This window comes from Sturnira hondurensis, unplaced genomic scaffold (genome assembly GCF_014824575.4).
Source record: "Sturnira hondurensis isolate 20B ecotype Veracruz unplaced genomic scaffold, ASM1482457v3 Scaffold0008860, whole genome shotgun sequence".
Taxonomy (NCBI): Eukaryota; Metazoa; Chordata; class Mammalia; order Chiroptera; family Phyllostomidae; genus Sturnira; species Sturnira hondurensis.
This window is the reverse complement of record NW_028081491.1, coordinates 694172-982529: the sequence shown is the minus strand read 5'-3', so window position 1 is coordinate 982529 and position 288358 is coordinate 694172. Positions and strand designations below refer to the sequence as shown.

At 43.7% G+C, this 288358-nt stretch overlaps 3 protein-coding genes and 2 pseudogenes across 8 annotated transcripts; 1 reads left to right on the top strand and 4 right to left on the bottom strand.

Moving 5' to 3' along the window:
• Positions 1-102217: 102217 nt before the first annotated feature.
• Positions 102218-140837, bottom strand: HSD17B3 (hydroxysteroid 17-beta dehydrogenase 3). Its single transcript, XM_037056164.1, has 11 exons — positions 140684-140837; positions 137522-137568; positions 120309-120384; positions 118493-118600; positions 117113-117180; positions 115830-115865; positions 111790-111824; positions 110620-110701; positions 109915-109980; positions 106896-107045; positions 102218-102555 (listed from the first exon to the last, which is right to left on the bottom strand). The coding sequence occupies exons 1-11, from the start codon at positions 140835-140837 to the stop codon at positions 102346-102348; spliced, it is 1032 nt and encodes a 343-aa protein (XP_036912059.1). The 3' UTR covers positions 102218-102345.
• Positions 140838-163964: 23127 nt separating this feature from the next.
• SLC35D2 (solute carrier family 35 member D2) lies at positions 163965-240875 on the bottom strand. 6 transcript variants are annotated; one of them, XM_037056194.1, is made up of 12 exons: positions 240678-240875; positions 218806-218839; positions 216101-216187; positions 208001-208068; positions 201633-201704; positions 200655-200723; positions 196333-196435; positions 195009-195101; positions 188464-188531; positions 166318-166396; positions 165248-165330; positions 163965-164625 (listed from the first exon to the last, which is right to left on the bottom strand). In XM_037056194.1, exons 1-12 carry the CDS (start codon positions 240821-240823, stop codon positions 164523-164525), a joined length of 1005 nt encoding a protein of 334 aa, XP_036912089.1. In that variant the 5' UTR covers positions 240824-240875; the 3' UTR covers positions 163965-164522. The 6 variants fall into 6 exon arrangements, with proteins under 6 accessions (XP_036912089.1, XP_036912094.1, XP_036912091.1 ...); XM_037056199.1 differs by lacking the exon at positions 240678-240875 and adding an exon at positions 240423-240470; XM_037056196.1 differs by lacking the exon at positions 188464-188531.
• Positions 205824-206255, top strand: LOC118993707 (ATP synthase subunit g, mitochondrial-like; annotated as a pseudogene).
• Positions 240876-247111: 6236 nt separating the features above from the next.
• ZNF367 (zinc finger protein 367) lies at positions 247112-272310 on the bottom strand. Its single transcript, XM_037056193.1, has 5 exons — positions 271300-272310; positions 256186-256336; positions 253834-253953; positions 252428-252566; positions 247112-249665 (listed from the first exon to the last, which is right to left on the bottom strand). Exons 1-5 carry the CDS (start codon positions 271699-271701, stop codon positions 249443-249445), a joined length of 1035 nt encoding a protein of 344 aa, XP_036912088.1. The 5' UTR covers positions 271702-272310; the 3' UTR covers positions 247112-249442.
• On the bottom strand, positions 266420-270832 carry LOC118993684 (protein S100-A10-like; annotated as a pseudogene).
• Positions 272311-288358: the final 16048 nt, after the last annotated feature.

Here is a 288358-nt window from a genome sequence, read left to right as displayed (position 1 = left end):
CTGTGGATTCTCGGGTCCCACCCAGACCTCCTGGATTAGGGTGTCTGGGAGTGAGCCAACGAATCTGTCTGGATTTTAATGTACACTACATGCTGAGGAGCGCAGCACTAGAAAATAAGGACAATAATGTCAATGTCTCTGGTGGTTTCGCAAGTGTGAACGAGTCCCCACCTTGCTGGCAGACATCTTACTTCCAGGGGCTCACTGAGGAGCGGCTGCTTTCCCATCTTCCCTTCTGCCTCAGTGTTTAGCCTGGTGCCTCTCACACCTACTTCTCTGGTTGCATGTGGAACAAACGGAACCCCTCAGAGACCTCCTGGGAACATAAGGATGTTTCACATAGCCCTCATCCCTTATAACTAATAAAAGCATGCCAAGGCTGTGTATTTTTAGTTAGGATGTCTGGATTTGCCCGTTCCCAGCCTCCTTCTAACCACGTGGCCCACATTGTACAACTATTATACTCCTTTATTACAAACCCTTCCATTTTCTGTTAAGTAATGTGTTTGGAAGCCTGAGTGATTCAGAGACAGTAAGCATTTGATTGCTTACATTATTTTGGTTCAAACATGGCCCGTGGCCCAGGACTAATTTATTTATTTTTACATGGTACATTTCTATTTCACTTGGGAATTTTCCACCCCCCATTCTCTCTTCCAGCTACTCTGCCTTCACTCACCCACCCCCCTTGCCACCCTTCTTCTCGGTTCTGAAAGATGCCCCATCAGCAGCCTCCAAGCCAGAGACTCTGTTTTCTGCCAGTGTGGTTCCCTTGCATGTCCCTGCCCACCCACAGCCTCAGACCAACAGGCAGAGACCACCTACCACCAACCCAAGAAAGCATGTCTTTTCCCCAAGCCAGTCAACTTTCTCCATGTGGGTGCACATCTAACCATATGGGTGTGGGTCTGGACTCCTGCAAGGGAGCACCCTTCCTCCAGGAGCCACCAAACCTAGCCATGAAGATTGTAGCAGGGTTTTGCTCAACATCACCTGGGGAGGAAAGCCAGCAACCTAGATCTGACAGAATCAATATCCTATTTCAGGTCTCTTGAGCTAAGCTGTCCCCTGCCTACCCCTGCCCCCATTTGCAAAAACAGCCTGTTCTGCATATGGGATGGAAACTGCGTCCTGGCAAAACACAAAAAGTAAATATTTAAAGGGAAAAAAGCACACACAAGGAAACAAAATGCCTTGCGTTTATGTTTCCATGGTCTGCCGCCAAGAACCTCCCAGCCTCTCCCGGCTTGTGTTCAGTGTGCCATATGGTTTGAGACCAGTGGATTTAGGCTCCTCCACAGTTGTGAAAAACATCAGTCCATTTGGTCTGTCCTTTCTCTCCCTGCATTTGTTGTTCATTTGCGAGTTTCTCACATCCCTCGGCCGACTGCTGTCAGTGTGTTTACAGGTTTTAGGTTTCTGATGGAATCTGAAACACCACACCACACAGAGCCTGCTGCAGACCATCTCCGGGAGGAGAGAGGCCACCCTAGGGTGCTCAGAGGGACGTTCTCGGCCGTATCCTGGGACATGTGTGACTCAAAAGAAGCTCACATTGTGATGTCTCAATGATGATTATTTTTTCCTTGAAAGCTGGGCCCCCACAAAAGTGATTTTGTGTGTCATCCCCCACTTGGCACCCTCCTGTGACACTGCTGAGTGAGCAGCATGGAGGGTCCGTGCTTGCAGGGGGTGGGGAGGACAGGGGACCGCCTTGGAGGGAAAGGTAGAGACGGGAACAGTAGGTGAGAAGTGGACCACCTGAAACAAAGCCCTGCCCACTTCTCACCTCAGGACAGAACTGGACTCCTAACTTTCCATGTTGAGGTTATTGTCATAAAGTATCATAAGAAATGAAATTACATATCCCATACAAGGCCTGATACTCCCTTATCTCAGTTCTGGGAGTGGAAAGCACAGCACCAATGTCATGATTGGGGGTAACAAGCAGATATAAAGGAACATGTTTTCTATTAATTGAAGAAGTTCAGATAAGCAGTTGGAGAATGATTTGCATGTTCAAGACTGTGCCCATGACTTTTCCCACCACCTGTGCCTGGTGACATTTCCGGAGATAGAGCAATATACAGAAAAGTCGTTCTTTTTTTTTCTTTTTAAAGAGAAAGTTAGAGAAACATCAATGTCAGACAGAAACATCAATCGGTTGTCTCCCATACATGTCCCAAACAGGGATCAAACTCATCCCCTAGGTATGTGCCCTGATGGGGAATCGAACCTGCAACCTTTTGGTGGATTCGACACTCAAACCAACTGAGCCACCTGACCAGGGTGAGAAAAAACTCATTTCTTACTCAGTTCTATCCAGTGGACACTGGGCTTCTGTTGATTCAGGCCCTTAATGTTTATGTTTGTCATATTTGCCAAACTTTTTCCTTAAGACGTTTTGGTTTCCTGTCTTGTTTTAAAAGGCTCCCCTCCTAGAGGTTAAAAAACATTAACCTGGATTTTTTAGTAGAATTGCATTAAATTGGATATGAATTTAGAAAATTTTGTGTTTCTGATGTTGTCTTCCTCTGTGATAGAGGCCAGCAAGCTATGGCCCACGGGCCATCCCCACCCCACCGTCAGTTTTCCCAGACAACATTGCAGTGGGCCCCTGTCCCTTTCACCCATTTACAGGTTGTCTACAACTGCTTTTGCACTGCATCTCTGGAGTTCCAGCAGAAGCCCTATGGCCCTCGTGATCTCAAAGAGTTACTTTCAGGCTCTCTCCAGAAAAAAGGCTACCAACCCTTGTGTTGCAGGATCTTTGAATGCCTCTCTATCTCTTCAAATCCTACTTGATTTCTAAAAGTACTGTTTTATAATTTTCCTCTTCTTTAAAAGGGGGCTAATGATAATGCCCATCTTATTGTTGTGAAGATTAATTAATTCAATTAACATGATGTGCTTAGCACAGTGCCTGGCTCATAAAAACCTCTTATTAAAAACAGCAGCCATTGTTTTGGGCTGGAACAAAGAAGTGCAATAGACAGTAAGACACCTTTTCACCATTTTTGATTACTACAGAATGTGATTACAAAGAAAACATTCTTTATTTTTAAGTCATAGCTGGCTTATTCAAATTACTTTTTCTGATTGTAAAATGAATATGAGTTCATTCTATATGAACTCATAGAGATTTTGGAACAGAAGTTAGAGTGGGAAAACGTTTAAAGTTAAAACCGCCTGCGACCCCGGCTCCACAGAGGAACTGGCACTGTGGCTTTGATGGGCACCTAGCAGGGTTTTGTCTCTGTTGGCACATACCCGAGTGTCAGATGTTAGTTCCATGACATTTAGGTACTATAAACATCATGTTTCTTTTTCCAAATCAAAGCTCAGTCTGGCTTAGCCTGGTGAAAAGGCTAAAGCTGGTCGTTTGGGGGCTCCACCCTGTGCCCCACATAGGAAGAATAACCTTGGGAAGAATATTGTTTCTTTTTACAGCTGATAATAATTTATAAAAATGTCAATAATATAAGGAAAATATTAGATTTACTCTAATTCTAATATTTAGAGAATTTTTGGCATGGGAGCATTACTAATATTAAACAAAACAAACTTTAAGAACTATACAGGTTGCAGTAAAAGTAGATTTACAGTTATGAGTAGGTAAGTTTATTCTTGTATTATTTGTTAATTATTGCATTATTTTCCATATGAACAACCATTAACCTACTTCTGCCCTTCCCTGTATTTAACTTTGGTTACTAAATTTCACATATGCCATTAGTCTTTTAAGGCAAGATTCTATTTAGGAAATCTTATCTATGAAGATGATTTTTTAAGGATTTTATTTATTTTTAAGTATATTTTATTTATTATGCTATTACAGTTGTCCCAATTTTTTCTCCCCTTTCTCCTCCCTGCCATGTACCCCCCCACCCCCCGCTTCCACAGCATTTTTCCGCCCTAGTTCAAGTCCATGGGTCATACATATAAGTTCTTTGGCTTCTCCATTTCCTATACTATTCTTAACCTTCCCCTGTCTATTTGGTACCTACCAATTATGCTTCTTATTCCATGTACCTTTTCCTCCATTCTCCCGTCTCCACCTCCCCCTGATAACCCTCCATATGATCTCCATTTTTCTTATTCTGTTCCTGTTCTAGTTGTTTGCTTAGTTTGACTCTGTTTTTCTATTCAGAATTCAGTTGTTTTTCTATTTTAGATTCAGTTGTTGATAGTTGTGAGTTTGTTGTCATTTTACTGTTTACTGATGATGAACTCCTTTAACTTTACATTATCTGAGAAGCACTTTATCTACCCTTCCATTCCAAATGATAGCTTTCCTGGATTGAGTAATCTCAGATGCAGGTAATCTTTCATGACTTGGAATATTTCTTTCCAGCTCCTTCTTGCCTGTAAGATTTCCTTTGAAAAATCAGCTGATAGTCTTATGAGAACTCCTTTATTGGTTGCTGTCTCATTTTTCTCTTACTGCTTTTAAGATTCTTTCCTTACCTTTAATCCTGGATAATTTAATTATGATATGTCTTGCTGTGTTCCTTGGGTCGAACTTGTTTGGAACTCTTTGTGCTTCCTGGACTTGCATGTCTATTTCCTTCACCAGATTGAGGAAGTTTTCCTTCGTTATATTTTCTTTTTTTTTAAGTGCATTTTTTTTATTTTTTTTATTTTTAGATTCATATTTTTTCTTTTTCTTTTTTTAATAGTTTTTTTATTTAATTCTTGTTCAAGTACAGCTTTCTGTCTTATATTCCCAACACTGCCCGCCCCCCGCCCCGTGCTCCCCGCCTTCCTCCCATTTCCGCCCCCCACCCTTAGTTATTGTCCATGTGTCCTTTATACTTGTTCATGTGAGTCCATCCCCTTTTCCCCTATGATTCTCTCCCCTCTCCCCTCTGGACCCTGTCAGCCTGTTCCGTATTTGAGTGTCATTGGTCGTATTTTGCTTGCTTGTTTGTTTTGTTTAGATTCCTGTTAACGGTGAGATCATATGATATTTGTCTTTCACCGCCTGGCTTATTTCGCTCAGCATAATGCTTTCCAGTTCCATCCATGATGTTGCAAAGGGTAGTAGTTCCTTCTTCCTTTCTGCAGCATAGAATTCCATTGTGTAAATGTACCATAGTTTTTTGATCCAGTCATTTACCGATGGGCATCTAGGCTGCTTCCAACTCTTGGCTATCGTAAATTGTGCTGCTATGAACATCGGGGTGCATAGGTTCTTTTGGATTGGTGTTTCAGGGTTCTTAGGATATACTCCCAAGAGTGGAATTGCTGGGTCAAAAGGTACGTTCATTTTTAGTTTTCTTAGAAAATTCCATACTGTTTTCCATAGTGGTTGTACCAGTCTGCAATCCCACCAACAGTGAACTAGAGTCCCCTTTTCCCCACAACCTCTCCAGCACTTGTTGTTTGTTTCTTTGTTTATGATAGCCAATCTGACTGGTGTTAAGTGGTATCTCATTGCGGTTTTAATTTGCATCTCTCTGATAGCTAGTGATATCGAGCATCTTTTCATGTGTCTCTGGATTCTCTGTATGTCCTCCTTGGAGAAATGTCTGTTCAAGTCCTCTGCCCATTTTTTGATTGGGTTGCTTGTCTTCTTTGAGTGGAGCCGAATGAGTTCTTTGTATATTTTGGAGATTAAACCCTTATCTGAGGTATCATTGGCAAATATGTTTTCCCAAGCTGTTGCTTCTCTTTGTATCTTGATACTGTTTTCCTTAGCCATGCAGAAGCTTTTAATTTTGATGAGATCCCATTTGTTTATTCTTTCCTTTATGTTCCTTGCTCTAGGGGACGTATCAGTAAAAATATTGCTGCGTGGAATATCTGAGATTTTCTTGCCAAGGCTCTCCTCTAGGGTTTTAATGGTTTCACGGCTTATATTTAAGTCTTTTATCCACCTTGAATTTATTTTGGTGTATGGTGTAAGTTGGTGCTCAAGTTTCATTTTTTTGCATGTAGCTGTCCAGTTCTCCCAACACCATTTGTTGAAAAGGCTGTCTTTACTCCATTTTATGTTATTGCCCCCTTTGTCGAATATTAATTGACTGTAGAGAGTTGGGTTTATTTCTGGGCTCTCTGTTCTATTCCATTGGTCTATGTGCCTGTTTTTGTGCCAGTACCAGGCTGTTTTGATTACAGTGGCCTTGTAATACAGTTTGATATCAGGTATTGTGATCCCTCCTACTTTGTTCTTCTTTCTCAAAATTGCAGCAGCTATTCGGGGTCTTTTCTGGTTCCATATAAATTTTTGAAGTGTTTGTTCTATGTCTGTGAAATACGCCATTGGTACTTTAATAGGTATTGCATTGAATCTGTAAATTGCTTTGGGTAGTATGGACATTTTGATGATGTTAATTCTTCCAATCCATGAACACGGTATATGTTTCCATTTATTTGTGTCTTCCTTGATTTCTTTCTTCAGTGTTGTGTAGTTTTCTGCATACAGGTCTTTTACCTCCTTGGTTAGGTTTATTCCCAGATATTTTATTTTTCTTTTTGCTATATCGAATGGGATTTTTTTCCTGATTTCTGCTTCTGCTGCTTCATTGTTGGTATACAAAAATGCCTTTGATTTCTGGATATTAACTTTGTATCCCGCTGTTATGCCAAATTCATTTATTAGTTCCAGCAGTTTTTTGGTAGAGGCTATAGGGTTTTCCATGTACACTATCATGTCATCTGCAAACAATGCCAGTTTTGTTTCCTCCTTTCCGATTTGGATGCCTTTTATTTCCTTTTCTTGTCTGATCGCTGCAGCTAGAACTTCTAATACTATATTGAATAGAAGTGGTGAAAGTGGGCAACCTTGTCTTGTACCTGATCTTAGTGGAAAAGCTTTTAGTTTTTGCCCATTGAGTATGATGTTGGCTGTAGGTCTTTCATATATGGCCTTTATTATATTGAGGAATGTTCCCTCTATTCCCACCTTGCTGAGTACCTTTATCATAAATGGGTGTTGTACCTTATCAAAAGCTTTTTCCGCATCTATTGATATGACCATGTGGTTTTTGTCTTTGCTTTTGTTTATTTCGTGTATTACATTTATTGATTTGCGTATATTGAACCATCCTTGCATCCCCGGGATGAATCCCACTTGGTCGTGGTGTATGATCTTTTTGATGTATTGTTGGATGCGATTTGCCAATATTTTGTTGAGGATTTTAGCATCTATGTTCATCAGTGATATTGGTCTGTAATTTTCTTTCTTTGTTGTGTCTCTATCTGGCTTTGGGATTAGGGTGATGCTGGCTTCATAGAAAGAGTTGGGGAGTTTTCCCTCCTTTTGGATTTTTTGGAATAGTCTGTGAAGAATAGGGGTTAGCTCTTCCTTAAAAGCTTTGTAGAATTCTCCTGTGAAACCATCTGGCCCAGGGCTTTTGTGTGATGGGAGTTTTTTGATTACTTCTTCAATTTCATTTGCTGTTATTGGCCTGTTCAGGTTTTCTGCTTCTTTTTCATTGAGTTTTGGAAGATTATATTTTTCTAGAAATTTGTCCATTTCACCCAGGTTTTCAAATTTCTTGGCATACAGTTCCGCATAGTAATTTCTTACAATCCTTTCTATTTCTGTGGTATCAGTTGTAATCTCTCCTCTTTCATTTCTGATTGTGTTTATTTGTGTCCTCTCTCTTCTTTTCTTAATGAGCCTACTTAAAGGTTTGTCTATTTTGTTTATCTTTTCAAAAAACCAACTCCTGGATTCATTGATCTTTAGAATTGTGCTTTTAGTCTCTATGTCATTTAATTCTGCTTTGATCTTGGTTATTTCCTTCCTTCTACTTGCTCTGGGCTGTCTTTGTTGTTGTTCCTCGAGTTCTTGCAGGCGTTGGGTTAGGTTGTTTGTTTGAAATGTTTCTATCCTCTTTAGGTGAGCCTGTATCGCTATGAACTTCCCTCTCAGGACTGCCTTCACTGTGTCCCATAAATTTTGGGTTGTGGTGAGTTCATTTTCATTTGTTTCAAGGAGTTTTTTGATTTCCTCCCTAATTTCAATCTTGACCCATTCATTGTTCAATAGCCTACCATTCAGTCTCCATGATTTTGGGTGTTTTGGGTTTTTTCCTGTGGGGTTGGTTTCCAATTTCAGTCCCTTGTGATCAGAGAAGATGCTTGGTATGATTTCTATTTTCCTGAAGTTGTTGAGACTGGTTTTGTGTCCTATCATGTGATCTATCTTTGAAAATGTTCCATGTGCGTTTGAAAAGAAAGTGTATTTAGTTTCTTTGGGATGGATGGCTCTATATATATCAATTAGGTCCATTTCTTCTAGAGTGTCGTTTAATGCTGCTATATCTTTGTTGATATTTTGTTTGGAAGATCTGTCCATTTTTGACAGTGGGGTGTTAAAATCCCCTACTATAATTGTGTTGCTGTCAATATCTTTCTTGAGGTCCTCTAGAATTTTCTTTATATATTTGGGTGCTCCTATGTTGGGTGCATATATATTTATGATGTTAATGTCTTCTTGGTGGATTCTTCCCTTGAGTATTATGAAGTGACCTTCTGGGTCTCTCTTTATGGCCCTTTTTTTGAAGTCTATTTTGTCTGATATGAGAATTGCTACCCTGGCTTTTTTTTTCTTGTCCATCTGCTTGGAAAATTTGTTTCCATCCTTTCACTTTTAGTCTGTGGTGGTCTTTTGACCTGAGGTGGGTCTCTTGTAGGCAGCATATGTGTGGGTCATGCTTTCTTATCCATTCAGCTATTCTATGTCTTTTAATTAGTACATTTAATCCATTTATGTTTAAGGCTATTATTGAAAGGTATTTATTCATTGCCTGTGTAAAGGTATTTATTCATTGTCTATTTGTGTACCTGTGTTCCTCTCTATCTCTCTCTTTTCCTTCCTTTCCTTAAAGCAGCCCTTTTAGTAATTCTTGTAGAGCTGGTTTGGTGGAGGCGTATTCTTTTAGACTTCTTTTGTCTTGGAAGCTCTTTATTTGGCCTTCTATCTTGATTAAGAGCCTTGCTGGGTACAGTAGCCTTGGTTGTAGGCCTCTGTTTCTCATTACTTGGAATATTTCTTGCCATCCTCTTCTTGCTTGGAATGTTTCCATTGAGAAGTCAGTAGCCAACCTTATTGGGACCCCCTTGTATGTTACTTCCTTTTTCTCCCTTGCTTCCTTTAGGATTTTCTCTTTGTCTTGGAGGTTTGCCATTTTAATGATGATGTGTCTTGCAGTAGGCCTCTTTGGGTTCCACCTGTTTGGGACTCTCTGCGATTCCTGAATCCATGTGACTTTATCCCTCCTCAACTTAGGAAAATTTTCCATAATTACTCTTTCAAGTAGTTTTTCTATCCCTTGTTCTTCTTCCTCTCCTTCTGGTATTCCTATTATTTGGATATTATTACGTTTCATATTGTCTTGCATTTCTCTTAAATTCTCCTTATTTTTTCTGATTCTCTTTTCCATTACTTGGTCTGTCTGGGAGATTCTTTCTATCCTGTCTTCTATCTCACTTATGCGATCTTCCGCCATATCGATTCTATTCTTCATACCTTCCACTGTGTTCTTCAGTTCAGAAATTGTATTCTTCATTTCCTCTTGGCCTTTACTGATGGTTTCTATTTCGTTTTTCATGTTGGTATAGTTTGCAGAGAGTTCATTGTAGCTCCCCTGTAGTTTCTGGTAGCTTTGTTGTAAGCTCTTTGAATTTCCTGATAACCAGTGCTTTGAATTCCATATCTGATAGTTGACTTGCCTCTATTTCATCTAACATTCTTTCTGAGACTTCCTCCTTTTCTTTCATTTGGGGATTGTTTCTTTGTCTTCCTACTGTTTGTGTTGCTCTTCTCGTTGGCCTCAGCTACTTAAAGTGATCTGTTCTGGTTCCCTGGGTTTATGGTGTGAACTTCTGTGGTAAGATGCCTGTGAAATTCAGTGGTGCAGTCTCCTGCAGGTATCTTGGCATTCTGCACTTCCACCTACTCCTCTTGTTGGTTTCCAGCTGGTCAAACCTTTTCTTCTGGTCTCACTAGCTGCAGCAGCCTGAGGGGCTATTAGTGTGGCCTTTCTCTTGTCTTGGTGACCTTAGCTGGTCTTGCCAGTGCCCTCCCATGATCCAGAATGGCGCCACTCCCCGTGCCCCGCTGAGAGCAGGTTTTTACCCAGGCTTCCCAGCACTAGCCTGGCGTGAGGGCGCATGCTCCCAGTCAGGCTTTCCTGGTCTCGCAGGCTTGGGCTTGGACCTTTCCCAGTGCTATGGCTGCACACACAGGGCAACGCACAATTCTTCCAAGCTGGCAGCCACAGCCTGACTCTCGGTGCTTCTCAGTCTGTGCCGAGCTGGGTAGGGATGGAGCTGGCGACTGGCGCTCTTTCAGGGGTCCTTCCAGTAGCCCGTAGCTCCCCTAGACTGTGGGAGCGCAGGCTCAAGTCCCGAGCTCTCAGTTCCCCAAGCCAGCAATAACAGCCTGACTCCGGTGCTTCTCAGTCTGCCAGTAGCCTGCAGCTCCCCATGACTGTAGGAGTGCCAGCTGGAGTCCCCTGCTATCAGGAATGCGCACCACCGGGAATGCACGGTGACTCCTAGATCTCCAAGCCGGTAACCACAGCCGGACTCCTGGTGCTTCTCAGTCTGCACCCGGCTGGGTAGGGATGGATCTGGTGACTGGCGCTCTTCCAGGGACCCTGCCAGTACCCCAAAGCTCCCCGAGACTGTGGGAGCGCCAGCTCAGGCTACTGGAAATGCCGGGACAGCTCAGTTCCCAAAGCCGGCAACCACAGGCTGACTCCACAGGGTTATCAGAGCTCTCTGGTTTGCTTCCCAATGCCCACTCCCCTCTCTGCCACTACAGCAAACCAATCTCTCCTGGTGTTTTCCAATCTGTTCCCTGCTGGTTAGAGAGGGTGCCAGTGACTAGTTCTTTCCCCGGGTTGTTTTTGCCCACCCTTGGCTCTCAGAGACCAGGGTGACCCGGCCAGGGCCCTGGCACGGCCCAGCGGAGGGCCTGCAGCCTCTGTGCTGTTTCCTCATACCTTGTTGATCTGTGGTCGTCTCCTCTCTTCAACCTCTGGTCATTCAGTGTCTGCTATACTTTCTGGTGTCCTGCCTTCCTATATGCTGGGTCCCTATTGGGTATTCGCTGCGCTCCTCTACAGAGCAGCCCGGTTTTTCTCCAGCACATGAAGGGAAGTGAAATCCTTTGTCCTACTCCGCCTCCATCTTCTCTGTCACCTCTATATTTTCAAATAAGTTTTCAACTTCTTGCTCTTGCTTTTTTCCTTCTGGCACACTTGTGATTCAGATGTTGGGATTTTTTTAATTTTTTAAATATATTTTATTAATTATGCTATTACAGTTGTCCCATTTCCCCCCTTCATTCCTCTCCACCCTACACACCCCCTCCCCCCCCATTCCCCCTCTTTAGTTCATGTCGGTGTGTCATAAGTTCTTTAGCTACTACATTTCCCACACCACTCTTACCTTCCCCATTTATTTTCTCCCCACTGTCTACGCTACTTATTCTCTGTACCTTCTCCCCCTCTTTCCTCCTCCCACTCCCTTGTTGCTAACCCTCCATGTGATCTCCATTTCTGTAGCTCTGCTCCTGATCTAGCTGTCCTCTTAGTTTGCTTTTTTTTAGCTATGGTTGTTAGTAACTGTGAGTTTGCTGTCCTTTCACTGTTCATATTTTTTATCTTCTTTTTCTTAGATAAGTCCCTTTAACATTTTATATAATAAGGGCTTGGTGATGATGAACTCCTTGAACTTGACCTTATCTGGGAAGCACTTTCTCTGCCCTTCCATTCTAAATGAAAGCTTTGCTGGATAGAACAATCTTGGATGTAGGTTCTTGTCTTTCATGACTTGGAATGCTTCTTTCCAGCTCCTTCTTGCCTGTAAGGTCTCTTTTGAGAAATTCGCTAACAGTCTGATGGGAACTCCTTTGTAGGTGACTGTCCCCTTATCTCTTGCTGCTTCTAGGATTCTCTCCTTCATTTTAATCTTGGCTAATGTAATTATGATGTGCCTTGGTGTGTTCCTCATTGGGTCCACCTTCTTTGGGACTCTCTGAGCTTCCTGGACTTCCTGGAAGTCTATTTCCCTTGCCAGATTGGAGAAGTTCTCCTTTATTCTTTGTTCCAATAAGTTTTCCACTTGTTGCTCTTGCTCTTCCCCTTCTAGTACCCCTATAATTCAGATGTTGGAACATTTAAAGATGTCCTGGAGGTTCCTAAGCCTCTCCTCATTTTTTTGAATTCTTGTTTCTTCATTCTTTTCTGTTTGGTCATTTTTTTCTTCCTTCTGGTGCAATCCCTTGATTTGAGTTCCAGTTTCTTTTCCGTCACTATGGGTTTCCTGTGCATTTCCCTTCGTTTCAATTAGTTTAGCCTTCATTTGTTCCTCTAATTTGTGACTAAAATCGACCAGCTCTGTGAGCATCCTGATCACTAGTGTTTTGAACTGTGCATCTGATAGGTTGTCTGTCTCTTGGTTGCTTAAAAGTGGAGGCTCTGGGGCTTTGATTTGTTCTTCTATTTGAGCCATAATGTTTTGGTCTGTTCGTGCCTGTTATGCATGAGGGGCAGAGCCTTAGGTGTTCACCAGGGTAGGGCAACCCAGTGGCTGGGTTGTGATGCTGTATGGGGTGGGGGGGTGGGGGGAGGCATCAAACAGGAAACAATGGCGCTTGCTCCGCTCTCTCTCAGAATTCAGTCCCTTCTGCCACTTCCCACAAGCAAATTGGGCCCTTCTGGTTCTGGTTCCCGGGTGGGTGGGCTTGTGTACATTCTAGGACTCTGTGAGTCTCCCCAATAAACTCTCCTGTGAGGCTGGGAGTCTCTACTGGCACCTCAATCCCCACAAGTTTTTTCAGTTGGTGCTTTTAGGCTTCATTTCCTGGTGCTAGTGCTCTGGGTTGTGCGGTCTTTCTCACTGCCCATTTTTGCCTGGTTTTTCTGTGCACAAATGTGTGTCTGCAGTCAGCCAACTGCCTTGTGTGCCTCACTGGGTTTGCTCATTTCTTCCCTGTGCCTGGGGTCTGCTAGCCCCATACCACCTGTGCGCCGGGTCTCCCGAGCACCACTATATCCTGCCACATCTCCTCTTCCCTGGCCACCAGCTCTGACCCTCTTACCAATCTGGATGAAGGGTTCATTGTCGCAATTTCATGCAGTTCAATTTTCTGTCTGTTCGGGTTGTGTTTTGCTTGTAAATCTTTGTTGTCCTTAAATTTGGTTGTGTGAGGAGGCACAGTATTTCCACCTACGCCTCCATCTTGACTGGAACAGATGTTGGAATGTTTGAAGTTGTTCCAGAAGTCCCTAAGCCTCTCCTAATTTTTCTGAATTCTTGTTTCTTCGTTCTGTTCTGGTTAAATGTTTAGTTCTTCCTTCTGTTCCAATTCATTGGTTTGAGTCCATTTTCTTCCCTTCACTTTTGGTTCCCTGTATATTTTTCTTTATTTCACTTTGCATAGTGTTCACTGCTTCCTCTATTTTTCAGTGAACGCTCTATTTTCCCCTACATTATTAGGTATTTGCCAGGGCGGGACAACCCACTTTGCTGCCTTATGGGGGAGGGATCAGAGAGGGAACAATACAACTTGCTCTGCTCTTGCCTTGCTCTCAGTCACTTCCCTTGCTACCCACAAGCAAATAGCCCCTTCTGGTGCTGATTCCCAGTCAGTGGGCCTGTGTACACTCTAGGACCCAGCGGTCCCCTCCAATGGTCTCTCCTTTATGCCTGGGAATTTCTCCTGCTACTGCAACCCCCACAGATTTTTACCACCAGAGGCTTTGAGGCTTTATTTCCCCAGGCTTGAATCCTGGGTTGTGTGATCTGTTTCACTTCCCAGTTGTTCCTCCTGGTTTATCTGCATGAGAATGTGGGACCACATAGTCTGCCAGCTGCCATCTTGCCCATCCAGTCCACCACCTTGCTGTGTGTCTTCTCTACCCATCTCTGCCTCTCCTACTGATCTGGGTTAATTTTTTCTCTGTAACTCCTTGGTTGTTGGATTTCCATACAGTTCAATTTTCTGGCAGTTCTGGTTGTTTTTTGTTTTTAAGTTTGTTGTTTTTCTTCTTTTGATTATGTGAGGAAGCACAGCATATCTACCTATGCCTCCATCTTGGCTGGAAGTCTATTTGTTTATTTTTAGAGAGAGGAAAAAGGAGGGAGAAAAACACTGATGTGAAAAATAAACATTGACTGGTTGCCTCTTATACATGCCCTGGACTACAGGGACTGAACCCACAACCCAGGCACATGCCACAACCAGGAATCAAACCAGCGACCTTTTGTTTATGATGCAACACCCAACCAATTGAGCTAAACTGGTCAGGACTATAAAGGTTAATTTAAGGTAAAATTTCATTTTCATCACCACAAAACTTCTTAGGAAAAAAATTAATTTAAAATTATGTACAACAACCTACATAGCCTAATTAAAAAGTTGGCTTGGATTACTAAGAATAAAAATAATTGAAGAAAAGAAGAAATGCTACAGGTAGAGGAGGGGCCCAAAGCATATATTTTCACAAATGATATTTCAAAATAAGGTACATTATATGAATTTTTCTTAAACACAATTCATTATTGTTTGATGTCTTTGGAAACTAAACTTTTAGCAAAAAAGCTTGTCAAAATGTTGCCCTACTGAAAACTGTTTTCAAAAGATGAAGACAAAGAACTTCTATGATTTACTCAAGTAATTCAGTACAAGCTTCTTCCAGAAAACATATTATTAAAAGGTTTTTTTTACCCTGAATTCTATTCTGCTCTTCGCACCAAGTGTGATGGTGCTAGTCAGTGTGCTACTTTTGAACTTCTTCCATCGGTCTGACGGCTCAGTGGATTAATGATGAAAGTCAAGTGAGCTTCATCTTTACTTTGGTGCCAGGAGGCCCTGATTCTTCCCAGTAGAGTGAATTTTATTGAGGAAATATTTATAAAATGAAAAGTTCATCAAGAAGAGTGTTGGGCAATTGTCTCTGACAAGGAACCAAACTTAGCAAAAGCCATACGTGATTCAGGAGTCACCAGCAGTGTGTGGTTGTTCGCACTCTTCAGTGGTGTGTTGACAAAGCTCTATGGCACCAAATTGCTGCCTGTAATCACCAGTGATTGGGCCCCTTTCATCATTCTTTTTCATCCTAAGATAAACTACATGACATAGACATGATTTTGGAACTGCCTCATTGTGTAATTTTACAAAATGTTTCCACAAACTGGAACAGCAGCTATTACATGTTTAAAGGCTGCTTGAACAGTAAAAACGCCAAAAAGTTCAATTTTAAAATTGAACCATGTAGGAAATACGGCCATTTCAGCATGGCACTAACAACCAAATGTTGCTTGCAGAAGAAGTAACTCATTGATGGAACCTGCAGAAGTGAACCACCTGACGGGCTTGGAGAAGGCAAATATCTCATTTTTAAACTACTTTAAGGTCAGTTCCTGCCACCAGACCTGTGCTGGGCTTGGCACGTAAGCAAAAGAAGCTGAGGGGCCTGTGAAAATTCCCAGATGATAGTGTTTTCATAAAAGCCAATTACATTGCTTTGCTTGTAAATGGAATATTTAAGGACAAACTTTTGCTTGAGTGCATACAAAAACATTAGAAATAAAGATGATTAAGTGAAGGCAACGACCTGAGGTCTGCTTCTGAGATGTTCAGAAGGCCTCTCCAAGCAGTGCATACAGCTTCAGTTTGGGGGTTTCTTCACCTTCACAGACCAAATCTTCTCCTCCAGGAGACAAAGAGGGGAGAAGACTAGACTTTAGCTGGTTACTTACATTTAGAGCAAAGTTTCCCAGTGTCTCTACTATTGAGTATTTTGAATTAATGATTTTTTATTGTGAGGGGCTGGCTGTCCTTTGCACTATAGCACTTTTAGCAGCATCCCTGGCCTCTACCCAGTCAATGTCAATAACACCTCTGCCCCAGTTATAATAACTGAAAATGTCTCCAGACATTGCCTAGTGTCCCCTATGGAAAATCATTCTGAGAACCATTGGTTTAAAACAGCAATTTTCAATCAGTGTGCCACAAGAATTTTTAAAACATGCAATATCTATTTAATCAGGGGACTGACCTCTTTTCTTTTGTCAGATCAGCAAAGAATACAATATATTTCTTGGTGTGCTATAAAATTTTAGTAATTACTTTATGTGTGCCATGAGATGAAAAAGGTTGAAAATCACTGGATTAGAAAAAAGGAAATCTGAACCAATGGTTACAGATATTTCTTACATGACAACCTGCCATAAAGATTGTTGCTATCATCCACTGCACACACTAGCATCCTTTGTGGACCCAACACCAACAAAGCTGCCAAAACACACCACATTCCCACACTGCTTCCACTTGGAAATGGGCTTCTGTTTGGCTCGCGCACACGAGCACAGTGTCACAGGAGCACACTGCTGAGATTTTTGATACCACACAATATTATCAAAACTTTAAAAATTAAACAGAAAAGTTTTTCAGTGAACATTGAAATATTGACTAGATATTCAAGTAAATTTCAGCTGTATCCATGTAACCTAGAAGTTCTAAAATGGCCTTCTGTGCCTTTGATGGAATGCCAGTTTACAAACGTGTGCATTCAACCTTGGGTCAGACTGGATTCAGCACACATGTCTGAGCAGAAGCAAGGTCAAGGCCACCGTGAGGCCATGGTAGTGCTCAGTGTTGTCTGCTAAACAAATGATGCAATTTAATAATCCTACATGGCTGAGCACTGAAGTTTTCTGCAATATTTTGGTTTTATAAATTACCTTGCAAATAACTTTCTTAATTAAAAAAGAAATAAGGTCCTATTAATTATTCTCTTCAAAAAATTGCTAGAAGTGGAATTATGGCATCAAAAGTTTTCAACATTGTTGTTTTTTTTTTTTATATCTATTATTGTGTCCTCCAGAAAAACTTATTTATACCAACAGCAATGTGTGTACTGCCATGCTCTGGGAATTATCATTTTTTCAAAGATATTTGGTAATATGTTAAGGGAACATTGTCTCTCTTTTTTATTATTATTATTTCACATTTCTTTGGTTTAGGACAAACAACAAAAATTGCATAGTGTCCAAAGGACCATCTATCACTGTTTCTTTAGCTGAGCCCCTGATGACATTGTTGGACTGCAGTTAGGGTGCATGAGGAATGAAACACACAGAACTTTACACTCTAGAGCCCTACTCGGCATGGTGAGATGTTCACACTATGAGGGGGTGAGGGAACTGAGATTTGTCAGAGAACAGCAGACGCTGAGCCCCCAAGTACAAGTTCACTAAGTGGAAGAGTGAATAAACTAGATATTTTCAAGCTGCCTTGTTTGAACGAGATATTTTAGGCTTCCAGTCAAGATGGCATCTTAGGCAGACATGGCTCACCTCTTTGCACAACCACATCAAAATTATAGCTCAAATATAGAACAAATATCATTCAGGAACATCGGAAATTGAGTCAAATAAAAGTCTGAATATTATGGAATTTTTTAAAAAACACATCCATCCAGACTGGAAGGAGGGGCATGGATGTGGAACAGGCTGACTTCACACCCATGTGGATCAATATTCAGGAGGGACATCTCAGAAGCAAAGAGTCCCAGGTGCACACCAGGGACCCAGCCCAGGATTCCAGTGTGAGGAAGATAAATCCCCACAACTCTGATTGCAAAAACCTGGAATTGAATTGGTGGACAAGGCTGCTGGGGAACCCACACATAGACTCACCTACTCAGACATAGCCAGGGGGGCACCTGAAGGACACCAGTTGTATACAGGGAGAGACTGTAGTGTCTGGCATCAGGTGAGCAGAGGCCCTTGTCCCTTTGCTGAGCATTTTCCCCCCAAAGCCAGTAGACTGGTGCCATATCTGAGACTCTGTCAACCTGGCTAACACTCTGTGACCCACCTTGGAGATCCATGGGGCTCTACTCCACCCAATTTATGGGCCCACCCACGCTGTTTTTCCATAAGAATGGCTGGTCTTGGTTCCTAAATCCTATTAAACAAACAACGGCTGGCCTTAGTGAGCCTTAGTAGCAGCCAGATTAGAGTAACAGCTTGGCTTCACCTGGGAATTTCCAAACCCAGCACAGGTAGCAGCCATCTCAGATGGCTTAATAGCTCATGCAAGGTGGCCCCAGGCAAAACACAGGTGGCAGCTGACCTTGGCCTGGACCACCCAGAAACCCCAGGGCCAGCACACCCAGTGGACAGCAGTAGATCATGTTGGAGCACCACCACTCTGCACCTGCACAGCTGATCCTCCATGGAGGACAGAGGTTGGTGGTCAGTGGTAACAGCCAGTCCTTGTAGCTGACTGGCCTGGGTAAGTGTCACCCACTGACCTGCTGACAACAACCAAGGCTCAACTACAAGAGGAGGGTATACTCAGCCCACACAACTGTGCACCTTGAGTACCCAGCTTGGGTGATAGGGGAGGCTGTGCCACTGGACCCTACAGTGTGGGAGCAACTTTTCTCTAAGTACCCCCAGGTGCCATGGTCGAGGTGTGTAAATATGACTGAGACAGGACATGATCTGCTTAGGGAGGAGAGGTGGCCATTTTCCCTGCTGGGAAAAGGCCATGGGATGGTGGCCAGTTTCTCAGGGGAAAAAGGCCAGCAGCAACCAGTTTCTCTGGGGAGAAAAATGCCTCGAGCCCCCACCTCCAGGGTTTTTTATTGGGTTGTAATACACAGGAATACAGGGCGGCAAGGATCAAACAGTAGATAACATTTCAAAGAAATCCAAGGGCTTAGTATGAATCAGCATCTGTCAGGAACAGAGTTTTAGGGTTTCCTGCTCAAACCCTTAACATATGAATGAAAGCACTCTTAGCAGAGCAGATTTCACAGGTTTATCAGCAAGTCTTTGTGATACCAGATTTTTCCCCAGGACACACTCTAGCAAGGCAAGGAGCTGCACCTCTCCCCAACAGGTATTCAGGCTTAAGGGGATTAGAGCCAGGAAGCATTTCTCCCAGAGAACATGGGGACTCGGGCTATGTCAAAGTGGGGGGGTGAGAGTTCATTGCTCTTTCTTTGTTGCAGCCCCCCTCCAGTCCTTCCATGAAGGCCTCCCAAGTGATCGAGTCTGGCGTAGGTTGCCCCCCACTGTGAGGGGTCTTACCCGTCATTGACTTCTGACCAAGCTTTGGGGGCAGGGAGAGGAAACTGAGGCAGCATTTGCTACCAGAGGCAAGCTTTGTCTCCTGAGGCTAGCATTCCAGAGGTTGTCCCTCACCCTTAGCCACAAGGGGTCGAGATACAATTCCTAGAACCAGGCAGAGTGGTCTACAACACTATGGGACACCTACTACACTAGGTCATACTACCAAGACACAGAGTTAAAGCAGTTCTAATACATAGAAACAAACACAGGGAGGCTGCCAATGTGTGCCAACAAGGAAAGATGGCCCAATAAAAAGAACAGATCAAAACCCCAGAAAAAGAGCTAAATGAAACAAAATGGAGATAAGCAATCTATCAGATGCAGAGTTCAAAACACTGTTTATAAGGGGCTCAAGAAACTTAGTGAGAACCTCAACAGCACAAAGAAGATCCAGCCAGAAACAAAGGATACACAAATTGAAATAAAGAACAATTTACAGGGAAACGACAATAGAATGGATGAAGCTGAGAATCAAATCAATGATTTGGAACATAAAGAGCAAAAAAAACAACAACCATACAACAATAAGAAAAAATAATCCAGCAAAATGAGGATAGTAAAAACAGTCTCTGAGATGACTTCAAGAGGTCCAACATTCACCTCATAGAGGTGCCAGAGGAGAAAGGTATGAGCAAGAAGTTGGAAATCCATCTGAAAAAAATAGTGAGAAACAACTTCTCTAATTTGATGAAGAAAATAGATATGCAAGTTTAGGAAGTGTAGAGAGTCCCAATTATGATGGAGGCCCACTCCAAGACACATCATTATTAAAATGTCAAAGGCTAAAGATAAAGAGAGACTCTTAAAAGCAAGAGAAACGAAGTTAGTTACAGGAAGGTTTCCAGATGGGAAGGGGAAAGGGAAGAATGGGTGTAAAGGTGAGGGGAATTAAAAGGTACAAATAGGTAGTTACAGAATAGGTGTGGGGATATAAAGTACAGTATAGGAAATGGAGTAGCAAAAGAACTTATACATAAGACCCATGGACCTGAAAAATGGTGGAAGGACTGCCTGAGGGAGTAGGGGGTGCTGGGTAGAAGGGGGCAAAGGGGGGAAATCAGGACAACTGTAATAGCATAATCAATAAGACATAAATTTATTTTAAAAATATTTGAACAATCTGGAACTACCCACATTTTAAACTTGGTCTCTCCCTGCACTCTTCCCTTGCCAGGCATGGATAGTTGCATTTGATACACTTGAACTCACATATGATGTGACTGATAGTTACTGAGCTGCTGCCCTGGTTCATGGGTGTCAGGTTATCCCATTCATTCTTTGAAACAGCCCTGTCATGTAGGCAACATCTCTAGGCTGTGAATCAGGGACTTGAGGTTCAAACAATGAGCCTGAGTTCTGAGGCGAAATGAGTGCAGAACTGGAACTCACCTTCAGTTCTGCTGATTCCAAAACTCTTTTATTTCCCATACCACCTGGAGTACCAATGTCAGCTTCAAGTACTCATGTTTCCTCGTGACTCCTCCCTCCCCTTGAGAATGAAAAGTCCATGGTTCTTTCCAACTTAAATTCAAAGAAAGCTACTGAAATTATTTAATTGTTGTGATGACTATTTTAGAACATCTGGTTCTCTTCTGTGCTCCCCTCCAAATATGGGGCAAGGAAGAACAGGTAAGTGGTAAGGGAATAAAAGGGGAATTTAATTTCCTGGTACAAGGAATCACAGCATATTATGAAAGTAAACACTCAGTAGCTTCTTCTTCTAAACCCCCTCTGGTGGTCAACTTTCACAGCCTCACAATGTGGGCAGAGCCTGGCCCAGGCTATATTGTCACATTCCCATTTGAAAATGTTTGAAGGAGAATAAACATTTGCCTCCTCCCCAACAGTATTCTTTCGACTGGGGACAGACTCGGCTTCCTGGATTGGTGTTGCTCTGATGCCATCCTACTGTGGTTATTTCTCTCCAGGCCTCATGGGCCCTTGAAACCAGATTTACTGTTATTGAATGACCATGATATTCAAACTGGAAAACAGGCTGTTTCACCAGCTCTCCACCTGAATTCCCAGTCTTTCAGAGGTAGGAAAGCAAGCAGTTCTTGTCCCATCTCCATTAAGAACCCAAAAGAGATATAGAGGGACTTCCAGCCAAGATGGAAGCATAGGTGGAAACAGTGCACCTCCTCGCACAACCAAGTTTAAAGACAACAAAGTTTTAGTAACAAAAATGCTACCAAAACACAGAAAATTGAACTGTATGCAAGTCTGACAACAACGAACCACTCAGTCAGACCAGTAAGAGGGGTGGAGTCATCGGCTGGCAGACTGGAGTTGTGCAGGAAAAGGCGGCAGGACCAACCCAGGAGCGTAGGTGGGCGGTTGGCGGATCCCAGGTGTGGAGTGGCAACAGGAGGACCCTGCGAGGGTGCAAGGCTGCTGGCTGACCACAGTCACACATTTGCATGCAGATAAACCAGGCTAAGGAGCGAGCAGTGAGACAGACCACGCAGGCTAGGGCCCCAGTGATGGAAATTAAAGCCTAAAAGCACCAATTGAAAAAACTTTTGGGATTGAGGGGTGGGGAGAAGCTCCCAGGCTCACAGAGAGTTTGTTGGAGGGACCCACAGGGTCCTGAAGGGTACATAGGCCCACACACCCGGGAGCCAGCACCAGGGGGCCCGGTTTGCTTGCAGGAAGCAACAGAGGGAACCGAGGTCCAAGAGAGAGTGGAACAAATGCCATTGCCCTTCTCTGACCCCGCTCCCACATACAGTGTCACAACACAGCAACTGGGTTGCTCCACCCTGGTGAACACCTAAGGCTCCGCCCCTCATACATATCAGGCGGGAACAGACCAAAACATTATGGCTCAAGAACAACAGCTCAAAGCCCCAGAGCCAATACTTCTAAGCAAACAAGAGATTGCCAACCTATCAGATGCACAGTTCAAAATACTGGTGATCAGATTACTCACAGAACTGGTCGATCTTAGTCACAAATTAGAGAAACAAATGAAGGCTAAACTAATTGAAATGAAGGGAAATGCACAGGGAACCATCAGTGACAGAAAGGAAACTGGGACTCAAATCAAGGGAGTGGACTAGAAGGAAGAAAAAAATGACCAAACAGAAAAGAATGAAGAAACAAGAATTCAAAAAAATGAGGAGAGGCTTAGGAACCTCCAGGACATCTTTAAATGTTCCAACATCTGAATTATAGGGGGTACAAGAAGGGGAAGAGGAAGAGCAACAAATGGAAAACTTATTTGAACAAATAATAAAGGAGAACTTCCCCAGTCTGGCAAAGGAAATAGACTTCCAGGAAGTCCAGGAAGCTCAGAGAGTCCCAAAGAAGGTGGACCCAATGAGGAACACACCAAGGCACATCATAATTACATTAGCCAAGATTAAAATGAAGGAGAGAATCTTAGAAGCAGCAAGATATCAGGGGACAGTCACCTACAGAGAGATTCCCATCAGATTGTCAACTGATTTCTCAAAAGAGACCTTACAGGCAAAAAGGGCCTGGAAAGTAGTATTCTAAGTCATGAAATGCAAGGACTTACATCCAAGATTGCTCTATCCAGCAAAGCTTTCATTTAAAATGGAAGGGCAGATAAAGTGCTTCTCAGATAAGGTCAAGTTCAAGGAGTTCATCATCACCAAGCCCTTATTATATGAAATGTTAAAGGGACTTATCTAAGAAAAAGAAGATAAAAAATATGAACAGTGAAAGGACAGCAAACTCACAGTTATTAACAACCACACCTAAAACAAAAGCAAACTAAGAGGACAGCTAGATCAGGAGTGGAACCATAGAAATGGAGATCACATGGAGGTTAGCAACAGGGGAGTGGGAGGAGGAGAAGGGGGGGAGAAGGTACAGAGAATAAGTAGCATAGATGGTAGGTAGAAAATAGTCAGGGGGGAGGACAAGAATAGTGTGGAAAATATAGAATCTAAAGAACTTGTGACACATGAATATAAATGGGGATAGAGAGGGAGGGAGTGTGCAGGGTAGAGGGGAATGAAGGGGAAAATGGGACAACTGTAGTGGCATAATCAACAAAATATTTTTTAAAAAGAGAGAACCCAAAAGAGACAGATATTTGAGCTGCTTAGTCATTTCTTAAGTTAAAAGGGAAGGACATTAAGCATCTAATGACTAGCATACTGATTTCAGAAAAGTCACTTTTAGTCCTGTGACCTGGAGAATTTCCTTAACATTCCAGGACATTTATTCTTGTGAATATCACACAGAATTATACATCCTCGTCCATAGAAATTGTGAAGCCTCCTGAAAATATAAGTTATAGACTAGTATTACACATACTAGTATTTTCACCATCTAACGTGCTATATGTTTGATCTATTTTGTTTCTTTTCTATCCTCACATTTTTCCAACTCTCCCCATCCCCCAGTGTAAGACTAAGAATGTAAGTCCCATGAAGACAGGGATTTGGGTAGTTTATTAATTTTTGTTTTTCCAGAGCTCAGAAAAAGGCCAGGCACAAAGTCAGCACTTGGTAAATATTTGTTGAATTAATAAATGAATTGATGATCATCCCTGTAGGGAATGACCAAGGTAGCCCATCAAATTTTATTTGCTGGAGAACTTTTAGAGAAGGGCCAGCAAGATCCATCCCTATCCCCATCCAAATGAGGTTAGCGATAATACTACCAAGAGGCCGAGTGAAACGGGAAATCTCTGATGGTCACTTTGAGTCCTGATTCTACGGTTTTATGGCTCTCTATCCAGTATTGTGCCCTGGGCCAGGCCACTTACCATTTTTGCCTCACTGTTCAAAGGCTGACCATCATCTTGCTTTAAAATGTGTAAAACTCTGGATCTGAAAATATTAAAAACTCTTTATAGACTTAGCCCCTTCTCACCTGTCTTGGAGGTGGGGAAAATTGCACTTAATGATAATAGACTGAGCTACTGGCTGCTCCAATACTTATGAGGCACTGAGTCTGCCCCGGACTTTCCTAAACAGCCTTCGACTTGACCAGCCAGCCAAGGCCTTTCCAGGATCCTGGTGACAAGCAGCCAGTGGAATTCAGGGCTACAGTTTTAGTCAGCATTCAGATTGTACACTCCTTCATTGTACATTCAGAAAGCTCCTCCTTCCTCCCTCCAGGAAAACATATGCTGAGAGCTGCTTTTTTTGGAGCAAACCCTCAGGAGAAAACAAACTTTTCATCTTAAAAAAAAAAGTTCCAGTAAACCCGCCTTACTGATTTCTAAGGAAATCACCTCTGAGTGTAATTTTTCTTTTCCCATCAGAGTAATCACTTCTATTACTGGAGAAAGTGCAATTGACAACGGCTTTGAGATACAGCGAGTGTGGGCTTGAGGGCCCAGGTGTGGGCGTGTGTACACATAATGTGTGTACAAACCAATGTACACAGTACGCTCATTAGTCATTGAAAGCAATGCTCAAGAATAGTCCATTTGCTTTTCCAAAAACGGCTAAATCATGACCTTGTTGACAGCCCAGCTAGGCAGTGTCTGGTGGAATTTTTGGCTCTGGGAACGCCAGGTGTTGATGGTTCCAGCCTTCGTCAGCACCTCTGAATACTAAAAGGGCTCTGTGTGTGTCTAGAGGGGCAGACAGTGAGCACACAGGAGCAGAAAGGGAGGACAGGATGGGTTCTATGGGTCTTTGCTTCTTGGAACAAAGGCAGGAGTCAGATGCCATGACTGGGGACCGCCAAGCAGCAGCCGTGAAGGCAGGAATGCATTTGTAACCAGTGCAAATATTAACTGTTTTGAAACAGAATCACGGAACTTTTGTCCTGTGTGTCATGCCCCATAGGAAAGCCCTGTTTCTCTTTGTTTGCTGTGTTTAACACAAGATTTTATTTCTCTCAAAAATGGATGGAAGTTTCCATAACACTGTTGTTTTGTTTTTGTTCTTTCCCCAGATGCCTGCGACGTTAGCCCCACTAATAGAAGAGCTACTTCCTTTAACTTTTCTACAAGCTAAGACTTCTCTGGTGGGCCCAGGTGTGTCTGGCCCTGGCAGACAGTGCTGGTGTCATCCCTCAGGAATTGCCTGCTGGGGAGCTCAGCCCCGGTCTTCTCCTGAAGCCCTGGCAGTGCAAAAATACAGCATTTTTAGGGGGAGAAGCATGGCTTATTGAGCAGGAAGACCTTCCAAGGCCAGGTGTGGGGAAAGCCTACCAGGCACTGCAAACCACAAGAACTGAAAACAACGGCCAAACTGAGAGTTTGGTAACATGTTTCAAGCCCAAGGCAGAAGCACTCAGTCATTGATAGCTCCATCTTCTCTCATAAGATATTAAACATTTTGGCCTTTATCGTAGTTCCCCCAAAATGAAAACTTGGCTGCTTTTCCAAATAAAAAATAAAGTCAGAAGACGAAGAGGACAAAATGCCTGCACATCTGCATATGCGTGTGCATGTCAGTTCTCAGTATGGCTTTTGAAAAGCCCAGGAATGTCTCCAGGTGTCCACTTTTGTCTGCCTCTGGTAACAGATGTTGTTAGCTCCGATATCTCCTCATTCAGGTTTCTGTAGAGAGTTGGTCTAGTAGGGAACTTCAGTACCCACAGCGGGTCAAAATCACAGCCATGCACCTGCAGGGTACCTCTGTGAGAATGAGGAAGAAAGCGCCCCCTGTGGACAGACATGGCCCCTCACCAGAACACTAGGCTTGGGGAACAGAGCCACCTGCTCCCAGCCCCTGCCCTTCGGATGAGCCTTAGTGTTGTGCTGAAATTGAACAGGTGGGTATGGCAGCGCTCACAGATTTGAAGTAGAGGCTAAGGAAGGGAGAAAATGTGGCTTTTCCATCAGCTCGGGGTGCTACCAGCAAGGGATGGTCCCACTGGTGCATTTCAACAACTTCTGCAAACTAAAAAAGTCTTTAGTTCCCACCACAGCTGTGACCTGCTTCAGAGTTTCCTGGCTCAGGAATCAGAGTCCACCTGGCTTTCTCTTTGCCTTCTATCCAGTGCTTGTAACCCATCTAACACTTCGCTGAGCTCTAGTATACAAAGGGTGCTCAGTAAATGTGTAGATTTGGCCGAACAGCCTCACTAACTCAGCCCTGTTAGAGGGTGTGAACACTGTCCTTTCCTGCCTCTGGATTCATAAACCCCTTTGGTTCATGTGAGCACATTCAGGATGGCTCTCCTGAGAAGCACCCGGGACACATGACAATCCACAAATAACAAAGTCTTCACTCCACAGGCTTAGCACAACCCAGACCATCCACACTCCCAAACAGTGGGAAAAAATTAAATTAAAACACCAGGCCAGGAGCAATTTGAGTTCATTTCACCCTGGCAAGACTTCAGATCAAGTTAGAAGAGAAATAAATGTCTCTAAGGCAAGTCCTGGTGGCCTCCCACTGGTCCTGGAGGGGATTCAGCCACAACCCCACAGGAGCCCTGCCTGCTCCACCACTCACAGCGTCTGCCTCAAGAGCCTCCAACACAATAGCCGTAGGTATTGTTTGTGGTTTCCTCTTAAAAAATTAAGCTCAGCTATGACAGGTCTAAACTGCAAAGACATTTATTGGCTGCAGTGAATCAGTTCCTCTCCTGCTTAGAGTAACTTTTCTAATTATTAAGTTGCTGATAGAAATCTCTTCAATAAATGTGGCTTTTCAAACAAGACCAAGTCTGGGGAGACAAGCACAGACATCGATACCTGTGTCACGTTAACCCCTGAGCCAACTACGCATCATAGCTTTCAAGTTTAAGCCATTGTGTTGTGACTGGTTAATTTTTTTAAATATATTTTATTAATTATCCTATTACAGTTGTCCCATTTCCCCCCTTCACTCCCCTGTACCCTGTGCACCCCTCCTCCCACATTCCCACCCTTTAGTTCATGTCCATGTGTCATACTTAAAAGTTCTTTGGCTTCTACATTTCCCATACTATACCCTCCTGTCTATCTTCTACCTACTGTCTATGCTACTTATTCTCTGTACCTTCTCCCCCCTTCTCCTCCTCCCACTCCCCTGTTGCTAACCCTCCATGTGATCTCCATTTCTATGGTTCCACTCCTGATCTAGCTGTCCTCTTAGTTTGCTTTTGTTTTAGGTGTGGTTGTTAATAACTGTGAGTTTGCTGTCCTTTCACTGTTCATATTTTTCATCTTCTTTTTCTTATATAAGTTCCTTTAGCATGTCATATAATAAGGGCTTGGTGATGATGAACTCCTTGAACTTGACCTTATCTGAGAAGCACTTTATCTGCCCTTCCATTTTAAATGAAAGCTTTGCTGGATAGAGCAATCTTGGATGTAGGTCTTTGGATTTCATGACTTGGAATACTCCTTTCCGGCCCCTTCTTGACTGTAAGATCTCTTTTGAAAAATCAGCTGACAGTATGATGGGAACTCCTTTGTAGGTAACTGCCTCCTTAACTCTTGCTGCTTTTAGGATGCTCTCCTTCATTTTACCCTGGGTAATGTAATTATGATGTGCCTTGGTGTGTTCCTCATTGGGTCCACCTTCTTTGAGACTCTCTGAGCTTCCTGAACTTCCTGGAAGTCACAGTTCCTTTGCCAGATTGGAGAAGTTCTCCTTTATTATTTGTTCAAATAAGTTTTCCATTTGTTGCTCTTCCTCTTCCCCTTCTGGTACCCCTATAATTCGGATGTTGGAACATTTAAAGATGTCCTGGAGGTTCCTAAGCCTCTCCTCTCATTTTTTTGAATTCTTGTTTCTTCATTCTTTTCTGGTTGGATGTTTCTTTCTTCCTTCTGATTTGGGATTTCATTGATTTGAGTCCCAGTTTCCTTCCCATCCCTATTGGTTCCCTGTACATTTTCTTTTATTTCACTTAACGTAGCCTTCATTTTTTTAATCAAATTTGTGACCAAATTCAGCAAATTCTGTGAGCATCCTGATCACCAGTATTTTGAACTGTGCATCTGATAGGTTGGCTGTCTCTTTGTTGCTTAGTTGTATTTGCTGTGAAGCTTTGAGCTGTTCTTCTGATTGGGCCACTTTTTTTGTTGTCTTGTCGCGCCTGTTACATAGTGAGGGGCAGTTACACTATGTAACAGGAGTTACACTAGTTACACTATGTAACAGGCGCGGGCAAACACCTGGAGTGTTCACCAGGGCAGGGCAACCAGTGGCTGGGTGTGATGCTGTATTTGGGGCAGGAGTTTGAGAGGGAACAGTGGCACTTGCTTTGCTCTCTGGTGGCTTTCAGTCTCTTCTGCCGGTTCCCAGAAGCAAACTGAGCCCTTCTGGTGTTGATTTCCCTGTGGGTGGATTTGTGTATGTCCCAGGACCCTGCGCAGGTCTCTCCAATGAACACTCCTGTGAGTCTGGGAGTCTCTCTCGGCACCTCAACCCCCACAGGTGTTTTCAATCGGTGTTTTGAGGCTTTATTTCCCCATGCTGGGACCCTGGGTTGCATGGTCTGTCTCACTCCCCAGTTTCTCCTGGTTTATCTGAGCATGAATGTGGGACCACCCAGTCTGCCAGCTGCCTTGTGCACCACACCCCTCCACAATCCACTGCCTCACTGGGTCCACCCGCTTCCGCCCTTGTGTACCCAGGGTCCACCAGCTGCTGCCTTGCACACCCAGGGTCCACCAGCCACTGCTTTTTTTGCCACCATCCCTCTCCACTCAGTTGTCTGACTCCACCCATCCTACTGGTCGGGATGAATGTTTCTTGTTTACCTCCTTGGTTGTTGGACTTCCATACAGTTCAATTTTCTGTCAGTACTGGTTGCTTTTTTTCTCTCTAAATTGTCTCTATTTTGGTTTACAGTGTGTCTGTGCCTCCATCTTGGCCGGAAGTCTGGTTTATTAAAATCTGACTCAAAGCTGTACAAAATTGGGGGTGACCCTACCAACATCACAATAGCTAGAGAAGCAACAATTCTTTTCTTCCCTCCAGAACTAAATGTTACTTTATAGCACATTTAAGGCTTTAAGTACTAAATGTATTGATTTACTTTCTTACATAAAAATAGTTATTCCAATAATCATCTCTTGATACATTACCTAATTTCCCCCTAACCTCTCCCATCCTCCCTCTGTTGTTAAATTAACATTGTCACGTGAGGTGGTTCTTGCCAATAAGTCATTGGCATGGCTCTGAATAAAAGGTTCCTATATATCTTTTTGCAGAGAACTCTTTCAGAAAAGCACAGTTAGGCTGGTGACTGCATGGTAAAGGCCACTACCAAGGGGATGGGCAAACATCACCAGGCATTAGAGAAGGAGGGGAGTCACAAATGATTGACATCCATGGAGTTTAGGCACACCGCACAGAAAGGGGGACTTGGAATGTCTAGGATGAAGGGAAAACAGGAGGAAGCAGGAAGAAGACGCAGCAGGCAGACTTCTCTGGTGGGAATGTCTGTCCTCAAGGACCTCTGACCTCTAGTGAGAAGAACAAAATGAAACAGAGAAGAAAGAAAGAGAGAGAGAAAGAAAGGAAGGAAGGAAGGAAGGAAGGAAGGAAGGAAGGAAGGACGGACGGCTGGCAAACAAGAAACAGAAGATGAGATATTTCACTTTCTCTGTCTCATGTTACCATTATATAACACACAGCCTAAAAGATGATGTTTCCCTTTTTTCATCTTGTTGGTAATGGAGTTTTAGAATATACCTTTGTGTGTGTGTGAGTGGTTCTTCAGCTAGTCTAAACTGTTAGATCTAAGGCCCACCTACAAAGAGTTGGGCAGATCCTTTTCCAAGACAAGAATTAAAAGAAATTCATGGATACATCTAAGAAAGAAGACAGAAAAGGTATTATGGAGTGGGTATGGGGGAATAGCTCTACTGCAAATGAATGGAGGCCAGAAATGCTGAGCAGAATTTTATAGATTTCTTGGGAACTTGTAATGTTCTCATTGTTTATTATTTTTTATCCTGTCTGTTCCCTATAGTTACAAGCCATTAAACCCTTGAAACAAAGAAAAACATGGCAGAAGGTTTAAAGAGTTTACTTTGTGACGCAAGAGAGAGATATCTTCTCTCGTGGCTCTTCTGTACAACTAGGAGAGAGAATTCTGAAAGGAACACAGATGAAGAGAGGCTAGGGAAAAAGGCAACTCCCTAAGTCCTCTGGAAGGAAAAGAAACAGAGGCAGCACGGGATTAGCTTGGGAAAAACTGTCTCAAGGGAATTCACCTCCATGAAATTCGTTTTCCTCCTTACATCAAGTCAAAAAACTCCTGATAGATTTTGTTGAGTGCTAAGCACACTGGATTGTGCAGAGCTGGACTCCACTAGTTCTTCCACTGTACTTCCGTCTCCAGACAGCTAACAGTTCACTGAAATAACATCAACTACACCCACATACCCCAGGCCCAGAATTAATTCCTACTAGGAATTTTCAATGAAAGCTACAAATTTCTGCTAGCCTTAACCAATATTGTCTGTCTTCCACCACTACCTATCAACATGCTTAAGAATCTTCTACAAGGTTCATACTTATGAGAAGATTACAATAATAAGTGTAATAATCACAGAGGTAACAATACTAGCCAACGTTTACTGAGCATTTAATATGTATGAGGCAATGATTTTTGTGCTCTGTATATATTAACTCATGCCTCACCACACCTCCCTGGGGAAGGGACTATCTGATTATCATTTCACACGTAAGGAAATTGAGGTATAAAGTCACTCAGCTAGCTTTCAGGGGAGCAGAATGTGCTAGCAGGCAGTGAATCCAGACCTCCTAACCACGTGAGCACAGAACACCTAAACACTAAGCATCGTCCATGGAATCAAGACTTCAGGCTGGGTTTGCTACTTCCCCTGACTACCTGCAACCCTACGGCTTTCAGAGGGTTTGGCCCTGTGGGCTCCTTTCTTCAAGTAAAACATTGCATAGAAGCCCCAAATTTATGCATCAAATAGAAAAACATGGATTGAATTAGGAAGAGGGGAAAGGATGCCCGATCCTCCCCACTTTCAGTCAGCCCCTCCCTATGCCCCAGAAGGTTCCTGAGAGCCTTGGGGCTTCTGTGGAACACAGTTGGAAAACCCCTGGACCAGTCCCTAATTGGTCTCCTTCCACCGGTAAAATTGCCAGCTCCAGAGTCTCTTTCCAATTTGCTTCCAAAACTCCAAAGTTTCTTGTTGTTTCTGGGATAAGTTCTGAAATTTCGTCCTGGGAATTTCAGGTTTTCCAAGTCCTGTCCCTAGCCCAGATACCTTTCCTATTGTACCCCAACTCCATCCAGCTGACCCAACCCCCTTGCCATCTTCAAACAGGCATCATCCTTTGAACCATCTGAAGTGACCTTGACTTTCTCCTCTGCTTCTACAAATAACCACAGAAATGAAGTCAAGCATGCCTCTTCCACAAATTCTTCTCTGACTGTTCACCTCAGGACCATGTTTAGGGTTCACTCAGGCCCTGCCACTTCCTGTAGTAATTAGCAGACCGGTCTCACTGCCAGAACAGAGACCAAAACAAGAGCAACTTCAATAAGATACCAGTTGATTTCTCTTGCCAGAATTGTCTAAGCATGTGCACCCTGGGCTGCTGCAGCAACCCCACAGTGCAGGACCCAAGTTCCTTCCACATTGTTGCTCTGCCATGCTCTCTGTGGTGGACAGTGGCTCAGTGCCTATGCTGTGTTCCACCAGGAAGGAGAGGGGGAGAGAAGGACACATCCTTTCCATTTAAAGTCTTCTCCCTGTACTTCAGTCATATCCCACCAGCAAGATGAGAATGGGTGTTTGGAGGACAACTAGCACACTCCTCCACATTTAACTATTTCCAAAAAAAAGGGCAAGAGGGACATTTCCTCTCATCTCTCTCGGAATAAAGAGGCCCTGGAATAAACGGACCCTGTCTCACATATTGTGTCTCCCACAATGCCTGTCCAACCTCGGCATCCTTGTATACACATTGAATGTACTCAGTAAATATTAAAGAATGAATATACAGGTATTAAAGAATAGGAAAACAGACACATAGACATTTCTGGAAACTGCAGATAATGTTGAGTTTCTTTATATCAGTGCTAAATTTAAAGTTTAAACTACTGGGCCCTAAATCTAAAGGGGTTTATGTACTTACTTTTAGAATAGTTACTCTGAAAGATTACCTGAATAAGTAAGACTTTTTCAGACTGCCTTTCTCCTGATCTCCCAACACACACACACTCACACACACCACTCCTCCAACTTATTCAAATACAGGACCTGAGAAACTGCTTCATTTATACTCATACTTCATTCCTCAGATAAATAATGCAAAATTAATGAAAGGTTTGAAAAGCTAAAGCTTAAAACATAAAAGCATTTTTATACAGTTACCTTTCTGGGTTCCAACATATGGCAATAACCTCTTAGATAATTCACTGAGCACTTCGCCAAATGACAAAAATTTAGACAATGTTTTGACCCAGGTAATGTTACTGTCTGAGTAACATTAGAGTCTGAGTCTTTCAAAGAGAATTTATTTTCAAGTGGTCACAGCCATCCATTTTTATGTGAGGGGAATTTGTTCTTGGATCCCCTGAAGATACCAAAATCTGTGGATACTCACTTTGTATAAAGTGGCATAGTGTTTACATATAACCTATGCACAACTCTCATATACTATAAATCATCTCTAGATTACTTATGATACCTAATAAAATGTAAATGCTGTTTACACAGTTGTTGTACTACACTGTTTAGGGAATAATAACAAGAAAAAGTCTGTACATTTTCGGTACAGACCCAACCATCCTCGGCCTATCTACTTAGTACCCACCAGCAACAATGTAACACATACAGAGGTCGGTTAAATTCCAAAATGTGGAATTCCAAGCACTGGGGACCAACTATATTAAAGAAACTACCCTTCTTATATCCTTTTTTTGAAAGGCAGTGGTTGGACTTATGTGTCGATCTATTCATCTCTACGCACATTAGATATTACAAATACCACCAAAGTTTAAAGAAGCTTTAAGGCAATTATAGTTAAAGAGCAGTAACTATGTTTACCCTATTTGCCAGTTGCAAAATGTCACATGAGTTCAGACATCTCTGGCCTTGAATGAAACAATAATAATAGCAGTAAAATAAAAATAAAAGCAGCTTCCCTATTGCACTACTCTGACCCAGATACTGTGCAAACTACATCCCATGCATTCTTTCAATCCTTTAACAATTCTAAAGATTTTTTTAAAGGCTCAAAAAGTGAAGTGATGATTAAAAGTCCTTCAGAACTAGATTCAAATTGAGCCCATGTTTTTCTAAAAGCTTGCTTTTCGAATACAAAGATACCAAATTAATGGTCATCACTATTCTCCAAGTGTGCTCGGTGGCGCGTCCACGGCAGTTCCTAACAAGACGGCTGCATACATACCCCTTCAACCCCTGGCATCTGTGCGCACATCTCATGGCATGACTACAGGGGTTACAAAGAGCACGCCCACCCCAAGGATGACCTCACACAGACTCCTGACTGGGAATCTCCGGAGACTCTGAGTGTCAGCGAGGGTGCCTGCTCTTCCCCCAAGACCCTGGACAGCATGGGAAGGGGCAGTATGAAGATGCTGACTCAGATCAAACATAAAAAGAAGTGCCTCCCTCAGAGGACGGCCTGCAATTCTCCCACTTGCTCATCTAGACCATCCCTCCCTCAGTGAGGCGTTCTCTGACCTGCCATCCCCTGGGCCCTGAACTTGGTTCTTGCCACTGGCACTGACAAAGCTATTTTGTGTTGTGACTTTGATGCTCCTGCCAAAAGAAGGGCTGATCCTCAAGGCCTAGGATACCTCAGACTTTAGGCCCAGCTCTGCTTGGCAGGAGTCTGGCAGCACTTGAGCTCACATATCTTCGCAGGACCCTCGAGGAAGTAGTGGGAATTTTCGCTTCCTCTCACTACAGAAAATCATCCCATCTGCTTCAAAAGGCCTGGCTAGAAGAGACTGGCTCAGAATCATACACGCAAGAAAATAGTCTAGGATTCAGCCCTCCAGTGATGCTAAATTTGCAGAGTAGGACACAGGCCAGTACATCCCAAGTAGACTCGGGTCTGCAATACACTCCTCCGCGAAATGGAAACTTACACAGACCTCCTCAGTGCTGGCCCTCCCACAGGAACCTTGTCTTGAAGTCTTTCTCAAGAAGTTTTCTCTCTCTGCTCTAGCCCATGGCTCAAGAACAGTGGTACCATTGACATTTCAGGCCAGCTAATTCTTTGATGTGTAGACTGTCCTGTGCTTTGTAGAATATCTAGCAATATCCCTGGATTCAACCCACTGGATGCTGGTAGCCCCCACCTCCCAGTTGTGACAACCAATAGTTGTCTGCAGACATTGCTGAATGTCCCCTGGGAAGTAAAATCACCTATCTGAGGACCACTGGTCTAGCTGGTGAAGCTTGTCCAGTTCTGGTGGCCTCCAGCTGCTTTCCCCCAGGACAGCAGGTACACCCCACCTGACCAGGGTCTCTCAACACAATCTTCAGACACTAAAACTCTTGTGTGTTTAACAATACCTATTAACGCAGATATCCCCGAGTTTTCCGGATAGTCAAGCCTGCCCTTCCCCACTAACACTCAAATCGCTTCAGTCTGAGCGCTCTTCCAAAGGAATGGCAAGAATCACCTCTCATGGGCATTTCTGCAGATGGCAGCTCTCCACTCTCCCCCAACCCTCTCATCACCCCTATGCTGCTCCACGTCGTCACTCAGTCCCACCATAGGGGCAGGGTCTTCCCTAAGCCATGGTGGAAGAACATGGTCATGTTTAACCACCTTAGCTAGCAATCTTGAGGAATTACAGATTTTTTAAGAAGGGAGGGGAAGAGGCATTAGATATTTTCACCCCTAAGCTCCAGAGACCATTCCTTTGCACGGGAGACTCTCCCCCTGGTATGTCCCCTCCACCGAAAGCTTAGCACACTGTAAATTGAGTGTCATTCTTCCCTGCCCCTGCCATCCCCACCCCGAGACGGTCAACAATCTCTGCAGAGATGCACCCTGTCCTGGCAAAGACAGTGTTTGCCCTTCATTAACCAGAACATGGAACATTCTAACCTGATGTGTGAACCAATCGCATTTGAAAGTCTCCGTTGGGAGGACTCCTACAGAGACGGTGAGCAGGAGTTTCATGAGCAGCTTCCTGAGCTTGTTGAGGTCTTTACCAAGTCTCTTCAGCCACGTGAAGCAATTGTCACAAAGCCACCCCACCCTGCCTGGCCATTCAGTACCCTGTTCCTTCTCAGCATCACGCCAGCTACCATAATCAAAGTCAACACAGCCTTAAAACACAACATCTGGTTTTAATTACTTCCATTCTGTGGAGCTTAGAAGCCAAGAAATTTCCAGGTTTGATCTCTGTCCCACTGGACCGTCCTAGTAGTGGGGACACCCATTACAAGAGCAGCTCCTACTCGTTACCACTCCAGGAGCACCCCGGTCCACCACTTTCAAAGAACCAAGTTGGAGCCAGAAAATCACAAGTGGTGCTTTTCAAACTTCTCTCAACATCTCATCATCATAATTCTTTTTTTTTGCACAAGGCTACCTGAGGCTTCAGGTAGAGCCACGATGGCTGGGCCTAGAGACACTGGACACACCTTGAAGTACAACCAGTATAATGATGACCTCAGAGCCCGCTGTCCAGAAATCTGGTCTTGAAAGCTAAAGAAAGTGAGGTGCCGGCATCACACTGGTCACCATAGCTCCTCTGGTTTACCAGGCATGATTTGTTAGAAGGAGGTGACTGCCAGAAGGAACTGATAAGGTTTCCCTGGACCAGGGCATCTCCTCTCCCACTGCTGACCTTTCGGGCTGGGTAACTCTGTGTTGGGGGAGAGGCTGTCTTGTGCCCTGTGGGATGTTAACAGGGTCCTTGGCTTCCACCCAATGTCAGAGGTACCCTCCCCCTACCCCGTTGTATAAGTTGTAACAACCAAAAATGTTTCCAGACATTGCACATGTCCCCTAGGGGCAAAAACGAGCCACCCCCACCTCACTGACCCCAGATCCACTGGAGTCTAGGAACCCCCAGGATGGAAGCCACCAGAGGGTGAGACCGTGGAAGCCATTGTTCTCATCCTCCAGCAGCTCCACAGCCAGCTGGACAGAGGTAACCCTGCTGAACCTCGCAGTAAAATGTGTCAATGATAACAGGTCGAGGTAACAAAAGCTGTCTAGAGATGGTGTGTAATTAATAGGGTTTTCAGTAACACTTTCCTAACACTTGTTACATTGCATTATATTGAAATGTTTTAATTATCTGTCTTCTTATGTAAAAGGGAGGCACCATGAGTGTAGACACTGAACCTTTTTTGTTGACAACAGACAAACGCCTTGCAGTGTCTGACACACTGCCTGATGGCGACTGACCAAGGGACAGCCATGCACCGGGTCAGACTGTCAGGGGAAGAAGGCGTTGAAGGGGACTCTGTCCAGGTGGCTTCAGGTACTCACTGCTAAGAGGTGGGCTGGACCAACCTGAATGCTTGACTGTTTTTCGTCAAAGACTTCTGAAGTATCTTTAATTTTAAAATAGAAGAAATAAATATACAGGGTGGGGCAAAGGTAGGTTTACAGTTGTTCATATGGAAAATAATACAATGACTCACAGACCCACAACCGTAAATCTACTTTCGCCCCATCCTGTATGTACCCCGAGCTTTGAGCCAGAATGCGTGTGACAGAGAATGTGTGTGTGCGCGAGTGTGAGCCCAGCAATATGAAGCAGATATGTGGGGAAATTTCAGAGGCAGTCTCAGAAGAGACATTTTCTCTATCCCACAGCCCTCCTGTCCTTCCATCCTGCCCTTGTCTGCGTTTAATGCCCTCAACAAGGCAAGTGCATGGCAAAGCCCAGGGGCCAACCCAAGGCTCTTGGCTGAGAAGAGACGAAAACCGAATTCAAACCCGTCGGCTTGTCCCCACCCCCGCCCCCACAAGCATCTTTTGTCATTTGTAGAGTGTGTACTCTAGCACCTGCTCGGTACCGGACAGCACGGGGACCGGGGCCCCAGCCCAGCAGGGCACAGAACAGAGAAAACCCCTACTCCGGGGACGCCAACAGCCAGGCCCTTGACCTCACAGCTTCCGGTGAACCCAGCCACCTGCGGGGGCTGCGGAGGCGACGGCTGCGCCCCCTTCCCCGATTTTCCGATCCAGCAGGTCAGAGCAGCGCCTGAGCAGGGCATTTCTGACAAGCTTCCCCGCGAAGCCGCACTGCTGGCCCCGGGCCTCCAGCTAACGCGCAAGAGACCCGAAAGGGCCTTTCGTAAGGGCTAGGGGCGGTAGGTGGGCCGGGAGGGGAACCCAAGGGGTCGTCCGGGAAAACGAGCGAGCAGGCCCCGCTCCTCGCTGTGCCGCGGGGCCAAGACGCAGCTCCTCTTCTCCCCCGTTCACCGGATCGCCGCGGGGCACGGCGGCCACGGCCTCCGCGGGGACGCGCCGCGGGCGCAGTCGCCGTGGGTGGCGGCGGGGCCTCTCTCCGGGTCTGGGCCGGGCCGGCGGAGGGGGCGCGGGCGGGCCCGGCACAGCCGCCCGCGTCTGCAGACCGGTTTATTTACTTAAACAACAAACATCCCGCCCTCCGTGGGGCCAGGCCCCGGGCAGTTCCTGAATGGGACGGGGCGCTGTCTTCGCAGAAGCCCACCCACGTCGCCCGCAGGGTTTAACGGCCCTGCCTCGGTTCGAGGAAATGACAGGCCGCGCTCTGGGCGGTGCAGGCTGCCCAGGAATGTGGGTGACGCCAGGGCCGCCTGCTGCGCGGCCCGAGGCGGGCTCCCTGGCCAGGGCCCTCCGTTCTCGGCCCGGCTCTAAGTCTCCCCTCGTTTTGCCCGCGGTTTTTATTCTTCTCCGTGGTGGTAAAGAAAAGCAGACAAAACTTTCAGAAAGAAAAGATGTTAAGCTCTCTCCCTCAGAAGGGAAAACAGTGTAGAATAAACAGAATGTCACTGAAAAGACAAACAAAGCTGAGTCTGAAAGAAACAGATGGACTTCCAAAACCTTCTAGAATCTGCGTGGTGGGGGCGGGGTGGCTGGGCCTGTGATGTGTGTGGGGGTTGACCGATCGGTCAGTAATTTAGACCAGGATGCTAACCCTACGGATCAGCCTGTGAAAATGCAGGCCATCTTGGAAACCTCAAACCTCCCTGAAACGGAATAAAATATAACAGACCTTCTATTATCCTCCACTTTTCCTGCCATGTCCTATATCCTTTCTTTCTGACAGATCACCAGTGTCTTGAATAAGGAATTGCTGACCAGATCATTTTGTTATTGAAAAGCTGAGGGAGGGTTGGGTGTTTGTTTTTGTTTTCTATTTTTCCAAAGCTCTCTCAGACTTAGCTAAATGGCCGTGTGCATAGCAGCATGAGTCAGTTTGGCCTTTTCTCCTTCTCTGTTTCATTTGTCCTTCATCCACTAAATCAACTACGCTTTTAAAACATGATATCTGACTGATATCCAAATTCCTCTAATAATTTCCCAACTGCAGGGTGATGTGTACTACACAGATTGAAAGGGAAAACATTTGCCTTAAAATTCATTTTCTCATTCTCTAAGCATAAAGTCTTTTTTGTTGAAGAAAGGCTTTTATTTTTAGAGCAGTTTAGGTTCACAGAAAAATGGAGCAGAAGGTACAGAGATTTCCCTTATACTCCTATCCCCACACCTGCACAGCCTCCTCCACAGTCAACATCTGCCACCAGGGTGGGACATTTGTTACGATCTATAAGCCTGTGTTGACATATCATCATCGTTCAGAATCCATAGTTTGCATTAAGTAAGGTTCGGTCTTGGTATGGTACAAGCTACAGGCTTGGACAAATATACAATGACGTGTACCCATCATTATAGTATCAGAGTAGTTTCACTGCCCTAAAAAGTCTATCTGTGCTCCACCTAAATAAATCCTATTTTTCAAAGAGAATCAAGTCCGTGTATGAAGTATCTCCCAATTTGATATTAAATATTATTCATCTGCTGGGAGAGAAACGTCTTCACTGTTGAAACTTTAATTTTGAAAGTTTTGAAGAGGAGCACAGCTAGCCCAGTTGCTGGATAAGTGTTATTGCAACCTCCCAAAGAGGAGTCTGAAACACGTGCTGCCAACATCACTTGGGCTGGAAATCCGAGTCCTAGCCACGGTGGAAGCTCAGGCCGCTAAGGTTCACCTGCTCTACCACATCCACCCAATGCTAAGAAGGGTAGCCCGGAGCCCTTAGTGCCCCACCTGATGACTGACACTTGACATTTTAACACCAAAGTTTTCTTTCATGCCATGGATGTATCACAACTTCAGAGCCTTCTCAGGCAGCGTATCTGGCTGGTGACTCCAAAGAGGTGGAACGAGAGGAAGCACCTGAGAGGGTAAAGGGATGGAAAGGCTGTTGATTAAGCCAGCTGACTTCAGAGGAGGCTCCAGACCCAGTTTTCCTTTGGCACAGGTGGAAATAGGCCAAGCAAAAGGTGAGACAGGCACATTACCACGCGTTGCCTAGTGCGCATGCACTGGGGAAGGAGAAATTTGGGGCAACACATTGAGTCCAATCCCACTGCCATTTACCTGCCACGGGGAGTGGTCAGAGGTATGGCTTGTGTGGGGATATAGAAAGTCAATGTATAGAAATGTCCCTTCACCACAATAGTATGTGTTTTCTTTTAATGAATGTGTATAAAGCAACCCTGTCCCTTTATTGTTTCTCTTCTATAAAAGAAACCAGATGTGGGAGATAAATTTAGATGAGTGCCTGAGGATAGAGACATCTCATCAGATTTTAAATTTTTGATAAAAAATAGGAAGGGAGAAAGGCAGTAAAGGAAGAGGGGAGGGCAGGAGAAAGAAAAGGGAAGAGGGGAGGAAGGAAACAAAACCCAAACCCAAAATGGCCATGCTTCTTTGACTGTACTGACAGACGAGTTCTTCAGCTGTACCCCCAGTGTTTAGGTAGGGGCAGTGCCACGCAGCATTACTTTCTAGTATCAAAACTTCATTGCAGGCTCCAGTTAGACACTAGGGGAAAGAGGAAAAATCTTCATCAAGGCTCTTAAACTTGTTCACAGCAAAATTACAACATTACATCAGAGCTAAACAATTCCAGAATTTCCTAATATGTGGCCCAGCTTCAGAGAACATGGTGACATTTCATCAAAACACCAATTCATCATTTCCTCAATGTGGCCTCCTTTTCATTGGTTGGCAAATATAAAGAATTTTTTTTCTAAGCAAGTTTGTCAGGCACATTTTATGATCCTTACCACACAAGAACAAAGCCACTGAAGGCATGCCCAAGAGTGTCGTTCGCCCGTCCATGTCCCATGCCTAGAAAAGTCATTCTCCATCTTTACAGTTGCTCCAGAGTCACCTGGAGGGCTTGTCAGGACACAGACACTGAGCCTCCCTCCCAGGCTGGTGGTCTGTCAGGTCATGGGTTGACCTGACAGTTAATGTTTCTCACAAGTTTCTGGGCAATACTGATGCTGCCCACCCGACAACCATGTCTGATTCCCACTGGCCTAGTGTAAGACTTGGTGCTCAATAAACATGTGCTGATTACAGGGAAAGGCAGTGTCTTGGATTGTGCTTCTGTCAGTGAAGAGTGGAGAAGGCTGCGTGCTTTGGGCTGCATTGCAGGGTTTCTAGAACTCAGGAAGAATCTTAAATGTCACTGGTTCAACAACAGCCAAGGTAGAAATTTCCTTGAGGCCAGGTTTTATTAACAAAATCTACTTCATGTATAAAAGAAAAGGAACAGTATCCAAAAACTTTTCAATTTGTGCTGCCTCCTCCTTCCCCAGCACCAGTTGACACTGAGTACTGATCCAGAATCGTTGTCATACTGTTCTATTTCTGCAACCAAAAACTAGTTCCATAACAGGCTTATGGCTTTAGCCAAGCTTGCATTTATTTCTGATCTTAGCAAGTTTCCTTGGCTCCTCTATCCTAAGAATGAAGGGGCTGAAGCAATCGACTGAGATTTTGAGGCTCATCCTACAAACTGGTCCCTCCAAAGTCTGTGATGAGATTATCTGCTGCTCTGTGGCCTGCACACCCCCACCCGATGGCCTGCTGCCCATCAGCTACACACAAATCTGGTTACCGGGTAAGTTACTTAGCTAAGCAGCCTCCTCTTCTGATGAAACACAGGGCACCTCTGTTAAGGTCCAGGGATGGTGGAGATCCAACTATAATATTTATTCCTCTGGATGATAAGATAGAAGCGCCATGTCTCGACCTTCCCAGGAAAAAAAAAAAGAGCTCATCTTTCAAGATATGTTATTATTAAGCATATTGAACCTAATCATTAGGCTAATAAGAAAGAGTGCTGAACTAGATTTTTCCAAGCCCCTACACGCAGCAAGGGGCACCAGGCAAAGGCTCAGTAAGTGAGTGCTTTAGGGTCGATAGCCATGGTTGAGTGTCCCCTTTGAACTTAGGTTGAAACTGATTGTGCCTTCCAAGGAGCTAATCTTTGACACTTAAAAAGAGCTAAAAGCCTTTCATGATAAGGAAAGGAGAAGAAACACCAATTTAATAGTAATTCAAAGAAATGACCCTACTACCAGGCCAGTGAAAAATATTTGCAAGGTCTTGGGATAATAAGAGGGGAGAAAGGAGGGAAAGGAAGATTGTCTTTGATTAAGCCATATAAAAATGACCATTTCTGTAAGTCCAAAGTGGTACAATATTGACAACTTCACCTGGTTCAGTCTAATAGATGAGGGAAGCCCCCACCTACTCCTCAAAAAGCATATAATCCTTCTCCTCCCCCAGAGTCTGGGCAGCTCTACCTCCAACCATTTCCTTCCGGCCATGTGACCACTATTAAGTCAGTGGAACAAAAACAGAAGCTGTAAAGGCTCCCGGTCCACCAACTCACCTAGAGCAGAAGTGGGAGCAGCATGTGCTGACTCCCAGCACCTTTTGGTTTCCCTTTTCCTTTGGCATCTGAAAAATCAACTGCTGTAAACAGAATCTCTGTTTTGGTGAATGGTGAGCATTGCCCATGAAGATGCCAACTCAGAACCAGCCATGGGAAGGTAAACAACTGTCTTTCATGGGACAAAACTGAAAACTCTCATATTTGGTGAATAAACACATCACCTCAGAGAAGTTAATATTCTACACGTATAACAAGATGTGAGAGGGCAGTGATATAAGGAGCCATAAAACATGGGACTGCAACACTGAGAGCATTATTCTCTCTATGTGGACCAGGACCTGGGGTCCTACTCCGTGACCTACTCTGTGCCCTTGGGAACTCAGTTCACCTCTCTGAGTCTCAGCCAAAGGACAGGGCTGGGTTCAGGTCATCTAAGGCAGATCCTTCCTGTCCTGAAGCACAATATTAAATACTGAAAGAGGGGATTGAGAGGATGAACAATAATGACATAAATAACCACAAAATTCACCATTTAACTTACATTGTTTCAAAAGAAATTTAGCCTTGAGGAAGGCAACCTCCTATCCTTCCAGCGCTGGGGGCAGGGCTTATCTAAGAGGAGGGAAAGCAAGGGGCAATCAGCCCCATGGTGGTGACAAGTTTGCCTCCACCGCACACATCCAGTGTTTGTCTGTTTTAAGGATGACCATTTTCACGTGGCAAAACAGGAAAATGGGTAAAGAGCAGAGACTGGGGACTTCAGCTAGTGGAGCGAATGGACACTAGCAATGAGTTTTTCTTTTGAGCTTAATAAATTAGGTCTTGGATCTAATGGAAATCATCTTTTACTGGCAATTAAAAGTAATTGCATTATACCTCAAAGCAATTGATCAATCGATGTTAGAGTGAGATTGTAACAACCTCAAAGATGCAGGCTCGCTCATGGCTGCACACTGTTGATGACACAGGGCGGGGCCCAGGCCCGTGTGTTTTGTTCGACCCTGGAACGAGCAGGCCGTCTGCATCTGTGTGTGGAGTAAGTACAGTGCCTATTTTATGATTGTACACATGCACAGGAATCTCCAACATTTTAGAAATAAGATAACTGGAGTAGCTTGCAGAGTTGAAATGTTTCTGAACTACAAAGAGAAAATTTGATTTGAATGACAGAGATTATTTCTATGTCATTTTTGGATGAATGTTAATAATTTAAAAAATTGGGCAGTGGGTCAAAGTTTAAAATACACTTGTAAGTCTGTTTGAAAAAAATGAGCAGCCCACACTTTAATTTTTTACCACCTTGTCACACAGTATGCAAATAAATGAAGTTAATGATTAAACGAAAAGACAATATTTGAATCTATATTTAATATCATTCTACTGTTTGGTTTCAACTTATATTTAACACAAAGTGCTAATAAGTTGGGATTTTTCTAATTCTAAGCTCTTTAACATAAAACAGAAACCAGTTGAGAGCAGAAGGCTCTAATTGTCCTGCTTAGAAAAAAATGCCATTAAAAAACAAACAAATGAAAAGCAAAAAAAAAAAAAAACAGAGCCCATGAGAAAAAGGAACCCTTGTAATTCCTGGAATTTAGATATAACTAGTCAATTCTTTTCTGAAATTAGCAGCAAGCAGTCAGGAAAAAATTATCCAAGGACATCGAAGTTTTAAGAGACAAAGAGCTACCAGCTCTACGAATCTATAACATTGAAAGTGGGAGAAAGAACTAAAGAGTCTTCATTTAAAATAGCATAGGAAAATAAGAAGGAAAAATCATCAGTATCAAATTTTAATCTGAGATTTGTGCCAAAGTGCTTGTATCTTACTCCATGAGACATTATTCTTTAAAATTAAAAGGTATTTAAAAATCTTTATAAATGCCAATATTAGAAAACATTGACTTTTGTTTTAATAAGTGTTATTTTGATTTAGAAAAAAGCCTACTTAAGTAGGAAAATGCTGTGTATTTTATCACCTCAGTCAGGGAATGTCCCTCTTTGGACTACAAAATTTAGCGCAGAAACCCCACTCACACGCATCAACACACAGGAAAATAAAGTGTTCCCTTAGCATGTCTCATAAAAGTGGGACTGATGAATAATCTCTGGTGCTATCAACATGGCTTTGACCTATCCCATCTAAACTCTTAGTCTTCCTGGCCGAGAAGATGAGCCACAACTCTCAAGGGAAGTATAAAATATGATACTAGTAAACATCTACTAAGTTCCCAGTTTTAAATTTTACCTAATATTTGTTGAATGTCTTCTAATACAGGGAGCTTGCTGACCATTTCCAGGGAAACAAAGATACCCAAGATATAGATCTTTTTTCTTATCCTACCCCAAGGCCATTTTTCTTATGCTTTTTAGAAAGAGAGAGAGAAACATGGATGTGAGAGAGAAGCATCATTTGGTTGCCTCCCATACGTGTCCGTACCAGGGATCACCCGCACCCGTACCAGCGATCATACCGGGATTGTCCACACCCGGACCAGGGATCAAACCCACAACCTAAGTAAGTCCCCTGACCAGGAACCGAACTCACATTTTGGTTATAGGGCGACACTCCAACCAACTGAGCCACACCAGCGAGGGCAAGACATAAATCTTGATCTTTAGGGAAGTTACAAGCTACCAAAGGAGAAAAAGAAATGTGTGTACAATAGCATCAAACACATAAGTACTTTCTTTCAGGGGAAATATGTATTCAGAACCATCTTCTTAGTGTTCAGAAAATGACTTCTAAATGAAAGGCGCAAGGACAAAACATGGAGAAGCTGTCGTTTAAGTTGAACCTCGACATGTAGGAGGGCATCTCAGGGAAGGAACACAAGCACAGAGCAATGGAATTTACCGGTTAAAACGGGAACTCGCAAACTGGAAGCCCATTGCCAAAGCCAGCCAACAGATGTGTTTTGTTTGGCCAGAGTAATGTTTAAAAATTTTTTGAATTAGTTGCCAGCAAAATTGAGATTTCACATAAAATTCTGGATTTTGTGGCTACTCTTGAAGAACTTAGAAGATGTTAACACTGGGTCCACATCCCACAGAATAATAAGAGTCAGCTGGAGCTGGGTGTCAGCTGCTCCCTTAGAAGGGCACAGGGCTCACCAGGAGCCCGCTCAGCCCACCTCATCCTCTACGTGTCCTGGCCCCTGGGGGCGATGCCTTGCATGCCTGAGTTAAAGTATGAGTGCGGGTCAGCCCAGTGGTATGCTGGTAAATGTTTAACAGCAGACTCTAAGGAAAAGAAAAAAGCCCTGATTGTGGTATTTGCCAATTTCTGTGGTATAAATACTCTCACCGTGGCCAATTTCAAGCTACCAGAGTTGTGTCACTGAAACTGAACTGGTAGGGGATGTGCACTGATTCTGCTGCCTCTGTTTCTGCTCTCATACTGCTGGGTCAGGCAGTGCTAAATTCAAAATCAGAGTCTCCTGAGGAAGTTTCCTGAGTCTCCAAGCATCCCTGTCTCCCTGGGTTAACCAGGAGAAACGATGGTCTTCCCCACAGTGGTTTCGTGTAGTTCAGAGGATTTTCCCAGAACCACCTGCTGTTCTCTAACGTTGCTGAGGGTCATTCCTAGGATGATTGTCCTTCTGCACTTCTTGTGGGCCACAGGTGAGCTGTGTGCTTTGTGGTAGTTGGGGGACAGGGTTGGTGGGAAATGACACAGGTACAGATACTAGTAGTTGGAGGTTGGCAAGAATGCACTAAATGTTTCCAGAAAAATGGGCATGACAGGGAGGGCATTTAGTGCATGGGATACCAGCAAATTCATACACCTGGCACTCAGCCTGCCAAAATAATAGCTGAATGTTTCTTGAGGGCAGGGACTAGATCTCTGCCACCTTGACCTTGCAGGTGTACCTAGGGTTGCCAGATGGTCCAGATAGGCAAACTATTCACCCTTGCTAGAGGCCATGAGTCACCACAGGGAGGTAAGGAGGGAGGAAAGAAAAAAAGGGAGGAAGGGAGCCCTGGCTGGTGTGGCTCAGTGGATTGAGCTCGGGCCTGCGAACGCGGTTCGATTCCCAGTCAGGGCACATGCCTGGGTTGCAGGCCAGTTCCCAGCAGGGGACTCGCGAGAAGCAACCATACATTGATGTTTCTCTCCTTCTCTCCTTCCCTTCCTCTCTAAAGATAAATAAATAAAATAAAATAAAAAATTTTTTAAAAAGGGAGGAAAGGAAGCCACCAGAAACTTCCTACCAACAAGGACCTATTCCTTTCAAGTTCTAATTACTGAAAAACTTTTATTTCATTTCATGAATTCCTGGCAGAGTTCTAAAAATAAATAAATGAAACAAAAGAAAGTGAAACCATTTTACTAGATGGCAAATCACCTGTACAAATATATTTCTGATGTAGATTTCAGACAATATTCTCAAGTCAAGTGTCAGACTTTAGGAAAAACTCCAGTCACAGCCCTAACAAACATGTGACTCAAAATAAATGTCTTGACTACAAATTTTAAAAGCCACATTTCTCATAGCCTTTCTAATGGTCAGAGAAGGGAAAGAACAAGTGCAAGAAAATGGTGATGAAACCAAATGCAAAGAAAGTCATAGGGGACACAGGAGACCCACACAAAGCCTTCCGCTCCCTGCTGGTCCCGGAGGGGAAGGTCCCTTAAAGCTCAGGAAGCGCCCCTGTGTGTGAGCTATTGTTCAGTAACTTTATGACTTCACAGCTTTTTAATAAGAAGAATTTAACAAGAAAAGTTTCCTTCAAGGTTTCCTAATGAAGTGGGTGAGCTGAGTTCACTGTTTCTCTGTTCCAAAATGTTTTCTCATCCTCTTCTATGTTCAAGAGGAGGAGGAGTTCGCTGAGTTAGCTTACTTGAGGACAGTTTTAAAGAGAGGAGGGAAGAGAGATTGGGATTGCGTTTAAAGCTCTGAGTCTTGTGTAAGCTTGTTCTTTCCAAGACTCAGACCTGGGAAGCACAGGCAATTCTAAGGGGCTTCCCGGCTTGTTAGCTTTTCCATATCTCTCATTGAGGGAACTAGTTATTTCCCTCACTTAAGTTCTTTTTAAAAATCAATTTGAAAAACCAGTAGTATTGTCCTCAGAATTTAAGAACCCAATCCTTTATACCAGGAAATTGAAGTCACCTCGGTGGCACCAAACAAAAACTGAGGCTCGGGGAAGCCTCGCCATCTCAGGAAGTGACCAGTTTAAAAATGACCCATCCCTCCCACCTGGTGCTTCCCTAAAATTCTGAATGAGGGCGTCTGTTCACACTCACCTCCCTTGAAAACCTGTAAGAAACAAATGGCCCATCTACTGTGTGGTTCAATGACAGAAACCAAAATTTTGGTCTTAGATCCTATGTGATCAAAAGCGGGTCACTCACTACTGTCTGATCCTCAGGTTCCTGACCCCATCTCAATAATCTGGGAAAATAGATAAGAAGGAAAACTCTCAATACATCTCTTTTCCCGAAGACGAATGACACCTACTCATCCAGTTGTGGTTCGCAGGCTCAAGGCCGAATCGTGTCAAGTGAGAAACCATCCTGCACAGCAGCTCCTTCCTTCAGGTCTCACTTTTGGTCACCGAGTCTGTACTGTTACTGTGGGCTCCCCTGCACGCGCAGACCCTCGTGACAGGACTGTGGGAAGCACAAACGGAATAAGGACACCAACCTGGGAAGGAAACGTCTGTGGGTCGATTCCACCATTGCCTCATCCGCATCCCCATCACCCACTTATGTGGGGACCCTTGTCCCACCATTACCTACTCCTCCCTCACACGGGTCCTGTTCACCTCCACCTCCCTCCAGCTCTACTTCCTCATACCAAGCCTGCTTTCCATGAAAGGAAGAAGGAAAGAAAGGAAGGGAGGGAAGGAGAGAAAAAGGAAGGAAGGGAGGAAGAAAACCACATGCTCATTCATACTAGGGTGGAAATTGCTGATAGCAGTTTAAATTCCCCCAAGAGACTAAAAATTTCCCAGGACTCAAAGCCTTTAAGGCATGAAGCTGCTAAGGTGGGATTCTAGCCATCACAGTCCAACGCAAGAGACATTTTGAGAGCCAGAAACTCCATTCAACACCCATAAGTCACACTATTAAAGGCTCTGCTGAGACCAGTGCTGTTCAATAGAAATACAATGGGAATGACTGATGTAATTTTAAATTTTCTAATTGCCACATTAAACAAAGAGAAGCAGATAAAACTTATTTTAATAATATATTTTGTTAAACCATATATATCCAAAAATACTACTTCAACATGTGATTGATGTACAAAGAAATATTAATAATATATATCCATTTCTTTTTTCATACTAAGCCTTTGAAACCCAGTGCGGGTTTTGCGTTTGCAGCTCCTGACAGTTTGCTCCTGCCAGGTCTCAAGTGCTCAGTAGCTACCTGTGCCTGTGGCATTGGACAGCAGAGGTCTACTGAGTGACTACGAGTGAGCCAGCCCAACCTTGAATAACTGCATGTGAGCAGCCAAAACTGCGTTTCCCTTTTTTCCTGTGCATTCACCTGCCCTGTTGCTCTTCGTGACAGCTTCCAGTCAGTGAGCATCCACAGTACATGGAATGGCACATTTAAGCCTGGTAACAACCCGACAAGCCAGATTCTGGCGAAGAAAGGAGACCTGAGAAGTGAAGACCTTTCGAGTGGTTCCCTCACTGAGAAGTGGGGAGGCTGCATGAAGCAATAAGAAATGATCACAAAGGAAGGAGCAGAAAAGAACACAGGTGCAGTCAGCAGGCTGAGACACTAGAGCCATCTGAGACCATGAATGTTACACCGATATGTGGGTCCCTCAGGTGGCAGAGAGGGACTTGGAAGTGTAGCATCGCAAAGCCTGTCTTCTCAATCACCCATCTGTCCTCTGCTCCCAAATGAAGTCATGCAAAGTGGGACCCCAGTCACACTGCCCTGTGTGGCTCTGTGCTTGTAGCAGCCCTCTGACCTGTCAGACAACATACACTGGTACATGCTGCACAGAATACGAAGAAATACAGGACACGAGCCTGCCTCCCAGAGGCTTATAATCTACTTGGGTAGGTAATGAAAATACATCATATACCCCAGCCCTTACTGTCAATAAACAGACTAAGAATTCAGAATAATCAAGAAAGGTTTCCTGGAGGAAAGGGCATGGGGCTGAGCCTCGAAGGAGGTCAGGATATCAGCCCTGGCAGACTGTTCAGGCAGAGGGAACTGCTTGAGATAAGGCTTGTGGGTGGAGGAGGAAGCAGGCTGCAGGCGGAAGGATACCACAGGTGACAGTGCTGGCGGCAGGCCAGCGCGCGGGGCTATAACCAGCAGTAGGGCTCCCCTCACAGTTGGAAAATGACCAGAGCTGCTCCTGACCTCTGACCTCACTCCCACCCACCTTAGGAGAAGAACTGCTCTCCCAGCATTCCCAGAAAATATCCAGATGTTCCTCGCGCTTAGGTCTTCCCCCAGGATCTAGGGTGACATCAGCTCACCTGGAATCTCTTGGAATCCAGAGGCAGCTGTTCCAAAGAGGAAGGAGAAAGTGGACACCAAGATAGCAGGAAGGCAACAGTCATTTGTCCACGACACTGAGCCCCAGGGTGTGCACATCTCACCCAAGTTTAAGGAGCTATTGTGGGTTTCATTTGGTTTCCAAAGCATTCTGTGCATAAGGATATGGGTTGGCATCCCATTGGCTAACAGCTCTGGGGAGCTGTTTCCCTTTTGCCTTCCAGTTTCCACTTTTTCTAATTATTCACAACATAGCAAATCACATTAAATGTCACAAAGTAAAAGCACTATTGACATTTTTAGCCAGATAATTTTTTGCCTTGGGGATTGTCCTGCAAAGTGTTTGGTGGCAGCCCTGACCAGGTGCAAGTTGTGGCAATCAAAAATGTGAAGAACCACTGCTTTGCAGGGCTGGCTACGGAGTCCGCCATTGCCACCCAGCAGCAGCACTAGGTTCAAGGATGAAAATACCACAGGGGATTCAGGGGCATGAGCTGTAGGTGAACTTAGCAGCTGTGTGACTTTGGACAAGTAGGTCTACCTCCTTTCATCTGTACCTCACCTGGTGGTTGAAAACTTACACGAAATTGTGTACACATCCTTCACCCCATGGTGGTTATCAATACCATTAGCTATTTTTCTGGCACGGTAACAAAAACAGACATTTTTAAATTGTGTATTTCAGGAGAATGTGCTTTGCAGGAGCAGGGTGTGGGGGAGTGTTCAATTGTTTGTTTTTCTTTTTAAATCAGAGCCCTGCTTTTGGAAGAGCAACAAAGAAAACTCTGAAGACTATTTTTGTGGCTAGACCTCCTGGACTTTTCCCTCTTCAAAGACAGCCTCTCCTTGTCCCCTAGAAAGGCGTGGCGAGTGGAGACAAAAGTCAGGCAACGAGCTGGTTAGCTGAGGGCTTGGGAGCCTGCTCGGTGACCGGCCAGGGTGGCCGCCCACACAGGCCCCAGCTCACACTCTGGAGGCAGCTGCCCAGGCCTGCACTCCATTTGATTCTGCCTGTGATCACCCTGCTGGTCGAGGTTCTCCCTGTGTGGTCCCAGCTGCAAGGTCCTGGGTCGCCCGCGGCCTACACTGTCCTCATGCAAGGGAAGGGCTGTCAAGATGGCAAATTTGCCTTAAGTAACTAACCTTTCTTCCATATACGGCGTGTGTTTGCTCCAAAATGTCAACCTTGGCTTTACTCCCTTTTTTAAAAATTATACTCTGTCAATCTCCACAACCCTCAACTAAGACAGTAGAAAATGCCCAGTTGCACCAATCAGGAACTTTCGGGCTTTCCAACATGACATGGAAATCTGGGAAACCGGACGTGGTGACCGCGCTCTAATTTTATAGCCTCGACTTTATTGCCAACACAGAGGCAATAAACAGAAATAATAAATGAAACAGCATGCGGAGCTCAGGGGGCAGCGGCCCCGCCGAATCTGCACAGGCGCCCAACCCTTCTGCGCAGCAAGCCTCCCCTGTCCAGGGAAGGGAAGGACGACGTGCCCTCTAACGCGGCTTCCGGGAGACCTCAGGAAAATAGCCCGTCAACGCTGTGCTCCCGGTGAGACTGCGCACAGGTTTGTGGCATCCTGGACGAGCATGAGAAGTGAAAGGCAAATGCGAACAGGATAGATTCTGAACATCATAACCCAGCGAACCAAACTATTAGAACAGATGAAATGGAAAGCCAACTATTTGGGATCTGTTAATTCACAGTACAACTGTCCTCAGCAAAATGATTGTCAAAAACTCGGTTATTAGTATATTTTAAGAATGGGTTTCCCTAAGTTTTTACCGGGAAGAGAAAGACCCATTAATCTCCTCATACAGTATCCTTGGAGAAGACCATTTTGTAATTCAGATTCCCGTCTCTGGGTTTCAGTGGAATTACATAAATCAGAAAAAGATTAACAACAATTGCAGGCCTTAGTACCTAAGAATGACTAGCAATCAGCTGATATTTCTGTTTTTTCAGGGTCCAAAATTATTCCTCTATTATTACTAAGATGTTCTACCTACCTTAAAACTATCTGCATCCGCGTGTGGCTGATAACAACGTGTACTGCCATCGGGCCATGTTAGGTATGGACCCAAGAAATGGGAAACCCATGTTATGCTTTCAAATATTTCTAATTCCATAAAGTCCTCGTGCCTCGACACTTCCTAGCTATTAGAGAAATAAATATGCCACCTTGGAATCAGTGAAGAATGGAACAGTGAGAGAAAACTAATAGAAATACACACCCATGCGCCCTGGCTGGTGTGGCTCAGCGGATTGAGTGCCAGACTGAGAACCAAAGGGTCGCCAGGTCAATTCCCAGTCAGGGCACATGCCTGGGTTGCAGGCCAGGTTCCCAAGGAGGGGGCACTTGAGAGGCAACCATTAATGTTTCCCTCCCTGTCTTTCTCCCTCCCCTCCCATCTCTAAAAATAAATAAATAACACTTTTCAAAAGAAAATACATGCACAGGTGTGTCTGTATATAAATATTCTTGAAAATTTAATTTTATAGACATAACTGAAATAATGCTCTCAAAAGTATTTAATAATAAGTAATAGAATATAAGAGAGATTAAAGATAAAAAGACCAAGGTGTAGTCAACAAATACTGGAAAGTGGGAATCTCCGTACTGGGTATCAGCTTCTACCTGTCGGCACAACCTCGCTCTCATCAGGGATGTGGCGGAGTGACTGGCAGGGACTACACAGGTGCAGACGGAGCACTGTGGGGATACTCCACCGTTGTCTGGCTCTCACAGGCCATCTGCCGTTGTCCTGAGGCTTTCCACCTTTGGAAAAGAGGATAAGGCCCTTGGCCAATTTAAGAAACAGTTATAAAACACAAATGAAATAAAGGGAACCCAACTCACAGTGCCACTAGGAATAGCCACACGGAACCCTTATAAGAAACTTGTCCCCAAGCAATATGGCTCCATTCTCAGGATCATGTTGCCAAAGAGGTTTTCTCTTTTGTTCCAGGGGCTTCCTTAAGCACTCATTTATAAGCTCCTTTTGTGACACCCAGAGAGGCGGTCAAGCCTGAGCGCACCCTGCCAACCCAGGGGCTTGAAACCAACACGGCTTTTTCTTTTCACAAACATTCCCTATGAAGAAAAACTGTGAGTTCTGATCTGTCTCGTCTGGAAGCACCACTCATATCTTTTTGTCTCAGAATGGAATCACTTCTCACACCAAGATGACACAAGAGCCATAGCCCCTTCCATCTGTCGACAGTCCCACTTAGGATTCTGCTGTGTTTGACTGGGGCCTGGATCAGTAGCCTCCAAAGGTAGCGGAGGGTCTTTTGAACACTGAGCTGTGTTTTCATGGAAAGTCCCTGAAGAAATGATCCTAAGAAACACACACCTGAGGGCCCTTCTGACTGGCTGGAGCCACAGGGCTTGCCCTGCCCTCCTCTGGGGTACTGTTCAGAACCCTCCTGCCAGCCATGGTCGAAGAGCCTGGCCTTCTGTAGAGAAACTGCCTGGGACAGACTCTGGAGTACTGGAATCTACAGTAAGAAGCCCCAGGAACCCTGCAGGCTTCCTGTCCCTGTGTAATTGCCCTTCCTTTTCCTCCCAGCATCTTTGTCTGATGCAACCTGAGAGGAAATACAGATCACTGAAGTCTCCCCATCTAATCCTAATTAGCCACTCCTTCACTACACCTAAGTGTTTATGTAGGACACTATGTGACTCAAAGATAGATCCTCCCCGAGCTTATTCTAAGTGCAGCCCTCTCCCCGTCTCGGATGTGCCTGCAAGTTGAGATCTTCAGGTAAATCTATCGTTTTAGGTCTCAGTGAGGTCAGTGCCTGCCTCTCAGTGAGGCCAGTGCCTGCCTCCAGCGCAGTCTATTTCCCAGGGAGGAGGGTCAGTTTCCTTGGTGTGGACTCTCACAGAGGATTACCTTCTCCAGGCTTCCTCAGGAGATCTTCTCCCTTGAGGGTGGTGCAAAGAAGGGAGGCAGGGTCGGGAACAAGACAGCCTCATTCTGGTTACTATCCCTCCTTGGCAAACTGCCCCCAAACTTAGTGACTTGAAACAGCAGCCATCTTTGCATATCTCATGATTTCATGGGTGAGATTTTATTGCCAGGAATTTGCGCAGAGCTCAGCAGAGCAATTCCTGGGTCTCCTGAGGCAGACAAGAGGTCACTCCATGGTAATTCATCAGAAAGACAGCCTCACAGTCATGTCCAGCACCTTGGCCAGAATGGTTGGAAAGCTGGGCTCACTTGGGGCTGTCGCCCATGTGGCCAGTGTGGCCTGGCCAACTCAGGAGACCTGGACTCCTCACCCTGCAGCTCAGGGCTCCTGAGTGCCTCTTCCAGCCACATGGCTTTTTTTTTTTTGACTCAGCCTCAGAATTCTCGATGCATCACTCCACCACACTCTATTGTCCAAAACAGTCACACACATGCCCAGATTCAAGGGATGGGGACATGGATCCCACCTGCCCATGTGAAGTACATCAAAAAAGAAAGGAAGAAACTACAAAAAGCCTCCACTGTTCTTAAGAACTGCTCCCTCAGAACCTTGGCTCCCTGGTCTTCCCAGTGACTGAAGAGTCAAAGGTTACCTATCCCCTGTCTCGCCTTAAAGGATGCTTCATGGAAGTACACCCACCTCTCACCCAGCCACTACCTGTAACAGCAGGTATGTGTCACCAGTTACTTGTACCACATTTTTCCTCAGAAGGGCAGTTTGACAAAACTTATTTAAACCCCTCTAGACACATGTTAAAGAAATCAGTCTTCTCTATTCCCCACGTTGAAAACCTAAGTGGTTTCCCATCACACAGAGACTATTTTGCAGAAGTAGTCCTATTGCAGAAACTCCTTACTGCAAACTAATAGGCCCTAGCTGGTCTGACCTCTCTGAGCCTTCATTTCTTGTTTCTCTGTCACACTCATCCTCGGCAGCCACACTGGCCTTTCTTTTCTCCAACTCACCAGGCTCATCTGCACCTCAGTGTAGGAGACCATTCTACATGGCCTGGGCCCAGCCCCCAGTGGCAGATATTTACTGCAAATAACTTCCTAAAATCCACACTAAACTTTCCAAGGATGAGTGTAACCGGTTCAACGACTTTTCCCTTTTCATTTGCAAATATCCCTCTTCTGTGATGTGATTAGCAGCATTGGCTCCTTTGTTTTCTGTAAAACATAACCACCTAAACTGAATCTATGCAAAGTAAATGAGGACCATCATGTAATGTGCTGAGAAACCCAATAAAGGCTGGTCACAGCAAGGACCAAGGCTTTTGCTCCCCATGAGAGAAAAGCCATGCCTGCCCTTTTCCTCCACCGGACTCGGTAGTCCGTGTGAACGTCTCACTTCATCCATAATGACGTGGACACTGCGGGCTGGTGTCCACATCACCTCAGGGCCATGCACTTCCTTGGCACACAAGAATGTCCACCCTCTTCCTCACCTGTCCATTTCTTTTGAATCATCAGTTTCATCCCACGTGTCCTGAATTCAGAGCTCTCCCCACCACCTATTTACTCATCACATCACCTTATTTTCACAGTCATCTAAAATGATATCAATAATTAATGTTAACTGACATTAAGAGCCATTTGCCTATATTCTTTGCATCCAGCTAAGTTCCTGACGCATGGACAGCACTCTCTAAAACAGGTTGTGTGAATGAATAAAAAATCAGTGAATGTTATTCCCCTGGCTTCTCAACCCCACTGGCAGGACACCAGCTTCTTTTTTTTCCAAGGTTAAGTTTTGTTTATTTATGTTAATGATTTTTCAGAGCTCCAGAAAAAGATTTTTTTATTTAACTCTTGTTCAAGTATAGTTTTCTTTCTTGTATTCCCAGCCCTGCCCCCCCAGTACTCCCCACCTCCCTCCCATCTCCGCCCCCCACCTTAGTTATTGTCCATGTGTCCTTTATACTTGTTCATGTGAGACCTTCCCCTTTTCCCCTGTGATTCTCTCCCCTCTCCCTTCTGGACCCTGTCAGCACGTTCTGTATTTCAGTGTCTTTGGTTACATTTTGCTTGCTTGTTTGTTTTGTTGTTTAGATTCCTGTTAAAGGTGATATCATATGGTATTTGTCTTTCACTGCCTGGCTTATTTCACTCAGCATAATGCTGTCCAGTTCCATCCATGATGTTGCAAAGGGTAGGAGCTCCTTCTTCCTTTCTGCAGCATAGAATTCCATTCTGTAAATGTACCATAGTTTTTTGATCCAGTCATTGACCGATGGGCATTTAGGTTGCTTCCAACTCTTGGCTATTGTAAATTGTGCTGCTATGAACATTGGGGTGCACAGGTTCTTTTGGATTGGTGTTTCAGGGTTCTTAGGATATACTTCTAGCAGTGGAATTGCTGGGTCAAAAGACACGTCCATTTTTAGTTTTCTTAGAAAATTCCATACTGTTTTCCATAGTGGTTGTACCAGTGTACAATCCCACCAACAGTGAACTAGAGTCCCCTTTTCCCCACAACCTCTCCAACACTTGTTGTTTGTTTCTTTGTTCATGGTAGCCATTCTGACTGGTGTTAAGTGCTATCTCATTGTGGTTTTAATTTGCATCTCTCTGGTAGCTAGTGATATCGAGCATCTTTTCATGTGTCTCTGGATCCTCTATATGTCCTCCTTGGCGAAGTGTCTGTTCAAGTCCTTTGCCCATTTTTTAATTGGGTTGCTTGTCTTCTCTGAGTAGAGTTGTGTGAGTTCTTTGTATATTTTGGAGATTAAACCTTTGTCTGAAGTGTCATTGGCAAATATGTTTTCCCAAATTGTTGCTTCTCTTTTTATCTTGATGCTGTTTTCCTTGGCCATGCAGAAGCTTTTAATTTTGATGAGGTCCCATTCGTTTATTCTTTCCATTATGTCCCTTGTTCTAGGGGACATATCAGTAAAAATATTGCTGCGTGGAATATCTGAGATTTTCCTGCCAATGCTCTCCTCTAGGACTTTAATGGTTTCCCGGCTTATATTTAAGTCTTTTATCCACCTTGAATTTATTTTGGTGTATGGTGTAAGTTGGTGCTCGAGTTTCATTTTTTTGCATATGGCTGTCCAGTTCTCCCAACACCATTTGTTGAAGAGGCTATCTTTACTCCATTTTATGTTACTGCCCCCTTTGTTGAATATTAATTGACTGTAGAGATTTGGGTTTATTTCTGGGTTCTCTGTTCTATTCCATTGGTCTATGTGCCTGTTTTTATGCCAGTACCAGGCTGTTTTGATTACAGTGGCCTTGTAATATAGTTTGATATCAGGTATTGTAATCCCTCCTACTTTGTTCTTCTTTCTCAAAATTGCAGCTGCTATTCGTGGACTTTTGTGGTTCCATATAAATTTTTGAAATGCTTGTTTTATGTCTGTGAAATATGCCATTGGCACTTTAATAGGTCTTGCATTGAATCTGTAAATTGCTTTGGGTAGTATGGACATTTTGATGGTGTTAATTCTTCCAGTCCATGAACACAGTATGTGTTTCCATTTGTGTGTGTCTTCCTTGATTTCTGTCTTCAGTGTTGTGAGGTTTTCTGCATACAGGTCTTTAACCTCCTTGGTTAGGTTTATTCCCAGATATTTTATTTTTCTTTTTGCTATATCGAATGGGATTTTTTTCTTGATTTCTGCCTCTGCTGTTTCATTGTTAGTATACAAAAATGCCTTTGATTTCTGGATATTGACTTTGTAACCCGCTGTTTTGCCAAATTCATTTATTAGTTTGAGCAGTTTTTTGGTAGAGTCTATAGGATTTTCCATGTACACTATCATGTCATCTGCAAACAATGCCAGTTTTGTTTCCTGCTTTCCGATTTGGATGCCTTTTATTTCCTTTTCTTGTCTGATTGCGGTAGCTAGAACTTCCAATACTATATTGAATAGAAGTGGAGGACACCAGCTTCTTTGGGCTCACTAGGAAGTTCCACACAACTGGATTAGAGCCCTCTATCCCCAAAACCACTTGGAGGGAGTCATAGTCACCACATCTCACCCTTATTGCTGTGCCTGGACTCAAATATCTGGGACACTTGGTAATACTTTTCTGTGGTCCCCAAGGAACAAGATCCAGATGCAATCTCGGGAAAAGTCTGAGTGTCCAATAGCACTCCGAAGGAAGTATTCGCCATGAGCTAATAGTAAACCTGGCCTTTGCTGGGAGCCTATTAGCTTCTGGCCACGCTGGGAATATGCTTCCTGTGTATCTAGGCTGATTCCTCTGGTCACTTCAGATTCCCAAATCTCACCTTCCTTTCTTCCCTGAACCAGCTCAAAGTCCAGCCCCTCCAGAATAGACAGCATTCTCTCCTTCCTCCAAAGCAAAACAGATACAAGCCATTGATCAATCAATCACATGACACTCATTGGTTTCAAACTATTTCAATCTTTAATTGCTGTTCACATCTTTACATGTTGAGGTCCTACCTGCTTGGCTGGACTAAGGCTCCTTGCAAGCATCACAACTGGGCCTTCCGCAGAGCGAGCGCTTGGGTCATCCTCCCAGAATTGCCATGATTGCTACCTGGGATTCACCTGGCAAGTTTTAGACACCACTGGACAAATAGCCTTAGTAAAATTTGGGGTCCATGAAAGCTTCCAGGTCCGATCAGAAGAGATGATCTTTAAATCACAGGTCCCTCTGGACAGCTCCAAAGACCCGGACAGTCTATCTTAAGTAGCTGGCCCCTCTCTAAAATTCATCCTCAGAGAAGAGTGGGGGGAAATGTGTTATATTCCACAGTAATTTCTTGACTCTAGGACTTACACTTATCTGATTTTAAAAATTAAAGCTAAAGAGGTTCATATGATTGAGTGAAGCAAAGAGTTCATAGCATCCAACAGTCTGACTCTAAAGAAAGGAATATTGATGATCCCAAGTGGAGAGTCTAACAGCCAGACTGGCAGCTGACAACTCAAGAAAGAAATGTCAGCCTCGGGGAGCTTATGGGTTCTACAGCCACACACGGCTGCTCCACTAAAGGAAGATCTCTCTCTGAGGAAAAGAGGTTTCATAGGTAACAGGAGTGTTGCTGGCTGTTCTGAGGCAAAATCTGGCTGGTGGAACTGGAGCAATTGCCTCTGAATATAACTGGTTTTATTTGAAGTATTTTTTTTCAGATGTGTTTTAAAATTTTTGGAACAGCAACTAAACTCAGTGTCATCTTTCTTTGAGCATTGTTTGCCCAGCATCACAGCAACTCATTTTAAGCCACCCCTAGATGATTCTCAGAATTAATCATGGTCAGAATCCCACTGAGCGGGCTATGGTCACAAGCCAGGAGCCTGTATTGCAGACAGCCTGCAGACTAGGATTCATCAAACCTTTCTGAATATTCACAGCTGACGAGGAAAGTCTTCTGCTCTTATACTTACATATCTTCTGGGGCCTCTGGTGTACCACACTTCTCTTCGGTACTTTTAGGTGAAGGAGAACCACTTTGGAAGTGAGCCCCAGCATCTGTGCCCTTGCCTGCGCCATCAGCAAGCTGCGGGCTCTGTGGTAGGCATATGCCCTTTTGCCAATCCAAAAATACCAGTGGGCACAGATAACAGCCGTCTGCAAGGAAAGCCTGCTCTCTCTAGCCAAGGAACAGAAAAGGGGCAGCTTGTGAAGGCAGGAAACATTTAGACAACAACAGCTCTCCTCCAGCCAAACACACAGAACAAAATGGAAACTGCAAACTCTTATCCTAGCAAAGACTGAGCTGCCTGGACTTCCATTATCACTAACGAGGCACCCATCCCTCTCACCAGGGTGGGTCAGAGAAGGCCAAGTGGGGAGCCAGAACTTTCAACCCAATGGGAGCACAAGCTTCTCCCCAACCCCACCCCCCACACCCCATACAGTGTCAGCAGAGACCATGCCAGGAGCCTGGATGTCCCCCCCACACATGCAGCAAAAAGGTAGCTCCCCTTCCTCACTGGAGTAGCATCAGGAGCCCCCCACACACACACAGAATCAGGGCCTTCACCACCACTCAGCAGTAATAAGGCCACACCCACATGGTCATGGAGGCTGTGTGGGGACCAGCATCAAGGCAACCCTCCCTGTCCCAGCCAGGGTAGAATCAGTGAAGGCTAGTGGGGAGCTTCAATTTTGAAATTTAAATGTTATTTATTCTGCAAGAGACTCTGTGGCCTCAGCTTGTGAGCACAGGCCTGAGGATGGGAGACAGCAGAGTGGCCCTTACCAGGCCACTATTTTCTCATGATGAGTTTGCCCCACCATCTTATAAGGCCTCATTCACATGGCTGGAATAGCCTTATATGGCAGCCACAACTGCAAAAATAATTCTAATTGTGACCTTGACTTTAGGACCTGTCCACTTTGGTGAGGCCATTGTCAAGGTCTCAGTTCTCTATTTTTCCAGCTGAGTCCTCTATTTCTTTTTTAAATATATATTTTATTGATTATGCCATTACAGTTGTTCTAATTCCTGCACACCCCCTCCCCCCATTCCCCACCTTTAATTCATGTTCATGTGTCTCAAGTTCTTTAGATTCTATATTTCTCCTACTATTCTTGACCTCCCCCTGTCTAATTTCTACCTACCGTCTATGCTACTTATTCTCTGTACCTACTCCCCCCTTCTCCTCCTCCCACTCCCCTGTTGCTAACCCTCCATGTGTTCTTCATTTTTATGGTTCCACTCCCTATCTAGCTGTCCTCTTGGTTTGCTTTTGTTTTAGGTGTGGTTGTTAGTAACTGTGAGTTTACTGTCCTTTCACTGTTAATATTTTTTATCTTCTTTTTCTTAGATAAGTCCCTTTAACATTTCATATAATAAGGGCTTGGTGATGATGAACTCCTTGAATTTAATCTTATCTGAGAAGCACTTTCTCTGCCCTTCCATTCTAAATGAAAGCTTTGCTGGATAGAACAAACTTGGATGTAGGTGTTTGGATTTCATGACTTGGAATACTTCTTTCCAGCCCCTTCTTGCCTGTAAGGTCTCTTTTGAGAAATCAGCTGACAGTCTGATGGAACTCCTTTGCAGATGACTGTCCCTTTATCTCTTGCTGCTTCTAGGATTCTCTCCTTCATTTTAATCTTGGCTAATGTAATTATAATGTGCCTTGGTGTGTTCCTTCTTGGGTCCAACTTCTTTGGCACTCTCTGAGCTTCCTGGATTTCCTGGAAGTCTATTTCCTTTGCCAGATTAGGGAAGTTCTCTTTTACTATTTGTTTAAGTAAGCTTTCCACTTGTTGCTCTTCCTCTTCCCCTTCTGGTACCCCTATAACTCAGATGTTGGAATGTTTAAAGATGTCCTGAAGCTTCCTAAGCCTCTCCTCATTTTTTTTGAATTCTTGTTTCTTCATATTTTTCTATTTGGTCATTTCTTCCTTCCTTTTGCTCCACCCCCTTGATTTGAGTCCCAGTTTCTTTCTGTCACTGATGGTTCCCTGTGCATTTCCCTTCATTTCAGTTAGTTTAGCCTTCATTTGTTCCTCTAATTTGTGACTAAAACCAGTTCTGTGGGTATCCTGATCACCAGTGTTTTGAACTATGCACCTGACAGGTTGGCTATTTCTTGGTTGCTTAGTTATTGGCTCTGGTGCTCTGAGTTCTTCTTGAGGCATAACGTTTTGGTCTGTTTTCGCCAGTTATGTATGAGGGGCAGAGCCCTAGGTGTTCACCAGGGTGGGGCAACTCAGTCACTAGGTTGTGATGCTGTATGTGGGGGTGGGGTCCAAGAGGGGCAATGGCAGTCCCCTCTGCTGCTTCCCGCCGCTGGGGTCTGCGCAGTCTGTCTCACTGCTCGCTCCTTCACTGGTTTATCTGCATGAGAATGTGTGACCGCACTCAGCCTGCCACCTTGCGCCCTGACCAGGTCCCCCTGTTGCTACCCCATACCTGGGATCCATCCACAGCTGCCTAGGCACCTGGGTCAGATCTTCCCTACCTACCCCGCTCCGCTGCTGGCTCTGCCCCTCTTACCAGTCTGGCTGAACGGTTCGTTTTTGTCGGACTTCCATATAGTTCAATTTTCTGTGTTTTGGCTACGTTTTTCTTACTGAAACTTTGTTAACTTTAAACTTGGTTGTGAGAGGAGGCACAGTGTTTCTACCTATGCCTCCATTTTGGCGGAAGTCCTCTTCCTCTTTGAGTCCTCTATTTCACCAAATCCAACACTTACCAAATCCAAAATCAATGCCTATTGGTCCCCATAGCATTGAGACTTTAAGTAGGATGGAAACCGCTGCAAGGTTCTAGGTATGTGTTGGGGTGTCAAATTTGATTTGTGGTTTTTAAGTTCCTTTCCTTTTACAGCACTGCGCATAATGGATTTGGGAAAAGGGAGAGAGATAAGCAAGAGCCATAATCAGGTCATGGACAGGGTGGCTCAAAGAAGGTGACAGAATCAGAGGGGAAAAATCAGATTTTTTTAATCCTCACTGAAGGACACTTTTTCACTGCTTTTAGAGAGAGAGGAAGGAAAAGAGAGAGAGGGAGAATTATCAATTTGTTGCCTCCCATACACATGCAGACCAGGGACCTAACCCACAACTCAGGTTGGGGCCCTAACTGGGAATCAAACCCATAATCTTTTCACTATGGGACTACTCTCCAACCAACTGAGCCACACCAGCCAGGCCTGGATCGGATGTTTGAGGCATGCTTTTGGTAGAACTAGAAACACTCACTGTTGGATTGGATGTGGGCTATGAGAGAAGGTAAGGGCCAGGTGTTTCTGGCCGAAGCAGCATATGGGTGGGTGAACCACTAACTGAGCTGGGAAAGGCTGAGGAAAGAGTGGGATTGGAGGTGGGGAAGGAATTGTGTTATAGACATAGAAAGGCTGAGATGCTTATTAAACATGTATATTTCACAGAGAAAATAGACAATGTCAATTGGGAGCTCGTTCATCTTCCCACCATCTAATCTAGAATCCAGAAGCACCTGTGCATGCTTTCTGGCTGCCACTTCCTATTGCCATGAAGAAAGTTTCAGGTTTCAAAGACGAATCCCTCCACTTCCATTTTTTTCTTTATCTCCTTGCACCTGTTAAGGAACTTGCCCTTAGAAAACATTCTACTGTCAGTCTTTGGAATATGCTCTCCTGCCTGTCCTCCAACCACAGGCATCTTTCTCAGTGCATTTTGTGGCTTTCTCCACTGGATCTCTAAACCTGGGAGACCTTGAGGGCTCTCCTTGAATTTCTTCTCTTCCCCATTCACACCCTTGTCTAGTGATATTATCCAGTTTTGCCACTTTAAATGCTATTTATATCCTGGTGACTCTCAAATTTTTATCTCTATCTCCAACCTTTCTCCTGAACTCCAGACTCATCGGATATCCAGCTGCCTGTTTGACATCTCTCCTTGGATGACGTGGGAAAGGGAGTAGAGGAGATTCAAGGCAGGGGTACTATATGAAATAGATGACTCTGGAAGGGGTAAGCTCACAGACAAGCACAGCAGGATAGTTAGGCTTGATGTCCATCTAATGTTTAAAGTAAGGTCAGTCATCTTTACTTTGTAATTTTCTCTAGCTGCACAGGGATAGGAACACAGATTGTGTTCAAGCAAGCTAAAGTTTTCAAGTGGAGTACTACTGCTATGATTACGGCATGAAAAATCTTCCAAAGTCTAGTGACTTAAAAATATATATATGTATATGATTTTTAAAGATTTTATTTTTTTATTTTAGAGAGGGGAAGGGAGAGAGAAGAGAGGGAAAGAAACATCAGTGTGGTTGCCTCTCACACACCCCTTGCTGGGAACTGGCCTGCAACCCACGCATGTGCCCTAGACTAGGAATCAAATCAGTGACGCTTTGGTTTGCAGGCCAGTGCTCAATCCACTGAGCCACACCAGCTAGGGCTTTTTTCTTTTTTTTGCTTCACAGGTTGGGAATTCAGGCAGGGCTCAGCTGGGTGATTCTTCTGCTCCTCATGCCAATGACAGAAACCACTCAGTGGTATTCAGCTGGCAAATAGGCTGGTCTGGAACATCAAAGTCAGCTTCACTTGCACATCTGGCACCTAGGTGGAGGTGGCTGGAAGGCTAGGTCCACTGAGACGGCTGATCCAGGAACCTATACATGGTCCTCCACTACGGTAAGGAGGAGCATGGACATTTTAGGGTGATGCACTCCTTACTTGGTTGGCTGGCTTCCCCAGAGTGATGAACCCAAAAGAATGACAGGAGAGCTGCATGGCCATCTCTAAGCCAGCTTTATAATTCACTCACTGATACTTCCACTGCATTCTTTTACTTATAATTGAGTCACAGCCAGTTTATATTCAAGGACAGAGAGTTGGACTGCAGCTCTCAACAGACATGACAAAGGCACATTGCAGATGAGCCTGTGGAAGGGCCACACAGATCGGGAAACATAGTCCCCCTCACAGAGCATTACAGGGGGAGAGCAAGGAGGTGGTTCCTCACATGACCAGGAACCACTTGGTTCCTCCAAGTGAGTAAGGAGTTAAGGGACCTCTGAGAAGACTTACTGATATGTGGAATACACAAGGACTAGAAGTCTCAGTGAGATAGAGTCTTTAGCAGTTAGAAAACTAGCAGTTAGAAAACAATGGGGAGGGCTTGCCAGAGAATGGGATGTTTGAAAATGAGATTTGAATAAAACCACTTCTGAATGACAAGATCCAGGGTGTGACCTTGAGAGTGGCTGCTTAAAATGAAGGAAAAGAAAGGGTCATTCGTGGAAAAATGTCAAATTCAAACAGGCAAGGAGTCCTATGGGTCTCTACATGAATGTTGAAGTCCCTGAGAATGGGCCTGCACTGGGGTGGAGGGGCAGATTACAGTCCCAAATCTGTACAGAGTAGCAACCAGAAGGACAGGACTAGGAGTCCCACTGCCTAGTAAGAAGCCAGAAGGGGCATAGCTGCATGTCTTGATCTTCAAAGGAGCAGGACTCTGCATAAGAAGAGGGACACAGACATTGAGAAGCAGAAACAGAGTGAGGGAGCCACTGAGCTCCACCTCTCACCCTGAGGGCTGGATTGTAAGAGAAAAACCTGCCTTTAAAACAGCAAGGGAGGCACTCTGCACTCGTTCAGAGCAAACTAGCTCCCGTAAAGACTGGACGCCATGATGATGCTCAGAGAAGACTGGGTTAGTAGGGGATCAGCCCCTCACGGCATGGGAGAGTGAGGAAGACAAGGCCGGAAGCTGAGGAAGTTGAGAATGACTGAGGGGGCCAAGGTGCCTGAGGTGAACAGGAATATGAGGCCCATCGTGGGTCTGGGAGGGAGATGAGAAAATCAAACTTGCAGCCCTGAATGTTTTCTCTGAGGACCTCTGCATTTTCTCTAGGCCGTGTAGAAGTGGTGCGACAGGGTGGAAGACTCCTCAGGCCTCACTCCTGGGAGGAGGGATGAACTCCTGAACTGTCACCTTCTCCCTGCCCGATTCTCTTTTCTTCCCTGAGAAGAGCCATCCCCCCTTCAGATAAGGAAGGCCCAGGCCTTGGGGGTCGTTAGTGATGGGCCCTGGGAGGGAGGGGCGGGTGAGTGCAGCAGGATGGTGAGCAGCTTCCATTCTCCTGCGGCTGATTTGCTCTGAAAACATCCAAAAGCAAACATGTCACGCTTCAGCAAGGACTGATTTCATTCCTAAGATGCTCTTTTCTTATCTCTACGAGAGACTCACATTCCTTCAATTCATGTAACGTTGGCTGTGTTTCTTATGAAATAATAAGCCTGATTATTATTGATTTTGCCAAGGAGACACCCAATTGCCTCCCTGCCCTTGTTACATCACAAAACGTCCTCACATTAACTCTCTGTTCATTCATTCCCTCAGTCACTCACTGAGCACCTACTAAGTTTCCAGGCCCTCCCCTGTGCACTGGGGATGCTACGGAGGACAAAACAGAAAGAAAAAAATCAGACTAAAATCTCTTCCCTGATAGAATTCACATTCTAATGGAGGAAGGTAGAAAGCACTACAAAGTAAAATAACACAATAAATACAATAAAATAGCAGGGAAACTATCATGTTAGCAGGTGACCACTGCTGGGGAGAAAAACACAGCTGGGAGGGGTCAGAAATATGGGGGCAGGGCAGGCTCCTCAGGGAAGTGTTCGGTGAGGGGAAGCTCTTGTGGCCACGCCTGAAGGACATGTCCATTGTGCCCAAACACATTTGCGGAGCATCTTGTTTCACTCCTGCTGCAGCCTGACAGGAGGAGGAAGTGCCCATGCACCCAGCACCTCTGGCCTCTGAATCAAGACCTGGCTGAGCAACAAACACAATGCCCTGTTTTCTACATTACAGATTTACCCCCTCAGACTTCTCTCCCTGCCCCAGGGCTCTGCTTCTCCCACCTGCCCCCTTTCTACCAGCCGACTGCTTCTCCACTTGTTTACGTTGCTCTTGACCTCGGGGTGCACAAAGGCCACACTCATAGCTGATATCTGAACACAAGGTCTATGCAAGGATAGAGTCAGAAAATCCTGGAGGGGTATCCAACCTTTTGGCATCTCTGGGCAACACTAGAAGAATAAGTGTTGTCTTGGGCCACACATTAAATGCACAAACGCTAACAAAAACTGATGAGCAAAAAAAAAGGTTTTAAGTAAACTTATGACTTTGTGTTGGGCCACGTTCATGGCCATCCCGGGCCACACACAGCCCGTAGCTGTGGGTTGGACACCCTGTAGGAGGACTAAAGGTGCACCGAGTCATCTCCTTCCTGCAGAAGCCTCCGTCTGTAACTAACTCCCATTTTCCCAGGGTTATTCAGTGTCTCCCGTCTTCCATTTTGTTGTTCCCATGACCAGCTGCTTTTCCTTTTCTTCTCTCTGTGTCTCATAGACAACTGCTCACTGTTGGATAAGGGGGACAAGGGGACAACAAACCTCCTTTCACCCAGTGGCTGACACCTTGTCTGACATGCTAGAGAAGTCACTCCTACCTCCTTCTGTCCACCCCACCCCTGGGAAGCCAGAGGATGAGCGACCCCTCCCTACAGACCAGCAATAGCATCAGCTCCAAGCAGAACCCTCTGTACTATTATTATATTTTACCAAAAAGATAGATCTTCCATGGCCACAAAGAGCATCTTGTGTCGACCGCTGACGTGAAGGGGCTGCCTCACACAAAGCCCGGCTGGCTCATCAGGGAGAAGAAAAACTGCCAGAATGAAATGAGAACATATCAGAGGGAGCAGGAACAGCTCTAAGGGGGCCAAGCTGAAATAGCGTGCAAGAGAGAGAAGGGCAGAAACTGTGGGGGGAAAGAGAAGGAAAAACGAGAGACACTGCATAGTCATGGGAAAAATGGAAGGTAATCACTAAGGAAGCTGAAAGTCGTGAAATAAACGCACGTGGTTCTTTTCCTTCAGCAGCTGAGATACGAAACGCACGGTGCAGACCAAGCTCGTCCTAGCTGCTGCCAGTAGTGGCTCACAGAAGTGTTCCCGAGTTGGGCTCACTCTTTTGCTAGAGAACTTCAGTCCCAAAAGGAAACATTTAAGTAAACTATAGAGGGCACAGAGCAGTGCGTGTAGCATGCTACCAGCTGGTTTCTTTAGCGTATCGTAAACACACTCGCTCACGCACACGCACATGTGTGGTCGCCTCTGGTCTGGTGGACAGGGGTAGAAAAATAACTTATTGTTCATTGTGTACCTTTCTCAATATTGTATATGCTTTTTGAATATTGTACATTTTACCTATTAAAAACAAAAATAAAGGGGGCATATAGATACAATTTTAAGCCCCTAAAAAAATTCATGCATGTTTTCTGAGCTTCACACAAGGATAAGCACAGTGGGGGAATCTGCGATGTGACTCTCAGTCAAACCCGTGTCCCCCCGTATCACCTCCGAATATCACAGAATGAGTCAGGTGATGAGGAATATGGTACCACAATGCGCACCAGTTCCAGCTTACTGCCTTTTGGTCCTCTGGGGGCAAATTTTGGTTTGTAAATAAATTACCTAAAATAAAATAATCTGCTCAAATATGAACTTACTTAGGGTTTGAGCATGTCCTATGGAATAAGAAATCATTCACTGCCTACAAAAAGGACCTGTAGAGCCCTGGCTGGTGTAGCTCAGTGGATTGAGCTCAGGCCTGCAAACCAAAGGATTGCGCTTCAATTCCCAGTGGGGGCACATGCCTGGGTTGCAGGCCAGTTCCCAGCAGGGGATGCATGAGAGGCAACCATACATTGATATTTCTCTCTCTCTCTCTTTCCCTTCCCCTCTAAAGAAAAATAAATAAAATCTTTTTTAAAAAAGGACCTGTAGAACAGAGTACCACTATGCTTGTTTTTTGTTCAAAATATCTAATGATGGTTTTGTCTCAAGCACCATAAATATTTAAATTCCCTAAGCCCTGCATTTGCATAGCTGTTTAAATGGAATGTGACCCAGACAGTGACCAGTGACTCCTTGTTTCTCCCAGTCCATCTCTACCTCTTATTTCTTGTTAGAGCTGCTATTTCTCAAAATTAGCATTTTCTTTTCATTCCCCAATAAATATGGCTTTGCATGTTCCATAATGAATAAAGAATTATAAAATAATGAAATCTTCCCTTCAGCAAATCAATTCAAATTAAGGAAAGGAAATAAGACCTTTGCCTCGGTGCTATCCCAAGTAGCTCACCACTCATCCAAGGGACAGACAAGCCAAGGACATAAAAGACAGGCGATGCATCAAGTTGGAAGTTGAGCCATTACAGGAGGGAACACATGAAAGCAAAATTCAGTGTCAATGAACAATGTGAAAACAGACTTCAAATACATGGAGGGCTGGTCCTGGCTTTGGACCCTCCCGCCCCTTCCCCCCCCACACACACACACCATACTATAGTTGGTAAGCAGTGATTCACATCACTTTCTGGAAGGTTTTTACTTGACTGGGGTGTTGGACAGATGGCCCCAGGGTGTTCCAGCAGAGAATGCTCCTGAGAGCTCGGGCTTTCCCTTGGGGGCTGAGTGGGGGGCAAACAAGACTCTTGGGAATCTTGCAGCTTTTCCCCTAGAAGGACTTGGCCACTTTCTGCCCTTGCTTCCTTTTCTCCCAGCGTATGTGCAAGACACCAGAGTCACTTCACTTAGGCATTGGTAATTTACCCCAAATCCCAGGCAAGGAAGACCAAACCATGACACAACCACCCCAAACCACAGATGTAAAGTGCTCCCTTAGAATCAACTAGACTGGAAATGCCAACCCCAGGGGGAGAGTCAGTGAGAGGGAGGAAAGGAGAAAAGCAGCTGGTGCAGTTTTCATCCACCTCAGACACAGGTAGTTCTCAGATGATAGGTCAGCAGTTACGTACGGGTGGACCCATTTCCACCACCTACCTGCTGTGGGCCCTGTACTACTCTGTTGAAGTTAGACCACCTGCCCAGTCCAGGCGCTTTCTAGACTCTTGCTTGGCTCATTGTATCACCTTTCTATCTGGTCCACTGCCATGAGCGAGTCTGTATTCCAACACACCCTGCTAATGCCTTACTCGGCAAGGGCCAGACACAAGGCCTGGGAGCCGAATCGGCCCACCATTTTGTTTCTACCCAGCGGCAGCGCCGAGCTCTCACTTAACTGTGAAGGAGCAGTTACATTTATAGTCCTAACATTACATTCAGCCCTTTGAAGGCAACCGCAAGGCTAATGTGGCCCCTGGTGAAAATGAGTTTGACACCCCCGCCTTACAGGGCAGCTTTAGCCTGTCCACTCCAGATATTTGGCCTTCCTGCAAATCCTTGCCTGGCACTGAGCCTCCAATCACCCTTCCTGGGTCATCTCAGCATCTCTCTCAAGCTACAGACTTCTGAGTGGATACCTCAGTGACCAAAAAGAGTCAGTTACATGGAGAGGCAGCAAGCACAATCCAGACAGTGACTAAAGCACGTGCAGAGTCCCTGAGACTGGAAAGACTTTGGATAAAATCAAAGAACTGCAAGGGACCTGTGTTTCTGGAAGAAAAGGAGCACAGCAGCTCACCCCGGGGCACGAGTGCCAGCCTGGACCCAGCCCGCGCACGTCACAAAGAGGAGGTCGGCTCTCCTGTCACTGCAGGGCTCCTGACCTAACGCTGACGGAGTCCCATTTATGTCGGAAGATTCCAATGGCAGCTGCCAGGAGAATGGATCAGGATGGTTTGGGGATGGGACAAGGGTGGAAGTGATGCTATTGTAACATCTGGGGTGAAGTGACACAGGCTTCACTTCACAGGTGAAGTGACATTGGACAGGTGACCCTGAAGGCAAACAGCAGTGCGCAGACTCAAGATACTGGCCGGAGGCAGATTGGAAAGGATTTGCTGCTGGAGCGGATGCGTGAAAGGTAGGATGGATGCAGAACTGAGGCGGAGAAAACCAAGACTGACTCCCAGCTTTCTGCCCTGAGCAAAGGGAGGGTGTGGCGACTTTTACTGAGATTGTGAGAACTGGAAGAAAAGCAAGCTTTGGATTACAAATCACGAATTTGGTTTTGGACGTGGAGGGTTTGAGGTGCTTGCAAGACACCCAGATGGGAACATCCCGAAGGCAGGTGGATGTCCAAAAGTAGAGCTGGAGTTTTGAGAAGGGGGTCTGGACTCTGCTGAATGTGTGCATGGTGTTTCAGGCCATGACCATGAGCCGAGCAGTTGGGGTGGCTTGGACCCTCAGACCTTCACCAGGCGCCTGGCCCGCAACTGAGCAGGCTGCTTGCCTGCCCTGCGTGCCCGAGTCTCCAGGTGCCACCTAGGCTCACAGAAATCTCCCTCCCCCTCAACCATCACGGAGAAATTGTACAAGCTGTCTTCTCCAACATGCTCCAGCTCCGTAAGAGGATGTGAAAGCAGATTGATTATGAAACCCAAAGTACAAAAAAAGCCTGGTTGTAGTAGGAAGAGTCCGATCTTACAAACCCAAAATGGTTCCCAGTTGTTGGCATGATTTCTAGGCCCCTCTGCCCACACAGTAGGAGCCGCTATGGTGGCCAATCAGCAGAGGGCCAGCCAGGGCCAGCCAGATCCAGCCAGGGGCAAATCTGATTATCTACCTAACAGCATCTGATAGCAACACCAAACTTCCTGCCCCTCCTCCCCAAAATCTCTCCACAGGCCCCAGTCCTCAGAAGAGACCCTGCGTTACAGTCACAAGCTCAAGCTAGAGAGGGCCCTTGGCTGAAAGCATGTGCTGAAAGCCAGCAGAGAGAGATTGATGTGCAGAGCTGGGCTGCCTGAGGCATGTGTTCGCCATCTGTCAGGCGGAGGGAGCCCTGCCAGCCCTACATGGTTATTCAGTATTAAAAGAATATTCTTGAGTTTGACTGACACCCTGGGCAGCCTTGGCCAGGATGGTTGGGCTCTGGGGTCCAGATGGGACGGAGGGGCCTCCACTCTCCTGAAAAAGATGCCTCCGGAGGGCTGGGCCACCCAGGGTACACAGGCAGGCTCTCCCAGGCCTGGGAGGAGAGTGTGGCTTGGCCAGGGCCGGGCAGGCCTAGGCCTGAGCTGGGACTTTTATGTGTGGCTCATCTTCAAAGACAGGGTGGGACTGAAAGAAAATATTCTTCACTCTGTATGCTCCTTTGGGGAGTAGTAATGCCAGGCTTGCAGGGTGCCTCCCACAATAGAATAATCATCTTTAGGCTTTTCCTAAGAACTTGTATACAGAGAGAAGTGTTGTCCATTAATTTCAGGCCAGAGACCAAGAGTGGACAGAAGGACCCTCTTCAGTGTTAGTCTTGCTGGCTCCGTGGAATATCGGGCTTGCCCTCCTTACAGTGCCTCTCCTTCAGGGAGGATTCGGTACTCACTCCCATGGAACTTGGGACTGGTCAAGTAGCCCACGTTAGTCAGTGTAACACAGGCAGAAGTCAAATGTGCCGTCTCCAGGCAGCAGCATTCAGCCAGCATGTGGCTGTATCTCTCTTCCCTCTGTTACCCCAGCAAGTTCCAGCCAGAGGGGCTCCTTAAGCCCGGATCCCAGAGCACACATGGAGCAGAGCAGTGGCCAGCCTGCAATAAGGCTATGATGTGAATGAGAAACAAGCCTTTCTTTTTAAACCACTGGGGTTTGGGGCTTGATTGTTTTTGTAGCAAATCCTAGCCTATCCTTACATATATGGCCACTGGCCCACACCACTCCCATGCCCTTCACACACCCTGCAAGGTGTCAGAAGTTTCCACGGGGAGGTGTGAGAACGTCTTTGCAGCAACAAAATGCAGAGAGAAAACTGGAGAAAATTTAATGAAAGTCTGTCACCCATTAGGTTTTACAACTAAGAACAGCATCAGGCCTGACACCACAGAAAAGTTGCTTAAGAGGCATTGTGTCAGTAACAAAAATAAATAAATGCTGGGAATCCAGACCAAAAAAAGCCTCAGACTTGCCCACCACTGATGCCAGCGGGTAAGGGTCTTGATTTAGAGCAAGGAGGGGGGTGGGCAGGACGTACTTGCGGGTCACGATGCATCCGCCCGCTTTACACACGTGTGGGCTCCCTTGACATCGAGTAACATCTCAAAAGCTTTCATCCTGGTGTCTGATCTAATCTCGCTGGAGGTAGATCGGTAAAAATCAAACTCTTACAGCAGTGCCTACTTTGGTTAATGAAAACGAAGTCTGCTCCTTTGAATCAAAGCCAAGCTTATCAGTGAGTCTTTCAAGAGGGAGAACTGTCGCTCGCCCGTGCCGGTGGGCCCTGGTGGAGAACAGCGGGACTAGCCCGCAGCCAGAAAGGTTCCCAGTCAGTTACCAGGGCATTTCCAGTCTGGCCATGAAAAGTCAGATAGCTTCCTCCCAAGCTGCTCCCCTGAGACCCCCCAATAGGCTCTCAGAACTGAACTTCGTGTTTCCCATTGCATGGCCAGTTACACAGAGTGTGCCTCCCGCACCGAAAAGAGGCCCTGAAAATCCTGCGCCGATTTCGGGGTTAGCTAACAACTCAGTACTCCTAGCAGGTTAAAGTCTTGTGAACGAGCAACTCACACAAACGAAGCAAGGGGTTTGTGTGCCCATCGCCGTGTGCGCAGACGAACATGGGTACGCTCCTTCTGCCACAAGGGCGGGGCTCTTCCAGTGTGGTTCCGGCAGGACATCGGGACGCCTGTCGCCCCAGCAGCAGTATTCTGTGCAAAGCAAGGGCGGCCCCTCCTGTGAGTGGCAAGCGGCTCTGGAATGAGGAAATGTTTGCCTTGCCACAAAATAATCATGTGGCAGCTCAGCTTTTCTACTTTTTCTTTCTTTCTCTTTCTTCCTTCCCACGTCAGCGTCTGAGGCCGTTCTGTGCCTCCCATCCCATCCTTACCTTAGACACGCACCCCACGCACCCTCCTACCTCCTCAACTTGGAGCCACCCATGTCTTGTTATTTTTGCCTGTGAATAAACTTCAATTTCATAGCTGAAAAAAATGTACTAGTATCAAAATGTAATGCTGTCTTTAAAATAGTTCATAGCAATATGAAAAGGAGCAAGTTGTAAAGAGAAAGTAAGTGCTACGGCCACACTTTGACATACCTTAGACTGAAGCACAAATAAACGAAAAGATGGAAAAGGAAGTAACTTCTGAAACTTGGGGCAGGGCGGGTAGCAGCCTGCAGACAGGTTTGGAGAAGTTAAAGCCTCCCACAAGGCTTGTGTATCTTAGGTTAGATGACGCAGCTGGGGCCTCCTTTGGAGTTTTTAGTGAAAGGGGCCTCTGCCCTGAGCTCCTCCCTCTGCACCCCCGGCAGTGAAGGCAGTGAGGTTTCTCTAGTTCAAGGCCGGAGTCACCACTTCTCCCCTCCACCTCCACCCTCCCTCAGGGCCTTCAGTCGCTTTGCTACGTGACAGAGCCACGAGTGGGGGCCAGCAGAGGCCCCCTATGATGGAGCCTGGTTTGGGGACCATCTGGATTAAGTGACTGTGGGCTGTGTCTTGGGGCAATGCTAGAAAACCTTCCCTTAAAATCTGCTGGTCTTGACATTCAGTCATGGAGAAGGATCATTCCTTTGGGGTCTCTGGTTTTTACCATGCACTTAATCTCTGCAATAGGAAAATTTGCAATGGGTCAAAGCTCAAATCAAAGACACCTGCCTTCCCAGGACACAGCCCACAGGCAGCGGTGCGGTAGCAGGGCACTTTTGCCTGTGGTAGGGCCAGTGATATGTTTGTCTTCCGATGCTCTTCGAGCAAAGAAGTTCAATGAGAAAGCTGGAGCTCCCACCACTCACTATGAAGACTTTCTCACTGCCCACTCAGGGTCTGACCCTTCTTCTTTCTGCTGGGCCGGGTGCCCTCTGGCCCACAGCCAACCTGCTCGATGTCTCACAGACCAGCCTCCAGCCTCCCTGGGCGGGGCGGGGGGGGGGAGGGCAGGGCGGGGAGGTGGTTGCTGGGGTAAATAGGCAGCTTCACCCAGACCTACATCAACCCTTGATTTTTGGTTCCACCTTTTATGGTACCTGGCGCTCTTAAGAACTGACAGGCTCTGAGCCACAAGCAAGCCCTTTTCTCACCTCTCTCCCCTCTTCCAGCACTTAGAAGAGACATTTGGAGCCCTACTCTGTTACTACCTCCCTAGGGGCGCTCCGTCTTTCCTAGACTTCTCCAATCTCTCTCCCACTGCAGTGTTGGCCCTTGTGTTCCCTGTATTGTCATCTTAGTGAGTTTCCTTGAAGGGACAGGAGATATGTGTCTAATCCACCATGTCTAATAAGAAGCCTTCTTTGTTTTTTGAATCAAATTCAAGTTCTCTACCCAGTTTTTATCCACCAACTGGCCGCACTTATACATACCACCCTTGCCTCCCATATGTATTCATACAGGCCTTTGCATCTAAGCAAATACCACACCCATTCCCAATGTTATTCTTTTGTTCAGATTGCTTTCTTCACTTGGTATCACTTCCATATTTATTTTGCACTCATCTGACCTCAAATATCACTTACTTCCATTGAGCATTCAATGACTAGTTTAGCCCGTACAACATTTGGTTCTCAAGTTCTTTGAACCTGTACCACTGTACCATGTATTCAACCCTGGTTATTTATTTATTTATTCATTCATGCATGCATACATGCATGCATTTCTTATGATTTGAGAACTTGTTTCTAAAAGTTTTTAGCCAGTTCAGTAGGGACTGCAAAGCACCGCACATAACTGACACATGGGAGAAGAGTGTGGAAGGACCAGGAAGAGCCAGGGTGGAGACATCAAATGGAAAAAAGCACTCACTACCATGTATCGAGTCCTACCCTCTCAAAGAAGCCACCTTAAAACTGGCTTTTCTGGCCGTCAGTGTGAACAGGGAAGCTCGATCACGGATTTTAGTATGAGCACCCAGCCTGACAAAGTCCACCTTGAGAGCGTTCTGTCATCTCAGAAGACCGGAAGATGGACTCCGAGGGATTATGGTGGAAGGTCAGTCAGCTTTCACAGCTAACGTGGAAGAAGAAAACGAGCACATTCCTCCATCAAAGAATCCCTGACATGACACCGCTGTCCTGACAAGACACGGGACCACCAGGCCAGCCCGGGACGGCTTCTCCCTGGAGCTCCAGAGGTGCCTCTTGGTCGCACTTAGGCCCTGACCTGCAGCCTGGCAGGTCACTCGAATGTGAAAGCCCAGTTTTCTCTGAATTTCCACTGTAAAATGGAGATACACTTCCTTTACCCACTACTCACGACTAAGTTTGAGATTCAACTGAGTTAACATTCAAATACTGTGAAAATAAAAAAATGCAAAGTATTATTATCTTCATATTGTCTATGATTTTTCTTGAAGTCTAATTAGCGTTGTGAGAAGCTGTACTTTCAAACTGACAAGGTGCAAGGCACCGACGAGGAGCAGAGGGGACAAAATCCACGAGAGGCCACAGTTTTACCTCCTGGCGGCTGCCCCTGTGGCTGATAAGGTGTGACACCCACGGGAAAGGTGACCAGCACGAAGGTCCCAATGAGGAGTTGCTACGACTTCCGGTGCCGTGGTTGGCTAGTATTTAACCGCACTTCCCACTGAGAACAACCAAAAATGCTGATAATGTTTTCTTTTTTTTTTTTTTTTTACTTTTTAAAAGCATCAAAGATTTGATCATTATCACACCAAATCTAAATGAAATCACAAACCCAAAGGGATAGCTGTGATTTGAAGCTCTTTTCCCCCAGGGTTTTGCTGAACTTGGCACATCTGAGCTCCAATTTTTAAAACCTCCTGGGGCTCTCGGGGGCGGGGCAGGGGGGGCGGGGAAGACGACGCTTAAGGACCACCCAAGGTGGGGAGTCTCATACAAAAGAGGGATCCAAAGTGGGACCAGCGAGGCCGCCCCACCCCTCCCTCCAGAAGCTGCAAAGAAAAGCTGTCTCCATGCTGAGCAGGAGAGAAAATCTTCCCTGAAATGTTATACCCACAGGCTCACTCTCACTGGTGTTTGCAGCCAAAAACACAAAACCTCAAGCTGTGATTTTAGTTAAAAGTGTTCTGGATGGACAGTGGCCGTGGGTGGCAGAGGGAAGTACAGGCGCTACCTGAAAACATTCCCTCACCTTAAGCCTCAAAGAACCCCTACAAGTCCTGGCCTGGTATTTCATTTGGTTGGAGTGTCATCCCACACACTGAGAGGCCGCAGGTTCCATTCCCGGGCCGGGCACATCCTAGGCTGTGAGTCCAATCCCCAGTCGGGGTGGGTATGGGAGGCAACCAATCAATGTTTCTCTCTCACATCAGTGCTTCTCTAGCTCTCTCTCTCTCTCTCCTCAATAACCATATCCTTCGTAAGGATTAAAAGAGAGAGAGAGAGAGAGAGAGAGAGAAGAATCCCTACAAGTAAGCAACAAGTGACCCAGTGAAAAATAGTCGAGCACACCACAAAAGGGCATCGTGAGTGAGAAGCATCAGAAACAGGGTTAAGGTGCCAGGCTTTCACTTAAAGCTCACCGGGCCTGTTACAGGAGAACCACCAGGGACCACAGCTGACCAAGGTGTAAGGACATTTTAGCAAAAAGAGACAGAGTATTACAACAGGGGGACTGTCCCCCAACACACAGGTGCACGCTAGTGGACCAGTAGCTTAATTCCCTGACATTGAAAGTGGCTGGAAAATTAAAGATGCGGTTTGGGTGGCTTTTCTGTCCCTTTCCTCATTCCCCCATTGTTTTCACTCACACCTGAATCACAAGAGAAGCTACCCTACTGCTTATATTTCCAACAGTCGGGGCCCTCTGCTGGTCCCTGAATAATCAGCCCACTTTCCCTCATTAAGGAGCCCACCAGGACCTGCTCTTAGTGCCCCAAGACCTGGAGGGCTCCCCTAATTCATGATACCCTCAGAAGTAACCTGGCCAGCCCTGGCTGGTGTGGCTCAGTGCATTGAGCACCGGCCTGCCAACCAAAGGGTCACCAGTTTGATTCCCAGTTGGGGCACATGCCTGGGTCACAGGCCAGGTCCTCAGTTCGGGGCATGTGAGATGCAACCACACATTGATGTTTCTCTCCCTCTCTTTCTCCCTCCCTTCCTCTCTGTCAAAATAAATAAATAAAATCTTTCAAAACTTAATCTGGTCAAAGCTCATTCCATGGAAACTACTGACTTTTCTGCTAAGCCAACGAGTTTGGCTAACGATGATCCAAAATCATTTTTCTCTGCCTCAAGATCTCTGCACTCGGTTCTGAATAACCATTTCCCACTTCAGTAACTGTGTCCATAACCCCATGAGGTCCAGCTCAGAATCTATTTTCTTGACTCCTGCAAATTTTACTAGCACTCGAGTCAACCACCCACAGCACCACCACCAAAGATCCCCAGAACCAAGCAGGCCCCAGGGTCACTCTCCTCCAGCCATGGTCTGCCACTGGGCCTGCCCATACCTCCACTGCCCCAAGCTTGCTTTGGACTCCACATCGCTCTTTATACTGACTCCACGCAGCTGGACTTCCTGGTCCTACCAGGGGCATCTGTGCTCAGCTCTCTAACCTCTGACCTGAGACCTGAATGCCAAGTGGCAGCGGCTGTGCGTAACTGGAGGCCGGAGCCTTCCAGGTAGAACAGGAAGCAGGTACACAGGTCCTGCAGTGGGGGGCAGTTTAGCAGGTCCCAGAAACAGAAAGGAGGCCAGTGCCCTGAATGGGGTGAATAGTGAGGTGTGGCAGGAGAATAGGATGCAATGCTAAATAAATGTATGTGTGTGACAACATAGCTTGGGGACCAGCACCAGCTCCTGTTCAGTAGAATTGTATTCCCTTTCCTTCTCTGTCCAGAAGCACCCACAGGCTGCCTGACTTCTTGCATTGCAAGTAAAGTCGGATGTGACCTGATCGTGCCACACCACCAGGCAAGGGCAAAGCCTAGATGTCGCCCTACCCCCATGATGGCTGGGGGAGGGTTTCAAGCAAGGGAATGGCTAGCCTGAATTATATTTTTAAAACATCATTTGGCTACTGTGTGGCAAATTCATCATCAGACTGAGACGCAATAGGAGGCTCCTGCCTCAGGACAGTGGGCGGGGAAGCAGCTCAGGCCAGGATAGAGGCCTGGGCAGCACGTGAACTGGAGAAAAATGAGTGAACAGGTTGCACTTTGGATGTAGAGCTCACTGGACTTGCTGATGAACAGCGTACACCTCATAGTCCCACCCACCCTACCCCTACCTCTCAGAAGTCACTCTGTCCCCCAAACCTCAGAAGTCAGTCTGCCCTGTGCCTGCAGCAGGCCCGAAGGCCTGGGGAGTTACCATACCCCAGTCACCATCACTAATAGCCCTGAGTCAGTGACTCTCAAGTTTGACGTGTCAGTCGCCTGGTTGCCTTACACTTTGGGTGGGCTAACTCGGAGATGTGAGTTTCCCTAAATTTTCCCATGGAACAGTGCTCCAATATTTCATTGCATTAGCCAGCCCAGTGCTCACCTGTTATTGGCCACCTTGCCCTCTTTCCTGTCAGGTCCCTCCAGGAGGATGGGCAGGAAGTACCAAGGTCCCTGGGCCCTTCTGGTGAGGGCACAGGTTTTCTGAGTCGCTGCCTTCATTCCCCTTTCTCCACCTGAAGGGAGGCCCTAGGGTGCTGAGTTCTGAGAAATGAAAAGCCTTCACCTACTTAAAACATCTCCCTCCTCCCTGGGCCCGACCTAAAAATTAAATTAGGGCCACACCTCTGCTTCCGGCAGTCCCCACAGTGCCCCTCACACCACCACTGGGACTGGGCCCCGGGGAGGGGGGGGGGCGGGGGGGGGCGGCGGCGGGAGCACATGAGTGTAGGAAAGCACCACCTCTGCTGTAGAGGATTAGCAGGAGGAGAGAACAGAGCCTCTAGTGAAAGTAGGAAGAGTGAATACTCGCTGCGAAAATGATGATGATGGGGGCGGGGGCGGATGTTGGCTGTGAGTGGTGTTTTTTCCCTTCTCCTGGACTGTACTTATGAAATTATCTAAAACGTACAAGGTGCATGAGCAATAGGATATGCACAAGATACTTATTGATCATGAAGGGAAAACTGTAACTTGACCTTCGAGAAACCTGGCAGACACCACTTAATCAAGTGAGGACATATGGGCCTTCTGACAGGATGTCCTGTGGGATTCTGCCCAGACTAATCCTGAAAGAAGGTCAGACAAGCCCAGATTCAGGGAAGTTCTAAAAAACAACTGGCCTAGACTCTTCAAAAATGTCTAAGTGATAAAAGAGAAAGCCAGTGGGGAGCTGTTCCAGATTAGAGACTTGAGACCCAACGACGACCCACAGCGTAGCCCAGAAAAGGACATTCGTGGGGAAACAGGAAAACGTGAAGAGGTAGATGAAAGGGTGTATCCGTGTTAACTTCCTGACTCGATCATCAGCCTGTGGGCGGGGCTTTGGGAAATACAGACTGAGGCACTGAAAACTAGAGGGGCATCATGTCTGCAACTCTCTTTCAAATGCTGTTCTTGAGGGGCTCTTGGTGAACGGCATATGGGAAGTCTTTGCAGGACTTCCCCACGTTTTTACAAGCCGGAAATTATTTTAAAAGAGTAAGTTTTTTAAAAATAAAATGTGTATTAACTTTATAATTAATAAAAAACTTTTCAGGAAAAATGTGTCCATATTCATAGCCTGCACTACAAACTCATGGGATAGATTTTTGCTGTCAGCAAAGTTCCTAACAGCCGGGAAGAACAAGGAACCAAAGCCCTGCCCTGCCCTCCAGCTGTCAGAGTGCCAGACACACACAAAGCTAGGCCTCCGAGGGGCTTTGCTGAAAGATAAGTGCTGATAAGGCCTGCAGGTCGTCTCAGGCAGCCCGGGCCCCCCAGCTGGCTGAGCGGAAGCCAGCCCTTCCCGAGCTCCGTCAGACAGAAGCCAGAGCAGAAAGCAGCAGCTGGTGCCCCACCAGGGTCTGAGCAGCCCCTGGGCGGGGTGCCTGACAGAGTGGGGACACTGCTGGGCCCCTTCCCAGGGAAGGCAGGAAGGTCACAGCCCATGTCTCCTTCAGATTTACAGGGAGGGCACTCTGTTCGGGTCTGTTCAGGAAACCAGAAATGGTGTGCGTATGTGTGTTGGGGTGGGGGTGGCGAGGTACTTGACTTCTCAGGGCAATCACTTCATAAGTTATATACATGTCTAACCACTGCACACCTGAAGCTAATATAATATTGAATGTCAACAGTAATTTTAAAATTTTTAAATTAATAAAACCAATATTACTCATTAAAAAGATAAGCTACAAAAGCAATGAATGACTTAAACCAGTGTCTCTCTCATCAAGCCCAGTGCAGAGTAGACCTAGAAAAATGTGTCCTTTGCTTGCCTTTGGCAGTGCCCACCAGGCCTGGGGAGAGGCTGCAGCCTGTCTAGTAGCCACTGACCTTGAACACTGCTCCTTACAGAGCAAAAGACCAATTCCCTGGGGACCAAACGCTCCCTAACAACCCGGAAAGTTTTTCCCGGCCCGGCTGACCACACTGACTAGCTGTCCCAAGGAAGTGTTACTTGGAAACACTGTCCAGTCCAGGTCTGTGCCTAGTCCCCAATTAAGTGACTGGAGCTGGGCGTCTTGGTAGGACCCTGGACAGACTGGCCCCAGCTGAATCAACAAGAGCAGGGGCCATGCTTACAACAGATGCAAGAGGCTGCTCTCCTCCACTTTAATTGGGGGCCCCCTTTATCCAGCCCCCTGCTTTTTAACTCCTGGGAGATGTACCCATGAAACAAACCCGTTCCTGCCTCACAATTATATTGTGAAAGGGGAATTGGGTAAACCCTGAGGCCGAAGACAGCTGCCTGGCGTCTGGGGCACTAGCGCGGAGGCACACTGCCCTCGTGCGGCGGCTTGGAGAACTACAGGCAGGAAGGGCTCTTCCGGTGGGGTCCCTCACTGATTACGCGGGTCTCCCTGAGGTATGGCAGTTAAACTACAGTGTGACTCGTCTGCATTATAACCAAAAACCAGTGTGTGGGCATCTGATCGATCTGAGGCTGGGAAGAAGAACATTCCACATGGGGAATTAAAACCACAGTTTTAAGTTCTGGCTTTGGAACTCTAGACAAGGTGCTGGAAATCTGTTCTCTGTAAAGGGAGGGGGAAAAATTTAAAGCTGTGTTGCTTTCATCACAGGGTTGTTATAAAGATTACATGAAGTGATGCGTGTCATATAGGCTTGACCACTCCCTACACACATGCACACAGAGCAGGATAGTAACTGTCCAGTTTCAAAGGGATTATGAACAAAAACCACTGTCCTTTCTCACGCCCTCCCTCACGGCCCAGTCCAGCTCTCCCTGGGTCTTTGGTTGTAAGACGGGGATCCACGAGGCTCAAGGATGGGGCAGGGTGTGCACTGAGGGTTTCTGAAATGAGGCCTAGCGAAATCCCAGGACAGGGCCAGTCCTTCGACTGTAACGCAGCTAGGCCCAGGGTGCCTGTGTCACCGAGACCTGTGCCACATCGCGGCTCTCGTAAGTGGCCTTCCTGCACCTGATGCACAGCTGTGCTGTGTTCACGACTTTTACCTTGGAGAGGCTGTAGCCCAGTTTAAAACACCCTGTCCGCTCACACTTGCGCGTTCACAAAACCTGCCGCTGGCCTCAGACTCTCCATTTCCCATCCCCAGGCTCCTGAACCGGAAATCTAATCAGCCCTGGTCAGTTCATAGAGCCAGGCCACTGTGGTCACTGGATGGATCTTACTGAGGTCCCAGGAAACAGTGTAAATTCACATAAAAATGCTGTGTCTTTCAACGGGGCCATGGCCATAGTAGGGTGGCTTGGGCTAAAGACCACGGTGGAAGTGGGGTCAGTGAAGGCCGCACCTCCTTCTTGGACGCTGGCAGTGCATGCTTTTTCTTTGATTTTCCTTGAGCTCCAGGAACTATAAAGGTACTCTGAAGCAGGCAGCAGAGCTTCGTGACTATGAAAGTGGGGCCCAGCTGCACCTCGCCAAAGTTCTGTAAGCCTCTGGGACCAATACACTTTCCTGAGGGCGGATGGCGGCCCATTACAGGGTAGCCTTGGTAGCTGGGAGCCAGCAGGCCTGTCTTCCAGCGCCCCCTAGCGGAGCAGAGCCTCTGAGCACGTTGGCGGGTGGGTTCTAAAACCGGCCAGCAGGGTAAGAGGAAGACTGGTGCTTCTCAGCCTCCCTGAGCCAGACCTGAGCCCTGGGCTTCTTGCACTTCGTATGTCTTCAGCCAAGATTAAAAAGATTCCAATTATCAAGAACTACTTTTTCTATATCTCATCCTTCCCATAACTTTTTTTTGCTCATAGCAAAATAAGAGCAAGTTCTTCTGTGCCCAAACAGTAGATGACCTTTATTTCCAACCCCATGCAAAAGAAACACCTAGAGCTGAGGCTACTTGAGAGTAGTACTTGAGAGTAGAACTAGTAGTACTTGAGTAGTACTACTCTAGTAATACTTGAGTAGTAGAACTTGAGAGTGAGTACTCCTTAAACTTTGCACTCAAGGAGCCTCACTGGCCTCGCTTTAGTCCCAGCCCTGTTTCTGAACCTCCTTCAAGAACACAGATCGGCAGTAGACGTGTTAGCACTGGCACTTCTCCGTCGTGCTCATCGCGGCTGTAATTCCACCTTTGTTTCTGTGGTGACTTGGTTGTGTCTCCCCATCTGGACCACCGGCTCCAAGACAGCTTCACCAGATCTTCAGTGCCTTGCACAATGCTAGGCGTACGTTGGGTGCACAATAAATACTTGTTGCTCGGCTGGGACAGGGGTAGGGGACTCAGCAAGATGACAAAACCTCTGGAGTAGGGTCCGAGTCATGAGAATGGGGGTCCCAGGAGGGCAGAGGATTCTAACGGCCTCCAAATGATGTCATTCAAAGTGTCCTAGCCCAGAGAGGAAGATCTGGCAATTTCCTCAGATATATTCCTCTACCCTGCACACCTTTATCCAGCATGTGCAGTGGGTACACAAAGTCAGTGTTGGTAATAAAGTTGGGGGAGGGTGGTTCTGTTCCTGTCCTCGAGGGGAAAGAAGCCAAGCAGCCAATCGTGTGGATGTCTAACTACATTGAGCAGGTTGTAAGGGAGAGAGATGACATCTGTTGGGTGCCTCTCATGAGCCAGGTCCCAGAGATGTAACCTGCCTGTGTTATTTCACAGAAGCTCCAAGTGTCACATCTTCTTCACTCCGTTCTGTAGCTAAGAAACTAGCATAGAGTTCTGGCCAACATGGAGGCACAGGTAGAAACATCCCGCTTCCTCGCACAACCAAAAGGACAAGGACCAATTTAAAAACAATAAACAACCAGAACTTCCAGAATAGCTAACTGCATAGAACTCTGACAACCAAGGAGGTAAAGAAACATTCATCCAGACCAGTAGGAGGGCCAGAGCAGGGCAGACAGGTGGGCTGAGAGGACCCACAGTACAGCTGCGGACCGGACCGTGTAGGCAGGGAGGGGCTGGCTGACAGGGAAACTAAAGACGCAAAACCTCTAGCTGTAAAATGCTCTGGGGTTGCCATGGTGAGAGAAATGCCCAGTCTCACAGGAGAGTTGGTTGGAAAGTGGGGCTAAAGTGGAGCAAGTAAGCGACATTGTTCCACTCTAACCCCTCCCCCACAGACAGCACCACAACACAGCAAAGAGGGTTGCCCTGCCCTGGCAAGTACCCACGCTTCTCCCCCTTACGACATAACGGGTCTGCCTAAACAAAGAAATATGGCCCAAATGAAAGAACAGATCAAAACTCCAGAAAAAGAGCTAGGCAACAAGGAGGTAGACAACCTATCTGATGCAGAATTCAAAACACTGGCAATCAGGATGCTCACAGAATTGACTGAGCTCAGTAGCAAAATGAAGGAAGAAACAAAGGCTACCCAAAGTGAAAAAAAGCAAAATATACAGGGAACCAACACTGAAAGGAAGGAAATCGGGACTCAAAGGAACAATTTGGAACAAAAGGAAGAAATAAGCATACAATCAGAACAGAATGAAGAAACAAGAATTCAAAAAAAAATGAAAGGAGGCTTAGGAACCTCCGGGACAAGTTTAAATATTCCAACATCCAAATTATAGGGATGCCAGAAGAAAAAGAGGAAGAGTAAGAAATTGGAAACTTATTTGAACAAATAATGAAGAAAAACTTCCCCAATCTGGTGAAGGAAATAGACTTCCAGGAAGCCCAGAGAGTCCAAAGAAGTTGGATCCAAGGAGGAACACACCGAGGCACATCATAATTAAATTACACAAGATTAAAGATAAAAAAAGAATCTTAAAAGCAGCAAGGAAAAAGGAGAGAGTTACCTCCAAAGGAGTTCCCATAAGACTCTCAGCTGAATTTTTAAAAGAAACCTTACAGGCAAGAAGGGGCTGGAAAGAAGTATTCAAACTTATGAAAGGTAGAGACCTACTTCCATGATTACTCTCTCCAGCAAAGCTTTCATTCAGAATGGAAAGGCAGATAAAGTGCTTCCCAGAGAAGGTCAAGTTAAAGGAGTTCATCGTCACCAAGCTCTTATTCTATGAAATGTTAAAAGGACTTCTCTAAGAAAAAGAAGGTCAAAAACTATGAACAGTACAATGACAACAAACACTTAACTATCAACAACTGAACCTAAAAATCAAACAAAAAACTAAGCAAACAACTAGAACAGGAACAGAACCACAGAAATGGAGATCACATGGAGGGTCATCAGCAGTGTGTAGGAGAGGGGAGAATGGGGGAAAGGGTACAGAGAATAAGAAACATAATTGGTAGGCACAAAATAGACAGGGAGAGGATAAGAATAGAACAGAAAATAGAGAAGCCAAAGGACTTATATGTACAACCCATGGACATAAACTAAGGGCAGGGAATGATGGAGGGTAGAGAGGTGCAGGGTCAGCGGGGGGGGGGGGGGGGGGGNGGGGGGGGGGGGGGGGTGGTGGTGGAGGGATAAAAAGAAGAAAATAATTGGAACTGTAATAGCGTAATCAATGAAGTATACTTTAAAAAGGAACTAAGCCTAAGAGATTAAATGTTGAAAATTCACACGCGCCTAACTCTAAACTCCATATTCTTTTTGTAGCATCATGTTAAAGAGGTGCCAAGTGAGAAGCAGGTTCTGAGGGGCAAGATGAGAATTTGAGATAGGCCTCGATGTTAGGATTTCAACTGGCAGAGACACTATGGATGCTCTAGAAGGGGGAAAATTCCAGGATCTTGGAGCAGCTCACAGCTCGAGTGCATGGGACGTCTCGTCATGCCTCAGCTGGAGCCACTGCATTCCAAACCCTCTCTACGCCCGCCTGCCTCCATGCAGCTGACTGGGGTCCCTGGAAGCACTGCCTCCATCTGTGGTGGCCCAAGAACAGTCTCAGACCAGTACAGGGCCTGCTGCTCCTCAGTCACCGGGGAGTCATTTAAAAACTCAGGTCCCACAAGAATGTGAAGCAGCTGTGGGATCCTCACACACTGTTGGTGGGAACACAGAGTGGTATTAACTGCTTTGGAAAACCGTCTGTTCGTTACTTAAAAATATATAATCATATACCTATTCTATGGTCCCGCCAATCTACCCCTAGGTAATTTACCCATGAGAAATGAAAATATATGTCCATATGGAGACTTGAACATGAATGTTCATAACAGCTTCATTTGGAATAGCCCCAAATTAGAAACACCCAAATGTCCATCAACATGTGAATGGATGAATAAATTGTTGTGCAGCCAATCCATAGAACACTACTCAGCAGTAAAAAGGAGTGACCTATACACACAACAGCACTTCAGAATTGTTATGTGAAGTGGAAGAAGCCAGACCGAAAAGGAGTCCATACTTACTGCATGATTCCATTTTAATAAATTTGTAGAAAATGAAAAATCAATCTATAATGGCAGAGGTCAGACCACTGGGTTTCCGAGGTAGGTTGGTATGGGGTACAAGGAAGTTTGGGGGTTTCCTTTGCTAGAGTGACCACAACAAAACACCACAGACTGGGTATCCTAAAAAACGATTTAACAGGTAGCAACCGAAACTGTGGTGATCGTGATTGGTTGTGGTGATAGTTCAAAACCTACCAGATTATACACTTTTAACACGTACAAGTTTATTGTATGTGAATGTCACTCAGTAAAGCTCTTTAAAGAAACAATAACAAACATCGTTTCCTTGGCCTGCACCCCTCAGAGATGGGCTGATTCAGGCCGTCTGGAATGGAGCCCGTAAATCTCTGTTTCAAAGTTGTCCTGGTGACTCCACACACAGTCAGGTTTGAAAACCAGTGGATTAGGTGGACCGAAGACCAGAGCGCAGCTGCCCGAAGTCCACACCCAGCACCATCCTCCACAGGCATTCTCGGAAATATCTGCAGAGAGTCAACTGCCTGGAGCCCCGACAAGAAACACCAGGCAGGGGAAACACTGCAGGAGCAGTTTGGGAAAGTCAACAAGGCAAAAACAAAATCTCCCCACATCCTAAACCACCCCAATAACACATAATCTAAGTAAAATTGTGCATTCGGCCACAACTCCCATCCAGATGACCATTCCCAAAACTCTCTTAAATAGAAATTCTCAGCCATAAAGCTCTTCCTCCTCTTTAGGAAATAATTTATGCTTTGACCATTGACACTGCTACCACTACTCATTACACAGCGATTCACGACCATAAGTCGTCTGGAAACTAAAACATCCTTGACTCACTCATATTGCCACCCCGCCCATTATCTTCCTGTTGCTGTGCATTCACCAGTTAGCCACCAGGGGGAGTAGTGGCTGTNAGCCCGTAAATCTCTGTTTCAAAGTTGTCCTGGTGACTCCACACACAGTCAGGTTTGAAAACCAGTGGATTAGGTGGACCGAAGACCAGAGCGCAGCTGCCCGAAGTCCACACCCAGCACCATCCTCCACAGGCATTCTCGGAAATATCTGCAGAGAGTCAACTGCCTGGAGCCCCGACAAGAAACACCAGGCAGGGGAAACACTGCAGGAGCAGTTTGGGAAAGTCAACAAGGCAAAAACAAAATCTCCCCACATTCTCAACCACCCCAATAACACATAATCTAAGTAAAATTGTGCATTCGGCCACAACTCCCATCCAGATGACCATTCCAAAAACTCTCTTAAATAGAAATTCTCAGCCATAAAGTTCTTCCTCCTCTTTAGGAAAGAATTTATGCTTTGATCATTGACACTGCTACCACTACTCATTACACAGCGATTCACGACCATAAGTCGTCTGGAAACTAAAACATCCTTGACTCACTCGTATTGCCACCCCGCCCATTATCTTCCTGTTGCTGTGCATTCACCAGTTAGCCACCAGGGGGAGTAGTGGCTGGATCTTTACGGTTCCCTCTCAGCTACAGAAAACTTCCCAGCATGCATTGTGGTATCTTTCCCCGAGGGAGTGATCGGGAAAGCGGCGTCATATTCAAGACCATGTTGTAATGGTACTGGTCTTGCTTCTAACACTTAGGGTAGAACTTAGGCAGTCAACTTAACTTCCCTGAGCTTCAGTTTTCTTACCCATTCGTTTAACGTGATGAGATTTTTGGGACTTGGCTGCCATAAAGCACTGATGCTGTTAGTGTAGCAGCTCCCTCTCCCTCAGTGACTCCTGTTATCTTTACACTATTGACAACTTCTATTGACATTTCTTGATATGCATGAGTTTTGTTTTGTTTTGTTTTGTTTCATTTCGTTTTTTTACTGTGGGAGTTGGCAGGAATTTAGGTTCAGATCATGCAAATGAGGCCCATTCCAAACATCACCTACTTGTTCACTACTAGGCTTCAAGTAAACTCACACATCCCATATCATGAGTTAAGGAACAGGCTTTACTTGGTGTCTTAGATGCCATAACAAAATGCCGCAGTCAGGGCAGCTTAAATAACAGGATTGTATTTCTCACAGTTCTAGTGGCTAGAAGTCTAAGATCAAGGTGTTAGCATGTTTTGGTTCTTCTGAGGCCTGTCTCCTGGGCTTGCAGATGTCTCCCTTCTCCCAGGGTCCTTACATGGTCTTTTCCTCTGTGTGAGCGCCCTGGCTTCTCTCCGTGTGTCCAATTCCCTCTTATTAGGACACCAGTCAGATTGGATTAGGACTTACCCTAAAGGCTTCATGTTAATTTAATCTCTTCTCTAAAGATCTTATATCCAAACACAGCCACATTCTGAGGTCCTGGGGATTAGGATTTCCACGTATGAAATGTGGGAGACACAGTCTATCCCATACCACTAGCAAAACGTGGTAGAACAAATCAGTATTATTCTCACAAGATGGGTTCCAGGGCCAGGGCTCCCGGCTGGAGACTTGCCGTGAACTTGCCTTCCAGAGGAAGGTCTCTAACCTCATTGCCCTCTATTACAAGGAAGGCAGCAGAGGAACCAGGTCAGCAAAGAAATGTGCAAACTGCTTAGACATAAGTCTGGATGTGGGCGCCAGCAGTCTAAGAGTTATCGAAGTAAACTGACCACCTAACACCTAGGGACCTGGGGAAGTCATAGCCCTCCCAGCCCATGAAGGGGAAGAGGCCAAGGGTCCTGTGGGAGACGGAGCACAAAGCAGTGCCTCATACCGGGGAAGGTGAAGTCCCAGAGAGTTAACTGTCCAAGCGAAGCAGAGCAGAGTCCCAGGGTCATTTCAAACAATTCTGCAACTTGTGCCAGAGGGAAAAGGAGTATGGGAAAACCCTGGAGATCTTACACTTTCCTTTATTTTCCTTAATCGTACAGTCTGTGTGGGAAAGATTCACTGCTTAGCATCGCAGCCATTCTCAATCATCTTATAGAACAACATCCTACACACTGACTGAAATAAAATAGATTAGAATGAAAAGAATAGGGTCCATTAAATGTAAAATAAATAAACTAAACTATCTAAGCTATCAGTCCATGCTTTAGGTCACTATCCAACCATGAGAGAACAATCAGGCAAAAAAAAAGAGAGAGAGAAATATTGATGGATTAATAGATGTGTATTAAGCTGACTAACTATATCAACTAAGAATCACCTCCAAAAATACGCTGATCCATGTAATTTTAGAGACAAGTTCTTTAAAACCTTCTAGAAATCAGAAAATGTCTTTTTTATATAAACTGTTCTGTAAGTTACAAACAAATGAAAAACTTCCAAGTCAATGTTACTAAATTAACACAATCCTGATGCCGTGGCTGATGGGAGGATCAATTGGAAGTATTCTGCCACAGCCAGTGAGGTAGAAGGAAATGAGGGCGCAGTGTCGTGAGTCACATAAACAAGGTGTTGCAAGAAGAGTCCATGGATAGCCATCAAAATAAGAACCAGAAAGTGACCACTGGTTTGGCAGCATAAGGGTCATTGCTAGCCTTGGCAAACACAGTCTCAGTGGGTAGGGGAGAACGGAGGCTGATTGCATGGGTTGGAGAAAGCATGTGAAGTGAGGAAGCAGAGACAGTGACAAAGGGAAACTCTTTCAAGAAGCTCCGTGAAAGGCACAGACAGAGGATGCAATAGTTGGAGCAAAACAAAGAAACAAAGAAGGAAGGTTTTTTAATGGCACATACTGGAGTTTGTGTGTATGCTGATGAGAAGGATTCAGGGGTGAGAGAGAAACAGGTGATGAAAAAAAGAGAGGAGATAATTATGTGCAAGATGAGATGGAAGTCAGAGGACCAGGGCCTTGCATGAGAACAGGAACCTTTTTGTTCTACAGTAAAAGGAGGGAAGTACAGAGTGTAGATAATATTTGGCATATATGGCAATTACGATGTGCATAAAGCTTTTGCTATAAGAGCATTCATTGAAATATTGTTTATAACAGCAAAAAAATAAGAAACAAGCTAAATGCCTGATAGAGGCATTGACTAAATGTCCCAGAACATTATGCAGCCATAAAAAATGATATTGTATACCTACAACTAACACTTTACTGAATGGTAAAGACCTAAAACTGGGAATAAGGCAAAGATTATTGCTCTCATCATTCCTATCCAGTGTAGTGTTGGAGGTCTTAGCCAGTGCCATAAGGCAAGAAAAAAAATAAAAGGGACACAGATTAGAAAAAAAGAAATAAAACTGCCCTCTTTTTTAAATATGGATAACTGCCAATATAGAAAATCCCAAGAAATCTACAAAAAGCAAAATTCTTAGAGCTAATAAGTGGTTTTAGTGCAACTATGGGATGTAAGGTCAGTGCACACAAATTAATTGTGTTTTTTATACTAGCAATGGACCCTTGGGAAGTGAAAGTAAAACACAATGCAATAATAATTGCTGGGGAGAAAAGAGAAGACAGAAAAGGTTAGGCATAAATCTAACAAAACATGACAGAATCTGTATGCTAAAAACTATAAAACTTGAATGAAAGAAATCAAAGATCTAAATAAATGGACAGATATATCATCTTTGTGGATTGTTAAGATTCAGCATAGTAAAAATGGCAATTCTGTTCAAACTAATCTATAGGTTTAGCACAATTCCTGTGAAAAATCCTAGCAGGATTTTTCATAGACACAGACAAACTACATCTGATATTTATATGAAAAGGTACAGTAACTAAATCACTAGATGATGTTCTAAGAGTATAACCTGATTTTAAAACTTACTATAGCAACACCAGTAAAGATCATTAATGTGCTTTGGCAGAGGCATTAACACATAAATCAATGGAACAGAATAGAAGGTTCAGTAACAGACCCACACAAGGATGGCAAGCTGATTTTTGGCAAAGATGCAGTAGCAATTCAATGGGAAAAAAATAATTTCTTTCAACAAATTATATTTGAACAATTGGACATTCATACACAAAAACATGAACTTCAACCTAAATTTACATGTCATATAAAACTTAACTAAAAATGCATCCTAGATGTAAATATAAAATTTTCAGAGGAAAACAGGAAGAAATGTGGTCTATGATTAGGGAAAAAAAAGCAAATTTAGATATGACACCAAAGGCACAATTCATAAAAGAAAATAGTGCTCAATTGAGCTTCACCAAAATTAAAATGTTTGTTGGGCAAAAGACCACAAGCTACAGACTGGGAGGGAAATTGAAAATCAGATCAGCAAAACTCAAAGCACTTTTATACAGAACACATAGAAAACTTTCTAGTCTCTACAATAAGAAAGCAAGCAAATCCAATTAGAAAATTAGTAAAAGATTGGAACAGACACTCCACCAAAAAAAGATACATGGATGGCAAAAAATATATATATTCAGAAGAAAATGTTCAATATCATTTGCATAATGTGAACCCATGTGCATAATAAAATAATTACATTAAGCTGTTAAATGTGGGAATACTCACTATCTAGTAACAGTAACCAGAGCAAATTGGCATTTTTTATGTTCTCTGCAAAACAAACTGACTACAAATCAGTGAGTATGCTTACTAAATATCTACTACCAAGTGTAAAGTTCCTCCTCCTTATTGTGTACCCTTTCGTTTCTTCCTGCCAGTTGCATTCTGTGGTTATGAAGAAGCATTGTTCCCAACTCTGTATATGTCCGTTGTATTTAGTATTACGCTAACACAGTTGTACTAAAAATTATATAAACCAATAAAATCTTGTATGAAAAGAGAGTTGTTATTATTATAAAAACCAAGGTGAATGCTTTGGAAAGAATCAATACGGGCAAATTGATAAAAAATATTACAGTAGAATTACATGTGGACAAGATAACTAAGAAATTATAGGAGGATTTTGAAAATTCAAAGAGATCCTGCATTCAGATTGCTTTTAAATGCCCTTTAAGTTCTCATTTCTTTTTAAAGAAATAAAAATTGTATCTTGTAGTTGATGGTGTGATTTAAGTAAGAAAGACAAGGTGCAGTTCCAATCCAGTCTTAAAAGAAAAGACTTATCCTTACATCAAAAGATTGGCAAAGGACTATAATTTTACATGTTTTAAGTTAAAATAAAATGTTTAATATGCCTATCCTTTAACCCAGTAAATTCACTCCTGGATATAAACCTAAGAGAAATGAAAACATACGTTCACAAAAATCCCTGGGCAAAGATGTTCATAGCAGCATTTGTCGTGGTAATCCAAAATGGAAAACCAAGTATCCATTAAGAGAAGAATGAATGAACAAATTGTGATGTATTCCTACATGAAATAATATTCAGCAGCAAAAAAGTAATGCATGTAGCAACGAGGGTGACTCTCACAGACATGACACTGAGGAAGAAGCCAGACATAGAAGAACCCATACTACATGATTTCATTCATATAAAATTTATCACAGGCAAAACTAATCTACAGTGATAGGACTCAGGAAATGTTGAATATCTTGATAGGATTATGGATCATACACTGTCTCCATTTGTCAAAATTGTACAGTTCCAGATTAGTGTATTTTAATGTATGTAAATTTTACCTAAAGAAAATAGAATTCAAAAACATGAGTAAGGATGGAGAGAAGATGAAGTTAGAGGTAAAGGAAGAATGGCAAATGTTGATAATTGTCAGATAGTATCATGAGGGTACCTTATTCTCTTCTGATTGCTTTGTGTTTGGAATTTTACTTAAATAATTATTTGAGTTGTTGTTTAACCAGCCTCTTTGATGAGCTGCCTAACTCCCTGCCCCAGTAAGGGGCCTCTGTCACTCAGAGTACTGCATACTCTCTCCAGAAGGCTCTAGACTTACAGCTCTAGTCTGAGGTTGGCACACGGGAGCTTTTAAAACCACAGCCAGGATAGCTCTCTACCTACATAGTCTAACACTTTAAAAATATCTAAGGACTTCAAGTCAAGATAGGGCATAGGTAAACACAGCTCACCTCCTCACACCACCACATCAAAATTACAACTAAACTATACAACTATCATCATTGAGAACTATCAGAAATCGAGACTGGAAGTCTGACAACTGCAGAATTAAAGAAATTACATCCATCTAGACTGGTAAGAGGGGTAGAGATACAGAAAGGTCTGGTTCCATATACAGTGGATAAAATTCAGGAGTTATATCTTGGGAGACAGGAGTCCCAGCCCCACAACATGTCCCCTGGCCCAGGGTGCCAGTGCCAGGAAGATACCATATTTTGCCACAAATAATGTGCACCTTTTTCCCAAATTTTTGAGGGAAAAATAAGTGTGCACATTACACATGGGTAGCACTAAGCCATGGATAGATGTTAAAATGGCAAAATATAGTAAGTTCCCATAACTTCCGGCTGCAAAAACCAGTGGGGATTGGTTTTTGGAAACCAAAAACTGATGGAAAAAACTGCTGGAGTTCCAGGCAGTTCTTTAAGAACCCACACATGAACTTACTCAGACACAATCCCTCTAACTCCAGCACTGGGTAGCAGCTTGAAAGGCACCAGTGGCACACAGAGAAGAACCGAAGTGTCTGGCATCAAGGCAAGAGCAAGGGGACATATATCTCATAGGAAGAAATGTGGGCAGAGGCCACTGTCCCTTTTCTGAGCCCTCCCCACACAGTGCCACAGAGCCAGCAAGTGGGTGCCATGTCTGAGACTCCATCAACCTGGCTAACACTGTTTGCCTTGTTCTGGAGATCCCCTAAGATTCCATTCCACCCAACTTATGTGTCCACCTCAGTGACTTTTCCATATGAGTGGCTGGTTTTAGCTCATGCTTCACAATTTCCTAAATCCTCTCAAACAGGTAACAGATGGCCTCAGTGAGCCTCTAGCCTCCCTACCACTTGCTAAGCAGCCCCAGGCAAATCACTAGTGGCAACCAGACTAGATTCACAGCTTGACTTCACTTGGGAAGCTCCAAGCCCAGCACAAGTAGCAGCCATCTCAGGTTTCTCTGTAGCTCATGCAGAGCGGCCCTGGGCAGAACACAGATGGGAACTGACCTTAGCCTGCACTACCCAGGAAAGCCCAGAGCCTACACACCCAGTTGACAGCTAAGAACCATATCAAAGTACCACCAGCCTGCCCCTGCTGATCCTTTAAGGAAAGTGGAGGTTGGTGGTCAGTGGTCACAGCCAGTCCTTGCAGCTGAGTGGCCTGGGTAAATCCCTCCCATTGATCTGCCAAAAGCAACCAAGGCTCAGCAACAAGAGGAAGGTTTACTCAGCCCACACAAAGGGCACACCTCAAATACCCAGGTTGGGTGATAGAGGAGGCTGTGCCATGGAACCCTACAAGACACCCGCTACATTAGGCCATGCTACCAAGACAGGAAGTCATAGCAGCTCTACCTAATACATAAAAACAAACACAGGGAGGTTGCCAAAGTGAGGAGACAAAGAAACATGGCTCAAATAAAAGAACAGATCAAAACTGCAGAAAAAGAACTAAACAAAATGGAGATAAGCAATCTATCAGATGTAGAGTTCAAATCACTGGTTAGAAGGATGCTCAAGAAACTTAGTGAGAACCTCAACAGCATAAAAGAGACCCAAGCAGAAACAAAGAATTCACTAATTAAAATAAAGAACAATTTACAGGGAAATAATAGTAGAATGAATGAAGCTGAACATCAAATCAATAATTTGGAACATAAATAAGCAAAAAACATCCATCAGAACAACAAGAAAAAAATTTTTTAAATGAGGGTAAGATAAGCAGCCTCTGTGGCAACTTCAAGAGGTCACACATTTGCACCATAGGGGTTCTGGAAGGAGACGAGAAAGAGCAAGAAACTGGAAATCTATTTGAAAAAATATATATTGAAAGAAAACTTCTCTAATTTGGCAAAGGAAATAGACATGCAAGTCCAGGAAGCACAGAATCCCAAACAAGATGGATGAAAAGAGGCCCACTCCAGGACACATCATAATTAAAATGCCAAAGGTTAAATAAAGATAAAGAAAGAATCTTAAAAGCAACAAGAGAAAAGCAGTTAGTTACCTACAGGGGAGTTCCCATAAGACTGTCAGCTGATTTCTCAAAAGAAACTTTGCATGCTAGAAGGGATTCGCAAGAAATATTCAAAGACATGAAAAGCAGGGACCTATAGCTAAGATGGCTCTACCCAGCAAAGTTATCTTTTAGAATCAAAGGGCAGATAAAGAGCTTCCCAGACAAAAAAAGATTAAAGGAGTTCATCGTTACCAAACCATTATCATATGAAATGTTAAAGAAATGTTATTTAAGAAAAAGAAGATGTTATTTCTTAAATGTTATTGAAGAAAAAGAAGATCAAAGCTATAAACAAGAAAATGACAATAAATACATATCTATCAACAATTAAATCTAAAAACAAACTAAGAAAACAAGAACAGAAATGGAATTATGGATACAGAGAGGGTTTTGATATTTACCAGATGGGAGCGGGGTGTGGGGGAATGGGTGAGAGGCAAGGGGATTAAGAAGTACAAATAGGTAGTTACAGAATAGCCATGGGAATGTAAAGTACCATGTAGGAAATGGAGTAGCCAAAGAACTTATACGCATGACCCATGGACATGAACAAAGGTGTGGGGTTTGCCTGAGGGGTTCGGGGTTCTGGATGGAGGGGGGGGAATGGGACAACTGCAATAGCATAATCAATAACGTATCATTTAAAAAATAAAAAAGCAAAAATACCTTCTTTGTTTTATAATAGATTCATGTCTTGGAACCTCATTGAAATTTTAAGTGAAGCATAATGTGATATAACAACAAAAAATTTTTTTAATTTGTATTTACTGATTTTAGAGAAAGAGAGGGAGAGAGACATCAACTTGTTGTTGCACCTATTATGCATTCATTGGTTGCTTTTTGAACCTGCACACTAGGCATATCAGAGTGATGCTCTAACTAACAGCTACCCAGCCAGGGCAAAGATTTGATTTTTTATCATCAGACAGAGCTAGGGTCAAATCCCAGGTCTGGCATTTTTAATCCATATAACTTATCACTATTAAATGTCCCTGAACTTCCATGTCGTTACCTGTAAAAGGAGGGGAAACCGTGCATAGACTGCTGTTTTCTCCCCCATATCTGTTACCATTTTTTTACAATAATAAGAAGTCTTGAGATGTGCATATGGTGTTGCAGAACACCTTCCTTGCAGCTAGGTGCGGCTGCATGACTAAGTTCTGCCTGTGAGACAGAAAAGAATATGTCACGCAACAACTCCTAGGCATCTTCCTTATAAGGAACTCAGCATACACCCTTTGCTCCTTTTTTGACATCCTTTTCTTCCATCTTGCTGCCAGGATATGGACGTGATAGCTGGAGATCCAGCCACCACCTTGCATACCCCTGAATACAGGTTAAACTGCAGGGACTTGGGTGTTTAAAACACCATCCAGCAGAGCTGCCATTCCTGCTCTGGACTGCCTATCTACAAACTCTGGTGCAAAAAGGAAATAAATGTCTTTCTTTTTAAGCCACTGTCAAAGTCTCTATGACACAATTACAAGTTCACGAGTGAACTTAAATCTAACTAGTACAATATGTACTTCATAGTGTATTCTGATGAGTGAAAATATACATATTATGAAACATATTAGGTATCAAAAATAGTAAATAATTGTTATCATTACACCCTTAGTAATAGCTAATGTCTTGGTTTTCTGTAAATCACTGTGGGTCTAGCAATCAGTAACACATAGTAGGCCTCAACAAATAATAGTGGAAGTGAATTGAATGTATCACACTTTAGTTTTTCTTAACAGAAGACATACTGATCCAAAGCAGAATAATTGAAAAGTATAATGTGTAATCATTTCAGCAAGTGGAATTTAACATAATTCTAAAACCAAGACTTACTGGGTGTAAACAGTGGTATATTGAGACAAATACCTTCATAAAACAAAGATCAAATTTTCTCAACATTAGTACTATTGATATTTGGAGCCAGATAATCCCATCTTAGGTAGAGGGAAGGGAGCTGTGCCGTGCAGTGTAAGATGTTGAGAAGGATCCATGTCCTCTGCCTATAAAAGATACCAGTCACATACTGGCTAGTTTGGCATAGTTGGTTGGAGCATTGTCTGGTAATCAAAAGGCTGTGAGTTCAATTCCTAGGCAGGGCAGGTACCTGGGTTTTGGGTTCCTTCCCCGGTCCAGGTGCTTACAGGGGGTAACCAATCAATGCTTCTCTTTTGCATCAATGTTTCTCTCTCACACTTCCTCTCTCCCTTCCTCTCTCTCTAAAAAGCAATGAAACAATGTCCTTGGGTGGAGATAAAAAGAGAGAGAGAGAGGGAGATGCCAATTGCATCCTCCTTCCCTGAGCTGAGAAAGCCAAAAATGTCTTCAGGCATTACAAAATGTCCCTTCAGGGGACATTGAGAACCACTGCTAAAAACAGAGGTATACATTTATACAACTTTTCTAGAAACGACTTGGTAATAAGTATTAGGAACTCTAAAAAATGTTTAGATGTTTTCATCCAGAAATCCTATTTCAAGGGAAAAAATCAGAAATTGAAAGATGTACACACATCTTTTTTTAATTGTTGTTCAAGTACAGTTTTCTGTCTTTTACTCCCATCCCAGCCCTCCCCACTCCTTCCCATTTCCACCCCCTTAGTTTTTGTCCATGTGTCTTTTATACTTGTTCCTGTAAACCCTTCCTCTTTTCCCCTGAATTTCCCTCCCCTCTCCCCTCTGGATACTGTCAGCTTGTTCTCTATTTCAGTGTCTTTTGTTATATTTTGCTTGTTTGATTGTTTTGTTGTTTAGGTTCCTGTTAAAGGTGAGATCATGTGGTGTTTGTCTTTCACCACCTGGCTTATTTCACTTAGCATAATGCTTTCCAGTTCCATCAATGTTGTGGCAAAGGGTAGGAGCTCCTTCTTTCTTTCTGCTGCATAGAATTCCATTGTGCAAATGTACCATAGTTTTTGGATCCATTCATTTACTGATGGGCACCTGGGTTGCTTCCAGCACTTGGCTATTGTAAATTGTGCTGCTATGAGTGGGTGCATAGGTTCTTTTGGACTGGTATTTCAGGGTTCTTAGGTATAATCCTAGCAGTGGAATTGCTGGGTCAAAAGGCAAATCCATTTTTAGTTTTCTGAGGAAATTCCACACTGTTTTTCCATAGTGGTTTTTTAAAGATGTGTACACATCAGTAAAAAATTACAACCTCCTTTAAAAAGGGGCAAACAATTGGAGTATTCATTTCTCCAAAGAAGACAGAAGAAATGGCCAATGAGAGTCTGAAAAGATGTTCCACATCATTGGCCATCAGGGAAGTGGAAGTCAAAATCACAATGAGCTATCACTTCATACTCATCAGGATAGCTATAATCAAAAAGACAGGTAAGAACAAGTGTTCCTGAGAATGTGGAGAAATTGGAACCCTCATATACTGTTGGAAGTAATGTAAGAATGGTACAAACCAGGGGTGTCAAACTCATTTTCACCAAGGGTCACATCAGCCTTGCGGTTGCCTTCGAAGGGCCATATGTAACTTAGACTGTATAAATGTAACTACTGCTTAACAGTTAAGCAAGAGCTCAGCACTGCTGCTGGGTACAAACTAGGTGCTAGGCCAGATAAAACCAGGCAGAGGGCCAGCATCAGCCTGCAGGCCTTGTGTTTGCCACCTATGATATAGACACTTTGGTTTATTTTAATTTTTTTTTCATGCTCACCTATGGTCATTTTTTTCATTGCTTTTAGAGAGAGATGAAGGGAGAAAGAAAAACATTGATGCAAGAGAGAAGCATTGATTGGTTGCCTCCTGTAGTATCCTGGACTGAGTATCACATGCCCAGGCAGGGGATCAAACCTGCAACCTAGGCATGTGCCCTGACTGGGAATTGAACCTGTAACCTTTTGGTTACAGGACAATACTCCAACCAACTAAACCACACCAACCAGGGCAGTATAGCCACTTTGGAAGACAGCTTGGCAGTTCCTCAAAAAGTTTAGAGATTTCCTAAAGTTACCATACAATGAAGCAATCCCATTCCTAAGTATATACCCAAGAGAAGTGAGAACATATACATACACAAAACTTGTACATGAGTGCTCAGAGCAGTATAATTCATAATAGCCAAAAAATGGGAACTACCTAAATGTCCATCAACTAACAAACTGATAAAGATGGCCTACCCATACAATAGAATATTATTTCAGCAATAAAAAAGAAGTACTTATACATTCTATGATTGAATGAACCTTGAAAACATCACACTAAGTGAAAGAAGCCAATAACAAAAATCCACATATTGTATGGTTCCAGTTATATTGAAAGCCCAGAATAGGAAAATCCACAGAGACATAAAGTAGATAAGTGGTCACCTGGAGCTCCGGAAGGGGGATGTGCAGTGAGGGGTGACTGCCCATGAATATGAGGTTTCTGTATAGGGTGATGAAATGTTCTAAAATTGTTCTAAAATTGGTCGTGGCACTGTATACACAACTCCATGAATATAATAAAAATAATCAAGAATATACGTAAAGTGGGTGAATTGTATAGTACAAGAATTAATAAAACCACTATAAAAATACTCAAAACAGCAAGAAGACAATGCACATGCATTGGATGTAGATTGCATGTTATTTATAAGATTATAAAAATCAGAAAATACCTAAGTGAAAAGCTAAAGGGATGGTAAAATATATTACATTCAGTCATATGAATAAGTATTAAGTAACCATTGTAAATCATCTCTCCAATACTTTTCAACACCAAGATATCTTATTCTGTGATATTAAGGAAAAAAACAAAATGTAAAATCTGCACTTAGATACACACACACACACACAAGAAATTTATAAAATAAAATCTACAATCAATGAAGAATGCTTAATATTGGGTGGTGAAATAAATGATGATTTTATTTCCTTCTCTTTCTTCTATAATTATTATAGTTCCTACTGAATATATAAACAAGGGAATTATTTTTTAAAGATTGAGTTTATTTCCAAAACTTACTTGAAATGTATAGACTATAAGAACTGAATAGAAAATTATAGACCATGTAGTCAAACTTTAATTTTACTGATGAAGTAACCAGCACTCAAAAAGGCTGTGTCCTGGTGGTTGTCAGCCATCTAGGCCAACTATGTGAAACTCAGACAAATTCTTCTCTGCTCCTTTTCTTCTCTGCCTATCTACAAACTCTGGTGCAAAAAGGAAATAAATGTCTTTCTTTTTAAGCCACTATCAAAGTCTCTATGACACAATTACAAGTTCACAAGTGAACTTAAATCTAACTAGTACAATATGTACTAGTTGTGAAACTCAGACAAATTCTTCTCTGCTCCTTTTCTTCTCCTCTTCTCTGCTCCTTTTCTTTCTTTCTGATGACTGCCCTACACAAACTCAAAGGTAGCTAAAAAAAATTGAAGAGTGGACATTGCACGCGTTATACTAAGACAAATAACGTGTTTGGGACTATAAGATACACTTCCCCCCCTAAAATTTGGGAGGAATAATGGTTGTTAATGCTGCTGTTGAGTTCTGTTTACATTTACATTGGTGAAATATTTTGTTACTTATGCTATTAAATATTTTAACACATTTTTTGCTTCAAAAATTTTTTTCTATTTTCCAATAAAACCTAGGTGCGTCTTATCGTCCAAAAAATATGGTAAGTCAGAAAGCAGAAAGACAAATGCCATATGATCTTACCTGTCTGTGGAATCTAAACACAATAACAACAAGAAGACAGGGAACAGATTGGTTGTTACCAGAGGTGGGGCAGGGTAGGGAATGAGAGAAATGGGTGAAGATGGTCAAAATGTACAAACATCCAGTATAAAAAAAATAAGTCCTGGGAATATAATATACAGCACAGTGACTATAGTTAATAATACTTTATTGTATATTTGAAACTGGCTGAGAGCAGATCTCAAAAGCTTTCATCACAAGAACAAAAAATTATAACCAGGTGTCGTGATGGATGTTATCTAGACTCGTAGTGATTATCTTGCAAAATCTGACATCAAATCACTATGTTATACACCTGAGTGCCTGAAACTAATATAATGTTATATGTCAATTACATCTCAACTCATTTAAAAAGGACTACATTTTTTAGAGATTTCTTCCCCCAAATTGGGTTCTGTTCTAAAATTCCTACAAGATTAAATAGCAAGACCCAACAGTCTCTCTCCCACACCTGTAGAGGGCACTAGCAAGTCAAGCCAGGCTACGTCCCAAGCACAGTGGATACACTGTGAGAATAATCATGTTTTTTTGGCATCAGAAGCAGACAAAGATGATTAGAATCATGCTGACCCTGAGATGACTGTCTTCAGCTTTTTCTGGCAAGCATTAGCTGAAAGAGTCTTTTTGAAGTGGGGCATTCTGGTTCCCATCCCATGAGAACAAGAAATGAGTGATACACCAGGAAACAGCCCCAGCAACAGCTTCCAACTTTTTTTCAGAGAAGCAGCCCATAATCACCTTACTTCCCTGCTCCAAGTGCTGTCAGAAGGATCCTGACTTTTGGCGTGCTGGGAGGCAGCACAGATGGAAGGCTGGAGGAACAGGGAGTGAATCCTTCTACCAAAATGACCAGCTGCTGAGGCTGCTCCTTGGGGTCCCACACCCTCCAAACAAACAGAAGGGAATCAAGCAGTAAACAAGAGCTCAGTACTCCTCAACAGAAACGAAAGTTCAGGGAAGTTTGGCAAGCCTCCCTGTTCTGAAATGATTCCCAGACAATGGTAAATTGGGAAAGTGGTCAGTATTGAGTGCAGACACGTGGGCCTGGCTGCAAAACCCAATTCCTCACCATATAAAAGTAAAGAAATACAGAGTTGGAGGAAATTGGACTCACCCATTTCCATTAAGTCCAATTAAAGAACCTAATCCCTAATCCCAGACAGGTAGGGCTCTATTGTAGTGCGTTAAACTATGTAGTCTGGAAGATGACCCAAGTTCAAATCCCAGCTCTGCCACTCACTGGTCAGGTGAATCTGTGCAAGTTACTCAGTTTTTCTGTGCCTCGGTTTCCTCATATGTAAAATGAAGGCAATAATAGTAATAATTTCCACTTTCTAAGTTATAAGGATTTACACAGCCCCTGACACACGATTAGTGGGCAACAAATGTTAACTATCATCTAGTGCTAGTGGTGATGGGTATAAAAATCTTAAAATATAGAGCTTTTCCATCTGTGTTTCATAAGCCAGTCCAATATCTTGGGGCCTTTATTTTGAGGAAATTCTCTCTTAAAGACCCTTGAAAAGGTTGTAGATAATCACTCAAATCAAGCCAGGATAATACATTAGGAATACCCCTACTAACCCAACTAAAAATTATTTCTGAAATCTGCCCCAGGCTTAGATCTAAGCTAAAGTATATTTCTTTTCTCACTTAAGCTGCTGGTTGTGGAAGTTCTTCCCTAAAGGCTAATTTGCCAGGGTCTGGTGTGAAGGTTTAGAAACACCATGCTTACACTTTTTACACGTTGCTCCATCAGTAGTTGAAATGTCAAGTAATTCCTCATGATTGATACACGCCAGGACAAACACTTGCAGTAAGATCAATCAGTGTGGCTCATTGTATTTCCCAAAGATGGTCACAATGATATTTCCTATTACACGGGGGGCAAAGAAGAGTCAGAGTGTTCTTGCTGTTCCTAAAGTAACTTTAATTCAAAATAACCAATATGCCAAAGCAACATACTTTGGGGTGGCCTGCCCTGAATCCCATCGTTAGTCGTACATAATAAGCTAAAGGAAGTTTTGTTAGTATGAGTAAACTGGCTTTATCTGCTCAGGGAATTTTCAAGGCTGGTCTCCATTTGCCCTCAATTTTAACATGAGCAAATGACACAAAAGCTGTATTCTAGGTACTGGGCCTGCGGTGTGGCCCTCCAGCGTCAGGTGGTGATGGAGTGATGGTCTTCTTCTTGATTTTCAGCAGCTAGTGAAGAACCTGGTGAAGAAAATGATGTGGGATGGCCCATCAGCCCACCTAGACTGCCGATGTTGGTGTTCCGCTTGAGGTAGTCGGTGTAATGGGTCAGGAGTAGCTTCTTGAACGTGTTGCTGTAGATAGCCCAGGATGGAATCAGGCTCAGAAAGCTCGCCTTGAATAGACAAAAACATGAGTGTCCGGGTAAGAAAAAGAGCAAGGGGGTCATAACTAAACATTTCAGTTTATATTCATCACTTTTAAAATGTTTTTTTCTGATTACTGAAGTTAAGCCCCCAAATCTTCTAGTGCAGTCATGTGTCACTTAAGCAAGAGGACATGTGCTAAGAAAAGTGCCATTAGATGATGCCATCACTGTGTGTCATTGTGCGAACGTTGCACAAACCTAGATGGTATCTCCTACTACACACCTAGGCCGCACGGTACAGCACATTCACCTAGGTAACTAATCTGTACAGCATACTACTGTACTGAATGCTGTAGGCTATTGTAACGTGATGGCATCTGTGTATCTAAACATATCTAAACATAGAAAAAGTACAGTTAAGATTTTTAAATAGGGTAGAATACAGTGTAAAAGATAAAAAATGCTACACCCACATAGGGCACTCACCGGACCAGAAGTTACTCTGGGCGAGTCAGTAAGTGGGGATTGAGTCAGAAGGCCCAGGACAACACTGCATTCCACTGTAGACTTTATAAACACTATATCCTTGAGCTCCACTGGATTAATTTTTTTAATTTTCATTCTTCAGTAATAAATTAAACTTAGCTTACTATAACTTTTTTACTTTATCAACTTTTTAGCTCTTTTACCTTTTAATTCTTTTGCAATAACACTTAGCTTAAAACACAAACACATTTTACAGCTGTACGAAAATATGATTTTTATATCCTTATTCTATAAGCTTTTTCATATTTTTAAATTTAAAAGGTTTTTTTTTTGCTTTTTAAGCTTTTTTGTTAAGAACTAAGATACAAACACACACACTAGCCCAAGCCTACACAGGCTCAGAATCCTAGATACCACTGTTTTCCCTTTCACATCTCGTCCCACTAGAAGGTCTTTGGGGCAATAACGTGCATGGAGTTGTCATCTCCTATGAAAACAATGCCTTCTTCTAGAATAATTTCTGAAGGACCTGCCTAGGTTCTTCTTGAGGAGGTGACACTCTTTTCGGAAGTATGTCCATGGTGATTTACTTAATTTGTTTCTTTTTTCATCATAGATATGTTCATAAGCAGATAATGCAACCTGCACATTCCTCTGTATAAATAAAAACCTTTTGGTGTTTTTTTAATTAAAAACTTTATAAGAAGTTTGTTGAAGTCTGCAAAATGTCCGCTAACCTCCACACTGGGAATTTTCTTGAAGGTTTTTTTTCCCCTTGTCATCTTAAGCTGTGCGCTCCTTTCTGTTCCAGTTCCAGCAACTTCTCAAGAGTCGATTCTTTACGAACCACCACTAGGAGCTCCTCATTGTCATCCTCTCTCACACCCAGGTGAGAGTGGTTTGTCCCCTCAACCACAGCCTTGCTGATTTTGCAACCTCCTCATTCTTGGCAAATCCTTTGACGTCATGGGGGAACTTCGTGAGTGTCTTCTTCCACATGCCATTCACACACCCTCTGCCCAAGCCCAAGCAAGGTTTTGATGCAGCCATAGATACAATTTTTCCACAATTGCATCCGTGTCTTCCTCAGTTGCAGCAACAGCCTGGGCAAAGGCCCTCCTCAGGTAGGAGGCTTTAAAAGCTCTATGAAGCCCTGGCTGGTGTAGCTCAGTGGATTGAGCGCGGGCCTGCGAACTAGAGGATCGCCATTCGATTCCCAGTCAGGGCACATGCCTGGGTTGCAGGCCAGTTCCCTGCAGGCCAACTCCCAGCAGGGGACGCACAAAAGGCAACCATACATTGATGTTTCTCTCCCTCTCTCCTTCCCCTCTAAAGATAAATAAATTAAAAATTTTTTTTAAAAAAGCTCTATGACTCCTTGATTCATTGGATGAATCAAAGAGGTTGTGTTTGAAAGGAGAGGCACCACTTTGATGGGATAAAAATCACCAGTAAAGGAGGTTATCTGGGGACATCGTCAACAATAAGCCAAATCTTGAAAGGTGTGTTATTCTCCAAACAGTACTTCTCCATTCTGCTGGGTAGCCATTGAGGAGGGCATCTTGGAAGGGAAGCCGGATCACCCAGACTTCTCACCGTTCACACTGGCCGTGTGTGCTTTGTGACCCGCTGGAGGGCCTTGGGGTCCTCACGTCGCCAGACCAAACCATGTTTCAGTCTGTAGCCTGTTATTCTGCCCTTGAATTTCTGGAAGCCTGGCATTGAGGTGACCTTCTTATCGACGAAAGTCCTTTCGGGCATCCATTCCAAAACAGGGACGTTCATCCGCACTGAACAGTTGCTCTAGCAAGTAACTTTCCTCCACAGTCAGCTCGTCTAGAGTTCCCAAAACTCTTCAGCTGCGGTCAGAGCAGCACGTGCAGGCTCACCACTCACTTCCACATTCTGTCATGAATAATGGTCCTTGAATTGTTTAAAATGCCCAGAGCTAGCAGTAAATTCGACATCATAGTTAGGTGCAGCCTTTTCTTCCAACATCACAAATGTCTTACTTTGGTCATTGTAGTTCTGGGAGGGACACGCTCTGCGTCCGGTCCTCACCCAGGTTGGTAGAAGTTTCTCTCTGTGTGGTGTAGTCCCTTCACAACGTGTCGTCTTGTTGCCGTCAATAAGGCAGATCCTTTAACAGTTTCCATCCCGTTGTTCTTGTTCTTCAAGATCATAGCCATGGGGCATGCCTGACAGGTGAGCACTAGTCATCACCAGTTTCCATTTTTGTCATCCTTAATCACAGTTCATTTTATTTCCAGGTCAGTCCCTCAATGTGGCAACATAACAGCTTTGTGTGCTTCGGGGCCACAGTGAACAAAGCAACACAAGGTTAACACAAGCACTAGAGAAAATGTACTCAAGAGACGTGGCAGACACAACGTGTACGAAGTGAATGCCCTTGTGACATGGCCCACTGTTTTACAGCAGACTCTTCATAAGTAGAAAGGGTGTGCATTAAAAAATAACAAAAAGTATAAACCAGTAATCCAGTCACTTATTGGCATATCAAGTAATACCCACTTCAGATCACAACCGTACGCCTTACACTTTCATACAGCTGGCGGCACAGTGGGTTTGTTCATACCAGCATCACCACAAATGCGTGCTACGTTGTGGGCAGCACCGGGACAGCTCCCAGTCACTGGGCGATGCCAATTTTAACCTTGGCTTCATTGTAATCTGTGAGACCGCATCATGCATATGGTCTGTTGTTGACAGATACGCAGTTATACAGTGCATGACTGCAGTTGCTAAAATATAAAGGTTTTGTGACACTTTCTCAGCAAACAAGGTTTTCTTGAGACTAAAACAGCCGCTTATAGGATCAGCCCTGAGGATATCCTAAATTGAGAGAACTGTGTCCGTGGTAAAGCACCCTCCCTCCATTCTTTCTCTTCATGAGCACTTTCCCCGGCATTCTGTCTCCCAGCATCTGCATGTCTTTTCTACCAGGGCTCCATTAAAATGAGCTTGCAGGAAAAGATCTGTTTAAAATTCTTTGGTGATGCTCCAAACAGTACTACGCGGAAAATGTGTTTTGTTTTGTTTTGTTTTCACTATATCATGCAATATGCGCATTTACCTTTGTTTCATTTTTGTTTTTGTTTCTAAAAGTGGCCAGAGAATGGAGAGAACGGGAGACACTTGCCATCAAAGCCCATTTCCATCCTTGATGGAGTCCGTGGAGCACAGGCACCAGCTTGCACTGCTCACAGGAGCTCCAGTCATATGTACGCTTAAATGCTTGTGCAAGGCCCTAGCTGGTGTAGCTCAGTGAATTGAGCTCAGGCCTGTGAGGCAAAGGGTCGCAGGTTCGATTCCGAGTCAGGGCACATGCCTGGGTTGCGGGCTGGGTCCCCGCTGGGGGACGCATGAGAGGCAACTGCACATTGATGTTTCTCTCCCTCTCTTTCTCCTTCCCGTTCCCTCTTTCTAAAGTAAATAAATAAAATATTTTTTAAAAGACTTCCTGTGCATGGACAACACACTGGAAGCTTAAAATCGACTATGGGGGAGGATTTAAATGATGGAAATCAGCAAATGCTGCAAATTGAGGTGTTTTGTTTTACTTTTTTTTCTGGAGAGCCAGAGAGTTAATTATTGACAAATACTGAGGGTCAGAGATGACAGGAGCCCCTCAGAGAAGCTCCCTGTGTCTTGGTCGACTTTTCCCAGGAGCTCTGGAAGCCACCTTACCTTCTGAGGTGAAAGGGGAGGCAGCCGGAGGTGAGACCTGCCAGCTCGGAGGCTGCTGGTGGGCTGAGCACCCAGGCCTCCAGCAGCAAGGGAGAGCTGGCCCAAGACTGCCAGGGACACCTGCACACCTGTCCTCACTTGCTTCAAGAAAGGAGAAGTTAGTTATCAATTACCAAGATTTCATGGACGAGGCAGCCACAGGTTTCATCTCCAATCATGACATAGTTTAACGATTCTTTAACAAACTCATCGGCAGTCTTGGTTATCAGGCTGGTATTGAGACACTTTGTCATTGGGGTCGAAACAGAGAATGGGGTCAGCACCTACAAGGGGAAATAAAGCCATAACACAGGAGCAGTCGGCCCAGCCCTGAAAAATGAACCCCCATTTCCCCATCCCCTCGTTTTCCAACTCTGCCCTCCCCGTAACAAGTTTCAGGATCCAGAAGGGTAAGAGAGCATGGAAAGGCAGGGAACTGGCCCAGAGCGGGCAATCGGGGGTCTAGCTTCACTCTGCCACTAACTCGAGGGGAGGCCTTGGCCACACCCCTCCAGGGGGTTCGCACAGGGGACCGAGGTCACGGGGCGTCTCTCAGAATACGGTTGCCATACTTTGAAAATAAAAGTACAGGACACTCAGTTAAACTGAATCCAAGAAAACAACAAAATAATTCAGTATAATTCTGCCGTAAGTATTCCATGGGCTATACTTACACTTAATCATTTATTTTTTATTTATCTCCAACTCAAATTTAATTGGATCTCCTGTATTTTATCCAGCAACCCTACCCCAGAAGTTTATGTGTAACCTATATAGCCAACGTCGGAGCAACGGAAAGCTCTCTGGGTCGCCACTCTCGTTAGGAGCCAGGAGTGGCACAGATCTCATAATCAGTCCTGCCCTGATGAGGAGAAGGACACACTGTAGCCCCCAGTCTGACACTGTTCCTGCCCAGGGTCGCACCGCCGGGTGGTCTGGCACGAGGTTTCACAGGGGGTTCTTACTTTTTCCCCAGACATAGAGACCTGAGCAGCATCTTCAGAGAGAGAAAAAGCTCCATGCTTGGTTTATCTGTTTTATTTTTCTTCTAATCACATTTGCAATTTTTGTCTTATCACATTTTCTTCACATCACATTTGAAATAACATGGTGCATAACTGAATCTAATTATGAGTCAATCCAATTGAATTGGTTCTCATGGAAATGAATGCAGTTATTAATTTGCATAACACTTTTCTTCCAAAGATCTCAAAGTGTTACTCTTAGAGAGCTATAGGAGCATGTATTCCCAACCCATTTCCAGACATGGAAATAATTATTTTCATTCCAATGGTGAGATTTGCCTGACAAAACACCTTACTGTAGAAAATAGTGATGAAACTTGCATACCTGTTTATTCATTAGATCTTTATAATAATCTAGAGAGGTAAGCAGGTATTGTAAACCCCTTTTTACAGATGGGGAAACTGAGGCTCACAAAATTTAAGCAGGTTTTCCAGGATCACTCAGATGATAAGAGGCAGAGCTGGGATTTGAAAATCAAACTCAAGTCTATAGTTCACACTTCCTTGCCCATTTAACAAATTTTTATTTATTGAGCACCAATTACTTAAGTGTTTGGAGAGGCCAATTGGTTTTTGAAAGATCACAGAGTCTTTTCACCTTCTCATACTTGCTAAGAGAACAGCGCCAAGTTTTCTGCTTCAAGGAAGGGGCTCCCTTCCCTGCCCCACCTCCTGCCCCAGGGAACCCACTAACTTGGCAGCCACAGCATCCCTGGGCCACAATTATCAAGGTCAAGGTGATGCTGAGAGTCACATTCACATGGCTAGTAACCAAACAGCTCTGATAATGAACAGTGTTGTTCACCAACTATTTCTAGTTCTTTTTCCCCATACACGTGACAGAATTGCACTTCCTGGACCCCTGTGGTTGGGTGGGTCCATGTGACCAGATATGGCCAATGAGTGTGAGCCAAAATGCCATGTCTTTTCTGAGCCAGTCTTTCATTATCAAAGCAAGATCCTCTAAAATTCCTACCACTTTTTCTCGGGCATGTCAACTGATGACATCCCAAATGGCAGCTGCTCCACCAGCCTGGGTCCCTGTGTCACTACAAGGAGCAAATCCCATCTGGCAGCTCACAGTAACTGCATCATGAATGAGAACTAAACCTTTGTGGTTTTAAGTCAGCAAGATTTTAAAGATTTATTTTTTACTGCAGCAAGCTACCTACATGGGACAGCACTTTCGCAAAAGGAATCTGTCTTCAGCTGGCAGTTGGAAGACGGGTAGGAAGGAAAACTATCTGATAGGTGAGGCTTTGGCTCATCAGGGCAAAGAATAACACTGTGGTCTAGTGTCATGACCTGGCTGTCACAGTCACCATGGCTGGGAAGTTTATGTTATTTGCAAAACACTCACCATTAATTCGTATCTGCCTTTTGAGTAAGCGCTACCCTATAGCTGGTTAATTCATAAGCACAGCAACCTGAGATCGTCTCACCTGAGTATTTTCATTGAAAATCAGTCTGCATGCCAATAATTTTAAAGATATCACTGCAAGTGTGTCCTTTTCATTTCTAATAGTATGTCACACAACTTCCCTCAAGGGAAGCTTCCCTTCACCTCAAGGTGTCCTATTGCTCCGCCTGCAGACAGCAGTGACAACCCAACCCCTTTGCACTCCGGACAAGGTCGTCTCCATGAGAGTCTTGCCATTGCTAGTGAAAGGGGAAGCAGAGCACCTCTTCCCCGACTGCTCAGGACCCCGAGTGGGAGACTCTCTGGGGTTCATCACAGATGGACAGCCTGCAAGGGAGACTCCCACTCCTCCCAACATGGGCTGAGTACCCAGTGTTCTTCTATTCCCTCCCCTCGATTCCTCCCACATAAGCCTGTCCTCTGTACGTCTATGAGAGAGTAAAGGTAGCAAGAGGGTGGACAGCATTCTGAGTGCTCACTCACCTTGCCCAGCTCCTGCGCCAGCACCCAGGGCATGGGGTAAGGTGGCAGCAGGTGGTACTAAGGTGGCGTGGCAGCACAGTGGCCAGCACAATGGTCTTGGGAGTGGCATTCAGACCACCTTCCACCCAGCTGCACTTGCACCACCAGTCCTGCAGGGGGCAGTGGCCCCAGCTCAATGAGGATCTGGAGTTCTCATTCCCATGCACTCAGAACTGTTAACCTCACCTGGATAATGATTCCTTTCGCTTTGTATTCTGCTTGCAGTGCCTTGGAAAATGTGCACACAAAAGCCTGGAGCAAGAAGGAGAAACACTTCAGGACCCAGAGCTTGCGTTCTCCATCAGAACCCACTCACTCAGATTTTAAAGGGCGCCACAGGAGCCTTCCACTTTATCTTAAAATGTAGCAGCTTCTCTCGATGGAAGTTAGGACTTCATTTCTCAGTCTGAGAAGAGCCCCTTCAATCAGTGGGAACATGCATTGGGGGATAGATGCATACCTCCGACCACTGCACACAAGTGACCCAAACCAGAAGGAGCAGTCTCTTGCGTAGATCAACCCCTCCTCTGAGAGTTTGTTTTTGAGACTAAGGCCTGAGAATACCTGGCTAGACCTCCAGGGCAGAAAGGAAACCACAGTGTTCCTTGCTGACAGGAAGGCAGCAGGGCTCCCAGGCGAGGAGGTGTGTGAGGACTGGAGCCCCCCAGGGGCTGTTCATGCCCAGCTTGCAGGGCATGCAGGCCTTAGCTTGGCAGCAGTGCCTTCTCCCAGTTTGCACCCACATACCTGCTGACTAAAGCTCCACCCGGTGCACACAAGAGTGCCTCCTGGCAGATCTGTTCATCCAACGGTCAATCCAAAAGAAAATGCCAACCAGGAGAAACAAGAGGAAGAAGGGGAAGGGGACTCAAACTACAAGCTACCACTCACCTTGGAAGCTGAGTACATGGAGTATAGAGGCCAGGGAAAGAGGGCCACCCCAGAAGAAATGTTCAAGATGAGCCCTTTCTGCCTAAAAGGCAAACAAGCAAAGTTTTGGTTGCTCTGCTGCCTATCACACCTTGAGAAGGAAGAAAACAAAGGGACTCGCGTGAACGCTGGGGAAACTCCATCCTCTCTAGGTTACCACGAGCACTAACTGCTCTGGTTCCAAGGACTCGGAGTTGAACTTCCCTTCGTCACGGACTATGGTACCGCACAATGATGTCACTCGGCAGTCAGTTGACATCAGGGCTTGTGACTGGAAATAGCTCTGCTGTAACAAAGGTTCCCCCAACGGAATTCGGAAAGCCAGCTGAGCTCAGACAGGATTGGGGGAAGCGATCCTTCTCTCTCAAACGTGGCCACAGGAGCTCAAGCTCCCTTTTGACTCGCAGAGACGACCCACAGCAAGACAGATGCCGTGCATCTTGGGTGGAATTTGACAGTCCATCATCTGCTCACACAGGCACCCCACACAAGTCTCCGGGGTCTTTCTTTTTCCTTTTGAAATTTAATCTCTTTAATCCATCCCAATGAGATGGGTTCAATTCAGAAAAACCAAGAAACTGCACTTTAGAATCCACAGCCAAGCCCTTTCTTCCTCTAGGGAAGATAAAACTATCGACCATTTGCTTTTAATAAATACCATCTGAAAAAGAAAAAAACCAGCTCCCAAATGGGTGTTGTAATAGGGTGATAAAAACACGGAATAAATGGAGGCACTGATGGGGTGGTGATTTTTACCACTACATTGGAATATTCATTCTGACAAGAGCTGAAATTCATAATAACAAAGAGATGGTCGTGGTCTCAGGCCAACTTCTGAAGTTTCTTTTATGCTCAACATAAGTTAATTTTTTTAATACAATGTGTGCTGAATCTGCTGTTCTCTTCCCTTCAGTATAAGTTACATTTGACCTTCCAATATGCTTATCTGTTTGCAAAGCTGGCCTGGCTCAGGATGCATTTTTTTTCTTTTGTAATCTCCATGTCCTTTCATCATAGTTTTATCATTTATTGAAGTAGCAGCCAGATGAACTCCATCCCCCCCATCTGCACGTCTGACTGCCAGACCTGGGAGACCTTGCCACTCTACTCCTTTTCAGAGAAAGGCCTTACCTTGATTCCATGTGTTTCAGAACCAGCTGTGTCATCTACAAGAGAAGGTCAAAGTTAAGCCTGGACAAAGTAAGTAAACGGCAGTAGGCAGCGTGGCCTGGGGAAGCGGGTGTGGGAGGAAGCTGGAGAACTGCTCAGTCTCAGATGGGCTTGACACTCTGCCGACACTTGTTGGAGGTCGTTCTGGCAACACCAGAGCCTGGCTGGAACCCACAGAGGCAGCCAGACAAATGGCAAAGTGCTCAGAGGCCTCTGGTTTCTCCTCCGTAAAGCTAAAGTCTTCCTGCAGAATGAGGGCAGTGACAAATTATGGCAATTGGCTTCTGGCTATGAGGCCAGCGCTGAGGTCCCCAGACACTCTTTACTTTGGGAGAGAGGGAAAGTAGGCTGGCCAGCATAAACCTTGGCCATGAGTTAGGACTGGGGGACCATCGGGAAACCACACAAGGGTCCATAAGCATCTCAAGTTCACAGGATGAAGTGGAGAAGGACATCCGTCAATTCAGCAGCAGCCACATAAGCAACCTGCAGGTGGTCTGTGAAATACCTCCCTAAACAGAACTTGTCTGTTTATCTGTCTCTCAGAATTACAACAACATTAAGAAGTCCCTTCCCCCTCCCAAACTTCTGACCTCAAAGAGGTCTTCTCCGCCACTTGTGGAGCTTAAATGTCCCGTGAAAAGAGCTTTGCATGTCGTAATTATAAGGCCCACATTTTAAGAATTGAGGAGGCAGCAACTGTGTGTCTAAAATGTTCTCAAAAGTGCACTTGAGTGGACTTGGGCCCTGTCTGGGGATCAGGTTTGAGACAGAGAGGAACCAAATGGATGCAGAGAGGAAGAGAAATAAAAAAGACTGGGGACCAGAAGACGACTTTTTCCTATTTCTCCATGTTGTCTGGGAGCCCAGCCACGGCTCCTGCCTCAGGCCAGCCCCTTACGCCCAAATGCAGGGGCCTCCAGAGCAAGATTCCGCTGGGCTGGGTTAGAGGTGGGGGCGGGAGTGGTGGGGAGGAGGCTCCCTAGAACCCACGGGACTGCCTCCTGAAGTTCTGGGTTTCAAGGGAGGTGAGAGAAGGATAAGGGCCAGATCGTGCCACCACCGTTCCTGGGCTTTTCCAACCTCACTGCAGGTGTCCGTGGAGCACATCCTCAGAGTCTCCCACACAAATTCTCTAGCTCACTGGGCAGGTAATGCTGGTTAGAGAGGGAACGTCAGAGTCTGTGCATCTCTGTCACAAAACTCCCAGTATTTAGTCTCTGATCTCACCTTCCTCTGCCCTCAAACTCATCTCCCATCTCTGCCCTTGACAGAGATCTATCTCTACTGTTTCCAGACAGCTCCTCTGGAATAATGAAGAGATACTTGTCTGCCTCCAACCAGCACAGGCAACTGGGGATGGCATACTTACAACCTAACCTGCAATGTGTTTTCTCTGTTGTTAGGGAAATTGGTGTCTGGCAATATGTAAACTATTTTTTAACAAATCAAATTTCTCTGCTACAGGAGTCAAAGGTTATCAAATACATTTGGGAAGCCCTGTGATCAAATGAACCAAAACTGAAAGATCAGCATGTAAAATAATGTGAAAGATTTTAGTGGTAAGTCTGCCAACAGTTGGACATATAAAACTTACAATTATATCAACTGGGAGTTTTAAAAAGCCATTGATTGCTCAGCAAAAAAGAATGTGTATATCAATAAAAACTGAGCGGGAAACTATAAAACACCAGTGGGCTTACAGTAAAACAACCCATAGTAAAAAAGAAAGAAAGAAAGAAAAGAAAAAAATTCTCAGCCCAACTTACTCCCCTCGGGAAAAAAAAAACATTTTTTTTGGTCTTCTCAGCATCCATCCCCTCTCTTAGGTTGAGAGCAACTGACTTTACCTTGGGAAAGCAGCCTCCATGCACAGTCCCTGTTTCCAAGATGAGACTGAGCCTCCTGCTGCTCCCCAGCTACAATCTAGACCCATGAAATCAGGGATCTTGCCTGATTCACTGCTGCAGGTCCACTGGCCTAATGGAATGGTCACAAGGGCTGCCACACGCACTTGATAATTCTACGTGCTGAGCCAGGTGACCAGCTGTGGGCTAGGGGGCTGAAAGCCCAGGGTTCACTCACAAGCCATTTAGAGGGCTCTTGCCATTCAGAGGAGAGGAAAACATTGTGTTCCCGCGAAAGTACCATCTACTCACCAAGCAGCGGATTGCATCCATTCCTAAGTAGCACCTTTCCCAAACTGCCCCAAAAGGGTGATTTTTTTTATTCAATCAAGGGCACAGTATAGGACAGCCTTGCAGTAGTCATATCTATAAATTCTTATGCTAAATGGCACCAGACACAACACTTAATCCAATCCTTTTTTTTATAATCCTCGCCTGAGCACCGGCTTATTGATTTTAAAGAAAGGGAGGGAAAGAAACATTGACGTGAGAAAGAAACATTGATCAGTTGCCTCTCCTATGCACCCTGACCAGGGACTTCACCCAAAACCTGGCTATGTGCCCTGACTGGGAATTGACCCCATCACCTTCCAGTTTATAGGATGCCATTCTAACCAACTGAGCTCCACTGGCCAGGGCTTACCCCAACCCTTTTAATTCAGATGAAGAATCTGAAATTCAAGGAAGTTAAATGCATCCCAACATTGTCCGAAAAACTAGTAGCTGAGCTGGGGTCAGAAATACACATGAATGAGAACTTCAACAAACACAAGGAGAGGACCCAACCCCGCCCCCAGAATTTATTTATAAAAAATTGTGTATTTATTCTTACGTGTCTAAACTTCGGTCACCTTCAAAGTAGTCTCCGTTTGATGTAATACACCTCTCGAGACACTTTCTACTGTTCAAACAGTTTTTTAATTTGTCGATTTTGATGCCTTTTTTGTTTCGCCTTTTCCACTTTGGCAAAATGTTTCCCTTTGAGGACCTTTTTCATCAGGGAAACTAACAAACTAAAAAAGTCACTTGGGGCAAGATCAGGTAAATAGGGAGGATGGAGCATGGGTGTCATGCCGTTTTCGGTCAAACACTGCTGAACACTCAAGCACAATGAGTGCTAGTAAATAGTCTATCATGAAATGGGCATTGAAAGAGTCTTTAAAGAAAAAGTCACTGAAGAAGAACACAACCTCTCACAACAATGCCAGCTGGTACACTGACACAGATGAGTTTCCTCACCTAGTGGGGAAAGCCTGTACTACAAAGGGCCTGTCCAAAAGACAATTTCAGTTTGGGTGAGGTTTTGTTTTTGTGTGTATTTATCAAACAACAAGAGTCCATAAAATCCACACCATGCCCTCTGTCTTTTTTCCAAACAGAGTGAGTTTTCCTCTGTTTACAAGAATAAAATCAGCCCTGGCTGGTTTAGCTCAGTGGATTGAGCGCGGGCCTACAGACCAAATAACCGCGGTTTGATTCCCAGTCAGGGCACATGCCTAGGTTGTAGGCCAGTTCCAAGCAGGGAACCTATGAGAAGCAACCGTGCATTGATATTTCTCGCTCCCTCTCTCCTTCTCTTCCCCTCAAAAAATAAGTAAACAAAATCTTTTTTTAAAAGATGTTTAAAAAAATTTTTTTAAAGAATAAAATCATGGTTCCCTGCAGGCCAACTCCCAGCAGGGGATGCAAGAAAGGCAACCATACATTGATGTTTCTCTCCCTCTCCTTCCCCTCTAAAGATAAATAAATAAATAAAAATCTTTTAAAAAAAAGAATAAAATCAGAGGATAGTACTGAATATTTTTTAAAAGTCACCTTGGAATCCAGAACCAGTTTCAGCATCATCAAGTCTAATATGCTCTGATATGTGACAAAACAATGCAGAAACAGGTATTAAACACTAGGAAGAATGAACTCATTGTTGTACTTGATGAAAATAGAGTAAGACATTAAAAGGCCACTATGTTACCTCTCAGTCGAGTGCAGTTCAATTTCAGAGAGTTCTCCTCCCACAAGGAAGCAGCCGATTCTCCCGAATTGCCCCGTTCTAACAGCTGCTATATTGTATGCATTCAGCACACACAGACCACATACCTTTACTACTGAGGTGATGTTACAATGGATGAGGCTCTGTAATAAATCATCATAACCACAAATCAGCCAGATCATTTCAGTTCTCTTGAGATGCAGTCAGTGCTAAAGAACCTTAAAGTGGGCAAACGCATGTGCATGAGCTGTTCCTTGCTTGCTCACTCGTTTCAGGCTCCTAACTGAAGTTTAGCAAGTACACCCAAGAACTGGGGCACACCTGACATCCACACTGTGCGCTTCTGTAAAGCGTGATCTTGAATAGAAGTTGAGCATCCTCAAAAATGTAAAGAGGAATATGGACTCTGTTCTTCAGAGGGAGATAGTTAATTTCTAGCTGCAGGGAGAGAAGTTAGCATGTGTGGGTCTAGAAGGCAACAACATAGAGAACAGAAAGGCAAATGACTGTATAATTCTAGGTAGAGATTCTGGGTACAGAGGCCAGATAAAGAAACTACTGGAATCACCCAAGACAGAGAGGTAAAGGGAGACAGACGCGGAAACAAACACAAATACAGACATAAACAAAGAGAAGCAAGAATGGAATCTGCTTAGTGATATTTATGCCGGAAGCAAGGACCACGGGACTAGAGGAATGGTGAGGCAGAGTTTGGCAAGGATGTGCAATGATGTCCAAACAGCCTGGTATTCTATTGCCGTTCAGTTGACCTAGGGCTTCCCCAGGAACAGAGGAATACCTGCAGAAACATGACAGCCTGTTCAGAATTGGTATAAACCCATGACGTCAAAGGTCAGGGCCTGGGGAAGACCTAACAAATAGTACCTTCAAAGACTGCTAAATGCATAACAAATTTACTCATGACCAACAAGGGTGGCCATGGTTCGGAGCCAAGCTCGCTGAACTTACAATACCCCCAACCACGGAGTTTGTGCCATTGACATCCGCACACTGAAAATTGAACAAATGTTACTACCTAGGACGACAATTTAAAAAACAAAGCTGGCCTCCCACTTGCATACACAACTGAAAGTTTTTCAGGCGGTACAACCCCTTATAATAAGGCAGAGCACAGAGCCCCCAAACGACTGAAGCAGTGGGAAGGTAAGTTTCGATGCGCAGAGAAGCGGGGATACAACCATCCCTAGAGATGGCTGTGAACGGTAGTACCCTTGACTGTCTGTCAAGCACTAAGATGAAAGGAAAGGGAAACCTCCAGGTATCCACCTGGAATTCAGAATTTTTCCAGACAGGCAGGCCCTCGAGATGACCCTGCCGCAGAGCCCAGTACCTGATGAGAGGACACTGTCCCCAGAAAGCACGGATATACCTGGATTTCGTCTGATGTATTCAGGAAGCGTGTTGGGAGAAGGCTTGGAAGCATTCCAACATTGTTGACTGACAGGGAGAAGCAAAGCAAAAGGACGTCAGAGACAATGGCAAATGTTTACTGAAAGCCTTAAAAATAATCACATTCAACCCACAAATTCTTCTCTTGGAAAGTGTTTCTAAAGAAATAATGTACAGTAAGATTCCTTGATGAGATTGTTCATTGCAGCATGATTTGGCGAGAGAGAAGATGTCTGAGGGAACCCCTGTGGTCTGACCACAGGAAGCCCCTGAGGGCACCCGGCGGCAGCCTGGGCTGGAGCCCCAGCAGTCTGTCCCAGCTACGGCCGCCTGGAGTCTGAGAGATGCAGGAGAGGTCTGTGCTGCATCGGTTTTGAAAATGCTACAAAACAGTAAATTAAATCCCATTTTGAAAATATGTGTAAATATGTAAAACGCATATAAATGGATGAAACTATGTATCTGGAAGGATATGCACCAAAATGCTATCTCAGGCTGTCAGGATTTGAAGAAATTTATAATTCTTTTGTGTGCTTCTCTTCTCTTTCCAGTTTTTCTGCAATGATAACTTACACTTTTATTAGTAAAAAGAATTAGCAATTATGTTTTTAAGCTGTTATTTATTTATTTATAGAGAGGGGACGGTAGGGAGAAGGGGAGAGAGAAGAACATTGAAGTGAGAGAGAGAAACATGGATTGGTTGCCTCTCACATGTACCCCAACCAAGCACCAAGCCAACAACCCAGGCACATTCTCTGACTGGGAATTGAACCTGCGACCTTTTGCTTTGTGGGATGATGCCTGACCAACTGAGCCACAGCAGCCAGGGCATATTTTTAAAATTCAGCAGGAAGTTCGAAAATCAAATCTTCCTTCTATGAACAATACAAACACTGTATTGTGTATGTAGTTACAAAATAGCTCATTTATAAATTAGCCCAGAAAAAAATGTTGTTTTTTTTGTTTCCTGAATAAGGCAGTCAAGTCTCAAATAATCACACTGACTTGCCACTTTCATGGGTCGACCATGCCATGTTGGCCAAATGAGCTCCTTCAGGCCCATGTTTCTGAAAATCCCTCTTCCTGTCGAGTGTCAGTATCAGTTCAGTGAAAGAAAATTCATTTCAATATTAGGAAATACAGTTGGGTAGGTAGAAATGAGTAAATCTGATACATGCTAAAGCTATACATAAATCTATTAATCCAGTAATGCCTCTTGAAGAATTGAGATTTAATATTCATTTAATGCTACAGCTTAAAATACAGTTATGAGTTAAGTTTAAGCCACCATGGAATAATCAAATGTCATTGAGATAATTATCTCACTGATGTATGACAACAAGCTCTGCAGTCAACTTACCTAAAATCCCAATTTCTAAGCCTTTAAGTTTTTCTTTAATATATTCGTAGATGTCGTCCTTGGTAAAATCGGCTTGTATAATTTTCACACTACTCCCTGTAGTCCACTCTGCATTAGAGACAACAGTTACTCTTCAAGGAACAGGAGCCCAAATCCCCTTCTGCTGGGGGGCTCCCCTGGCGCTCCCACACGACCTGAGCAGACAATGAAGGTCACAAGCCCATCTCCCCACGAGAAACAAGGAATAGCCCTGGATAAATGCTAAAATTGGCTAAAAGATGTGCGAGTGGTGGTTTCTCTGTCAGTCTAGTAGTTACTACAGTAACAAGTATACACATTACAACAATTTAATGCAGTGATTCTCAGCATGAGCCTCACCAGCTACTTGCTAGAAATGCAAAATCTCAGGCTCCACCCCAGACCTACGGGACCAGACAAACCTGGGAGTTGGACCAATGATCCCTTTGCATACACAACGCAGGCGACTTGTTGCACGATCAACTTTGAAACCCCTAGACTACGAGCTGTGACCGCAAACAGCGACACTGGCTGTGCGGCGCCAGTCCCCTCCACAGAGACAACAACACTCTGTATTTGTCCAACACTTTAGAATTCATAAAGCGTTTACCTACACAATACACTTTGATCCTCTCTACAGCCTTGTAAAGTGAGTATTATCCCGCCTTTTCAGAGGAGAAAACTAGGCTCCGAGACGCTATCTACCTTGCCCAAGGGCACACACACCCTGTTCCCACCCAGCCCAGGCTCACTCTCTCCTTCCCCGCCACCAACCCCCTGCCCCCACGACTTGCCGCTGCAGGAGCCTTGAGGCAGATCAGAAAGCCACAGACGGATTTCACCAGCTGAGGCCAGCTCAGCACGGATTCAGACCCAGTGCTTCAGGGGCAAGTGATCTTGAGGCATAATTTGGGGTTGGGGGAGTGCTTTCAGACTAAAGACACCACTTGCTTTTCAAGAGGACGATAAAAAGCACATTTTAACATGGTGAGAGGAACACTGAAGAAGGTCCTAATCCTGGTCAAAGTAACTTCTGATATCCAGACATAAAACAAAAGCAGAAATCATTGGTCCAACGGCATGGAGCCCTGTGGTACGACTGCTCAGCTGGGCCTCCAGACAGCCTGCTGTGGTCTTCATGAGTCTTTGTATAATTGGAGACTGTTCCTTTAACTTAAGGAGTTTATTAATTACTAAATAAATGATTAATCGTTAAAATGCAAATACCCAAAAAGGCATATTATGATCATTATTAACTAAGAATGCTTCAGAGAGGATCATAATAATAAAGCTTCCGAACACGAATGCTGCCTCCTAGGACAATACTGTACAGTATGCAACCTTCACAGCCATGCAGAGCATCCCTGGATCAAATCTTTTTTAAAACCTGACAACCACCACTAAGCATCACCCCTTCCCCTCCTGCCTGAAGCAGAGCACAGACATAGGGAAACACAGATCTGCTTATGAAGGGAGTGACAGCTGTAGCCAGGAAGCTTGGGCCTCTGGACAAGGAGGTCCGAATCTAGAAATGAACACACTGGACCTAGAGATGAGAGCAGACCTACCCATGCATGAGCCAGATCTTGCTTCATCGAGCCCGAAGACTCACTGGTGAACTGAGGCCCCCACTTACCAGTCTGTGCTTAACTTTGTAAACTGAGTTCCCACAGAGGCACCAGCAACCGGGCTAAGTGAGCAGATGAAGGGATGCTGAGGGTGCATCAGCAGGCAGAAATGGAGCAAACCTGACCAGTGGGCTCCACCGACAGCTTCCTTATTCCTTGGGGTCACTCACCAATCTCCACGGCAAGAGTTTGTAGTTTTTCCAGTGTCCTGCTGATCAGAACAACGTTGAGCCCTTGTCTTGCTAGCTAGGGGTGGGAAAACCAAAAAAGACAAAGCCTATCAGTAGACAGGAAGACATGATTTAAGGGTGAACTGGAGTATCATCCACTGCAAAGAGAGTTGAAAAATGCCCATCAGAACTGGTGAAAATTTTTAATTTATTTTAAAATTTTTCATTTGTAATGTTTTTAGACGTGTAAAATTTATAAAGAAAATAGAGCAAAAAAAGAAAAATGTAGAAAAAGAGTTGGAGGATAAAATTGATGAAATCCTTTTGCAAACAAGAAAACAAAGAGGCAAAGAAACAGAAATTATGAATGGAAAAAAAGACAAATAGAGGATGAATTCAGGGTCTTCACAATAGAACTTTCAGAAATAATACTGCCCAACATCTGAGTGATTGCAGTCCTAGAAAAAAGTGAGGAAATGGAGGGGGATGAATGTCCCCCATTACCAGCCTCTCCATATCTCTGCTCATTTTCAGAACAAAGCTGTTGACCCTTCCCAATTATTTTGTGAATTAGTTCACAGCCTTGAATATACACGTTTCCTGCTGGAGTTTTTTAATCATAGTAAGAAAATGTTGCCAAAAAAAGTCAATAAATTTTAAAACTTAAGGTGATATGCATATATTTCTAGAAAAATATAAATCTAAGACTTATTAAAAATATTTAAAACCCAAATAGCTCATAACCACTAAAATATAATAGCAATAATGCAGTGATGTTGGTTGTGATATAAAGAAGTAGTTTAAAACAAAGGTGGTTTTACAGACAAACTCTGTCAAACATTAAAAAGCCCAATAATTCCTAAAAAGGAAAAAGAGGCAAAATTTCCCTATTCAGTTTATGAGGCTGACATAACCTCAACACCGAAACTTTAGAAACTAGTTGGAAACATTATCTGCTAATGTTGACTCTGAGCAATTTATAAGCCAGCAATTCTGTTCCCAGGAGTATTCTGAGCTCTCACACAAGTCCTTTAGGAGACATGGACAATGCATTCAGATCAGCAAAAGAGAAACTACAGAAATGTTTGTCAACAGAGGAAAAGATAACTAAATTGGGATATTGTAGGAGACTGTTCTGCGTGGCATGGTGATACAGGGTGCAGCCAAGGGGGGGCCCAGAAAAGATTTGGAATGGTGTCCAGAACTCGAAGTGTACAGGAATATTGGAGGAAATATTAAGATATCCTCACCTCCCCCACCAAGGTGTCAGTTGGGGGAAGGGAAGAATGGAGCAGGGCCATTGAGAGCTGTTTTGCATAGAAACAGTTTTGCAGCTAACCTCTGGAATGGTCATTTAACATATCTATAACCTTTAACTGGTTTCATAGATATGTTAAATAGCTGTGGCCAAGTTTTGGGCCAGGGAGAAGTGAGTGGCGGCTACCCAGGCTGGTACTGGGGCTGCTTCTCTGAGAGAGTGCCTGCGAGAGAGCCATGTGGCTTTAGCAGAGTGAGGACCCCCCTCTTGGCCAGGTGAGGGGGAGAGCCACGCTGTTTTGGAAAGATGTAGACCCCTGTAGCTATTAGGAGGGAGAGCCACGAGGTTTCAGCAGAGTGCAGACCCCCTCTTGACCAGGTGAAAGGGAAAACCACGCAGCTTTGCCAGAATGGAGATCCCTGCGGCCAGGTGAAGAAGAAAGACGCGCTTTTGGTGGAGTGCGGCTTTGGTAGAAGAGGCCCATGTGGCTTTGGCCTGCTCCCTTTGACCAAGTGGCCTGGAAACCAGGAGAAACTTTGACTAGGACTTGGTACAAAGAACTCTTGCCAGTGAAAGGTGCCACATGACTTTGGATTAATTGGAGATCCTGCCTGGACAGGCAGGCGACACAGCTCACGTGCCAGCGACCTGAAAAACGGACGTGTGCCCTTTTCCTGATTTACGGTACCCGGAGTTGGGACAGTGGGAGAAGGGAGCGCTGTGCGTGTGTGTGTAGGTGTATACCCTTAAAGACTTTAATATTTTAAGGAAGGCATTAGGCCTGAATAGCATTAAATAAACATTTTGTTTCCTTTTCACAAATCTCTGGCATTGAGAGATGTCTTTCCAATTGGCAGCGGACAGAAGAGCCCTATAGATATTAGTGTGTCATCCTTGGGAGGGGCCCCTGTTTTCTGTAGCAGTTTTTGACATCCCTCGGTGGGCCAAGTATTGCCCCCTCCTCGGACCCTTTGTTCGGTAACAATGGGTCCAGCTCCCACTTGGAGATGCACAGGACCCACAGATAGGTTCTCCCGTGGGGAATCAGGCCTGCTAAGTACCTAGGCTGCTTTGAGTCTTGTTTTTTGATAAAAACTCCCTCACCTGAATTTGTGGCAAACATTTACTGCAAATTAACTTCCTAAAAACCAGGCTAAACCTTCCAAGGACAAGTGTAACAAATTCAACCACCTCTTGCCTTTTCATTTGCAAATATCCCTCTTCTGTGATGTGATTACCAGCATTCTCTCCTTTGTTTTCTGTAAAAGGTAACCATCTAAAGTGAACCTGTGCATAGTAAATGAGGACCATCATGTAATGTGGTCATGCAGAGAAACCCAATAAAGGCTGGTCACTGCAAGGACCGTGGCTTTTGCTTCTCCTGAGAGAAAAGCCATGCCTGCCCTTTTCCTCGACAGGACTCGGTAGTCCGTGTGAATGTCTCACTTCATCCATAATGACATGGACACTGCAAGCCGGTGTTCACATCAGGATATATATATATATATTTTAATTATACTTTATTACAGTTGTCTCAATTTTTCTCCCTTTGCCTGCCTCCAGCCGGTATGCCACTTCCCCCCAGCAATCCCCAGCCCCCTCAGTTCACCTCCATGGGTCATGCGTGTAAGTTCTTTGGCTTCTCCATTTCCTGTACTATTTATAACTTCCCCATTTGTTTCGTAGCTTTCCAATTATGTTTCTTAATCCCTGTACCATTTTCTCTATTCTTTCCTTTCCGCCTCCCAGCTGATAACCTTCCCAATAATCTGCATATTTATGATTCTGTTCCTGCTCTTGTTTGCTTAGTCTGATTTTGTTCTTGTTATTGTTTTCTAGATTCAGTTGTTGATAGCTGTGAGTTTGTTGTCATTTTAATGTTCATAGTTCTGATCTTCCTTTTCTTAAATAATTCCCTTTAGCATTTTATATAATAAGGGCTTGGTGATGATGAACTCCTTTAGTTTTACCTTGTCTGAGAAGCACTTTATCTGCCCTTCCATTCTAAATGACAGCTTTGCTGGATAGAGTAATCTTGGATGTAGGTCCTTGCTTTTCATCACTTTGAATACTTTTTGCCAGTCTATTCTAGCCTGCAAAGTTTCTTTTGATAAATCAGCTGACAGTCTTATGGGAACACCCATGAGGGTAACTCTGCTTTTTTCTTGCTGCTTTCAAGATTATCTCTATCTTTAACTTTGGTATTTTAATTATGATGTGTCTTCGTGTGATCCTCTTTGGGTCCATCTTGTTTGGGACTCTCTGTGCTTCCTGGACTTGTATGCCTATTTCCTTGTCCAAATTAGGGAAGTTTTATTTCATTGTTTTTTTTCAAATAAGCTTTCAATTTCTTGCTTTTCCTATTCTCCTTCTGGGACACTTATGATTTGGATGTTGGCACATTTGGAGATGTCCCAGAATCTTCTTATAGCCTTCTCCTTTCTATTTATTTATTTTTTAATTCTCATTTCTTCATTCTGTACTGGTCTAATGTTGGTTTCTTCCTTATGGTCCAAATCACTGATTTAAACCCTGACTTCATTCCCTTCACTGTTGAATCTCTGTGGATTTTTTTATATCACTTAGTGTATATACACTTTATGTTTAATTTATTTCACTTCATTTCTTCCCTTATGTTTTCCCTTAGAGAACTCAGTGAGTTCTCTAAGCATCCTTATCACTATAGCTTGGAACTCTGCATCTGATAGGCTGCCTATCTCTGTTTTGCTTAGTTCCTTTTCTGGGATTTTGTCCTGTTCTTTCATTTGTGCCCCATTTCTTTGTCTCCTCAATTTGGCAGCCTCCCTGTGTTTGTTTCTATACATTAGGCAAAGCTGCTTTGATTCTCTGTCTTAGTGCACCTGTTAAGTTGTATGGGGCAAAGCCCTAAGTATTCCCCAAGGTAGGGCAACCTCTTTCACCACTTTGTGGCTCTGTATGTGAGGGAGGGGTTGGAGAAGGGACAATGCTGCTGTCTGGCTGCTGGAGTCTTGCTCGGCACTCATCCTGTTTCTAGTCACTTCACCCCCTTCTCACATGCAGCTGGCACCCTTCTAGCTGCTGCCTCGAAGGTGGTTCCCAGAGTAGGTGGATTTGCATACATTCTAGGGCTGTACTGTCCCTTTAAATAGACTCTCCCAAGAGACCAGGAGTTTCTTCTGCAAACTTAACCCTCACTGGTTTTTACAGCCAGAAGTTACAAGGCTTTATTTTCCTGGCACTGGAACCCTGGCCTCACAGTCTAGCCTGAGGCTGGGATCACTTGCTGTCAATGTGTCCCTCCTGATATTTATCCATCACACACGAATGTGGGACCACCCATTCTACCAGCCACCACCACTGCCACTTCACTGCCACCACACTGCTTCCTCTCCACCCCAGCTCCCCTTCGCTGCCCCTCCTACGCATCTGGATGAATATGACTTCTTCAAATCCTTGGTTGTCCAACTTCCACACAGTTTGATTTTCTGGCAGTTCTGGGTGTTTTTTGTTTTGAGGTTAGTTGTGATCCTTCTTATGGCTGGGCAAGGAGGTGAAGCGTGTCTACCTACACCTTCCTCTTGACCAGAAGCCTAAATTGGGATATATTACATAATGGAATACTAAACAATTCTGAAAATGAATGAACTGTGTTCCACATACATCAGCATGGATGAATTTCAAAAGCATAATATTGATAAATAAGAAGCTGGCTGCACATAATATCAATATATGAGCCAAGACCAAAAAAATAGGCCAAATGAAAGAATAGATCAAAACTCCAGAAAAGGAACTAAGTGACAAGGTGATAGCCAACCTATCAGATACACAGTTCAAAACACTAGTGATCAGGATGCTCACAGAATTGGCTGAATTTGGCTGCAAATTAGATGAAAAAGTGAAGGCTATGATAAGTGAAATAAAGGAAAGTGCACAGGGAACCAATAGTGGTGGGAAGGAAACTGGGATTCCAATCAATGGAGTGGACCAGAAGGAAGGAAGAAAGAAACATCCAATCAGAAAAGAATGAAAAAACAAGAATTCAAAAAATGAGGAGAGGCTTAGGAACCTCCAGGACATCTTTAAACACTCCAATACCCAAATTATAGGGGTATCGGAATGGGGAAGAGGAAGAGCAACAAGTGGAAAACTTATTTGAGCAAATAATAAAGGAGAACCTCTCCAATCTGGCAAAGGCAATAGACTTCCAGGAAATCCAGGAAGCTTAGAAAGTCCCAAAGAAGTTGAACCAAAGGAGGAACACACCAAGGCACATCATAATTACATTAGCCAAGATGAAAATGAAGGAGAGAATCCTAGAAGCAGCAAGAGATAAGGGGACAGTCACCTATGAAGGAGTTCCCATCAGATTGTCAGCTGATTTCTCAAAAGAGACCTTACAGGCAAGAAGGGGCTAGAAAGAAGAATTCCAAGTAATGAAATACAACAACCTACAGCCAAGATTGCTCTATTCCACAGAACTTTCATTTAGAATGGAAGGGCAGATAAAGTGCTTCTCAGAGAAGATCAAATTCAAGGAGTTCATCATCGCCAAGCCCTTATTTTCTGAATGTTAAAGGGACTTAGCTAAGAAAAAGAAAATAAAAAATATGAACAGTGAAAGGATGGCAAACTCAGTTATTAACAACCACATCTAAAACAAAAGCAAACTAAGAGGATAGCTAGATCAGGAGCAGAACCATAGAAATGGAGATCACATGGAGGGTTAGCAATGGGAGATTTGGAGGAGAAGGGGGGAGAAGGTACAGAGAATAAGTAGCATAGACAGTGGGGAGAAAATGAGGGGGCAAGAGTAGTATAGGAAATATAAAATCTAAAAAACTTGAGACACTCGGACATAAACGAAAGGGGTGTGGTGGGGGAGGGGGTGTGCAGGATGGAGGGGAATGAAGGAAGGGAAATGGAACAACTGTAATGGCATAATCAATAAAATATATTAAAAAGGAAAAAAGTGAATAAGACCACAAAAAATAAAATAAATTATGCAACAAGTAAAAAAAAACAAAAAACATTGTGCTAAGTGAAAGAACCAATCACAAAAGACTGCATACTGTGTGGTGATATTTGCATGAAGTATCCAGAAAGGCTTAGCAGCAGCCTAGGGGTAGGGATGTGAATGAAGAATTACTGTGACCAGGTGTGAGGGAGCTTATTACGATTATATTGAGTGATGGAAACATTCTAAAACTGGGTGGAGATGATGGTGGAGAACTTGGTTAATTTATGAAAAATCATTGAATTGTGCACTTAAGTAAATTTTTTCTTTGTAAATTATATCTCAAGAAACTATTTAAAATATAAAAATTAACTGACCCACATGCATATCATATCATCTACGCTGAAGTTTTTAAAGTAAATTACATTTAATCTAACAGATGATCCTCAGCCATAAAGTCCCTGACCTGGAATATATACATTGTTTGGTTTTTTTTTTAAATCGATCAATATCTAGACATTTAAAAGAAGACAATTAGCCCTGGCTAATTGGATTGTATGGCTCAGTGGATTGAGCTCTGGCCTGCGAACCAAAGGGTTGCCCCTTGGATTCCCAGTCAGGGCACATGCCCGGGTTGCAGGCCAGGTCCCAAGTAGGGGGCACTCAGGAGGCAACCACACATTGACTCTTCTCTCCCTCTTTTTCTCTGTCTCTTCCTCTCTCTCTAAAAATAAGTAAATAAATTTTTTAAAAAGATAGTTAAAGGTGATTCTCTGCATCTGTTGTCCCCTTCCAATAGTCAATTTCCCAGTGTACTTAAACATGACATACAAAAGAGTTTATTCAAAAATGAAAGCTGGAACACAACCCCATTTTAAATGAAAAATAAACCCCAGAAAAGTCTGCCAAAGATTTCATGTCAGTTTCGATGGACCCTAGATAAAGCTCCATTCTGACCAGACTGAGCAAAAGAGCAGAAACAGGAGGCAGATTCCCTCAAAGAAATGCATTTTCAACTGTGCCTGTCTGACTGTTTCCTCTGAAAAACAGCCTCCGCGGGGAAACTAACCAGAGTCAACCCTATGGTCAGCCATGGATTCTGGGTGATAATGACGTGTCAGCGTATGTTCACTGACTGTAACAGACGCCCCACTCTGATGGGCGTGGGGTGTTGACAATGGGGCAGTTGTGGAAGTGTGCAGGCAGGGGGCACATAGAAAATCTCTGTACCTTCCACTCCATTTACAGTCAGCCTAAAACCTCTCTGAGAAATAAAGTTTAATTATAAACTTAAAATAAGTAGAAAATTAAAAGATTAAAAAATGAACATCAAGGACTGTCTTGTTTCCAGGGGGATCCTGCCGATGGTACCCTGGAGTCTTCTCTCTGTTCTCTACATGGAAAATCCCCTCCCCACCCCCCATCTCCAACCCTCATCTTTGAGTCCTGGGGTCCATTCTAGGATGGCTGAAAATGTAGCATCTTTGTCTCAGTTCACTTCACTGGCCTCCTGGAGGGAAGATTGTCCATTAAATGGGAAATAATTTGCATTTTTGTCACAAAGGATGCTCTCTGCCTGGTAGGCTTTCCATCCTCTCAAGGGCCATCGACATTTTTAAGTTCCATGTGGAGTGGTGTGGGCCAGGAGGGGTGCAGAGGGGGCTTGATTGTCCAGGCCAGCATTGTCCCCTTTGTCCGCTTGAGCAGAGCTCAATCCATTTCCAGAATGTCAGCCTCTATATGCAGGTTTTGCTGCCCCCTTTTCCCAGGAGTTAAGCCACAGAAGCACTTTCTTTCTTTCCCAGAATCCACTGCAGGGCACCGGCCTGAAGAATGGCTGCTGCCCTGATGAATGGGCCTTTCTCCTTCTACTGTATGTTAGGGCCTGGGTCAAGGAAGGTGCTTGTCACTGCTAATCTATAACAGGTGGTGGGACTGCCAGGAAAGACAGAGCTTCCTCTGTGTGACAGTGAATAAAAGCAGAGGCTTGGATTCTGGTTCTAAAGGAGGAGAAATGGTGTGAGAGACAGGGCAAGGAAGCGGCCTCAGGGGCACAGAAGGCAGGCCCTCTCTGGTCCTTTCTCCCAGGCCCATCCCTCCCCACAATGTTTTCCCAATTGCTCCCAGTAATGCTTGAAACTCCTTTAGCAGGAGGTGAAACCTCTTCTGCCATTCTAAAGATAACTGCAGATTAAGTTGAAATGCGATATAGAATAGGCTTCCAGAAAGATGGAGTAGAAGTACTTTTCCCCACTCCTACCACTGAATGCAACTACCAAGGGCAACCTGGGCATAATGCAGGAAAGGAACGTAAGAAGACTCCAAAAGATGAAGAGAAGATACAGCTAGCTAGAGGGCCCACATGTCTCCAACTTCAGAAACATCAGCAAGTGCACAGATAAGTCCCAACAGAAGCCTCTTCTCTCTGGCCGAAGGACCAGCAAGGCAGAAGCCTTTAAACAAAAACTGCTTTATTCCAGGTAAACAACCCAGAAAAGTTTTATGGTCCTACAGCCACCACTGCCTGTAAACACTGGGTGATGAGCTGCGACTTTCATCTTGGTGAGGCTGCTGTAACAATGGCCCCAGCCCCCAGCCAGGCTGGCTAGTCTCAGAGAAGGCCAAGTACAGACCTGGGACTTTCATCCCACCCAGCCAACCATGTCAAAAGAAACCTGAACTTCCACTGCCAAGGCACCCCTTTCCCTCCCTCCCTTCTCCTGATATGGTGACGGGAAAGGCATCACGGACAGCCAGGACTTACCCCTCCCCCACTGTCTTTCCCAGGCACCTGTGGTGGCCTCCTGAGGAGCAGAGAGGAGACACTCTTGCCTTCCCCACCCACAGCGACTGAAGGGGGAGCCAGTGCTCTCCCCCCTCCCCCCCACAGTAACTAGGAGGCAGCTCACTCCCATGAAGGCCAGGCCGGAATCTGGGCTTCTATCTCACATTGTAGGGACCAGTCGGCCCCACTCCCCTGCTGAAGCAGTGTTGGCGTCGACCTAAAAAGAGACTTAAATAAGATCCAAAGTCTCTAACATAAAACCAAAAATGTCCAAAATTCATTCAAAAATCACTCTTCACACCAAGAACCAGGAAGCTCTCAATTTGAGTGACATCAAAGCGATCGGCAGATGCAGGTGTTAAGACAGCACAGTTAGACGTTAGACTTACATGACTAGGACTTTAGAGCGGCCATCACAAAAACGCTTTTACCAGCTATGATGAACGCAATTAAGACAAGTGAAAACGAGAAAGTTTTAGCAGAGAAACAGAGCACGAGTGCCAAACTCATTTCCACCGGGGGCCACATCAGCCTCGCAGTTGCCTTCAAAGGGCCGAATGTAATTTTAGGATTGTATAAATGTAACTTCTCCTTAACTAGGGGCAAGGAGCTTTACATTCAGCCCTTTNGCTTCAGTGAGCTCTAGGGAAGCCAGATTAGAGTCACAGTTTGGCTTTGCCTGGGAACCTCTAAGCCCAGCCCAAGAAGCAGCCACCTTCAATCAAGGTGGTTGCTTTATAGCTCAGGACAACATCCGAGCTGACACCCAAATCGGAAGGTGCCAGCAAGAGAGAATCTCCAAGAAACAGTCAGCCAGAGAACATGTCCACTGCAGACGTCCCAGGAAGGAGACCCTGTGGCCGAGGCACGCTGGACAAGAGAGACAACTGGGAATGAGTCGACAGGAGTGAGAGGCCCAATGAGACCTTTCAAACCCTGGGAAGAATGAAAAGCCACCCGAGGATTCTAAACCAGGGACAGCACAGTCAGACGCATCTTCGAACCTCACTCTGGCTACTGCGTGGGCAGCGGCTGTGAACTCTGGTGTTCATTTGCAGGTGGGAAATGGCCATCACTCCTGTGTTCACTTACAATGGTCCTGGCTCAGCCTGTCTACCTGGCAGCATGTTCCCAATTCAGAGGGATGTAAAGAGTCCACTTGTTCAGGAGCAACTCTGGCTACTAACTCCCTTGGCACTTTAAGGAGATGGATCAGAATACCTTTCTAAAAATTTACTTGGCCCCAGCTGGTGTGGCTCAGTGCTTGAACTCTGCCAACAGGTCACCAGTTTGATTCCTGGTCAGGGCACATGTCTGGGTAGTGGGCCAAGTCCCGGGCTAGGGGCCAACCAGTCAATGTTTCTCTCTCTCTTTCTCCCTCCCTTATCCTCTCTAAATAATCAGTAAAATCTTAAAAAATAGCCCAGGCTGGTATGGCTCAGTGGATTCAGTGCCTGGCTTGGGAACCAAAGGGTCCCTGGTGTGGTTCCCTGTCAGTACACGTGCCTGGGATGCAAGGCAGGTTGCCACTAGGGGGCACTCGCGAGGCAGCCACACATTGCAGTCTCTGTCCCTCTTTTTCTCCCTCCTTTCCCCTCTCTCTAAAAACAAAGAAATAGTCTTTCAAAACAAAACAAAATGAAACGAAACGAAACTAGACAGAGGGTCTGACTTTCGTGCCGAACCCCCTCACTACATCACTCTTACTTCTGCTCTAGCGCTGCCAGTGAGCATCCCAGTCTTTAAGCTCTTCATAAGGCAAGCGCCACAAGTCAGCTGTCTCCCAGGTAAATTCAAGGTGACAAGCAAAAAAGAACAAGAAAAATAAAGAAATGTTTCATCCTTCCCGCTGTGTGGATTGTAACGGGCCTTTAATGATCACCCGACTAAAGCTGATTATCAGCTACGAAAGCTTTCTTATTACAACTTTTTAAAAATTTAGAAAAACTCCCTCTTTAACCCAAACTATCTTACACCAAAAATATGATTTCCATTACTTTTCCAATACATTCTCTACCTTCACTAGTTTTAAGACTATTTATGGCCAGTCCTCATTACTTAAAAAAAAAAAAGAACAGATCTGCAGATTCTGAGAAATGGGCGTGGCACAAATGCTGAGGAATTTTTGAGAGTTTTCGGGGTGGGGAGGAGAACCGGCTCCTTTTACTTCTTGTGTTGTGACTTTTGATGTTTCTTTCAAGTTGCTTCTTTCCCCAAATTACAAATTGCTTAGATGTAATCAGCACACACAAAGAGGCCATGCTTAAGAATTTTTTCATTTAATTTTATTCAGGGTCAGCCCTGACTAGTGCGGCTCAGTGGGCTGGGCACCCTCCTGCACATCGCAAATCCAAAGGCTGCAGGTTGGATTCCGAGTCTGGGCACAAACCTGGGCTGCTCGCCAGGGCCCCAGGTGGGGGCGGGGAGAGGCAACCTGTCCCTGGGTGACCCTCTCCAACATTAGCCTTTCTCTCCCTCTCGCCTTCCCTTCTCCTGTCTCTAGAAACAACAACAACAACAAAAAAATACTTTTAAAATATCAATTTGAAAAAGAATTTTTCATTTGACCAACCTGCCTTTCAAAGGAAAAGGTTTAAGTAAACTGCTTAACAGTAACTTGCACTTTCCAGGTATTCTTAAAAAACACCTTTGACTCTAATAGGTGAAAGCGACTCGGCCATATTCACGGTCAAAACGATCTGCACACTGGATGGAAACGGGTTAGACAAGGAAAAGTGCCCGCGATGTGTTTAGCCAGCACACCCCGCCGCCCCGCCTCCCCGCCTTTTCTCGGTCTTTTTGCGAAGGCCTGGTTCAGTTTCTCCCTGCTTCCAGGAGAAGTGGATCCCAACCAGACTTCTACCCTTCTCCCTTTTCCCCTCACCCCCGAAGCAGCCGGGGGTGCAGAACCGCCCCGGAGATCGCTCAGCAGCCTGCGCTCTCCCGGCCAGCCACTACACTGGGAGGCACACGTGACTGAACCGGGACGAACCTAGACGGCATCTTGTTGGACAGCAGTTGGAGTCTTGAAGGCGTCCCCGTTCTCCGGGCCCGCTCCCCCACAGACGGTCCTGCAGAGGGGCGGTCGTATTATTGCCCACGGGGACCCAGTGAGAGCCGCCAGAGGGGCACCCCTCCCCGGCTCTGGCCTCGGTCCATCGGGCCAAACAGCCACCCCAACCCTGCAGCCTGTGCATCTGTGGGCGCAGACCCCGGGGAAGGTTCCTGTGGGGCCCTCAGAGCTCCCACGAAGAGGGTCCCGCAGCACAGAGGGATCCGGAGTTTTCCCCGCNACATGACTAGGACTTTAGAGCGGCCATCACAAAAATGCTTTTACCAGCTATGACGAACGCAATGAAGACAAGTGAAAACTAGAAAGTTTTAGCAGAGAAACAGAGCACGAGTGCCGAACTCATTTCCACCGGGGGCCACATCAGCCTCGCAGTTGCCTTCAAAGGGCCGAATGTAATTTTAGGATTGTATAAATGTAACTTCTCCTTAACTAGGGGCAAGGAGCTTTACATTCAGCCCTTTGAAGGCAACCAGTAGGCTGATGTGGCCCCGAGGCAAAATAGTTTGACATCCCTGAAATAGAGGGTATAAAAACAGAACAAAATGGAAATTTTAGGGAAAAAAATGCAATGCCCAAAATTAAAAGCCTAATGGATGGGCTTAACAGCAAAATGGAGGGGACTAAGGAAAGAATTAGTGATCTTAAAGATAAAACGGTAGAAATTGCCCAACCTAAACAACAAAGAAAAATACACTGAAAATCAATGAGAAGCCTCTCAGATGCCCATTGGGCTGGAAGAAAGGTCTGACAGCCCTGTCCCTGGGGTCCAGAAGGAGAGAAGAGAGTTGGGAGGAAAAGGTACCTAAAGAAAGAATGAGTGAAAATTTTCCAAATTTTAGCCCTGGCTAGTGTAGCTCAGTAGATTGAGCGTGGGCCTGTGAAGCAAGGGGTTGCCAGTTCGATTCCCAGTCAGGGCACATGACTGGGTTGCAGGCCATGTCCCCAGTAGGGGGCACACAAGAGGCAACCACACATTGATGTTTCTCTCCCACTCATTCTCCTTCCTGTCCTCTCTCTCCAAAATAAATAAATAAATATTTTAAAAAAATTTTTCCAAATTTGGGAAAAGACATAAACTTACAGATTCAAGAGGCAGTGTGAATTTCAAACAAGGTAAACCCAGAGAAATGCACACCAAGGAACATCATAACTAAACTTCTGAAAACTAAAGATATAGAAAAAAACTTGAAAACAGTGGGAGAGAAAAACAACACCTTCCTTGGAGGGGAAAAACAATTTGAATGACATCAGGCTCATCAGAAACTGTGAGACCAGAAGCAAGTGGCACATTTTTCAAGTACTGAAAGAAAGTGTTACCAAACAGAGGCCGGGGGGGAGGGGGGGTGCAGAGGGGCCAATACTTGGCCGACAGAGGGACATCAAAAATGGCTATAGAAAACAGCGGCCCCTTCCAAGGACGGTATATTAATATCTACTGGGCTCTTCTGTCCACCGCCAGTTGGAAAGACATCCCTCAATGCCAGAGATTTGTGAAAAGGAAAGGAAAGGTTTATTTAAAGCTATACAGACTTCAAGTAGTGACCCGATGTCCCCATAAAAATATCAAAGTCCTTTAGGATGACCACAGATGCCCACAGCACTTCCTGCCCCCCCTGCCCTAATTCGGGGTACCATATCTCAGGAAAAGAAGCACACGTCTGTGTTTCAGGTCTCTGGCACCGTGAGCTGTATCGCCATCCAGTCAGGATCTCCAGTTAATCCAAAGTCATGTGGTACCTTCTCACAGTCCACTGGCAAGAGTTCTCCGTACCCATTTTTCCAGGCAAAGTCTCTCCTGCTTCCGAGGCCATGTGGCCAAAGGGAGCACCTCAAAGCCGCGTGGGCCTCTTCTACCAGAGCTGCAGGGGTCTGCATTCTTCCAAAACAGAGGCTCTCTCTTTCACCTCGCGAAGAGGGGCTCCTCACTCTGCCCCAAACCGCGCAGCTCTCTCCTTCACCTGGGCAAGAGGGGGTCCTCACTCTGCTAAAGCCACATGGCTCTCTCCCCAGTGGCCGCCATGTCTGGGTTTAAAGCCCCGCACCAATCTTCCTTTGCAACCCCATTTCTGACTCCTCCCACAATCAGTTACACTTGCAAGCATCTCTGTACAAGTTTGCTGGGCTGCCATCACTAGTCTGGGCAGGTATGGCCCCAGGGCGTGGAGCCAATCAACTCCAAGCTCTCATGCAAGTGCAGTAACTCAGGGGACCAGCCCCCTAGTTATGTCTTGGGTAGAAGCCACTTCATTCTCCCTGGCTCAAAGTATGGCCACAGCTATTTAACATATCTATGAAACCAGTTAAAGGTTATAGATACATTAAATGACCATTCCAGAGGTCAGCTGCGAAACAGTTGCTATGCAAAACAGCTCTCAATGGCCCTGCTCCATTTGTCCCTTCCCCCAACTGACACCTAGGGGGGGCGGGGTGAGGACATCTTAATATTTCCTGGACACCCTGAGCTCGAGATCCCATCCCAAATCTTTTTCTGGGCCCCCCTCTTGACTGCACCCCGTTACACAAGGACTGTCAACTATGAACTATGAACTATCCAGCAAAGTTATCCTTCAGGTATGAAGGGGAAGTCAAGACATTTCTGATGAAGGAAAACAAAGAGAACTAGTCACCAGCAGACTCACCTTAAAAGAATAGCTAAAGGAGTCTCTGAATAGGAAGAAAATAACAAAAGAGACTGGGAACATCAGGGAGGAAGAAAGAACAACGGAAAGAGTAAAAATACGGGTAAGTACAAAAGGATTATTGGGTGGGAAATGAAGCACAGTTTAAACACCTGATAATAGTAGTGGCTAGCTCGAAGCTTGCCGAGCTTACACTATGCAAAGCATTTTGCCCGCCTCGTGCCACTGAACCTTTGCAGTCGCCCAGGCGGGATCATCATCATATCCAGTTTATTGAGGTGTGAACTCTGCACTGAGCGTCACAGCCAGGGTTTGAACACAAAGATGTCTAATCAGCTCCCAAACTCGGGCTCAGCCGTTAAGGCCGAAGTCTCCTAGGCTCTGCCCTTGGGGTGACATGGACCAGAGAGACAAGAGCAGGCTTCCTGGAAGGGAGAAAAGCCTGCACAAAGGAGAGGTAAGGGGCCCAGAAAACTGGCTAACATGTTGCCTTAGGAAAGAACAAAAAGAAACAAACAAACAAAAAGACTATACAAGAAAAGCAAAACAAGAATTAGTCTAGAACAGAAATAGAATTTAGAACTTGAAAGCTCTTGGGGGGTATCTTTTGTGCTGGTGAAGACTGGACGCCAAGAGAGGATGTGCAACTTGTCCAAAGTCTCCAGTTAGTGTCAGCGTGAGGACTGCCACCCCCAGCTCCCAACCCCCAGGCTGTTGCTTTTGGAAAGAGCAGAGAAGCGAATGACTGAGGAGACCTTCTGCGTGAGCCTCCTATAAGTAGAAAAAGAAATATCAGTCTTAAGATATTGAGAGGACCACAAGTAGGTCAAGCCAGCATGAGTTTAAGGAAAATCACAAAGGACCTAAAGTTCTCACCACTCCAGAGAACTGAGAGGTAAGGCCATGGGCCTTTTGGATGAAGGATCAGGCCTTCTCCAGGAACCTGGTCTAAGGTAGAAAACAGTTACAGAAAAGATGATAAAGTTTTCATGCAAATAGCTCAAAAACCTTTCCTCCTCATATTTGGGTATGGAAGACACAAGGTTGCAGAAAATGTTTGCTGAGTGGCCTCCCCAGCCTCAACACGCAAATGAGCCCTCACCCGCTGAGCGCTGGGCGCCGCTCCCCATCAGAAAGGTGCTGTACACAGACTGGGTTGTTGGGAACAAGAAAAATAGTCTCAGCCCCAAGGAGCCTGCGTCCCTAGCAAACATCCTGTAAGTTGATTGCCATCTGTTTAGTTTCAAAATTTTCCTCTCAGTTGAGTCAGACCCCACCCTGTTCCCGTGTGCTTGGCTGTAAGCGCTAGGTGTGACTCTCGTTTGCAGCCCTTGCGGGCGCCGTGTCACTGGACACTTTGAGAGTTCGCCCCTGCGCAGGTTAAACTTGGCCAATAAAGTAACATCTTTGGAACCCTGAAAGTCTCCGACATTTGTTCTCGCAATTGGTGGATGGAACAGGGTAAGAGCAAAAAGTCGGTACCGAGGAAACTATCAAAGGATGAAGGATGGGGGCGCAGACGGGGGATGAAGAGACCAGGACTAGGAGCTCCTTTAACTGGGGTGGTTTAGGGTTTCTAAGGCCCCAGAAGTTTCCATCAGGTGCCCCCACACACTTCGCACCATCCATTTCGCCCCAGGTGGTTTAGCGTCTATCAGGGGGAAGGCTTTTGGGGACCAGGCGACACGTGGGGGCTGCGCTGGTGTTCAGTGTAGTTTTCATCATTGACGTGCATTTCATATTTTTAAGGTGTTACTGATTTTTTGACAGCCATCCTCATAATTTCTATTAAGGCTCTTTCTATTTCTTTTGTGTTTTACCTGGTTCTAGGGGTCAGCGTGATGACTCTAGGGAGAAACAAACTATGTAGGAATTCCAGGAAACAATATTTCCTTCATGGAATTTGTAATAATAATAAAAACAGCATATAAAACTACATATGCTATAAATGTATTTTTGAAGATACTCATCTACTATCTAGCTAGCTAGCTAGCTAGCTATCTGCAGAGAAATAGGAAGCCTGGAAAGAAACACTAGAAGATGCTAATCACATTCCAGCCACTCGGCCCTATCAGATCCTTCCTTTATGTGATATTTGGTAATGCTCATTCATCTTCTTGAAATTACAGTCCTAGATAATATGTCCTGACTGTACAAATAATTTTTAAATCAATATATGCCCTAACTCTAATGTAAAGGATAAATAAAAGCAGTTTAATTTTTTTAAACTGTGTTCAAGTATATAAATGCTTGTGGTACAATTACACTAGAAAATAACAATGGCCCCTAAATTTTAAAACAAGTCCTGAAGGGAGATGCTGCCACCTTTGAATATTGTTGTATTTTTTAAGGCACCCAGGAAGTGTGAATATGACTTTCAACTTTCCTGTTTTACAGAAAGTATTTTCCTTCATAAATGAATGTTGAGCCTTTCTAATAAGACACTAGTGCTCGGCGTGGACGTCACAGGACCACAACGTGTCCGGAGAGAGGCAGAGAAGGCCTCCAACAACCCAACTCACCTCAAACGAGTAAGCTTTCCCAATGCCGTCTCCCGCACCAGTGATCACTGCAAAAAAGCAGATTGCGGTTCAGAGCACAGCATTAACCTGTAAGGCCCCTGGCTCACTGGCTAAGTCTCCTCGCAGGCCTGCTCTCTGGGACACAATATTCCAAAGCAGCGCCCTTCTGCTCCCTAGCCCACCCCACCCAACTGGGAAGTTTGCAGCCCTCAACTTCCCTCACTGAACATTCAAAATGACTTGTTTTTTTCCCCACCTGAGAGGGTTGTGAGGCTGGACAAAACACACTACAAAGTGAAATAAAAAACTTCAGCCAGGGCACAGTTCATGCAGACCCCATAAGCCTTGATGCCCCAAGGGCAAGCCATGCACCCTGTGATCTCCATCCACATATCCAACTGTACAGCAAGGACATTTCAAGGTCCTTTCTGGAAGCTGAGTCCTCCTCCTTCCCATCGGCACCCCCACAGATCTATGGCAGTCAAAGCCCAGGAAAGGCAGGGGACTTAACAAAGATGAAAATACAGAGATGCAAAAGGAGGATGAAATAGACTGAAGGGAGCTGAAGAGCCTGCATTCAGCGATGCCGATGTTTCCTATAGAACAATCAGATTGGCCTTCTAATTTGTTTCTATCCAACACTGTGTCCATATTTAATGGCTGAGCTCTAGGATAGACCTCACTCCGTCATAATATCAAAATGTGCTACAGTCCAATAAATACATATCTGCAATTTGCCTCTGCACCAATGATTAAAAGTTACACTTTCTAAAAGTGTGAAGGAAAGATACATAAACATTTAGCTTCTTTGAGAGTACGAGCAGACGAAGTTGTACCAGCTTCCAGCAGCACACTGGCAGAAGCACCCTGATTTCAGGAATTGCTACTGGTTATCTGTTTGATTCGGTACTTTAAGTGAATCCATGCCTATTACCTGTTCATCTTAGCAGAAGTGTTTGCTATGCTGAGGGGTCAGTGGACATGGCCCTTTCCCCTCCAGTGACTGAGAGCTGGTCAGACAGCCACTGGCCAGAAGGAAGGCGTGTTATTTTGGGAGTGGATTGTAATTCCCTCCTTATCTCCTTTGGGGGCAGCTTCTTGTCCTGTGACTGCTTCTTGGGACCTTTTACCCACTGAAGTAATGTAATTTAGAGTCCTCTTAGGGCACGTGCCCCCTTTGTCTAGGACCCCTTAGAACGAGCCTCAGATGGCAGGAGGTGCGGTCTCTCTCACACCAATCCTCTGTGGGCGGTGCACTCTCCTGTGATGTGGGGAATAAAAGGCTTGTCCACATCAGCTAGTCCACTAGGTGTTTTTTTCTTTTTCACAACATCACCAACACTTAAGCAGCTCCCTGGTTTGAGTTTGGAGCTCCTGTGCTACATATGCTCAGAGTTATCTTCCGCCTCGCCTTCCCCTCTATTACAGGGACATTCAAAATCACCCGGTACACGGCCTGTACTATGGTTAGGATAATGACATCAATCAATGTCTGGTAGCTGTTGAGTGCTTCCCTTCTGCCATGCACAGTTTCAAATGTTAGAGATGCATCGTCTCACTATTCAAAATAAGACTCTAATGTAGGGACCATCATTATTCTTAATTTTATAGATCAGAAGCCAAGAGAGGACGTTCTTAACTCTATCAAGGTCACACTGCTAAAGATTATGATGATGGGTTTTGAACCCAGACTGTCTGACTTTGCAGCTGCAAGTCTTGTAAGATATACCAGTGACATAATTAGCAAATCAACCACAGAGCTCTGGGGGGCTTAAAATTTTAGTTTCTAATAATTGGATTTTCTCCATATCCCCCTCCACTTATCTCCTCCATAGCTGCCTATGCTCAAAGACATTGCACTCATGCTAATGATAACATTATTCATACTGACTCAAAAAGCAGGTTGAGATTATGTTTCCTGGGTCAACAAGTGCTCTGGCCTGTAGCCTCCTGCAAACTTCTTCTGAAATGTATGTTCTCAGAGGGGCTCTGGCCTGCATGGACGGGCACAGCAGGTGCAGAGAGTTCCAAGCCCCCTCAGTGTGGGCATTCGCTTCTGTGTGGAGCGGACCATGTGAATCCAGACCACTGAGTTCAAGCGCCTGGTGAGTTCGCCGATGAGTACTGGATGTGAATCCAGAGCCCATGGCCCTGGAAGGGGGCGAATATTTGCACTCTGCAAATGGAGCATGCCAGTCACAAACCTGTTTTCCATTCCTAACAATCTTCATATGCTAAAATGTTGTATTTCCATTGCGAAAGTTCTAAGATTGCCAGCTTCAGCAAATAAGGATGCAAGATGCCAGTTGAATTTGATTTTTCTGGTAAACAGTGAATAATTTTTTGTATAAGTATGTCTTGTGCAGTGTTTGGGCTGTCATATACTAAAAAATTATTCTTTGCTTCTCTGAAATTCAAATTTAACTGTATTTTATCTGGCAGCTCTATAGGGTTGTTTATAATTTCTCCTGGCATGGTATTTCTGAAGCTGCTTAAGCTTTTTTAAGGCATTGGATTTCTTGGTGCCCAACTTGAAAACATAACTGTAGCACTTTATTTGAGAAGGTGCCGAAGCCAGCCTCATGCCCTTCACCTTAAACTCAGCCATGGGCTGGAATCCCACAGGGCGGTTCTAGAAGACACGTCCCTTAGGGAGGCGGCAACAAACCCACTTGGGACACCCACCAGACTGAGTTTCCATCGAACTATCTCATAAAGGTGTCTCCGTAGAGATCTTTGCTGCCTTGATTTTCATAACACTTGGCAAAAAATTTTTAATAAAGTGAAATTGAAATTATTCAGATTTCAGAATTTTGAAACACACTAACAAAACAGGCACTCCAGGCTTTCGGAAACGTGGAGAACAGGATGCAGTAGTTTCTGCAGCAACTACTACTTGTATCATCAGAAACCGAACGAGGAAGAAGGAGCAGCTGGTGAGGACAAGCAGACAGGCACGGTCCTCCCCCGGTCAGCCCCTCAGACCCCACCTTTGTTTTCCAGCAATTCCAACTTTGCTCATGCTTTCCAGAACCCTCCAATTTAAAGTCACCCCAAGGAATTACATCTTTGCTCTCAAAGGGAAAAGATGCAATGTGTCTTTTGAGACAAATAATAATACGCAAGAACAACAGAAACCAGAAGATGGAATGCTTTCTTTACCTGCCCACTGTCCCATCGACTTCAAGAAAGACCTTGGCAAAACTTTCCGGAAGTGCAGGAAAACGCATTTGGAGAATCTCACCCATTTTGCCAGGTAGACCAGGCACACCAGCAGTCCTACAAAGACGAAGAAGTGCTCCAGAGCCTCCCCCATGGTGGCACCACAGCGGCCGCTGTCCCAGATCTGGCTGGGGCCGCCTCAGGCCCCCCGGGGCGTGTCTGCTGGGGAGGCTTCTGGAGTCACCCAGCGTGATCCACTGTGTAACCTTCAGATTAGAGTAACTTCTTTACACAATCCTCTGATTCACAGACTGGGATAAAGTATTCTTTCTAGTATCTTTATAACACTGTTGGGCTCTTGTGCCTGAGGGGGAGCTGGTGAAGGAGTAAAAGGCGGACATGAAGAAAGATAATGCCTGGACAAAATTAAAATGGCAGCCCAAGGTTGCCTGATTTTTTTTAATCTCTCCCTGATTTTTTTAATCCTCACCCTATGACATATTTTGCATTGCTTTTAGAGAGAGTGGAAGGGAGAGAGAAGAAGAAACATGGTCAGTTTCCTTCTAATATGTGCCCTGACTGGGAATTGAACCTGCAACCTGGGTATATGCACTGACCCTACATCGAACCTGTGACTTTTCAGTCTGCAGGGTGACCCTCTGATCAACTGAGCCACACTGGTGAGGACTGTCTCTGATTTATTTGGAAGCTAAAAAGGATGCAGTATCTTGTAAATCACTTATTCAGCCAGCATTTATTGACTTGCCTAACAGGTGGTATCGCTGTTCGAGGCAATGGGAATGTGAGTACACAGTCAAGGGCAAGACTGGGGGAGCTGAGCTTCCAGAAGGGGAAACGGATGATATGCAAAGAACTAACACAATGGCATATATCAGTGCCATGAGAAAGTGCTACTGAATATCCTGTTAAAGTGACTAGTGATCAAATATTCTAGCCAGAGTGTCCAGGAAACGATTCTATAAAGATGTGGCACATTGAGCTGAAATTCGAGTGAGAAGGAGGAGCCGGGAAAGATGAGGTTCTTCTCCAGGCTGAAGGAGCAGCTGGTACAGCTGCCCTGAAATGAGAACAATCCATGAATTTGAGGAATAAACACTACGGCCCATATGGGGACTGGGCTGGAGAGAACAGGGGAGGAAGAATGAAGTGAGATGCAGGTGTGAGAAGCAACCGGATCCTCTCGGCAAGGAAGTGGGACCGTAGTCTACAGGCAGCGGGAAGCCACTGAAGAGGCTCAGACAATGAAGTCACAGAATCTGAATTACGCTTTAAGATGGTCTGTCTAGGTGCCAAAGGAAGATGACCTTTTGGGGTAGAGATGGAGGGTGGACATGACAATTGAACGGGGAGCGGGGTGAGATTATGACAGTCATCCAAGGAGAGTGTCCCAGTGTCACACCTGTTTGGTGACATTATGCAAACTCTTGACCTTAAGGACTCTCAGTACGCCAAGGACCCTGAAATGTACAACTTCAGTGATAACCCAGGCTCCCCACCCAGACTGGCATATCCAACTGCCTGGTGACACCTTCATTTGAATGCCTCGTCTCGAGTTTAAGATGTCTAAAACTGACTTCTGATACTGCCTTCCAACGTCAAAACCTTCATCCTCTTGCAGACTTCCCAATCTCAGGAAATGACAACTCTTATCTTCCAGGTGTTCGTGTTAAAAACCTTGGCGATATCTTTGACTCATCTTATTCTCTCACATCCCACAGCCAGTTTATCTCCCGTTGGATTAGTTTTCAGTTCCAGATTATGCTGAACAACACTGCGGTGGAGATGCTTGTATTTGCCCTTGGTCATACACGTGCAAGTTCCTCTCTCTCTCTCTCTCTCTCTCTCACACACACACACACACACACAATTTCTGGGCACATATATTACATACATACAACTTCAATTTTACTCATACTAGTGTATCAGTCAGATCCACTTAGGAGACACAAACCACACAGCATTTGAACAAGGGCTATGCAATATAAAAAACTAACTACTTATAAGAAATTTAGCAACTAAAGGGGCATAAAAGAGAACTCAAAAGAATGCCCAAGGGCTGAAGGAGATCGTCTAAGGAACAGATAAACTTGTGAGGAGGCCCTGGACCCAAGACTGGGGTTCAGACCTCACCGGACACAGAGCAGTTGCAGCCAACCGGTGGTGAAGTTCTCTGGGCCGCACGGACACAGCTGCTCCCGCCGGGGGGGCAGGGCTGGTTCCTACTCCCTGCCTGGGGCAGGGACCCCACTGGGGTGCTGACCAAACCTGCAAGGAGGCAGCCAGCGGGGAGCTACTGAAATCACCGGGCGAGCTCTACTGGGGCACAGCTGGGGGAGAACTAACATTTATCTTTACACTTCAGAGTCATTAAACCTATAAACATGGCATATCTCTCCTTTTAGTTCTTCTTAATATCACTCAATAAATATTTATAATTTCTTCAAAAATGTTAGCAAAAAAACTGTACTTGTAAAATTTATATTAAGAAAAATATCAAAAACAAAATTAAAGAGACTAATTGAATGGACCCCATATACACATATATAAGTAACTATAATGACAGTTAATAAAAAAAACTTACTATCATTTAATGTCCATTATTATTTTTTTGTTCACACCCACTTTTGCCCCCATCCCCAAAATGGCAAGGACTTTCTTTTTTATTTATTTATTTTTAGAGAGAAGGGAAGGGAAGGAGAGAGTGGGAGAGAAACATCAATCTGTGGTTGCCAATCATGTGTCCCCAGCTGGGGACCTGGCCTGCAACCCAGGCATGTGCACTGACTGGGAATCGAACCGGCAACCCTTTGCTTCATAGGCCCGCGCTCAATCCACTGAGCTACCCCAGCCAGGGCTCTGGCAAGGACTTTCTTAATTGAGGTAATGTTGGTTCGTAACATGATATAATTTCAGAGGTACAACGTTATGATTTGACATCTGTATGCACTAGAGTGTGCTCACCACCAAAGGTCTAGTTTCCATTCGTCACCACACAACTGACCCCCTTTACCCATTTGTTCCCCTCTCAACCCCTTACCCTACTGTCACCGAAATCTGTTGTCTGCAGCTTTGAATGTGTTTGGTTCTGTTTGTTCATTTACTTTCCTTAGTATAATACCATAATGCAGGGGCTAGTAGGTGGGTGAACGTTAGTGAAATGTTCATAAAACAGTTGCTTCCAGGATTGAAGGACAGCCTGTACTCTAAAATACAGAGGTTCATTGCAACCCTCCAAATGACAGTTTCCAACTTGAAAAAATTTAGTATCTTTCCTCTACCAGTTCTAGGGGACACAAAGCCAGCATTGTAACTCTAAGAGAATTTCTGTAATAAGTGATATGATTCCTGGTTTTTGCTGATATTTACAGAAACAGCAGTAACCAGCTTGGCCAAGCTGGAGCCAAACACATACTAAAAGAGCAAAGTTTAAGAGTTCTTTGAGAGAGAAACTGTGGATTATCTGACACTGAGACCTCTTAACTTGAAGGAGATATGAGGAAGAAATGAGATTATGGATAACTTCATATTTATATAAATTTCATATTTATATATGAAACCCACTGAGAGAGAATCTAAGAGGAGAGACCGACACGTACATAGTGTGACTGTCTGAGCCTGCATTCCTTCCGCCATGAAGGCTTAGCAAAGACAATTATTTTAGGAAGTGGCCCCTAAGAACAGGAGTCAGATTGGCCCTGGGAGATTGAGCAGGGAAGACAAGCTGGAAAGACAAAGCTGGTCACTGCTGTGGGTGACTGAGGTTTCGTCCTGCTGGGAAGCCTCTGAGAAACTAGAATGCACCTCAGACTCTTCTGACTTAAGTGTAGAAGTAGAGTGTGTTTATCTATCGGCTCCTGTGCCCACCCATCCAGTTTGCCCCACGTGGTACTGTCTCCCTCATTTCCAGGTTCGCCCACATGTCAGAGGACTGGCGAGCTCCTGCGGGTGAAGAGGAGCCCCAGAGAGGAAAGCGAGAGATGCCAGCGTTAAAAAAATCAACTGAGTAAATTTAAAGATCTAGCTGGCTTTATTCAACTACGCGTGAATTGGGCAGCATGCCATCTAGCAGATGGAAAGGAGCCCGAAGGGCTATACAAAATGAAAGACTTTTTTAGGCAGAAGGGCACAAGGAAAGGAAGTTTCTAGCAAAGGTTGGATTGTTTCAGGCAAGGTCATCTACCTGTGGGAGACAGAAGGGTTCTGTCAGGTTGATTACCTCACTGGCATTGGCCAGGCAATTGCAGGTTAACTGGTTAAAGATCACATTCCTGGGGGAGGCTGAAACTGCAGTTAGGTCAGGTGTGAAGTCTTCAGTTGCTGGCCTGGCCCACCTGGCACAGGTGAGTACATTTGGGGCCTACTGTCTCCTTTAAACAATCCCCCTGCTTTGATCAGACTCTCGGCCTCACTGTGAGATACGACCTAAAGTGAAGGGGCTAGTGCTCCTCTCGGCTATGGCTCTGTGGTCCCACGGCCTTTGTAGCCTCTGTGTGTGGCACTCATAGGTCACGCTGTGTTTTGCTCAGTGTCTGTGGTGGTCACAGGCCACGGGGGCAAGCTCACAGTTTTTCAGTCGTCACTTTCTTCATTCCTTTCCTGGTGTTCCAGCCTCGGAGAAATCATTCATTGGGTGGTTAGCAGCTGTAAACACACATTTAAAGCTTTTGGGAGAATACAGCACTTCAAGGAGACTATTACAATTATTACTAGCAAGAATAATTCCCAAAGTTGGGGTGCACTTGAGAGCCTGGTCCCCAGACCCAAACCGTTGGAAATCAGACAAGTAACAGAAAGGCCTGTTTGAAGGAGTCACCCTTTTAAGCCAAGTGGCAGTGACCCTAGGCCACCGAGTTTCAGCTTCCCCAAGGGCAGCAGGTATGGTTCGTGACAGCACAGACAGTTCCTTCTTCAGCTGAAAGATGATCAAGGGCTATTTTACTGTCAAGAACAACTTTTCCCGGAGAGTCTAAGGATTTTTTTGTTGTTGTTGGGTAGCTACTGTCTTAGCAGTGGATTCTGCAACATGTCCAAGTGTTAAGGAGATGTCCCTGATCATAACCTCATTTACATTTACTCCTAACTGGGGAAGGGGGCCCTGCCAAAGGAAGAACCCTGCATCATGGATGACTCCCAGGAGGCCTTTTTTAACTCCAGGATATAAATTCAGAGGAATCAACCAACAGAGTATCTTGGTTTATTTGTGAACAGGTTAGGGCACTGATAAATAACTCAAGAGGCATTGCTTGCTTGGTTTTGCACCAGCCATCGACGCATTCACAGGCCCAAAGAGAATGATAATGACCAAAACAAAGATAACCCTCTTGGGGCACAAGCCATTCCCCTTAAGCTGGCACTGTTAATGAATTCATTAGTAGGAACTGTTGCATTGGCCCATTCAAGCTAAGGGTCAGTCAAGTTTTCAGCACATTTGGGAATTAAATCTATTCTGAAATAAAGAGCTGTTCTAAATCCCTCACAAAGATAGGTGATGCCGGTGAGATTTTCTCGTGATTGGGGGCAGATCCTATTTCAATAACCGTGCAAACATTGGGATGCAAATATACTGAGAGTTACATGGGTATTTATGTCTAATAGAGCAAGTACAGTTGTAATTAGAGAAAGGTAAAAACAAGGCACTGGGTGCTCTCTGGCTATAAAAACTGAACTTGCTCAGAGATTTGTGGGGTGGGGGGGTCAATCATAGGTGTGGTGACATTGAGATAGAAGTGAAATTGGTCACAGGGAGTAACAGGTGTCTTTAGCATCATGGATAGAGCAAACCTCTAAGGACAAACCTAGCAGTCTGAAAGGTTACCCTCCTTAGCAACAGCCTGGGAGGTAGGGATGAGGCTGTTATCTTTCCAGGCAATGCCAGAGTAAAGAAAAGAAAGAAAAGTAAAGGGTCCGTGGTTAGTCAAACTATGAAGTCTTGATCCAGTATCTCGAGTCGATGCCAGCCAGTCTCCTCCTTGTCAGTTTGACTCGAAGGTCTCCAGCATCCGCACAGGGCCGTCTGTCAGATGGGGCCTCCTTTAGCTGTGAGACCCAAGGCTAAATACCTTTTAACTGTGCAGCAGCGTCAGTGGTCAGGAGCACTCCGTCAGGCCCCCTCCATTGGGGTCCAGGGCTGTCTTCCTCTGGCAACATTTCCAGAATACCCAGTGACCAGGTCCCAGACATGACCAACAGGACCCTCTGAACTGAAATCTGGAAAAGCCTTTTAACCTGTCGATGACAGGCTTTAGTATAACACTTCAAAGACTTACTAGAATGCAATAACAAGGGATCAGCAGCAAGTGGAGACCCGTATACATTGGTCTATGTTGAGGGCAAAGGGGAACTAGCTAGAACATAGCTGTAAGGAAGCAAAAGGTGTTTTACTAACTAACGCAAAGAGGCTCCGGGACACACCTGAAGAGTGGGGTGTGTTCCAGGATGTGGTATAAGAGCAACAAGGTTAGTCAGGCAGATAGCCATCTGGACAGTTACTAGGGAGGGAAATTTTGCCCCTGTGCACGAGCTCAACTGACCAATCAGGTAAAGGAGCACCAGCCAGTGCACGAGTTAACTCACCAATAATCAGTAACCCTATTGTGCCCCTGAGCCAACCGCTAACCGCCACATCTGCTTCTGTATCCAGCTTGTTTGCGCGCCTCCATAAAACCCTAAGCCTGTAAGCGTTGGGCGTGACTCTCGTTTGCAGCCCTTGTGGGCACTGTGTCGCTGGACACTTCGAGAGTTCACCCCTGCGCAGGTTAAACTTGGCCAATAAAGTAACATCTTTGGAACCCTGAAAGTCTCCGACATTTGTTCTCGCGGTTGGTGAATGCAACAGTCTACAGGTGACTCTCTTGTGTAGAGCAACTCGGTTTCCCTAACAGGTTGCTGTGAACAGTCAGCAAGACCAGAGGCAACGCCTCAGGCCACAGGTGTTGGAAACACAAGGCCCGCCAGCCGAATCCGGCCTCCACCTTGTTTTATCTGGCCCTGTATCTTGTTTCTACCCAGCGGCAGCCCAGAGCTCTTGCTTAACTGTTAAGGACTAGTTACATTTATACAGTCCTAAAATTACGTTCGGTCCTTTGAAGGCAACCGTGAGGCTGATGTGGCCCTTGGTGAAAATGAGTTTGACACCCCTGCCTTAGGCTAAGGGAGTCCAGCAGTTTCGGCAAGTTTAGAGATTTTAAGACTGATGATCCCGTCAGCTCTCTCACCCTCGCCTGGTGATCGAGGGTGATAGAGACAGCAGTAATTCCAAAGTCTGTGACATCTTTACTGAGGTTCCTATGTTCTTCCGGGTGAAGTGGGTGTCTCCATCTGGAGGTCATAGAAAGTGTGTCTCAAGTGGGAAGCACATTTTCCACCAGGTTCTGGGCCACCATGAGGGCATCAGCCTTGCAGAAAGGGGGGCTCCCACCTGTCGGGAGAACATAGGTTCAGTAGCAAAGACATATTTGGGACCTGTACTGAGTGGCAGTCCAGCTGCAGGCATTCTAAGTGTCCACAGGGAAGAGATTTGAGATTTCTGGGCACAAAAATTGTTTTTCCAGGATTACGGACCTGGCAAGTCAGACATTGGTGGTGAACTCTTTGCAATTTTACCGAAAACTCCCCAACAATGTTTCTTTATAATTTGAGTCATCTTTTTTTACTTTCTTTTTATTTTTTTTTTAAGATTTTATCCATTCATCTCTAGAGAGGAAAGGAAGGAGAGAGGAGAGAAACATCAATGCATGGTTGCCTCTCGTGAGTCCCCTGCTGGGAACTGGCCCGCAACCCTGGCATGTGCCCCGACTGGGAATCGAACCGCGACCATGCGGTTCACAGGCCCGAGCTCAATCCACTGAGCTACACCAGCCAGGGCATAATTTGAGTCATCTTAATTGCACCATGGTGGGTGAAGGAATGCAAAAATCAAAAAATGGGGTTTGCCAGGGAGCCTGAAAGATCCAAGCAGCTATCTGGATTTCCCACAGCCGGGACTGTTCATTTAATTTACAACCATTGTTTGCTCATCCCAATTTCTCTGGTTCAAGTTGCAAGGATGGCATCATGGCACACATCCGTGTTTATTTTTGTGGAAGCAGCATAGGCTTTATCCCCATGCGTCATGACCTGTCTACATTCTGTGGCTGCTGCCTTTGCGTGAAAGTCAGCGAGGGCATTTCTCTGACACTCAGGCTCAGTCCTGTTAGTGTGACTCTCAGATTTGGAGACAGTAACTTCAGAGGGTAATAGAATAGCAGTAAGAAGATTGTTTATTTGTTGCCCATTTTTTATTGGGGTTCTTGTAAAATAAGAAGATCCCTTTGTTTTCATAACAGCCCAACATCATGGACGACCTCAAAGGCACACCGGTCTCAATGTAAATACCAGCAATGCACCCTTTTGGTAACTGGCATGCTCTGGTGAGGGCATGGGCCTCTGCATGTTGGGCTGAGCTTGTGGGCGTTTCCCCGTGCAAGTGGTTCACTTTGGATAGTAGCAGCATAACCAGCTTGAAAATCCCCATTTTCATTTCTACAGTATGAACCACCAACAAACAAAATTAGATTCAGATGAGTAAACGGGTGTATTGTAAATCAAGGCACAGCGTCACACAGTGGGACATTATCACCTCCCAACCATGGGGCTCGCCTCAGTCAGGGATAGTAACATGGCAACATGCAAGATACAGGTTAGGTGATGGTGGCAGAAGGATCTCATAGGAGGTTAGTCTGCACGCAGAGAAATGCTTAGTCAATTCAGGGTTAAGAAGACTTCAGGAAGCCTGTGGAATGCGTGGAAAAAATGTTACTTCCTAGAGTGAAATCCCCAGAGGCTTCTACTTACTTTGCAGCTGCAGCTGCAGCTGTGCCTATCGGCAGTCGGAATGGGCACCAGCCACCTGAGTCTGGCCGTCTGCTCGGACAGGCACTCTGATAGGCACTAGGCCCATGTTCATTGCCATGTTCTCATGGGAGCATTTCCAGGGCTCGGTCACCTCTTTCATGCACAAATATGGGGAAAGGTCCTGAAGAACTAGGTCACCTTAGCGCAGGTGGTTCGGCGAGCGCTGCTCGCAGCCTTACGAAGGCCTGCTCAGGTTTATCTGCTCCAGGAAGGGCTCATGTTCGCTGAAATTCTAGTGAATTCATAGAGTAGGGAAACCAATGAGAAAAACTAGGAACTGTAGTCTGCAGTAGCCAGCTAGACCTAAAAATCCACGACTCCAAGCTATTGCTTAGTTGTGTGTCTAGGGAATTCTTAGATTAGCTTCTTTTTGAAGGTAGTTGAATATCTACTTTCAATGCTTAGATTATGTTCTAAGAAATGAGCAGTGCCTAGAATAATTGTGATTTCTCTTTAGAGATGTTATGTCTCTTTCATGTAGCTGTTGTAGCAAATAAATGGAATCCTCAACAGCCACAACTTTGGTAACTGAGCTCAGCAAGAGATTGTCCATTGACTGTAAAGGAATGTGTTTCCCAGGGGATTGGAGGAAGTTTACATCTTGGAGGAGTACTAGGGGGAAACAAGAAGGAGACTGCACCCAGCAAGTGCAGTCTGCTGCACTCCTCGGCTGCACAGTAAAGCCCGTTGCTCCCAGGGTACAAGCCTGTACATCCTGTTATCACACAAAATCACTTGAGGTTAAATCAAGCACAAGAGAGAATAACGCAATTGAGAGATGTATGTGGCTGCTGCAGTGTAGCCCAGACACTGGTTTGCAGCAAACTCTGTTTATATGTAGAAAGAGAACACTCCAAATTAATGATGAAAAATACAGTAAACACATAAGCCACTGACAGTCATTTATTATCATTATCAAGCACACTATTGTGTACTGTACAAGATTGTATGTGCTGGACTTTGCACCACACAGCATGGGCACTTGGCTCATACCAGTGTCACCACAAGCAGTTAGTCGTGCCTTGTGCTATGACGTCTGACAGTCAACAGTGTCATCAGAATCGTACTGGACAGCCATCCATGCCTGGCTTGTCATTGACAGCAGCGCTGTTTTGCAGCACAGACTGTGGCAGCTCAGAGACTCAGGCCCTTGGGGCCCACAGAGGTGCTGAGGACACCTGACAGGGGTCTGTAACAGGGAACCACCCTCAGTCTGGTGGAAACTGCAACAGAAGGGTGTTGGGTTAGGAACAGCTGGGAATGGGGACCGGCTACCTCGTGAATAGCTCTTAAGCTCTGGACAAGCTGCCACCATTGCCCATTAGGCTCCCAGATTGGCAGCAGGGGCTTGTATGGGGGCTTGGAGCCCCCAGTGATGAGATCTACCACGGGTATGAGGCCTCAGCGGGAACTGCCTGGTGTTTCACAGTGTGCCTGGTTGCACAGAAATTTTCTTGAGGTTGGCAGATGACCCACCATCAACATAACACATTCCAAGATGGGAACTCTTGGGACCAAATCCCAGGTGGGACTTCTGTTTTTTTCTGAAACAATCTGTGCTGTTCTAACAAATAATATCACTGTTACCCAAGTGATATAAGTCAAGCCAGGAACATGCAGCCCAGGGGAAAAGTACATTTTATGTTTGGATTTCTTCTTTTCTTTTGGCAAAAACTTGTTGTTCCCATCCCTGCTGGGGCAGAAATGGAGTCCACTTGGAGGGACCATTCTGCTTGACTGCACTCTAGTGCCGGTGTCCCTCTGTTCCAGACGCCCCTCTGGGTACAGAGGGGCCACCGTGGGAAGCACAGTGTGGATGGCAGAGGGAGGCCATGCTAGCAAACACAAGGTGCCCCAGTTCCCACCCTGGCTCCCACAAGGCCAGGTCTCCTGGTGCAGAGTGACTGGATTGCAGACATGGTAAGACTTCAATGTGTGAAGTCCTGACTGAGTTAGAGGCAAGTCTGAATGAGGCGATACTCATTGCCTAGTAGAAGCTACATGTATTATTGAACAGATTATGAAATTGGTATCATTTGTGGGATCATCTTGCTCCCAGCTACCCAGGCTGGAAAAATAAGAGTCATTTTTAAATTTCTCCCTTTCCTAGATAGAAGCAATCACCAAAAGCAAGATTAAAAACACTTCCTCTCAGTGATGGTTTTCCTTTTCATGTTCTGTCTTCTCTGTGGCCCAGCTCATCTCAAAGCACCTGGGATGCAGGTGCGCACAGGTTCTGGGGAAAAACAGCCTGACGTGTTCGTGGCTCTGCCACTCTGTCGTGTGACTGGGACAAGCTAACTGTCTGTCCCTCAAGTCATTCTTACAAAATAGGATTCAGAATCACTCTTACTTAAGCAGGAAGGACTATTGGGAGGGTTAATAAATTACATCTATAACAACTCAGGCAACCAAATAGTGTAGTCCCAATTGTTGTTCAAATGTGATGATTATAGAAAAAAAGTTTATAAGGATATGAACCAAAAATTTTTTAACTTACATATTTGTGCTTTTTAATATTTTTTTAATTTTATGTATTTATCTTTAGAGGGGAAGGGAAGGAGAGAGGGATAGAAATATCAATGTATGGTTGTCTCTCGTGAGTCCCCCGCTGGGAACTGGCCTGCAACCCAGGCATGTGCCCTGACTGGGAATCGAACCACAATCGTGTGGTTCGCAGGCCCGCGCTCAATCCACTGAGCCACACCAGCCAGGGCTGCTTTTTAATATTTTTAAATTTTCACAATGAACATGTATTACTTTAGTAACTAAAAACCGTAAGTATCATCTCAAGGCTCAGCTGAGCAAAGAGACATTCCATGTTCGCCCACGCTTGTTGCGGGGATGGAGTCTTCCACCCGCCACATGGGCCAGCTCTCAACACGAACTCTTGCTTGCTTCATCACGCTGGGCAAGTAGGAAGAGTCAGAGATGTAAGAACAGCAGAAGCCACGTTGCTCTGTAACCTAATCTTGGAAGGACCCTCCCACCACTTTTGCTGCATTCTCTGCAGGAGAAGCAAGCCCACGTCACACAGGATGCAAGTATACGGGGGCGGGGACCACTGAGAGCCATTTTAGAAGCTACCTACCCGTCCACTTTCATAGTCTCTCAATGTTAAGACTCCAATGTTAATGTGTTAAGACACACCCCCGGTGAGAAGTCACAGAATTTGAAGAGTAAAGTTCTGTGCAGTGACACCGAGGAGCCACATCTCTGTTCTGATCTTTGAATGAGGAGGATGTGGCAGTGAAACCTGGCGGCCCTGTCCCATTCTCTCCCGAACCGGTCTCTCTCTCCCTACTCCTCCCTCCAGCAGCAGACAGCTAACCACCACCGGCTTGAGGATGACCCCCTCCCACCACGTCAGATGCAAAAAAATTCCCCGGGGCTTCTCTCTACATTCAGGCAGCAAACTTCCACTGGTACTAAGGCCAAAAATGGAACAGCTGAAAAAAGCATATTAATCTGGAATTTTCTCTTTTCTTCTGACACGGGGTCTATTACTCCTGTCAGTGTCGTAGGCCACAGTGGCAGTCTAGAGATAGGTTATAGCCTCCTTTTCTGAAAAAAAAAATTTAAACAGTGGTGCAAATTTAAAGATTTTATTTATTTATTCATTTTTAGATAGGGGAGGAAGGGAGAAAGAGAGGGAGAGAAACATCCATGTGCAAGAAAAACCATCGATTGGTTGTCCTTCATATGCCCCCATCAGGGGACCTGGCCCCACAACCCAGGCATGTGCTCTGACTGGGAATCGAACCAGTGACCTTTCAGTTCACAGGCTGATGCCTCAATCCACTGACCCATACCAGCCAGAGCTGAATAATTTTTAAATGCATAAAATAAAATACATAAAACTATAAAGGAAACCAATTACAAAGAAAATGTTATTCCAATATATTCTTAAAATGATGTACTAAAATAGGCTTCTTTTAGTAAGAAAAAAAAGAATCTGGAAATATTATAACAAGAACTAGTAGAGGCTCTCATAACTACCAAAATACTGACCAGGGCATAATGATTTTCTGTAAAAACTATAAGGTGATATGAAAATACCCCAACTTCTATTAATAACAAAGTCACACTTAAGTACAGCTAATACTGCTGTGGTTTTGCATACATTCCAATGGAAATAAATGCTAAATTTTGGTAGGGAAAATCCAAATGTACTATTTCCCCATCCAAGCTAACCAGCCCCCCAAATTCTGTGAACCAGGATAAGAAGCCCTAGTATTGAAATTATGGTCTAGAACACTGGATGGGGTATGCTTCTCAGAACACCCAGTTTAAATGCAGATCCTGATGACTGGTGTGTGCACCCTGACAGTCTGCATTTCTAACAAGCCACCAGCCAATGCCCAAGTTCTGGCCCAGGGAGCACACAGTGAGAACAGAAAGGTCTGAGGCTCATCATGGGAGAATTCAGCCTGCATAGAGGGTAAGAGTCAGAAGCCACAGAGATGGCATCTCTTCAACAGGAAGTCCCCAGGAATGGCTTGGGGACTTCACCTGGCTTTGTCCTACAGTGTCATGCCGTCTGCTTCCACGTGCTCCAGTACCTGATGACAGAAAAGAAAAGTGGAGATTCTGAGTTGCTGGGCACCCTCCCTCTACAGAAAACTACCAGGAGTAAGAGCTGCTGGCCCTTGGTCCACCTCAGCACCAGTGCTCATATCCATCCGGGGAGCACAGAGTGACTCGCAAAGATAAAAGTGTTCGCCAGGACTTAAAAGTTGAAGTGATCATGGAAAAGGAAAAAAAGTCACTAAAGAATCTTAAATTACTGACATATGTACCTTTATTATTTTCCTGGGGGCACAGAAACACACACAAATCAAATATGTCATATATAGTTATATATAATATATAACATATATATTGTACAATAATACATGTATATAAAATACATAATATATATAAACTCAGTCTCTAAACTATGTTCTTTTATTGATTCAAAATCAGCTGTCACAAAACTCCAGTGCCCCTATACTTGAGATATATTTAATATACAGAAAAAAATACTAAAACATCAGAAAGCCCTGGCCAAGGGGCTCAGTTGGTTAGAGCGTCATCTGATGCACCCCAAAAGCTGTGGGTTCCATCCCTAGTCGGGGAGCGCCTGCAGGGAGGCAACTGGTGGATGTTTCTCTCACATCAGTGTTTCTCTCTTCCTCTCTCTTCCTTCCCCTCTCTTTAAAAGCAACAAACATATGCTTGGGTGAGGCTTTAGAAAAAAATTTTTAAACAACAGAAAAAAATCCAAATTAACAAATAAATTGCTGTTATTAGCAGTACAATAGCCAGAACTAAGTAAAATATCACGGATAGTTTTATTTGTCCTATCCAGAGTAATTTTTACTAAGAAAAAAGAAATCTGGAGACCTAAGGCATTGGATTACATTTCTTCAGCCACCTTGGAGCTCATGGACCCCTTCTGCACCACCTCTTTGCATCCAGCACCCTCAACAAACCTTAATTCACAAGCCAGATTGGAACTGCCATCAACTCCACACCTCCAGAATCTGGTTCTTTAGTGATATAGCAGAAATTGCCAAGTTTCAACCCAGGGGCAAGGGCTGCTGGGCTACTGGGCTGCTCTTAGGGTGCCCTCTGGTGGCCACAGATGGAAGCAGGAGTAGGAATCTCCACACAGGTAAAAAGAGTCATTTAAGAAAGGGTGAGGGGATCCTTGCAAGATGGAGGCATAAGTAGATACACTTTGCTTTCTTGCACAACTAAAAGAAAGACGACAACAAATTTAGAAACAAAAAATAAGCAGAACTTCCAGAAAATCAAACTGTATGGAAGTCTGTCAACCAAACACTCATCCAGACTGATGCACCAAGACAAAGAAATATGGCCAAATGAAAGAACAGATCAAAACTCCAAAAAGGAACTAAGTGACAAGGAGAGAGCCAACCTATCAGATGCAGAATTCAAAATACTGGTGATCAGGATGTTCACAGAAATGGTTGACTGTGGTCGCAAAATAGAAGAAAAAGTGAAGGCTATGAAAAGTGAAATAAAGGAAAATGTACAGAAAACCAACGGTGAAGAGAAGGAAACTGGGACTCCAATCAAGTTTGGACAAGAAGGAAGAAATAAACATTCGACCAGATCAGAATAAAGAAATAAGAATTTTTTTAAATGAGGAGGGGCTTAGGAACCTCCAGGACAACTTTAAATGTTCCAATATCCAAATCATAGGGGTACCAGAAGGAGAAGAGGAAGAGCAAGAAATTAAAAGCTTATTTGAAAGCATAATGAAGGAGAACTTCCATAATCTGGTGAAGGAAATAGGATTTCAGGAAGTCCAGGAAGCTCAGGAGAAATTGGACTGGGGGAGGAACATGCCAAGGCACATCATAATTCCATTACCTAAGATCAAAGATAAGGTGACAATTCTAAAAGAAGCCAGAAAAAAGGAGACAGTCACCTACAAAGGACGTCCCAGAAGACTATCAGCTGATTTCCCAAAAGACAACTTGCAGACAAGAAGGGGCTGGAAAGAAGTATTTGAAGTCATGAAAAGCAAGGACCTACATCTAAGATGACTCTATCCAGAAAAGCTCTCATTTAGAATGGAAGGGCAGATAAAGTGCTTCCCAGATAAGGTCAAGTTAAAGGAGTTCATCATCACTAAGCCCTTATTATATGAAATGTTAAAGAAACTTATCTAAGAAAAAAAGATCAAAACTATGAACAGTAAAATGACAACAAACTCACAAATATTAACAAGTGAACCTAAAAAACAAAAATGAAAACAAACTAAGGAAACAACTAGAACAGGAAGAGAATCACAGAAATGGAGATCACATGGAGGGTTATCAATGAAGAGGAGGGAGAATAGGGGGAAAAGTATGGGTTATAAGAAGCATAAATGGTAGGTACAAAATAGGCAGGGAGAGGTTAAGAATAGTACAGGAAACGGAGAAGCCAAAGCAGTTATATGTATGACCCATGGACATGAACTAAGCAGAGGAGGTTGGGGGAACGCAGGTAGGAGGGTTGGTGCAGGGCAGAGGAGGAAAGAAAAGGGGCAACTGTAATAGCATAATCAATAAAAAATACTTAAAAAATAGTGAGTTCAGAGGCAAGCAGCATTGTAATAAGAGTATCTTCCTCTAGGGTTCAGGTGGGGATCAAATAAGATGATATTATAGTTTTGAAAGCATTTTTTAATATTTTGTAAACAGTCTTTATTTTTTTATCCTAACATTTACCTGTAGGAGATCGGTCTGTGTGGCGTGGGCCCAGCTCCCACTCAGAGATGCACAGGCCCCACGCCCACGGATAGGTTCTCCCATGGGGAATCAGGCCTGCTATGTGCCTAGGCCACTTCGAGTCTTGCTTTTTGCTAAAAAAAAACCTCCTTCATCTGGATTTGTGGCAAACATTTACTGCAAAATAACTTCCTAAAACCCACGCTAAACTTTCTCAGGACCAGTGTAACTGGTCCAACCACTTTTGCCCTTTTCATTTGCAAATATCCCTCTTCTGTGATGTGATTAGTGGCACTGGCTCCTTTGTTTGCTATAAAAGGTAACCACCTAAAGCAACCTGTGCACAGTACATGAGGACCACCCTGTAATGTGCTAAGACACCCAATAAAGGTTGGTCGTGGCGGAGGCCACGGCTTTTGCTCCCCTTGAGAGAAAAGCCACGCTGTCCCTTTTCTTCTTCAGAACTCGGTAATCTGTGTGAATGTCTCATTTCATCCACAATGACGTGGACAGTGCAGGCCAGTGTCTACATCACTCACCCCCACCCAGACTATATCTATTTAGTATTCATTTATCAGTTGAGTCTATTCCAAAGATAAAAAGAATGCCTACACTTGTCCTGGCCTTAGAGGACAATTCAAAGTAAAGTGAAGGGCTATAGGGAATGTCAAAACAAACTTCTCACCCTGGCAGGTGCAGCGCAGTGGACTGTGTCGTCCTGTGAACCAAAAGGCTGCTGGTTTGATTCCCAGTCAGAGCACATGCCCGGGTTGCCGGCCAGGTCCCCAGTCAGGGGCATCTGAGAGGCTACTGATCAGTGTTTCTGTCCTTCTCTTTCTCCCTCCCTCCCCCTCTCTCTGAAAATAAATAAATGAAATCTTATTCTCAAGACAATTTAAGAAAGGGTTTGTAGGGTGGGAGACGAGGGCCTTGTTGGAGGACATTTATGTTAAGCCAGGTGAGGGCAGTGGATTTTATTCTGATCTTTGAACAAGGAAAAAAATCCACATCAGGTTATGAGCTAGACATTCCCGACCACTCATCCTTTAGACTCTTTGTACAGATTAGGGTCATAGTTCACTGCTGATGGAGGTGGATCTCCAGGTGTGAGCATAGTTCAAGAGACCGGTAACATTGTTGCTCGGAGGCATGCATACTGGAGAGCCGCCAGCGCCAGCAAGACTAGGAGCTCTTTCTGTAGGTTCTTTTGTACTGAGAAAGAAACTATGCTTCAAACCTGAGCTTTGTACTCTGACATTATTAGCTGTTCATTTGGGGAAGTTATCATTTATGATAGATTTTAATGGGCATAACATCTGGAAATTTCATCTAGAAGACCATCAGTATTGGCAGAGGACAATGACCATTAAATGACCAGCCTTAGAAGATAACTAATGATTCCAGTCTTTACTTTGTATCCAAACTAACAACAAGGATCCTGACATGCTTTTTTCCTACAATATTCTCTGGAAAAGAGGCACTTTTATTAGCCTGCTTGGAAACAAATTTAAAATAAAACTTTGACATATGTTTGTAAAAAAAAGGAAGAAGAAAAAGAAAAGGTGATGATATCTGTCTGGGTGATCGCAAAATAAAAATGTCCAATAAGAACTCCCCTCCTCAGGCATTCTAGTTGTGAAAACAAAATATTGACCACATTAAAACTTTTTCTTTCTTTTTTTATTGATTATACCATTACAGTTGTTCTATTCCCCCTCTTCATTCCCCTCCACCCACACACTCCCTCCCCCACCATTCTCCCCACCTTAGTTTATAACCACGTGTCTCAACTTCTTTAGATTCTATATTTCCCCCACTATTCTTGCCCTCCCCCTATCTATTTTCTACCTATTGTCTATGCTATTTTCTGTGCCTTCTCCCCCCTTCTCCCTCTCCCACCCCCCTGTTTCTAACCCTCCATGTGTTCTTCATTTCTATGGTTCCACTCGTGATCTAGCTGTCCTCTTGGTTTGCTTTTGTTTTAGGTGTGGTTGTTAATAACTGTGAGTTTGCTGTCCTTTCACTGTTCATATTTTTCATCTTCTTTTTCTTATATAAGTCCCTTTAGCATTTCATATAATAAGGGCTTGGTGATGATGAACTCCTTGAACTTGACCTTATCTGAGAAGCACTTTATCTGTCCTTCCATTCTAAATGAAAGTTTTGCTGGATAAAGCAATCTTGGCTGTAGGTCTTTGGATTTCATGACTTGGAATACTTCTTTCCAGCCCCTTCTTGCCTGTAAGGTCTCTTTTGAGAAATCCGCTGACAGTCTGATGGGTACTCCTTTGTAGGTGACTGTCCCCTTATCTCTTGCTGCTTCTAGGATTCTCTCCTTCATTTTAATCTTGGCTAATGTAATTATGATGTGCCTTGGTGTGTTCCTTCTTGGGTCCAACTTCTTTGGGACTCTCTGAGCTTCCTGGATTTCCTGGAAGTCTATTTCCTTTGCCAGACTGGGGAAGTTCTCCTTTATTATTTGTTCAAATAAGTGTTCTACTCGTGGCTGTTTCTTTCCCCCTTCTGGTACCCCTCTAATCCGGATGTTGGAACATTTAAAGATGGCCTGGAGTTTCCTAAGCCTCTCCTCATTGTTTTGAATTCTCATTTCTTCATTCCTTTCTGGTTGGATGTTTCATTCTTCCTTCTAGTCCATTCCATTGATTTGAGTCCCAGTTTCCTTTCCATCACTATTGGTTTCCTGTGCATCTCCCTTCATTTCAATTAGTTTAGCCTTCATATGTTTCTCTAATTTGTGACTAAAATCAACCAGTTCTGTGAGCATCCTGATAAACAGTGTCTTGAACTGTGCATCTGAGAGGCTGGCAATCTCTTGGTCGCTTAGAGTTATCAGCTCTGGGACTTTGAGTTCTTCTTGTGCCATCTTTTGGGCTGTTTGTGCCTGTTAAGTAGCAGGATCGAAGCCCTAGGTATTCACCAGAGCAGGGCAACTCAGTCGCTGGGTTGTGATGCTGTACATGGGGGCGGGGTCAAAGAGGGACTATGGCGTCCTGTCTGCCGCCTCCCACCGCGGCCCCCACAGATGCGGCAGCTGCCACCATCACCTGGGTCCACGCATTTTGTCCCACTGCACGTGCGTGTGCCACCGCCATCAGCCCTCGCCCCCTGGGGCCTGCGTGGTCTGTCTCACTGTGCGCAAATGTGCAACTGCGGTCAGTCTGCCCCACACCCTGACTGGGTCCAGGCCACTTGTGCGCCTAGGTCTGGGGATCTGTCCTGCCCGACCCTGCTCTACTGCTGGCTCCACCCCTCTTACCATCCTGGTTGAAGGGTTCATTGTTGTCAGACTTACGTATAATTCAATTTTCTGTTCTTCGCTGTGTCTTTGTTCTCCAAACCTTTGTTGTATTCAAACTTGGTTGTGGGAGAAGGCACAGTGTTTCCACCTATGCCTCCATCTTGGCGGAAGTTGACCACATTAAAACTTTATAAAAACACAAGTGATTTCCTTTAAGATTCCTAAGGATAAAATTTTTTTAAAAAAATTGAAAGTAAAAGTCTCTTTTTGTTTTCTGTCACTGTGAAAAACAAGAAATTTATATTTACATTTTCCAAATCTTAGCAGTCTGGTCTCTGGGTTTCAGAAGTGATGCTGATGATGTAAGAGATGGTGGTTACATAGCTTGGGAGCCCCATGGTACCACTGCACAAGCCTTTTAAAAAGTAAGAATAAACTGAAATAATAAAGAATTCCTACAACTCAACAACAGAAACCAAACAATCCAATTCAAAAATGGGCAAAGGATTTGAACAGACATTTCTCTGATGAAGACATACAAATGGTCAATTAGCACTTGAAAAGATGCTCAACATCACTAATCAGGGAAATGCAAATGAAAACCACAAAGAGAAACCACCTCACAACCATTAGGATGGATACTACCAAAAAAAACAGCAAGTGTCAGACAGGATGTGAAGAAATTGGAAACCTGGGTGCTGCTGCTGCACGAGGAAGGGAAAATGGTGCAGCTCTGGTTTGAGTGACTCTGGCTGAGCCTAACGAAGCCTAGCGAGGGGGTTGGGAGAACCTGCGGTGGGTGAATACAGGGATGTGCTGGGAGAGCGGCTGGCCCGGAGAGCGCCTGGAAGCTCCAGACCATCTCCCACACACCTGCCCTCTGCATCTCTTCCCTCCGGCTGCTCCTGAGTTGTATCCTTTATAATAAATTGGTAACAAAGTAGAACACGTCTGAGTTCTGTGAGCCATTCTAATAAATTATTGAGCCCAAGCAAGGGGAAGTCCCTGATTTACGGCTGGTTAGCCAAAGCACCAATCACAGCCTGGGACTTGGGACTGCCGTCTGTGCTGGGGAGGCAGTCTGAGGGACTGAGCCCCTAACTTGCAGGGCATGTGGTAACTGCGGGCAGTACCAGAATTCAGCTGTAGACACCCAGTTGGTGTCCAGAGAGTTGGAGAACTGCTTAATACAAAAAAACAGACCCCACATATTTGCTGTAAGAAGTGCTCTGTGTGCACAGGAAACAAGTTTTAATATTTTTCATGGATAATGAGTAATTTTTTGCCCAAATTTTTGAAGGAAAAATAAACAATGTATATTACACATGGGTGGTACTAATTCTATATCTATATAAATGTTTTTTTATTTATGCTTACATGTTAAAAGTGTAAATATAGAGAGTAATGACAATATACATATGTAAAATTATACCCTGGAATATGATAATCAGTTTTGTTTATAAATATGAAAAACTGAATTAAAAAATTAAAACAAAGTATTTTTTCCTGAAAGTCTGGGCCAAAAGCATGGATGTGCGTTCTACACGGCAACAGGTGGTCAGAGCACTGTCTCAACAACACGTCTGTACACCCATGTTCACGGCAGCGTCACTCACACACGCCCACAAGGAAGAGCAATCCAGACACCCACCGAAGGGGCCACCGAAGGGGCCCACACAGTGTGGTGTGTCACTGTGACGGCGCGGGATTAGCCTTAAGGGGGAAGGACATTCTGACACACGCTGTAACACAGATGACCCTCGAGGACATTGTCCTGAGTGAAGTCAGCCAGACGCAAAGCAAACACTGTGACAGCACTTACATGAATTACCTCGAATGGTCCAGTTCATGCAGACAAGAGGGAGAACGATGTTGCCAGGGTGGATGAGGAGTTACTGTTTGATGGACACAGAGTTTTGGTTTGCAAGACAAAAAACCTTCTGGGGCTTGGTTGTTCAAAAATGTGAATATATTTAACACTACTGAACTGTACACTCAAAAATGGTTAAGACAGTCAATTTTATGTGTATTTTACAATTAAAAAATTTTAGGTAAATTGAAACAACACATCAGCACAATCATTCCTTCACTTGCTGCCCTGCCCACACCCCTCTCAGCTTCTAGAAACTTAGAAAGTCAGAGCTGGTAGGGATTTAAAGATCTAGCTCAACTTCACAGGTTAAAAATAACAGAGTCCCAATGCAAGGTGACCTGTGGAGGTCTCAGTGGGTCAGCAGTGAGGACTAAAAGGAAGTGAAATGGGGTACAAAGCAAGGGTCCTCAAAAACACAGGCATATGCCCCACAGCCCATTGTCAGGGGATGGAGGGAGAGCAGCTGACAGGCATTTAAGATACTTTGCATCACAAGGGCAAGTGGGTAGCCAGGTCTTTCCTGAAGGGAAGCTGTGCTACTACCCCCCCCCCCCCCCCTNCCCCCCCCCCCCCCCCCGCAACCGCAAAAGGTGACTAAGTGACTCAGAGCGTTTAGTGACTCATGATAAAGCCCTGGGAGGTTAATGTCCTCCCTGGAAGCCCATGTGTCACAGGAACTCTTGCCCTGACTAAAGATGGCAGCCAAGAGAAGGTAGAAGACACCAGGAACTGACCAATGTAGCTCATTGTAGGAGGGGCCAGAGATGAGGTCACTTAGGAAGCTCTGGGTCATGATTCAAATGACGGGCAGGGAGAGAGAGGCTGGTCTGCCATGAGGGCTGAGAGGGCAGGTAGCAGCTGAGCTGCTCTGTAGTGAGGACAGCCTGTGAGAGTGTCAGCCACGCTGCCTGTAGTGAGGGAGGAGATATGAGGTCTCCTCTGAACAGGCAGCCATGAGGAAGGAGCCCTGAGGTCTGAGAGAGGAAGCAGCAAGCAGCTGTGCAGTTCGTAGCCAGGTTTTGCCACGTGGCCTGGTGTAGGAAGGAAGGAGCTGGAGTAAGAGAGACCTGCTGGGAACTGCGAGGAGCGGCCTCACCAAACACAGACTAGTGGGAGATGCCTGGGAATGCCGAGACTATAGACTTTAGCTGCCCTGAAGGATGTACAGAAAAGCCACTTTCTTGGAACCGTGCCTCCCCAGACTTCACCACGATGCAGTGTAACTGTAACACAGCACATTTTTCTGGACAACCACACGGAGGCTGAGAAGTACCCCAGACCCTGAAGGAGAGAGCTGCTGCGAGAGGATGCAACTCTGAAACCCATGACTGCACCTCCCAGAGGGGACGGAGAACTGTCTGTGCAGCCCGTTTAACAACAGATAAGGAGATGAGGAACTACTGGGCTTGTTTTGGGCTTACCGCCTGGTGGGGAGCAAAGGCAGGGCCGGGCCTCCTGGGAGAGCCAGGCTCAGAGCAGGAGCGCTCTCAGCTCCCCCAGGGTTGGAATCCTGTGAATAAAAACCTGTTTCCCTCAATAGTAATTGCTGGGTCGTGCACCACGGCGCCACGTGCACAGGCCCCGGTTAGCTTGGGTACAGAAGGGCTCTTGTCTCCCAGACGGAGGCCCTAGCCTGCACCACAATCCCCTGGGGGGAGAGCATATTTCTTGATGGGGAGAGTCATGATGACGATCACCCACTCAGGGCTCACTCCAAACACCATGGATCTGGGAGGCCAGGCAGGCCTAGAAGGACATACAACTTTGGTTAAAGTCCACATGATCTGAGTTTCATAGCCCCCGGAGCAAACTTGGAGGGAGATGAGGAGAGAAATATGACCTGCTTATATGTTGACAGGACATACTAAGTCTTGTAATACGTTCCATTGAGTTATTCTGTAATTTTTCCCAACACAAACCTTAAAAGGAGTATCACTCTTGAAGGCAGACTGAAGAACTTACTGTTTTTCTGCCTGCTGCCATAATATCACACACAGTAGGAGGCATATGTATAAGTTATTTTTTATTTTACTTTGATGATTGGGAAAAATATAAGATCAAATCAAAGCTAACAGATAACTCTACTGGCAGTTAATCAGGTAATTTAATGAAAATAAAAATGTATCTGTTTAAACTGAAAAAATGTTCTCACTGTCGCTTTGCTTTGGCTGGGACATTTGAAATCAAGGCGAAGGTGCTGGTAAGGAAGTAATCTCGTTCACAGCGCCGACCTTGTACCTCCTCGTAAGTACACGCAGTGGCGGTGAGCAGCGGAGGGGGGAGTGATCGACCACACAGGACCCCTAGAAACCATCCCTTTAAACGGTGGCTGGTTTTGAGAGGATTCACTTTTGGCTGGTAAGGCTTTGCCCGGACACATTTCTCAGGGCAACGACGGACAGCTCAGTGTGCAGTGAGTGTGAGGTAGGTTCTCTCAGACATTTCTCTTCGTGCTTTCACCAGAGGGAGTCCCACACCTCAAAGGTCCGGCGTCGTGTCCCCACCTCCAGGAACGACCGCTCTGGTAGCCACCAGACCGCAGGTCTGCCTGCAATCCTGCCCCAGTGTCTAGCTCTTCAAATCTGGAGGGATGTTTTCTTCGTCCACAGGTTGTTTAGGTTTTAACTGGCTGCTCAGAGTTAAAAACGAGTATCTCAAGCCCCCTGCCATGCTGAAATGAAAGGAGGAAAAAAAAGAGTGAAAATAAAGAAAACTTCCAGCAGTCACCACCACCTTCACAAACACAGTCAGCCTAACTTGAGAGAATCATTGAGCCCCGTGATTTTCCTCAAAAACCCCTCTCATTTTACAAATCTTCTGGGGCAGAAAAAAAAGAGTAGGTCCAATCTAATACAGAACCTTATTGAGAAAATACGCACTTGGTCATTACTGAAGGAACGATACAGTATTATCCTAAAAAGCACCTCATGGCTGGAACCCCACAAGGCCTTTCACAAGTAACTCCGTCACCCTCTCGGCACCCTCAGCACACGAGGCTTTGACAACACAAGGTCAGCGAGGCCCCCCGCACAGGAGGAAGACAGAGAGGGCAGGGGACTTTGCTGTGAGGAAGACACACGGATCAAATCTGGACCTCAGCCCCAGAATGTTAACTACGCCTGACCCCACGCGCTACAGGAGGGAGTAAGTCACAAAAACAAAAGAACTGAGCGGTTTAGGTACAATTATCTTAAAAACTGTCATGTCAAAACATCTATTCTTTCACTTTTACTAATCAGACTTTTAAAAATTCCTGTTTTACTAAAATGAATTCATTAAAAAATCCCACTTACCAAATATTTAAGCCTATGAAGTTTGACACAGAGAAAATGTAGTCTCCACCAACTACCATCCCAATATAGGCAATGGACACATTCTGCAGGAAAAGAGGGGACTGGTCACTTTAAAAGTAAAGAATTTAGGAGAAAAATATGATGAAATTGGAAACTAAATACTTTAGTTACTCTGCACACAGTAGGTGTTCATGTAATGTTGGATGGATGAATATAAATTCACTACATGGGCTTTAATGACAAAAAGAAGTGAACTGTGGCACGACACACAAGGAAACTGCATCACGCGTGCCCCTTCCAGCTTGTGCGCAGGGAGGCAATGTGAGGGCTGGGCTGTGCTCGGCGTTCCAGACCCCGTCTCTTTACCATCATCGGGCAGTGAATTTTAATTACACTCATCCTAAACTTAACAGACTAGAGACATTTCATAAATTCCAAGCCCTTCTCTGTCCAATGTATTATTCTAAGAGGCCTCTGGGCAGCCAACAGACCAGCCTGCTGTGGAAGCAGGCAGGTTTCCCCACCCGAGGAGTCTCAGGTGGAGAGAAAAACAAAGCGCCTGTAAGAGAGAACTCAGGACACCCCTCCCCCCATCATTCGTGAGCATATTCAAATGCAGAGGCACATACGTGCAAATACCCACACTAATCTATGAGTTTATCATCCTGTAATTGAGCATAGAGACTGGAACTGTTTTTCACAAGAATTCCCTTTCTTAGTTGCCAGATTCTCCCAGAAAACCAAAGTGTAGATGACAAGATATCTTTGTGAGTGCAGAAATTTGGCATTTTTCAGTTTTTTTATTTCACATTCCCAGATCATCCTCTTCCCACTTAAAAATCATAATTTGTCTCTCCTTTTTAAATTGGCCAATCCCCTCTCTGTTTTATGCATTAAGGAGGTTGTTGGAAGACAGAAGAAACGATCACCCAGGCACAGGTGAATATGTCACAAGCCTCCATTCTGACTACCATATCAATGATAAGATCAAACTTAGCCTCTACTGCAAAGATGGGGTTCACAGTCAAGTTCTCAACTCGATCACACATCCCCAGGCCTCACCCAGTTACCTTGATGGCTCCGACCACCGCTGTCGTCAGGGCGGAGTTGTAGTAGCTGCACAGCACCGTGGCGTACATCAACAGAAACCTGGGCGAGGGGGCAGACCCTGAGTGTGCGCCTGACCGCGCTGGGTGGTAGCAACGGATGGCGTACGAAGAGTCAGCGAGTGCCCCCACTCGGGTACTTTAACACCAAAAGGTTGTATGACCTGCATCTTACAACATTTGTAACTCTGACCTTTTACAGGAAAATTGGTCTAGTCGAGCATTTGCCGAACTTTCTACCTGGTGTCCTTTTCATTTTGTCTATCTTTCCCATTCGTGTTTCTTTGAAAAGGAGGTAAGAAGAATGAGATTTTACAATGATCCAAAATCTCTCATTTGACAGCTCCGTCACAACACTGGTTTTTAACTCTCTCTGTGCGGCGAAACCACCTGGTGCACCTGGAACACACACGATGCCAGATGGAGGCTGTCTTTCGAGTGGTTTGAGGTGGGCCTCGCATGCAGTCTCACAGGCCCACAGACGACCCTCACATGCAGCCAGCCAGAGAACCACAGGTGTTAGAATTATCAGTCCTGCCTGGTGTGGCTCAGCAGACTGAGCACTGGCTTGCAAACCGAAAGCTCACTGGTTCGATTCCCAGTCAGGGCGCAGGCCTGGGGCGCACACCAGGTCCTGGGCTGGGGGCATGCAAGAGGTAAGTGATCTCTCACACAACAATGTTTCTCTCTCTGTCTCCCTCCCTTACCCTCTCTCTAGAAATAAATAAATAATCTTTAGAAAGGAAAATCAGCTAAGGGGTCGCTGGCTTTGGACAAAGGAGATTGAAATGAATGGATCCCCCATGTCAGTGATACTCCTGTACCCATTACCAAAGTTAATTCCACAGGTGTTCGACATTCTCCAGTATTTTGACACTTAAAATCTGTCAACAAAATGACAGCAGAATTGTGACCAAGCCCCAGACAAGAATATATATACACACCCAGAAAAGAATCTACAGTCAGGACTTCCGGCCAAGATGGAGGCGTAGGTGGAAACACTGTACCTCCTCGCACAACCAAGTTTATGAACAACAAATATTTGAAAACCAGAATGCAACCCAAACAGAGAGAAAATTAAACTGTACCAAAGTCCAACAACAATGAACTATTCATCCAGATCGGTAAGAGGGGCAGAGTCAGCAGGCGGAGAGGGGTCCTGCAGGAAAAAGTGGCCAGAACAACCCAGGTGTTCAGGCCGTAGTTGGCAGATCCCAGGCATCGGGTGGCAATGGGCAGACCCAGTGAGGGTGCAAGGCGGCTTGGCTGACCGCAGTCACACATTCACACTCAGATAAACTAGGCAAAAGAGCGAGCAGTGAGATGGACCACACAACCCAGGGCCCCGGTGCCAGGAAATAAAGCCTAAAAGCACCAACTGGAAAAACTTTGGGGGGTCAAGATGCTGGGAGAGGCTCCCAGGCTCACAGAGAGTTTATTGGAGAGACCCACAGGGTTCTGGAGGGTGTACAAGCCCTCACATCTGGGAACCAGCACCAGAAGGGCCCAATTTGCTTGTGGGAAGCAGCAGAGGGGGCTGAAATCCGAGAGAGAGCAGAAAAAAACGTCATTGCCCCTCTCTGACCCTGCCCCCACATACAGTGTCACAACCCAGCAATGTGGGATGACCCACCCTGGGGAACACCTAAAGCTCCGCCCCTCATACATAACAGGCACAAACAAACCAAAACATTATGGCTCAAAAGGAAGAACAGATCAAAGCCCCAGAGCCAATATTTCTAAGCGACCAAGAAATAGCCAACCTATCGGATGCACAGTTCAAAGCACTGGTGATCAGGATGCTCACAGAACTACTTGATTTTAGTCACAAATTAGATGAAAAAAATGAAGGCTTCATTAAGTGAAATTAAGCAAAATGCACAGGGAACCAACAGTGATGGGAAGGAAACTGGGACTAAAATCAATCAAGTGGACCAGAAGGAAGAAAAAAACAACCAAACAGAAAACAATGAAGAAACAAGAATTCAAAAAAACAAGGAGAGGCTTGGGAAGCTTCCGGACATCTTTAAACATTCCAACATCTGAATTATAGGGGTACCAGAAGGGGGAAGAGGAACAGCAACAAATGGAAAACTTATTTGAACAAATAACAAAGAACTTCCCCAGTCTGGCAAAGGAAATAGACTTCCAGGAAGTCCAGGAAGAGAGTCCCAAAGAAGGTGGACCCAAGAAGGAACACACCAAGGCACATCATAATTACATTAGCCAAGATTAAAATGAAGGAGAAAATTCTAGAAGCAGCAAGAAGTAAGGGGACAGTCACCTACAAAGGAGTACCCATCAGATTGTCAGCAGACTTCTCAAAACAGACCTTACAGGCAAGAAGGGGCTGGAAAGAAGTATTCCAAGTCATGAAATCCAAAAACCTACATCCAAGACTGCTCTATCCAGCAAAGCTTTCATTTAGAATGGAAGGGCAGATAAAGCACTTCTTGGAGAAGGTCAAGTTCAAGGAGTTCACATCACCAAGCCCTTATTATATGAAATGTTAAAGGGACTTATCTAAGAAAAAGAAGATAAAAAATATGAACAGTGAAAGGACAGCAAACTCACAGTTATTAACCACACCTAAAACAAAAGCAAACTAAGAGGACAGCTAGATCAGGAGCAGAACCATAGAAGTGGAGATCACATGGAGGGTTAGCAACAGGGGAGTGGGAGGAAGTGGGGGGGAGAAGGTATAGAGACTAAGTAGCAATGACAGTAGGTAGAAAATAGACAGGGGAGGGCAAGAACAGTATGGGAAATGTAGAAGCTAAAGAACTTATGACACATGGACATAAACTAAAGGGGGGATGTGGGGGAGTGGGTGTGCAGGGTGGAGGGGATTGAAGGGGGGAAATGGGACAACTGTAATGGCATAATCAATAAAACATATTTTAAAAAGTATCTACAGTCAGACTCATTTCAGTCAAGCAGTTAAGAAAATTAGCTTCAACCTAAGTGGGGTGCAAAATACCACCCATCTGAATCAGGTGACTAAATGGTAAAAAGGATCACAATCAAAACTGGTTGAGAATGAAACTGGAAAAACAGAGAGAGCACAGAAGAGGAGTTGGATTTTAAAGCTAAATCCCAGAGAGAAGGCAGGAACCTGGATCTCTCACTGAAAGACAGAGGGAACCAGCCTCTAAGAAAGGACTCAGCCTGTGTACCTGGTTAGGTAAATTCTGCAGGAATTTTGGCACTCAGTCTCCGGTCCAGGCCTAAGTCTCTCACTGTTGCTAATAGAATCAGAATGATAAATCAACACAGGAACCACTTTGGCCTAAGATGTGTATCACCAGGTGTGGTAGAGAAAAAATTAGAGACAAAGTACAATATGCCAAGCTTTAACATAAAGTTGAGGAATAAACTCAATTATAATTTTAAATATTGCAATTCTCAGAAAAATGCGTCTTTGTTATTAAGATAATCACAACAATTTGACAAGAGAAGCCAACATCTCAGTCTTTGTGGTTTTAATTTGAAATGTGCAATTGATGTTAGACTTGCCCATTTCATTTTCATTTGAAAGGAGTAAGAGAGCCAAAGTGAAGTAAATCAATGCAGAGTACTTGAATGTTGAAAAGAAGTGATTTATGCCCTGGCTGGTGTAGCTCACTGGATTAAGCATGGGCCTGGGAACCAGAGAATCACAGTTCGATTCCCATTCAGGGCACATGCCTGGGTTGCAGGCCAGTTCTCAGCAGGGACGCATAAGAGGCAACCATATATTGATATTTCTCTCCCTCTCTCCTTCCCTTCCCCTCTAAAGATAAATAAATAAAACCTTTTAAAAAAAGTGATTTACTACATTTTCAACTTTGGTTTACTAGATTTGAAAGAGTTGCTCGGGTGTGTAAAGCAACTGGGTTCATTAGCTTTACTAAGTCCTGGTTAGGGCTAGAAATTACTGGGAGAAAAAAAAAGTAAATCATGTTTGTAAATGCAGTTTTAAAAAGTTAAAGATATTTTAATTCACTAAGTTGTAAATGGAACTAATCTACAGTAAATTAATTGTTTAGGAGATTTTAATCAGTTAAACTTAAAATAACAAACCATTAATCAAATAATAAAAGTAAAATTATTATATTTATACAAAATTAGTAGCTTTATAAATAGAGCAACAGCATTTAAATATTAAAGGCTTAACAAAATCTAAGTTTTAAAAATTGTTACTTTTTAAAATATATTTTCTTGATTATGCCATTATAGTTGTTCTATTCCCCTCCTTCATTCCCCTCCACCCTGCACACCCCCTCCCCCATGATTCCCCCCTTTAGTTTATGACCACGTGTCTCAAGTTCTTTAGATTCTATAATTCCCATACTATTCTTGCCCTTCCCCCTGTCTATTTTCTACCTACTGTCTATGCTATTTTCTGTACCTTCTCCCCCTCTCTCCTCCTCCCACTCCCCTGCTGCTAACTCTCCATGTGATCTCCATTTCTGTGGTTCCCCTCCTGATCTAGCTGTCCTCCTGGTTTGCTTTTGTTTCAGGTATGGTTGTTAATAACTGTGAGTTTGCTGCCCTTTCACTGTTTGTAAAAATTGTTACATTTTTAATACATTCAACATTAATTTACAGCTCTGCAGAACTCTAAATAATCCTACTCATGCAAAAATAAAGATTTAACAACTCAGCCTGTGTTAACGAGTGCCTGCTCCGCTGGGCCAGGGTCCTAAGAGAGCGGTTTCACAGCACCTACTCTGGAGGAGCTCGGAGGCTACTAAAATCATAGAGATGACAACTCAGGGTAGGGGACCAACCCACCTCAGGGAACACAGAAAAGCTCTCAGCAGGCTTCCTCAACTGCAGTGCAGCCTTAAATCCAGGACAAGCATGGATGTTCTTTATTTTTATTTTTGCTTAAAAATTCTTATTCCAGTGTTCCAACCATGTAGCATTTTCTCCATACTACATTTTAGGGAAACCATCTTGGCTTGCCTTCAGAATACCAGACCCCTGGGATCTAAGGTTCCAATATCCATCTACCACAAGTGTGGGCATCTAAGAAACTTACCAGCTGGGATGAGCAGGGGAAGAGAACCCCTCTCTAACATCCAGGTGGAGTTTGAATTAGCGAGCAGTTCTGGGCAACAGATGGTGTCTAGACAGAACAGCTGCACTTCATAGTGTAACCACTAGGTGTCCTCAAAGAGGATGAAGATAAAACCACTAAGATCAAAGCAATGTACTAATTTTTTTCCTGAGAAACATAATGTATTTCTATATGTAAATAAGCACCTATGCAGGCCTCTGGTGAAGACAAAGGTTCTAAACTAAAAGAGCCTCTGTGAACTTAAGTCCAAGGGAAACCACATCACTTTTAACACTAAAAAGACAAACTTCACATGACAGTAATTTTAATTTTAGCACCTGCAGATGAATAAAATGCAAAGATATTTAAAAGCACTGCAAATGCTCAGCAGCTTTGGCCTTCAGCATTTTTAAAATCATATATCAGCCCTGGCTGGTATAGCTCAGTGGATTGAGCGTGGACCTGCAAACCACATGATTGCGGTTCGATTCCCAGTCAGGGCACATGCCTGGGTTGCAGGCCAGTTCCCAGTTCTCGGCAGGGGACACACGAGAGGCAACCATACATTGATATTTCTCTCTCTCTCCTTCCCTTCCCCTCTAAGATAAATAAATAAAATCTTTAAAAAGAAATAAAAAATAAATAAAAAATTTAAAAAATCATATATTATGTGTACATTTGAAAAATAAAAGCACATATATGTGATAGACATTTATTCAGACAGCAGATGCCAGCTGCATGTTTTGGCTGATAGGGCCCAAGAGACAGAGGTGCCCATGCGGACATGTGGACAGCCCTGGGCCAGAACCTCTGCCCGAGGTTTCCTCCTGTTTCTGTAAATGACACACCCATCAAAAAAGGAAAAATACATTTACCTAAGCCCGTCTGGCATATCCGTGCCAGTCACAACAGAACTGAAATGACCTCATTTACAACCTATTGCTAGTCACCATTCCATGCACAAACATATGTAGAAATTCAAAACAAATGTTCAAATAATAAAAGTCCACTTTAACACTCCTTGCACCGGCCACAATGGTGCTCAGGAACATCACTCTTTCATAATACCAGGTTTCAGAGAGTTTCAAGAAGCCTCATCTTGCCCATGTCTGGAGGAGCTACTCCAACCCCAGCCCTCCGCGAAGGGCAAGGATGCTGAAGTCATGGAATGAATGCAACCCCGCTTCAGGGAGCATGGATTGCTCACTGAGACCCGGGTCGCTGGGAAACAAGGGGTACCTGCCATCTGTAAAGCCTCTGCGGTTCCTGTGCCCAGCGATCCACAGAACCGCGTTTTCTCATATATGCTGCATTTTGGTCTATCACTGAAAGTTCAAAGAACAGAACATTTTCTATTCCATAAGTAGGGAACTTTGACACAATGGTGTTTTTATTAAGACATCCATTACTATTTCAATAGAATTAAAGGGCCTGTTACTGGGACAGAAACAGATGAGGACAAACACCTCTGAGACTGGGGGCTGGCACCGGCAGCTGGTGCAAATGAACAGGAACCTGTCATTTTTCAGCAAGATTAAAAAGAGCTGCAGAACAAGCTTTTTAACTGGTCAGCTGGTCAACTTAAATTACAGTCTATATTTTACTATCTTAGCTTCCAGAATCCAATTTATCTTCCTGACATAATTTCACTGTTATATGCTTTATGTACAAACTCCTAATTACAAGTAGCATTTCTTAAAGCTGAGTCCTTTGCCGTAACTCAACAGAAAAGTCTCTCCTCTTCACCATTCCACTGAGGTATAATGACATTTCTAGAGTGCTATAATTTTCTTACATTTATTTTCAACTTGGAATAGAGGTTCAGTGGTTGGGAAAAGTAAGGCTGAAATGCAAACCTGAAAGCAGTGACTGTATGTAACAAGCTGGATGGCAGAGCCCTCTAGAGTCTAGGATTAGAAGCTCCTTGAGCAGGGACCTGAGAGAAGGGACAGCCTGAACCCAGTGCCAGTTGTTCTGAAAACCAAGGATATTCTCAGAAGCTCACAATGGTCTCTACTACTTTGAAGAGGCAAATGACCCCATCATATGGGGTCCTTTAAGTGAAAAACTGCAAGGAAGCAGGATTCTGAAAAATCCACCACACCAAAATTAAAGTCTCCTTCTAGAGCAGTTTCAGAATTAAAACTTCACTGCTGAAGGTAAAGTACACATAACAGAAGGAACACTCCTGAATCCACTGCTATAGGGAGAACCAAATGTGTCTGGAGTGGAAAAAAAAGAAGAGCCAAACTGAACAGGCTGCCCTCAAGAAACAGAAATATTTTTTATTTTTTCCATTTCCACTTATCCTCCTTATTCCCCCCTCCCCTGCAACCACCACACTGTTGTCCATGAATCCTTTTTCCTTTTTGCTCAATCCCTCCACCCCCTCACCCCCCGCCATAGCTGTCATCCTGCTCTCTGTAAGAAACAGAATTACTGACAACAATATTTAATATTTATTGAGCATTTTCTATGTGTCTCACACTGTTCTAAGTGCTCTTTACTCATTCAATTCACAGAACCCCACCTTATAAACCAGACACTTTAGCTCACTATTCTCCTTTTAAAGGCAAGAAAAGTGAGACTCAGCAAGGTTAGAGAACTCACCCAAGGACCCAGAGCTAGTAAGCGGCAAAGCCAGGAATGAAACGCAGACCATCTGATTCCAGAGCCCAGGCACTTCACTGTTGGAATACTGTGACAATCATTGTGGCCTCAAAAGACCCACCTAAAAAACTGAGACCTAGCCCTGGCTGGTGTAGCTCAGTGGGTTGAGCGGCGGCCTGTGAACCAGAGGATCTCGGTTCGATTCCCAGTCAGGGCACATGCCTGGGTTGCAGGCCGGTTCCCTGCAGGCCAACTCCCAGCAGGGGATGCACAAAAGGCAACCATACATTGATGTTTCTCTCCCTCTCTCCTTCCCCTCTAAAGATAAGTAAACAAATAAAATATATATATATTTTAAAAAGATTAAAAAACAAAACAAAACAAAACAAAAAAACTGAGACCTATCCATTTTCATCCTTAAAGTTGGGTGAAATCTGAAATGTTAATGATCCCATCATGTCTATTGATTTTTTATAAATACTATGCCTTTAGGACATTTTCATTTGCAAACTGAACACTGATAACACATTAAGAACTTTGAATGAGATCATATTAATTTTCTGAGAAGCATATTTTTAAATGTGAAAAAACTGTATGGAACTGTACACAGATGGAATCAATCAAGGCTCTCACAGACAAGCCCCAGACTGACAGCTCACATTTAGCCACCGCCAATCATATCATTCATGAAACAGTTAAATAACAAAGCATAAGTATCTAATCAAGTTTATAATAACCTGAGAAAAAGGCTTTGAAGCTTGGCTCTTCTGTTCACAGGTGAACGGGCTGAGCCAGGAAAAGGTGTTAGTCTGAATTTGTGTGATATGGGTTGATTTTTTTAATCAGAAAGAGAAAAAAAGATGGTTTGACAAAGGGTAACTCACAACACGGCTCAGTAGATATTTTTCCAAAGTTGAATGCTCTCAGTCAACAACTGGGAAAACGACAAATATCTTACTAGACTTGTGCTTCCAACGATGGCTACCTGAGTACTTATACTCCCACTGCAGAACAGCAAAGAACTGGACACATTATTTAAGAGACTGTTGGTCTGAAAGCACAAGAGATCATTCAAAATCACCCCTGTGAAAGAGGGGGAACTGGGCACACAGTAGTAAGGAATTAGGGCCAAGCAACAGTCAGAGCAGCAGACAGTGAGGCAGGATCCAGTCGCCTCAGAGCAGAGGCATAGCAGAACACCACAGTCTGGCAACTGAGCCCTGGGCCAAACTCCAGGTGGGGAGGGTGGGCCACTGTAACCCACTGAGGCCAGGCCCTCAAAAAGGCCTGAAGTGGTCTAGGTAAGAAGCAACACCTGGCAACAGCTGGAGCAAAATCCACGTGTCACTGCAGGAAGCTTTCTCAAATTCCAAATTTCAGCTAATAGGACAGACTGACATTAAGCAACATGCTCAAAATCACAAGTTACCAAACACACTGGAAAGCAAACCATGAAGACAGTCACAAACTACACAGTCAACAAAGTGCATGTCTAGATTCTTAAGAACTTCAGGGGTTGTAATCATCAGATACAGAATAAAAACTAGCTAGGCATGTAACAAAAAGAAATAAAAGGTACAGTCACAAAGTTCGCCAATGAAAGAACGTTAAAAACAAGCAGATAAGTTAGGAAAAAAAGCTGTGAGATGTTGACAAACAAAATATAAAACATTAAAATCAAAAACTCCACAATCAGGTTAAACATTAAATCAGACACAGCTAAACAGAGGATTACAGAACTGGAGATATATACATAAATATTTTTACTGTATGTGATTACATTAATGCAATTAAAACCCAGTTTGATAACTGAGTGTTGACTAAAGAGATCTAGAGTTGTCTTAGTCCATTTACACATAATTAAAATTGTGGTATTCACATTTTAAAGAATAAGAGGGAAATTCATCTTTCTTCACGGAAAAAGCCTTTTAATAAGTAATTGCCCGAGACAGGCATTCAAAGACCCCTTAATATGCAAGAAGACACAGGGGCCTGTGCACACACGGAGCACGGCTCAGGAGGCTACTGCCAAGCCTTCAGATACCACCTGCCTCTGGAGAGGAAAACTACAGTGCTGCAAGGCAGGGGCGCAGGGAAAGGGATGATGAGAACGAGGGAGGGAGGGTGACGTGTGTCACCTGTGCGTTCCTTTGCAGCTTTTGGATTATTTGCTAGTTAGTTGCATTACTATCTATTCATGAATATTTTCAAGTTTGGGAATATAAGAAAAAAAAGACACAACTGCATGGCTTGTGACAGGAAGTCAGACCTAAGGAAAATTTGAAAAGTAAAAGCCTAAAATTATTGGACAACATAATGGTCAATATCACTCAGAAATTTCCCTGGATATAGTAGGCACAGCACTACAGAAAATGGGGAACTAGGAAAGCATGGCGCATTGTGACAAAGACACACACAGTACTGAATTTGACATGTCAGCTGCTTCAGGTCAAACTAAGTTTAAGAAATCTGTGACTGGCTCTGGCTCTTGGGCTTGCTCACTGGTTCTTTCTTCCTGCAGGATTCCTGCATGATCGTGCTAGATGCAGCTCCCTGCGTTTCCCAACGGACGGTATTTTGGATGGGAAGGAACTCCTGGCACAGCTTAGGATCAGGTTGGGCTGACAGAGGGTGGCAAGGTTATTTTTCTTTGGGTGTTCTTGAGACGATGAGCTCTGAGGCAGAAACCTGCCATTGATTCATAATTGTGTAACTTTTGTATCGTATGTTGTTTTAGTTTGTAAACTAACCCTATAGAAATTTTTTTAAATTTATTTAACTTTTGTTCAAGTACAGTTTTCTTTCTTGTATTCCCAGCCCTGCACCCCCCCAGTGCTCCCCACCCCCTCCCCTCTCCGCCCCCCGTCTTAGTTATTGTCCATGTGTCTTTCATACTTATTCATGTGAGTCCACCACCTTTTACTCTGTGCTTCTCTCCCCTCTACCCTCTGGACCCTGTCAGCACGTTCTGTATTTCACTGTCTTTGGTTACATTTTGCTTGCTTGTTTGTTTTGTTGTTTACATTCCTGTTAAAGGTGATATCATATGGTATTTGTCTTTCACTGCCTGGCTTATTTCGCTCAGCATAATGCTTTCCAGCTCCATCCATGATGTTGCAAAGGGTACCTTCTTCCTTTCTGCAGCATAGAATTCCATTGTGTAAATGTACCATAGTTTTTTGATCCAGTCATCGACCAATGGGCATTTAGGTTGCTTCCAACTCTTGGCTATTGTAAATTGTGCTGCTATGAACATCGGGGTGCATAGGTTCTTTTGGATTGGTGCTTCAGGGTTCTTAGGATATACTCCTAGCAGTGGAATTGCTGGGTCAAAAGGCACGTCCATTTTTAGTTTTCTTAGAAAATTCCATACTGCTTTCCATAGTGGTTGTACCAGTCTGCAATCCCACCAACAGTGGACTAGGGTCCCCTTTTCCCCACAACCTCTCCAGCACTTGTTGTTTGTTTCTTTGTTTATGATAGCCATTCTGACTGGTGTTAAGTGGTATCTCATTGTGGTTTTAATTTGCATCTCTCTGATAGCTAGAGATATTGAGCATCTTTTCATGTGTCTCTGGATCCTCTGTATGTCCTCCTTGGAGAAATGTCTGTTCAAGTCCTCTGCCCATTTTTTAATCGGGTTGCTTGTCTTCTTTGAGTGGAGTCGAGTGAGTTCTTTGTATATTTTGGAGATTAAACCTTTGTCTGAGGTATCATTGGCAAATATGTTTTCCCAAACAGTTGCTTCTCTTTGTATCTTGATACTGTTTTCCTTAGCCATGCAGAAGCTTTTAATTTTGATGAGATCCCATTTGTGTATTCTTTCCTTTATATCCCTTGCTCTAGGGGACGTATCAGTAAAAATATTGCTGCGTGGAATGTCTGAGATTTTCCTGCCAATGCTCTCCTCTAGGACTTTAATGGTTTCCCGGCTTATATTTAAGTCTTTTATCCACCTTGAATTTATTTTGGTGTATGGTGTAAGTTGGTGCTCGAGTTTCATTTTTTTGCATGTGGCTGTCCAGTTTTCCCAACACCATTTGTTGAAGAGGCTATCTTTACTCCATTTTATGTTACTGCCCCCTTTGTCGAATATTAATTGACTGTAGAGGTTTGGGTTTAATTCTGGGCTCTCTGTTCTATTCCATTGGTCTATGTGCCTGTTTTTATGCCAGTACCAGGCTGTTTTGATTACAGTGGCCTTGTAGTACAGTTTGATATCAGGTATTGTAATCCCTCCTACTTTGCTTTTCTTTCTCAAAATTGCAGCTGCTATTCGTGGTCTTTTGTAGTTCCATATAAATTTTTGAAGTGTTTGTTCTATGTCTGTGAAATATGCCATCGGCACTTTAATAGGTATTGCATTAAATCTGTAAATTGCTTTGGGTAGTATGGACATTTTGATGATGTTAATTCTTCCAATCCATGAACACGGTATATGTTTCCATTTGTTTGTGTCTTCCTTGATTTCTGTCTTCAGTGTTGTGTAATTTTCTGCATACAAGTCTTTAACCTCCTTGGTTAGGTTTATTCCCAGATATTTTATTTTTCTTTTTGCTATATCGAATGGGATTTTTTTCTTGATTTCTGCTTCTGCTGTTTCATTGTTAGTATACAAAAATGCCTTTGATTTCTGGATATTGACTTTGTAACCCGCTGTTTTGCCAAATTCATTTATTAGTTCGAGCAGTTTTTTGGTAGAGTCTATAGGATTTTCCATGTACACTATCATGTCATCTGCAAACAATGACAGTTTTGTTTCCTCCTTTCCAATTTGGATGCCTTTTATTTCCTTTTCTTGTCTGATTGCTGTGGCTAGAACTTCCAATACTATATTGAATAGAAGTGGTGAAAGTGGACAACCTTGTCTTGTTCCCGATCTTAGTGGAAAAGCTTTTAGTTTTTGTCCATTGAGTATGATGTTGGCTGTAGGTTTTTCATATATGGCCTTTATTATATTGAGGAATGCTCCCTCTATTCCCACTTTGCTGAGTACCTTTATCATAAATGGGTGTTGTACCTTATCAAAAGCTTTTTCCGCATCTATTGATATGAACATGTGGTTTTTGTGTTTGCTTTTGTTTATGTGGTGTATTACATTTACTGATTTACGAATATTGAACCATCCTTGCATCCCTGGGATGAATCCCACTTGGTCATGGTGTATGATCTTTTTGACGTATTGTTGGATGCGATTTGCCAATATTTTATTGAGGATTTTAGCGTCTATGTTCATCAGCGATATTGGCCTGAAGTTTTCTTTCTTTGTTGTGTCTCTGTCTGGTTTTGGAATTAGGATGATGCTGGCTTCATAAAAAGAGTTGGGGAGTTTTCCCTCCTTTTGGATTTTTTGAAATAGTCTGTGAAGAATCGGGGTTAGTTCTTCCTTAAAAGCTTTGTAGAATTCTCCTGTGAAACCATCTGGTCCAGGGCTTTTGTGCGATGGGAGTTTTTTGATTACTTCTTCAATTTCCGCTGCTGTTATTGACCTGTTCAGGTTTTCTGCTTCTTTTTCATTGAGTTTTGGAAGATTATATTTTTCTAGAAATTTGTCCATTTCATCTAGGTTTTCAAATTTCTTGGCATACAGCTCTGCATAGTAATTCCTTACAATCTCTTCTATTTCTGTGGTATCAGTTGTAATCTCTCCTCTTTCATTTCTGATTGTGTTTATTTGGGTCCTCTCTCTTTTTTTCTTGATGAGCCTACTTAAAGGTTTATCTATTTTGTTTATCTTTTCAAAAAACCAACTCCTGGATTCATTGATCCTTAGAATTGTGCTTTTAGTCTCTATGTCATTTAATTCTGCTCTGATCTTGGTTATTTCCTTCCTTCTACTTGCTCTGGGCTGTCTTTGTTGTTGTTCCTCAAGTTCTTGCAGGCGTTGGGTTAGGTTGTTTGTTTGAAATGTTTCTATCCTCTTTAGGTGAGCCTGTATCGCTATGAACTTCCCTCTCAGGACTGCCTTCACTGTGTCCCATAAATTTTGGGTTGTGGTGAGTTCATTTTCATTTGTTTCAAGGAGTTTTTTGATTTCCTCCCTAATTTCAATCTTGACCCATTCATTGTTCAATAGCCTACCATTCAGTCTCCATGATTTTGGGTGTTTTGGGTTTTTTCCTGTGGGGTTGGTTTCCAATTTCAGTCCCTTGTGATCAGAGAAGATGCTTGGTATGATTTCTATTTTCCTGAAGTTGTTGAGACTGGTTTTGTGTCCTATCATGTGATCTATCTTTGAAAATGTTCCATGTGCGTTTGAAAAGAAAGTGTATTTAGTTTCTTTGGGATGGATGGCTCTATATATATCAATTAGGTCCATTTCTTCTAGAGTGTCGTTTAATGCTGCTATATCTTTGTTGATATTTTGTTTGGAAGATCTGTCCATTTTTGACAGTGGGGTGTTAAAATCCCCTACTATAATTGTGTTGCTGTCAATATCTTTCTTGAGGTCCTCTAGGATTTTCTTTATATATTTGGGTGCTCCTGTGTTGGGTGCATATATATTTATGATGTTAATGTCTTCTTGGTGGATTCTTCCCTTGAGTATTATGAAGTGACCTTCTGGGTCTCTCTTTATAGCCTTTTTTTTGAAGTCTATTTTGTCTGATATGAGGATTGCTACCCCGGCTTTTTTTTCATGTCCATTTGCTTGGAAAATTTGTTTCCATCCTTTCACTTTCAGTCTGTGGTGGTCTTTTGTCCTCAGGTGAGTCTCTTGTAGGCAGCATATGTGTGGGTCATGCTTTCTTATCCATTCAGCTATTCTATGTCTCTTAATTGGTGCATTTAATCCATTTACGTTTAAAGTTATTATCGAAAGGTACTTATTCATTGCCATTTATGTACCTGTGTTCCTCTCTGTCTCTCTCTTTTCCTTCCTTTCCTTAAAGCAGCCCTTTTAGTAATTCTTGTAGAGCAGGTTTTGTGGAGGCGTATTCTTTTAGACTTCTTTTGTCTTGGAAGCTCTTTATTTGGCCTTCTATCTTGATTGAGAGCCTTGCTGGATAAAGCAGTCTCGGTTGTAGGCCTCTGTTTCTCATTACTTGGAATATTTCCTGCCATTCTTTTCTTGCTTGGAATGTTTCCGTTGAGAAGTCATTAGCCAACCTTATTGGGACCCCCTTGTATGTTACTTCCTTTTTCTCCCTTGCTGCCTTTAGGATTCTCTCTTTGTCCTGGAGTTTTGCCATTTTAATGATGATGTGTCTTGCAGTAGGCCTCTTTGGGTTCCACCTGCCTGGGACTCTCTGCGATTCCTGGATTCGTGTGACTTTCTCTCCCCTCATCTTAGGAAAATTTTCTGTTATTACTCTTTCAAGTAGGTTTTCTATCCCTTGTTCTTCTTCTTCCCCTTCTGGTATTCCTATTATTCGGATATTATTACGTTTCATATTGTCTTGTATTTCTCTTAGACTCTCCTCATTTTTTCTGATTCTCTTTTCCATTACCTCGTCTGTCTGGGAGATTCTTTCCACCTTGTCTTCGAGCTCGCTTATGCGGTCCTCCGCCTCATCAATCCTACTCTTCATACCTTCTACTGTGTTCTTCAATTCAGAAATTGTATTTTTCATTTCCTCTTGGCCTTTGCTGATGGCTTCTATTTCCTTTTTCATGCTGGTATAATTTGTGGAGAGTTCATTGTAGCTCCCCTGTAGTTTCTGGTAGTTCGTTGTAAGCTCTTTGAATTTCCTGATAACCAGTGCTTTGAATTCCACATCTGATAGTTGACTTGCCTCTATTTCATCTAATATTCTTTCTGAGGTTTCCTCCTTTTCTTTCGTTTGGGGATTATTTCTTTGTCTTCCCATTGTTTGTGATACTCTTCTTGTTGTCCTCCACTTCTTAAATTGATCTGTTCTGGTTCACTGGGTTTATGGTGTAAACTTCTGTGGTAGGATACCTGTGAAAGTCACCGGTGCAGTCTTATGCAGGTATCTTGTTGTTCTCTGCTTCCACCAACTCCTTTCTTTATTGTGCGTGTGTGATCAGTTGTGGGGGAAGCAAAATGGTTTATGATAGCAGAGGGTTATTTTATGTTATTTACAGGCACAGTGAGCAGAGAAGAAATAGACAATCTCTTGGCTATGTATAGAGTTAACCGTGCTCTTCAACCCAGCTTACCACTTTTAGGAAAGGGCGGGCATAAGTTAAGTGTCTTGTTAAGAAGGGGGGGCTTGTGAGTTGTATCTAGAAAGCAGTGTGGTTGCGGGTGGTCAGATTTGAGGTAAGGTGACAGTACAGGTTAGTGAGGGGTGTAGCGTGTCAGTAAATATAGTAATAGAAGTGAGGCACCTGTAAGGTGATCTAAGGTCCGAGAGATGTGTTATGAAGTATTACTGTTGTACAGAACAGCCCTTATTTACCCTAATATTAGCGGAACACTCAAGTGACAAATTTTATGGGATCTGTCTAAATGGGGGTTATAGAGCTTGGGTAGTATAGCAAAGGAAAGCACGTGAAGTATAGAAAATCAGCAAAACACTGTGGAGGAAGGAGCCGTGGGAACCTGACAGGTAGTACAGTATACCCAACCAGGATTAAAAAACCGATACAGAAAGAGGTGGGATACAAAGATATTCTTGAAATGAAAAAAGGAGTAAGAATAATACAAAAATAATAATAATACACCTCAAAAGACAACTACGCAACGCACAAACAAATAATCTGACACACACACACTCACGCAAAAGTCAGGAGAAAAGAGGATTAAGCGGAAAATTTGGGAAGAACAGAAGGACTAAAACCGGACAAGAAGGAGAAGAAATGAGGGACAGAGTATTGAAAGATAGAGCAACAATACAGTTTACAATATATAAGATTAATTACAAAAGAGGTTGCGAGAGCAAAAGAAAAAATAAAAATTAAAAATTAAAAAATTAAAAATAAAAATTAAAATTAAAAAAAAGAGAAAGAAAAAAAAGGGGGGAACGGAAAACACACACACACACGAGAAGGAGGCAAAAAGAAGAGGGAAAAAAAAAAAAAAAGGGAGCACCCTTCCTTTGTTGATTTCAAACTGGCCAAAACAGTTTTTCTGGTTGTTGCGTCTCTGAGGGCAGGTTTGCAGGCGCGAGCTAGCAGGCTGCTGATTGGTCTGTGGTCACGCACGGCCCGAGAAGCTGCCCATGGCCGGCAGTATCGGTACCGTCCTTTTCTGCGGGACCCAGGCTTTCCCAAAAGAAACTTCTCCACAAAGCCTGTCTCTCAGCCCAGCCCAATCCCAAAAGACCAGGAATGACAGTGTCCCTCTTGAATCCCTCAGGCTGGCGGGCCGGCGAGCCGGGGGGCTGGCAACCACAGTGACCGCAGCTGCCACCCTTTATGCCAACCCAAGCCCACGGGTCTCTGCCTGGCACTAATCAGCCGGCCTAGACGGGGAGGGGAGAGTCGGCTCTCTCTTGAGGAGTGCTTTGTTGATTTCAAACTCTCCAAAACGATTTTTCTGTTTGCCGTGTCTCTGAGGGCAGGTTTGCAGGCGCCAGCTAGCAGGCTGCTGATTGGTCTGTGGTCGCACACAGCCCCGAGAAGCTGCCCGTGGCCCGCAGTATCGGTACCGTCCTTCTCTGCCGGACCCAGGCCTTCCCAATGGAGACTTCTCCACAAAGCCTGTCTCTCAGCTCAGCCCAATCCCAAAAGACCAGCAATGACAGTGTCCTTTTTAAATCCTTCGGGCTGGTAGGCTGGCGACCGCGGTGTCCGCAGTTGCCACCCTCTACGTTAACCCAAGTCCACGGGTCTCTGCCCGGCACTAATCCACCTGCCTAGACGGGGAGGGGAGAGTCAGTTCTCTCCCGAGGAGTGCGCTGCCGGTCCACCGGACGCCGGCCCTCCAGCGTTCACCCCGTCACCGGCGCCCCGGCCCTCGATTCAGACGGGGCTCTCGTTTCCCCCTGATGGTGCCAGTCCCCTCTGCGCTGCAATTCTCGTTGGTACTCACGCTCCCCCAGAGTTCGCCTGCCCTGGGAGCGCCCGGCCGGGCACAGCCCGCGGCTTTCTGCGGGCGCGCAGCCGCTTTTGTCTTCACTCTCCTTCTGGATTCCTTGCTGACCTGCCGCTGTTTGGTTCCTCCGTTACACTCTCTGATCTCCTATTTTCATAAATGTTGGGGAATTGTTGGTTGATTATGCTATTCTTCGGTAGATCTGCCCGGATATTCCACCAGATGCACGAGAGCTGGGTTCCCTAGGTGCTACTCTGTCGCCATCTTAACCCTCTCCCTATACAAATAATTTTATTAAAACTAAAGGACTTCCGCCAAGATGGATGCGTAGGTGGAAACACTGTGCCTTCTCCCACAACCAAGTATGAATACCACAAAGGTCTGGTAAACAAAGACGCAGCCAAAGAACAGAAAATTGAACTATACGGAAGTCCAACAACAACAACAACGACCGTTCAACCGGGACCAGTAAGAGGGGCGGAGCCAGCAGCGGAGCAGGGGCGGGCAGGAAAGATCCCCCGACCCAGGCGCGCAAGCGCAGGCAGCCAGGGTAGCAGCAGGTGGCAGCGGGGACCCAGTGAGGGCGCGGGGCAGGCTGGCCACGGTCACACATTCGCGTGCAGATAGGCCAGCAGAGGAATGGGCAGTGAGGCGGACCGCGCAGGCCCCAGGGGGCAAACCCAGTGAGCGCACAAAGCGGCAGGCTGACCTCAGTCCCACATTCGCACGCAGTGGGACGGACGCGAGGCCCCAGTGGCGGGAGGCAGCAGACCGGACCGCCATTGCTTTCCTTTGACCCCACCCCCACATACAGCCTCACAACCCAGCAACTGAGTTGCCCCGCCCTGGTGAACACCTAGGGCTCAGCTCCTCATATGTAACAGGCACGGACAGTCCAAAATATGGCTCAAGAAGAACTCAAAGCTCCAGAGCCAATAACACTAAGCGAAAAAGAAATAGCGAACCTCTCAGACATACAGTTCAAAACACTGGTGATCAGCATGCTCACAAAACTGGTTGATTATAGTCACAAATTAGAGGAACATATGAAGGCTAAACTAATTGAAATGAAGGGAAATGCACAGGAAACCAATAGTGATGGAAACAAAACTGGGACTCAAATCAATGGAGTGGACCAGAAGAAAGAACGAAAGATCCAACCAGAAAAGAAGGAAGAAACAAGAATTCAAAAAAATGAGGAGAGGCTTAGGAACCTCCAGGCCATCTTTAAACGTTACAACATCCGAATTATTGGGGTACCAGAAGGGGGAAAGAAACAGCCACAAGTGGAAAACTTATTTGAACAAATAATAAAGGAGAACTTCCCCAGTCTGGCAAAGGAAATAGACTTCCAGGAAATCCAGGAAGCTCAGAGAGTCCCAAAGAAGGTGGACCCAAGGAGGAACACACCAAGGCACATCATAAGTACATTAGCCAAGATTAAAATGAAGGAGAGAATCCTAGAAGCAGCAAGGGATAAGGGGACAGTCACCTACAAAGGAGTTCCTATCAGACCGTCAGCTGATTTCTCAAAAGAGACCTTACAGGCAAAAAGGGGCTGGAAAGAAGTATTCCAAGTCATGAAATCCAAAGACCTACATTCAAGATTGCTCTATCCAGCAAAGCTTTCATTTAGAATGGAAGGACAGATAAAGTGCTTCTCAGATAAGGTCAAATTCAAGGAGTTCATCATCACCAAGCCCTTATTATATGAAATGTTAAAGGGACTTATCTAAGAAAAAGAAGATGAAAAATATTAACAGTGAAAGGACAGCAAACTCACAGTTATTAACAACCATACCTGAAACAAAAGCAAACCAAGAAGACAGCTAGATCAGGAGTGGAACCATAGAAATGAAGAACACATGGAGGGTTAGCAACAGGGGAGTGGGAGGAGGAGAAGGGGGGAGAAGGCACAGAAAATAGCATAGACAGCAGGAAGAAAACGGGGGCGGGGGGGAGGGCAAGAATAGTAGGGGAAATACAGAATCTAAAGAACTCGAGACACGTGGTCATAAACTAAAGGGAGGAAATCGTGGGGGAGGGGGTGTACAGGGTGGAGGGGAATGAAGGGGGGAATAGAACTTTATTGTAATGGTATAATCAATAAAATATATTTAGAAAAAAAAGAAAGAAAAAAAGACTAAAGAGGCATGCTAGGAGAACTCAGTTGTTTAAGAGTTTAGCCTTAATTGATTGGCTCAAATGATTAAAGCTGTAACTAAGGAGAGTTTAGCCTTAATTGATAGGCTTATGAGACTAATGCATGTGGGAAGCTGTTATTCTAAAATTGTGAAGCATTTGAATAAAGAATTCTTTCCTGGGATTTCCAGCCAAGATGGAAGCATACGTAGACAAACTGTGCCTCCTCACACAACCAAAAGAAGGAGAACAACAAATTTAAACCCTAAAACAACCATAACTGAAAGAAAATCAAACTGTATGGAACTCTGATAACCAAGGAGCTAAAGAAGACACATTCATCCAGGCTGGTAGGAGGGGCAGAGACAGGCAGCAGGGTTGAGGACTGGAGGCAAGGCAGCACCTAGAGGATCATGGGGAGCAATGTGGGGGCCGGCAGAGTGGGCAGTCCCACGTTTGTGTGTGGATAAACCTGGAGGAACATCTGGGAAGCGGGACAGACTGCACAACCCAAGGTTCCAGTGTGGGGAAGTCAAGTCTCAAAACCTCTAATTGAAAAATCATGTGAGGGTTGAGGCAGTGGGAGAAACTCCCAGCCTCACAGGCAAGTTCATCAGAGAGACCCACAGGGTCCTAGAACATACACAAACCCACCCACCCAGGGAATCAGAACCAGAAAAGCCCAATTTGACTGTGGGTAGCGGGGGAAGTGACTGAAAGTTGGCAGAGAGCATATCAAGCGCCATTGTTCCCTCTAGGACTCCTCCCCCACATACATCACTACAATGCCGCAATGTGGGTTGCCGCGCCCTGGTGAACGCCTAAGGCTCCTGCCCCTTACTACGTAACGAGGCTGCAGAGATGAAAATATGGCCCAAATGAAAGAACAGATCAAAGCTCCAAAAAATTCAACTAAGCAATGAAGAAATAGCCAACCTATCAGATGCAGAGTTCAAAACACTGGTAATGTTTGAGGATGCTCACAGAAATGGTTGAGTATGGTCGCAAAATAGAAGAAAAAGTGAAGACTACGAAAAGTGAAATAAAGAAAAATGTACAGGGAACCAACAGTGACAGGAAGGAAACTGGGACTCAGATCAACAGTTTGGAGCAGAAGGAAGAAAGAAACATTCATCCAGAACAGAAGGAAGAAACAATAATTTAAAAAAATGAGGAGAGGCTTAGGAACTTCTGGGACATCTTTAAGTGTTGCAAAATCTAAATCATGGGGGTGCCAGCAGGAGTAGAGGAAGAGCAAGAAATTGCAAACTTATTTGAAAAAATAATAAAGGAGAACTTCCCTAATATGGCAAAGAAAATAGACTTCCAGGAAGCTCAGAGAGTCCCAAAGAAGGTGAACCCAGGGAAGCACACACCAAGGCACACCATAATTACATTACTCAAGACGAAAGATAAGGAGAGAATCTTAAAAGCAGCAAGAGGAAAGGAGACAGTTACTTACAAAGGAGTTTCCATAAGATTATGAGCTGATTTCTCAAAATAAACCTTGCAGGCAAGAAGGGCCTGGAAAGAAGTATTCAAGTCATGAAAGGCAAGGACCTACATCCAAGATTATTCTACCCAGCAAAGCTATCATTTAGAATGGAAGGGCAGATAAAGTGCTGCCCAGATAAGGTCAAGTTAAAGGAGTTCATCATCATCAAGCCCTTATTATATGAAATGTTAAATGTTTATCTAGAAAAAGAAGATGAAAACTATGAACAGTAAAATGACAACAAACTCACAATTATCAACAATCAAACCTGAAAAACAAAAAAACAAAAACTAAGCAAACAACTAGAATAGGAACAGAATCACAGAAATGGAGATTACATGGAGGGTTATCACCAGGGGTGGGAAGGGGGGAGGGGAAGAAAGGGGAAAAAGGTACAGGGAATAAGTAGCATAAATGGTAGGTAGAAAATAGACAAGAGGAGGTTGAGAACAGTACAGGAAATGGAGAAGCCAAAGCATATATATGTAGCACCCATGGACATGAACTAAAGGGGGGGGAATGTGGTAGGAGGGCATGTACAGGGCAGAGGGGAATAAAGGGGGGAAAATGGGACAATTATAATAGCATAATCAATAAAATACATTTAAATGGTTTTAAAAAATAAAGAATTATTTCCTTTATCACCAAAAAAAAAGAGAAAAAGAAAAGAAAAAGAAATCAACAGGCAACATCCTATCTGTAGAATGTGGCGTGTAACATGGGTCCCAGTCCATTCCTCTGCTACACAGGTACTTCCCAGAGAAAAATGAAGGACAAACAAAGGAATTCTGACAGTACAGACAGAATGCATATTTTCATTTGACTTGTCAAGAGATACCATAGACCAAAGCATGTCTTTATTTACCTATGGTTTCTTACCCCAAAAAACAGGAAAGAAGAAACTGTAAGACAAATAGAACATTCTTCCATTGGTTGAATTCAGTTGCCTGGTATCAAAAGAAAGAAAACTAATGATTAGATCAATAAAATTAGTTTAAATCTACTGATTTTACCACATAGTGCATTTTATTTAGGACAGGAGCCAATTTCCCAAAAAGAAAACATTATTTTCAAACCCCTAGATAGTACCAATTATATGATGTTGGGAAAATGACTTTTCTTCTCTAAACCTGAGGTCCATTGTACAAAATGAGGATTTTTAAAAAATTTCCTCAAAAGTTCAACATAAGGATTTAATGACATTGTTTGGAACCTTGTAGGCGGCAGGAACAAAATGAGAGCTGTTGTTACTATGGCTATTACTAAATCTTTACTAAAACTGTAGCCACGCAATCAGGTTAGGTTTACTTTCTATAAAAATAACCTTAGAACAAAGCTTATTATAAAATTAATAATGTTGGCATCACTGTTTTCCAGAATTTGCAAATGCTTAGCAAATATCATAAAGAAATACCCAATTATTTGATTTAAAAAGCAATAAAGTAATTTGGTGGAGGTGCTGGTAGACAGAAAAGTTTAAGAGTCAGTTTCTGCTCTTAGTTGCTAGCTGAGAAAGTAAAATTAACCACCTTGAAATGACAGGTGACAATAAAAAGAAGTATTTCATTCATGATTTGTCCCTTGCCTGCCTCCAAAAATGACTGTAAGGGGACTCAAGATTTGCCCTGACCAGGGTGGCTCAATGTGTTGGGCATCACCCTGCAAAGCAAAAGGTCACTGGGTCAATTCCCGACCACAGCTCAGGCCTGGGCTGTGGGTTCAATCCCTGGTGGGGAAGCATGTGAGAGGCAACTGATCATTGATGTTTCCCTCTCCTTCTCCCTCTATTCCCCCTCTCTAAAAATAAATATAGAAAATTGTTTTTAAAAAAGAGTATGCCTAAGTACTGCTAAATACTATGAATAAAGGTTCTATTTACTTCCTGTTAAGCAATATTTTGCTAGCCAAGTTTTAATAACTTTGTATGTTTAAAATTATTTAAATCTTTCTTAAGTTTATAATTCAAATTGTTTAAACTAATCAAAATTCTCTTGTCTGATTACTACCACCTTGTCACACTTTACTGTCACTGCTTCATTAGCGATACTCTGCCCCTCCCCTCCTCACAAAAAGGTGACACACTTTAAAAGGTGACAACTGCTGAAGCTGACTGCTGGGCACATGGGGTTTGTATACTGTTCTCTCTCCTGCACAGGTTTGAAACTTTCCGTCTTAAAGCATTTTTTAAAAATGCTTACTTGTGAAAGGAAAAGTACGAGTATAAATCTGTCACATCGGCAAGCCCCATGCCAGTCAAAGGGGCAGCAACTGTCAGGAGTTCATGCCGGTGCTAAAGGGCAAAACCAAGCACAAACCACGAAAACAGCTTGTGTCTGGAAGTCAAGTGAATTGGGACTAGAAGAAAGCATACAGTCCAAACTGAAACCGAGGAAACAGTAAATCACAGTCATATATTCCTGATGCCACATAAACCACAGAGGGTGATGCAGTCATTTTCATAAAAGCATCTGGATTCTTGGCCAACCTAAAGTTTGACAGATTTCAGCTTTATTTTGTTTCTCTAGTAATGATGAGGCTGTATGGGTAGCATTTTAAAAAATAATGCAGCATGACATTTATTTGAAAACAAAATAATTCAAGGTGAATAACAATCAAAGTACTTCTTCCTGTAGACTTATTATTGCTATAAACATATGTTGGCGTGTGAATCATTTTCATTCTGCATTTATGGATTTTTAATTAAAAAAGTCATATTTACCTCTATTCATCAACTGTAATGCACTAAATGTACTTTGATAAACTACCAGTTATAAAAACAGTCACAAGGATATAAAGTACAGCACAGGGGATACAGTCAATAATACTGTAATAGCTATGTATAGTGCTAGGTGAATGGATACTAGACTTGTCAAGGCAATCACTTCTTAACATATACAAACATCTAGTCAGTATCTTGTACACCTGAAACTAATACAACATGTATGTCAACTGTAATTGAAGTTTTAAATAAATTCTTATTAAAAAAATAAATGTACTTTGATTCAATAATTCAATGATTCAAACAACTTTAGTTCACCTACTGAACGGTTTCCAGAGGCTCAATTTGTCAACAATCACTAACTCAAAGATGGAATTAAAGCGCTATTAGACCTACCAAGTGCACAAGTCCAAGGTCCAGGAAAGTCCAAAAGTCCAAGGACCCCCCAGTGCAGTGACTCGCACTGACTCCCAACACAATCTCTGACTCTGCTGTCTACCAGGAAAACTAACTCACCAAAGTGCTCCTTCCCCGAATGAGAGAAGTTAACTTTTCGTTTAATTCATCAATCAACTTCTGATAAAATCAAACCAAACTTGGCAAGTAAAACGCAATTTTATACTGCAGACCAACACACCTATGTAAAATTACTTGCTTCTTTACTGCAGCTATTTAACAGCTAACATGAAGGCAGCCGTGGTCAAAGTGATTGGAAGAAGTTTGTCCTGAATCAATGTAGGGAGTGTGGGGAACAATTTTCCTTTACCTTCAAGGTTCTTTTGGCTGGCCTAATAACCAAATAGACATGGCACAGATTAACAAGAGAAAACAACCACATTCGATACACACATATTACGTAGTCTATTTTGCTCACAGCACCTAAAATTAAGTTTCTGGTCACCACGCCATTCATAACATTGTTCCTATGGGGAAATATGCTTTTAGTTCCAATCAGGTATTTAAAGGGTTGCTAGGAACTTCCAGATCTCTATTTCTAGAAAAAAATTTATATCTGAAACAGCTCTAAAACACCAGGATTTCAGAATACATTCCAGTGACATTAAAACCTCTTTTCTATGATAATAAAATGAGACGAGCTATTAGGGCTACCTCACTGAGGGTTCAAAACTTCACTCCTGACCCCCAGTCTGGCCTCATGTCTAGGTGGCAGGTCCGAGCCACAGCTGGGGCAGGCAGAGGAAGCAACCAGTTGCTGTTTCTCACTTCGATATTTCTGTCTTTTGCTCTCTCCCTTCCTCTTGCTCTAAAATCAATACATATCCTTGGGTGATGATTAAATATTAATAAAATTAAATTTTAAAAAGCCCCAAATGCATTTTAAAATCAATTGATGGTGGCTGAAAAGTAAATGCTGTACTTTCTGGAAGGCAGCTATGCTCACCACTATACCACCAACGCTAAATGTTGCACTTTCTGATATCCTGCCCTGTAAGTTGCTACTAGAGAGGGGCGGGTGCTTGCTCTGCCTTCCAACAGCCTGAAACTACAGGAGGCCTCAGCTCACACAATGAGAAACTTTACCAAAACTGCTCTCATTTTTGGGTGGTTTTCAATAGAAACATGTGGAAATGGCTGTTTACCCAGGGACGCTGCTGCTAAGCCCTTCTGCTGCCACCCCCACCCCCCACCCTGCTTTTTGGAGAGGAAATGTACAAGTGAGAAAGTACAGTTTTGAGAAAGGACAGCCCTGACACCCACCCCAGGAGTCCCCAGAAACCTGCAGCCTTCAAATCCGTTGAAGTGCTACCAAGCGGACTGACTCAGCCTGCACACCGCCCCGCCCCCCACCACGCTGATTGTTAGACACAGAAATGCTCTCCTGTAGGAGAAAACCAGCTGCTGCACAGGGCCTCTGGGATCCCGCCCCGCCGCCCCGGACCAGCAGGGTCTGGTTCTGTGGGCTGAGGCCACACCCTAGCTCTTCACTTGACTTTAAACATCTCCTTAAGACACAGGCAACATTCCTAGAAGTGGTGTGGCCAGCAACTCCCTGAAGACACAGGGCAGGCAGTGCCAGCACACTGCAAGGTGGCCGCTGTCAGTGTCCTGGGGCACAAATTCACCCCCCCAAAAAATGGGTCCCACTCTCTCCAGCTGGGCCACCTATATTTCTACTAATCCACTACCTTATTTGCCCTCACTGGTGTGCCCACCTAAGGGAGCGGGGTAGATACCAGAAAAAAAATACCTTCTCAAAATCCAAACATAGATACTAGAATATTTATAGACAAAGAGGCATGCTGTCTGGAACTTGCTTTAAAATATTCCAATGGGGGAAAGCAAGAGCAGAAGGGAGAGGTGAAATATCAATGGCAAAATACCAAAGTGTGGAAGCGGGAGTGGTGGGAGGTACATGAGTTCATTAAATTACTCTACTTTGCATGTTTTAAAATGTCCATAATCAGACTTAGAGCCATGATGAAGGCATAGATAAACACACTGTGCCTTCTCGCACAACCAAAATAAGGACAACAAAAATTTAGAAACAAAATAACAACTGGAACTGACAGAAAATTGGACTATATAGGAGTCCAACAACCAAGGAGTTAAAGTAGACACATTCATCCAGACCGGTAGGAGGGGCGGAGTCGGGCAGCCAGGTGGAAAGGGATTGCAGCAAAAAAAAAAAAAAAAGCGGTGGCTGGTGGAACTGGGCGGTCCTACATTTGCATGCAGATAAACCAGGCGAAACTGGGGAGCCGGACATACCTCACAACCCAGAGTCCCAGTGCAGGGAAATGAAGCCTCAAAACACCAATTGAAAACCCCTGTGGGGGGTTGAGGTGCCAGGAGACACTCCCAGCCTCACAGGAGGGTTCCTTAGCAAGACCCACAGGGTCCTAGAACATACACAAGCCCACCCACATGGAAATCAGCACCAGAAAGGCCCAGTCTGCTTGGGGGAAGTGGCAGAAGTGACTGAAATACGCAGAGAGCAGAGCAAGTGCCATTGTTCCCTCTCAGCCCCCCACCCTCACATACTGCACCACAACTCAGCCACTGGGTTGCCCTACTGGGGTGAACACCTAAGGCTCTGCCCCTCACTATGTAACAGGAGTGTCAAGACAAAAAAATGACCCAAATGAAAGAACAGATCAAAGCTCCAGAATAAATATAACTAAGTGACAAAGAGATACCCAATCTATCAGATGCACAGTTCAAAGCACTGGTTATCAAGATGCTCACAGAATTGGTTGAATATGGTCACAAATTAGATGAAAAAATGAATGCCATGCTAAGTGAAATGAAGGAAAATGCACAGGGAACCAACCAATAGTGATGGGAAGGAAACTGGGACTCAAATCAACGGTGTGGACCAGAAAGAAGAAAGAAACAACCAAACAGAAATGAATGAAGAAACAAGAATTTTTTAAAAATTAGAAGCTTGGGAACCTCCAGGACACCTTTAAACATTCCAACATCTGAATTATAGGGGTACCAGAAGGGGAAGAGGAATAGCAACAAGTGGAAAACTTATTTGAACAAATAATAAAGGAGAACTTCCCCAATCTGGCAAAGGAAATAGACTTCCAGGAAGTCCAGGAAGCTCAGAGAGTCCCAAAGAAGGTGGTCCCAAGGAGGAACACACCAAGGCACATCATAAGTACATTAGCCAAGATTAAAATGAAGGAGAGAATCCTAGAAGCAGCAAGAAGTAAGGGGACAGTCACTTACAAAGGAGTACCCATCAGACTGTCAGCAGATTTCTCAAAAGAGACCTTACAGGCAAGAAGGGGCTGGAAAGAAGTATTCCAAGTCATGAAATCCAAAGACCTACATCCAAGATTGCTCTATCCAGCAAGGCTTTCATTTAGAATGGAAGGGCAGATAAAGCGCTTCTCAGATAAGGTCAAGTTCAAGGAGTTCATCATCACCAAGCCCTTATTATATGAATTGTTAAAGGGACTTAGCTAAGAAAAAGAAGATAAAAAACATGTACAGTAAAAAGAGAGCAAACTCACAATTATTAACAACCACACCTAAAACAAAACAAAAACAAACTAAGCAAACAACTAGAACAGGAACAGAACCACAGAAATGGAGATCACATGGAGGGTTATGAACAGGGGTGTGGGAGGGGGACAGAGGGGGAAGAGGTACAGAGAAGAAGTAGCATAGAAGGTAGGTAGAAAATAGACGGGGGAGGGTAAGAATAGTATGGGAAATGTAGAAGCTAAATAAGTATGACACATGGATATGAACTAAAGGCAGGCAATGTGGGTGGGAGAGGGTATACAGGGTGGAGGGGAGTGAAGGGGGAATAATGGGACAAATGAAATAAAATATAATCAATAAAATATATGTAAAAAATAAAATAAAATGCCCATAATAAAGGTAATAAATAAGTAACATTTTTTAATGTCAAATCCCCTTCTAAGTTAAGTAGCTTTCCCAGGCTCCCCACATCAGCAAACGGTACTGAGACTCAAGCTCAAATTTTTATGGTTGTTTTCCAAAAATCTTCTAGTCCAAAGTTCTTGGGACCTCTTGCCGCCACTTCCCAGGGGTCTAAAAGTAAACACCAATGAAAGGATAGTGCCAAAGGTATTTGTGGGATATCAGACATCTTGCTTTCATGGAATCCTAGCATCCTTTACAGACTGTATCTCAGGGAGTACTGAGGGTTAAATTCAAAGACATAAAAGAATGCTGAGTAAGAATGTAGTGTCTGCCATCAGCTTACCTGCTGGAGGTCTCCTGTGGAGATGCTGAGGATGAGGGTCGGGATAATCATGAAACAGGCATTGTAAAACAGCACTCCATACTTCCCTAGCTCCTACAAAAACAAAGAAAACCCCACTTGATTTTAGAAACGTGAAACATCAACTTGCCATTTATAAACTATCTCTTTAGACATTTACAAAATGCACCTTGACCAACTCTGTATTAGAATATTTTCAGCAAATCTCTAATGCAAAAATGCTTCCTTTCACGTAACCATAATCTCAAAATAAAATTTGTTTCACACAAAAATGACCAATAAAATGGTTGGAGATGGATGGCCTCCAAGGTGCCACCCTTCTCTGATATTCTAATTTTTTTTAAAGCATGACTTTCAAAATAGAAAATCTGAAACAAAATAAAAAACAATAAAAAATGTTAATATGAATAGAACTCCTTAAAATATCTGTGCTTTCTATTAAAGAAGAACAGGGTTAAAACACTAGATATCTCATTTCCAATCTTCCATAAATTTACTTTTCATTAAAGCAGCTACACCACTTCTCCCCCACTTTCCATAAAGGGTGACATACTGTGATCCTGAAAAGGCAACAAAACTGTTTTTGTAAAAGTGCCACCATTAAAAAGCAAATGGCTGAGCAGGAAATAAAAACAGCTCCTAGAATTAAGCCCGTCCATCAGAGGAAACCCCTCGCCTGACACAAAGGACTTGGTACAAAGAACCGTATGTCTGGCTCCTCCTCCTGCACTTCCGGAACAGCTGGGGTTAGGATGAGGGCTGGGGGTGGCACTTCAGCAGAAAAGCTCATCTGCCCACTGCCCCTCAGGACTGTGAGAGGCGGTTACTGCTGGACAAGACCTTATAAATCACCCACTCCAATCATCTCATTCCACAGATGAAGAAACTGAGGTCTGAAGAAGTTCAAGTTTGAAGTCACAGTGACCACCAGTAAGTAGCCAAACTTGGAACTTGAACCCTTATTTCCAGACTCTCAAGCTGGAGTTGCTCTCAGACTTCAGCCTGGTCACTGATGATGGTGGTATAAAAAACTTTTATTAATTTGCCTTTCATAATAATCCCTTTTATATATTCTGATTTTGCATCAACAACAGTGGCATCTTTTCCCATCCTATCTAATTCTCAACCAAAACTTTGCAAGACAAGGAGAACAAGAAACTCTACAGACAAGGCCACTGAAAATAAATCAGTGACATTATATAAATTAAATTACATGCCAATTTTACAAATTCATTTTATTTTTTCATGTAATTTCAGGGGCCAGGTGACAAAGCCTAAAAGACATATAGCAGTGAAGATGTGGTACCTTTGGGTCCATTTTCTGTTTGGTATAAACTCCATTTGCTGCCGTAAAGATATCATTCAGGAATACACAAATATAGCCTTCCAAGTTAAAGGCAAGGTCAGAACTGAGAAAGAGAACACAAAAGGAAGACTAGTCAGAAACTCACATGTTGGCCCCAAAAGCCTGCCTGTTTCATCTTCCCCCAGTCAAATCCAATGGTGATGCTAGTAACCACCTTCCTCTAGTATAGCTTCCCCCTCAGCAGTGGTGGTTACTTCCTGCGCCCCCCCCAGCAGTGGTGAATGGTTACTTCATCCCCCCCTCAGCAGTGATGAATTGTTACTTCCTCCCCCCTCAGCAGTGGTGAATGGTTACTTCCTCCGCTTGGCCTCCCGACAAAAACAGAACCAGGCCATCAGGTGGCTTCCACTTAGTCACCAATGGTTTAGAACCAGAGGACATTAAACATCTTTTTACTACAAAGCCTTTTCTTTTGCTAACTGACAAATCGACTTAGTAATCAGTGAGCTCTGCTTTTCTAAGGGGAATGACTTATGCAATACACACAGTGGCAGTTGCTTATTGTAGTAAATAGGGCCATCCCCAGGGGACAGCCCTGTGGAGACAGCTGGGCAGTGACTGGGGCAAGAAGGGTCATTTGAGAAACTGACACCTACATCTGGTGCCCAACAGTCACAACACCTTGTCCATCAAAAACGGCAAAGCGGAGAGCCACCCCTTCTCTGCACCTCCTCTAAGGCTCCCTCCTCCCCATTCTTGTGAAACATCTCTTCAGTTTTTACTTTAAATAATACTAGTATAAAAATATTTGGGAGGATGTGACATAGGAAGGAAACAGAAAACAACAGCTTAGCCAAGATGTGATTCATCCACCTGCATATGACCTTGCAGACAGTGTAAGATCAATGTCATCACTCATAAACATACATTGCCAAGGAAGTGCCCTCTAACCCCTCAGATTCAGTAACCAGAGGCTCATGGATTTAACTGACAAGAGATACATGAACGGTTAAAAAAAAGAGGTATAAAAATTGTAGTAAATATCTTAGGCATACAGGAGTTCACAGAGAAGTGAAATTCAAAGAAGCTGTTAGATTCTGGGGCTTATATACCATTTTAACAAAGAGGGTTTAGGTTTTGAGAAACAAATTCTGGGAAAGGGACTAGGAAATACATGGGGGAAACTAACAGAACATAGGGTTGTTTTAGTTAGCTCTGTTTATGCTGACTCACCTGCAGGGACAAGAACTGCTTTCCTATTTCCGGGTCCAGGAAAGGGGACACCTTCACAAAGAGAAATTTATGATCTGCTTTTAGGCAGAAAAGGGAGGGCAGAGATTCCCGTATCTGTTGATTCTCAATCACCTTCAGCTCAAAACAATGTTTATGCCAAAGTGGCATACTTTGGAACAGCATATCCTGATCCCCTTCAATATGGAAATAAGATTATTTCTAACCAAAGAGAAGTAGAGAGGCAAAAACTGCATCAAGATCTGTACACAATTTAAACCAGATTTTGCTTGAAGCTTCCATTGGCATTATTATCTATACATATTTATGAGAATGTGAGTTCATTTTAGATCATCACTATCAGAATTCTTTGGCTCACTCACAGAAGTAGAATGTCTCAAAATAAGGGTTCAAACCTCCTGCCTACTCACATTAGGCTCAGTGATTAAAAGTTGGCCATTCCCTTAACTGGCAAAGAGCAGAATGAGCAAAACAGCCAGGTTTCTAGAGGAATGAAGGGAGGTGTTACTCAGAGAGCCTGAGGGAAATTTCCAGAGTTCTCAGTTCTCTCTGGGGATTGGGGGAGTAGGGGCCAGGGCAGTTCCAAACATCATTTATTTAGGCCAGTAGTGAAAGCACAGAAGTTTGAGAAGAATTTTTTTAAGATTTAATTTATTTATTTTTAAAGAGGTTAAGGGAGAGAGAAGAAACATCAATGTGTGGTTGCCTCTTGCATGCCCCCTACTGGTGACCTAGCCTGCAACCCAGGCATGTGCCCTACACTGGGAATTGAACCAGCGATCCTTTGGTTCACAGGTCTGCACTCAGTCTACTGAGCCACACCAGCCAGGGCTGAGAGGAATTTACTTGTTTATAAATGAGCAGATTCATGGTTAACCCTTGTGGTTGTCATTTAGGGCTGTTCAGACAGTCTATTTCAACTTCTTCTGACTTGCTCTGGCAAATAGAATATAAGAGGGATTAACAACTCACTTCAGGGCCAAAGCTTGCAGAGTGAGTGCACAATTCCCCATACACCCTCTTCCAGCCTGGATGAGTAAGAAGCCCCCTTTGAGGCAGGGTCCCATCAACCTGGATCCCTGAGCAGCTACACTGAGCAGAACACACACACAGCATTAACTGGTATTGGTTTGCATGAGAGGTGTGAGCAGAATACATTTGATATGTTAAACAACTAAGATGAAATGTGGGAGCTGTTTGTTACAGCAGCATTAACTGGCTGATCCAAATGAGTCCATTCTAGGATTACTTACATTTGGATGAGTTAATTTCTGTGAGAGAAGGGTGGGGTCTCAGCTGGCCTACAGCTAAAAACTGTACTTGTCACCCACCAGGATGTTCTCCATTCAAGGGGAAAGTTAAGAATTACTATTCCAAGATGGTTCTGAGGTAAAACCAGCTACCCTTCCAGCTTATTAAAGTATCACATGTGTTAAATAAGCTGAACTTCTAATAGCTGGTTCTAGAATGTGCTTATACACACACACACAGCTCCTGAAGTGCTATTCTTCACCAAAGACTTACAGCCTTGTTTATAAACCATTTTTTTTTGTAAAAGTCTTCAACTGGCTCTAAGTCAATGGCTTTCAAATTGAGCTCGAAGAAACGTAGAAGAGAGAGGCTGCCCACGAGAGATCCCCAGAGTGTTGTGAGGAGAGAGAACTCACGACAGAGCACCTCCCTTTTTTAGCTATTTTACTCATCTGATTTTGTTTGAGCAAAAGTCTGCATGACTAACAGAGTGCTGCTGTTCACCGTCTGGGAGGGACGCAGCAGCTACCACAGGGAGGGAACACAGCGCTAACACCAGGGCCAGCTCCCAAGGCGCTGACCTCCACCTCAGCCAGGACTGGGAAGGAGCGAGATACATGTGAAAACATAAATAATAAACCGTGGTATTTGTCACCATTTGGTGTGCTATATTTTTTAAGTATATTTCTTTAGGTTATTGTCTGCCCACCAACTAGAATGGAAGCTCTATGAAGTCAAGGATTCTCATCTGTTTGGTTCACTGCTGGATTCCCCAGCACCCAGAATGATGCCTGGCACACAGTAAACACTCAGTACAATTTTGCTGACCTTGGCCATGCACTAGTGTAAACCCTAGTTTATTATTACCTCATTAGGTGGATGCTATTCTAATTTCTACTGTACTGCTGAAATGACTGGGCCCAGGGAGGCTGAATAGCTTGTCCGGGCTTAGATAGATAGTAGGAGCGGCAGCTGGAATAAGATCCCAGACATCCTGGCACTGCAGCCCACACCCTCATTTAATTCGCAAGTAATGTCCAGAACTCTCATTTCTAAATGAGTTAAGGTCACTAGTTTAACTAAAATTCCTCTAGCTTTTTCTTCCTCCCCTTCATTCAAGCAGGTTTTTCTTTTCTGTCATAATCTTTACTTTATAGGTGAGGAAACTGAGGCACAGGCAGGCTGAGACAGAGCTGACAGAGGCAGGACTACGTGCTAAACCCAGGTACTGTGACTACCCACATGCTGTAACCACCATGCTATAAAAGACAGGAGTCTGAGCACCTGCTTTCCAACGCAGACTCGGAGTTCGCATCCCTGCTCTTGCGTATTAGTGAGCAAGGGAGTCATCATGCACTGGTAGTGTTGGCTCCTGCCCCAAACATTGCAAGACATTTCATGAGAGTGTTCTGCCTTGGAAATAGTGGCTTCTAAGGCATCACAGAATGACAAAACAAATCAGCATTCTGGTTGGTATGTATTTAATAAATCTGTTCCTCTTCTTAATCAAATGCCTAAGAAGTTTTCAAGTAAAATTTTTATACTGAAGACCAATATTCAGTAATAAAGGTAAACAGTTCATTCCTTTTTTATGAAGAAATGCTGTACTAACATCTTACAATGCTCTGTTTATATATTCTCAGAAACGTTCCGGCCAGTTTGGCTTTCACAGGAACACCAGGGAGGTTCCCAGACACCAGATTGCCCCTCGGCTGCTCAGCTCAACGGCAGCCAGAGGGAAAATAAAAAATGAGGACGAGGCTGGGCCTGTTGTCAAACACACAAAGAAGTTATTGAGCTGAAACTATCCAAAGTCTTACCCAGCTGCTATGACCGCACCGAGAACAATGGCAAAGACACTGACAATGATGTTCATGGAGTACTGTTTCCTGTAATAAATACACGGGTGAGCAGATGAGAGACAGACAGTCCACAGAAAGGAGAGTAAAAAAATATATAGAACATCTCTTTAAAACAAACTGAATATAAACATTGTTAACAGTTTTATAGCTAAAATTGAATAAATAATGCTTTACGCAGAGAAGGCACTAAAGGCATGACAAGTATTTGTAAGTATATCAGTAAGTTTGACCAAATTTACTGCATTTCTTAAGAACTACCTTAATCTAATTACAAATGCATTTCTCTGTTCTCACGAGAGACGCTGGGACAAAATGCAGAACAGCTCCTGCTGCTGGTCTGGTTGGTATGTACTCGTATCAGGCATCCAAAGATTAAGATAAAACTGGGCCACCATCCAAACTTCCTTCCTAAATAACCTTCACAGCAAAATCAGATATTACCTTTATGAATGTTAGCCTAGTATCCTTATGAAAAATTTCTAACCCAACATTACAAAAACAAACTTATTTTAACATTACATCGTAATCACTGCGTCAGAATGGATTTCCCTGAGTGTCTCCCCTCCTAGCCCATACACATACACACAGACAATTTTTCCTCTGCATTTCAAAATCAATGTATATTCCATCTGGCTCAGGAAACTGATTTACATCTGTTTGGGGGTTACTGGTTTTTTTTAAATAAATTTCTACAACAAACATGTATTCTTTATCTAATGTAAAATTATAATAAAAAATCACTCATTAAGTTCATAGGGTATTATGGAAACAGGAGACTGTTTTTAAGGTAACAAACTATTTGTCCTAAAGTTGTTGCTACTAGCAATTCAAATCAATTACTTGGAAAGAAGACAAGATGTTGAGAATTCGCTGGGTAAAAATATGCAAGAAACGGGGAAGAGGACATCAGAGGAACAGAGGAAAAACAAAAATCACCCGAGTATGATGGTTTCCAGGAGTAAAGTGAGTGGAATGGTAAATTTCCTGAGCACAGTGAACATCGGCAAGCTGTCAGGAAAAGATTTAAGAAGAATAACATCAGGCACCAGAAGAAATTTTAACATGTTTCACATTTTTAATTAAGGCACTAATTTTCCACATTAAATATGAGGAATTGACCTAATTCTCATGTATACTACTAACAAATCACATTATATAATTTAAAAATGGAAAATTAAATAATTTTAGTCATTTTCACCTATTAGTTATTTAAAACAACATAATATCCAACCACCACAAAATTGTGCTAAACTAGTACAAAGGTGAACCAGCACACCCTTTGGCAAAACAGATTGGGGTTATACATCAAAAGTCATTAAATGGGCCGAACCCTGGACCTAAGTACTTCTTGTTGGGAAACTTAGCCTAAGTAATCATCCAAAGAAAACACCATGTGTACAAAGGTGTTCACTGCAGTACTATCTTTGGGAAAAACATCAGACAACAAAGCAATGATTAAATAAATTATGATAAATACACTGAGGAAACATTATATGTGATAACTTTACCACTATTAGAAAATATTAAATAAAACAGGGAATATAAAAAATCATGTAGCGCCTAAAACTCTAACAAAGTACACTCTGTATGTCTTTTAAAAGACTAAAAATGGACATTTAAAAGTGCACTAGCAGACAGAATTACCAGTGATTTCTCCTCCAAAACTTTATGTAATGAGGTTACATTCAGTGCTTTAAAAAACACTCCCACTGACTCTGAAAACCCAGAGGTTCCAGGACACAGCTCAGTGCACAGCCAACAGACTGCCGGGGCTGGGACAGCCCCCCTCCCCCTGCTTCCAGATGGGACCCTCAGAGGAAGGTGGCCTTGGAAAGGACACAACCCAGAGCAGGAGTGGCGAGCTCCTCTGGACCAGACTTGAGACCTGAGGAGAGATTCCACGTTAGCAGTGGCACTACAGCCAGTGGTCAAGTGTGGAAAGGATTTTCAGGAACTTTGTTCACACTTCAAGATTTCATATGAGAGCTTAATCTCTTGGGCAGGAAAGCGGGGTGGGGGTGGGGGGTCAAAGGTTCTTTCTGAGTCTTTTGTTTCTTAATAAACAGCTTAAAATTTAAAAAAAGATATGAGACCAGGTTGAATTGCCTTTGTCAAAGCAGTCAACTAAAAGTCTTGTTACTTTCAATTAACTTCAAAAAGTATTTTTGTATAATGCCTTTTAAAAGCAGGTAAGGTATACTTAGTGATCAAAAGTTTGATTTTTCCCTCCTAAGACCAAGAATAGGACCAGGAGGTTCTCTCTCACCACTGTGTCTATTCACCATTATACTGGAGGTTCTAGACAAGGCAATTAAGCAAGGGGGGGACGAAAGCCAACAGTTTGGAAAGGGAGAAATAAAATTACCTTTATTTGCAGATGACATATATAGAAAAGCCTAAGGAACTCACTTAAAAATTATTACAGCCCTGACCAGTGTGTCTCAGTTGGTTGGGCATCATCCCTCAAAGTGAAAGGTGCTGGTTCAATTCCCAGTCAGGGCACATGTCTGGGTTTTGGGTCCAGTCACAGAAGGGCATGTGCAAGAGGCAACCAGTGCTTCTCTATCACAATGATGTTTGTCTCCCACATTGATGCTCCTCTCCCATTCTTTCTCCCTGCCTTCCCCATCTCTCAAATAAATAAAATTTATACAAATTATTGCAATGAATAGGAATTAAGGAAGTATGCAGGAAACAAATAAATACTCAAAATTTAGTTGTATTTACATTCATTAGCAAGAAGCAATCCAAAACGAAATTAAAACAATCCCACTTATGACAGCATCAAAAAGAACAAAATTTATCCTGGCTGGTATAGCTCAGTGGATTGAGTGCTGGCCTGCGAAGCAAAGGAGCACCAGTTCGATTGCCAGTCAGAGCACGTGCCTGGATTGCGGGCCAGGTGCCTGGTGGGGGGGTGTGCAAGAGACAACTACACATGGATGTTTCTCTCCCTCTCTGTCTGCCTCCCTTCCACTCTCTCTAAAAATAAATGAATAAGATCTTTTTTTAAAAAAAGAACAAAATTCTTAGGAATAAATTTGACAAAAGAAATGTTAGGATCATACACTAAAAACTACAAAATATTGTTAAAAGAGTAAAGATAATTAAATGAAAAGTAATTCTTGTGTTTATGGATTAGAAGACTTAATGTCATTAAAATGGAAATACTCCCCAATATGGAACAACAGATTCAACACGATCCATATCAAAATCTCTGCTGGCTTTCCCCCGCCAGAAGTTGACAGGCTGATTCTACAATTAATACCAAAATGCAAGAAAACCAGAAAGCCAAAACAATAAAGTTAGTGGACCCAATTTCAAAACTTAATACAAAACTACAACAATCAGTACTGGTTTAAGGACAGACATACTCATATAATCAGTGGAATAGGATAGATAATCAAGAAATGAACCCTGTTCTGGTTGGTATAACTCAGTGGATTGAGCACAGGTCTGCGAACCAAAGGTCGCCAGTTCGATTCCCAGTCAGGGCACATGCCTGGGTTGCAGGCCAGGTCCCCAGTAGGGGGCACATGAGATACAACCACACATTGATGTTTCTCTCCCTTTCTTCTTCCCTTCCCCTCTCTCTAAAAATAAATAAATAAAATCTAAGAAAAGAAAGAGAGAGAGAGAGAAAGAAAGAAAGACCTTATAATAACGGTCAATTACTTCCAACAAGGGTGCCAAGACAGTACAACGGAGAAAGGACAGTCTTTTGAACATATGATGTGGGGACAAATGAACATCAATTTTTCACCTAATGGGTTTAGTATCCATTGATGATGATTATCTAGACCCATTATTTCACTACAAAGTGTAATATAGTGGTTTTCTAACTATATTACCCCTTCTGTATTCATTGTGTAAACTTCTTCAATAAATACAAATTTTCACCATTTCACATAGGAAAGGCAGGATAAGAGAGAATCATTTATAAATGTTCAGAGAAATAATAGTGTTTTGTTATCTTCATTGGTAACCAATGAGAATTGTTTCTGGGTTTTTTTTTGTTTTCATGAATTCATAAATTTTCATTTGCTTGATATAAGTCTTTTATCAGATATGTGTTTGCAAATATTTTCTCTCAGTCTGTGGCTTGTCTTTTCATTCTCTTAACATAGTCTTTGGGAGCAGATGCTTTAAATTTTTTTTAACTTTTTTAAAAGGATTTTATTTTGATTTTTATGACAGAGGGGAAGGGAGGGAGAAAGAGAAGAAGAGAAACATCAATGTGTGGCTGCCTCTCACATGGCCCGAACTGGGGACCTGGTCTACAACCCAGGCACGTGCCCCAACTGGGAATTGAACTGGTGACCCTTTGGTTCACAGTCTGAGCTCAGTCCACCGAGCTACACCAGCCAGGGCAGGTGCTTTAAATTTTAATGAAGTTCTGCTTTCACTTTATTCTTTCATGGGTTGTGCTTTTGGTGTTGTATCTAAAAACTCATTGTCAAATCCGAAGTCATCTAGATTTTCTCCTAAGTTTTTTTCCCAGAAGCTTTTTAGTTTGCATTTTATATTTATGTGTCTGATCATTTTAAAGTTAATTTTTGTGAAAGAAGTAAGGCTTGTGCCTAGATTCAGTTTTTAGTGTGAGGTCCAACTGTCTGAGCACCATTTGTTGGAAAGACTCTTTTCTGCTGGTGGGAATGTAAACCGGCACAGCAGGGGTGTCAAACTCATTTTCAATGCGGGGCGGTATCAGCCTGGAGGCTGCCTTCAAAGGGCCGAATGTAATTTTAGGACTGAATAAATGTAACTGCTCCTTAACTAGGGGCAAGGAGCTCGGCACTGCTGCCAGGTTGAGACAAGGTGCCAGGCCGGATAAAACAAGGCGGAGGGCAAGATTCCGCCCACAGGCCTTGTGTTTGCCACCTGTGTGGTACAGTATGAAGGTTCCTCAGAAAATTAAAAACAGAGCTACCAAGTGACCCAACAATCCCTCTTCTGTATATCTACTGAAAAAAACGGATAGCACCTATTCATAAATACTTGTCTATATATGCTCCTGCATTTATTGCAACATTATTTACAATAGCCAAAACATGGATATGATCTAATGTCCTTTGACAGAACACTGGATAAGAATATGTGGTATAGCTTTCAAAGAGTGACATTCAGCTGGGCAGCAGGGCCACAGAATTTCCATCCTGCAACCATGGCTCAATTTGTCCGTAACCTCGCAGAGAAGGCCCCAGTACTAGTAAATGCTGCTGTGACTTACTTGAAACCTCGACTGGCCACACTTTGGCACGATGCCAAGGTTAAACTGATTCCTCCAGCCCTTGCTGAGATTCCAACAGCTATTCAGAGCTTGAAAAAAAACAGTCAACAGTGCTCAACTGTAGCTTCGAACAGCTCACAGTTGAGGAAGCTACGCTGAATGGTTTGGTGGCCACTGAGATGTGGACCTGGTTTTACATCAGCAAGATCACAGGCAAGCGTGGCATCACTGGATTTAATGTCTGAAGATCAATCTTCAACATCTATTTCTTTTTGGTTTATTATTTGAATGTTCTTGGACCATGAGTGATCAGAATGGTATTTGAATTTAAAAAAGGTATGAAAAAAAAGAATATGTAGTGAATATACACAATGAAATAGTACTAAGCCTTAAAAAAAAGATAAAATACCGCCACTTGCAACAACATGGAGAAATCTGAAGTGAAGTCAGATGGAAAAAGACAAGAACCATATGGTTTCACTCATATATACAATATAAATCAAAAAAGCAACAAATGAAGAAACAAAAGGAACAAACAAACAACTCCTAGATATGGCCCTGACCAGTGTGGCTCAGTTGGTTGGGTGTCATCCCACAAAGTTTTAGGTCGCCAATTCCAGGCCAAGACACACACCAAGGTTGTGGGCCAGGTCCTCAGATGGGAGCCTGTGAAGGGGGGCGGGGGCAGGGAGGGGACTGAGGGGAGGACAAAGAAAGAGGGTAAAGGTGGTCAAATACATGGTAAGGGGTGGGAACTAGACACCAGCTGGTAAGTGCACAACAGAATAGATGTTGTATTATAAAGTTGTACATACGAAATTTATATAGTTATTGACTAATGTTAGCCCAACAAATGAAAGGTTTTTTAAAAAGAGTTTTTCACTAGGGTCACTAAAAAAAAAAAAGAAACCTTCATATGGGAGCCAGAGACCCCCCAGTGTGAGAGGTGGCCAGCCGTCAGTGCTGACCAAGGGCACTGCCCACAGGAGGAGTCAGAGAAGCCCAGAGGGTACACATTAGCACTAACATTGCTGACCAAGGGCACTGCCCACAGGAGTCAGAGAAGCCCAGAGGGTACACGTTAGCACTAACATTGCTGACCAAGGGCACTGCCCACAGGAGTCAGAGAAGCCCAGAGGGTACACGTTAGCACTAACAGCCTCCAGAGGAAGCTTTAAAACACATTTGAGGTAACCAAGGGAAAATGGCTGCCTTGATCTCGGAAGACAACAACAAATCAACTAAAATGTGTCACTGAAAACGGTATTTCACTTTTTTTCCCCACAACCACACCTGTCCTTTCCTTTCTAAACAAGAGAAAGGCCACTGGCCAAATTTCACACTTCTCCATTTTACATGTCCTTCTCCTTCCCGCCTACCTACCTGCCTCTTTTCCACTCACTACACAGGCAGGTTCTCCTCCACTGTTGTCACCCTTTGTACAGACTTCATTATTTACATCTTTGTCACAAGATTAGTGACCGATGTATGTTCATCAGGCTATATATTTCACACCAAGTTTCCTAATTTATAGGATGGCTTGGTCTTTCTACACTTCCATTTTTATATTTTACAGTTACTTTTAACAAACATAGTCAATGAAAGGACCCTGAAATAAGTTTAAAGGCAAATTTCAGAAGTATATAGTACACACTTGAAAATATTGTCTGTTATTTCTTTTACCCTGTACCAAATCTGACCTATACCAAATCTGACAGAATGTTTCTGCTTTTATAAAACTGTGATAAAACCAAAAGTTGCACAGAACCCTATTTATATAGATGGTTCTTCCTGAATAAATCACCCTCTCTGTATCTTGATTCCAAGAGCGTTCACTTTCCATGGGCAGACTTGAACATAAACAAAAAAGAGAGAGAAAGAAAAAAACAGCTTTTCAACATTTCTAAAAGCACTAACAAACCCAAAACTCTATCTTATTTTACAGATTATTAAATATTACTGTGTTGTAAATGTAGCCCAAGCAATAGCTTGAAAAACCAAATGTGGCCTTTGTACCATTAGAAGCAAACAAGCGAAGATCCCCCAGTCAACCCTCCTCCACCCAGCACTCTACCTTAATCTGCTTGTGCTTGATAATCCACTTATGTGGTTCCCAACGTAGAGGAGAGGCAGGGGAAACAGCTTCAATAGAAAAGAAAAAGTATTTGGTTAGAATTCCAATAACGTATTTCCCTTCATATATAAAAACGGTGACATTCGCTCCCCAGCAGTAAGCAAATGCTTCTGAGTTCTTTTCTCTGAAATGAATGTGAACCGTGCAGAATCCAGAACACATTCACACATTTCTCCACGGGATCAAAACAGCTAGGTGGGCGCTGATATCCATATTCATGGGGGAGCTGGACAGAAACAAATCTTGACCTTGCCCACATTAACAGACTATGCTCCTCCAGGAAGCCTCTGGACCTCTCTTGGTGAGTTAAGGATGAGTTACAGTTCATGCATGAAGTCCAAAAGGCTGTAAAAAGTTGTGCAAACTTCTGTATCCCATGCATATATGCACTCTTCTGGACAGAGGCAAAGCTGGTTCACATCTCACTGGAATGTCACAAGACCGGTGACCCGTTCAAAAAGATCTGCATACCAGCCACATTACTTTCAAGTTACTTCATCTTAAAAGCCAAAATAATTATCTACATAAGTCAAGTAATGCACACCCTCACTCTGTCCTTGAATTAGGTTTACTGAGCTCTGAGCTCCTGAATTATGTTCAGATTGTCAAGAGGTGTACAGTTCAGAACATACTGAAGAAACAAAATGTAAGGCCCAGTCTTCCTTAAGTGAAAAAAATATATATCCTTTCCCATATGATAACTTTTAAGAACTTTTTAACTGACATAACAGTCCATAGCAATCAAGGTGAGTTTAACGTTTCTTTTTCTTCTAAAAAGGCATTAAACATGTAAGTCAGATAAGGTACCCTTTGAAGGGTTCTGAAATAATAAGTATTATTATTAAGTACAATAAGTATTATTTATCATGTGCTAAAAACCTTATAGAACTCTATTATGAGGAATCTGCACAAGAAAGATTTGAGGAAGCGAGGCTGACAGAGCCAGGACCCCACCCTTTATTCACCAACCCTGTTCAGGGTCACTGCCCACGGCGGACACAATGGTAACACAGCTGGTGATAATACAACTTTAGAGACACTGAAAAGAATCAGTTGCCTTCATTTCCATAAATCAAAATAAAAACAATACTGATTTGTAGTTTCTGGTAACAGTGAGCTAAATTATTTATGCTAATCTGCTGCTGAAAGTAATGAAAATGCTAGATAAAATAGCATATAAGACCTTCATAAAAGCACAAAAGAACAGGAAAAACAGGAATTCCCAGGGCAAAACTTAAAGAGAGAACACAAACCAAGAGAGAAACAATAGAAGCCAGAGGGAAGCAAAATTTCATCTTCAAAATTCTGCCAAAAACACTTCTTTCAACCACAAAGGAAAAATGTAGACTTTTTCAGACAAATGAAAACTAGGGGACTTCGTCACCCGCCGTAAATTCTCAAGTAGGCACTTCGATCAGGAGGCAAATGTGAAGAGTGAGGTAAAATGGGAAAGAAATGCAAAGGAAGGAGTAAACACCTGGGTAAATACTGTGGAAGAAAGGGAACCACACAATAAAAGCAACAATCTCGGGGAGGCCTGTGTGGTAGGTAACCTTACAAACTCAAGAGATCTAAAGTAACCACAAAGGCGGGTCTGAAATGAAAACTTATTAACTAAAAACAGTTCATGGCAGGTAGTCATGTGCTTGGCTGGTATTTTTCCCTAAGAGTCAGTCTTTACCTTAGCTGAGCCTGTCTGTTGTCTTTTTGTATCTGTGATAGCCTTCGCAATGTCAAGTCTCCTCTTTCTGGACCCCTCAAAGCACAGGCACTGCACCAGGGGGAGACCACAGATCCCCTCATTGTTATTGTTACCATGTTAATTGTTGACTATTGACTATCCTGCACCCGCCTGTGTAAAGGTGTATCTATCATTTTACTTTTTATCCCATCCAGGGGTTTCCCCACGTTGCCTCCTCCCCCTTCCCTAATCACAGGCAGATTTCATGTAACCCACTTACACCTCCTCTTTTAACTGTGATGTAAAAAATAAAGTGCAAGACTGCCATTCTCCTGAGGTTCTCCTTCCCAGCAACTGGCATCACTTTGACTCAAATAAACACAAAAATTCTCTACAGGTTTGACTGTTACTTTGACAATATGAATAAACATTGGTAGATTTTTTTAAAAGATAATAAAGTATATTATGAAATTTAAATAAAGGTAGAGTATATACTAAAGTATCTGCTGACAAAAGCACATAAGCTGAGGAGAGATAAATGGGTGAAAGGCCTGGCACTGTTGAGGGGCAGGGCACATGTATTAATCACCTTTAGTTTGATAAGTTGGTTATGCCTATTGTAATTTCCAGGGTAACGCTAACAGAACTGAAGCAGAAGTGATCCACCTCATGTAATTAAACACTTTACATCACCAGAAAGATACAACTAGGTCATTTTTGGGGCACCTAAAGATACAGCCTCAAGATAAATAAAACAAAACAAAATGCCTGGCAGAAATACCAAGAGAAATAACCAAATCTACAAACAGAGATGATGGCTGTAACAATATCTCCCATTCCACGTGCTCTTAAAATGTGACTTTGACACTTCCTTTCATCCAGAGGTAGGGTCTACATCCCTTCCCCTTAAAATTGGGCAGGGCTATTTAACAAATAATGTACAAATGCAATGATGCTATGTGACCTCTAAGGCTAGGTCACAAAGAGCAACGCAGTTTGGCACCTCCTTGCTGGAATATTCTCACCCTTGAAGACTTCAGCCAGCATGTAACCATTATGATGACTACCTGAGCCTGCCATTTGTAAAAAGGCCCAACCTAGTTTAGATGGATGACCACACTGAAAAGCCTACGCTTATCAGAAGAGAGAGATACACAACCAGCCCCCAGCTGCACTAACCAACCCCACCCCCACCACTGTTTCAGCTCTGACATCATTTGTCTGCAACTGTATGGGGCTCTAGGCAGAACTGCCCACTGGAGAATTCCTGAATTCTGAGAAATAATTAAATGATTACTGGGTTTTTTTTTTCTATTTACATATTTTGAAAGAGAAGGCAAGAAAGGGAGAGAAACATCAATCAGCAGCCTCCTGTTCATGCCCCAACTGACTGGGGATTGAACCCAAAACCTAGGCATATGCCCCAACCAGGAATGGAACCAGCGATCCAGAGCTTGTGGAAGGACACCCAACCACCTGTGCCTCACCAGTCAGGCAATGATTATTGCTTTAAGTTGTGTTATGCAGCAAAAGATATCACAGATAAAAGTATCCACAAAAACCAGCAGCAACCCTGACAGGTGTGGCTTAGTGGGTTGGGCATCATCCCACAAACCAAAAGGTTGCAGGTTCAGTTCTGGTCAGGACCCATGTTGGGGGCTGCAACAGGCGACCCATTGATGTTTCTCTCACACATCAATGGTCCCTCTCTCTCTTTCTCCCTCACTTGCCCTCTCTCTAAAATTAAATGAACCTTTAAAAAAACAAAGAGCAAAAAGCTTAGTTAATAGTGAATTGTTAAAAGCTTTTCCACTGAGATCAAAGATGCCCAGTATTAACCATTTCTATTAACCCTGCATTAGAGGTCTTATGTTACAGATAAACCAAATAAAAAAAATAAAAGTGAGGACATTGTTAGGGTGGGCGGGGATAGGAGGAAGCTCCGGCTGGACTTTGCCAAGACGGACATTGTCACAGTAACCTGAGTCCGAGGAAGAGACCACCCCAACGAAAATAAAACCCCACCACATTCCCTGCTTGGGTGTGTCTTCTCCCGGCCCAACTCTGCAGACCGGCCCAACTCTGCAGACCGGGGAAACCTTGCCTGGATGCACAAACCCCAATAAAGCTCTTTATTGCCTACTTTATGGCTGATTGGCATTTCTTTCTCGGCGGAGCCTAAGAAAACCTCTCAGATATTAAAAAGAATGAAACAAAATTGTCACTTTTTACATATTACCTGATTATGAATGTAGAAATTTCCAAAAGAAACTACAAATAAATTGTGATTAATAGGTTATACTTTTGCAGTATAAAAGAGATATAAAAGTATGCCCTCTAATATTTTCCAAATAATGCATTCTTAAAAGATACATTCATAGCAAAAAAAGAGATAAAATAAATAAGTACCTCAGAATAAATCTAACAAAAACAGTAGAACTCTACAAAGAAAATTATTAAATTTTACTAAGAAGGTGTATATATATTATGTTCATGCATTGAAAGATTCAATACTTTAAAAATGTCAATGCATTCCAAACTGACTTACAACTTCCATGCAATCCCAATCAAAATCCCAAAAGGCTATTTTTCTGAAGCCTGACAAGCTGCTTCCAATGTTTATATAGAAACGTGAAACACCAAGAACAAGGAAGGAAAGACTCGTTCTACTGTAACAAGGTGCAGGCAGGGCCCCCGCAAAGAGGGGTTTTTAATGGGTCCAGAACTTGGGGTGTCCAGGAAATTATGAAAATATATGATATCCCCATCCCCACAAGTCTGGGCTGGGGGATGGGACACATGGTGCAGGGCCTTTGAGAATTATTTTGTATATCAACAGTTGGACAACTTCACACCTGATATGCAAAAATGGTTATTTTACATATCTATAATGGCTGCCTGGCTTCACAGATATGTTAAGTAGCTGTGGTGCAGCTCTGACCCAGGGAGATGGGCGTGACTTCGATCCATGATGGGACTGGGAGCAGCTCCTCTTTACAGAGCCTGTGTCAGAGCTTGGAGATAGTTCTCTCCCACCATGGGGCCTCACCTGCCCAGTCTAACTGTGGTAGCCCAGAAAGGCTGAAAACTGTGGGAGTGCTGGCAGGGGTAGTCCACTGTGGGAAGAGTCAGCAACGGGGATGCAGATGAAGATTCATTCTGGGATTTAAACCCAGGCTTGGCAGCCATGTGGCTTCTAACTATGTGGTTTTGGGGCTCCCTTTACCACGAGGTTTAGGAAGCAGGAAAGCAAGATATAGCAGCCATGCAGAGCTCTCCCTTAGTAATCTGGAAGAATGAAGAAGAAACAATGAGGGAAGGAATGGGGTGAAAGGACTCTTGCTAGTGGGCCATGTGAAGGTGCCACATGGTTTTAGATTAAGAACTGGAGATCATGGCAACACAGATGCTGGTGCTAGGAACTGCAGGAGGCCTACCAGTCGAGCACGGATTACTGGGAAGAACCAGGAGTCTAGCTGATCTATGGACTTCTATTTTTTCCTGAGAAATGGAACCCCTTACTCACCTGGTTGGATAAAGGGAGGAAGGAAGGATTATGTGTATTTATGGGTGTTTTAAGGGACTTTGGGATTTTTAATACAGAATTTTTAATGACAGAATTTTTAATTCTGTCATTATCCTAAACCTGTATAATTTTTTAATGAATAGTTCCTTTCCTTTTTACTAAACTCTGACATTGAGAGCCACAGTTCCTAAGGGTGGCGGGCAAGGGGAACCTAGTGCAGAGGGACCCTGGGGGTGGGGTCCCATGTAGTAACAGTATCTTGTCCTCCCTACCATAGGTCCATTCTGCAACACTCCCAGATGACATGACTTTTCCTACAACTATAGAAATTAAGACTGTATGGTGATGGTGCAGAAAACACAAACAGACAAATGAAAAAGCAGACAGAGCCCAGAAACAGACTTGTGCATGTGAATGACAATGGCACGATAATAAGGACAGATTTTCCAGCTGAGTCTGTGACAAATGAGTACCCACTTAAGAAAAAAATGAAATTGAACCATTACCTCACATCATCCACAAAACTCAACTCCAAGCAGATTAAAAACCTAATTCTGAAAATCTATATACTATTTATCTAGAAAAATATCTTTATTGCCTCAGAGAAATATCTAAATAAGAAACAAGAGATTAATAATAGAGGAAACTACTGATAAAATTAGCGATTTTAAAATTAAGGTTCCTGCCTGGCTGGTGTAGCTCAGTGGATTGAGCACGGGCCTGCAAACCACACGATCGATCGCAGTTTGATTCCCAATCAGGGCACATGCCTGGGTTGCAGGCCAGTTCCCAGCAGGGGACTCACAGAGGCAACCATACATTGGTATTTCTCTTCTTCTCTCCTTCCCTTCCCCTCTAAAGATAAATAAATAAAATCTTTTAAAATATATATAAATAAAATAAAATTAAATTAAGGTTCCTTTACATGATAAAGAATACATCACAAAGAAAATAAGATATGCCACAAAGAAAAAAAATTTACTTGTAATACTGTACATAAGTAATAAAGGACTATCGTTCATTAAAATATCTTTTTACAACTTGTACACAAATCAGTAAAAAAAAAAAAAAAACTTCCACTCAACAGAAAAATGGGCAAAAGTCTTGAACAAGCACTTCACAAAAGAGGATATCCAAATGGGCACTAAAAAAATGAAAGGGGCCCTGACTATTGTGGCTCAGTGGGATGGGCATTGTCCCACAAACAGAAAGGTCAGCGGTTCGATTCCCAGTCAGGGCATATGCCTGGTTGCAGGCCAGGTCCCCGCATGGGAAAGTGTGCCAGAGGCAACTGTTCAATGTTTCTCTTGCACATCAATGTTTCGCTCCCTCTCTTCCTCCCTTCCCTTCTCTCTAAAAATAAATAAAATATTTTTTTAAAAAGTGAAAAGGGCCCTGAATGGGTAGCTCAGTTGGTTGGAGCATCATCCCATGCACCAAAAAGTTGCAGGTTCAATTCTCAGCCAGAGCACATACCTAGGTTATCGGTTTGATTCCTAGTCAGGGTGCATGCAGGTGGCAACTAATATGTTTCTCTTCCACATCTATGTTTCTCTCTCTTTCTCCCTTCCTCTCTTTCTCAAATCAATAAAAATATCCTCAGGTGAGGATTAAAAATAAGTAACTAGAGAAATAAATAAATTAATTAATAGGGAAATGCAAATAAAAGCTAAGAAGATGTTGTTACACACCAACCAGATCAGCACAATTTAAAATGATGGACATATCAACAATAGGCAAGAATAAGGAGCAACATGAGTGTACTTCTGTCATGAACGAACTGGCACAACCACTCTGAAGAACAATTCGACAGTACCTACTCAAGTTGGAGACATACATATGAGTATGCTAGGCGTCAGCAGCTCCGTGTCTTGATACACCTCCCAGAGAAACATGCACATGTGCTGTTTTGGACTAAATCGTGTGCCCTCAAACTTCACATTTTGAATCTCTAATTCCCAGATGATTGTATTTGAAGATAGGACATTAAAAGAAGGTAATTAAGGAAATTTAGGTTAAATGAGGTAACTGAGGAGGTTATGTGCACCCCTAATCCAAAAGGACCAGTGTCCTTATAAAAGGAAGACACTCGGAGTAAAGGTACACAGAGCAAAGGCCATGTGAGGACACAGCAAGATGGCAGCTATCTACAAGCCAGGGACAGAACTCTCACCAGAAACTGACTCTGCTCACACCTTGACCTTGAACTTCCTGCCTCCGGAACTGTGAGAAAAGAAATTTCTGCTGTTGAGGGCACCTACTTGGTGGTATTTTGTTATGGGAATGCTGGCTAAGATCCAACTGTAAGTATGTTCAAAACAGTGCTTTTAATTTTTCTAGCTGCCAAACTAGAAACCAAAATTACCTTACATAGTAAAGCAGATAATAAAAGAATACACCTACATACAACATGGATGAATCTTACCATTATAATATTAAGTGAAAGTAGCAAGATACAAAAGAATACACAGAGTTTAATTCCATTTACATATGTTCAAAAGTAAGCAAAACTAAACTGCATAATTCAGGGATTTATACAAATTTAGAAAAATTATGGAAAAGCAAGGAAATTATTATTACAAACAAAGAATTTGGTGAGGAGGATTTTGTGACCTAGATAATGATTACTTATTCAACTATAGATTCACACACGATGCCTTTTCCCCTATGTATGGATCATATTTACAATTTTTAACTATTTATAATGTTTTTACCCACTGCAAGCAGGAATCACAGTGTATATAGAAATGGACCTGTACTGTAAGATCAATCTGTAAATTCTGTAGTATTTTCACATCTTCCATTATAGCCACATGTACTTTTTATCACATACCTTTACAGGAATTTTCTTGTCAAAGTCAGGGAAGTGGATTATTTTACTTAACTTGGACACATATAGTATCATTATGGTGGCTGCCATCTAAAGAAAAGCAGGAAAAGAAACTTCAGCAAAATATCTGGACTGTTTGAGGTACAGAGACATCAGAAGAAAACAGATTCACCAAAAAAATATATATTCCAAAAAATCATTTTCTAGGTTCCAAGAAAAATTAACCATTTTTTATAATATTAAAACTGATTTTCTTGCCACTGTATGAATTTCAGCAGACCTACAGGCAAAAAAGTACATCAAATAGACCCACACACACCCCTTATCTGAAGGGGCCTAAGGAATGGTGACACAGGGGAAACAGGAACAGTGTCCCCAAAACACACCAGAGTGACCACAGTCAGTAAGGACCCAGGACCCTGGACATCACTCTCCGTGCACTAAGCACGTGGTCGCCTTCTCCCAAAAAGTGAGTGGGGGGTTGGAGAAGGGGGACACACTCCACACATAAACACACTTTTTGGTAAAGTCCAGTATTTCTATAACGCAGAAGGCAAATTAAGAGAAAAATAAATTTTAGAGGGGATTTATATTTTCCCCAATGTCTCTAGTATTTGCAAAAATGTCTCATTCCAATCCTATTATCCTGGAGCATACCAGGTATATTAGTAACACTCCAGGTTATTATTGTCAAATATCAATTTTAATATCATCTTCTTATGCAAATTTTAGGACTTTCTCAATCTTTTCCATATTAGGATGCAAAAATTTAACACTTCTCCAATATGATTATAATCCTAAACCTCAATCCTAATGAGGTTATAAACTTAATACCAATAATAGATTTATACAACTAAACAAACCCATGCTGAATTATAATTAAGGTTTATATTTAAACTCACTTTTTAACTCTTAGAGAAATATACTAACACTTATTTAAAATATCCTGTAATTCAGACTTTTAAAATTGGGTCTTCTGGCTCCTTCCACCAACAAATTACAAATCGAAGAGTTTACCTTTACTGAGTACAGCCCGTGATTCTATTTGCCTCAGGGAGTGCAAAGGGCACATTATCATATATTCGCTGACCTTTTAAAATGCCTTTTTCCACATATTTTCACATTAAAACATAAAAATAACACATTTTTTACCTTAGGGAAATATATTGTTTCCTTGTTATTTTTTCCTCCCTAACATGATGTTGCAAAAAACACCATATTAGCAAAACATTTAACCAGACTGTATAAGCATATAAATGACAGCTTTTTCCAGATTCACAATTAGACATCTTGTTAAGGTATGATTTTCATAATTTTAATTTTTTCCCTATAAATTAAAGCAAATCAGGAAAAAAAATCTAATACCTGTTACCACTTGTCTACTAGAATTCACCAGCATATAACCAAAAGAATAAACATGCCACAAATTCACATTAATGGAAAACAGCCAAACAGGTTAGTCTGAAAGTTTTTCCAACCTCAAGTTTATACCTGAGAACAAAATCACAAACCACAGGAAACAAACATTTTCTGTTTGGCCCACAGAGAGTTTTATAAAAACTGGAATCCATTGCCAGCATTTACAAATTGGGAAATCTATTTTATATATTGTAATGTCAATATTTTTAAATTAAATGTTTTACATTCACATGTGAGGAGTCTTGCCACTAAGGCGTGTATAATTTAGGGTCCAGCTGGTTTTCTCCTCAAACTAAGCTGCACTTGTTTCATAGCAGTAAAATGCTTTGCAGATTAATACTCTGCCTAAGTCCTCATTCTACCACATGTTAACTAACCCTCTAGCTGATAATGCAAACTATCACAGAGATTTTATTTACAAGGGCTCTGGAATATAACACGAGTTACTCACACCAGCATCATCTGTTGCTAACACTCTGAACCAGTTCAGCCTTTTTGTGTTGCGGTTGGCTTCACAACTAGGCTGAGTTTTCTGCCTCCACCAAGAGGAGACCACACCCGAGTTCTTTCCTCGTGGAGTTTGTGTTAAAACCCGTCGTGTCAACTTGCTTCGGGGGTGGGGCACGTGGCTCCAGCTCACTGATCCTCTGCCAGTTAAGATGGTGTCCAGTTAGGTGACCTCTGGTGTGGTCCTGGGAAAATTACTTTACAGAGGTGGCCTTCCAAACGATTTTTCCTTCTATTGAAGTTTCTAGGTCAATTATGTATGTTGACTAAATTTACAAATAAACCTGATTATCAAAAAAGAAAAAAAACCCAAATTGGGAAATCTGATGTAAAAATTTCAAATTTCCTGCTTACCCTAAAAAACCTCTGGAGTTCTGATAATAAGGGCCTAGTGGGCCCCACCTCATCTCCCCTACCCTTTCCCTCTCCTGCACAGTGGCTTAAGCGGAGTCACAAGTGCACACCTCAAAGGGGCAACTCCGTTCTTGGACCCCACCCCGGCCCCCAACCCATTCCTCTGTTACCCACCAGACAGACCATGGAGGCTTTCGGTCCTCTGGCCCCTTAGTTTGGAGTAATTAAATTCCATTAAGGAAATTAAACTGAGTACTTGTTTTCCGTACAAATACACACTCTTCCTAAATTATAAAATGTGTTATTTCACATTGTTTCATCAAGAGTACCAAGACCACATGAATAAGTTTGTAAACCACAATCTTAAACAAAAGCACTTAAAATTTTATGCGTACTGACTAATTAAGAGTTAATTTTTTTTCACTTACCTGACCAACTCCAAGAACAATTGGTGACGGGAAACTACAAAATACATACAATAATAAATAATTTTAGCAACTCCTAAAAATCTGAAGACAGTCTATATTATAATACATAGTGACACAGTTACTAAAAAGTCTTCAATTTTTTTTCATCTTAGATGAGGAAATCTTAACATCAAATTTGTTCATTTTCATCTGTTTGCTTTTTTCACTTTTTAAATGGATGGTTGCTAAACCTGGGAAATTTTATTGTCCTTGGTGGTGGACTGTCATATCAACAAATATGACTGTGTATATAGGAAGCCAAAATAATCTGGGGATAAATTATTAGAATGAATAACTTTAGCAAAATACTGGATACAAGACAAACATAAAAATATCTATATACCAGAAAAATATAAGGGGAAAAATTTAAAGATGTTTACACTAGCACCAAAAATTAACAAACACTAACTGGACATTTTATGGTAGAAGGAATTCTTTTTACATTTTTAGGCATAAAACGATATTGGGTAGTATTTTGTTGTTTTTTGTTTGAAGGGCAGCAAATGCCTGGACCAGAGACCGCATCCTCTCCCCCTCCCTCCCCCTCCCCCTCTCTGTGAGGAGCTCACACACGGCTCCCCCAGGAGCCACCCCCATAAGTGGACAGACACTGTGGGAAAGGATGATGATGTTTTTGCTCCCTAATTTGAGGATGGGGGTAGGGAGGAAACACAATCAGCAGAAGCAAACAGTGTGCAAAGTTTTGTTTGAAAGCAGGTTTGGGTGGAGGGGGTTGGCAGGCAGAGCTGACACCCAGTACCACACTCGGCCACATGAAGAGACCCAAAGTGGCGCCAGCAGTCTAGGGTAGCCAGGCAGGCCAGACCAGCTGGAACGCACTAATTTCAAGGCTTTGTACTCATTTTGCCCTTGGCCCCTTCTCGTTGGTATCCCACTGTCCTCCCAGAGCCTGGGGCTGATAGCTCTCAATTTTGCCCAGAACCTGATTAGGACTGGCCTGTCCACTCTTGTAGACTGCAATGACCTGGAAATTTTTGCTGATTTCTGTCACCAGGTTTTCTGCATCAGTCCCTTGCTCTGCCGGTCCGATCCTGCCGGATCACTTTGTCGGCCTCCAGTGCTTCCCCAATCCAGTTCGGCTGTGTTCTTGGTGACTGAACGCTGCTTGTTCTGGCCAGCAGCCCATTTCTTGGAATTCTCCACATCTCATGTGTGAGCTGCTAAGATGGCCTGCTTGGACTGGGCCTGCGTGGCCAGGGTCCCTTATTTTGCAGCACTGTCCTAGTGTCCCAGTTGCTCTCTGCCATCCATGGTGGGGGGAATGGGATGGAGTTAGGTCCCGTGGCTTCAGGGATGCCGCTCCGGAGCCATCACCTTGTCGCTCTGGGTCATGTTTATCTTTTAAAAGATTTTATTTATTTATTTTCAGAGAGAACGGACCAGAAGGGGAAAGAGAAACATCAATGTGTGGTTGCCTGTCACGGCCCCCTACTGGGGACCTGGCCCACAACCCAGGCATGTGCCCTGACTGGGAATCAAACCCACAATTCTATGGTTCACAGGCTGGTGCTCAATCCACTGGGCCACACCAGCCAGGGCTGGGTCATGTTCATTTTTTTTAAAACCAAGGAGTCCTTATCTTTTAGCATTACATAGTGAAATGCCTGTAATGATATATTTTAAATTTGCTTCAAAGTAATCTGGGGGAAAATGGTGAGATTAAGTAACAGAGGGACATGAATGTAACAAAGTGGTTGAAACTGGGCAATGGCTACATGGTGATTCATTTATTGTTTGTTTCATTTTGTTTTTAATAACATAACCAGGCACAAATCCAGTAAGAGATTTCCAAGAAACACATCTACAAAGAAAACTATAAGTCAATATTTAAAAAATTAAAGAAGCCCTAAATAAAGTTTATGGATTGGGAACCTAATACTATCCATTATACTCAAACGGAGCTATATAATCGATGCAATCTCTGTAAAAACATCAGCAGGTGTTTTGTGGAAACTGACAAGTTGATCCTAAAAATGAATAGAAGGCAAAGAACAAATTTACCCAAGATAATCTTTAAGAACAATGAAACCAGAGAAATTATTCTACTGGATGTCAGCATCACTGTAAACTTACAATGTGGTAGACTTACACTGTAAATCTAAATGAGGTAGTGTGGTATTTGGACAATAGGGCAACGGAAGAGACCAGAGATGGGGACAGATACACATATATGATACCTGATTTGTGACAAGAGTGACAGTGCAGAGCAATGGGGAAAAGAGATGCCATTTCCACAAATGGCACTGGGCAATCTGGATAAACCCTGACCCTGTCTCACACCACCCTGAAGAAGGTAGCTCGCCACTTCCCTGGGCTCACTCATTGCCCAGCCTTCTACTGGCTCCCAGCCATTCTCTGAGGCTAATAAAAAAAGGGGGGGCGGGATTTAAGTTTAAAAACAAAACAAAACACTTCAGTCCTTGATCTGCCTGTCCTACGGACACATACCTATTTTAGACAGGCAAGAAAAAAATGAAAAATCAGCCTATCTTATTAGAGAAAACAGAATAAACAGTACCACTGTGAGAATAAAACGAACTCTAGTAGATGGATGCTGGGTTGTGCTGTTGGGGGAAATTGATAGCTATTTTAAGACACAACACAGTGACTAGGGAGTGATTTGTTTTTGCAGCCCTGTTGTTTTTGCAGCCCGGTGGCTTGTTTTGGCCCAAAGAGGCCAAAAGCCTCTTTTGGCTTCTCTGGACTGCTTATCTAACACTCTGCTTCCTGCTTCTGTAAACTGCCTCCTGCTTTCGCACCAGAAGTAAAGGTCCCAAGGACCGGCCCTCCCTTGCTCTATAAAAATAACTGCTCCCCCGCTGCTCAGTGCCCAGAATTTGGAGACTGACTTATCTGGGTCCACACGCATAAAATAAAGTTCCACTCTGTACACCTGAAAGCAGCTGAGTTGTTTTCTGTAACACTGTCACCCAGATACTGCCTTCTGGACTGAAGCAGTCATTCCCAGGTGCCCAAGAGCATCCTCTGGTGAAGAAACCTGCCTTGCCAATAGCATACTCCCTCTCTGAGGGCAACCTGCATTCCAAAGGCTGGTCTATGCAGGGGTAGAAAGGCTAGGGCCTCTCGCCCCAACTCAGAACAACTCTGTCAAGAGACTCTGGGATTAGGCTTTGTTGTGAACACAGCACAGCCCAATCTCTCCCTCTGCCTAAGCCTGCTTCCCACCCCATCACCACAAAAATGAATCCCAAGAGTGCTCCTCATATACTTCCCCAAATCTCAGAATCTGCTTCCCGGAGAATACAATTTGGGACATCAAACAAAATAATAGGATATAGGAGACCATTCCACATGGTGTGGGCCCAGCTCCCACTCAGAGATGCACAGGACTCACGCCCACGGATAGGTTCTCTTGTGAGGAATCAGGCCTGCATGGTACCTAGACTGCTATGAGAGATGCTTCTGCTAAAACTCCCTCACCCTGAATTGAGGTAGAAAATGTTTACTGCGCATCTTTAAAGAAACTTCCTAAAATCTATGGTAAACCTTCCAAGGAAAAGTATAACCAGTTCAACCACTTTTCCCCTTGCATTTGCAAATATCCTTCTTTTGTGATGTGATTAGTGGCATCCTCTCCTTTGTTTTCTGTAAAAGGTAACCACCTAAAGTGAACCTGTGCATAGTAAATGAGGACCATCATGTAGTGTGCCCAGAAAAAGCAATAAAAGCTTGTTAAGGCAAGGGTTGGGGCACTCTCCCCTTGAGAGGGTGGTCCAGGCACTCTAAGGCTTTTTCTCCTCTTGAGAGAGAAGCCACCCATCCCTTTTTCTCCACTGGACTCACAGTCCATGTGAATTTGTCTCATCTCAGCTACAATGCCATGGACCCCACAAGCAAGTAAGACAGCAGTAAGACAACAATATAAAGAAACTACAACAACAACAACAAAAACTTACAGAAGCCCTAGCTGGTGCGGCTCAGTGGATTGAGCGCGGGCTGCGAACCAAGGGCTCGCCAGTTTGATTCCCAGTCAGGGCACATGCCTGGGTTGCAAGCCAGGTCCCTGGTACAGGGGGCACAAGAGGCAACCACACATTGACGATCCTCTCCCTCTCATTCTCCTTCTCTTCACCTCTCTCTAAAAAAATGAATAAATAAAATCTTAAAAAAAACTTACAGAAGGTAGACAAAGAGCCCAGCCTAAAAGAAACTATAATATGTGGAGAGAAGGAACTCTTCATAATTGCAGAACACCTTAGTAAGAAGATGAGGTCAATAAAACAAGTGATCAAAATTCAGAGGATAAAACAGTCAGATGAAGAGGGCATATACAGGTCTACAAACAAACCAAGGACCAAAACAACACACCTGCCACATGAGTAACTTAGAAACAATATGAAACTACATGGCCACTGCTGAAAATTGAATTACCATCCCTGGAAGTAGGGTAAATGCAGAAGAAAAAGACTCTGAAGTACCTATTCAAAGATAAATAGATATGGAAGACAGACAAACACCTCATGCAGGACTAATTGCTGAGTCAGGTGTGAAGAACTCAGTAAAAAGAGAAAATGATTTTAAAAGACAGATTTATTTCCATGACATGAAGAAAATAAGCTGAATTTTCAGATCTAAAAGCATACTTATTACAGAAAAATCTGTTAAGAATGCTCAATATGATTAATACAGTAGCCATGAACTCTTCATGAAAAAAACAGGTTACCTGACAATGGAATCCACCAATTAGGAGTCAAATCAAAACAATAAACTCTGGAATGGAGACAACTGTGGGATTATAATTACAGAACAAGATGCTAAATTATAAAAGAAGTTATGGAGGGAAGGGAAGAGGGGAAGAAGTATGCAAGCGTCCTCATCTTTCATAGCACAGAGGTCATACATACTATCAAAAATTGAAATGTGTTTCTAAAATAAACATAATGACGGCAACTGAATATTTTTCATGACCTCTTAATCCTAATGGGGTCTTTTAAGACATATTAACTCCTAAAAACAGGAACATAGACCCATGGAACAAAACAGAGAACCCAGAAATAAACCCAACTCTGTACAGTCAATTAATATTTGACAAAGGGGGCAATAACATAAAATGAGGTAAAGATAGCCTCTTCAACAAATGGTGCTGGGAGAACTGGACAGCTACATGCAAAAAAATGAAACTCGAGCACCAACTTATACCATACACCAAAGTAAATTCAAAATGGATAAAAGACTTAAATATAAGCCATGACACCATTAAAGTCCTAGAGGAGAACATTGACAGGAAAATATCAGATATTTCATGCAGCAATATTTTTACTGATATGTCCCCTAGAGCAAGGAATATAAAGGAAAGAATAAACAAATGGGATCTCATCAAAATAAAAAGCTTCTGCGCAGCTAAAGAAAACAGCATTAAAATAAAAAGACAACCAACTGTATGGGAAAACATATTTGCCAATGATACCTCAGACAAAGGTTTAATCTCCAAAATACACAAAGAACTCACATGACTTCACTCTAAGAAGACAACTAACCCAACTGAAAAATGGGGAAAGGACTTGAACAGACACTTCACCAGGAGGACATACAGAGGATCCAGAGACACATGAAGAGATGGTCAATATCACTTGCCATCAGAGAGATGCAAATTAAAACCACAATGAGATACCACTTAACACCAGTCAGAATGGCTATCATAAACAAAGAAACAAACAACAAGTGCTGGAGAGGTTGTGGGGAAAAGGGGACCCTATTCACTGTTGGTGGGATTGCAGACTGGTACAACCATTATGGAAAACAGTGTAGAATTTTCTCAGAAAACTAAAATTAGACCTGCCTTTTGACCCAGCAATTCCACTGCTGGGACTGTATTCTAAGAACCCTAAAACACCAATCCCAAAGAACATATGCACCCCAATGTTCATAGCAGCACAATTTACAATAGCCAAGAGATGGAAGCAACCTAGGTGCCCATCAATAAATGAATGGATCAAAAAACTCTGGTATATATACACAATGGAATTCTATGCAGCAGAAAGAAAGAAGGAGCTCCTACCTTTTGCAACAGCATGGATGAAACTGGACAGCATTATGCTGAGTGAAATAAGCCAGGTGTTGAAGGACAAATACCGTATGATCTCACCTTTAACAGGAAGCTAATCAACAAAACAAACAAGCAAGCAAAATATAACCAAAGACTCTGAAATAGAGAACAGGCTGACAGTGTCCAGAGGGGAGAGGGGAGGGAATTTCAGGGGAAATAGGGGAGGGATTTAGAGGAACAAATATAAAGGATACATGGACAACAACTAAGAAGGGTGGAAATGCAAGGGAGGGGGGAAGCACAGGGGCGGGGGGTTGTGATGGGAGTAATAGACAGAAAACTGTACTTGGAAAATAATTAAATATTTTAAAAAGTGAAAAAAAAGACATATTAACTCCACACTATAAGTGAAGAAATACATACAGCTGAAAGTCAACAATTGTTTTTGTTGAACTTTCTCTTTCCTCCATTCAAATCAGTTAGAAGTAATTTCCTACATACATGCTGCTTGCAATCTCCACCTTAACTAAGTCTTCAAATGCAGGCAGCTTAGAAGTGGGGAGGGGGCCTTTCAACGGAACAAGAAAATGCTTCTTCGATGTTAGCACGAAGGGAACCACAGGGATGGGCCTCCTGTGATGGTTTCTACTTTCTCAGTGAAGTATCACAGAAGGAGGGTGGAGGATGGGGATGTGGGCAGTTCCACGTCAAGGAGTAAAGCTTGAAAGAGTCATTTCTGGGACAAGGAGAACTGTGTGAGGTTTGTGATCAACAATTAAAGTCAAACCAGCCAGCCCAGAGGGGTTTCTCTGCCAGGGCAGTCGCAGCTGCTCAAGCACTGAAGGAAGCAGGCAGGTGAAAGGAGGCTGCACTGGAAGAGTGACAGCCAAGGTGGGAGCCAGAAGGGAGCATGTGGCTGTGGGAGCTGCTCTCTGTGGGAGGGCTGAACCTGGAGGGAAGGGCTGCCCAGAGCCCAAGGTGGAGGCCATCCCTGCGGAGGCGGGAGTGACAACAGCAAGTGGGATGACACCAGCTCCTGTGACTCAGCACGGATACGCTGAAGCTCTGATGGCTGATGCCAGTCCCAGTTGAGAAGATCAGGTCTCTTCACTAAATGAGTTGCAGGAGCCTTGGAGCCAATGATAAGAACTTGAATTAGGCACTGTAAGGCCGGAGTTTGCAAGGAGCAGGCGCAGGGGAAGCCACCAGACTCTGCCTGCCCCGGCCCTGGCCACACCCAAGGTGAGATCAGAAACCAGCTCCGCCTTGGGTGGAAAAGGGAGCAGCATCTTCGGGAGATGTACTGTCACAGGGGGCCCAGGTAACCAGGTTCTTAGTGATCAGGACACAGAATTGAACAGAACACACATAGTTTACATCAGAGAACATGGGAGCAGGCCAACTCCAAACAGACACTGACCTCATGGGCTGGAGGGATTGTATTCTTATAGGGCGGATCCATCCTGGCTAGTTTTGGCGGGCCTTTATTACTCATGCACAGTGGTTGTATTACTTTAAAGCTACTGCACATGTAGTCTCTCATGATTTTCCTTGATTGGCCACCGGAGAAGGGGATCACACAATGTTACCTGTCAGGATGAGCGGAGTAGGATAAAATGGCAGCTGGACTACAATCGAAAATGGCGGCTGAACTACAACCCAGAAAAGGTGGCTGATGTCAAACCAGAGAGCTGAAAGGGCGGGCTTTGCCAAAACGAGTATCTGAAGAGCAACCTGACCCTGAGGAGAACCACCAATGATATATTGCCGCTTTGTTCAAAGGGGACCAATCCCCAGCTCCCATAAAGAGAGCCAACGAGTATAAAACCCCACCACATTCCCTGCTTGGGTGGCAACTTCCCTGGCCCCACTCTGTGGACCAGAGAACCTCGCCCAGGTGCACAAACCCCAATAAAGCTCTATACTGCCTAATTTTGTGGCTGATTGGCATTTCTTCCTCAGCGAAGCCTAAGAAAACCTTTCATTTGGTGCCGAAACCCAGGAGGAGTTGTTGTCTGCTGAAGACCGCTCCTCTCCCTACTCCCCGAGAAAGCCGCCCCACCAGTCCAGACTAAGAACCAGGGTAAGTGCCGTTGCCCTTAAGTTTCTGGTCCCCAAACACTGATGCCAGGCCCCCGTCTGCTGGGAGAGACTGCTCTCCACCAAATTGCTGTGCTGCGTCGGGGTGACCCTTCCAGGAGGGACTGCCCTCCCCCACTGAGAGGCTCTAGGCACCGGAGAGACGTCTCTGGGCCTAGATCCTCATTTTTACCGACTGGACCAGCAGATTGGGTTGAGGGACGCGGATTCCCATCTGCTGCTCCTTGTGGGACCAGGAATGGGGGTGCAGGAGTCCAAGCCAGATCCTAAATCACCTCTAGGGTGCGTTCTGAAAAATTTGAAAGTAATTGATCCTGGCCTCAAGCAAAAACGGCTGATTTTTCTATCCACTACGGCCTGGCCGTGATATCAGCTCGATCATCGTGAAACCTGCCCTCCTAGAGGTACTTTCAATTTTGTTACCCTTATTGACCTAGATAATTTTTGCAGACAGACTGGAAAATGGTCTGAGGTCTCACACATTCAGGGCTTTTGGGCCTTGCGCTCCCACCCTGATCTGTGCACTCAATGCTCAATACTCAGTGCTCAATGCTCCACAGCTCAAGTTCTTCTAGCCTGAGGAAACTCTGAACCTATACGGCCTCCTAAGCCTACTGCCCCAGAGCTTTCCTCCTTCTCTGATTCCCCTGAAGATCTTGCTGCTGCTTCTCCTCCTCCTCCTCAGCTCCCGCTGACAGCTACTCCAGCCCTGGCCCTCCCCTCTCAGCCGGATTCTCCCCCTCCCTCTGAAGACCGTTTCTTCCTCGGTCAGCTCACATACCCGCTGCTGCCTGAATCTAGAGGCCCTAGACCCCCGTATTTGCCCCCTCCGGGAAGTGGCAGGAGCAGAGGGTGTCGTTCAGGTCCATGTCCCTTTTTCACTAACTGACCTCTCTTCAATTGAAAAACGCCTAGGCTCTTTTTCCACTAAACCTACCAATTTTATCAAAGAATTCCAATACCTAGTCCAGGCTTATGACCTCACATGGCATGACCTGCACATCATTTTAACTTCCACCATGACCCTGGATGAGCATGACCGTGTCCGGACTGCAGCTAGGACTCACGCAGACCAAACCCACGCCACCAATCCCCTCATGCCAGTAGGGGCTGAAGCTATGCCAGAGGCAGAACCAGGCTGGGGCTACCAGGTAGGACAGGCGGGTATGCACCAATCTGCCCAGAAAGCAGTCAATTACAATAAGCTCAGAGAGGTCACCCAAGGCCGCGGAGAAAAGCCGGCGCTGTTTCTCAACAGACTAACCGAGGCAATGGTGCTCCATACCCGCCTTGACCCAGCTTCTAACACTGGGGCCACTGTCTTAACTACTCACTTTATCACCCGGTCAGCCCCAGACATTAGAAGAAGACTTAAAAAGGCCAAGGATGCCCCCCAAACCCCCATCTGAGATCTGGTAAATATGGCATTTAAGGTTTTCAATAACCGGGAAACAGAGGCTGAAGCTGCCCACCAGGCTTGCCTACAGCAAAAGGTAGCCCTGCAAACCCAGGCCATGCTAGTGGCCCTGTGGCCGGTGGCAAACACCAGCACAGGGACGAAGCCTAAGTCCAGGCCAAAGGACACCCCACTGGGCACCTGTTTCAAGTGTGGCAAAAAAGGGCACTGGGCCCGCCAGTGTCCTCAACCTCGGCCAAGGCCTTGCCCCAGTTGCCGGCAGCTTGGCCACTGGAGGGATGCCTGTCTCCTTAGAGGCTCATCCCCGGCACTTGCACTCGGGGGACCAAGGTGTGGACTCTTCCCTGGCTGCGCCGGAACTTCTTGGGACTCCTAGATGACTGAAGCGGCCCGCACTCGAAGACCCCTATCACCCTCACCGAGCCCAGGGTAACACTGCAGGTAGCGGGTAAGTCCATCTCTTTCCTAGTGGGGCCTACCTACTCTGTTTTACCATCTTTTTCAGGACCTCTTACTCCTTCCCAGATCTCGGTCATGGGGGTTGATGGACCCTGTCTTGCCTGTGGCGAACCCCCCTGCTTAGCTGCAGTCTGGATGGCTTTCCCTTTTCCCATTCATTCCTTGTCATACCCTCCTGCCCTATTCTACTTTTAGGATGGGATGTCCTCCAACTATTAAGTGCCACTCTCCAGATCATGCAAAACCCTACCCCTTCCTCCTCCCTTATCCTCCCGCTGTTAGGAAATCCAATTCCTCCTCCAGCTCTGCCCATTTCCCCTTCCCTCGTCGGCCCACAAGTATGGGACACTTCTGTCCCAACCGGAGCTTCCCACCATCCCCCGGTTGTTATCCGCATCAAGCGCCCTCACGTTTTCCCATCCCAATCCCAATTCCCTATCTCCCACGCAAATTTAAAGGGGTTACAGCCCATCATCACTCACCTCCTAGACCAGAAAATTCTTGTCCCTGTCAATTCTCCGTGCAACACTCCCATTCTCCTGGTCAAAAAACCATCCAGAGCCTACCGCCTGGTCCAGGACCTTAGACGTATTGACGAAGCGGTCATCCCTATCTACCCGGTAGTCCCTAACCCCTACACTATTCTCTCTCACATTCCTTCTAATACAACCCACTGCTCAGTTCTAGACCTCAAAGATGCTTTCTTCGATATCCCACTACACCCACAGTCCCAGTTTCTTTTCGCCTTCATATGGACAGACTCTGACACTGCTCTATCACAACAGCTCACGTGGACAGTCTTGCCACAAGGGTTTAGAGATAGCCCCCATCTATTTGGTCAGGCTTTAGCTTGGGACTTAGCCTCCTGTGACCTAGGTTCCAGCAAAGTCCTCCAATATGTGGATGACCTCCTTCTCTGCAGCCCCTTTGCAAAATTCCAGACAACATACTGCAGATCTCCTTAACTTCCTTGTCCAAAAAGGATACCAAGTCTCCCCTGACAAGGCTCAGTTGTCAAGCCAGCAAGTCACCTACTTAGGTCTCTCTCTCTCCCCTACTTCGAGCAGCCTTACAGCAGACCGCATTCAACTCCTCCATAATCTCCAACCACCAACGACAGGAGATCAAATTCTATCTTTCTATCTTTCTTAGGGCTAGTTGGATTTTTCAGTCATTGGGACCCCAACTTTGCCCTACTTGCCAAAGCACTGTAGGAAGAGGCCAAAGACACTCATAAAGGCCCCCTTACGTCTCCCAAGCTAGTGCAGAAAACTTTTGCCGTCCTGCGAGACACTTTGTTACAGGCCCCCGCCCTTAGTCTTCCCAATCCCTCCCATCCTTTCCATCTGTTTACAGATGAGAGACAGGGAATTATGGTTGGAGTCTTGGCTCAGCTGATAGGCCCAACATACTGCCCAGTTGCCTACTTTTCAAAACGGTTTGACCCTATCCTACACGGATGGCAGCTGTGCCTCCGGGAGTTAGGGAGCGTGGCTGAACTTGGGAAGGAAGCCCTCAAACTCACTCTATGCCAACCTGTTACTGTATTTTCCTCTCATCGCCTTACAGACCTGCTATCCCACCGAGCTTTCGCTCTCTTTTGAGCCCCTCCCCTCTACAGGAATTCCACCTCCTGTTTGTTGAGGGGACGGCCCTGTCTCTCCAGCTCTCACCGCGCCTCAACCCAGCTACCCTCCTTTCAACCCCCACTATAGACATAGAGCCGGCCCACTCTTGCCCAGAAGTACTAGACTTCCTTAGTCAACTTCTAGACCGTATATCTGACAAGCCTCTCCCCCAGGTGGATCTCACTCTATTTGTAGATGGAAGTTCAGTGCTCGGAGCTGATGGCCGGAGATGAGCGGCCTATGTGGTTACAACTCTGACTGAAACCCTTGAGGCCAATAAGCTCCCTGAAGGTGCAACCTCTCAGAAAGCTGAACTCATAGCCGTCACCCAGGCATTTACCCTAGCCCAGGATAAGAAGGTTACTATCTACACAGACTCCAAATATGCTTTCTTGATTGTTCATAGCCACTTGGCTTTGTGGAAGGAAAGGGGCTTCCTCACGACTAAAGGTTCGCCCGTTGTTAATGCCTCCCTCATTGCCAAACTCCTCCAGGCCACAGACCTGCCCACTGCCATAGCAGTTGTCCACTGTAAGGGTCACCAGGCCTCACTGGACCATTTCCCGTGGCAATGCCCGGGCAGATGCTGCAGCTCGAGAACTCACTGCACACGCCCTGCCACACCCCATCCTTTTTCTGACCATTCATATTTGCCCCGCCTATTACCACCCCCCAGAGTACTCCACCCACCTCCAGCAGGGCGGGCACCCAGGAAATGACAGGTGGGTCTTCCTCAAAGGAAAAATAGCCCTACCCCAGGAACAGGCCACTGGACTTCTCTCTGAAATTCACCAATCTTTGCACATTGGTCCGAAAGCTCTGATAAGGTTTCTAGACCCCCTGTTTATTCATCCCACTCTTTTCCAAACTATCAAGGAAGTCCACTCTAAATGTGCCATCTGCTCCAAGACATCCACCCAGGGAGGAACGAAGCCTCAGGTCCTAGGCCATCAACTACGTGAACACCTCTGGGACAGGATTGGCAGGTCGACTTAACGCACATGCCTCCCCACAAGAAATTCCACTACCTTTTAACCTTTGTTGACACGTTTTCAGGTTGGATCGAGGCCCATCCCATGATGAGAGAAACAGCGGATACGGTAGCCGACTTCCTCCTCAACTACATCATCCCACAATTTGGGCTGCCCTCCTCTATCCGGTCAGACAACAGCCCAGGCTTCATCTCCCAAATCGTCCAGCAGGTCTCCTCCTCCCTTGGCATCACCTGGAAGCTGCACATCCCTTATCATCCCTAGTCTTCCAGTAAAGTAGAACGGGCTAACAGTATCCTGAAAGCCCACCTAACCAAACTTATCATAGAAACCAGAAATTCCTCGCTCTCTCTGCTCCCTCTGGCCCTCACTCGAATACAGGCAGCCCCACAGGATCCAACAGGACGTAGCCCTTTCGAACTACTGTACGACCTCCCTTTCCTTACTAACCATAACCTGCCAGTACATACACCCCCTCTGGCCTCCTATCTGCCTTATCTCTCTCTCCTCCAGCATCTTCTCCGTGAACAGGCTGACAGTTCTTCCTCCTGTGCGGGGGGTGTCCAGAGACAGGCCCGGTCACTCTCCTACAGCCTGGAGACCAGGTATTACTCAAGGAGCTCCGACCTGGACCGCTCCAGCCCAAGTGGACGGGACCACATACTGTCATTCTAACCACCCCCACAACAGCAAAGTTAGTGGGTCAGTCAGTGTGGGACTGTCAGTCAGTCCACCTCTCCTGCCTTAAGCCAGCCCCTGCCTCGAGAGAGTGGTCAGTGCAGCTCATAGGAAACACCCGAGTCCACTTTACTCGAACACCAGGTTATCCTGATGAAGTCTCTACAAATCCTCCTTCTCCTCCTTCTTACTCACCCAGGCCTGTCAAACACAATCCCTAAACTACAAACCAGATATATTTGAAGATTCTTTGTCCCAGAAACATATAAACCAGGTGAAAAAACCATTCCTTCCCTCATCACCACAGCCGACTGCCCACCAACCGGATGGTCAAAGCCTATCACTCTCTCAGCCCCCAACTCCAAATTCCGAGGACTCGCGGCATATACCTCTCCTGTTGCCTCTCTGTTCCACGCTCTCTGCTTCCTCTATGCCCAGACAGAAGAGCAGTGCAAACAGTGGCCAGACATATATATGGCGGGTGCCCTTACTCCTCTAAATACCATGAATGAGAAGCTGAGAAACCCTGGGCCTGTATACTATCCCAGATCCCTGGGATGACAAATGGGAAAAAGGAGTAAGAGGAAAGTTATACCAAAGCTGCTCATATTCATACCCCCAGAGCCCCACAGAAATATGTTGAGCCATTGCACCGCAACCCCTCAACCAGGCTACACTTACTCACACCATCCTCTCTAATAAACAGGCCCTATACACCCTAATCAAACAAGGCAAGCAGGAAAGTACTCCCTTCTCCTGGTTCAGTCTGATTAGGCAAGGAATTCAGCTGTTTAACATTACCACTATTGGCAACATCACTGACTGCTTCCTCTGCGCCTATCTTGCCCAATCACCCATCGCTGCTGTTCCTATACACACTCCTCTCAATGTCACAAACTCCCCAACACCTTTTCTCCTAAAAGATGTACCTCTCTTTCAAAACCTGATGGACAGTCCCAAAGTAATGTTACACTACTGCAGGCACTTCCTCAGGTGACCAGACTGTGCAGATATCGGGAACCACTACCAGCCCCCCGGGTCCATTTTTCTGGTGCAAGGGAACGCTGCTGCGGACCATCGACTCCTCCTCTGCCTTCCCCTGCTTCCCGACTGTGCTGACCCCACAGCTTATGCATTATAGAGGAGAGCTCAGGGGCAAACTAACCAGAAATAGAGAAAAATGAGCCATCTTCTTGCCCATACTAGTAGGTCTAAACTTCACCACAACCCTAGGCAGCAGCTGGGATAGGCAGTGCTGGGCTAACACAGTCTCCAAGCCACTCGCCAGTTATGGGCTGAGTTGGAGCAGGCCCTTGAGGCCTCTGCCTTCACTCTAGCATCTTTGCAGAGACAGATAACCTCAGTAGCCCAGGTTGCCCTCCAGAACCACAGAGCTCCAGACCTACTAACAGCAGAAAGAAGGGAAACGTGTCTCTTCCTGCAAGAACAGTGCTGCTTCTACGTGAATGAGAGCAGCGTAGTAGAAGAGAATGTTAATACCCTACAGAACCTCAGGGACAACTTACGCCGAGACCCCACCACTCTCGAAACAATAACCCCGTGGTGGCGTTCCCTACTCTTTACCACCCTGGCCCCAGTCCTAGGGCCAGTCATAATAATCTGCATACTGTTAATGCTTGGCCCATTTCCTGACATTCCTCCAGGAAAGAATTCGCGAAGCCTCCCGGGTTACCTTTAACCAGATGCTTCTTCAGGCCCAAACCTACTTGCCCCTCCCTGAGGGACCAAAACCGCCACCTCTAGCCCCTCCCCTCCACACGCCCCTGACAGCAGGAAGTGGCCAGACGGAACAGGGCGCCCCTTATCCTATCAAAGAGGTCAGAATGTCCTCTTTGAGGCGGGGTAGGACAAAATGGCTGCTGAACTACAACCCGGAAAAGACAGCTGACGTCAAACCAGGGAGCCGAAAGGGCGGGCTCTGCCAAAAAGGGTAGCCGCATAGCAACCTGAGTCCGAGGAAAGCCACCAATGATATATTGCCACTTTGTTCAAAGGGGACCAATCCCCAGCTCCCACGAAGAGAAGCAACCAAAATAAAACCCCGCCACATCCCCTGCTTGGGCGCGACTTCCCCAATACCACTTTGCAGACCAGAGAACCTCACCCAGGTGCGCAAACCCCAATAAAGCTCTATACTGCCTAACTTTGTGGCTGATTGGCATTTCTTCCTCGGTGGAGCCTAAGAAAACCTTTCATTACCGAATGTACCCCCCTTCTCCTGGGGTCCCCCTATACTAGGTTCACCTTGCCCACTGCCAGGGAATTACGTGGGCATCTCAATGCCAGAGATTGGTGAAAAGGAAAGAAATTATTTATTCAAAAGTTATACAGACTTAAAAGTAATGACTTAATGTCTCCATTAAGATCCCAAAATCCCTTAAAACATCCACAAACACGCACAGTTCTTCCTTGCCCCCTTTGCCCAGTCTGGGGTACCATACCTCAGGAAAAGAAATAAGTGTCTGTGGCTCAGGTAGCCCCCAGTTCTTCCTAGTAACCTGTGCTCAGCTGGCAGGCCTCCCTTGGTTCCCAGCACCATCAGCTGTGTCACCAGGATCTCCAGTTTTAAATATAAAACCTGCATGGCACCTTCTCCTGTCCCACCAGAGTCTTTTCACCCCCTTCCTTCTTGCAGCGTCTCTCCTGCCTTCTTCCAAACTGCTAAGAGAGAGCTCTGCATCGCTGCTACATCTTGCTTCCCAGCTTCCTAAGCTCCATGGCAAAGGGAGCCCCAAAGCCGCATGGTCCCCTCTGTTTTCGCCAAAGCAGCGTGGTCCCAACTTCACACCAAGCTCTCACAAAGGCACTGTAACCAGGAGGAGCTACCTTCCAGTTACCTCCTATGGGGAAGTCACCCCCCACACCCCCCCACACCCTCCCCCCCCCTGCCCCCCGCTCAAAGCATGGCCACAGCTATTTGACATATCTATAAACCAGTTAAAAGTTATAGATATGTTAAATGACCATGCCAGAGGTTAGCTGCAAGGCTGTTGCTATGCAAAATAGCTCTCAATGGCCCTGCTGTCTGTGTCCCAACCCTTCTGCTTTGTGGGGGTGAGGACATCCCATATTTTTAATATATCCTGGACACCCTGGGTTCTGGACCCCATTACATATCCCTCTTTGGGGACTGCCTGGCTGCACCCTGTTACAGCACATTTTCATCAAAGTTTTGAGAAATTAAGAATTGGCTTCATTTTTTTTAATGTAGATTTTCAGATTCTGATTCAATAGCTTTTATAAAAACCTTTCCAAGTGGTTCACACGATCCAGGCAGATTTGGAAACCATTGTTAAATGATGCCAAAGCTCTGGAATGCAGAAAGAAGTAGACACACAGCAAATACCTGTGAACTGAATATAATTGAGTTCTATATCTTTTAAGCATCATTTATAAATTCTTGCACATCATAAGGAATAGCATTAAAATGGCAACCAAACAACTGACTGCCTACACAACCATCGTGAATCGGAATAACTTGCTTTTCCCTCTCCCCCCAGGACATCTGATAGTGCAAGTACTTCAGTGACCTCTGTGTCCAACCAGGAAAGTAGTGCATCACGTTGAACTAAAAACAAAATAACTAGCACAAGTAACCATGACCACCCATCAGTCTTGTACCCCAACTACAAATAATCTGCTCAAAAATGACAAGAAAAAACATCCACTGTGTTACATGCCCATGACCCCGTGAATGAGGCAATTATTAAGGTCCTTCCTTCCAACCTGCAACACAACATTATCCTCAAACAGGTAATGCTTGGGTCAGATTTCTATGGTTTATTTTTGTAACCAAATCACACCAACCCTCCTTCCTTCAAAACTGCTCCTAAAGCACTTTGAGAAGAGAAAATGAACAATGTTATTTGAACTGGGTTCTCCAATTGTATGACATATCATATTACAGAAATGTGAACCATTTACTTACAAGGGTTATAAGGGTTTTCTCTTGCTAAGACAAAAGCTTGACTTTCTCCTTTAACCATGGACCTCAAAATTTTAAAGATGGAAAGGCTACAGCAAGGAATGTCTCATATAATATTCTTCTTGGTTGGACACTACCCTTCATTTCCAAAGCACTAACCAATGTTTACTGCTCCCTCTTCCAACAAGGAAAAATGTGTCTTGGAGGCACTAACTACCATGGCCAGAGAGCACACCTGCTCACTCAAGTTCAAAATGTGGGGACTGAGCACACTTTTGACACAACTTCCAACCACTCCCAAACAAGCCGGTTACTAGCATTCTCTTGTTTTTTATCAGAGGTGTCCAAGCTTTCTTTTTCTTTCATTAGCTTCCACTGCATGTGTTAAATGATCCAGATTTTGGCATATGGTCATTCTAATTTCTTTAAAGCAGGGTTTGCATTTCCCATGGACACCAGCAATCAAGCTGCCACACACTGGTAGAGACCTTGTAAACAATGTCAACAGCCATAGAACCACCAAAAAAAAAAAAAAATCCCAAATCTACAGCTTCCCTCTATATCCACTGCTAACCCCACCCCAATCAGAGCGATCTGTTAGAATGTAGAATACCGCAACTGCTTCCTAGCTCTTCTCCCTGCTTCCAATCATCATTTCTCTACCCACCCACCAGCCAAAGACATCTTTTTAATTGCACAAATTTGGCATGTCATTCCCATTGTAAAACCTTCCAAGGAATTTCCTATTACACTTGGATTAAAACTAAAATGATTTGTTTGTTTCAATGGTCTCCCTGCTTCCACCCTGGTCCCCCAATATCAGCTCTCAACACAGCAACCAGAGTGATTTAGATCATGGTGAGGCAGGAGACAGCATAGGAAGAACTATTGACACTGCACTGCTGTTACTGACCAGCGGCTAGCATCCTGGTTGCCAGGCAACACATTTTACCACTTAGGTCAAATAAATAGAAACGGAGGCAAAGAGGAGGAAGGAGACATGTCTCATTCACCAGCAAGACATGTCTTATGCACCAATTCAGCAGTTCTGAGCCTGGTCTGATAATATTGCCAGGTGTTCCAACACCACAAGAAACACTATGTTAGCAAGAAAGAGAGGAAGTCCTTGAAATTCTATGTAGCGTCTCCACTATCTGGGAAAAGAGGCCTTGGAGCTGTTGCTTTCATTCCAAGGCCTGGGATGCGGGAGAGGGTCCCCAGTGCCCAAAGACGGGGCCCATAAACAACTCCGGTTAACTGTCTACCTCTGGTCACTATCTGTTTTACGAGGGAGTCCCTGATGCTTACAGAAAGAGCCCATAAATAACTTTAGAAAGTGCCCCAATTTTAATCAACTGCCTCCTGTCACGTATTTGTTTTACAACAAGATCAACAAATGACGTCTGGAGCAAGATAAGGATTCAGACTAACAGACCCCAACATATACCTAAGTTTGGGTAGTCACATTCCCCCAGGAAAGCTGGCACCGCACTTACCCGTTAATCGATATGTAACTTTTTTCTCCTAACCTACCAACTATATAAGTCCGCAGAACAAATGTGTGTCTCCCTCCCTCTCTCTCTTTCTCCCTCTCCCCCTCTCCCCCTCCCTCCCTCTCTCCCTCTCTCTTTCTCCCTCCCTCTCTCCCTCTCTCTCTGTGCTCGTTGCTCTCCGGCCACTGGGCCTCTGGCCACCCGGCCTCAGGAGACCTGGGGGCTTGGCACCCTGGTTGGTCTTCAGCTGCTCTTACTTTTCTGCCCTGCTTTGCCCTGAAACTTTGCCTTTCAACCCCACTCTACCTAGTCCCATTCTCTTCCGTGGGAACAGGTCACTAATAAACTGGGTACATGCTAGTAGATTTGCTGATCTGTAATTTTTTTCGTGCATCAGCAAGAAGAACCCCGTCTCTCTGGTCAACAATGGTATTCCTCTGCTCCTTCTGATGGCCACAAAGGCCCTACACAATCTACCAGTTCACTACCTCGGACTCATCTAGTACCATTCCCATCCAAACTACTTACTCTTCCAGCCCTGGAATGTTGTTCCCCCATCTCCCTCACCTCACTTATGTCTTAGCTCACATGTCACCTCCATGGTGACACTGACCACACTAAGATGAAATTCTTTCCCATGCCCATATTCCATACTTTACTCCCTTTCCTGCCCATTTTTTCTCTTGACTGCACAACTGCATCTGCCATAATATAAATTCTAGCAGTTTATTTAATTCACTAGAAAGCTCCATGTAAGTTCCAGAAGGATAGATGTATGCTCATGACACTTGTGATTTTGATCTGCTTTATTCATTTCTGTATCCCAGTGCCTACAAGAGTGCTGGGCACATAACAGGTTCTTAAGAAGTATTATTGAGTGAAGGATCTGATCCTGCCTTCCCTGCTGACCTCCCTGACATCTCTCCTACCCTCTCGCAGTTGCCCACTCAGTTCCAGCCACAGTGCCCCCTCTGTTCCTCCAGCTGGCCCAGCTCATGCCCCCTTCAACACCTTCCCTTCTGTTGGGAATACTGGAGCACCAACCAGTCCATCCCAGGCACTCTCATTTCATACCTGAAATCACCTCACTTCTTCATTGTCGGGGGCCTAAAGACGGTGAATGCAATCCATTAAGAAAATCGCACCAGGAGGGCTTGGCTGAGGCAGCCCCAAACAGGATGCTGCAGCCCAGCCAGGTAGCCCCCACCCTTGTAGGCATCTCTTAATCACGAGTACTACCTACCAATTAAGATGCTGATCACGCGCCCACCCACCAACCGTCGCCAAGAGCATGCAGTGAGCATGCATAGGACAACCTATCGGGACCACCTCCCCTTTTCCCTTCCTCTCTATAAATAACAGCCCCGCCCAAAATAAAATTTTGCGGCTTGATCAGAAACCTTTGTCTTGCTGCCTTTCTCCGCGCCTCTTGTCCCATCCCTATACATCCATTTCAGGTAGACTCGGGACCCTCATTGACTGTTCCGCGGGACGGAACACTTCATGAACCCATTTGTTTATTTTCTGTCCTCACCATTGACCAGGGACCTCTAGGGCACAGGCTTTGTGAACAACAGTTCACACCTGCTTCCCTGGTGCCTGCCACGGGTCGTACACATAGTGAGGGTGTTGTCAGAATAACCAGCCAAGCTCATGTGGGTCTCCGCTTTCTCAAGTATCAAGTAAGAAGGCGGAATGGAGATACTCTGACATCTCTTTGTGCTCTTCATAAAATGCTGATTTTACAGTCTTATAGCAAGTATAGTTTACAGCCCTGGCTGGTGTAGCTCGGTGGATTGAGCGCGGGCCTGTGAACCAGAGTATCTGGTTCGATTCCCAGTTGGGGCGCATGCCTGGGTTGCAGGCCGGTTCCCGGCGGGGGACACACGGGAGGCAGCCATGCATTGGTGTTTCTCTCCCTCTCTCTTTCCCTTCCCCTCTAAAGATAAATAAATAAATAAATATCTTTTTTAAAAAGTATAGTTTACAAAGAGCCATCACTTATGACAGCTCCTGCAAAGCTCTGGGAGGCAATTAACAGTCCTATAATTACATCTGAGAAAACTGCTGACCATGGGACTGGCCCAAGAGGCACAGCTATTAAACGCTGAAGCTGGATCTAAATTCACAGCTCTTTCAATACTGCTACTGTGATAATAGAATTAAACACATTTTTTTAGTCCTTACAAACAGGTTCAAGGAACCATAAATTTGCTGGTTTACTGCACAGTCATCCAAAAAACTATATCATGGGAACTTCCCATTGCTTTCCCCAATCTCTATGCCGGTAATCTAAAAATGAATAATTACACAATACAAATAAACGTATCCTTCAGGACTGATCTGATTACTGAACGTCTAGCTTCCTGTAAAGGAATGTTCACTTGTTTCAGCTCATGGGTGCACTCGAAAGTACTGAGAGTCCTGCAGGTAGGTAGTGTTGACGTGTGCCCGCGGTCACTGCAGGTAGAATGACTTTTGTTGGTTTGTGGTTGGGTGTTTACCACACGGCAAAGCTCCCGGTCTGGCCGTGTGAAACGCAGTCCAGGTGGCGAGCACACAGCCACCCACTTTGGCGCTCGGACTCCCAGCGCTGCGTCCCGCCCACCTCCGTGCGGCCTCAGTGCACTGAGGGCAGGGCATCCCCCCAACTCTCTGCACCTCCCCGCCCCGTGCCCCGACGAGGGGACCTCACGAGTCCCTCCGGTCCCTGCCAGCTGGCCGGCGCGGCTCCGAGGGTAGCACAAGTGCCGGGAAGGTGCTGGGTCAGGTCACGCCCCGCGGAGCAGCTGAGCGCCCCTCGCCGACCCCGCCCGGCTCCCAGGCGCCCGCCTCACCCGTAGGTTGTCAGCAGCGCCTTGTTGACCAGCACGATGAGAAAGGAGCAGGTCNGGGCATCCCCCCAACTCTCTGCACCTCCCCGCCCCGTGCCCCGACGAGGGGACCTCACGAGTCCCTCCGGTCCCTGCCAGCTGGCCGGCGCGGCTCCGAGGGTAGCACAAGTGCCGGGAAGGTGCTGGGTCAGGTCACGCCCCGCGGAGCAGCTGAGCGCCCCTCGCTGACCCCGCCCGGCCCCCAGGCGCCCGCCTCACCCGTAGGTTGTCAGCAGCCCCTTGTTGACCAGCACGATGAGAAAGGAGCAGGTCCCGTAGAAGAGCGCCGACAGCAGCTGGGCCACCCCGGAAGGCAGCCGGCCGGAGGTGGGGTCCGCGCCCGCGCCGTCTGCCTGGCGAGTCATGGCCCGCTGCCCGCCACCGGCTGCCTGCCACCCGCACCCTCCTAGTCGCCCGCTGTGGCCTCGCTCCGCCGGCCCCGCCTGCCCCGCCCCAGTTCCGTCCCCGCCTGCTCCTCCCCGGGTCCCCGGACTGGGCGCAGCCCAACAGGAAGGGCCCCAGCGCGAACCCCACGCGCCCGCAAGGCCCTACCAGTGCCCCAAAACTGCCGGCGGGGGAGGAGCCCCGGCAGCGGGAGTTGGGCCTCAGAAATACCCTGCGCGAAGGAGCACCCCGCCGCCGCCGCCGCCGCCGCCCCCGCNCCCCCCCCCCCCCCCCCCCCCCCCGAGTCTAAAGGGAGATCAAAAATGGGTTTGGAAGAGTTCAAATGCCCTACCTACCTCCTTCCAGACTGCTCTTGGGGAGCAATGCTTCAACTTTAGGGTTGATTGTGCCTTTCCCTACTTTTTTAAACGTATAATTTACATAGAATGTTGCATAGAATGAAATGCAGATTTCATGAGTCCACAGTGCAATGGTTTTGACACATACACCCATGCAATCACCCAAATTAAAACATTTCCATCACCCCCAAAAGTGCCCTTTTTGCCCCACCGAAGTTTATCAGGAGTTATTCTGATTCTATTGCTATAGGTTAGATTTGCCTTTTCTGGAAATTCATGAGTATGTTCTCTCGTAGGGCTTTTTTTTTTTAGATAGAAAGAGGGAAACATGGATGTGAGAAACATTGATCCGTGATTGCCTCTCACACGCACCCCAACTCAGAGGAACCAGCAACCTTTCTGCAGGTCAAGGCCCAACCAAGCCACACCCCCAAGTCAGGACTCCAGCTTTTTCCACTTCCTTTGTATTTTTGCCACTCGCCCATTTTGTTGTTTTATTGTTGAATAGTACCACTATTTGTTTACTCATTCACCAGTTAAAAGGTATGTGGTTTCCAGTTTTAGGGCTAATATAAAAGATGCTTCCCTAAACATTCATGTGAATGTTTTCATTTGTTACGTTAGTACCTGCATTGGAATGGCTCAGTAAGGTAGGTGCAAAGTCTCCAGGCTTTCCTTGCCTCTGGGTGCTTTCTGGCAGGTTCTCTCTCCTTAGTGAGGGTCCACTTCCTATCCAGTGGTATAGCAACTAAGCAAGTGTCTGTTACTGGCATTAACCAAAGATCGTCCCAGAACCTCCTGCTCTGACCACAGTCCACTACTCTAGCGATTTTTTTAAAAATATTTTCTTTATTTATCTTTAGAGGGTAAGGGAAGGAGAGAGGAAGAGAAACATCAATGTATGGTTGTTTCTTGTGCACCCCCTGCTGGGAATTGGCCCCTGCGGGGAACTGGCCTGCAACCCAGGCATGTGCCCTTACTGGGAATCGAACCGCGATTGTCTGGTTCACAGGCCTGCGCTCAATCCACTGAGCTACACCAGCCAGGGCTCTAGCGATTTTTCAAATGTCCCATATTTTCATTCTAAATAACTTTAAAAATCTGAAACCTCAGCTTTGTGCTAATTATACCCATGCCATATAATTTTCTACTATAGGCACCGAACAACCAAGAACATCTTCAACACTGTTAAGAACTAAAGCTTAACTTTTGGCAAGTAACTAGCACTAAAAAACACGGAGTCCATGTTGCAAGAAAAAAAACACACATAAAAAATAAAATTAAAAAAAGGACTTCTGCCAAGATGGAGGCGTAGGTGGAAACACTGTGCCTTCTCCCACAACCAAGTATGAATACAACAAAGGTCTGGTAAACAAGACGCAGCCAAAGAACAGAAAATTGAACTATACAGAAGTCCAACAATGAACCCATTCAAATGGACCGGTAAGAGGGGCAGAGCCAGCAGCGGAGCGAGGTCAAGGAAGGAAGGATCCTGACCCAGGCGCGCAGGCAGCGGAAGTAGCAGCAGGTGGCAGCGCGGACCCAGTGAGGGTGCAGGGCAGGCTGGCAGCAGTCACACATTGACACACAGGCCAGCAGAGGAGTGGGCAGTGAGGCGGACCTCGAAGGCCCCAGTGGGCAAACCCAGTGAGTGTGCAAAGCGGCGGGCTGACCTCGGTTGCACATTCGCGCGTAGTGGGACATGCAGCCCCGGAGGTGGGAGGCGGCAGACTGGACCGCCATTGCTTTCCTTTGACCCCGCCCCCACATACAGCCTCACGACCCAGCAACTGAGTTGCCCCACCCTGGTGAACACCTAGGGCTCAGCTCCTCATATGTAACAGGCATGGACAGTCCAAAATATGGCTCTAGAAGAACTCAAAGCTCCAGAGCCAATAACACTAAGTGAAAAAGAAATAGCGAACCTCTCAGACATACAGTTCAAAACACTGGTGATCAGGATGCTCACAGAACTGGTTGATTATAGTCACAAATTAGAGGAACATATGAAGGCTAAACTGCGGAAATGAAGGGAAACGCACAGGAAATCAATAGTGATGGAAACAAAACTGGGACTCAAATCAATGGAGTGGACCAGAAGAAAGAACGAGAACGAGGACTTCCGCCAAGATGGAGGCATAGGTGGAAACACTGTGCCTTCTCCCACAACCAAGTTTGAATAAAACAAAGGTTTGGAGAAACAAAGACACAACCAAAGGAAAGAAAATTGAATTATACGGAAGTCCGACTACATCTAACTGTTCAACGGGGACGGTAAGAGGGGCGGAGCCAGGAGCGAGCAGGGTCGGGCAGGACAGGGCCCCCGACCCAGGCGCGCAGGCAGACGGAAACCAGTTGGGGTGCGGGGCAGACCGCAGGCGCATATTCGCGCACAGTGAGACAGACCACGCAGGCCCCAGGGGGCGAGGGCTGACGGTGGTGGCACACTCGAGTGCAGTGGGACGAAACGCGTGGGCCCGGTGATGGCAGCAACTGCGGCACCAGTGAGGGCCGTGGCAGCAGGAGGCGGACAGGACGCCATAGTCCCTCTTTGACCCCGCCCCCACATACAGCGTCACAACCCAGCGACTTAGTTGCCCTGCAAGACCAGTGAGAGCCATTGTCCCTCTTTGACCCCGCCCCTCACAACCCAGCGACTGAGTTGCTCTGTTCTAGTGAACACTTTAGGGCTCTGATCCTGCTATGGAACAGGCACGAACAACCAGAAAGATGGCACAAGAAAAACTCAAAGTCCCAGAGCCAATAACTCTAAGCGACCGAGAAATTGCCAGCCTCTCAGAAGCACAATTCAGGACACTATTTATCAGGATGCTCACAGAACTGGTTGATTATAGTCACAAATTAGAGGAACAAAGTTACAAATTAGAGGAACGTGTGAGGGCTGGACTGATTGAAATGAAGGGAGATGCACAGGAAACCAATAGTGATGGAAAGGAAACGGGGACACAAATCAATGGAATGGACCAGAAGGAAGAACAAAACATCCCACCAGAAAGGAATGAAGAAATGAGAATTCAAAAAAATGAGGAGAGGCTTAGGAACCTCCAGGACATCTTTAAACGTTCCAACATCCGGATTATAGGGGTACCAGAAGGGGGAAAGAAACAGCCACGAGTGGAAAACTTATTTGAACAAATAATAAAGGAGAACTTCCCCAGTCTGGCAAAGGAAATAGACTTCCAGGAAATCCAGGAAGCTCAGAGAGTGCCAAAGAAGTTGGACCCAAGAAGGAACACACCAAGGCACATCATAATTACATTAGCCAAGACTAAAATGAAGGAGAGAATCCTAGAAGCAGCAAGGGATAAGGGGACAGTCACCTACAAAGGAGTACCCATCAGACTGTCAGCGGATTTCTCAAAAGAGACCTTACAGACAAGAAGGGGCTGGAAAGAAGTATTCCAAGTCATGAAATCCAAAGACCTACAGCCAAGATTGCTTTATCCAGCAAAACTTTCATTTAGGATGGAAGGACAGATAAAGCGCTTCTCAGATAAGGTCAAGTTCAAGGAGTTCATCATCACCAAGCCCTTATTATATGAAATGCTAAAGGGACTTATATAAGAAAAAGAAGATGAAAAAGATGAACAGTGAAAGGACAGCAAACACAGTTATTAACAACCACACCTAAAACAAAAGCAAACCAAGAAGACAGCTAGATCAGGAGTGGAACCATAGAACTGAAGAACACATGGAGGGTTAGAAACAGGGGGGTGGGAGGGGGAGAAGAGGGGAGAAGGCACAGAAAATAGCATAGATGGTAGGCAGAAAATAGATAGGGGGGAGGGTGAGAATAGTGGGGGAAATATAGAATCCAAAGAACTTGAGACACGTGATTATAAACTAAGGAGGGGAGAATGGTGGGGGAGGGAGGGTGTGGGTGGAGGGGATTGAAGGGGGGAATAGAACAACTATAATGGTATAATCAATAAAATATATTAAAAAAAGAGAAAAAGAAAAGAAAGAACGAGAACGAAACATCCAACCAGAAAAGAAGAAACAAGAATTCAAATAAATGAGGAGAGGCTTAGGAACCTCCAGGACATCTTTAAATGTTCCAACATCCAAATTATAGGGGTACCAGAAGGGGGAAAGAAACAGCCACGAGTGGAAAACATAAATGAACAAATAATAAAGAACTTCCCCAGTCTGGCAAAGGAAAGAGACTTCCAGGAAATCCAGGAAGCTCAGAGTCCCAAAGAAGGTGGACCCAAGGAGGAACACACCAAGGCACATCATAAGTACATTAGCCAAGATTAAAATGAAGGAGAGAATCCTAGAAGCAGCAAGAGATAAGGGGACAGTCACCTACAAAGGAGTTCCTATCACACTGTCAGTGGACTTCTCAAAAGAGACCTTACAGACAAGAAGGGGCTGGAAAGAAGTATTCCAAGTCATGAAATCCAAAGACCTACATTCAAGATTGCTCTATCCAGCAAAGCTTTCATTTAGAATGGAAGAACAGATAAAGTGCTTCTCAGAGAAGATCAAATTCAAGGAGTTCATCATCACCAAGCCCTTATTATATGAAATGTTAAAGGGACTTATCTAAGAAAAAGATGAAAAATATTAACAGTGAAAGGACAGCAAACTCACAGTTATTAACAACCACACCTAAAACAAAAGCAAACCAAGAGGACAGCTAGATCAGGAGTGGAACCATAGAAATGAACAACACATGGAGGGGTAGCAACAGGGGAGTGGGAGGAGGAGAAGGGGGGAGAAGGTACAGAAAATAGCATAAACAGTAGGTAGAAAATAGATAGGGGGAGGGCAAGAATAGTAGGGGAAATATAGAATCTAAAGAACTTGAGACACGTGGTCATAAACTAAAGGGGGAATGGTGGAGGAGGGGGTGTGCAGGGGGGAGGGGAATAGAACAACTGTAATGGTATAATCAATGAAATATATTTTTTAAAAAATAAAACAAAAAAACACATGCAAGACCTTTTTAAAACAGAAAATAAATTCATAGGCAAATTGAATTTAAAAACCTGAACTTAAAATATTAATTTCCTGAAAAATATCAAGTTTCCAGTGAGTCTCCAAGTATGTTTTGATTGCCAAACAGTAGTCACTTTGAATGACATCCTTAATTACTTTGCATTTAATTTGCATCTACGTGGGTGCATCTATGCACCCACACTGGAAGACCTTAAGCCACTGTTAAAATCAGAACTCACAACTAAAGAGTTGCTTGTGAAATTCTTTTGCAAAGCCCCAAGCTGAACCTCATCATTTCAAGTACAAGACTAAATATATACTAAAAAAAAATGAATGAAAAACTGCACAGATAAAAAATAAACAGGGTGGTTTCTAGAGGAGGTGATGCCAGATCCCATATATACTGAACATAAGTAAAATCAAATCCCATACCTGATTACCCTAATGCAATAGGTTTGCAACACTTACCTATAGAAGTGTATTTGTAACACTGTAATAATGAACCGGATGACAAAGTTAAATGAGTATCTATGATATAAAAGGCTATTATTTTACAGTAAGACAAAGCAATTCATACTATGGTTCCAATTATGCTTAAAAGGTGACTGGGCTCTGGCCAGGTGGGTCAGTTGGTTGCATCATGGTCCCCTAGACCAAAAGCCTTGCAGTTTGATCACCGGTCCGGGAGCGAAAGACAGGCAACCAATCGATGTTTCTCTCTCTCTCACTCCTTGTCTCTAAAATCAATTTTAAAAAATTCTGAAGTGAGGATTAAAAAATATGTATATATAACTGGAATGAAATATAAAATGTATCAAAATAATAATGATGAATGTAGGACCATAGGAGACATTTCTTTCTAAATCTCTTTAATTTTTATACCATGGTGGTTATATTTTTATAGGAAAACAAATGATAAACAGTTCAATAAGGAACATGTACTTTAAACTGTAAGTTAAAATAAAATTTTATTCAAAGCATCTTTTAAAATTACAGCATATTTATTTTTATGCTGTTAACTCTGCCAAACTACAACTTAGCCATATGAAGCATAAAACACTTCAAAATCTGAATGTAAACCATTTCAAAAACAAAAAGCAGTCTTCACACACCTTACATTTGAAATGCCAATGTATTTTGTCCAAGTACATAGCTTATATCAAAAAGAACATTTTAAATATTTCTATAGTAAATAGTTGTAATAATTTCTTAAAATTTTCAATTATACAAGTAAAAAATGTCTGTGAATATAACTATTATAGTTAACAAAAGCTGACCAGAGAAATAAAAACCATACTTTTGAAGGTCTTAAATTTTATTATTTTTGAATTGACAAGTATTTGTATTTTTTAAATTCTTACTGCCTTTCCTTATGTAATTTCATTAAATGTTTAATTTCCTAAGACTAGTAAGTGTTGCGTGCTTATAGTTCATTTAAGTCATACTTGAGAGGGAAAATCTAGAGAAAATGTTGAAACCTAAACCAAGAAAATTCAATGCTATAGTCTCTCACTGTGCTTGTAAGTGCTCCAAGTTAAAATTCTATATATCAGATTACAAACAAAATTCTTAGACCATTACAAATATAAATTTTCTTATTACAAAAACATCTTTCAAGATTTGTAATTCACTGTACTGAGGATTACATTTGTAAAGTATGTCCTCATCATGCGCATTATTTGTTACTATCATCTTTCAAACTTCCGCTCCTTTTCAAGACATTTACATGCCTCCCCTTCCCCATTGCTACATATGGAAACTGTGTCACTGTAACTCACTGGGATTTGGGGAGAAAGAAGCCTACATTTTAGATAATGTTTAAACTACATATGTAGGCTACTACTTCAATTCAAAAAAGAAAAAAAAGGCGCTGAAGAGCCCATGTTTCCCTCTATTATTCTGAGGTTTACTCCAATTAAGCAATCCATTAAAAATTACCATGTTATGTATGCTATTTAGTTCCTGGTTAAAAAAAAGCTAAAATGATGGATATTTATACCTACATAAAGGAGGTGAACTGCTTAGCTCTTGATTTTTATGTTCATGCTTCAGTACATAAAGTGGTGTTTAAAAACTTCATCTATTTGGAAAAAATGGTTTAAAACCATCACACAAGTTAACACACGTGCAGTTAATTAAAACTATTCCAGAAACCTACTTATTTGAGTAGCTAATACTTTCTGCAGTGTTTAACTGACAGCTAAATTTAGTGAGCACAAACTAGCTTGGCATGTTATTCTGAAAAGCAGGGTAGCTTTATGCACTGAAAATATAAATAGGAGGCTTTCATTTGCTAATAATTCTAAACAAGCAGTACAATTAAAATTTAGTGTTTGTTAACAAAAGATTTAAAACAGTTCACTACAAAACAACCCTGTAGATGTCCATTTTATTAATAACAATCCAAGTGTCAAATCTCATTACAGGGCTCATGTTTAAAAAAAAGAAAAGAAAGAGAGAAAGAAAGAAAGCAATTACCAAGTTTACCTAGACTTTGCAAGATTAATCATTCAATTTCAGCAAATGAGAAATATGAAATGTGCAAAAGTTTCCTAGTTAACAAGAGACAGATGACAAGTGCTTTTCAAACCTAACCATCATAGTATATATAAAGCCTCGTAAAGATAGAATAAGACTGATTTTACTCCAATTTTGAAAATTCTGAACCATTATGCATCTTACCAAGATCCTCAGATATCTATTTTTCCTCCAAAGTCCGTAACTTAGGATATCTTCCAAAATAGTCAGTTCTCCACTTCCCTAGTATTGTTAGTCACACTATTTTGCAATTTAAAAATATACATCTCACATACACCTTATATTTTCTTGCCTACTTCAGTGTTTACAGTATTGTTAAACATACTAATATACATTGTTAAAAATGATCTTATAAATAATCTATCTTAACCTTCTTTGGCTACATGTTCCATTCTGTTTTTTAATAAAAGTGTCTTATTCAAAAAGTGCTTCCTGTGAGAACTGCTTCCAATGAATGCATCAAACTTGCAAAATCTAGCTTCCCACAATATGTAGTTTCCTACCCTGTACTAGAGGTCCCATATTTACAAAATATTTTAAACTTTACAACAACCCATTACCATATTTTAAAAAGTGCAATTCTCTATCACCCCATATTCTGAGGCAATGACATTCTTCATGAATTTCTACAGAATAGCAGCCTATGATAAGCAAATAAGGTGCTTAGCTTATGCCCAGGGATCTACGTTTGGTACGCTGGGCGGTACTTCTGTACAGTGGAAAAGTCAAGTGTGCAGGCTACTGGCGCAGTGGCGCCCCCGTCAGGTTGGCGAGCTCTATGAGAGCAAGGGCTCCATGCAGGCGCTCCCGTTGCTCCTGCAGCCTGCGCTGGGCGCCACTCTTCTCGTCATCCTCCTCATCAGACTGAAGGTATTCCAGAGGGTCCTGCTGCTCCTGATCAGCCTTTGGGGCAAGTTTTCCTTTCAAAGTTGGGGTACGCTGCTCCCTTGTTTCCCAATACCTATAGGAAATGCATCCGCATTAATTAAATGGTATACTCGACATTGTCAAATGTTTATTTAAAAAAAATTCTTTACCATGGTATTAAATATGTTTCAACTTAAAAAGTTATAAAGTGATTTCACATATATATTACATATCTTTCTCATTACAGAGGAAAAAAATTCAAGTTCAAGAGAGATTTTCTCAGATTTCCAAAATCAAAAACTGGCAGTGCTGGGTCTCATACTCAACCCTCTAATCACGTGTTTCTGCCATTAAAATATAGCTGCCTTAAAGGTCATATGTAAAATGCACTGAAGTATAGAAACAGTAGGACAAATATCCATTAGAAACCTATTTATCCTATCCAGAGTTAACTATGAGAAACTTTAAACTCACAAAATACGCCTTACAGATTAATCTGTAACACAGAGCTTATTCAAAAATTTAAGAGCACCACCATTATTCTATTTCATGGCCAACTTGTAATTCATAAGAGAAAATGCAAATGTTCCACCTTTTTTGGTAACTAAAGAAATGCATATTTAATGACAGTATCATTATATCTAAAACTGTCCATACAAAGACTTGCATATTAATATTCATAGTAACTTTCTTTTTAATAGCCAAAAATAACCCAATGCCCACCAACAGATGAATGAATAAAAAACAAGTTGAGGTATATCTGTACAAGGGATTACTACTCGGGGATAAAAGGGAATGAACTATTGATAAAGTCAACAACGTGGATCAGTCTCAAAATAATTACATTGAGTGCAAAAAGCCAGACAACCAGGGAGTGCGTACTGTATGGCTTCACTTGTATAAAACTCTAGAAAATGCAAACTAGTTTATAGTGACAGAAAGCAGACCAGTTGTTTGGGGAGGAGGAGGGAAAGAAGGACTGGGAATGAGGAATTACAAAGGGGCCTGAGGAAACTGTTGAAGTGATGGATATGTTCACTATCTTGATGGTGGTGACGATTTCACAGATATGCACATATGTCCAAATGTATCAAATTGTACACTTTAAATGTGTACAATTTATTGTATGTCAATTATATCTCAGTCAAGCTGTTTATAAAATTAGATACAAAAAATGTACAAATACTAGATTTCAGGAACTTCACACTACTTATACTGGAGAAGTTTTAGCAATACTCAGAGGTATAAAAAAGAAATGTAAATAGTTCATTTTGACTTGAAGGACGGCTAGAAAAGGAGACTGGCAAAAAGTAAGTTTGGCCAGGTCCGCAGGCACCCAGTAATGAAGATCTTTGAGTACTATAACATGGGTTTAGGCTTCATGTTGAGGGTCACATTAGCATTTCAGAAAGATCCCTCTGGCAGCAGCATGGAGATTGAATTGAAAGAGACACAGCAGCTGAATCTGAGAGCTGTTGAGGTAGATTCCAAGTTACTCACTGAGTTAACGGGAAAGGATAGAAACAAGGATGACCAACAAGTTCCTGGCTTGGACAAAATTAGAGATAATAATGGGGCAGTGGAGGCCAGCCAGGAGGAGGAAGAAAGAGGTACAAAGTGTTATAGTAAGCAAGACAGATATAATCCCTACCTTTGTAGACTTTACAGTCCAGCGGGGAAGACAGACAGACACTGAATGAATGAATACTATATGATGAAGGTTTTGAAAGGGAAAATATGATGTTAGAAAAGTATCTACTAATTCATTTTAACCTTATTGGTTTTGGGGGTTGGTAGGTTAGGGAAGAATGGACTGAAGTGATATTTAACCTGAGTAAGAAATGAAGAATGAGCCCTGGCTGGTGTAGGGCTCAGTGGATTGAGTGCGGGCCTGTGAACCAGAGGATCATGGTTCGATTCCCAGTCAGGGCACATGCCTGGGTTGCAGGCCAGTTCCCAGTGGGGAACACACGAGAGGCAACCATACATTGGTATTCTTTCCCTCTCTCCTTCCCTTCCCTTCTAAAGATAAACAAAATCTTAAAAAAAAAAAAAAAAAAAGAAATGAAGAATGAGCCAAGTGGCTAAATGAGGAGGGAAGGGAACACATTCTGCAGAGACAGCAAGGAGCACAAAGGCCCAGAGACCATAGGGAAAATGGTACTAAGGAACCAGGAGACCAGATGGCTGGAGACAGTTGCATTACTAGAAAAAGGCAGAGCTCCACCAGCACGCTCAGGGCTTCCAGACCTTATCCCAAGTGTAGAAGAAGCTGATGAAGCTCAAGAGTGGCACAATTAGCAGCTAGTGGTTTATATAAGAGAGATGACTTTAAATCAAAATATCCTTAGAGAAGTTTTTTAATACTGCCTCCTCCCACCTGTTGCCTTTTAAAAAAAATTTAAACTGGGTGCTTTTTGGAACTTCAGAAGAATATCTCTCAATATATATCTATATCCATACATATCTGTATATATAGATACATAGGGCTCTATGGAGATAGATAGCTCTATAATAATCAGCACATATTTAATTCTAGTATAAGAAAATATAGAGGGGTTACACTAACAAATGAAATATGTATAAAACATTCTTTTAAAATGGGGAAAACTTGCTTTTAAAATAAATTGTGGTCTGGGCACTCAAGACTAATATCATATAGAAGTTTTTATCACACACAGATCCTGGTAACAGTAACAATTCTGTGGCTTAAGTAAATAAAGCACCATTTCAAGTTATTTTATTTTATAAAATGTGTGTAAAAGCTACTTATTTTAAAAGAGAGAGCTGTAAAGTCCCCAGCATCAGCCCACATACTGGGTGGTATTCTGCAGTGGACTCTAGGAAGAGCCTTACTTTGCCAACCACTCGGCAGCGGCCTGGTTGTCCACAGTCTGGTGTTTACTGAGAGCATCAGTGGGCTCCTCCCGCTTCAGCCTGGCATAAGGGTGCTTCGGACAGTGGCGGTTTGCATGGGTGAATCTGCTAAGGCAGCCTTCAAAACACAGAGGGAAACACTCATCAGAATCTGGACATCCAGCACACACGGAAAATGTTCAGTTTTGCTGATAATAAAAATAGATAAATTAAGATGATGAGATTTAACATTCTATAAATTAGAGGGGAATAAAAAACCCTAAGCACAGTATTTTATCAATGCTAGTGAGGGGGATGGGATGGTGGTTCTTTCAACTCTTGTCATCACATTATAAATGCAGTCAACCCCATTGGAAGTGATTCATTGGCATGAGTCATAAAAATGTTCAAACCCTCAGACCCTGGAATTCTATTCTCGAATCTATCAGAAGACAACATCCCAAAAGATAAATAAAGCTTTCAGTAGGAAAACACGACCCTCAGCTTTGTTAGTAACAAACACATTTTTAAAACAAATTAAATATTCAATATTCAACAATGAGGCAATCATTGTGTACAGCTGACCCTTGAACAATGTGGGGATTAGGGGCAAATATCCAGATATAGCCAGTATATGCTTAAACAAATTCACTAGATGAAAAAGCTTGTAAACATTTGTAACAACTGACAATAATCGAGAAAACCATAGAGCTACAGAACAAAATGGTATTTAATTTCAATTATAACTGCATGAGAATGTGCACAAGAAAAATATCCTAAGAAACTGTGATAAGAGATTAAGAAAATCGCTTAGGTAATAAGAAATTACTAATAGTGGCAGTGTTAAGATGGTAAAACTTCCCCCTTCACTGAAAATGTAGACAATAATATGCTTACTTCAATTTAATAGTTAAAAGGGTTAAATCCAAACTAAAAGCCTATTTCTAAAGGCTGTAGATTTTTCTACTGCCTACAACTGCATATAGTATTTTAAATTACCTTTTAAGATTTTCACCTAAAAAGAATACTTATTTTAAAAAATCAATCTGTTCCCAGATATTGAGTATGGTGTTTTCTAAAATCTTTTTTAAAAGATTTTACTTATTTATTTTTAGAAAAAGGGGAAGGAAGGGAGAAAGAGAGGAAGAGAAACACAGATGTGTGAGAGAAACATTGATTGTTGTCTCGCATGCCCCCAGCTGGGGGCCCCGCCTGCAAACCAGGCATGTGCCCTCACTGGGAAGCCAATGAGCAACCTTTTGATTTACAAGACAATACCCAACCCACTGAGCCACAATAGTTAGTTCTAAAATCTTTAGCAAAAAACCCTCCCAAAAATTCAAGCAAAAGATATTTTAACAAACTCACAACTAGTTATTACATAAACTTAACTTCTAACATCATACCATTTTCTGAACAAACAAAAGGTTTCTCTCCGGTGTGAAGACGCTGATGCGTTTTGAGCTGTCCACTTTGAACAAAGGCTTTGCCACAGTCTGGATAGTCACACAGGTAGGGTCTCTCACCTAAGTAGACAGATGTTATACATTATGTCTGAGACAATAAGGCGAGAAGAAGAAGGGCCAGGTGGAGAATATCAACCTTTATATAGATCATGACTTTAAACAGCAATAAAACTCATAAACCTCTACAGAGCTGCAAAGTGAACATGCCAAAGATAGCCCTTCCCTGATATCAAGCAACTATCCACTTGGAAACACAGTATTTTTCTCAGGCCTTGAACTTTTAGGTATCCAGGTTCAAATCCTTAAAGTTGTCATCTTCAGCTGATCCCATAGTTTTTCTCCTCATAATCCAAATCACAAACTCTTGCTGGTTCTTTAAAGTTTCTCCCATTCCTACTTCCCACTGCAACTTCCCCTGGCTGACTGGAAGCTCCTCCACCTAGAACAAACCCTGGCTAACCCCCTAGTCAATCCACCTGCACAACACTTCAAAAGCAGCTGGCACATAACTCTTAGAGGGATCAAGCAAAAAAGAAAAAGAACTCACACACACGGACAACAGCATAGTGACTGTGGCGGAAGAGGGTCAGGGGGCTAAATGGTAATGGGAAAAATACAGTAAGAAATGAACTTTAAAAAAACTAAAAGGAAGAGAAAGAGGTGATAACCATAAAAATAGCAGAAAAAATAGGGGACTAGAGTTAAAAATCCAAGGTCTACACCAGCAGCGCCCAAGAGAAACGAAGTGTAAACCACTTCTAGCAGCCACATTTAAAAAGGAAAGGAAAGTGGGTGAAATTAATTTTTTGTAAAGATTTTAATGATTTATTTTCTTAGAGAGAGAAGGGAAAGGGGAGAGAAAGAAAGGGAGAGAAACACCAACAGTGAAATCGTCAGCTGCCTTTGGCGCCACCCCACCCAGGGGCCTGGCCCACAACCCAGGCACGAGCCATGACTGGGAATCAAATCAGTGACCTTTCGGTTCACAGGCCAGTGCACAGCCCACTGAGCTACAGCAGCCAGGGCTGGGTGAAATTAATTCTTATAATACATTTTATTTAACCCAATATATCTAAAATATTATATTTCAGATATTGTATAGATATGTATTTTAGATATATAATCAATATAAAAATTATTAAGGACATCATTCACTCTTTTTCAATACTAAGTGTATTTTACACATATTGTGCATCTCAACTTAGACTAGGCACATTTCAAGTGCTCAAGAGCCCATGTGCTACCATAATGGCCAGCACTGCTCCAGACTTCAGGCTGTGCGAGGTTATAAGGCAGTTGTATTTGGTTTTTGGTACCTCAGCTTCCTCATCTGTAAATTATTAGATACCATGATTAGAACCATAAGCCTCTTTCTGAGGCCAACTTTCTCTGTGGAAGAATGACTCTCTCTATTATTTATCTGTTCACTTTCTATATGGTATTTTAAACACGAGTCTAATTTCTCTACACAAATAAAGATGTATGATGGTCTTGAAATAGCTACCTACAAATACATTTAATTCTGAAAAGTTATACTTCACTTTCGTCTTAGTGGCTAAGTGAAACACTCTCATGGCACACTGGAGGCTCTGGAAATTTTACTAAAAACGTGACAATTACTATTTTAGTATATGACTGACAAATCAGTTTAAACAATTATACAGACAAGGGCATATCAAGTAAAATTCAGATAGGCAGAAAGATAGAACTAAATTTAGTAGTAAGATTTCTATGATTACTAGATTAATTAGCCTGTAACTTTAGAAGTCATATGGTTCAGAAAGCTATCCCTCTCCACCAAAAAAGAAACTGACTTACTTGTAACACAGTTTCCTCTCTCTGTTGCCCTTCGGCTAATAGTTCCTGCTACAGATATAATTAACTAGAGGAATTCTACTTGAGGCTGGAGTTTTTGCAAGAGTAGCCTCCTGCCATAGACGGTGCCTCCCCTAACCTTGAAGGATGGGAAATATGCACAAAGTAATGACTGTTTCTCAAAGATTCACAGAAGTCTCCAAAACTGGACTCAAATCAGCAGGGGTGAGGGTGAGGGTGAGGATCCTGAGGATCCACAGACCAACCAGGAAGGAAGGGATTGAGAAAATTCACATTTTTGTATCCAAACAAAAGGGATCCAACCCTTTCAAGACCTGTCTAGAGCGCTCACCCACCCCTTGCCTCCCCCCTTCCAATCCCAGATTGTTTGGGGGTTGGGGTAAGTTACCCAAACATCAAATCAGCTTTCTGTTAGGTATTATTTTTGACTTTCTCTAAAAAATTTGCACAAATTACCTGTATGAGTCCTTTTGTGAGCCTGGAGCGATTTCTCCCGTGGAAACACCCTATTACAGATGTTACAACGAATTCTGCTGGACGAATGCTCTCCTTCATTTATTAAATCCCGGACAGTATCTGCTCTGGGTCTACCACGTCGAATACCATCCTGTTAACAGTATGTATAGACATTAATAGAGTTCTTGGACTCCACTCATTAAAGCAAAATATCATAATAAATAATTTTTAAAAATCTTTCTTGAGGACATCACCAAAAAAATGGCAGAGTAGTTTCAAGGACCCATCCCTCCATAGATCACTGAAAAATCAAGCTGTTACAATCAACTTTGTTACAACTCCAAAAAATGGAGATTCACAGTAACTCTGTGAACAATGAATTAAGGAAAAAGCAACTAAAAATGGCAGGAAAGCTTTGCACAGTTTTTTACTTGCCCTTGCCCCTCTTCCCTACTATAAGCTGCTACACAGAAGTAGCTCTTGGAGACAGCAGCTTTCATTCTCAGCGTGGGAACCTAGTCCCTGGTTCCTGAGAGAGCAGAGCAGATCTTACCATGAAAGAACTGTGTCCGTTTGACTTGACTCGGGGCTACCTGAAGAGCTGAAGCAATGTGCTTGTCTTTGTTTTGCCTAACTTAGAACTCTCAGGGTGGAAAAGCTGCTACACAGAAGCTCACTGTTCAAAACCCTTATAAGGCAAAGGGCAACTTGCTGCCACCTGGGGCAATAGAATTCAACTGAGGCAAAGAAATATGCCAAGAGCCTGGGAGGAAAAACTGGACTAGAGTTTCTTTGGGAAATTATGGCACTGAAAAGTGCCCATGAATCCTAAAGACAAATATTTAGAAAGCCACACACTTGACCAGGGCGGGGAGCATGCTCAGAAAAGACCGGAAAAGACACTAAGCTTCCACCTTTAGCTGATCAGAGACTCAGCACAAGTAGGAAATTAAGGCTAAGGCAGAGTTATAAATACTGTGGCTAAGCAGTAAAAAAAGAGATGTAGTACAGAGCCATTCTGCAAAAATTAGAAGTTTTTTCCCCTTTCTTTTTTGGCTCCAGGCATTCAGGGAGATCTCTCTCAAAACATGAGCTGACCAGACTTTAGATAAAGAAACATATTTTGAACAACAAAATAGAGTTTACAAAAATAGTCTAGAAAAGTTGTCAAACAAATACAATCCACAGCACACAATAAAATCAAGTTCTGAGAACCTGATTTCCAGAATTACCACATTATAATATTCAAAATATCCAGTTTTCAAGAAAATATTATAAAACGTGCAAAGAAACGAAATTATGGTCCATACAAAGGAAAAATTAATAGAAACAGATAATGGTGTTACTAGACAGAGTTTAAAAGGACAAAGAATAACAGAAAATCAGAAGAACACGGTTTCAACAAACAGAGCATATCAATAAAAAACTGAAAATTAAAAAATATAATAGAAATACTGGAGCTAAAACAAACAACAGCTAAAATAAAATTTTTCTCTACAGAGTTTTAATGGCAAATTTGAAAGGACAAGAAGAAAGAATCAATAAATTTAAAGGTAAGTCAACTTAAATTATCCAGCTGGAGAAAATAATTAACATAGCCCTAAGACACCTGTAGAACATCATGTGTTTTAGTCTTCAGGCTATAACAAAACACCATAGTCTGAGTAACTTATAAACACCAGAAATTAATTTCTCACAGTTCTAGAATCTGGGAAGTCCAATAATATCATGGTGCCAGCACAATCCCATAAGGGCCCTCTTCCTGGTTCATAGCCAGTGCCTTCTCACTGTGTCCTCACGTGGCAGAAGGGGAAAGGGATTTCTCCGGACTCTCTTTGATAAGAGTTCTCATGACCTAAGTATCTCCCAAAGAACCTCCTTACACCATCATCTTTGCAGGTCAGAATCTGAACACACAAATGTGTGGGGGAGGGGACACAAACACTGAGATGAAGTATACCAACACACACATAATTGGAGACCCAGAGGCAAGAAAGAATGGGGCAAAAAGAATATTCAAAGATATAATGGCTGCAACCTTCTCAAATTTGTAAGACAAAACTCTAAACATCCAAGAAGCTTAATGAACTTTATTAAGAGTAAACAGAGAGCCCCGGCTGGCGTGGCTCAGTGGATTGGGTGCAGGCCTGTGAGCCACACGATCGTGGTTCAATTCCCAGTCAGGGCACATGCCTAGGTTGCAGGCCAGTTCCCAGCAGGGAACTCACGAGAGGCAACCATGAATTGATGTTTCTCTCCTTCTCTCCTTCCCTTCCCCTCTAAAGATAAATAAATTTTAAAAAAAGAATAAACAGAGAGATACACACTAAGACACAATAAATCAAACTATCAAAACAGACATAGAGAGACTCTTGAAAGCAGCATGAGAGAAGCAGTTCATCATATACATGGAGTCCACAGATAAGATTAATAGCTGATTTCCCAGGAGAAACCATAGAATGCAGTGGGATGAAAAAACAGAAGTCAACCAATCCTATATTCAACAGAAGTTTCCTTCAAAAACAATGAAACTAGCCCTGGCTGGTGTGGCTTAGTTGGTGGGAGCATTGAACCATAACCAAAGGGTTGCTCATTCAATTCCTGGTCAGGGCATAACAATCGTAGGTCCACAAGCCAATTGATGTTTTTCTCTCACACAAATGTTTGTCTCTCTGTGTTTCTCTTCCTCTCTCTCTAAAAGCAATGAAACAAAATGTCCTTGGGTGAGGATAAAAATAAAAACCAAGAATAAAAAATAAAGGCCTGGCTGGCGTAGCTCAGTGGAGTGAGCGCGGGCCTGCGAACCAGACGTTCGCGGTTCAATTCCCAGTCAGGGCACATGCCTGGGTTGCAGGCTAACTACCAGCAGGGGATGCACAAAAGGCAACCATACATTGATGTTTCTCTCCCTCTCTCCTTCCCCTCTAAAGATAAATAAATAAATAAAATCTTTAAAAAAAAGAATAAAAAATAAAGGAATTAAGCATTCCTACACAAACAAACGCTGGATGTGTTCATTGCTAGGATATGTTCACCTGCCCTCCAATAAATCTAAAGTTCTTCAGGCAGAAATTAAAGGACATTAGACAATAACTCAAAACTAGAAAAAGAAATAAAGAACACCAGTAAAGAATCAGAATTATTGTGTTTTGGCTTGTACCTCCTCTTTTCTTTCCTATAATTTAAAATTCAAATGCTGGTTGAGAGACTTCCAGCCAAGATGGAGGAATAGGTAGACACTGTGCCTCCTTGCACAACCAAATTTAAGGACAACAAAGATTTTGAAACAAAAACACAACCAGAAGAGACAAAAAATTGAACGGTAAGGACATCTGACAACGAACCATTCATCCAGACCAGTAAGAGGGGAGGAGTCGGCCAGTGGAGAGGGGTCGAGGCAAAAAAAGTGGTGGTTGGCAGACCCAGGTGTGAGGAGGAAAGAAACAAACCCAGTGAGGTGCACAAGGCGGCTGGCTGACCGTGGTCACACATTTGCGCGCAGATAAACCAGGCCAAAAAAGGGTAGTGAGACAGACCATTCAACCCAGGGCCCCAGTGACAAGAAATAAAGCCTAAAAGCACCAACTGAAAACACTTATGGGGGTTGAGGTGCCAGTAGATGTGGGAGCCCGCCAGGCCGCAGGGGACCAAGGACAGAGCCCCCACTGTGAAAATGGTGGCGGGACTTGGTTTCTGGTCCCTGGAGCCGGCGGGTATCTTGACATCTTCCGGACCTTCTCCTTCTCAGCCTTGAAGGAAAGAACAAGATCTTGGCATATGTGTCATGTTCCAAGAAAGTGATAGTCATGAGGACACTGCTATCTTTGGGCTCATGTTCTCAGGATATGAGAACATCTTGCCCTCTTGATAGCCTTCGGGAGTGTACAAACTTTTGTAAAACAGCATTGTTCTCAGGCCACTGCAGTTCTGCATATAAGCCAGCAGTTCCTTGAATAAATTTGCCATTTGCCAGCAGAGCTCATGGTCCTCTCCATTCTTTAAGTCCCTCGCCTCACCTCGCGACCACCCTTGCTGCCGCAGGCGGCGGCAAGTAGAGACTCCCAGCCTCACAGGAGTTTGTTGGAGAGACCCACAGGGTCCTGGAGGGTGCATAAGCCCACACACCCAGGAACCAGCACCAGAAGGTCCCAATTTGCAAGCAGCAAAGGGAACCGAAATCCCAGAGAGAGCAGAACAAACACCATTGCCTCTCTCTGACCCCACCCCCACATACAGCATCACAACCCAGTGACCTGGGTTGCCCTGCCCTGGTGAATACTTAAGGCTCCGCCCCTCATACATAACAGGTGCAAACAGACCAAAACATTATGGCTCAAGAACAGCTCAAAGCCCCAGAGCCAATAATTCTAAGTGACCAAGAGATAGCCAATCTATCAGATGCACAGTTCACAACACTGGTGATCAGGATGCTCACAGAACTAGTTGATTTTGGTCGCAAATTAGATGAAAGAGTGAAGGCTACACTAAGTGCAATGAAGGAAAATGCACAGGGAACCAAAAGTGATGGAAAGAAACTGGGACTTAAAATCAATGGAGTAGACCGGAAGGAAGAAAGAAACAACCAAACAGAAAAGAAGGAAGAAACAAGAATTCAAATAAATGAGGAGAGGCTTAGGAACCTCCAGGACATCGTTAAACGTTCCAACATCCAAATTATAGGGGTACCACAAGGGGAAGAGGAACAGCCACAAGTGGAAAACTTATTTGAACAAATAATAAAGGAAAACTTCCCCAATCTGGCAAAGGAAATAGACTTCCAGGAAATCCAGGAAGCTCAGAGTCCCAAAGAAGGTGGACCCAAGGAGGAACACACCAAGGCACATCATAATTACATTAGCCAAAACCAAAATGAAGGAGAGAATCCTAGAAGCAGCAAGGGATAAGGGAACAGTCACCTACAAAGGAGTTCCCATCAGACCGTCAGCTGATTTCTCAAGAGAGACCTTACAGGCAAAAAGGGACTGGAAAGAAGTATTCCAAGTCATGAAATCCAAAGACCTACAGCCAAGATTGCTTTATCCAGCAAAGCTTTCATTTAGAATGAAAGGACAGATAAAGTGCTTCTCAGAGAAGATCAAATTCAAGGAGTTCATCATCACCAAGCCCTTATTATATGAAATGTTAAAGGGACTTATCTAAGAAAAAGAAGATAAAAAATATGAACAGTGAAAGGACAGCAAACTCACAGTTATTAACAACCACACCTAAAACAAAAGCAAACTAAGGACAGATAGATCGGGAGCAGAAACAGAGAAATGGAAATCACATGGAGGGGTAGCAACAGGGGAGTGGGAGGAGGACAGAGGGGGAGAAGGTACAGAAAGAAAATAAGCAGCATAGACGGTGGGGAGAAAATAGAGGGAGGGCAAGAGTAGTGTGGGGAATGTAGAAGCTAAAGAACTCCTGACCCATGGACATGAATTAAAGGCCGGGAATGTGGGTGGGAGGGGAGTACAGAGTGGAGGGAAATGAAGGGGGGGGTAATGGGACAACTGTAATGGCATAATCAATAAAATATATTTAAAAAAGAAAATAAAATTCAAATGCTACATGTATTAAAAATTATAAATCGGCATTAATGGGAACACAATATAAGATGTAACTGTGATGACCATAAAAGGGGAAGGTACAGAGCTGTGTAGGAAGAGTTTTTGTATACTATGGAAGCTAAGATTGCATTAATGAAAATGGTATGTTACAAAAAATAAACAGTTAAACAAAAAGAAGGTAGTAATGGAGGAACTGAGAAACAAAATAGGTATATGACATATAGAAAACAAAAAACAAAATGGCAGAAATAAATTCTTCCATATCGACAATGACTTTGAATGTAAATAGACTAAATTCTCCAATTCAGAGGCAGAGATTAGCAGAACAGATTAAAAAATGCCCCAACAATATATCATCTATAACAGACTCACTTTTATTTTTATTTTTTAAATTTATTTAATTATTGTTCAAGTACAGTTTTCTGTCTTTTACTCCCATCCCAGCCCACCCCACCACAGACTCACTTTTAGATCCAAAAACACAAATTGGTTAAAAGTGAAAGAATAGAAAAAGATCATTATAAATACATACCTAACAAGAGAGTCCCCAAACTATATGAAGAAAAAGTAGCAGAAATGAAGGGAGAAAAGAGACAGTTCAAAATTAGGTGGAGACTCACTTTCAACTAATGGACAACTACATAGGTCAACAAAGATATGGAAGATTTAAACAACCCTATAAACTGACTTGACCTAACAGACATATACTGAACATTCCGCACAAAAACAGCAAAATATACATTTTTCTCTAGTCCACATGGAACTTTTCCCAGGATAGACCATATGTCAGGCAACAAAGCATGTATCAATAATTCTTTAAAATATTTATTTTATTTCTTTTTAAAGATTTTATTTATTTATTTTTAGAGGGGAAGGGAGGAAGAAAGAGAGGAAGAGAAACATCAATGTGTGGTTGCCTCTTGAGTCCCCACTACTGGGGACCTGGCCCACAACCCAGGCATGTGCCCTGACTGGGAATCAAACTGGTCATCCTTTGGTTTGCAGTCTGGTGCTCAATCCACTGAGCCACACCAACCAGGGTAATAAATTTTTAAAAACTGAAATCATCCGAAGTATCCTCTCTGACACATATGTAATGAAACTATAAATCTATAACAGAAGGATAAACTGGAAAATTCACAAATATTGGATATTGGACAACACGTTCTTAAACAGCCAATAGATAAAAAAAAATCACAAGGGAAATCAGAAAATACTTTGACATGAATAAAAACAAAAACACAATCTCAAAACGTGTGGGATACAGTTCTTGAATTAGAAACCTTAATATAAGACAGCAATTACTACCTGAAATGATCTACAGATTCAATGCAATCACTATCAAAATTCCCAAGGCCTTTTTTGCAGAAATAGAAAAAGCAATCCTCAGCTCATATGGAAGTGCAAGAGATTCCAATAGACAAAACAAGACTGACACTTCCCTATCGCAAACTTACCACAAAGCAAGAGCAATCAAGATAGTGTGATGTTTGCATAAGGAAAGGCATATAGACCAATACAATAGAGCTGAAAGTCAAGAAATAAACCCCTATGTACAGCCAATTAATTTTCAACAAGGGTGCCAAAAACACTCAATGAAGAAAGAATGGTCTCGTCAACAGATGGTTCTAAAATAACTAATTTCTACATGTAAAAGAGTGAAGATGGACCCCTCCCTACCTCACACCATATTTAAAAAATTAACTCAAAGTGTATCATATATCAAACTGTCAAAGCAAAAACTATAAAACTGTTAAAAACAAAGCAGGGATAAATCTTCATACTTTATAATTGGCAATGCATTCTCAGATATGGTATCAAAAGCACGGACAAAAAAGGAAAATGGAAGATAATATTTGCACTATTATCCTAATATATCTACTAAGGGTCTAGCATCTAGCACATATAAAGAACTCTTACAACTCAACAACAAAGACAACCCAACTAAAATATGAGTGAATTTGTATACACATTTCTCCATAGTAGTTATACAACATGAATGGTCAGCAAACCATTGAAAGATGCTCATCATTAGTCATTAGAGAAATGCAAATCAAAACTACAATGAGCAAAGTGGAGCTCAGTCAATCGATCGCAGGCCTGCAAACCAAAGGGTTTGCAGTCAGGGCACATGCCTGGGCTGTGAGCCAGGTCCCCAGTTGGGGGCATGTGAGGGGCAACCACACATTGAAGTTTCCCTCTCTCCCTCCCTTCCTGTCTTTAAAAAATTTAAAAAACTATAATGAGGTCAATTATACCTCAATAAATCTCAAAGAAAAAGAATTTAATTTAAAAACCACAGTGAGATACTACTCTACACCAAATTATATATTTTTAAAAAGGAAGGAGAAAATTTAAAGTGTTTTTGGTAAGGATGTAAAGAAATTAGAAACTTCATACATTGCTGAGAGGAATATAAAGGGTTCAATCATTGGCAAACTTTAACAGTGTGGTACAATGTACATATACATGTATAATGGACTGTTATTAAGCCATAGAAATGATACATGCTACAAGGAATTTCAGAAACAGTATGCTAAGTGAAGAAAGCCAGAAACTAAAGGCTATCTATTGTATCATTCCATGTAATGAAGTGTCCAAAATAGGTAAGTCCATAGAGACAGAAAAAAGATTGGCATTTTCCAGAGACTAACTGTAGCAGGGAATAGTGAGTGACAACTTAACAGATACAGGGCTTCCTTTTAGGATGATGAAAATGTTTTTGGAACTTGATATAGGTGATGGATACATAACATTGTGAATTACTAAATATCACTTAACTACACTTTAAAATGGTTAATTTTGTTATATGAATTTCAGCTCAATTAAAAACAATTAAGGAAATCTGAATAACTATGGGCTTTACTTACTAATAATGTATCAATTCTGTTCATTAATTTAACAAATGTACCATACTAATGTTAAGATGTTAGCAATAGGGTAAACTGGATATATGGTTTATGGGAACTCTGCACCATCTTAACATTTCTGTAATCTAAAACTTATCTAAAATAAAATATATACATCTAACATTGAGATTGAAAAGCTCAATCTCAACATATGAGTTAACTTATAGAAATCATTTAAAAAATTTTTTAAATTTGATTCTAGAGAAAGAGGAATGGAAAGAAACATCGATTCATTGTTCCACTTATTTACAAATTCATTGCTTGAGCCTTATATGTGCCTTGACCAGGGATCAAATCTGCAACCTTGGCATATTGGGATGATGCTCTAACCAACTGGGCTACCTGTCCAGGGCCAAAAAATTTCTTAGATATTAAAATCTATTTCTACAACAGCCAAGATGTGGAAGCAGTCTAAATGTCCACCATCAGATGAATGGGTAAAGAAAATATGGTACATACAATACATGAAATATTCAGCCTTAAAAAAGAAGACAATCCTGCCATGTGTTACATGGATGAAACTTGACTGACATTATGCTCATGGAAATAAGCCGGTCACAAAAAGACAAATACTACATGATTCCACTTATATGAAGTAGTTAAAGTAGTCAAACTCTTAAAAACAGAAAGTAGAAGGATGGTTTCCAGGAGTTGTGGGCAAAGAGAAAAGAGGAAGAAGGAGTTCAGTGAGTACAGTTCTAGTTTTGCAAGATGAGTAAGTCCAAGAGATCTATTGCACAACAATATGCAGTTAATACTAAAAAATGGCTTAAAAGGTAAATTTTATGGGGGGTTTTGGTCACAACTGGTAAAAAACAAAAAGGAATATGCGAATGCCCTGTGGAAGGTTATAATATTGTAAAAATATTCACCGCCCCTCTCTCGCTGTGGGCACCCATAAGGCCAACATGGCCACATAACTTGCTTTGGCCACTAAAATATAAGTGGAAATTACAAGTATGACTTCTGAGCAAAAGCTTCAGAAGGCTACCATATGGTTCTTGAGTTTCCATTTATAATGAAGTTCAGAATAGGCAAGATCCTAACTGGAACTTGACATATATGTTTAAGGTCAAATTAGCAAATCAATTTGGCAATTATTGATGGTTATCAGACATTTTTGTTTTCACCTCCTTTATTCCTTGGCTGTGATCCTCAGGAACTACATTTAGCTCTAGTCTTTCTTGATAAAATTGTTCTAGTCTTTCTTGATAAAATTGTTCAGTATCAGCAAAGAGGGACCTAACCATGAATAAAATTAGACCATTCACTGCCATCATTTATTGAGCTACAATAATTGTAAAGATTGTTGCCAGCTTTGGTCATATCATGAATAATTTTTAAATAGTTTTTAAAATGCTAAGCAAATATACATCTATGATCTATAAAAATAGGTGATTCTGTTAATGAAATCAGGTTAATTAAAAACCTTACTGATATACAACTCTGCCATGAAAGAATTTTTTTCCTAATATTAATATTTTTAAATATATAACATATTGTTGATTATTACAATTTTACTTATCTTTTTAAGAACTAAAAATAAAATGTGTTTATTGAGGGCAAAAGCATGCAAGCAATATAAAAATCAAAAGCTTATCTGGCTTTTTAAAAAAATTAATCTTTATTATATTTTTCCCCATTACCATTTAGTCCCCTTATACCCTCCACTAATCTGACTTTAATTGGGTTTTCTTTCTCTTGTCAAATGGGGGTGGAATTTTATTTGTACATTTTCTAAGGGTCCTAATCTGCTCATGAAATCCTTACACAGAGGGAAGCTGTGGGGAAGACGGTCCTTAAGTGACACATTGGGAAAACTCTTATCAGGGCAAAAGAAGCACTCAGTGCTGCCGCCTTCTTTCCCATTTGCTCCGTGGGTACCACAAAATAGTCACTGCACATTAGGTGAGCCCAGCAATCAGTGAAAAGAAGCTCTGGAAGCTCACTCTGCCATCTCTGCACTAGTCCAGGGCCACAGGGTGTTTTTGATTTTCCAAAATCCAGAGAACAACTTTTTCATGAGTATTCTCAGGTCCTCCTTTGTTAAGGAGCCTTTATCCCCAGCCAGTTTGTAAAATGTTTCAATCGTGGTTTTCATGGCACGTTCCATTTGAGATGGCACCTCAGTGAGGTCTTGGCCAGAGGCACGGCAGGATCAGTAGGCTAGCTGGGATATGCAGCCAACTATTACAATTTTAAATAATGACTAATTAATTAATACAAAAAATTTAAGATTACTCATTAATATTGTGTTTCTGGTAAAAAATAAGCATGTTCAGTAGGGAGGAAGATATATTTAAAAAGTTAACCATTTGGCTGCTTCACAGCAATTCTAAGCTCTTGTTTCATGCACAAACCACACATTTACATTTACCAGATGAAAAATGGAAAGCTAAACAATATAACATCTTAGCCATGTACAAGTAAGGCTTCACTAAGTGCATTCTTTGAACTAAGAAAATTATGCAAGACAAGTAAGTAATCATCTAATGCCTTAACTCAATGAATAAAGAGCATCTTTTAACTGTATATATAAAAAGTAAGTAGACTTAAAAAGGACTATTTTCATTTTGGCCTTAAAAAGGTACATTTTCACAATAAAAAGGTACATTTTGACAATACAGTCTCACCAGCAACCAAATATATCTGTAGCATGAGAGAGAAATCTTGTTGAGACTGCTTGATTTGCAAGAAAAATTTTACAAATTCTAATACACCTCACTGGTATTATGTGGCAACTGCTGCAAGATATGTGGCAACTGCTACTATAAAGCTATATGATTAAACTACCCAAACTATATGCGTATCTCAGTAAACTTCACTTTTTAAATTGAATTTCAGTATCTCCAGAAGTAGCTTAGTGATTTTGAAAGTGTTTTCTAAACAATTTCATGATAAATGTTTTGAGTTCTCAATGTCAGTAACTAACTTTAAAATATTTTTTTGCCCTGACTGGGAATCAAACCGCGATCGTCTGGTTTGCAGGCCCAAGCTCAATCCACTGAGCTACACCAGCCAGGGCCCAGAGGCAACTGATCTTTCTTCTCTCTCCCTCCTTCCCTTACTCCCTCCTTTCCTCTCTCTCTCTCTCTCTCTCTCTCTCCCTCTCCCTCTCCCTCTGTCTCCAACATCAGTGAAAATATCTTCAGGTAAGGATTTTTTTTTAATCGGGGCTATTCTCAAACCACTTGGCATAATATACACATTTGCCTAGGCTTTAGAAAAAGTTATACTCAAACTTGGTATTCTTGTGATTACTAAAAAAAAAACTAAAAGTCCTCAACACATTTTCATACAAAGTAAAATTCAAAATAAAGTACTCAGACACAACCTAGAAGGAAAAGAAAAATAGGACTCACTGGGAGGCATAGGTACATTGGTAATTGAGAAAATATAATTTATCATATTTCCTGTTTTAAAGTCAGATTTAGATCTAAATTTCCTATGGCTCCCATAGCTGTACCCTACCTAACTCTATTCCCCACCTTGACCTATCTGCAAAACTTTCCAAGTCTTAATTTAAATTACTGCCTGTACCCTCATAAAAGCATCTCTATTGAGACGTAGATAGGTGTAAATAATATGTGGTAAGTCTACTTGCATTAGCTTAATATTAAAAACACAATAAACACCTAAAGGCAATTCACACATGATATACATAAGACCAATCTCACGTAGGGATTAAGAGCAAGGGCTCTGGAAGATTCCAATCAGTTCTACCACTTATCATTATGGTAACTACACTTAATCTTGGGGCCTCTGCTCTAATTCCTCCTTCATCAGGTAAACAAGGTAAATTAGGAAAGGAATTAAAAACACTCAATGCAGAGCCTGGCAGGTCAATAAATGGTGGCTCCTATGTTAACATGTTATGTTTACATAGTAATTACTCTGTACTCATCAGCTATTTGTAAGACTATTGGCAGTCTAGAAGGTCAAAGTGTTCATGTGATAGAAAAGGGAAGGGAGGACAGGCAGCTGGCAGGTCCTGAAGAGTGAATGGTATCTGAGGCTAAGCACAGAGAAGCCAAACCGCACAGGTCCCACAGTAGAGAAGTAACCTCATGGACACAAGACGGGGAGGCCTGAAATATCCTATGGCAGAGGAAAATTAGACCTGTTACCTTACCTCCCCAAATTCTACAGGAAAAGATCTAATGCTGATGATATGTAATTATACCCGAAAAAGTGCTAAGCAATCTTGCAATCAGGAGCCAGAATAAGTAGGTATATGATGGATATTCTCCCAACAGGCAGGGGAGATAGTGTTGGACAGGAACAAACAATAGAGCAACCAGAAGCTGATAAGCAGTGTGTAGGACTCAGACACCTCCCTTGGGAGCAACAGCAACAAATAGACAGCAAGTGAACACAAATGTTATTCTCAAACCCACAGCTGTTGCTGCTTCTAACATACACACTGAGAAGGGGTAGAGGGATGCATGTTACTGGTATTAGCTTTAATGCAAACTTGTCTCCCATTTTCCCAAAAAGTGAGCAGGTTCAGTCAGGACCATTAACCCATGCTGCACCTGGAAATAAAGAACTACAAACACTTTCAGGAAGCAAACAGGGAACTAGGACTCCCTGCTTTTAGTCTAGAGGGTACTAATCACAAATCCAATTAGGTAACTTCCTTAAATAAAGGCATATTCTAAATTCACTTGGGCCCCACCTCCTCCCAACCCTGAAAGATTGTCAAGCTAAATGAGTGAATTTTTGAAGCTGTATTTAGACTACTTCATTGATAAGATGACAAATTAGAACCAATTCCTCTGATAATTTATCAAAGTTACAATATGAAAAATCGTGAGGAGGAAAAAAGTGAAATATAAAACAGCCTTTTCACTTTTACATGTTCTTCATAATTCCTGGTATATTTTACCCCTGAAAAGAGGTGAACAATGTGGAAATAAAATTCAAACCTATGCACTGTGCAAGCAACTTTCATAAAAGGCTTGTATGAAAATAAGTCTGTCAAGATAAAAAGGACATACCTGCAGATTTCATTTATCTGTGATAATATTGTCTTGGATAACCCCCAATTAGATTTAGTTATAATTAATAATAAACCCAACATAGTCCACAAATATTTGTGTATGTACGCCTTTATGTTGTTCAACTATATAATCTGTTTTATTTATTTTACTTATTTATTTTTAGAGGGGGGGGAGAGGAAACAGGATCCCTACTGGGGACCTGGCCCTTCAACTCAGGTCTGTGCGGACTGGGAATCAAACCAGCAACCCTTTGGTTCACAGGCCAGTGCTCAATCCACTGAGCCACACCAGCCAGGGCTCTAATACGTGTGTGTTTTTTTAAAAGGCCTGAAAAAAGAAAAATACCTAAGATACCTATCCATCTTACTACAGGCTACTTGGAGATCAGCACTATTATGAACATTTCTACTGATAGATCGTTCAAATTTTTAGTTAAGTGCAGCTTCAAGAGATGAAGTGCGTCAAAGCACATAGATTTATTAACTTGATAGTTCTTTAATAACAATGACATTAGTAACAGAAAGTGTATCAATTCCCTCCGGGCTCAAACAACAGTTTCAGCGTCTTTGCTACTACGTGTAAAACAATCAAACTTATTTCAATTTATAAATACAGTATTTGCCAATACAGATGCACTTACCCACTAGGTAATTTACTTGTTTTATCTTTGGCAAACTGCTTATTTTATATAGCCAGTTAACAAATAGAACCTGAATAGTAACCGTATATTAGCACAATTCAATCATTATATCACTATTTACTGAGCACCTTTATTCAACATGTACAGTGTGGAAGGTATTAAAGTAAAATACTCTTTATATCTGCAGAGAAGCACCCCAAACACATGCTTCAGGACTAGCCACAGAAATTCAACCACAGTCTCGGCTCTCCCACTACCTAGCTGTGTGACCTTGGAGAGGTCCTTTCACCAATCTCTAAACCTTAATTGCCTAATCTGTAAAATTGTAGGTTTCACGCAGGTAATCGCATCCTTCCCAGCTCTAAACAGTCTAAGAGTAAAATCAATGAAAGGTTAGAGACCATGCCACAGTACTCTTTCAGCACTGAGCAAAGAAGTACGCCGGATAAACAGGGAAGGCCTAACTTCCACTCCTGAAGATTCCTCGAACTCCCTTCTCACTCTTCGGTTATCTCTGCAAAGCATCTTTAGCGGGTTCAGGTATCTACAGAGATGGAGCACAAACTGCGCAGCCCCCTCTCTTCCAGCACCCTAAGTAAACAACTCCAGCCACTTCCCCTCTTCCCGGGCCAGCGAAGACCCACTGGTTTGCTCAGCGCCCTGTAAGGAGGGTTGCCCGCCTCCTCAGCTACCCCAGACTGAGGTCCGTCCACAGCACCACAGGACCGCGCGCCTCGAGTCCGCCTCACGGGTCCTCCCGCCCTTCCCAAACCCGCATCACGTGGCCACCGCCTTGCCCCGCCCCTACACAGGGCCCGTTTTTTGGCGCGCGGCAGTGACGTCAAGGCCCTGTCACCCGCCCCCGACCCGCCTTGGCCCCAGCTACTCTACGTTTTAAACTCGGCCCCGCCCCGCCTGCCGTGTCCCGGGCGCCGCCGGTTCCCGGACTGCGCCGTTAACCGTCCGGCTGCCCCGTGCCCCGCCCCACTAACCTTAAGGTGGCTGCTGTCTGGGCTGCTGGCTTCCTCCTCGTCCTCACCCCCGGAGGCGGTGGGAGGGGGCGCGCCCCTGCTCCGAAGCCCCGGGTGTTGAGGGGCGGCGGTGGGCAGGGTGGCCGAGGCGGTAGCCCCCGCGGCCCCAGGGCTTAGCGTCACATTATGCGCATTCTCGCCCCAGCGCCACGGGTACACCATAAAGTCGCTGAAGCCAGGACTAGTGGGGATAAGTGGCGGGGGCGGCTCCGGCTCCCCTCCGCCGCCGCACGTGGCCTTGATCGGGGTCGTTCTGATGACCGACACCAGCACCCGCTTCGGGGAGTCGTGGCAGAAGATGACCGGCGGCGGCGGTGGCTGCGGCGGGTTTTCCGCCATCGACGTTTCCACGCCCCGAATCATCGTCCTGCCCCGATCCACAATCCCGCTGGCCGCACTCCCTGAGCCCAGATCTGGCCCTTTGCTCCGCTCGCCTGCTCTACTCTTAGACGCTGGCTCTCAGTCCCGCCGGCTCATGGCAAGCGGACGTTTCCTGGAATCCTCCTGTACGGCGGCCAGCGAAGGAACAGAGCAGCTAAGCGGCCACCGGGTGGTCAGTGCTGGACTCCAAACCCGAGTCAAGCCCGTCTTCTGCTCTTTGTACGCTCCAACGCAGGCTTCAGCGAAGGGAAGCAGCTGGTGGCCTGGCTTGAGGTGACAGGAAAGCAGAACTCACGCCTCTGAACCCCTGAAAATAACAACCTGCCTCTGCGGTCCCCACTCCGACTTTTCCCGCGTTACATTTCGCGCCTGGGCGGAACCAATCATCGCAAGGCCCCTGCCCGCTGGCCGCAGCAGCGAGTGACAGATCACGCGAACCAATAGCCGGGCCTGCACTTCTTTCTTAGCAGAGTGAGGCGGAGCCGGGGCAGCGCGCGGGTTCTTTCTGGAGAGCCATTGGCCGCCACTCTTGTATTTTTTTCTGCCTGGATGGCCAACTGCGTTCGAAAAATCTGGGGGAGCGCGCGACATACCACTTGTCCAGGCACCCGACAGGGAGCCCCTCCCTCTCCGTTTCTAGGCTCGGGGTTGTAGGGGCGGAGGCGCGAAGAGATGGGAGGAACTGGGACTGGACGAAAGAGAGTTGCTGATTGGGCAAGAATCGGCGAGGGGGCGGAGCTAGGGAGATTGTGGGCTGGTGAGAGTGCGCGCCCTCCCCCCTCCTCTGCCTGTGGCTGTTGGGCTGCGGTTCCGCGCGCCGATAGTTTAAAGGGCTGAGGGCCGCACCCCTGGTACTCGGCTATGACTACGCTACCGCTACCGCTCTGTGGATCCGAAATCCTTCCCACTGCATAAGTTTTCAGTAGGCTCTTAGAGGTGTCCAGTTTCTTATCGGTTTCCGTCAACCCAGCTGTTGAACTCGCTGTGAATTGACCCTGTCCATGCTCCCCGATTCCCTCCAATCCCAGGCGCGTAGGTGGGCAAGGGTACGGACCATCGCCATCCTGGGCCTTGGTGTTCCATCTTTGTAGAATGGGATAGTTAAAGAAGTAGTCTCCGAGGTCCTCGTGAGCTTCTCACGGTGAGGAGGAGACACGAACTCAGGCGTATGTCCCCTCTCACACCCAGGACCGATGCCTCAAAGTCGCGCCGAGGATCCATGCTGCCCCGCCAGCAGTTCCCCCCCGAATCCTGGAACCTCTTCATCCCCGCGTCCGGATTATCGTGAAGCTCCGGGCTTCCCCACCACATTCCCGTAAATCCAGACTCCCCTCTCTGCCCTCTCTCGCTTCAGGACCCCAACCCAAACCAGAGGAATACTGGACAATCTTGGGAGTTCGAGCCTGATACTCAGCCAGGGAAGGCCAGCACGGGGCTCTGAAGCACCACAGAGCAGATGAGGCAAAAATGCAATGTCCAGCCTCGTGTTCACTGCAATAGGAAGGAAGTGTCTGGTTTGTTTTTGGCTGTACTGCCAGAGCCTAGCCTGACTCATGGTAGGCCTTCAAAAAATATTTGTTGAATGAATGGATGAAGTGAATGAATACCCAGTAGTTAGGGGTTAGAATTGGTAATTAAATTAGAACAGGCCAGATTGCTCTAGCTCTCACACTCTTTCCTTCACATTCACTCAGACACACACACAGACAAATATGCAGCTATGCCTAAGTTAATTTAGCCACAGTTGTTTAAAAACATTCTACTGATATGAACAACTTCTAAGATACATTTTTAAGTGACAAAAAGGAAAACGTAAAATAGTAACATGAGTCAAACATGATTTGACTTATGTTTTTTTTAAAAAGGCAGAGGGTGTGCAGAGTGGAGGGGAATGAAGGAGGGAAATGGGACAACTGTAATAGCATAATTAATAAAATATATTTAAAAAAAAGAAAAATCAGGCAGGGAAAGATAAATTTTTTAAAAACATTTTTTAAAAAGCCCTGGCTGGTGTGGCTCAGTGGATGGGGTGCAGGCCTGCAAACCAAAGAATCACTGGTTCGATTCCCAGTCAGGGCACATGCCTGGGTTGTGGCCCAGGTCCCCAGTGGCCGGCAGGCAAGAGGCAAGCATGCACTACTGTTTTTCTTCCTCTCTTTCTCCCTCCTTTCCCCTCTCTGAAAATAAATAAATTTTTTAAAAAACATTTTAAGGCAGGGAAAGACTTTTTTAAATATTTTATTTATTTATCTTTAGAGGGGAAGGGAAGGAGAGAGGAAGAGAGACATCAATGTATGGTTGCTTCTCGTGCATCCCCTGCTGCAACCCAGGCATGTGCCCTGACTGGGAATCGAACCGCGATAGTCTGGTTCACAGGCCCGAGCTCAATCCACTAAGCTACACCAGCCAGGGCAAGACTATATATTTTTACTTTCAGATGTACAGAATATCTCAAGCAAGGTATCCAAGAAAATGATGCATCCATTGACTCCAGGAAGGAGAATTAATTATGTTGCTGGGAAACAAATGGAAAGATTCAAAAGATACAACATAAAACTCTTTGTATCTTTTGAACATTGAACCAAGTGACAGTATCTTTTCAATAAATAAAATAGTATATAGCTAACATTTCCTGGAGGCCTATTATAATAATATCTACAAATATACATATATAATAAAATGAATGGATGCCTCACTCACATTCTGCTATCAACAATTTTGTGAGGCAAATATTATTCTCATTTCATAGATGAAAATACCTGAGACTTATCCAACATCACATAACTTGATAAATAAATCCTTCAAAAGGATGTCTCTGAAAAAGTACCCATGGATTATACCTCAAGTCTCCTGAATAAAAGGAGGAAGAGGCTAAAAAATGGGGCTTTCATGTTTCTGAATCACATTTCTCATATTCCAAAACTGTCAGGTTTTAGAGCTTAAATTCAATTTGATAATTTGATAAATGGTTGATGCAGAAAACCAAAAGTTCACCTCATTTAGCTTAATTTAGTAAACATTTTTGTTTTTACCAATTTAATGCCAAATGAGTGCACCATTTTCTGAATCAGCTGGAAGGAAAATATAAACCATCTATTTTATACTTAAAGCAAAAAAAAGTGTACACTCAAATTATGGGTTGGGCAAGATCTAACAGACTAAGCACCAACTGATAGTTAACTGTTTAACATTCATAACATGGTCTAGAGTGCAATATGAATCATTCAGAGCCAGGACACTGACTTTCTGTTTCTAAAAATTACTCTTCATCAACAGTAACCTGGCAACTCCACATTCCCTGCCACAAGAGAATAAAAGACATGCCAGGAACATGTGAAATAGGCAGAGGGTGATTCCAAGGACAAAGCTGAGGTCGTGCAAAATCTACTTGTTGGCTCAATTTTAATGCAACTTTCTAGTTGCTGTCTGAAGTGAGTGGATCATCATATTTCTGCTGTCTTTGTTCTGCCCCAGAAGTGGTCAACAGCCTACAGTATATACCAACTCTGAAGAAAAGTAAAACCCATCTCAGAACACTTAGTATATTATTACAGTAGTCTTTCATGTTGTTAAAAATGTGGGCCTCTTCTGAGAAAGCTATGTACCTCAAGCGCTCTTTTTTAATTGTACTTTAATGTTTCAAGATAACATCTGAAAAACAGCAAAATTGTTTTCACGTTGGAAATACAATATTAATAAGAGCACTTGAAGCTGCTTGCATAAAATCTTTTATCCTAGTTAGCAAAGGAGACTGAGCATAACATAAATCCTTTTCAATAATTTGTCTCCACAGGTAAAGTGCAGATTAAAAAGCTTTGCTGATAGATGTAGATGAAATAGGATAAAATGTCTGAACACTTGCTCTGAGATTAACAGGAAGATATTTTACCATAAAAACTCTTCAAAATAATTTTCTCAGTGTTCTGTTTTGCAAGAAACTCAAAATTGAGTTCTGAAAATCCACCACAAAAGACAGAGACCTAGGGAGAAATGGCTTCCCATATTATTCCAATGGGATTTTTAGGCTCTGACAGCAGGAAAATACTTGCACAGACCATATACATTTTTCATCCAGAAGAGCCTTCTCCAAAATATTTCTCAAGAACCTTGCCCATAAGAATTTCACCAATTCAGGAGAACAAAGAAATAAATTTAGCATCAATTTGCCATATCTACTATCACAAATGCCCAAATATCTCTTAATGAGCAATGGTGGTAGTGCTACTTTTCTGAGATCTAGTTCTTTTAGTTTCAAATAGGAGATCTAACTTGGGTTGCAAGCAAAAGTATGCTAGTCAGACCAAGTTAGAGAACAAAGACAGAGTTACTAAAAGGAAACAGGAGTGTCTAATAAATTCAAAGCCAGGATTAGAACCTGGAACTAGTCATCAGAACCCTGAGGGGACACATGGTTTCTAACCTCAGTTCCTCTCTCTATCTGATTAACTGTTTATCTGATCCTTACCCAATTCTAATCAAGTCTGCATTGAACTACCTAACTTCAAATTCTCAACAAGTTTTCATGGGATTTTACTTTCTTTGTGTGGCTGACAAAGCTCTAAGAAGCTGTGTTTCTCTATTACCAAAGTAAGCAATGAACACAGCTTTGTCTTAGCAACAGATTGTTGGTGATATTTGGGAGTCCTACATAACTTGAAAAGGCTAACAAAATATCACCCTATCCATGAGCTGTTTTAGTAAATAGGGCAAGTAGTGGCTTCCAGCCAAGATGGTGGCGTAGGCAGACATGGCTAGCCTCTTCATACAACCACATCAAAATTGCAACTAACATATAGAAGAACTATCACTCAAAACCATCATATATCGAGTTGAATAGAAGCATGACAACTACAGAATTAAAGAAACCACATGCATGGCACAGGCACAGAATGGGCTGTCTCTCACCCATGTGTGGTGGATAAAATTCCAGGAGGGATGTCTCAGGAGTGAATAGGCCAATTCCCATACCAGGACTCCAGCCCAAGGTTCCAGGGACAGGAAGATAAGTCCCCACAACTTCTACTGCAAAAACCAGTGGGGACTGAGTTGGTGAAAACTTCTGGAGCCCCAAGCAGTCCCTTTTAAAGAACCCACAAATGGACTCACCCACTCAGACTCACTCTCTGTGAGGTCCAGTGCCAGAGTTGCAGTTTGATGAGCACCAGTAGCATACTGGGAGAGGCTGGTATCTAGCATCAGGGCAAGGAGAGGCCACTGTCCCTTTTCTGAGCCCTCCCCCTGCAGAGCCAAGTTGCTGGCAGGCTAGTGCCATATTTGAGACTCCATCAACCTGTCTGACACAGTTTGATCCACCTTGGAGGCCCCCAGAGACTCAAACCCACCCAACTTGCACCACACCCTCCACGCTGCTTTTCCATATGAATGGCTCACCTTTGTTCATGTTACACAACTTCCTAAATCATATCAAACAAGCAATAGCGGGGCTCAGTGAGCTCTAGGCTGTGCACTAGCAACAGCCAGATTAATTTCACAGTTTGGCTTAACCTGGTAATCTCCAAACCGAATCTCCAAGCCCAGCACAAGTAGCAGCCTTCTCAGATTGCTTTATATTTATAGCTCAGGAACAGCAGCCCAGGGCAAAACACAGGTTGGGGCTGAACTAGGCCTACACCACACTGGAAATCCCAAGTCCAAAGCATCCAGTGGGCAGCTGCAGACCACGTCAGAGCACTCCTACCCTGTCCCTAAACAGCTGATCCTCCATGGAGTGCAGAAGTTGGTGGTCAGTGGTCACAACCAGTCCTTGGTGCTGACTGCCTGACAAAATCCCTCCCATCGATCTGCCAACAGCAACCAAGGCTCAACTATAAGAAGAGGGTGTACTCACCCCACACAAAGGTTGAGCTCCTCACATACCCAGTTTAAGTGATAAGGGAGGCTATGCCATTAGATCCTACAGGACACCTACTACATTAGGCCACACTACCAAGACACGAAGTCAAAGAAGCTCTACCTAATACATAGAAACAAACATAGGGAGGCTGCAAAAATGAGGAGACAACGAAACATGATCCAAATGAGAGAACAGATCAAAACTCCAGAGAAAGAGCTCAACGAAGCAATCTGTCAGATGCTGAGTTCAAAACACAGGTTATGATGATGGTGAAGGAACTTACTGAGGCTCTCAAGAGCATAAGAAAGACCCAATCAGAAACAAAGGATTCACTAATTAAAATAAAGAACTATTTACAGAGAAACAACAATAGAATGGATAAACTGAGAAACAAATCAATGATTTGGATATAAGGAAGCAAAAAAGAACCAATCAGAACAACAAGAAAAAGAATTTTTAAAAATGAGGGTAAGATAAGTAGCCTCTGGGACAACATCAAGATGTCCGACATTCACATCATAGGGGTGTCAAAAGAAGAGAAAGATTAAGAAATTGGAAATCTATTTGAAAAAATAATGAGAGAAAACTTCTCTAATTTTGCAAAGGAATTAGACATGCAAGACCAAGAAGCACAGAGAGTCCAAATCAAGTTGGACCCAAAAAGGACCACTCCAAGACACATGAGAATTAAAATACCAAGGGTTAATGACAGAATATTATAAGCAGCAAGAGAAAAGCGGTTACCTACAAAGGAGTTTCCATAAGACTGCCAGCTGATTTCTCAAAAGAAACTTTGCTGGCAAGAAGTAACAAAAGTGATGAAAAGAAGGGACATACAACTATGTCTATCCAGCAAAAGCTATCATTTTTTTATTTGAGTAGTGGGTATTTATTTTTATCTCTTTAAATGTATTTTATTGATTATGCTGTTACAGTCATCCCATTTTTTTCTCCCTTTACCACCCTACTCTCTGAAACCTCTCTCCCACAACCATCCCCCCACCCTGAGTTCATGTCCATGGATCATACATATAAGTTCTTTGGCTTCTCCGTTTCCTATACTATTTGTACCCTCCCCATGTCTATACTGTGTCTACAGTTTATGCTTCTTATTCCTTGTACCTGTTCCTCCGTTCTCCCCTCTCCCACTCCCTTCTGATAATGCTCCTTGTAGTCTATATTTCTGTCATTCTGTTCCTGTTCTAGTTGTTTGCTTAGTTTTTTTTTTCCTCAGGTTCAGTTGTTGATAGTTGTGAGGTTTTTTTTTTATCATTTTACTGTTTGTATTTTTGATCATCCTCTTTTTATTAGATAAGTCCCTTTAACATTTCATATAATAAGGGCTTGGTGATGATGAACTCCTTGAACTTGACCTTATCTGGGAAGCTCTTGATCTGCCCTTCCATTCTAAATGATAGCTTTGCTGGATAGAGTAATCTTGGATGTAGGTCCTTGCCTTTCATGACTTAAAATACTTCTCTCCAGCTCCTTCTTGCCTGCAGGTCTCTTTTGAGAAATCAGCTGATAGTCTAATGGGAACTCCTTTGTAGGTAACACTCTCCTTTTCATTTGTTGGTGTTAAGATTCTGTCCTTATTTTAATCTTAGGTATTGTAATTATGATGCTTGACGAGTGCTTCCTTGGTCCAACTTCCTTGGTCCAAGTCTTGGACTTCCTTTGCCAGGTTGGGGAAGTTCTCCTTCATTATACTTTCAAATAAGTTTCCAATTTCTTGCTCTTCCTCTTCTCCTTCTGGCAGCCCCATGAATCCAGTGTTGGAATGTTTAAAGCTGTCCTGGAGGTTCCTAAGCCTCTCCTCATTTTTTCAAATTCTTGTTTCTTCATTCTGTTCTGGTTGAATGTTTGTTGCTTACTTTTGTCCCAAACCATTGATTTGAGTCCTGGTTTCCTTCCCTTCACTGTTGGTTCCCTGTATTGATGTGTGCACTGGCTTGCAGTGCCCGTGGCATCATGGATGAGACATGAGACAAATTCACACAGACTACTGAGTCCTGTGGAGGAAAAGGGATGGCATGGCTACTCCCTCAAGTGGGGAGTGCCTCAGAGTGGCCTGGCAACTCTCTCAAGGGGAGAGCACTGTAATCCTTGCCTAGACAGGCTTTTATTGGTTTTTTTGCACAGGAGTTCAGGTACAACTTATCAATTATTGTCAGGCAGTAAACAGTAAATAGCACAGAGAGAATTATTAGGGCTTCTTCTAAGTCAGGGCCTATCAACTAAAAGGCTATAAAACTGTGGGAAAATAGACTCATTTTTTCCTCAGGCCTTTATCATTTAACTAAAAGCATGCTTATCAAAGCGGGCTTCACAGGATTGTTAGGAATTCTTTCTTTTGCCAGATCACTCTGGATTTTGCTCTAGCCAGCAAGGGGCTGCACTGCCTTCCCCATTACAGGTTTTCAGGCTTAAGTGGATTAGAGCCAGAAAGCGCTTCTCCCAGAGGACATGGGGACTTGGGCTATATCAGAATAGCTGGGGGGCGAGGGTCCATCACTTCCTCTTTGTTGCAGCCCCCTGAGTCCTTCCTTGAGGGCCTCCCAAGTGACCGTGTCTGGCTTAGGTTGCTCCCAGGGGTCTTACCTGTCACCTACTGTCCTACCATACATTGGGGGCAGGGAAAGAAGCAGAGGCAACGTTGCTACCAGAGATAAGCTTTGTCTCCTTGTGGCTCGCATTCCAGAGATCACTCACTCAGCCTTAGCAATGGGGGATAGTTACAACTCCTGAAACCAGGCAAGAGCAGTTCCCAACACTGTATATTTTTTTATTTCACTTTTAATAGCCTTCACTTTGTCCTCTATTTTGTGACCATATTCAACCATTTCTGTGAGCATCCCGATTACCAGTGTTTTGAACTCTGCATCTGATAGGTTGGCTATTTCTTCAATGATCGGTTCTATTTTTTGGAGCTTTGATCTGTTCTTTCATTTGGGCCATTTTCTTCTTCCTTGGCTGCCTGTTACATTCTAAGGGGCAGAGCCTTAGGTATTCAAGAGGGCAAGGCACCCAGGTCACTGGGTTGTGGCCTGTATGTGGGGGAGGGATCCAAAAGGGAACAATGCTGCCTGCTTGGCTATCTGCAAGCTTTCAGTCACTTCCCCCACTTCCCACAAGCAAACTAAGCCCTTCTGGTGCTGATTCCTGAGTGTGTGGGCTTGTGTACATTCCAGGTCCCTGTGGGTCTCTCCAACTAACTGTTCTGTGAGACTGGGAGTTTCTCCTGCCACGGCGGTTCTCAGAAGTTTTTACAGCCAGAGGTTTTGAGTCTTTATTTCTCCACTCTGGAGCCCTGGGTTGTGCAGTCTGTCTAGCTCCTCAGTTTTTCCTGCAGTTTATCCACACATGAATGTGGGACTGCGCAGTCAACCAGGTGCCACCTTGCTGCACATCCTCTCTGCCCAGCTGCCCCTCTCTGCCCTTCTTACCAGTCTGCATGAATGTTTCTTCTTTAACTCCTTGGTTGTCGGACTTCTAAACAGTTTGATTTTCTGGCAGTTCTGGTTATTTTTTGTCTTTAAATTTGCTGTTTTCCTTCTTTTGGTTGTGCAAGGAGGCAAAGTGTAGCTACATCTTGGCTGGAAGTCCAAAGCTGTCATTTAGAATGGAAGGGCAGATGAAGGGCTTCCCAGACAAAGTAAAGCTAAAGAAATTCATCATCACCTAGCCATTATTACATGAAATGTTAAAGGGGCTTATTTGAGAAAAATAAGATCAAAACTATGAACATTAAAATGACAACAAACTCACAACTATCAACATTTGAATCTAAAAAGTGAAAACAAAATAAAAAACTAAGCAAACAACCAGAACAGGAACAGAATATGAATGAGGATCATTTGGAGGGTTATCAGCTGGCAGGGGGGAGGGAGAAATGGTGCAGGGATCAAGAAGCATAATTGATAGGAGTGAAATAAACAGGGGGGTGTCAAGAATAGTATAGGAAAGGGAGAAGCCAAAGAACTTACATGCAAGACCCATGGATATGAGCTAAGGTGGGGGATATTGCTGAAGGGAATGGGGGAAGAGGGCAGAGGGGAGCAAAGGAAAAAAATTGTGACAACTGTAACAACATAATCAATGAAATATACTTTAAAAAATTTTAATGTAGCCTGAGTATATAATAATACAAAGTCTATCCAGGATGTATCTACTCATGTAACATAAAAAATAGAGACATTTATTGAAGAAGATACAAAATATAAGAAACATTATACGTAAGACACTGATGCCTCAGTCCTCTTTAAAGTAGGCACCTTGCAACCTCACACAGTTCTTCCAATAGCCATCAGCTATCCAGTCATATTTTCCTGAATCTCACTGACAGTCCAAAACCTCTTCCCTTTCAAATGCGATTTCAGTTTCGGAAAAAGCCTGAAGTCATGGGGTGCCAAATCTGGGCTGTTGGGGGACTGAGCGGTCTGGGCGGTTTTCATACAAAAAAAACTGCACGAGAACGGATGCATGAGTGGGTATGTTGTCATGATGAAGCTGCCAATCACCTGTTGCCCATAGCTGCAGCCTTCTGAATCATTGGAATAGTTTCCCTGGAGGAATGTTCAAGCTTAATGCAAAATTTGATGCAGATTTGTTGCTCTACTTGCTCAGTCATTTTGAATGCAATGACCACACAGTACACATGCTCACTCAATGTCACATACCACCCCCACTGACTGGTATAGTGAAGTCATCACTTGTTTATGCATGTGCATTCCAGTCCACTCTCCTTGGTTGCCAGGTTGCATGGATGTCACACACACTGTTCTTATTATATTAACAATGGCTAGACTTTTTCTGGACAGACCTCGTATATGTGCTCATAACTAGAAGAAATTACTACAACCTCCCATGCTCTGTAGACAGAGTATGACCTTGGCCAAGAATTTAATCAAGAACTTACATGTATTGCCCTGGCCAAGTGGCTCAGTTAGTTGAAGCATGGTTCCATAAACCAAAAGGTTTCAGGTTCAATCCCCAGTCAAGACACATACCTAGGTTGCAAGTTCGCATATGAAGGCAACCAATCAATGTTTTTGTCTCATGTTGGTGTTTTACTCTCTCTCAAAGAATAAAACATCCTCGGGTGAGGATAAAAAAAGAACTTACAAAAAGTACATGAACAAGTACCTATTGTATAGCATCAGCTAGGTCAAGGGAGCATCCAGTGAAAGGTACAGTTCATGTATTAACAATAGTACTGTTCTGTTTTCATAGAAGACCTGAGAGGTTATCATTTGAAATCAGAGTGGAGAAGGGGGTGAGGAGGAAAGGAACAATACTAATATTATAACATCCAGTAAGAAATATACAGGACAGATTCCACTGATTGGTTTATAAATTATGAGTCAGCATGAAAATATTTCTATTCCTCCTCATGTTCATGGCACTACTGAGAATTAAACTTTGTCCTTGAAGATAAACATGGCTATGTATTTGTGTGTTTTGTTCAGTAGTTAGCCTAAAAAGTCCTGAGAATACGTTCGACTCCCACTAGTGGATAGATAGCAAAAGGACCAAAATTTAAGTGATCCATGGCTACTTGAAACTCTTCTTGAAACTTAGAGAACTGAAGTTCCCTCACTCACAGGCCTAACAGTTCTGGGGGATGTAGAGAACCAAGAACTCTTATTGTCCAGTCTCTCTTCTGTGGGGTTCAGTTTCATGAAAATGAACATTATTTTCAGATAAAGACATTGTAGGGGCTCCACAATGCTATAAAAATTTCATTGTACTAAAATTGCCCTTTTTACAAGTCTAGGGACTGGTAATAAATTGGTGGTTGCCTTGGGCTAGAGGCAGAAAAAGGATTGACTGTAATTGAGCATAGGGGTCTTCTGGGGTGAAAGAAAACCTCTAAAATTGGATTGTATGGAGGGGTGCACAACTTTGCAAGTTTATTAAACTGAATTGTGCACTTTAAAAAAAGATAAATTTGCTCTGGCCAGTGTGGCTTGGTTGGTTGGTGCATCCTCGTAAACTGAAAGGTCTTGGGTTTGATCCCTGGTGAGGGCACATGCCTAGATTGCAGGTTTGATCCAGGGAACCAACCTATCAATGTTTCTATCTCACAGTGGTGTTTCTCTCCCCCCTTCTTCCCTCCCTAAAATCAGTAAACATGTCCTCAGATGAGGATAATAATAATGATAATAAATAAATAAAAGCCAAGGTAAGCTTGTTATATATAAATTATACTTCAATAAAGCTTTTTTTAAAAACACAATTTCTTTCCGTTGAAAAGTGCTTATTTAAAATGTTCATACTGACTTCTGGCCAATATGGAGGTGTAGGTAGACACACTGTGCCTCCTCACACAACCAAAGGAAGAACAACGACAATTTTAAAACAAAAACAACCAGAACTGACAGAAAACTGAACTGTAAGGAAGTCTGACAACCAAGGAGTTAAAGAAGAAACATTCATCCAGACCATTAGGAGGGGTGAAGACAGATAGCTGGATGGACAGGACTCACAACAAGGCAGTGGCAGGAGGACAGGGGCAGGCAGGGTGGCACCTTGTGGACTGGACAGTCCCACATTCCCCTGCAGATAACCCAGGAGGAACAACTGTGGAGTGAGATAGATCACACAAACCATGGTTCCAGTGCAGAGAAACAAAACCTCAAAGTCTCTGACTAAAAACACCTGTGGGGGTTGAGTTGGAAGCAGGAAAAATCCCCAGCCTTACAGGAGAGATTGTTGGAGAAACTCACACAGTCCTAGAATGTACACAAAACCACCCACCTGGGAATCAACAGCAGAAGGGCCTAATATGATTGTCGGTAGTGGGGAAAGTGACTGAAAACCAGCAGAGAGCTGAGCAAAAGATATTGTTTCCTCTTGGATACCTCCCCAATCTACAGTGTCACAATGCAGTGATGTGGGTTGCCCCACCCTGGTGAACACCTAAGGAAAAGGTGTTCCTCTGTCCTTTACTATGTAATAGGCTTGCTGAGAAAAAAAATAGCCCAAATGAAAGAATGGATCAAAGCTCCAGAAAAAATACAAAGTGAGGAAGAGATAGCCAGCCTCTCAGATGCACAGTTCAAAACACTGGTAATCAGGATGCTCACAGAATTGCTTGAATATGGTTGCAAATTAGAGGAAAAAATGAAGGCTATGAAAAGTGAAATAGAGGAAAATATACAGGGAACCAACAGTGACAGGAAGGAAACCAGGACTCAAATCAACAGTTTGGAGGAGAAGGAAGAAATAAACATTCAAACAGAAAAGAATGAAGAAACAAGAATTCAAAAAACATGAGGAGAGGCTGAGGAACCTCCAGGACAGCTTTAAACATTCCAACATTGGATTCATGGGGCTGCCAGAAGGAGAAGAGGAAGAGCAAGAAATTGAAAACTTATTTGAAAGCATAATGAAGGAGAACTTCCCCAATCTGGTGAAGGAAATAGACTTCCAGGAAGTTGAGGAAGCTCAGAGAGTCCCAAAGAAGTTGGATTCAAGGAGGAATACACCAAGGCATGTCATAATTACATTACCCAAGATGAAAAATAAGGACAGAATCTTAATAGCAGTAAGAGAAAAGGAGAGAGTTATGTACATAGGAGTTCCCGTTAGACCGTCAGCTGATTTCTCAAAAGAAACCTTGCAGGCAAGAGGAAGCTGTAGACAAGTATTCCACGCCATGAAAGGCAAGGACCTACATCCAAGATTACTCTATCCAGCAAAGCTATCATTTAGAATGGAAGGGCAGATCAAGAGCTTCCCAGATAAGGTCAAGTTCAAGGAGTTCATCATCACCAAGGCCGCCTTATATGAAATGTTAAAGGAACTTATCTAATAAAAAGAATAAGATAAAAAATATGAACAGCAAAATGACAACAAACAGCTATTAACAAGCAAACCTAAAAACAAACAAACAAACAAACCAAGCAAACAACTAGAACAGGAAACAACTAGAGTCACCAAAATGAAGATCACATGGAGGGTTATCAGCAGGGGTAATTGTCAGTTTGGCTGTTATAGGCAGGGAACCTTGGTGGTAGAAGCACATAGGGTGCAAGGCATGTTTTGAAATATTAAAAACTTCAGATGAGACTTCTGGTTAAGATGGAGGTGTAGGTAGACACACTGTTCCTCCTTGCACAAACAAAGGAAGGACAACAACAATTTAAAGACAAAAAACAACCAGAACTGCCATAAATCTAACTGTATGGAAGTCTGACAACCAAGGAGTTAAAGAAGACACATCCATCCAAACTGGTAGGAGCTGTGGAGACGGGGCCGCCAGAGAGTACTCGTGGCAAGGTGGTGGCTGGCAGACCCAGTGAGGTGGTGGAATGTGGAGCGGGGCATGCAAGGCTGCAGCTGGTCCACAAGGGAGCAGAGGGCAGACCTGGCAAGGTGACCGATTGCAGACTGGGTGGTCCCAAATTTGCACACAGACAGACTGGGGAGAAACAACTGGGGAGTTGGACAGAGTTTGCAGACCAGCAAGGAGAAATAGAGCATCGAACCATCAACTGGGGACACCTGTGGGGGTTGAGGCAGCAGCAGGAAAGGCTTTCAGCCTCACAGGAGGGATCACTAGGGAGACCCACAGGGTCCTCCCCAAACCAACCACCTGGGAATCAGCACCAGAAGGGCACAGTTTGCTTGTGGGGCAGGGGGGCAGGGGAAGTGACTGAAGTCCGGCAGAGCAGAGCAGGCACCACTGTTACCTATCGTACACCTCCTCCACATAAAGCAACACAACACAGCAATGTGGGTTGCCCCTCCCCCCGGGTGAATACCTAAGGTTTCCGCCCCTTACTATATAACAGGTGCGGCAAGACAAAAAAAAAATGGCCCAAACAAAAGAACAGATGAAAGCTCCAGAAAAAATACAACTAAGCAATGAAGAGATACCCAACTTATCAGATGTACAGTTCAAAACATTGGTAATCAGGATGCTCACAGAATTGGTTAAATTTTGTTGCAAATTAGATGAAAAAATGAAGGCTGCACTAAGTGAAATAAAAATGTACAGGGAACCAATAGTGATGGGAAGGAAACTTGGACTCAAATCAACAGTGTGGACCAGAAGGAAGAAAGAAACATCCAACCAGAAATGAATGAAAAAACAAGAATTCAAAAAAAATGAGAACCTTAGGAACCTCCAGGACATCTTTAAATGTTCCAACATCCAAATTATAGGGGTACCAGAAGGAGAAGAGGAAGAGCAACAAATTGAAAAGTTATTTGAACAAATAATAAAGGAGAAATTCCCCAATCTGGCAAAGGAAATACACTTCCAGGAAGTTCAGGAAGCTCAGAGAGTGCCAAAGAAGGTGGACCCAAGAAGGAACACACCAAGGCACATCATAATTACATTAGCCAAGATTAAAATGAAGGAGAAAATTCTAGAAGCAGCAAGAAGTAAGGGGACAGTCACCTACAAAGGAGTACCCATCAGATTGTCAGCAGACTTCTCAAAACAGACCTTACAGGCAAGAAGGGGCTGGAAAGAAGTATTCCAAGTCATGAAACGCAAGGATCTACATCCAAGATTGCTCTATTCAGCAAAGTTTTCATTTAGAATGGAAGGGTAGATAAAGTGCCTCCCAGATAAAGTCAAGTTCAAGGAGTTCATCATCACCAAGCCCTTATTATAAGAAATATTAAAGGGATTTATCTAAGAGAAAGAAGATAAAAAAAAACAGGTACAGCAAAAAGACAGCAAACTCACAATGGTTAACAACCACACCTAATACAAAACTAGAGCAAACTAAGCAAACACCTAGAACAGGAACAGAGTCACAGAAATGGAGATCACACAGAGGGTTATTAACAGGGCAGTGGGAGGGGGGTGGGGGGGAAGATACAAAGAATAAGTAGCATAGAAGGTAGGTAGAAAATAGACAGGGGGAGGGTAAGAATAGTATAGAAAATGTAGAAGGCAAAGAACTTATATGTACAACCCATGGACATGAGCTAAGGGGGGGGATGTGGGTAGGAGGGGGTGTGCAGGGTGGAGGGGACAACTGTAAGAGCATAATCAATAAAATATATTTGAAAAATACATTAAAAAATAGAACCTTCATATTATCGAAGAAAATCTCATAGGAACATGTATCATAAGTGCTGCCTGGTCTTCAATCAGAGGGGAAATTAAGAAAAAGAATTCCAAAACATTCCAGGTGAAGTGCCAATCTGATGACTTTACTGAAAATATCATAATAGACATCAATTTTTAAATAAATTAAAAAACTGTCCCCACTTTTGCAATCAGTTGTGAAATATTTGCTAATATAGAAGATTGCCCTCAACATATGAACAATATGTTGTTAAAATTCCTCTGGAATAAATTATTATTATCATGATGATATTTTTCATGCCTTGGGAAAGAGCTAAAGCTGATCAGAACTTTAAAGCCACCTCACGTGAATTCTGACTGCTGTGGAATTTGGGAGTCAGGCTCTTTTCCTCCAGACATCACCAGCTGGTCTGCTGAGCTTGTCCACTCCAAGCCCTTCCTTTCTGTGCCTTGTGTTCATTGTACATTTCTATTCCATTTTCTCTGGGACTTTGAGTGTTGGTTCTTTATATGTTTATTTCTCCCTCCCACCTCCTTCATTCATTTCCTCAGTTTTGTTTCCGGTTTCATAAATCCTAAGAGACTTTTACCTTCAAAAGTCAGTGATGTCCCAATAGCAAAATCTAATAGTTTCCTTTCAATTCTGTTCCTATGCCCATCCCCACACATAACCTTTAAACATGTGCATATAACAATGTATGGTATATTGTGTGGCTTTTCTTAAAAACGTAGAG

What these genes read in the sequence shown, in the direction of transcription:
- SLC35D2 (XM_037056194.1), bottom strand. Translation starts at nt 240,823, where the DNA reads ATGACTCGCCAGGCAGACGGCGCGGGCGCGGACCCCACCTCCGGCCGG. An exon ending in GGGCTGCTGACAACCTACGG is followed by an intron (nt 218,840 to 240,677) that starts GTGAGGCGGGCG and finishes TGTATTTTGTAG; the next exon opens with TTTCCCGTCACCAATTGTTC. An exon ending in CGGTGGTCGGAGCCATCAAG is followed by an intron (nt 165,331 to 166,317) that starts GTAACTGGGTGA and finishes CTTTTCCTGCAG; the next exon opens with AATGTGTCCATTGCCTATAT.
- ZNF367 (XM_037056193.1), bottom strand. Translation starts at nt 271,701, where the DNA reads ATGATTCGGGGCGTGGAAACGTCGATGGCGGAAAACCCGCCGCAGCCA. An exon ending in CAGACAGCAGCCACCTTAAG is followed by an intron (nt 256,337 to 271,299) that starts GTTAGTGGGGCG and finishes TACTGTTAACAG; the next exon opens with GATGGTATTCGACGTGGTAG. An exon ending in TCACAAAAGGACTCATACAG is followed by an intron (nt 253,954 to 256,185) that starts GTAATTTGTGCA and finishes CTGTCTACTTAG; the next exon opens with GTGAGAGACCCTACCTGTGT.
- HSD17B3 (XM_037056164.1), bottom strand. Translation starts at nt 140,837, where the DNA reads ATGGGGGAGGCTCTGGAGCACTTCTTCGTCTTTGTAGGACTGCTGGTG. An exon ending in GTCGATGGGACAGTGGGCAG is followed by an intron (nt 137,569 to 140,683) that starts GTAAAGAAAGCA and finishes GCTTTTTTGCAG; the next exon opens with TGATCACTGGTGCGGGAGAC. An exon ending in AACTCTTGCCGTGGAGATTG is followed by an intron (nt 118,601 to 120,308) that starts GTGAGTGACCCC and finishes TCTCTAATGCAG; the next exon opens with AGTGGACTACAGGGAGTAGT.